At 38.9% G+C, this 285,479-nt stretch overlaps 44 protein-coding genes across 44 annotated transcripts; 19 read left to right on the plus strand and 25 right to left on the minus strand.

Annotated features, from left to right (window-relative positions):
• Positions 1-3,458: 3,458 nt before the first annotated feature.
• On the minus strand, positions 3,459-4,367 carry LOC115814171 (olfactory receptor 6N1-like). Its single transcript, XM_030776897.1, has one exon. The coding sequence runs from the start codon at positions 4,365-4,367 to the stop codon at positions 3,459-3,461; it is 909 nt and encodes a 302-aa protein (XP_030632757.1).
• A 13,399-nt stretch (positions 4,368-17,766) lies between these two features.
• LOC115814172 (olfactory receptor 6N2-like) lies at positions 17,767-18,681 on the minus strand. Its single transcript, XM_030776898.1, has one exon. It carries the CDS (start codon positions 18,673-18,675, stop codon positions 17,767-17,769), a length of 909 nt encoding a protein of 302 aa, XP_030632758.1. The 5' UTR covers positions 18,676-18,681.
• Positions 18,682-22,656: 3,975 nt separating this feature from the next.
• Positions 22,657-23,571, minus strand: LOC115814174 (olfactory receptor 6N2-like). The gene has a single exon (XM_030776903.1). The coding sequence runs from the start codon at positions 23,563-23,565 to the stop codon at positions 22,657-22,659; it is 909 nt and encodes a 302-aa protein (XP_030632763.1). The 5' UTR covers positions 23,566-23,571.
• A 9,837-nt stretch (positions 23,572-33,408) lies between these two features.
• On the minus strand, positions 33,409-34,353 carry LOC115814175 (olfactory receptor 10J4-like). Its single transcript, XM_030776904.1, has one exon. It carries the CDS (start codon positions 34,351-34,353, stop codon positions 33,409-33,411), a length of 945 nt encoding a protein of 314 aa, XP_030632764.1.
• A 4,198-nt stretch (positions 34,354-38,551) lies between these two features.
• LOC115814176 (olfactory receptor 52E8-like) lies at positions 38,552-39,496 on the minus strand. The gene has a single exon (XM_030776905.1). The coding sequence runs from the start codon at positions 39,488-39,490 to the stop codon at positions 38,552-38,554; it is 939 nt and encodes a 312-aa protein (XP_030632765.1). The 5' UTR covers positions 39,491-39,496.
• Positions 39,497-43,338: 3,842 nt separating this feature from the next.
• LOC115814177 (olfactory receptor 6N2-like) lies at positions 43,339-44,301 on the minus strand. The gene has a single exon (XM_030776906.1). It carries the CDS (start codon positions 44,299-44,301, stop codon positions 43,339-43,341), a length of 963 nt encoding a protein of 320 aa, XP_030632766.1.
• Positions 44,302-48,255: 3,954 nt separating this feature from the next.
• Positions 48,256-49,173, minus strand: LOC115814921 (olfactory receptor 10J4-like). The gene has a single exon (XM_030777893.1). It carries the CDS (start codon positions 49,171-49,173, stop codon positions 48,256-48,258), a length of 918 nt encoding a protein of 305 aa, XP_030633753.1.
• A 3,726-nt stretch (positions 49,174-52,899) lies between these two features.
• Positions 52,900-53,844, minus strand: LOC115814922 (olfactory receptor 11A1-like). The gene has a single exon (XM_030777894.1). The coding sequence runs from the start codon at positions 53,833-53,835 to the stop codon at positions 52,900-52,902; it is 936 nt and encodes a 311-aa protein (XP_030633754.1). The 5' UTR covers positions 53,836-53,844.
• A 14,713-nt stretch (positions 53,845-68,557) lies between these two features.
• LOC115814923 (putative gustatory receptor clone PTE03) lies at positions 68,558-70,462 on the minus strand. The gene is made up of 2 exons (XM_030777895.1): positions 69,565-70,462; positions 68,558-68,601 (listed from the first exon to the last, which is right to left on the minus strand). The coding sequence occupies exons 1-2, from the start codon at positions 70,460-70,462 to the stop codon at positions 68,558-68,560; spliced, it is 942 nt and encodes a 313-aa protein (XP_030633755.1).
• A 2,659-nt stretch (positions 70,463-73,121) lies between these two features.
• LOC115814895 (putative gustatory receptor clone PTE03) lies at positions 73,122-74,045 on the minus strand. Its single transcript, XM_030777866.1, has one exon. It carries the CDS (start codon positions 74,043-74,045, stop codon positions 73,122-73,124), a length of 924 nt encoding a protein of 307 aa, XP_030633726.1.
• Positions 74,046-77,372: 3,327 nt separating this feature from the next.
• Positions 77,373-78,296, minus strand: LOC115815665 (putative gustatory receptor clone PTE03). Its single transcript, XM_030778634.1, has one exon. The coding sequence runs from the start codon at positions 78,294-78,296 to the stop codon at positions 77,373-77,375; it is 924 nt and encodes a 307-aa protein (XP_030634494.1).
• A 3,338-nt stretch (positions 78,297-81,634) lies between these two features.
• On the minus strand, positions 81,635-82,558 carry LOC115815668 (putative gustatory receptor clone PTE03). Its single transcript, XM_030778638.1, has one exon. The coding sequence runs from the start codon at positions 82,556-82,558 to the stop codon at positions 81,635-81,637; it is 924 nt and encodes a 307-aa protein (XP_030634498.1).
• Positions 82,559-85,895: 3,337 nt separating this feature from the next.
• Positions 85,896-86,819, minus strand: LOC115815669 (putative gustatory receptor clone PTE03). The gene has a single exon (XM_030778639.1). The coding sequence runs from the start codon at positions 86,817-86,819 to the stop codon at positions 85,896-85,898; it is 924 nt and encodes a 307-aa protein (XP_030634499.1).
• A 3,336-nt stretch (positions 86,820-90,155) lies between these two features.
• Positions 90,156-91,079, minus strand: LOC115815667 (putative gustatory receptor clone PTE03). Its single transcript, XM_030778636.1, has one exon. It carries the CDS (start codon positions 91,077-91,079, stop codon positions 90,156-90,158), a length of 924 nt encoding a protein of 307 aa, XP_030634496.1.
• Positions 91,080-96,289: 5,210 nt separating this feature from the next.
• LOC115814924 (putative gustatory receptor clone PTE03) lies at positions 96,290-97,213 on the minus strand. Its single transcript, XM_030777896.1, has one exon. The coding sequence runs from the start codon at positions 97,211-97,213 to the stop codon at positions 96,290-96,292; it is 924 nt and encodes a 307-aa protein (XP_030633756.1).
• Positions 97,214-102,427: 5,214 nt separating this feature from the next.
• LOC115814925 (putative gustatory receptor clone PTE03) lies at positions 102,428-103,351 on the minus strand. Its single transcript, XM_030777897.1, has one exon. The coding sequence runs from the start codon at positions 103,349-103,351 to the stop codon at positions 102,428-102,430; it is 924 nt and encodes a 307-aa protein (XP_030633757.1).
• An 8,892-nt stretch (positions 103,352-112,243) lies between these two features.
• On the minus strand, positions 112,244-113,182 carry LOC115814926 (olfactory receptor 7G3-like). Its single transcript, XM_030777898.1, has one exon. The coding sequence runs from the start codon at positions 113,180-113,182 to the stop codon at positions 112,244-112,246; it is 939 nt and encodes a 312-aa protein (XP_030633758.1).
• A 2,700-nt stretch (positions 113,183-115,882) lies between these two features.
• LOC115814927 (olfactory receptor 10J5-like) lies at positions 115,883-116,806 on the minus strand. The gene has a single exon (XM_030777900.1). The coding sequence runs from the start codon at positions 116,804-116,806 to the stop codon at positions 115,883-115,885; it is 924 nt and encodes a 307-aa protein (XP_030633760.1).
• Positions 116,807-123,733: 6,927 nt separating this feature from the next.
• LOC115814928 (olfactory receptor 52E8-like) lies at positions 123,734-124,675 on the minus strand. The gene has a single exon (XM_030777901.1). It carries the CDS (start codon positions 124,673-124,675, stop codon positions 123,734-123,736), a length of 942 nt encoding a protein of 313 aa, XP_030633761.1.
• A 1,549-nt stretch (positions 124,676-126,224) lies between these two features.
• On the minus strand, positions 126,225-127,166 carry LOC115814929 (olfactory receptor 51E1-like). The gene has a single exon (XM_030777902.1). The coding sequence runs from the start codon at positions 127,164-127,166 to the stop codon at positions 126,225-126,227; it is 942 nt and encodes a 313-aa protein (XP_030633762.1).
• Positions 127,167-137,572: 10,406 nt separating this feature from the next.
• Positions 137,573-138,493, plus strand: LOC115814930 (olfactory receptor 51E1-like). Its single transcript, XM_030777903.1, has one exon. It carries the CDS (start codon positions 137,573-137,575, stop codon positions 138,491-138,493), a length of 921 nt encoding a protein of 306 aa, XP_030633763.1.
• A 5,221-nt stretch (positions 138,494-143,714) lies between these two features.
• On the minus strand, positions 143,715-144,632 carry LOC115814931 (olfactory receptor 52L1-like). The gene has a single exon (XM_030777904.1). The coding sequence runs from the start codon at positions 144,630-144,632 to the stop codon at positions 143,715-143,717; it is 918 nt and encodes a 305-aa protein (XP_030633764.1).
• A 2,424-nt stretch (positions 144,633-147,056) lies between these two features.
• LOC115814932 (olfactory receptor 142-like) lies at positions 147,057-147,989 on the plus strand. The gene has a single exon (XM_030777905.1). The coding sequence runs from the start codon at positions 147,057-147,059 to the stop codon at positions 147,987-147,989; it is 933 nt and encodes a 310-aa protein (XP_030633765.1).
• Positions 147,990-156,474: 8,485 nt separating this feature from the next.
• On the plus strand, positions 156,475-157,434 carry LOC115814933 (putative gustatory receptor clone PTE03). Its single transcript, XM_030777907.1, has one exon. The coding sequence runs from the start codon at positions 156,475-156,477 to the stop codon at positions 157,432-157,434; it is 960 nt and encodes a 319-aa protein (XP_030633767.1).
• Positions 157,435-168,558: 11,124 nt separating this feature from the next.
• Positions 168,559-169,494, plus strand: LOC115814934 (olfactory receptor 52D1-like). The gene has a single exon (XM_030777908.1). It carries the CDS (start codon positions 168,559-168,561, stop codon positions 169,492-169,494), a length of 936 nt encoding a protein of 311 aa, XP_030633768.1.
• Positions 169,495-172,593: 3,099 nt separating this feature from the next.
• On the plus strand, positions 172,594-180,612 carry LOC115814935 (olfactory receptor 11A1-like). Its single transcript, XM_030777909.1, has 4 exons — positions 172,594-173,341; positions 176,729-176,874; positions 179,071-179,340; positions 180,379-180,612. The coding sequence occupies exons 1-4, from the start codon at positions 172,594-172,596 to the stop codon at positions 180,610-180,612; spliced, it is 1,398 nt and encodes a 465-aa protein (XP_030633769.1).
• A 2,502-nt stretch (positions 180,613-183,114) lies between these two features.
• Positions 183,115-184,050, plus strand: LOC115814936 (olfactory receptor 52E4-like). Its single transcript, XM_030777910.1, has one exon. It carries the CDS (start codon positions 183,115-183,117, stop codon positions 184,048-184,050), a length of 936 nt encoding a protein of 311 aa, XP_030633770.1.
• A 6,310-nt stretch (positions 184,051-190,360) lies between these two features.
• Positions 190,361-191,302, minus strand: LOC115814937 (olfactory receptor 52E4-like). Its single transcript, XM_030777911.1, has one exon. The coding sequence runs from the start codon at positions 191,300-191,302 to the stop codon at positions 190,361-190,363; it is 942 nt and encodes a 313-aa protein (XP_030633771.1).
• A 4,031-nt stretch (positions 191,303-195,333) lies between these two features.
• On the minus strand, positions 195,334-196,281 carry LOC115814938 (olfactory receptor 52E4-like). Its single transcript, XM_030777912.1, has one exon. The coding sequence runs from the start codon at positions 196,279-196,281 to the stop codon at positions 195,334-195,336; it is 948 nt and encodes a 315-aa protein (XP_030633772.1).
• A 3,962-nt stretch (positions 196,282-200,243) lies between these two features.
• LOC115814939 (olfactory receptor 52E4-like) lies at positions 200,244-201,233 on the plus strand. The gene has a single exon (XM_030777913.1). It carries the CDS (start codon positions 200,244-200,246, stop codon positions 201,231-201,233), a length of 990 nt encoding a protein of 329 aa, XP_030633773.1.
• A 7,413-nt stretch (positions 201,234-208,646) lies between these two features.
• Positions 208,647-209,609, plus strand: LOC115814941 (olfactory receptor 11A1-like). Its single transcript, XM_030777914.1, has one exon. The coding sequence runs from the start codon at positions 208,647-208,649 to the stop codon at positions 209,607-209,609; it is 963 nt and encodes a 320-aa protein (XP_030633774.1).
• A 3,127-nt stretch (positions 209,610-212,736) lies between these two features.
• Positions 212,737-214,162, plus strand: LOC115814942 (olfactory receptor 11A1-like). Its single transcript, XM_030777915.1, has 2 exons — positions 212,737-213,668; positions 214,030-214,162. The coding sequence occupies exons 1-2, from the start codon at positions 212,737-212,739 to the stop codon at positions 214,160-214,162; spliced, it is 1,065 nt and encodes a 354-aa protein (XP_030633775.1).
• A 6,365-nt stretch (positions 214,163-220,527) lies between these two features.
• Positions 220,528-221,487, plus strand: LOC115814943 (olfactory receptor 6N1-like). Its single transcript, XM_030777916.1, has one exon. It carries the CDS (start codon positions 220,528-220,530, stop codon positions 221,485-221,487), a length of 960 nt encoding a protein of 319 aa, XP_030633776.1.
• Positions 221,488-239,075: 17,588 nt separating this feature from the next.
• LOC115814944 (olfactory receptor 52B2-like) lies at positions 239,076-240,008 on the minus strand. Its single transcript, XM_030777918.1, has one exon. It carries the CDS (start codon positions 240,006-240,008, stop codon positions 239,076-239,078), a length of 933 nt encoding a protein of 310 aa, XP_030633778.1.
• A 3,376-nt stretch (positions 240,009-243,384) lies between these two features.
• On the plus strand, positions 243,385-244,320 carry LOC115814945 (olfactory receptor 8A1-like). Its single transcript, XM_030777919.1, has one exon. The coding sequence runs from the start codon at positions 243,385-243,387 to the stop codon at positions 244,318-244,320; it is 936 nt and encodes a 311-aa protein (XP_030633779.1).
• A 2,098-nt stretch (positions 244,321-246,418) lies between these two features.
• Positions 246,419-247,369, plus strand: LOC115814946 (olfactory receptor 12-like). Its single transcript, XM_030777920.1, has one exon. The coding sequence runs from the start codon at positions 246,419-246,421 to the stop codon at positions 247,367-247,369; it is 951 nt and encodes a 316-aa protein (XP_030633780.1).
• Positions 247,370-249,367: 1,998 nt separating this feature from the next.
• LOC115814947 (olfactory receptor 1-like) lies at positions 249,368-250,333 on the plus strand. The gene has a single exon (XM_030777921.1). It carries the CDS (start codon positions 249,368-249,370, stop codon positions 250,331-250,333), a length of 966 nt encoding a protein of 321 aa, XP_030633781.1.
• A 5,199-nt stretch (positions 250,334-255,532) lies between these two features.
• Positions 255,533-256,483, plus strand: LOC115814948 (olfactory receptor 2K2-like). Its single transcript, XM_030777922.1, has one exon. The coding sequence runs from the start codon at positions 255,533-255,535 to the stop codon at positions 256,481-256,483; it is 951 nt and encodes a 316-aa protein (XP_030633782.1).
• A 3,349-nt stretch (positions 256,484-259,832) lies between these two features.
• Positions 259,833-260,747, plus strand: LOC115815803 (olfactory receptor 52E4-like). Its single transcript, XM_030778815.1, has one exon. The coding sequence runs from the start codon at positions 259,833-259,835 to the stop codon at positions 260,745-260,747; it is 915 nt and encodes a 304-aa protein (XP_030634675.1).
• A 2,712-nt stretch (positions 260,748-263,459) lies between these two features.
• LOC115813606 (olfactory receptor 52E4-like) lies at positions 263,460-264,371 on the plus strand. Its single transcript, XM_030776115.1, has one exon. The coding sequence runs from the start codon at positions 263,460-263,462 to the stop codon at positions 264,369-264,371; it is 912 nt and encodes a 303-aa protein (XP_030631975.1).
• A 4,877-nt stretch (positions 264,372-269,248) lies between these two features.
• LOC115815731 (olfactory receptor 7G1-like) lies at positions 269,249-270,211 on the plus strand. Its single transcript, XM_030778726.1, has one exon. The coding sequence runs from the start codon at positions 269,249-269,251 to the stop codon at positions 270,209-270,211; it is 963 nt and encodes a 320-aa protein (XP_030634586.1).
• Positions 270,212-273,485: 3,274 nt separating this feature from the next.
• LOC115814949 (olfactory receptor 10A6-like) lies at positions 273,486-274,430 on the plus strand. Its single transcript, XM_030777923.1, has one exon. The coding sequence runs from the start codon at positions 273,486-273,488 to the stop codon at positions 274,428-274,430; it is 945 nt and encodes a 314-aa protein (XP_030633783.1).
• Positions 274,431-279,408: 4,978 nt separating this feature from the next.
• On the plus strand, positions 279,409-280,365 carry LOC115814950 (olfactory receptor 142-like). Its single transcript, XM_030777924.1, has one exon. The coding sequence runs from the start codon at positions 279,409-279,411 to the stop codon at positions 280,363-280,365; it is 957 nt and encodes a 318-aa protein (XP_030633784.1).
• A 1,919-nt stretch (positions 280,366-282,284) lies between these two features.
• LOC115814952 (olfactory receptor 56A5-like) lies at positions 282,285-283,256 on the minus strand. The gene has a single exon (XM_030777925.1). It carries the CDS (start codon positions 283,254-283,256, stop codon positions 282,285-282,287), a length of 972 nt encoding a protein of 323 aa, XP_030633785.1.
• Between the last annotated feature and the right edge of the window lie 2,223 nt (positions 283,257-285,479).

The following is a 285,479-nucleotide window of genomic DNA, read 5'->3' on the forward strand; positions in this document are numbered from 1 at the left end:
TACGACCTTAGCCCGTGTATTGATCAACTTGACAAGGTCTTTTAACTTGGGTCTTCGAGTTTGTTTCTTTTGAATACTGAAGGCAATACTCCTCCACTTTTCCCTCAATTTGTATGGAAGCTTATTGATAATGGCACGCATGCTGGATACATTATCCAACTCCTCCATATACTCCACATCCATCACTGCATTGCTACAGCTGGTGAGGAAGAGGGCGAGTGCGTTGAGAGCTTCACCTTCGTCTGCCTTGATTGTAGACCAAATTAAAGCCTTGTTTATATATGCCACAGAGATCCTGTATTCGTTTCCAAAATGCTGCTTCAAGAGTTTTTTTGGCCTCGGGGTAACCCTGGTCTGGATCCATATGTAGACAACTCCATACTAACTGTTGGGGCTGTCCACTGATGTACTGCTCCATAAAGTAGAGTCAATCCTTGCTTCTCTCTGTATTACTCTCCACGCTCGAATGCTCTGATAAAGAGTCTGTATTCCAAAGGATCTCCTTTGAAGACAGGAATGTTTTGAGGTGGTAGAGTAGCAAGTCTTTGTTGCTTTACCAGGAATTCTGTAATATCATTTTGACATTGCATAACAGTGAACAAAGTCTCTGACCTTGCTGAGCCTTCTGATTGGGCAGAACTAATAACTGAAGAACCACGGTTATCAACATCACCTATAGCTGAGTGAAATGTCTGAGCAGGATTACTGGAGAGTGGCGCTGGAATATGTTCAGCACTTGCGTTCCCATGATGCTCTGTGGCCACTCTATGGCTTGCCACAAATGAGACAGGCCCTCCATGACTATGACCTTCCTTTACCATAGTTGGCAGCTTCTCATGTGACTCAGAGCATTTGTCATCATTTGTGAAGCATTTGATCCCCCAAACTTCTGTAAAACTTCCAGTTTAGCGTCTACAGCAGCTAAAGCAGTCCGAATCTCAAGCTCTTGCCTCTCAGCCTTAAGCTTAGCTTCTTGCTCCTCCAAAGCTTGTCTTTGCCTCAGTGCTGATGCCTGTGAAATAAGTGCAGCCTTTTCCAATTCTGCTTTCAAGTGTGCAGAAGAAGCAGAAGATGCTGAAGAATGACCAGAGCTTGCTTTAGACCCTTTGGACTTCCTAGATGCTGCTACCGATATGCTATCTGAGGGGAGAACATTTTCATTGACTTTCCTTGCTTCCTCCATACGTCTATAGACATCTCTTATCCATGTATCAACTTGTTCCATGAAGTCCCTGAGTAAATTTGCCTTTGGTTCAAACCAGCACTGCTGATCATTGTTCATTTCTTCTTCTGACGTAACCTGCTGAAATAGCCTTTTAACTGCAATATTCAGCTCACAAAACTCTCCAAAGAGCTGACTGAACTAACAGCCAACTTGGTCTTGACCACCTCCAAATTGCCATCATCATCCATCAAATGAGTTCTCATTTCTTTTCATTGTAAGCTGACCCAATTTAGCCCTCCTTACACTTATTTTCCTTTGTAATGTATGTTTTATAGCCTTGCCCGTAGGTTTCACCAGCCGTTTTTACACTGTGGCTGAATCTTCATCATCCTTCACAACTCCTTACAATTCACGATTAGCCCTTATCCACTTGCTTGTTGTGGTTAGCTAAATACGGCAAAATGCTAAAAATGTCCTTCAAAGTCACACACAAAGGACACCAGAGTCATTAGCTTGTCATTCAATGCTAATTAGCATAACTATTCACTGCAGGTTTTCATACTAATGTTACTGCAAAATGGGATCTAGCTGGAGGTTATGTCCAGCCAAAGTAGTTTTGAATCATCCACTCGACGTTCATTGTAAGGTTGAAAAACACAAACAACTTTTATTCCATACATGTCACAAGCAGTATAATTCCATTGAAATTTCCTTGTTGGATAATATAAAACTAAACATGACAGGACACGGTATGAAAACTGTTTGGCTCCACAGCTAATCTAGCCTCCACTCCGTCGCGAGTTCCACAACTTAACTGAAGTAAATGCATGAAGGTGCGCTGTCTTAAAGTAACAGTACACAATTACCAAAAAATGGATGAAATGGTCTATTCTAGACATAGTTTAACTTTGTTAACTAAGTTAAATATTCTAACGTTATAATTTATAATATAACATTATAATTTGTTAACCTTTAATATTCTAGAATCCAAAAGGTTACAATTCAAACTGTACATCTTCAAGGAAATATATAAGAAAACTATGAGAAAATAACAGGCTGATCCTTGTCTCATACACTGATAATGGCGTGGCCTGTAAACTAGTGTGAAAGGCCTTGTGTTGCAATCAAACTTGGAATCATGTCAGCTATTTGGAATTTCTTTAAAACTGAAAACAAAGAACCCAAACAAAGAGAAAATGGAGTTTGTTCTAGGGGACTGGTAGAGTAAAGTCAGTTTAGAATATCATCTCCTTTGGACATTTTTGTTCACACATACAGCCCCTCTGGTTAGAATCCTGATTACCTGTGTGAAATGACTTGTGATTTTAGAGTTTCTATTTTGAGGACAGAGAAGTTTCTCTTCTTGGACTCATTATGTATCTCCAGGTTGTAAACTCTAGGGGCAAGGCCTCTAAACTGAGAATATTTAGGGGCATGATATTTAAATTACGATTGTATTTAGCTGCCACATTTATCAACGCTTGATCATAATTATGCTTAGATTGGCGAGATACGGACGTTTCATGAATCACACGTGAACCCTGTCGTGAGATGATTTCTGTGCTCGGATCTGTGCTGGTTTCTACGTTAGATTGATAAATGAGGCCCAGTGAGTTTTCCTTTATGGTGGTGATGGGATAACTGGTGTGATGTCTGCGTGATGTGGGTCAAACAAATTCAAAATTAACAAGATACAAGGAAAACCAAAACTAATTACCGAAAGCCATACTCTCAGAACAGAGGCCATGGTCACAAGCTCAGGTGAACAACAAACAGACCATGGCAAACTGACAACCAGAAAACTTTTAAAACTGAAACTTATTCATACATGGGATAACGCAACAGTGTCCAAAGCATTCAAGTACTGCAGTTAACTCAGCACTGAATGCATAGCAAAGCAACCCTTAACCAGTAAATCTCAGAAAACAAAGCAAAGAAGCAGCTGACAGCCTCTTTGTTGTGACACCCCTTAAGACACAGCTCCAATAATAATAAAAATAATAATAATAATAATAATAATAATAATAATAACAACAACAACATACTGTAATCATGAAACATAGTCGTAAATTCAAATATTTGAATGTTGAAGTGAAATTATTTATTTGGTAATCTGTATTCACAATTTACAATCCTCTTTTTAAATTAAACATTTGAATTAAACAAATGAAACACAAAATAAACCACTACAGTAAAGAATTTATACCTGTTAACATGTATGTAGTTTAAACTATTTTTGAACTACTTCTGTTCTTCTGTTTACTTTTTATTGTAAATGAGCTCTGAAAACTCTCTAATGAAATCTTAGAACTTGTTCACGAATTTTGGTAAGTTTTAGTCCATAAATGATGGGGTTTACAATCGGAGGTATAACAAGGAATTCCAAAGCCAAGAAATTACGCAAACTTTGGGGGAAATCTCTTGATCCATACCTGCTGTACATCACATCAAATAATGTAGCAACAGTAAAATTGAGCAAGACAAGCATATGTGGAATACATGTCTGCATGAATCTTTTCCTGCTTTCAGCTGACTTCTGACAAGCACTGACTAGTCTGATATATGAACAAAAAATAAATAATGCATGACAGAAATATACAAGAATTAATATGTATCCATGTACATTATTTACTGTTGTAGAAGAACATGACAGCTTCACAACTGCCCAGTTTTCACAGTAAAGTTTTTCAATACTGGATCCACACAAAGTAAGTCTGGTTGTTAACGCTATGCCAGTGGACATCCAAAAGAATGGAGCAAGCCAGGAAAAAAGAATACATTTCATAACTGTGTAGTTTGTCATTTTTGTGTGATATTCTAACGGCCAACATATTGCCACATACCTGTCATATGCCATTATTGTTAAAGTTGAAAAGTCACATAAAACAGATGTATAGATAACAAATGTTTGTAAGAGACATCCTGCATATGAAATCACCTGGAACTCAGACAGTAGATCATACATGAATTTGGGATAGAAGCCAGCAGTTCCATAAAGGGCATTAATACACAGATTACAAAGGAAAATGTACATTGGCTCATGTAGCCTTCTATTTAATATTATAGTGACAATAATAGTCATATTGAACCACAAAATCACAATGTAACATAATAGGGTTATGCTGAAGAGCATGTATTGAGTTTCCATTATTTCACTAAACCCAGAGAGAGTGAACACTAAAACACTGCTTAAATTCTTCATGGTGGCTTGACTCTGTAAGAGTAAACATTTTCATGATTTAATCCTTTCAGACTAATGAGTGGAAAGGTAATCTGATTTTATTATCTTTCATGATATGTCCACTCGTCTGTGTTTATCTAAACACTGAAACTAATGAAGCATAGAAAGCATCAATAAAAAAATATTAATTGAACAGATGTACTTAAATCTATATATCAATATGAATGTGAAAATTAATACAAATTTTAAAATAACATAACTTCTAAAAAGTATTCCTTTTTTGTATAAAATATTTCATAATAGATTTTAAATACAATGACTAAAAAAGAAAAATCAAGAAAAAATCAAATTCTCTCTCTACTTCATGAAAATTATTTCTCCAAGAATTACTTCAGTCTGTATTTTGTTCTTCTCTGAAGCCAGTTAGAATAATGATGTTAAAGAAGGGATATAAAGAGGCAGTGTATATGTGCTCAACTACCCTAACATTACCTCTGTGTCTAAGCAGGCTTTTTATATAATGTGCTTCAGTAACTCGTGATTTACAGCCCACTGACACTGAAGGGACAAATGCTCCTGCGATTTTACAAAATTAAATAATAAAAAAGGATCATGATGTAATGGATGAAAGGCATATGGGATTTTTCCCCAAACCTAGAAATAAGAAACCCCTCCAAAACCCCGGTTTACGTGTGGTCTAAATGCAGTTTCAATGTATATTCTAATGTATATTTAACTGGAGCACCATGTGGCCAAGTTGGTAAATCTTTACAAAGAGGGTTATATACATACATATGTGTGTGTGTGTGTGTGTGTGTACACACTGTAAATTCTCGAATAGTGGCCGGGGCCTTTATTTTCTCAACTGAAGTAAGAACCAGGCCTTTATTGAGACAGGCTATTATTAGAGACAGGCCATTATTATTTGTCCATTTTTGGTAGTGTATTTTAATAATGTACCGATACACTCGTTGGTAACTCGTGTCGGGCTGAGACAGCGTAGTAAACACTCGTACTTGGTAGCTGCATCATAATTTAATGCTCCCAATTACGAGTACACTGATGTATAATGGCGTAGCCTGTAAACTAGTGTGAAAGGCCTTGTATTGCAATCAAACTTGGAATCATGTCAGCTATTTTGAATTTCTTTAAAACTGAAAACAAAGAATGTAAAACTGCTAACTGTAATATTTGTAACTCAACTATTTCAAGGGGAGACACAAATTACAACACAAGGACTACAACACAAGCAGTCTGCTAAAATATTTAAAGAATCGTCATCCTCGAGTACTGGAGAAGCAACACAGTCCGATTCCCTCCTTCGGCTTCCGCAGCTCGGAAATTTCTATCAGCGTCATGCGCTAGTGTTGACAACGAACGACTCTTCAGCACAGCCTCTCAAGGTGTTAATGAGAGAAGAATCCGACTTAAGTGTGAGAGAGCTGAAGTGCTTCTCTTTATTAAGAAAAACCTTCCCTTTGTGTTCACGTTTACTCAGCCAAGCTAGATACGGTACGCTGTCATTTAGCCAAACTGTTAGTAGCTGGCTGCTGGCTTTGTGGAGAAGGCACTTAAACATTTCTTTGTTTTGAATAATAAACACTTTCTTTGAGTATCTACAACACTTCTTTCATGAATTTATCACCTGAGTCTTTCTGTAATTCATTTATTTTCTTTCTGTTTTTTTTACCTTAACAATCCATCCATCCATTTTTTGCCGCTTATCCGTGACTGGGTCGCGGTGGCAGCAGGCTGAGGAGGATACCCCAGACATCCCTTTCCCTTGCTACATCTACGAGCTCCTCCTGGGTGTTCCCAAGCCAGCTGAGATATATAATTCTCCCAACGTGTCCTGGGTCTTAAGTTAAGTTTAAGTTTCTGTGATTGCACACACACACTGTGAACAGTGAGCAGTGAAATTGTCCTCTGCATTTAACCCATCCAACCAGTAGTGAACACACACACCAGACGCAGGAGCCGTCCTTGGTGAGCGCCCGGGGAGCATCGGGGTTAAGTGCCTTGCTCAAGGGCACACAGCCGTGGATGTTGGGCCTGGGAATCAAACCGGCAACCCTCCAGTCACAAGCCCGGTTCTCTACCCTTTAGACCCTGCGGTCTCCTCCCAGTTGGTCGTACCCAGAACAACTCCACAGGGAGGCACCCAGGAGACATCCTGACTAGGTGCCCGAACCACCTCAACTAGCTCCTTTCAATGCGGAGGAGCAGCGACTCTACTCCAAGCTCCTCCCGGGTGTCTGAGCTCCTCACCCTATCCCTAAGGATGCACCCAGCCGCCCTGTGGAGGAAGTTCATTTCCGCCGCTTGTATCTGCGATCTCATTCTTTCTGTCACTACCCAGAACTTTTGACCATAGGTGAGGGTTGGAACAAAAATCGACTGGTAAATTGAGAGCCTTGCCTTCTGACTCAACTCCTTCTTCACCATGACAGTCTGGCACAAGGACCACAAGACTGCCGCCGCCGCCCCAATCTGCCTGTCGATCTCCCGCTCCATTTTACCCTCACTCATGAACAAGACCCCAAGATACTTGAACTCCTCCACTTGAGGCAGTCCAAACTCAGAGGGGGCAAGCCACCTTTTCCTTAACAAATATAACGATATTTTGTTGTTGTTATGTCATTTGAATTTGAAATGTTAGAACTTATTCACTAATATCCATAAGTACATATAGCTCTATTCTGAAATGTAGATCTGTCCATCCAAAAGTTTCAAGTTCAAGTTCAAGTTTAAGTTTATTTAGAGCCCAATATCACTGTTTACAGTCTCAAAGGGCTTTACATGCCCACAGGATTACAACAAAACAGAGCAGGGTGGCACCCCCTGACTTGATCCTCATAGCGGGCAAGAAAAACTCCTCAAAAAACCCAGACGCTAGGGAAAAATAGGAGAAATCTTGAGAAGGACCACAAAGAGAGGAGACCCCTTCTGGGCCAGCCAGGCATGCAGTAGGTGCCAGCCCAGAGGGCAAATTACAAAACAACATAGTGATAATACAAATGAAAACACAACTAGTAGGCAGTATGAAGAATGACAAGACGGCATGGGGCTCAGTTGGGGTGGACGGCACAGCCGCAGCAGCGCAGGAAAACACGAAGCCACAGCAGCCATCAGGATGATGGTGAAGAGAGATGACATGGAGGGTGGGGGGGCACACCTAAGAGGAAAGTAGCCACATTTAAGCCAGACACTCATGCTCAAACTGATGAGCCACAGCCATGCAGGAGAAGAGGGAGGGAAGGAGGGCATTATTGGAGTGGCGGCACTTAACAGATGAAATAAGGAAAATAATTTTATAGATAATTTTATATTGAAAGTTGCAAGAGTAGTGGCTGAGGAGGGCGCAGGAGGAGCAGGGCCACATGGGGGGAGCAGGGCCAGGGACAGCAGGGCACAAAGTCGTTCAGCCGGCCAGGGGAAGGTGCCACACCCAGGAAGGAGGCGCAGACATCGACCACTCACACAAAGAGAAGAGAGCAGGTTAATGACAGAAACTGACCAGGTTAACACTAGAAGCGCCGAGCGCCAGTCATTTGACCGCTGTGACGTCTTACTAGAAGCGCCGTGCTGGTTTGACCCACTTATACCTAGAAGCGCCGAGCGCCGGTCATTTGACCGCAGTGACCCAAAAAAAAATTAAATCTTTGCACTCGGTCAAATTTCAGGACCGTCCTTCCATGACTTTTCCTAGATTTGTGCATTTTATCATCCAGTATCCTTAAATTTTCAAAATCACCCCGGTACAAGCTAATTTAAAGCTATTTTGCTTCTAATTCTGTGAACCTGCTGTCAGCCTCGCGTTCGGCCATGTTGTTTCCTGCCTTTCAAGGCTGCGATTCTCTTTTCTCGCAGCAGATGGCGCAAGGGTTCGCTCGTACTAATTTTCTGTCTTATATATATATATATATATATATATATATCGAGAGTTATAAGAGTCATAAATTAATATTACATAATGTGCAAAAATGACGACAATTTAATATCTATGAAGTGCATTTTTATTTCATTTGGCGTATCAATTGTCACTGATTTTTGCACTAGCCTACTTGAACCATGCGTAATTAGCCATTATATGACTGATAGTTCGTGTGTAAACTGTGGTAAGCTTTATTCTCATGTCATGACATTACATTATTTTAGAGCTGCAAAAATAATTTACAGTATTAAAATGCAAGTGTTTTGTAAAGCGGATAAACGTATAATAAACGCATTTTTGTTTCACGTAGAGGGGCGTAACTAATTATTATATGACCTAGATAGTGAGCAGGAATTTTGCGAATGCTAATTCACTCAATATAATAACACCCTACGCAAGAGACGGCACAGTATGGGTTGAACAAACTGCTGGCGCGAGAGTGCAATATCATGAGAGAAACCCCAGGGCCCACGTGTTATGCCAAGGACAATATTACAAGTCCATTGGGCAGTTTAGTGTGTTTGACTGACACAGAAATGTGGTGAAAGATTCAGAAATACTCTGAAGCAGAAACTGATCGAAATGATGATCGAAAATAAGTTCAAACTGCAGGTCTCCTTTATTTGGGAGGTATTACGGGTGGTAAAATCATAAACCCGGACGACTACTGGTCTGCTAACGTGGGAAATCCCATTTTCAGAGACGGAAATCCCATTATCGAGATTCCACGATATCATGCGCTATCTGCGCTTTGATGACAAGAATGCAAGGGCTGCCCATCTTGTGACAGATAAATTAGATTTTCGATAAAGTATTGCTTCTTACACACCTAGTGAGAACATAGCTGTAGATGAACAACTGTTCTCTATCAAGTTGTTACTGTGTCGTTTCACACAGAACATGGCCATTAAACTAATTTGCTATTAAATTCTGGGTGGCCGATGACGTTGAAACAAAATACATGTTGAACGCAATTCTCTGTCTAGGGAAAGACGACAGTAGGCCGGCAGTAGGCCGAAAATTTCTTCACCTCGTTGGAACTAGCAAACAATCTTTTGGTCTACGTTGAAGGGAACTTCTGAGTTGGTTGACCAAGTGATTCATGACGCGGTCGTTGGGAGGGGGTTGGGATCACACCTAGGCTATTGTTCTAGGATGTCGGTCGAATATCTCTCCACTTGAATTGAGAACACAAAACATCGAGGTACAAAATTCCCTACTTGGACAGGCTGTGTAATAGTGGTTACAGCATCCCGACACACAGGATACTAAATAGCTCGAAAAGTACTTTATCTGTTTATTTACTTAGTGCATTTCACTGTATACACTATCTCGTGTATCTATCGTGCGTAATGTATATTTAATTCTTTCTTAAGTATTTACTGTAAATAAACTACACAGCTGTCGATTTACCAAAAAGAAGGGCTTTTTTCGTGCTGTAATTTAGTTTCAATGAATGGTAAAAATTCAGCCATCTTATGCTACGTTATTTACTCTAAAAGCCTACACACCTGACACAGCTTTGTTTACGAAAATCCATTGCGAAATACATATTTTGTAAAAACAACATCCATGCATATTTATTCATTTTCAAGCGGTGCCTACATTTTCTATTACATGTGTGGAATTAGATTTAGCTGAGACTCATGATAGACGGTGGTAGGCTACTCGTGGTATGAACTACTTTTGGCCAAATCATTCTAGTGAGGGAGACTAACAATAGACTATGGCAATTTATTGGGAGGGGGCTGGGAGGTGTTACTCGTAGGTTACTTGGCAGGCTAGGTGTTAGGCTTCTCATAGCCCACTGAGTGCCTTGAAAAGTCGTAGTGTTTGCTTCTATCATGGCATAGAATGATCTGTTAGTTGTGGTAGATAATTAATTTATTAAAATGCAAGTGTAAAGCTTGATATGATGGGCTTATTATGTGGTATAAGCGATAATTTCACGGAGACAAACGAGTTCGGAACTGAAACGCTTTAGTCTACTCCTCCAGCGCCACCCAAAGCAGTCTCACACTCTAAACTTCCACGCATTGTAATTCTCAACCAATTATTGCCTGTCTTGTCATTCCGATAGGTTGCTCTATTGAGTAAGCATAGTCCAGTTTATAGCTTACTCCGTCACCCGACATGCCCAACAATTAGAATGTTCAAATCTGTAATCGCTCCCTACAGTAGTTAATTTACAATCACAATTGTCTCTGATTTTTGCACTACCTGGACCGTGCCCTTACAATAAATTAATCACTAGGGGCAACGACGTGATCATTGTCAGTCGACAACTGAATGTTGATACAGTCGGGCTACGCATTTCCAGACCAACCACAGTCTAACTCGCAACGTGTGTGACATCCCGTATAATAAACTAATTGGCCAAGGTAGAAGATTAAATGTTAAAAAAAACAAATACTATGAAAAACATGCCTGAACTAGTCTTGTTCAGATTGGTTTTCTCAGTCAAATTTGATCAAGACTTCCTCCGGAATTTATGCCTTTGAAAACATGGTTACCACAAATAAATAATCAAAACATTATGTTGCATGATGGAAGGACTGGACAACAAACGTTCTAATGAAATAATAATCGACGGCTAACACTGAAATGAATGATACATTGGCCGAACGCGAGTTGATCTTGTAAGCAAACTATTTGCTTCGTGTAAGAAGCGCCATCTAGCGATCATTATGTGTCAGTAACAGTGTCCTTGTCTAATGACTCGGCGGTCATTTGACCGCCTAGCCGCGCTTTAAGTAGGTAAAACCAGCACGGCGCTCCTAGTAGGTCGTCACAGCGGTCAAATGACCGGCACTCTGCGCTTCTAGGTATAAGTAGGTCAAACCAGCGCGGCGCTTCTAGTGTTAAGATGAGAGCAGAGGAGAGGGAGGAGAGAGAGAAGATGAGAGGTATCTAAGCCGGCAGCTACTAAGCTAAACTATGCCAGGAGAGACTACAGCAGAGACAGAGCCTTACTGGATGGTCAGTTTGAGATTATGCTATCATACGACACGGAGAATAAATGAGTCTTAAGTTTGGTTTTAAAGGTAGCAAGAGAGTTTGCCTCTTTGATATCTATAGGTAGGCTGTTCCAGAGAAAGGGTGCGCGGTACATAGGGTGTAATTAATTCGGATAGATAGGCCGGTGCAAGCCCATGGAGAATTTTAAATTTTAATAGGAGGACTTTAAAATCAGCCCTCATGTGAATTGGGAGCCAGTGAAGGGAATCCAGGATGGAAGTGATATGATCGAACTTCCTCGTTCGGGTCAGGATTCTGGCAGCAGCATTCTGGACGAGCTGAAGACTTCTGGTACTAGAGGCGGGCATACCAGAGTACATAACGTTACAGTAGTCAAGGCGAGACGTAACAAATGCATGGACAATGGTTTTTGCATCAGCTAAACATAGTAGGGGCCTAATTTTGGCGATATTGCGGAGATGATAAAAGGCCGTTTTGGTAGTATTCTTGATATAAGTGACAAGCGAGAGACTAGAGTAAAAACCAGACCAAGGTTTTTAGCTGTGGAATTTTGCGAGAGAATGCAGTTGTCAAACTTTAATTTAAGATTATTAAAAAGATGCTTATGCGCAGGGGGTCCAGTGACTAGCATTTCTGTCTTACCTGCGTTAAGCATCAGGAAGTTTGAAGACATCCAATTTTTAATGGCACAGAGACACGCCTCAAGGTTGGCCAATTCAGAGTGGTCACTGTGCTTGATTGGTAAGTAGATCTGAGTGTCATCAGCATAACAGTGGATGTTAATGTGATAGCTGCGAATAATGTCTCCAAGAGGGAGCATGTGAATAGAGAAAAGGAGAGGGCCAAGGACCGCCCCCTGAGGGACACCACAGTTAAGCTCTCGGTACTCAGATGTCACATTATTGTAGTGGACACACTGCTTTCTCTCTGAGAGATAAGATTTTAACCAGGAGAGCGCCAGGCCACGGATGCCTATTTGATTTTCCAGGCGTTTTAACAGTATGGTGTGATCGACTGTGTTGAATGCTGCACTCAGATCGAGAAGGATAAGTATTGAGGTATCACCAGCATCCATGGCTAGTAATACATCATTAGTCACTTTAGTTAATGCGGTTTCAGTGGAATGAAAACACCTAAAGCCCGACTGAAACACTTCAAAGAGGCTGTTGGAGGACATATACACGATGAGTTGCGCAGCGACAATTTTTTCAAGTATTTTAGAAATAAACAGGAGATTAAAGATTGGCCTATAATTATTCAAGCTTTCTGGGTCGAGGTTAGGTCTTTTAAGTAGGGGGCTAATCATGGCTGTTTTAAAAGCAGAGGGTAGAACGCCCGACTTAATTGACAAATTTAAAAGGTTGAGGATTGTAGGGCCGAGGATCGAGAAAAGATCTACGTAAAGTTTAGGAGATAGGGGATCGAGCAGGGAAGAGGCTGGTTTAGCGGAGTGCACCAGTTTGGAGAGCGCGTCTAGGGAGATCAAATCGGGTTAAAGAGTGCACATCCTGATTAGGCTCTGGGGCAGCGATAGGGAGTATACTGGCGCATTGATTTGTTGACTGTTTTGAATATCACAACGGTGAGAAAAAATTGACAAAGTCGCATGCGGTAACAGAACTGGATTTCATCACACAGATATTCTTAGGCATACTGCATTCCTTAGATTTTCGTCTGGAGGTTTGTGGTATTTTTTCCCACCGATTTTGCACCCGCATTCTTTGCAGTGCGTTTTTCAGTTGCATTATAGATAAAATTTGTCCTTTTAGGTTTGCTTCCATACGCGGCTGGATATACTCCAGTCCCTGTCTTGCAGTCTCCAGTGCAGCCAGAGACTTCAGGTCTTTCATGGCCTCCAGAGACCTCTTTGGTTCCACCCAAATCTCCAGGGTCCCTGGAATCAAGGTACTCCAGATTTGCATGGTCCTCCTGATTCTTCGGGTCCCTCTGGTCATCTCAATTCATCTAGTTCACCTAAGGCAGTGCCTCCTGAGTTCTGATCCTCCGAAGTGAACCCGAATTCTGGATTCCCCTGTTTTTAACCAGTCTATGATCTAATCATGTACACCTGTTTCCTGTTCATTGTCTCATTGATTTCAGTCAGTTCCCAGAAAAAAGTATGTTTTGGTGTTTATTGAAGCAAGTATCATACATTGCAGAAAATAAGGAAAATCCAAGAAACTATGAAAAATTGAAAGTGAAACCAAACAAAATGAAAAACAAAGTAATGATTCAACCACTGAAAAATAAAGTCTGCTCTGGCCTCTGTTGGTACAGAGGTCTAAAAACAGCAGAAACAATTTTAGCCCTCTTAGCAAAAACAAATGTCCAGTGCTATGGTACACTGGCACTTAGACAACAGACAGGGACACAGACACATGGACAAAGCAATGGAACAAAAAAAAACAGGGACAAAAGACAGGGAGGTCCCACACACATATAGTTTGGTGGCCAGCACCAAACAACAGACAGAGGGGGTGAAAAACAATGGAATGTAACTAATATATAAATATATAAGGTTATAGTCAACAAATATAACAGCTGAGATTTACATGCTATTACTTAACAATTAATCTTAGTAAAGAAATAAAGCAAAACACTTTTAACGAACAATTAAGAGACACATGGTGATCTTTGGTCCCCTCAGGCAATTAAGGATGGTAGTTTCCTCTGCCTTCCCGCTAGGAAGCCAAGAAATAGCCCTTGTTTCCACACATACCCCTTTTCTTGGCTGACCAACCTAGAAAGATGACTCAGGCAGGTAACAGTGGAAAAAGTAAATTACAGTGCTTTAATAACTAAGTTTCAGCACTTCACAACTGAAAATAAATAAAAGGTTGTGGAAGACAAATGGTTGTCACGGGTTGGAGTATTTCTGACCTCTAGAGGTCGCCATAGACTCTTTATCCTGGCTATGTTTACCCTGACATTTTTATTTTTTTGAATAAACCAGTTGAACCAATTCTTGTGTTGTTCTGCACTTGAGTCTCCATCAGACTCTGGCAGCTTGTGTTATTATATACTTCATATGTATGTGTAACGTGATAAATGAGCTGGACACTAAACTGGTGTGTAGCCATCACACACACACACACCCCACCTCTGGTTTCAAGCTGGTAAGCGGGAAAGGAAATCTGCAGTAGTGTTGCTTTTACCAGGTACGTGTCAGATGGAAAACTTGTAGAGCCGAATTGACAGAGGACATTGAGTGATAATGGCATTTGAATCCTTCATATGATTCACCCAGTTTCGAGAGGGAGTTTTTGTCCACAGAATTAGTATTTCGGGGTGTTCTTTCGGGTCAAATCTGTAAGGGTAGCCATCCTCTATACCCCTTTTCCACCAAAGCAAACCAGGTGCTAGTGCTGGGCTGGTGCTATTGCTGGTTTGCAGTTGGTTCAACTTGCGAACCCTCTAAGAAACGCTTTCCTTTTCCACATGCTAGAGAGCCAACATAGAGCCATGTCATTACGTTACTGTATACGTGGGCTACCTCAATGCTTCCCAGCAGCAGCAGAGTTAATCAAACATATTTAATGAAATTACTAACATGGCATCATGAGGCAAACGTTAAGTATGTGTGTCTACATTACGAACAAAAAATGTTTCTTTGCATAACAAGATACCATAAATCCCTTCACGTTTTTGTTGTTCAGTCATTTTAAACAGCAGTTTTCAATTACACATGTGTATGTAATGCGTTATTTTGACACTGATAGTCAGGTCAAGATTAGCTGAAATAAAGCTTAGTTTTTAAATGATGAGTAAGATAACAAGATACCATAATTCCATTACCACTTTCATTGTTAAGGCATTTCAATTAGCAATTTTCAATCAATGACATGTTCGCATATAATGTGTTGTTTATAAAGTGCGCATTAATTAAATAAGAGTCTCAGTAGATAGAAGTTCAGAATCGTAGCCAAAGAAACTTTCATTTCTAAAGGTGGTCAACTATTCTGCCAAGTATATAACAGGATATCCTGACACTGATAGTCACAACATAATTAATTCGAGATCTTGAGAAAACAACTGTTTTGTTACTTTGTGATAATGACAAATAAACCAAGATCTCAAGAAAACAAAGAAAAATAACACGTTATAACGGTGAAATGTAATCTAAATTAAATGCAAATTCATGGCATCTTTCAACTTCCATAGGTAGGTTAACGGACCTGCAATGTGACTGGTTCAGTTGAGCTGTTTTCACATATGCACTTTGGACTATAACCACAGAATAAGGTTTGCATTATGTCCGAAGTTGCCCTTTCACACATGCAGCGCACAGCAGCAGTCCAAGTGAAACTAGTTCACACATATTCGAAAAGGTCCGTTTGGTTTAGGCAGAGAGTAGCGCTTGGGTAGAGTGTGCAGGCGGCAGGACATGACACAAAATTACTGCGCGAAAATCGCAGTGTTTTGTTTACAACTTATCGAAAAAGGTGGATGAAGCTCCAAGCGTCAGCCCTTACCAACAGAAGTTCCCGAATCTCGTCGTCTGTCCAGTTAGACATTTTCGTTGGCGTCTTCATGTAAATGACCCCTCTTCTTCACCCTGGGATGTTTGTTTTCTTCCGGTTTCATGCCAGTCACATGTTAGAAACAGCATCAACACTCCCACTTGCTTGCTGTCCAGATGCCAGAGTATAATCCACTACATTCACACAGGGACCCAAACAAAGAGAAAACGGAGTTTGTACTAGGGGACTGGTAGAATAAAGTCAGTTTAGAATCCATGTCATCTCCTTTGGACATATTTGTTCACACATACAGACCCTCTAGTTAGAATCCTGATTATTTTAGGGTTGCAGTGCATGTGTGAAATGACTTGCGTTAGAATTTCTATTTCGAGGACAGAGAAGTTTCTCTTCTTGGACTCATTATCTCCAGGTTGTAAACTCTAGGGGCAAGGCCTCTAAACTGAGAATATTTAGGGGCATGATATTTAAATTACGATTGTATTTAGCTGCCACATTTATCAACGCCTGATCATAATTATGCTTAGATTGGCGAGATACGGACGTTTCATGAATCACACGGAACCCTGTCATGAGATGATTTGTGTGCTTGGATCTGTGCTGGTTTCTACATTAGATTGATAAATGAGGCCCAGTGAGTTTTCCTTTATGATGGTGATGGGATAACTGGTGTGATGTCTGCGTGATGTGGGTCAAACAAATTCAAAATTGACAAGATACAAGGAAAACAAAACTAATTACCGAAAGCCATACTCTCAGAACAGAAGCCATGGTCACAAGCTCAGGTGAACAACAAACAGACCATGGCAAACCAGAAAACTTTTCAGACTGAAACTTATTCATACATGGGATAAGGCAACAGCGTCCAAAGCATTCAAGTACTGCAGTTAACTCAGCACTGGATGCATAGCAAAGCAACCCTGAACCAGTAAATCTCAGAAAACAAAGCAAAGAAGCAGCAACCTCTTTGTTGTGAGCTAATTCTGGACACCCCTTAGGACACAGCTCCAAACGTGTGTGCTGGCCAGAACTGTCCTCTCAGAGCTAGCCCGACTCTCTAATGGGTGTGTTAGATTTACAGTAGGTGTGCAAATGATCAAGCATTGACAATAGTCAATAGTATTGGCGGTGCCCAGGCAGTGGACCCCCAGTCCAATTCTGCTTAGGGCCCAGTAAAGTCTTGTGCTGGCCCTGTTTCCTTTGAACCAGGGACTGGGATCTTCCCGGAGTTTACAACTAAATAGAAACATAAAATATATGTTATAACCATGCAGCTAAAAGAACACTGACAGCAAACACAAGGGAGACATACCTGCATGGAGAGGCTGATCAGCTACAACAGAGATAATCAGTGCAACAGTGCTTGTACACAGAATTACCTGAAGAGTGCAATGTGCTCTTGTTGTTTTTGTTTTTCTAAATGAATGTGACTGATTAACACTGACATCATCCTTGTATAGCTTGATATACTCACATTTAACAAGAAAGGGAGAAAAGTAGAGGCCCTGTTCCAAATACTGATCTCACATTCTTTGTGATCATCTGCTGGTCCTCAGGCTTACAGAATTTGACTTACTGCAGGTGTGTTTTTTAGACTGAAAATAGGTACAAGTAGGCTTTACCACACATTTCTGAAGAGAGCTTTGTGCAAATATAATAGAAAACAGTGTTATGTAATGAATGCATTTGAAAGAATTTCAGTAGTCGCAGCTGCACAAATGCAATAAAATAATAATAATAATAATAATAATAATAATAATAATAATAATAATAATAATAATAATAACATACTGTAATCATGAAACAGTCATGAATTCAAATATTTGAATGTTGAAGTCAAATTATTTATTTGGTGATCTATATTCACAATGTACAATCCTCTTTTTAAATTAAACATTTAAAATGAAACACAAAATAGACCCCTACAGTAAGGAATTCATACCTGTTAACATGTATGTAGTTTAAAATATTTTTGAACTATTTCCATATTTTTGTTTACTTTTTATTGTAAACCAGTTTTGAAAACTCTCTAATGAAATCTTGGAACTTGTTCACGAATTTTGGTAAGTTTTAGTCCGTAAATGATGGGGTTTACAATCGGAGGTATAATAAGGAATTCCAAGGCCAAGAAATTACGCAAACCTTGAGGGAAATTTGTTGATCCATACCTGCTGTACATCACATCAAATAATACAGCAACAGTAAAATTGAGCAAGACAAGCATATGTGGAATACATGTCTGCATGAATCTTTTCCTGCTTTCAGCTGACTTCTGACAAGCACTGACTAGTCTGAAATATGAACAAAAAATAAATAATGCATGACAGAAATATACAAGAATTACTATGTATCCATGTACATTATTTACTGTTGTAGAAGAACATGACAGCTTCACAACTGCCCAGTTTTCACAGTAAAGTTTTTCAATACTGGATCCACACAAAGTAAGTCTGGTTGTTAACGCTATGCCAGTGGACATCCAAAAGAATGGAGCAAGCCAGGAAAAAAGAATACATTTCATAACTGTGTAGTTTGTCATTTTTGAGTGATATTCTAATGGCCAACATATTGCCACATACCTGTCATATGCCATTATTGTTAAAGTTGAAAAGTCACATAAAACTGATGTATAGATAACAAATGTTTGTAAGAGACATCCTGCATATGAAATCACCTGGAACTCAGACAGTAGGTCATACATGAATTTGGGATAGAAGCCAGCAGTTCCATAAAGGGCATTAATACACAGATTACAAAGGAAAATGTACATTGGTTCATGCAGTCTTCTATTTAAGATGACAGTAAAAACAATAGTCATATTGCACCACAAAATCACAATGTAACATAATAGAGTTATGCTGAAGAGCATGTATTGAGTCTCCATTATTTCACTAAACCCAGAGAGAGTGAACACTAAAACACTGCTTAAATTCTTCATGGTTGCTTTACTCTGCAAGAGTAAACATTTTCATGATTTAATCCTTTCAGACTAATGTGTGGAAAGGTAATCTGATTTTATTATCTTTCATGATATTTCCACTAGTCTGTCTTTATCAAAGCAGAAAGTTACGAAGCATAGAAAGCATCAATAAAAATTATATATTGAATGTGGAAGATGAACAGATATGCTTAAATCTATATATCAATATCAATTTGAAAATTAATACAAATTTTAAAATGATGTAATAAACGTAAACCTTATGGAATAAATTATTTCATATTAGATTTGGAATACAATGAATTACTCTGTGTTTAAAAATGAAAATTCAATAAAAAAACCTAATTCTCTCACTACCTCATGAAAATTATTTCTCCAAGAATTACTTCAGTCTTTTTGTTCTTCTCTGAAGCCTGTAAAAGATATGATGTTAAAAAAGAGCTACCAAGACGCTGTGTAGATGTGCTCGACTATAACATTTCGTCTGTCTCTGAGAGGGTTTTTTATATAGTGTGCTCCAGTTTAAGTCCCACTGACACTGAAGGGACAAATGCCCCTGCTATTTTCCAGAATTAAATAATAAAAAAGACCATGATGAAATAGATGACAGGCATATGGGATTTTTCCCCGAAGCCTTGAAAAATGAAACCTTTCCAAAACCCCGGTCCAGCTTCAAGTGTGGTCTCAATGCCATTTCAGTGTATATTTTATTCATGTATTTCAGGGATGGGCAACTTTGGCGGTGGTGGGGGCCAACACGTTTTTTTCCTTACTACCAGGATGCCAAATTACAAATACATGCTTTCACATAGTTCACCCCCTTGCTGCAGTTTCCCTGTTACTGTGGGTAATTCATGTAAAAGTAATGTAATATGTTTTTGAAGCTTTTATTAACTACCAAACATTCAATATTTGCTATTAAACTGGAAAATGTAGTTGTCAATTAACAAGCAGCGCTACTTCACATTAGATATTATCAAGGAAATTTGAATGTCTCAGTGCAGAAAATGCATTACATTTCCAACACACAAACTTAGAGATGCAGATCTTTTTCAGTTTCATTACCTTTCAAATCTTAATTTTTGCCATTCAAATTAACTGATGGAAGCCTTCGTCAAGCCAGGTGACAACAACGAATGACCCCTCCACTGATGGCAGTAATAAACCCCAAATCAGATATCGTCCGGCTGCCTGATGCTAGTTTTCTCCCCCTCTGATAGGGAAAAATGAATTAGCTTCCCGCAGGCCGTATTGCATGATGCCAGGGCAAAATTTTGACTGAGGTCCAGAAGCATAATTAAAGCAGCTTTATTTTACAGCTATATGTCTATTTTTTTCTCTTCTTCTTCTTTTTTTTTTTTTTACTTTTTTTCCCAGGAAAATTCGAGTTTCAGACATGCAGTTTCCTGCATTCTGGTGAATTTTAAAAGCATGTGAATCATAATGTAACCTATGAACAGCAAATCGACTTTTAGAACAAGCAGTTGAAAATACTTGAGGGGGAAAAAAGCTTCTTAACTATCTTCTAAAATAAATAAGTAAATAAAATATGTAACTGCAACATAATCTAACTGCCTATGACTATTCATCTACATCATTATCATTATTTTCAGCACACATGGGCCTATTAAAATTTTGTGAGTGTCAAATTTCTATTAAAATGCTAGCTCGATAACGTTTAGCTGACACAAAATGTCATTTGGAAGCGCTGCTGTGCCACAGGTAGTGAATGGATTGGTTCAACAGATGTGAACATGGTAAATATGTAACGTTAATATTTACCTAGGGTGAACATATTTTGTTTTGTTTTTTTTTCAAAAAAGAGGTTACTTGTTAGCAGACACTAAAATGTCACTCACTGCTGGTAGACTCTCATTGTTCTTATCCCTCCGACTAACAGATATGACAGAAACATAGTCACTTATCACGAGGAATGAATTCTAATTGGCTGAAATAAGTCTGATTTGGCGGATCGATATGACCATACGACCTACAGAGACTTTGCTCAGATTTGTTGACTGTTTTGCCAAGGCTATGCTCTGACGTTAGCCTAATAGTTGCGTCAGCAGGGCGATTTATAATGATGTCAAAACACTTTTGTTCACAAAATAAAATCATGTTCATTCACACACACGTATAATGCAAAATGTCAGCCTGAGAGCCGGGAAAAAATTACTGATGTCCAGACATCGGCGACCTCATAGCTGACTACGGGGGTGCGGGCCATGTATGGCCCCAGGCTGCAAGTTGCCCATCACTGATGTAATGAGATCACTGTGCGACTAAGCTGGTAAGTCTTTAGATAGAGAGTTAAAATGATCATGTGAATAGGACAATCCTTCTGGTGTTTTCCAAAAATGGTATCTGAAGTTTGATGAAAATTACTGAACTCATAATTGTGTCCACACTTTACAATCCTTACTGAACAGTGAATAGAAACATCTTCAGTAGCCAATTGCTTAAAGCAAAGTGAAAAGCTGGTGAACAGCTGGCCCATATGATGTTAAATAATTTCACTGGTCCCACACACACACACCACACACACACACACACACACACACACATATATATATATATAGGCATGTAGTGTCATCAAATAGAGGAAGTGGCTGACATCGAGAAATCCTACCAGTGGCTGGACAAGGCTGGATTGGAGGACAGCACAGAGTCACTGATCATGGCAGCACAGGAACAGGCCCTGAGTACAAGATCAATAGAAGCTGAGGTCTACTACACCAGGCAAGACCCCAGGTGCAGGCTTTGCAAACACGGTCCTGAGACAATCCAGCACATAACAGCAGGGTGTAAGACACTAACGGGCAGGGTGTACAAGGAATACAATACAAGGCATAGTATACAGAAACATCTGTGCTGAGTATGAACTGGAAGTCCCAAGGTCAAAATGGGAAACACCCCCGAAGGTGGTGGAGAGCGACAGGGCTAAGATCCTGTGGGACTTCCAGATACAGACTGACAAGCTGGTTATGGCTAATCAACTGGACATAGTAGCGGTGGACAAGCAGAAGAAGAAAGCCGTAGTGATAGAGATAGCAGTCCCACGTGACAACAACATCAGGAATAAGGAACATGAGAAGCTCGAGAAATACCAAGGGCTGAAAGAAGAGCTAGAAAAGATGTGGAAGGTGAAAGTAACAGTGGTCCCCGTGGTAATAGGAACACCTGGACCCGTGACCTCCAAACTGGGAGAGTGGCTCCAGCAGATCCCAGGGAGAACATCTGAGATCTCTGTCCAGAAGAGCGCAGACCTAGGAACAGCTAAGATACTGCGAAGGACCCTCAAGCTCCCAGGCCTCTCGTAGAGGACCCAATATTTTTATATTTTAATATATATATATATATATATATATATATATATATATATATATATGTCTGTGTGTGTGTGTGTGTGTGTATGTATGTGTGTGTGTGTGTGTGTGTGTGTGTATATATGAGGGGCAAAACAGGAAATTTATAAATATAATTCCTGAATATATTAAGGTAACTCTGAATATATAAAAGTTAGTTTAGTTTAGTTAAAATAATTTTAAGGCACTATTGTATTTTGTATGATTTTATTCTATTTACACATTTTCCATGCAGTCCAGCAAATTGAGCCTTGGAGCTGTCTTATCAATTTCGGTGTATGCATAGTTTTTCATATTACAGCGATCAGCTATGAGTGAAAGTCCTGATAGATCATGATGTAACTCGATATAAGGTGATTTTAGGTCTCCATGAACATTCTGGAGGAAAATGCATATACGAATACTTAAGAATATTGAAAAGAAATTATTTATTCGATAATCACCAATTGCCATGTACAATCCTCTAGTTACATTAAGCATTTAACATGAAAAGAATTCGTACAGTTATGAATTCATACCTGCAAACATGAGTTGAACTTACATAACTTGATTCATCTAACCTCCATACTCGTGCGTGTACTTTTCATTTTAAACCTGTTCTGAAAATACCTTTTCTCTAGCAAAATCTTAAAACTTGTTTACGTATTTTGGTAAGTTTGAGTCCGTAAATGATGGGATTTACAACTGGTGGAATGATAAGGAATTCTAATGCGAGGAAATTACGCAAACCTTGAGGAAAATTTGTTGATCCATACCTGCTGTACATCACATCAAACAGCAAAGCAACAGTGAAATTGAGCAAGACAACCAAATGTGGAATACAGGTCTGCATGAATCTACTCCTGCTCTCAGCTGAATTCTGACAAGCACCAATTAGTCTAATATATGAACAGAAAATAAATAATGTATGACAGAAATATATTATTATTACCATATAACCAAATACATTATTTACTACTGTAGAAGAACATGACAGCTTCACAACTGCCCAGTTTTCACAGTAAAGTTTTTCAATAATGGATCCACACAAAATAAGTCTTCTCGTTAAAGCCAGGCCAGTAAAACTGCAAAAGAATGGGGCAAACCAGGAAAATAGAATACATTTCATAACTGTGTAGTTTGTCATTCTAGAGTGATATTCTAATGGCCAACATATTGCCACATACCTGTCATATGCCATTATTGTTAAAGTTGAAAAGTCACACAAAACTGACGAATAAATGACAAAAGCTTGTGTGAGACATCCTGCATATGAAATCACCTGGAACTCAGACAGTAGGTCATACATGAATTTGGGATAGAAGCCAGCAGTTCCATAAAGGGCATTAATACACAGATTACAAAGGAAAATGTACATTGGTTCATGCAGTCTTCTATTTAAGATGATTGTGACAATAATAGTCGTATTGAACCACAAAATTACAATGTAACATAATAGGGTTATGCTGAGGAGCATATGCCAAGTTTCTGTTATTTCACTAAACCCAGAAAGAGTGAACACTAAAACACTGCTTAAATTCTTCATGGTGGCTTTACTCTGCAAGAATGAACAATTTCATGGTTAAATTCTTTTATTTTCTAAGCAGAGAAAGCTTTGTTGGAATACTAAATTTTCCTATCACATTAATGCATTAGCAATGTTACATATCTTGTAGAAAGATATTCCACTTTTTATTCACGTTTCCATTGTTCTAGGTTCCATTGTTCATCTAAGTATTACAACTTATCAAGCAAAGAATGCATCAGTTAAATGTGGAGGATGAACAGATGTATTCATGTGAAATTACAATTTTATCCTATACATCTATGACACCAAATAGGTTGCGTTGTTGCCTAGTGTTTATAATCTTAAGGTAACTTAACTTCTGACTGATGCAATCTCTTTTGAATAAAATATTTCATTACAGATCTGAAGTCCAGGGAAATATTAGTGTGTCTAAATAAGAAAACTTTCTGAAAATTGCAGTTCGTCCTCTACCTCATGGAAATTATATCTCCATGAAGTATTCCGTTTGTGTTTTGTTCATCTCTAAAGTCAGTAAAGTAAGTGATATTTAAGAGGAAATAGCAAGAGGCTGTCTGGATATGCTACACTATCCTAACATTATCTCCCTGTCTGAGTGGGCTTTTTATACATTGTGCTGCTGTAATTAGTGGTTTAATGACGTTGAAACCGCCACTGATGCTGAGGGGTCAAATGCTCCTGCTAAATTAATTAAAAAAAAAAGATAATGATGTAATGAATGAAAAGTATACTGGATTTCCCCCTAGCCTTGAAATGAGAAACCTTTCTACAGCCCTTCAAGCATGTTATACATGCAGTTTCAGCTGTATCATCATGCGGTTATGAGTTAAAATGATCAAATGCATAAGAAAATCCTTCCACTTTCTTTCAGAAATGGTATCTGGAGTTTGATGAAAATTACCGAATTTATAGTTGTGTCTACACTTTACAGCCCTATTTGAAAAGCGATCAGACACGTTCTTAAATGGTTTGCTGCTTAAAGCGAGGCCAGTTTGTTGCTGAACAGTTTCATTAGTCCCACATCATTTTTTTTTTTTTTTTTTTACCTGAGCAGCAGTAGTAACAATATTTTTGTCATTATAATGATTTCAGACTTGTGCCTGCCAACTTTACAGTATGTAGCCTGGGTGCTGTTTCAGTTCTGATTGCATAGCATTCATTTACTTCATTGTAAATGCTCACCCATAACAAGGCCATTTAGTATCAGATTTAGACCCCTTTGCAAAACGGGACAAGTAGGCCGACTGAGTCTCGCTCTGTCTGCATGTATATTCTAGTGGAACTCCTACAGTCATCATGATAACTGGGCCATATTACTATACATCTTATTGATTCAAAATATCAACTAATCCTTTAACATATCTCATTACTTAACAACAGCACGCTCCACTTTCACAATATCCAACCATCTGATATGAAAATAGGATGCTTGTTTCCTCTGGGGATATCACCACTCTGGATTTATTCCTCTGAGCATTGGCTTCTTTGCCAAATACTATAGGAATCATAAAAGGCAGAATGATAAATGACATTATGTGAATATTATGCACATTTGACTCATATTCATCTGCTCACCTGTTAATACATACTTCTGGTTTTCTCTATATTCCTGTTGAAGTCCCTTATTCTATAGAGTGTATAGAACCTTGTTCATCCAATTTAATATTGTTCCTGATATTCCTCCTGCTCCCTTTAGCCTACCTGTTCTTGTGTATTGACCGTAGCTATTTACCAGTATTGCCTCTTTGTGCTGTCCTCAGAAGCCTCATTATCGTATACCAAACAGAAGCGTGTTTTGTCATTTGGATTACATTTAGGAATAAAACTTGCCCAACACTCACATCCTACTGCTCTGAATATTTGTGACAGAAGACTTCATCAAATTAATGGATAAAGGAATTGACAGTCATTTCATAAAACGACATTGCTCTTACCAATCAGAAGCATTGCACTGGAGAGAACCAGATAGCTGGGTGTGGTTATGGATGAAAAACTTCGTCTTCAAGTCCACCTTGAGTACCTCTACTATCCCTCCTGGTCCTTGTCTCTTAATTTTTTCTCAGTCACCCCATCCTGACCAATTAGGTGAGACACCATCAAAGTGCTGGGACATCTTCCACTAGTGTTCTCAGTATTTCACATATTGGTCAGAAGCTTCCATTTCAGGTGTTACCAAGATAACCAGCATCATTTCTCCTCTTATGGGACATGCTGTGGTACAGGATGCTGACATTTGCACAGAGGAGGAGAGGAGACCCAGTCTTGTGAACATTTTATTTCTGTGTTTTGCTCTTTTTGATCACATGAACACAATGAGATACACCAGTGGGTCCAGCAGTTTAGGCTTATATCCATAGTGCAGAAAGCTGAGACTTCTAACCCTGACGACCTCCGAGCCAGCTAATCCCCCACAATATAACCCACGCAGTTTACAGTGAGGAAGGTGTTGCTGTAGGAAGGAGAGTGATGGTTAAGTACAGATTACTTGAGGCCAGTGGAGATCATCAAGTGTAGTAAAGACCATTCAGCCTGTGAAAGACTAAGCATCCCTGTGAAAAAGAAAATGCCCATACACTACCATCTCTCTCCATGTTAATCAGCCCCACAAAGTCACCTTACTAGTTGGCCGACAGTATCTCGTTGAATGCTACCTGCAGGGCCACAGAATACAAGCTCTGTGGGACACCAGTTTGCAGGTCTGTGTAACTGATGAATGAGGGAGAGAGGAACTCCTACCAAATGCAAGATTGAAAGGTGTGTCTGAAATCCTTGAGTCACCTTATAGTTTGACATTAACGGCAGCGAATGGAACCTGGGATGCCATACCTTGGATGGGCTGAAACTACTTTCAGACTGTCCTCTGAAACAGACCAGACAAAAGAGCTCATCATCCCAGTGCTAGTGATAGAGAGGCTTCAGTGTAACTGAGCACATCCTAAACAAACCTGTAGGGCAAGCAGCACAGCATGGTGTGAACAGCTTTTCCAAGTAAAGAAGAATAAAGTAAGAGCATTTGTACAGGCTGTTTGTACAGAGTAGACATATGAGTATACCATGAAAGTAAAGAAAGAAGGGATGGTGGTCCCAAAACATTGTGCCATCCAAATTGACTGTTGTGTAGCTGTGCAGCCATTCAGAGAAAACATGACAATGATATTTGAACCAGATTTGAACCCCCAGTGGCCGGAAAGTCTTGAGTTTTGCGACAGAGTTTTGCAGTATGGAGATGGGAACAGGCAGAGGAAATGAAGGTAGCAGGCAAGGAAGCGGATGACGAGCGAGGTTGCAGAGTGGAGCTGAGAGCAAGGCGGAGTAGTAGGACTAAGGAGACGGAGCTGAAGGGTGACAGGCAGGCGAAAGGCACACTGGAGATGCGGAGTGGCACGGAGGTAATCCCTTCCAGAAAGAACAGGCAGATAACACTGATATGCAAACCACAAACACCAACTGAATACAAAGAGAGACCAAGAAGCGAGTTCTATCACACAGGCTGAAGCAACGATCTGGCGACGAGTGGATGAAACACCGGGGTTTAAATACTATGATGTGAAGAGGTGACTGATCGCAGGTGTGTAGGCCATCTGGAAGTGTAGAGAGACCACGCCCACAACACACACACACGCACAACAGAGAAGACAAACCAACAGGGGGAGCACAGGGAAAGGGAAACACTAGAAACATAAGGAATAAACTGACAAAATAGCCTTCACCATGACAGTAGTAGCTTGAGTCTGATGGCGGTAGGGTTGATGATACTTTCTATTTAAGGGACCAATGTAACAGGGTGAGAGTTTCTTGGAATCTGCTCTTAATGGAATATCTTTAGATGACAGCCAAACTTGCTGACCAGGTTGATAAGCAGGTGCAGGGGTCCGGTGGCGATCCGCGATGTCCTTATTGCGTTCTATAGAGTGGGACAGAGCTGAACGGGCATTCCTCCAGATCTTACGGCAACGGCGGAGATGAGCCTGAACCGATGGAACTGCGATCTCGTCCTCCTGAGAGGGAAACAGGGGAGGTTGATAGCCTAAGCAACATTCAAAGGGAGACATACCAATAGCAGAGCTGATCATAGAGTTGTGAGCATACTCAATCCACGCCAGGTGAGAGCTCCAGGAGTATGGATTTTGGATTAAGACACAGCGGAGGGCCGCTTCTAGGTCCTGATTGGCTCGTTCAGTCTGTCCGTTCGTTTGTAGGTGGAAACCAGATGACAAACTCACAGAAGCTCAAAGGGCCTTGCAGAAGGCTCTCCAAACCTGGGAGATGAATTGTGCATGAATTGCGGACATCTGCATCCATGGTGGGCCACCAGAAACTACGTTTATTGATCGACAGAGTGCGGCCAAACCCTGGATGGCAGGCGAACCGGGAAGCATGGCCCCACTGAAGCACCTGGGAACGAACAGAGTTAGGTACAAAGAGACAATCAGGGGGACCGGTACCTGGGTCTGGTTGATTTCGTTGGGCCTCCCTTACAACAGACTCAACCTGCCACAAAACAGCAGCCACAACACATGAAGGTGGAAGGATGGTGTCAGGATTGGAAGGGACCTCTTCTAGGCAGAACTGGCGTGAGAGAGCGTCCGGTTTGGTGTTCTTGGAACCAGGGCGATAAGTGAGGATTGTTGAATTGAAGTTGAATCGACCAAAAAACAATGCCCAACGGGCTAGACGTGAATTGAGGTTGACTGTCTGGATGTAAGCTAAGTTCTTATGGTCTGTCCAAACAATAAAAGGCTGTTCTGTTCCCTCGAGCCAGTGTCTCCACTCTTCCAAAGCGAGTTTTACAGCCAGTAACTCCCTATTACCCACATCATAATTACGTTCGGCAGGGGACAAGCAACGAGAGAAAAAAGCACAAGGGTGGAGCTTCTGATCTGGGGCAGCACGTTGGGAAAGAACGGCACCCACTCCAGTGTCTGAAGCATCAACCTCAACAATGAATTGGCGAGAAGGATCCGGTTGAATCAACACAGGTGCAGAGGTGAAGTGTTGCTTGAGTTCGGAGAATGCTTGGTCTGCCTCAGGAGTCCAGGCAAATGGAACAGAGGAAGGAGCTGGGTGAGTGGTGCTGCAACCCGACTATAATCTCGGATTACAGAGATAGAAATTAGCAAAACCCAAAAATCTTTGCAGCTGCTTAAGAGAAGTTGGTTTCGGCCATTCTGCTACTGCTTGGACCTTTACAGGATCCGTCTTCACTTGCCCACTCGCAACAATGTAACCTAAAAAACTCACAGAATCAACGTGAAACTCACATTTCTCTGCCTTAACAAACAATTTACTCTCCAATAATCTTCGCAGAACTTGACGGACATGCAGAGTATGTTCCTTGAGACTGCGGGAAAAAATGAGAATATCATCAAGATAAACAAACACAAAACGATTGAGAAAATCACGGAGAACATCATTTACAAGAGCCTGAAAAACTGCGGGGGCGTTCGTTAGACCGAACGGCATAACTAAATACTCAAAATGACCGAGAGGGGTGTTAAAAGCCGTTTTCCATTCGTCTCCCTCCTGAATCTGCTACAGATGATAGGCATTTCTCAGATCCAATTTAGAAAAAACCGTAGCTCCATGTAATAGCTCGAAAGCCGAGTTAATCAAAGGTAGAGGGTACTTGTTCTTTATGGTAATGTTGTTTAACCCATGGTAATCGATGCACGGACAAAGTGAGTGATCTTTCTTAGATACGAAAAATGAGTCGGCCATCCCAGCGCCAACAGGGGAGGAAGATGGACGAATAATGCCAGCGGAGAGCGACTCATTAATATACTTCTCCATTGCCTCACATTCGGGACGAGACAGCTTGTATAATCGACTGGTGGGCAACGGAGCTCCAGGCAGCAGGTCAATCGCGCAGTCATATGGTCGATGGGGAGGCAGAGAAAGGGCTCGCTCCTTACTAAAAACCTCACCCAAATCGTGGTAAACAGGGGGAACTGAAGACAAATCAGGAGGTTCCGTCATGACAGAGGGAGCTGGGGCGCTGGGAGAGAGAGCGGACTGCAGGCATGTAGAATGGCAAAAAGGACTCCAACTAATTACTTTACCTGTGGACCAGTCGATATGGGGATTATGACGAGCCAACCAAGACTGACCAAGCACCAAAGGAGCATGTGGAGAGGAGATGAGATGCAACTGAATTTGCTCGCGATGGTCGCCAGACCACGCGGGCAAGGAGTCGGCCATCCAGAGCATTGGCATTTAAGGGCTGATCCAAGGGTTCCATGGCAATACCTGCTTGCAAGGCCAGAGTAGCATCTAAAAAACTCTTGTCCGCCCCGGAATCCACCAGTGCGAGGAGCGAAATAGACTGTTGTTTCCAACACAGACTGACTTTAAATTGCAACCTCGAACGAGGAGAGATAGGGGTTGTTTTTCGGCTCACCAGCACCCCCACTGCGACTGATGAGCCCTTTATTTTGGCCGAATTGGGCAGGCAGCAACAAGATGACCGGTTTGACCACAATAAAGGCACTCACCAGACTTTATTCTTCGCAGGCGTTCAGTGTGGGAGAGACGAGCTCGTCCTAACTGCATGGGCTCTTTGTCCGTGGAAGCTGGGGGATCAGGGAGAGAAGCTGCTTGGGATGAAGAGGAAATCGCAGGGCGGTATCCAAGAGCGAAAGAGGGAGGAGTTGAAAGACAACTGGCTTTCTCTCTGCGACGTTCACGAAGGCGATTATCCAATCGCGTAGCTAGAGCGATCAAGGAATCCAGGCTGTTAGTCTCGTCCCTAGTGGCCAACTCATCCTTAACTTTATCGCTTAGCCCATTCAGAAACACCCCCTGGAGTGACGAGTCATTCCAACCAGAATCCGCTGCTAGGATTCGGAATTCCACCGAGTACTCTGCGACGCTCCAAAAACCCTGACGGAGATTTAGCAGGCGTTTGGCAGCGTCATTACCTTGGACTAGATGATCAAGTACCCTCTTCATTTCCGCGACAAAATTAGGATAAGAGGAACTAATGGTGGGTTGGTTCTCAAAAACGGCCGTAGCCCAATCTAGGGCGCTACCCCTGAGCAAGCCCATTACATAAGTGACTCTAGACCGGTCAGAGGAGAAGGTGGATGGTTGCTGTTCGAATACCAAAGTACACTGTAGAAGGAACGCTCTGCATTTACCCAGGTCTCCAGCATAAGGTGCCGGCTCCGGTAGCTGAGGCTCTCTAGACAGCGGAGACGGAGGAACCACGGGAGTGGGTTGACTTGGCTGGGGTTCTGGAGCCGGCGGAGGAAGTCTCGAGGAAACTACTTCGAGCTGATGGCTGATCTGTGAAACTTGGGCTGACAACCTCTGGAGGTTCTCTATAACTTCACGGAGTTTTTGATCATGTTGTCCAACTAGGACTCCTTGGCTGGCGATGGCTTGTTGAAGTGAGTCTGCGTCTGCAGGGTTCGTCCTGGCCAGATCGTTCAGTGACGATCAACTAAGGAAACCCAAATGCAGAACACAACTCAGACTTAGAATGAAGGAGGGTTTATTGACAAGTTGCAGTATGGAGATGGGAACAGGCAGAGGAAATGAAGGTAGCAGGCAAGGAAGCGGATGATGAGCGAGGTTGCAGAGTGGAGCTGAGGGCGAGGCGGAGTAGTAGGACTAAGGAGACGGAGCTGAAGGGTGACAGGCAGGCGAAAGGCACACTGGAGATGCGGAGTGGCACGGAGGTAATCCCTTCCAGAAAGAACAGGCAGATAACACTGATATGCAAACCACAAACACCAACTGAATACAAAGAGAGACCAAGAAGCGAGTTCTACCACACAGGCTGAAGCAACGATCTGGCGACGAGTGGATGATACACCGGGGTTTAAATACTATGACGTGAAGAGGTGACTGATCGCAGGTGTGTAGGCAATCTGGAAGTGTAGAGAGACCACGCCCACAACACACACACACGCACAACAGAGAAGACAAACCAACAGGGGGAGCACAGGGAAAGGGAAACACTAGAAACATAAGGAATAAACTGACACAACTGTCATGGTGAAGGCTATTTTATCACTAGCTAACATATTCCGGGAGTGGGAGTAAAGACAGCATGTTTAGTTGCACTTCTCCGCTTCTCTGAAAGCAATGATATTCTTTAAACTATTAAATACAGCAGTAAACTGACTCATTATTTTTACTTTACTTGTCATTGGTTTTACGAGTATGTCCAATAGGTATACAATAAATAAGTAAAACATTACTGTGACAGGGATGTGTGAAGTGGGGGTGCGATCACACTTTTTTTCCACTCGTTGCTATTTAGCCAGTTGGAAAACCACATTTAAGTAAATAGCAAATAATCCGTGGGCAAACAGAAAAAACTTTGTAGCAACAGACATGCAGCTGGCATATCAATCTCAAATTGAACTCAGGTAGCCTAAACGATGTAACATTAGCAATATTAATTGAGCATACAGACACAAAAACATTTTGTTGTCAACACGTTTTGTTTTTATTTTTGAAAGATAATAAAACAAAATGCACGCGTTGGAGTGCCTCTGTTTCAGTTGGGCAATTAGAATGTTTAATGTTAATGAACCTCCTCCCCCTCTACCTCACCACAGGCCCTTGCAAAATACTACCTATGTCCCTGCGCTATGAATAACTGGCATGCTGTGAAAAACACGTACTGTTAACTTCAGTCGCTAGGGGCGGATGTTCTGATTTCGGAACACAGAGGCCGATGTCAGTGGTCAGAACATTCTGTCACCTGTCATTGAATTAGGGTTGTGACCAGGCTGCCTGAGTTTCTTTTACTCTGTCCCATGCCTCCAGCTCACGGTTCAGGTGAGGCTGCTGCCGTCCGATGTAACCCCTGTTCTGAATAAGATAATGGAATGTTATTCCATTTGTCATGGGGAGACTGGTTGATAAGTTAGGAGAGGTAGACTACAGATAAAATATCATGACAACCAATCTCGTTAAAATGGTCATTTTCCTTCCTGTGTTGAAAGTCCTCTCATGGCAGTAGAAATAACTAAATGTGTTATTTGGGCCATTGCACTGTAAGCTAGAGCATCTAGAGGAGAGATGTGTGATAGGATAATAGGATGGGAAATAATTGAGAATGTTGTGTAGCTTTCGTGTTAGAACTGTTAATAAATGCCTCGTTTGTTTAGATTTTGACTGCCGTGATGTTAGGGTGTGTCAATTTGTGATGTCAATAGACTGTTATCTTGTCAGCTAAGCTTTTAAAAGGAACTCTCTCAGAACTTTGAAGAAACCATTAAGGACTGTAATTTCAGTGAGGTCTGAGGCCTACTTTTTTATTCAAACTTTTTACTGTTTTCTTAATTGCACACTCATTGTGGCACTTTAAGCTGTTTTACAGCATGAATATATCAGTGTACCTTCTTGACATCTGCACACAGTTTTTCTCTGACTGTTTCTACCAAGCTAAAATTTGTGTCACTTGCCACTTTGGGATCTCCTACACATTTCCTGCTGCCTTTCCCCACCGCATTAAGGAAAATGGCTTGAGTATAAATGAAAGACATTTTTGCTTGTTTTATTTTTGCTCTGGGAACGAAGAAACACATCCACAATATTAAAAAATGTACAATAAGGTAACCTAATGTTAAAGTGAGAAATACCAAACAAACAAAAAAGGGTTCTCAAAACCTTCAAGACTCAAGACTTTGAAATTCTCAGACTCATCTCTTTGGTCTTGTTGTGATGGTTTTTGCATATTTGCAGAATTGTAAATTTGCCTTTATGATAATAGTGTAATATATATACACACACACACACACATATATATATATATATATATATATATATATATATATATATATATATAATAGTGGAAAATAGCAGTTTTAGTGAGAATCCACAATGTTCTTATTTCCCAAATTTTCTCAGTATCAGGCACTTTGTTAGAAGACAACTAATCTTTTTGCGAATCTCAAGAAAACTGAATCCGTAGAGAAGGGGATTTAAAACCGGAGGTATAAGGAGAAATTCCAATGACAAAATAACAGTCACAAACAAAGGCAGTTCACCAGGCTCATACCGGCTTAAGACCATTTCACAGAAAATGGTTATTGAGAAAATAACAAAGGTAACTATGTGAGGCAGACAAGTATGAAAAGCTTTGACTTTAAATTCAGGTGAACCTCTTTGACAAATAATTAAAATTCTGATATAGGAGTAAAAAATTAATGCCATGGGTAAAACAAGAGTGGTTACTGATATAATAAAACTTACAATTAAAATAGGTGTTTTGTCTCCACAAGAAAGTTCAACAATTGACCAGCCATTACAGTACAACTTGGTGATCTTGTCATCACACAACGGTAATTGTGTAGTCAGATATACAGGAAGACCAATACAAGAAATGGGGTATACCCAGGCAGCAATTATCATTTTGAAAAGCACTTCAAGAGTTATGATGCTGTGATAATGTAAAGGTTTGCATATTGCTACATATCTGTCATATGCCATCAAAGTTAGCATTGTAAATTCACAGGATGCATAAGTATAAATGACAAAGGTCTGAATATGACAGGCTAAGACAGAGATTGTATGCAATTCAGAGATAAGATCAGTGAGGAATCTTGGAAAGAAGCCAGCAGTGCCATAGAGAGAGTTCAAAGATAAACAAGAAATGAGCAAGTACATGGGCTGATGCAATGCTTTTTCCACACATATTACAAGAAGAATGATCACATTAAAAATTAAAATAGCACAGTATAAAATAAGTCCCAGGCTGAAAAACACATATCTGATATACCCTTGATTTTCAAATATGGCAAGGTACAAATATTTAGTAGAGCCATTAGCCATCTTCTTTTAAATGTTTCATAACTTCACCGCCCTAGAAATGAAACACAGTGCATTACATATTTACAAACAATTGGTGCACACACAATTTCATCAGTGGATTGTAGTCTTCTCTCTGTGAACATTTCCTCAGGTCAAGGTATTTCATGGAGTTTATTCAGTTAAAAACTGTTTGAATATAAATTAATGTTAATATTTGGACACCTTTGTTCTATACAAATGCAACAATTCAATTTAAGAGAAAATTATTTTTACATGCATGGGTGCATGCTGTGTTTTATTGATATGACTGGAGCTACTGTAGGCTTAGAAAGCCATCTTCAACAATATTTATGAATCAAGAAATTAAGAGATTACAACAGCACGCTGAAAAGTTAATGCAAATATATACATAATGTAGAGTCAATACACAAAATATAGGACCGCACTTACTGTTATGTTTAAAGGGCAGACATCCTAGCATTTATTGAATCGTGCAGCACTGTGTCTATATTTATATATTTTGCTGATGCCATGTGACCTTTCAATATCCAATGAGTTTTAATATGTGGTTATATCTGCATACTTGTGTTAGCCTGTGTTCCATAACCCTTTTTGCTATGGTTCCATTCATCATTGTAGAACAAGATGTGAAGAGCGTGGTCTGCTTTGGTTGTGAAGGAAGACAAAAACTAGAGCATGAGGACAAACTAGTCAAAACACACATTTGGTATTTGCTACTAATTAAATTAAATTAAATGAATCAGCAAGTACATCAGAAGGATGTACTCAATGAGATAACATTACAGCACACAGATCTGTCTCTCTCTGATACCTGTATTGACAACCACTAAGTGATACACATTAAATTAACCAAAAAAACAAAAAAAACCCAAAAAGGCCACTCTGTTCATGCACTTAGAATGAACAATGGGAAAAACTGGTTTAAAACAATGCTCAGATCAGAAGGATGTGCTCTTTGAGATAACTTTACAGCTCGAAATGCAAATTCTTACCTGTTCACTCTCTCTTTCCCTGCCTGGCTTGGGTTTTCTCTCTTTCTTTTCCTGTCTCTCTCTGATGTCTATATTAACAACAAAGCTAAATGAAAATGAATGAAACTCCTAATTTGACATACAAGTTATGAAAATGAAGGCAATTTTTGATTTGCAATACACCACTAGATAATAAGTTAACACACCAAGCATGTGCTTACTGGCAAATGTTATTTGGTGATCAATGTAACAAGTGAGCTAACTCAACCTTTTACTACATACATAGCTGCTCACATTTACCAAGAAATAAAACCTTATGTCTCCCTTTTTGTTCCTGGAGTCCATGATGCTAATCCAGACTGCTGAATTAAGAGGAAGTATTGCAGGAAATTCAATCAGTCAATCAGTCAGAAAATAATTAATTGTAATATTAACTGCAGTAACCCTAGACTGTAGCCACGCAGATGGGATCTGAAACTAGAGGAGATAGGATTGCCAACTAGCAATCCTGGAAGAATTACTAATGCTCCTCTTCTTTGGCCAGCAGGTATAATGCCAACATGGGAAAAACAAGACCAGTTAATGTTACCCAAGTCAAAAGCAATAGCACCAAATCACCCCACAGCACACCCTGTTAAAACAACATTTAGTTTGCTAGCTAACTATGTTATTTGTTAATGTTAGCTAAGTACTAGCTACTCTTATAATGTTAATATGTCTATTTTTGTTTGTACAGTGCTAACGTTAGCAAAACTATTAGAATTCCTGGTCTGTATGCCAGGACAGCTGACTGTGTCTTTCATATCACTGAACAGCCAGTGTTATGTGTGTAATTTGATACCATAACGTTATGATCCCAGAAGGCAAGGCACCTGCTACAGACAGCATGGAATGTGCTCTAGCAAGCTCTCTTCTTTGACTCACCTTGCACTGCACTGTTTTCACCCAAAATGCACTCCAGCAATCACATGGCTGCATGTAAAGGAGGCGGGAACAAAGTGAGCAAACGCCAATAGAAACTCTATTTTTCATGCAGTGGGAACATGAGGGAGTTAACCCTTTGTAGAGCCGATACAAGTTATACTTGATTTACGCATATGCAGTTAATATCAAAGAAGTGGCAAATTTTAGGTAATCAGAAACGTGGTAGGCACATGTCCCCACTGTCCGCACCATGAATTACGCCCGTGTGCAAGGCACCAGTGCAAGTTCTAGGAAAATTAGCATAATGAAATTCGCATGTCATACTAGGAGTAATGCTATTTTTACTGTGCTGCCATTTTGCTCTAAGACCAAGAGTTCCACAAAAGTTGAAAAATTATGGAAAATGTTTCTCATAATAAATACATGTAAGTTTTTGGTCCCAGACATAGTGTGGTAGGGCTGGATTTCTTTGAAAGACCAGTGCTGTTCTCCACTGCTGAATGAAATAATTTTGCCTGAAGAAAATATCGGATTCCAAAACTAATTTGATGATGTAGGATACCCCCTAAACTTATAACCTTTTTTTACTTTTTTTTTCTTCTTCTTTTTTTCCACTTTGCAAAGTCCAAAAAAAAAAAAAAAATCACATGAAACTTCTTGCCACTTTTTTCTATTCTCTTGATAATATTGTAACAGAGTTCTGTTACCGTTATTTCCTGGGATGGTACAGGGTGTGCTGAGTGTGGATTTCTGTTGTGGTTTCAGTTGGTAAAGAAGTTTTCTTGTTGAGATTGTGCATTGTTCTGTAATGTTCTGTACTGTTTATGGTGTGTACTTGTTGTCTGTCTTTATGAAATGGGGAATGTCTGAGACATGTTTATGTCACTGTTTTGTAGTTCAGTAGAGCACATGGATATATAGCAGGGATGTAGTCAAGACTAGGCAAGTTTGTAATATTAGATGTTGATGCATTGGCATTTGACTGAGTGAAAACTCTCATTAATAAAAAGAAGATCTGTTCAGTCATATTCACCTGAGTCTGCATTCCTGACCATTTGTCACAATATCATTGTCTTACTTTAATTCAATTTAAATGTTTGTCTCTACTTACTTTGTTTAATTTACAGACATTATTTCAGAGAAATAAGGCTATGTAAAATTAGGGCTAAGATCTCAGATTATTTGCATTTATTCTATGTTGGTATCAGCTAATGATCACATATGACTTATACAATGGTGGCCTTCTGGCTGTGATTCATACAGAACACAGACTGACCTGATGCTAGCCCAGACTCCAAGGCCAAGATGTCATGAAAAATTAACCACACTCACTGATTCACACCAGTGCTGCATAGAGAGGACTAAAAATGTCAGTCCCATGAGTTCATCAAATACATGAGAACTAGAGCTTGCTACTCTGAATTTGCAATTACTGGCTAAAAGGCATCACGTGTGGGAGAAAGAGAACTGTAGTCTGCCCCAGAAATTCTGTTGTCATGGTCTGTTATTGCTATAATAAATGAATTTCCCAGGTAAACTTTTACATAAACTAATGTATAATATGTAAGATAGCATCGTATACCTGTTATCTGGTTCCTTAGATGGAACACTATAATATGAGAGAACTCACTGGCTATTTCAGTGGCTTTTTTGTGATGGATTTGCATGCAAAATGTCAGCTTCCGCAATTTAAATGCAGATAAAACTATGTACTGCTATATATTAATAAACTATACACTGTTTTTAATGGTAATTTCATGTAACTCTTGTGTTTCTTTTCATTGTCTAGCAGGTGATATCAGGACACAATAATCATAACAATCTACATATCAAGAACCATTGCTTGCTTCTTATTTCATTTCTGAAATGTAATAAATATTGATTATTGACAGTGATTTTGGTGGCTGCAAACTGATATCAAAATTGATGGGCAATCAGTATTGTTAAGCTTGAATCATAACTACAGTAATTTTAAGAAGTACCCCCCCCCCCCACACACACACACACACAAAGACCTGTGCAACTATAAAATCATCAGGAGACATAACATAAAATGTCCAAATAATGAAACAAAAAAAATCTCATACCTAGAACATGTACTTGCCACCCCACATAACATTAGGACAATTCAAAGATAAGCATGCAGGTAAGCATACATAATTTTCTTATTCACCTGTGTTGAGTAGATGAAAAGACTCTTTTTCACAAATTCAGTTGTATAACTAGTTGGTGCATTTAGTAAGGATTGGTCCATTAATGATGGGGATCAAAACTGGAGGGACGAAAGGAATTTGCTCTCCTAATTAAGAGCCAGCTCTTGAAACATTGTTTCTCAAGTATAACCTCAGGATATGTTTGCGTACTTTGCTAAGTTTAAGTCCATAAATGATGGGGTTTACAATTGGCGGAATGATAAGAAATTCCAAAGCCAGGAAATTACGCAAACCTTGAGGAAAATTTGTTGATCCATACCTGCTGTACATCACATCAAATAGCAAAGCAACAGTGAAATTGAGCAAGACAGCCATATGTGGAATACAGGTCTGCATGAACCTACTTCTACTTTCGGCTGACTTCTGACATGCATCAATTAGTCTAATGTATGAACAAAAAATAAATAATGCATGACAGAAATAAATAATTATCACAAAATATCCAGCTGCATTATTTACTGTTACAGAAAAGCAAGAAAGCTTCACAACCGCCCAGTTTTCACAGTATAGTTTTTCAATAACTGATCCACACAAGGTTAGTCTTGCTGATAAAGTAATTAGTGTACCCATACAAAAAAATGGGGCAAGCCAGGAAAAGATAATACATTTTATAACTGTGTGATTTGTTATTTTTGAATGATATTCTAACGGCTTACATATTGCTACATACCTGTCATAAGCCATAATTGTTAAAGTTGAAAAGTCACATAAAACCGAGGTATAAATAACAAATGTTTGTGAGAGACATCCTGCATATGAAATCACCTGAAACTTAGACAGTAGGTCAAACATGAATTTGGGATAGAAGCCTGCAGTTCCATAAAGGGCATTAATGCACAGGCTACATAGGAAAATGTACATTGGCTCATGCAGCCTTCTGTTTAATATTACAGTGAAAATAATAGTTATATTACACCATAATATGATCACGTAACATAATATGGTTATGCTTAAGTACATGTATCGGATTTCTGTTATTTCATTGAACCCAGACAGAGTGAACACTAAAATGCTGCTTAGATTTTCCATTGTAACTTGACTCTGGAAGAATAAGAGCAGTTCATAGTTAGATCTTTAAATTTGTAAACAAATTAAAACTAATTTCAATATACAATTTACTACATCACACAGTAATTCATTAACAGAGTATTACATAACTAACGGAAGTGAACTATATAACCATTTCACATGGCCATGTTGTGTACATCTGCAAACACCTTTAAAAATGAACAAATTATCAATTAATAAAATAGAAAAGTCTTACCCAGCACAGTCAGCATCTATGACAAATTTATTTAAAGGTGGGTATTCTGGGAAAATGCCAAATCTTAAAGCATCCTTTGGGTGCCACTGTGTTTTTAATCTGTAATAGAATTTAATTTCTTTTATTGTCCCATGTCATGAATTTCAATGCTATTTAACTGTTTTCTGTAAAATGCTCCACTATCACTATTAGGCAAACCTGAAACACCAACAGAAAAATTGTAAAAACTGTCACTGTCTCTCTCCCTCAAGACAACTACATTCATATGAAGTACTAAAATGTATGTTGCTACCTCTTTTGGAGGTTGGCATGAGTAAGTAGCATCAAAGAACAATATCCTCTGTCTGTGAGGTTATGCTACACTATCTTGTTATTACCTATCAGATTGAGAGGGCTTTTTATATACTGTGGTTGTGCATTAATGAAAATGAACAGTAGTTGGTGCTCTTCTTCTTTTTTTTTCCTCACAAGTTAGTTCATTAACAGCCCTGGAGTAGGTTTTTTTTGTTTTGTTTTGTTTTGTTTCTTTTTGTTAAGTTTGATGTTTCATGATCATCTTCAAAGATTTTAGTACACAATTCTCAATACATATTATTTTTTTACTTTTCTTGATATGGATAATGAACACTTTATAGATAAGTTCTCTTATGGGTAATGTCCTTTTTCCTGAGAATCTTGATGATCACTTTCAGATTTCATAAACTGATATATTTGATATCTTTGGACATAGCACATGGGCACCGCTATGACTGCAACCACCATATATATTTTTTTACCCAGTTGTGGTATTTTTGCTGTTTTGTATTTTGAGAATTAATTTCCCATCTTTGACCAAATACAAAGTCAATTGACACTGTCTATGATTAGTTTTCAATTCAAATATGTTTCATGAATCTTCATACTAAAGGGGCACCTCTTATTTTATCAGGCTAAATTTGCCTTTTGAATAATAAGTGTGTTGTGTCCCAGGTGGAACAAGGTGTCTAGTGATATGATTTAGGGAGGTAGCATAAGGGAACCCCACCACCAGTGCTGGTTTGGGACGGTGCCTTGACAGAAAAAAAGAGGGAAAAACACAGACACGGGAGCAATGTACTAACAAAGTGTATTGTATTATTAATATTTACAAAACAATAATATTTACAAATATATATATAAACATATTTACAATAACACACACACGCAGGGGAAGAGAGGATGGGGAGAGAGGGGAGAGAGGGGAGAGAGGATGACAGATGGTGCCAAAGGAATGAACCAAACAAAACCGGAACCACCTTAAAATAAGTACACCTAAAACGCACTGAATATACAAAACAAAAAGGTGGCAGAGCCAAAGGAAACCGACAGCTGAATGCAACAGAGCCGAGCCACAATCCAAAACGAACTCAGTAAACCATACACAGTCAAACACAGTATAAGGCAAGTTTGCGCATAACAAAGGGTGAAACACTGAGATCAAAATCTACACAGAACACATCCAGCTACTTTAAATTTAGCCGCCTCATCTCCCGTTGGCTTAGGCGAAAGTGGTACTCCATCCCTGGTTGGTCGATCAGGAACGAGGAGGCGGAGAGCAACACCAAGCCAGATAGAGATTTGCATTTGGTTCACGCTGCAGCTGGATACTTGTGCCGAGAGAGAAAGAGAGAGAGAGAGAGAGAATGAGATGCAGGCAAAACACGGGGAGGAAAACAAGACACAGACAAACACACAGTGCACTGCACTTAACACCCCCACCCATAAGAACAAACTTGCCCCGTAAAACAAATAGAAAACACCAAATCAGAATAAAAATTTTCAGGTAGGAGACAACGCGTCCGCCATCAAAATTCTCTTGTAGCGGATCTCAAGATTGTAATTCTGCGCGATTTGCGACCAGCGCATAAGGCACTGGTTTTGATTCTGCATAGGGGACAGAAATACAACTGGATTATGATCAGTGTACACTACCACCGGGAGTGAGCTAGACCCGACATACACTTCAAAATGCTGCAGAGCTAACAGGAGGGCTAGACATTCCTTTTCAATTGTGGCATAGTTACACTGATGTATATGGAATTTCTTGGAGAAGTAACTAATGGGATGATCAATGCAACGGACGCAACCGACCTTGGCCAACAATTTTACCCAGGTAAGTTACCGTGGCCTTGCCAAATTCACACTCAGCCAGGTTAAGAGTTAGAGAGGCAGAGTGCAGATGACTAAAAACCAAACACAGTACTTCCATGTGTCTGCCACTTGGCAGAATATACTACTAGGTAGGCTTCACAGCTAAGTACCCCCTCTAAAACAATTGACATGAGTTGTTGCAATGTAGCCAGAGCATTTCACATCCCAAGTGCCATAACTGAGTACTGGAGGAAATGATCAGGAGTGACAAAGGCAGAGATCTAAGCAGCACAGGAAGTTAACGGGACCTTCCAAGGTCAAGTTTACCAATGAACTTTGTCAATCCAACTCTGTTTAATGATGTACCAACTCAAACAAATGTGTTAAAACATGACACCTGTGGATAGCGCCCAAACCAATAATATTATGAAAAGATTTAAGTCATGATTCTGTGAACATATATATGGCTGAAAAACTGAATAGATCAACTGGTATCCAAGACTGAAACTATCCTTTTAACAATGACACTCTCTGGTATACAATATTGATATGGTGATGAAGCATTAAGTCACATAAGTTACAGAACCATTCAGTCACTTTGGGATGTCACATATGGAAAAATCTTGAGGAACCTGATTTGCTATGCATTTGTTTAACTGGTATATTTATGGGTTATTTTAGACTGTCATTCTGACTGTATGATGTGGCAATACATGATATTTCTCATCTCTTTTCTGCAAAGTCAGCTGAGCATAACTGAAGGACAAGGAATGACTGGAGCAGAACTAGCCAGAAACTCGCCCCCGGAAAATAGAACTGTTTTACCAGGATTAGTGCCTTGTGGCAGTTTCTTCGCAAAAGCATTGTTTCTGTTCAACAAGCCGTCCAAGACCTGGAGACAATATCGATCCTCCAATCCCCGCAACTACCCACATGTCCCTGCCCCCACTCTCTATGTAGATAGTATGCAATATGTATGTGGTCTGTGTTGTACATGTTCTATATTATATATATTATATATTGTATATGCTGTGTATGGTTTAAGCTTTTGCTCATATGTTTTATGCTCTTGCAGTGGCTGCCAGGTTGGATCACTGTGTATGGCGTACATTTGGTCAGTAAAGTGAATTTCGTTCTGAGGGGAATGTGCTTCTTTAATAAAAGAAATCCACTACACCTGAATGAAATATTTCAGGTTTAGAGCTTAAGAAACACAATCACAGTGTCCATATGTTCATGTACAGACAAAGCAAGGCCTCACATTTCACAAAGAAAATTTCACAAGGAAAGGTCATCAAAAGACTGTAATTTATATATGACTTAAGAATTAATTGTCTCTCACTTAACAGAGCCTGAAGAAAACCAAAATGACTTGTAAAGCTTGTAAAACTATTTGCTGAGGATTTCTTTTTTTTTTTTCTTTTTTTTTTTTTTTCTTTTTTCTTTTTTTTTAGATACAGAATTGCATGTCTGCCGTGGGTACAAAAGTGAGCACTCTCATTTATTAAAATAATCTAAATAATGTCAAAATAATCTTCAATATCAGATTCTTTCTTAGATAGTTATTAATCTTTTTGCGAATCTCAAGAAAACTTAACCCATAAACCAGAGGATTTAACACTGGAGGTACAATGAGAAATTCTAAGGACAAAATAACAATTACAAACTCAGGGAGTTCCCAAGGTTCATATCGGGTTATGATCATCTCACAAAAAACAGCAATAGAGTAATTAACAAATGTAACTATGTGAGGCAGACAAGTATGAAATGCTTTGGCCTTAAATTCAGATGAACGTCTTTGACAAATAATTAAAATTCTGATATAGGAATATAAAATGTATACCATGGGAATAAAAACTGTTGTAACTGCTACAATAAAACTTAAAATATAACTCGGTGCAAATTCTTCACAAGAAAGCCGAAGGACTGACAAACCACTGCAGTACAACTTGGTTATTTCATTACCACACAACTGTAGTCTTGAAGACACAACTATAAGAGAACCAAAACAAAACATTGGATAGAACAGTGCAGTAGTTGTCATGCCAATAAGAACCGAAGGAGTCATGATGCTGTGATATTGTAAGGGCTTGCATATGGCTACATATCTGTCGTATGCCATCAAGGTCAAAATGGTAAATTCACATGATGCATAAGTGTAAATAACAAAGGTCTGAATATGACAGGAAGATGGAGATATAGTATGCACATCAGAGAGAAGATCAGTTAATAGTCTTGGAAAGAGGCCAGCAGTGCCATACAGAGAGTTGAAAGATAAACAAGAAATGAGCAAGTACATGGGCCGATGTAACATTTTTTCCACATATATTACAAGAAGTATGATCACATTAAAAATTAAAATAGTTAAGTATAGAGTAAGCCCCAAGATGAAAAATATATACCTGGTGTACCCTTGATTTTCAAATATGACAAAGTAAAAATAAGTTGGATTAGAACCATTTCCCATCTTCTTTTAAGTATTTCATAACTTCATTCTCCTAAAAATGAACACTGAAACATTATTTAGCTCATCAATCATTTCCTCATCATACATGAAAGATTTTAGGCAAAAATTTCTTCAGGATACCTATGAGGTTATACAGTTAAACTTTAGCATTTGTATTTAAACTTACCGTATAAAATCAGCACTCTCATACTCTTTTAGTTTGAAATGTTAAATAAAATAAAATAAAAAATATATACATACACACAGTTACAATCTCAAGATGCAGCATATTTGGAGCACTTTTGAATTTTCCAGTGGATTGTTCATGTGGAATAGAAATATATTGTCAACACATAAAGTAAAAGGTAGAAAAGATATCACTTCTCTGAGAGGGAAAAAGTGCCCTTTACTGTGCTGTGCAACACTATATATACATTGTATCACATGTATATATGTCACGTGACCTCTACTTTGGGTTTTAATGAGGTCATAAAGTAGGTGTGTACTAGTTGCTTGAGTTGGCCTGTAAGTCCTAACCTTGATTTGCATAAGTAAATGGTGTTAATGTGTAGTTTTTCATTCTTCTGAGTTAGAGGGAAGGATGGGGAGGGATGACAATTAAATTTTACAATTCAGAAACAAATGTGAAAACAGTAAATAATAAGTCACAACTGAGTTTGTTATGGGTTTAGAAAAACTTCAGAGAGTAGTGTATTAATACATACAAATTTGCAAATAATAATTGGAAATGAAAAAAAAATGCTTCATTGACCTGAAATATCTGATGTGCCCATATCTAACAAAATCAGTGTAAATGAATGAATATCAACAGTGGATAAGGTGTGTGTTTGAAGACAGTTCAGAAGCTGAAGCCTACATGTACAAATTTTCGATTCTCAGGCCACACTTAGAGAAACATTATAACTGCCCTAGTCAATTTGGTTAATATCACACAATTTTAGATGTTGTGAGAGTGATGTTACAGGACCTGGAGTGTTTTAAGAGTTGAGTTGTATTGTAACGCAACTTGGACTGTTGCAGCAGTTGACTAGAAGGTGATCCCATAAGATTTGCAGTGTGACATAAGCTGAGAAATTGTGATAATTTATTAGAATTGGTATGAAAATTGATTTAAGGTGTTAATGCTAGAAGCTGAAAAGATGTAACATCAGACTGGCTGTCTGACATCAGAGATGTCCTTAAATATATAATGTGAGTAGGCAACTCTTACAGCTCATCTTGTTAACAATGCACAAACTCTTCCAATAGCCACTTTGTACAAGCAAAGCTTATTTAAAGCCTGATTTAAATTGTCTGACCTGTTCATGTCCTCAGATTGAATTATGTCAAGCACATCTTAAACCGCAAGTATTTTTTGTCCATTAGTGTCCTTTTGATGCAGTAAACTAATGTGAGCGCTAATAAACCTAATGTAGAAGTTCACCACTACAGCACATTGAATGCCAGTGATTTCTCTTGTGCTCCGAACCTGATAATGAATAAAGATGAAATACCAGGATTATCACGGTCACTATTTTTTTTTTTTTTTACTCTTAGACAAGCAGAGCAGCATGAAGACTTAGTGGCAGGAACAAGTGTTGCACATAAACTGCACATACCTGCAATTTACTCCCATTTCTTACCTTCTCTTACATATTTTCTACTGTATTTTTAATTTCTCTCCTATATTACATTCTCTATATTCTGTTTACATTCTATTTATGTTCTGTTTATTCTGTTTACCTATAGTGTATTTTTTATCCTTATCTCTATCTTGCTCTTTTTATCATTCAGACAGTCAGAATAAGCATTTCACTGCACGTCGTGCTATGTATGGCTGTGTGAGTGTGACAAATAAAATTTGAATTTGAATTTGTAGAGGTCAGGTCTGCAGTTGGACAAGGCAATGTCCAACATGAGGCAGATATTGATAATGTATGTGCCCGAACTGGTCCTGCAGCTGTTTTTATCTATTCATTTATTTATTTATTAATTTAAACTGGTCATCATACAACTTAATTATCAGCCTTTAATAGTAGTGTACATGACCCAATGTTACCTTAGGCTTCATACTGTACATTTGTGGTATTCAGACATTTGAAAATTAGGAGTTGTGTATGTTTGGTTAGAGTTCTGCACTTGTTTGATATCAAGAATTGAATAAATTTTATTGATCTTGACTGTGTCTATAAATCTGAGGAGGAGGCTGAATCCATACAAAAGATCTGAATCTGAAACTGGAGTTATAATAATAAATTCCAAAAATAAAATAACTGCTACAACCCTGTGGAGTTGAAAGTTAGGTATTACAGATTTTTCCATTCTTTATTTATTTTAATTTTCTATTTATATCTAATTATTTATGTCCTTGTCTTCATATTATGATCTAATGTCGACTAGTTAAAAAGGTTGAAAAAAAAAAATCAGCAAATCAAGAAAGGAGAGGTCACTTCCTTTTTGGGGAGAGGATTTTATGTGTAAAAACAGTTATGGGGACTATCTTAATGAGTTTCTGCAAAACAGATCCTTTGTTTAAAAACTAAAATGCATTAATCATCAATGTGTTTTGCCTACTACATGATACATTTGCTATTAGAGACTACATTGTCAATGCTATTTTAACATTATAATAAAAAGGATTCCATCTCAAGTGTGACGCCCAAAATGTGTGGTCACATTTGTGATGTTTTTTTTTTTTGTTTTTTTTTTCATTATTATTATTATTATCATTATTATTATTTATTTATTTATTTGGTTTTTGGCAGAATTGATTGAACGTAATGAGTCACATTTTCTTTTAAGAAGAGGTTGCTATGCATTCATTATGCATGTGTCACTAATCTGCTGTTAAAATGCACCTACTGTGTTTACTCCTCACCAGCAGTAGGTTGCCTGTCAGTGTATATATGTGCAAGTAGCGATCTCATCTCATTATTCCAGAGGATTTCGTGAGGTGAAACCATGTCTCCCTGTCTAATTATTTATTCCCTGTATTGTCAGGTTGGTAGTGGGAAAAAACATTACATAAGTTGTTCTGTTTAATTAGTTTACTTTAACTGAGCTTGTGTATTGGAGTAGGAAGGTTATTTTAATGGAATAAGAAGTTCTCTTATTAGCATGATCAAAGTAGTCAAATGTAGCCTAATGCTAGCGAACGTCACAAATTCCCTTTGTACATTTTATTTTTGCTTTCACCAGCTCCTACAAAAAACACCTGTTGATATAATAATTACTAAAAATTATAATGTGTGAAACCAAAAATGTACATGACAATAACAAAAACATTTTCAGGACCTTCGCCGACTTGTAACATTAAAACACAATACAAAAACAGTATAAAGAAAGAAATGGTAGCTTTCTGCGTTGCCTAGTGACAGTTTGTCAAACAGCAGTTTGTCAAATGAATGAATATGTCAATCACTTCACATATCAATACGTTGCTGAATGAAAATTGAAAACTCAATAAAAACCATTACTGGCTGGCTATGAGCTCCCTCGTTTACAAGCCAGAACTAAAGAAAGAAATATATCTACCTGCATGTCAGGAATCACCAACGGGCAGGACGCAAGTGCGGAGTGGCAGATTTTATTAACCAACTTATAGAAAAACAAACACAAACCAGAACGGGAGAAAGTATCAATCAAACAAGGTACTGAAATAAGTAAAGGAGTAACAGAGCTTGGTAAAGCTAATTGACGAGAGAACTTGGAGGAAACAAACAAATCATGCATATTAATTTAGCAGGGACTCACTGATGGGAAGGGTTGTCACAACAGATTGTGATCTATTAACTAATTTAAGATTTAATCAGTTATTAATTTATAAAACTTGTAAAACTGCCTCGGGGCGCTTTCCTTGGCTTTGCTGTGATGCTTCAGTGCCCATGTTTTGAATGTACTACATAAATGTATGTATTGTGATTCCAACGAAAAAGGTGAACATTGCGGTCGTATTAAGTGGATATGAAAGTGTTTTTATTTTTCAACGCGATGCATGCATTTACATATCAGGTATTTTGTAAGGTAGTAACTAATCTTTTGGCGAATCTCAAGAAAACTTAACCCATAAATCAGAGGATTTAAAACTGGAGGTATAAGGAGAAATTCTAAGGACAAAATAACAGTCACAAACAAAGGCAGTTCACCAGGCTCATATCGGTTTAAGACCACCTCACAGGTAATGGTAACTGAGTAAATAGCAAAGGTAACTATGTGAGGCAGACAAGTTTGAAAAGCTTTAGTCTTAAATTCAGATGAATGTCTTTGACAAATAATCAAAATTCTAATATATGAATAGAAAATGAATGTCATTGGTAAAAAAATTGTGGCTGCTGATATAATGAAACTTATAATAAGAATAGGTGTTTTGTCTCCACAAGAAATTTTAACAGTTGACCAGCCACTACAGTACAACTTGGTGATCTTGTCATCACACAAAGTTAATTCTGCACTCAAAAATGCAGCAAGACCAATAGATAAAATGGGATATAACCAGGCAGCAATTATCATTTTGAAAAGAACTTTAGGTCTCATGATGCTGTGATATAGTAAGGGTTTTTGTATCGCCACATATCTGTCATATGACATTAAGGTTAACATTGTAAATTCACATGATACATAACTGTAAATGACAAAGGTCTGAATCTGACAAGCTAATACAGAGATTGTATGCAATTCAGAGATAAGATCAGTGAGAAACCTTGGGAAGAAGCCAGCAGTGCCATAGAGAGAGTTCAACGATAAACAAGAAATGAGCATATACATGGGCTGATGCAATGCTTTTTCCACACATATTATCAGAATAATCATCACATTGAAAGATAAAATAGCACAGTATAAAGTAAGTCCCAAGCTGAAAAATATGTATCGGAAGTGTCCTTGATTTTCATACATGACAAAGCGTAAAATTATTGGAGCAGAATAATTTTCCATCTTCCTTTATGCTTTCCATTAAATTTCATTCCCCTAAAGATGAAACAAAATCCAGAATCTGTTTTTCATTATTTCATGTATCTGCCATTTCCTCAAGGAAGACAGACCATTCTCCTTAAAAATCTAAATGCACAAATGAAGTTATTCAGTTAAGCTTTCATAGACCATTCATATTTAAACCCATTAATAAGCATACCACTGTAACTTTTCCACACAGATCATATAATGCACTTACTATACCATTGGTACAGTTTCTGGCTGTAGCATAGTTGGAGAGCACTTACTTTTCCTAGAAAGAAAAAAGTAGCCTTTGCTGTGCTGCGCTGCACTATATATGTATTGTTTCAATGTCATGTGACCTCTACTTTGGGTTTTAATTAGGCCATACAGCAGTGGCAGTTCTAGTTTGTATGGCATCTGGGCGGGACCTCCCTCCAGTGCACCACTCGCCAAACACCCCCCCCCCCCCCCCCCCCCCCCCCCGCCAACACACACACACACTGAAAGAAAAAAAAGGACCATTCTTCACTAAGTCTAAATTTTTTATTTTTATGCAGACTTTTGGATCAACACATATAAATAATCTTAACATTTAAAACTGTATAACTATAGCAATGTATACAACAATAATACCAAAAGGAATAACAAAGACAAATACCCACTTGTGTTGATTTGGCACTTTTGGAACATCAATACATTGCCCAAGCCCCAGCAGACCTAGAGTCAAGACTAAACCAATTCACCTTGGTGGTGTGCAGACTAGGAGCGTCGAAACAAGTTTCAAAGTGAAGAGGGAGTAAGAACACAGGGGTCAGACTTGTAGGGGGGTCCGGGGGCATCCTCCCATGGGGAAAATTTTCTTAATTCTGGCAGCTAAATACATCATTTTCCCACAGTGTGAGACAGAAACAGAAAGCCTAAAGACAGTGGCATTTCCAGGAGGTCATAGCATATGCTACATCGCAATTTCTAATTTGAAGCAATCACAACTGTCAAAACACAGACAACGGAGCTGGAGAGCTGGGGCCTTCAAAGCAGTGGGACAGGTATATTCAGTGTCAAGGGTAGCGCACTTTAGAGGGAATTACAAAGAAATTGTGCTTTACAGTCAAGTAATCTCTGTTGGTCATTCCAATTTCCCAAATCAACAAAATACATTGTGCACAGCTAGTGTGCGTATCTTTCTTATTAAACATTATCACGTTACATACATTGCAATCTAGACATAAGATTGGCTGGTGGTACAGAGTGACATCATAACTGGGAGTCAAACATTAATTCTAAAATAATGTGGATTGGGCTGGCTATGAGCACCTTCGCTTACAAGCGAGAATGTGTTTCTGCTTGTTCTCTTCCAGAGTTTATATGGATCAGCTAAAGAAAGGTGGGCGTCCACTCTGACAAGGTTAACTGACCCACACGTTGACATGATATCATTGACGTCACATACAAATGGACAGCAGAAAACTGATTGCACAAATGTCACCATTACGATTTTTTTTTTCTTTTTTTTGTGCGGGTGCCCTTGTGCTGCCCCCGGCAATATGCTGCCCTGGGCAGCTGCCCATGTCGTCCATGCCTAAATCCATCCCTGCCATACAGTATGCATGTAACGAAGCTTGTTTGGTCCAGTTTGTAAATCCTAACCCTGATTTACAAAGACGGGACAAGTCAGTAGTGTTAGTCTGTAGATTTTTATTCCTCTTTGTGAGTGGGAGGGATGCTGAGGGAGAACAATTTATTGTTAAATAGGGAAGGGGGGGTTGTGGGGCACTTTTGGATAGCAACCAAAGTTATAATATAATGAAAAGATTTAATCATGATTCTCACTCACTATCTAAGCTGCTTATCCTTATTAGGCTCGCAGGGGTGCTGGAGCCTATCCCAGCGCTCATAGGGCGAAAGGCAGGGCAGACACACAGACAAACATACTCACATTCATTAGTGTCTCCAATTCACCTAACCTGCATGTCTTTGGACTGTGGGAGGACACCAGAGCTCCCGCAGACACAGGGAGAATATGCAAACTCCGCACAGAAAGGCCGGGAATTGAACCCGAGACCTTCTTGCTGTGAAGCGCTACCCACTGTGCCACCGCCCCAATCATGATTCTGTGAGCCAGTATCCTGGACTGAAACTATCCTGTCTATAATGACACTCTGTGGCAAACAGTATTGATATGGTGATGAACTATTAAGTCACATAAGTTACAGAACCAATCAGTCACTTTGGGATGTCACATATGGAAAAATCTTGAGGAACCTGATTTGCTATGCATTTGTTTAACTGGTATATTTATGGGTTATTTTAGACTGTCATTCTGACTGTACGATGTGTCAATACTTGATTTTTCTCATCTCTTTTCTGCACATCAATAAGCAGAGTCAGTTGAGCATAACTGAAGGACAAGAAAGACTGGAGCAGGGACTTTGCTAGCCAGAAACTCGCCTGTGGAAAATAGTACTGTTTTACTAGGATTAGTACCATGTGGCTATTGCGTAGTTTCTTCCCAAAAGCACTGTCTCTGTCCAATAAGTCGTGCAAGACCTGGAGACAATATCGATCCTCCAATCCCCCCAACCACCCACACGTCCCTGCCCCCACTCTCTATGTAGATAGTATGCAATATGTATGTGGTCCATGTTGTATATGTTCTGTATTGTATGTAATATATGCTGTATCTATTGTAAATTGTAGGCCTACAAGTTGTATGTTGTATGTTGTATATGCTGTATATGGTTTAAGTTGTTGCACGTATGTTTTAAGCTCTTGCACTGGTTGCCAGGTCAAATTGCTGCATACTTTGTCCACTGCACCTGAATGAAATTTTCAGGTTTAGAACTTTGAAACCTTTGGAACTTATGAGAATTTATGATTTAAGAATAAATTGTTTCTTGCTTAGAGGACCAAAATGAATTTTTGGCTTCGTTGTGAGGATTACAGCTTATTTGTTTTTTAACTGAGGGCCCCAGTGGTACCGTGGGTGGCACTGCTGATCCACAGCAAGAAGGTCCCGGGTTTGATTCCCGGCTGGGTGGCTAGGGTCCTTTCTGTGTGGAGTTTTCATGTTCTCCCCGTGTATGCGTGTGTTTCCTCCCATAGCCCAAAGACATTGGATTGTGGGAGACACTAAATTGCCCCTAGGTGTGTGAGTGTGTCTGTCTGTGTGTCTGCCCTGTGGTGGGTGTTTCCCCACCTTTTGCCCAGTGGGCACTGGGATAGGCTCAAGCACCCGAATTAGAACAAGCAGCTTAGATAATGAGTGAGTGAGCGCGTGAGAGTGGACATAATGGCAATCGGTTCAATCTTGTGTTTGTTGTGAACATAGCTAAATCTCTCTGGCTCCAAAAATCAGGAAATCAAGAAAGGAGAAGTCACTTGCTTTTTGGAGAGAGGATTTTATTTGTAAAAGCACAGTTATGGGGACTATCTTAAAGAGTTTCCACAAAACAGATCTTATGTTTAAAAACCAAAATACATTAATTATGAATGTGCTTTGCCGATTACATGATACATTTGCTACTAGAGATTACATCATGTCAATGCTATTTAACAGTATAATAAAAAAGAATCCGTCCCTAGTTTGTTACCAGTTAACTAGGGATGCCCACAGTCAAGAATTTGTAACTGCATACCTACATTCAATGCACACAACGTTGTACAGCAGAGATTCCATTTCACAACTAGTCAGCCAGTTTGGGAAACATTGTTTCTCAAGTACAACTTCATAATTTGTTTGCGTATTTTGGTAAGTTTAAGTCCATAAATAATAGGGTTTACAATTGGAGGAACAAAAAGGAGTTCCAAAGCCAGGAAATTACGCAAACCTTGAGGGAAAGTTCTTGATCCATACCTGCTGTACATTAGATCAAATAGCAAAGCAACAGCAAAATTGAACAGGACAGCCAGATGTGGAATACAAGTCTGCATGAATCTACTCCTATTTTCAGTCGACCTCTGACATGCACCAATTAGTCTGATGTATGAACAAAAAATAAATAATGCATGGCAGAAATATGTGATTATTACAAAATATCCAGTTACATTATTTACCATTGTAGAAGAACATGACAGCTTCACAATTGCCCAGTTTTCACAGTAAAGTTTATCAATAACTGAGCCACACAAAGTAAGTCTGGTTGTTAAAGCAACTAATGTGCCAATGCAAAAGAGTGGAGTAAGCCAGGAAAAAATGATACATTTTATAATCGTGTGATTTGTTATTCTAGAGTGATATTCTAATGGCCAACATATTGCCACATACCTGTCATATGCCATTATTGTTAAAATGGAAACATCACATAAAGCAGATGAATATATAACAAATGTTTGTAAGAGACATCCTGCATATGAAATCACCTGAAACTCAGACAGTAGGTCAAACATGAATTTGGGATAGAAGCCAGCAGTTCCATACAGGGCATTAATACACAGATTACAGAGGAAAATGTACATTGGCTTATGTAGTTTTCTGTCTGAGATAATGGTGAAAATAATGGTGATGTTAGACAACAGAATTACAATGTAACACAAAATGGTTATGCTGAAGAGCATGTATCGTACCTCCATTGTTTCATTAAAACCAGAGAGAGTGAACACTAAAACATTGCTTAAATTTTCCATTGTGGCTTGAAGAATAAGAGAAAATCATGGTTTTATCCTACTAGTTTCTTAACAGATAAAAACTTATTTAGATATTTAGCATTTCATTCTGTCACACATTAATGCTTTAAATCAATGTTACATAACTCAAGGGAGTGAAATACATTATCCATCTCAGATTGTCATGTCTTATATTTCTGAAAGCATCTTATGCAATGATAAATTATAAAAGAATACCATAGAGGAAACTTACCAAGCACAGTCAGCATGTACAAAAGAAATCATTTTAAGGTGGTAAGCTTTGATAAAATAACATATGTTTAAATGTCCTTTGAGTGCCACTATGTTTTCAGTCTATCGCAAAAGTTAATTTATTTTGTTGTTCTATGTTCTGTTTTAATGTTCGTTAGTTAATGTTTTCAATAAAATGCTTTGCTATTCTTCTGGGATATAATGATCTACAGTATCTGTTACAGACACAGTTAAAATTGAAAACTAAATTCATAAGTATTAAAATGTATGTTGTACTGCCTTTAGAAGTCAGCATGAGTAAGTAACATTACAGGACAATATGTTCGAGCTATGATGGTGTGCTACAGTACCCTTCTCTTACCTCTACAACTGAGGAGGCTTTTTATGTATTGTGATTGTGCACTAGTCAAAATGAACAGTTGTTGGCGCTGTTCTTCATTTCTTTTTAATCATTTATTTTTATTCATTTCATTTTTTTCCTTCTTGCAAGTTTGTTCTCTGCAAGCTTTTTTGTGATGACCGGTCTCATGAAGGTTTTGACATTCACCTTCAAATATTTCAGCATACACCTCTAGATGAATTAAAGATTAAAAATTAAATCTCCATGATTGCACACACACATTGTGAACAGTGAGCAGTGAATTTGACCCCTGCATTTAACGTATCCATACACACCAGTGGTGAGCATATACATACACACCAGGGCAGCACATCTACCTCCAGGGGGCAGTTGGGAGTTAAGTGCCTTGCCCAAGGGTGCTTCAGCCGTGGATGTTTTTCCTGCCCGTCCTCCGTAAATTCCTGCCATAAATTGCGGGTCATTTTCACCATCTTCACTCTCAGTTGTAGCCGAGGGGAAATAAACTGTGAAGGTTTTCTTCATATTTGAGGCACTATCACAGATAATGTAATCTAATTTGTGTTTTACATAAAAGTTCTCGCATATCTCCTGAAACTTCTCACTTATTCTGTCTCCAGTGTGTGACCCTGTGAATCGTTCACAACTCAGAAGAACTGTCTGCAGTCATGGGCTGTTTTTCTCCATTTCCATGAAGTGGGCTGTTATCGCTAAAAAGCCATGCATGCTCCTGTCAGGCCAAATATCCACGGTCACAGACACAGTGTCTGTGTTTAATAGTTTGGATTTTATCTCGGACTCTTTATCTACTGCTAGCTCACTCAGACGTCTGGTTATGGTACCTCGACTTACTGGGCAGTATCTCTCATCTACCACTGACCTGAAATTCTTGAAACTAGGCTTGTCAATATAAGACACAGGCAGGTTGCATGAAATGATGAGGTCCTGTATTATGGATTCAGTAATGGCCTTCTATCTGGGATGGCCCTGGTTGTATGCTTGCACACCCCTTATCTGAGTCAAAAAAGAATCAATGCTGCACTGTCCTTATGCACTGGCCACTTTTTTGCTTTGTTGAATTCAGTAAACCTGTAGATGAACAACATAATAAATTAATTAGGTAATTATAGTACTAATATTTTGATGACATAGTTAACATTTTTAAGCGCAGCAAAACCCATCTGGAACCACAAGGTTCTGAGAGAAGAACTGGTTCTAAGCGGGTCCTACTAATTGCCCCATAATACTACACTATATCACACTGTACCACACTGTACCACACTACACCACACTATATCACACTGTAGCACACTGTACCACACTACACCACACTATATCACACTGTACCACACGATACCACACTACACCACACTGTACCACACTGTACCACACTACACCACACTACACCACACTACACCACACTGTACCACACAGTACCACACTGTGCCACACGACACCACACTTTACCGCACTGTACCACACTACACCACACTACACCACACTACACCACACTGCACCACACTACACCACACTGTAGCTTATCACAAATGGCACAGCAAGTGCAGGTGTGCTCACTATGATTGGTCACAGTGTTGTCGCTGCAGCCAGAGCTTACAGTCATTTGTGGCCGCATAATAAGGGAGGGGAGTTATGCATGATAATAAGGGACGGAATGATAACCAGCTATTCAGACATTTCCTTGATGTTACTGTGCCAAAAAAATTAAAGTCCAAAATCTTGAGTCCGAGTTGAGTCTCAAGTCTTTTGAGGATGAGTCTCAAGTCAAGTTGCAGATCACTGAGTGTCCAAGTCACAAACTCAAGTCCCCACCACCTGAACTGTCCACTACCACACTCTTCTCAATCAGCATGGAAAACAGCTAGCTTGCTGGCTATCCTCCCAACCTCCCTTTCCTGAGGTAGTTGAATTTTAAAGCCCTCATGGGTTCCACTCAAGGGCGTAGAATTTGGTAGGGACAGTAGGAACATTGGTACAGAAATGGTTAACCCATTAAGGCTGCATGCAACATTTGGGTGATTCGTTTAAGACCAGCTGCAACATTTGTGTGCTTTTCCCTTTTAAAGCCAGATGCGATGTAAGCGAATTTTAGATGATGACATCATTTTCATGACCTGTGAGGGATGAAATGCAACATGATTCACTGAAATGTTCGTTGGTAAGGCGAAATGCTTCGTTTGTTTTTTTTTTTGCACGAAGTGCTTCGTTTTCATAGCTTCCGTGTGGACCGTAACAATGTTGCTCCCCTCGCTCAGGTTTTCAGCCTTTATCACAGCCTGAAGTGCAACTTTAGAAACGTTTTTGCAGTCCACACGGAGGCTAAGAAAATGAACAAAGCATTCTGCATTGAAAAAAAACAAACAAACAAAGCATTTTGCTTCCCCACATGTATCTTAGCGAATCACAATGCACTTCATTCTTCACGGGTCTTGAAAGCAATGACGTCGGCTAAAACACGCTCTCGTCTCATCCAGCTCTAAAGGGAGAAGTACACAGACGTCGCACCCGATCTTAAAGGGATCTTGTAAATGTTGCATCCAGCCTTAATTTAACCGTTGTTTACCAATGTCCCTACCGTCCCTGCCAAAGTCTACGTCCTTGGTTCCACTCAAGTCAAAATCAAACTTTGACTAGGAGTCAAACACAGTTAGTACTCCCACAATATTTTTTTTTACTGTTTTCTACCTTCTGTATTGTCAGCACTCTCTAGCTTTGTTGCTGTCGTCAGTCATTCACAAACAGCCTATTTCCCTGTTCAATCCCTTACATTTATTTCCTTAGCAGTTGAACTTCAGAATTAGTTCTATCTGTCTTGGCAGAAGGACAAAACTACATTGGCCCTAACAGCATTTCAGCCGCATTTCTGAAAGAACACACACACACACACACACACACACACACACACACACACACACATGCACACAAAATACACGTACAACTACATTACAACCATTTTAACCAAAATCAGCAAGGCCCTACTACATATTTTTGATACTTAGCATTAGCCCCATTGTTCTTCTAACCCCTATCTTTATTTTTTTTTTTTGGTTGTTTGTTTGTTTGTTTGATGTGTTTCATTTGTGGTAATGTTGCCATGTTTCATTTTGAAATTTCATTGTTAATCCAAAGTAACTACACAAAAAGTGATTTGACACTGTCGGTGATTTGTAATCAATAATGAATGCATGCCAATTAGCACTCATATTACATTCTTTTCTTTTCTTCTGAGTAAACTAAGCTCTTTTTTAATCAGTATTGATTTTTTTTTTTGGTCTAATAAATGAATTTGTATCATGGCCACATCTGTAAGTTTGAGCTTTCTATATTTCTAAAATGGCAGGCTATACTGGCCACTCTTAGATTAAAAAGAGAGCCTGACACAAAAAGGATCAGAAAAAAAAGAATTGATCCTTCTTTCAACAAATCATTAGAAAACAGATATGATGTCTTTCAGCTGGGCATAGTTAAATCCTTATGCAACTGACACAGGTGAAAATCTGTGGCTGTTGAAATTGAGAAAGCTGTGCAACCATAGGATAGATGACCGATTGGTTCTTTCAAATCATAACCAGTATGCTTCGGCACATAACATATTCTACTGTAAACATGTGACAAATGAATGATTCATTAGGCAAAATTTTGATCTCATTTGTCTGGTGGTGGAATTGCAGGGATGGGGGTTGTGTTCAAGGTAATGTTGTAAGCTATGCTTGAAGTTAAGCTGGAAATATTTTTTGGAAGCTTGTCGTTATGTCACCCTACTATGTCTTTTAATCTAATTGTTAAGTTTATTAAGGTGTTGGTTATATTAATATTATATTGTTGATTATACCTGGAGGTATAATGGGAAATTCATGGAACAGAAATGAGCAGGGCGTGACAGTAACAAATTATTTTACTCAAGTAAAAGTACTGTTACTATGGTGAAATTGTACATTTGTAAAATTGCTTTTGTAATAATCTACCCAAATTAAAGTAAAAAGTAACTTCTTTCTTAAAATCTACTCTGAGTGCAAGTTACTTAGTTACTTCTTTTTTTTTTTTTTTTAACTGGGGTTGGCGAGGTAGTAGAAACTTTTTTTTTACTCTGCAATGGATGCAATTCAAATTGTAGCAAAGTAAAATACCTCAAAATAAACATACTTAAGCAAAAGTAAAATTACAGTTTTAAAAAATATCCAAAATGTATAAGTACATGAAAAATCAACTTCGTTACAGTAACAAGAGTAAATGTAATTCGTTACTTCCGTCCCTGGAAGACACAGTGTTGATAACTTCAGATTGTGATTTGTTCACTGATTGAAGACTTTATCAATTATTAATTTACATAGAACATAAAACTGTGTTGGAATACCTTTTGGGCTTTGCTGTGATGCTTCAGCTTCCATACTTTGTATGTGCTAGAATAAAAATATGTTTTGGGATTCAAAAAAAGTAAACACTGCAGTAGTATTCAGTGGACATGAAAATGAAAATGAAAAAGTGTCTTTATTTTTTAGCATGATATATGCATTTAAATATCAGGTACTTCGTAAGGTAGAAACTAATCTTTCTGCGAATCTGAAGAAAACTGAGTCCATAGATAAGAGGATTTAAAACCGGAGGTATAAGGAGAAATTCTAAGGACAAAATAACAGTCACAAACAAAGGCAGTTCACCAGGCTCATATCGGTTTAAGACCACCTCACAGGTAATGGTAACTGAGTAAATAACAAAGGTAACCATGTGAGGCAGACAAGTATGAAATGCTTTCGCCTTAAACTCAGATGAACTTCTTTGACAAATAATCAATTCTAATATAGGAATATAAAATGAATGCCATTAGTAAAAAAATTGTGGTTGCTGATATCATGAGAGATACAATTAAGATAGGTGTTTTGTCTCCATGTCACGCTGGTGGTGTGGTGCAGGACCCAAGTGCAAAGACACGATGATGATAGTGAAAAAAAAAAAGGAGGACTTTACTGGAACTGAAGATCAAAATACACATGCAGAACAGGAACGAAAAACCACTAACAAAAAGGTGCAGCATAACAGTGTGCTAAATACACAAACAACGATAGACAAAAGACAAGGCAAACACTAGGACTTAAATAGAAGGAGAAACTAAACAGGGCAAAACAGGATTGGGTAAAATTAACAAGGTCAATAATTGGGACAAACAGGAACAGGTGAGGGGCGGAGACAGACAGAGCAGGAGCACAAAGACAGAACAAAACAAAATGGGAGGTGCAGGCTGTGACAGAGCCCCCCCCCCTTAAGGGGCGGCTCCCAGACGACCCAAAAAAAGAAAAAAAAAAAGTCCAGAACAGACCGGCTGGGTGGGGGGGCGCACAGAGGGAAGACCGAAGGTGCTGCTGATGGGTCCCCTCTGCAGCGGAGCAGGTGAGAGGTTGGCTGGATCGGACACTGGAGCGGGCTTTCCAAACCGGGCAGAAGAACAGGAACGGAGCAGACTCTTCAAAACAGCCTCGACGTCGGCTACAGGGGTGAGCTGGGTCGGGGAAAGGGCCTCGGGAACAGGACAGGGCGTCAGCATGGGAGCTGACCAGGACAGGGCGTCAGCATGGGAGCTGACCAGGACAGGGCGTCAGCATGGGAGCTGACCTGGGCCGGGAAAGCGGCCTCGGGAACAAGGCAGGACAGCGCATCCTCCATGGTGCGCCGGGCAGCGCATTCCTCGCGCTGGGCAGCGCATCCTCCATGGTGCGCCAGGCAGCGCATTCCTCGCGCATCCTCCATGGTGCGCCAGGCAGCGCATTCCTCGCTCTGGGCAGTGCATCCTCCATGGTGCGCCAGGCAGCGCATTCCTCGCACTGGGCAGCGCATCCTCCATGGTGCGCCGGGCAGCGCATTCCTCGCGCTGGGCAGCGCATCCTCCATGGTGCGCCGGGCAGCGCATTCCTCGCGCTGGGCAGCGCATCCTCCATGGTGCGCCGGGCAGCGCATTCCTCGCGCTGGGCAGCGCACGCTCCATGGGGCCTTCGGTGACACTGCTTGAAGATGCTTCAGGGGATTCAGGGTGGCAGAGACAGGGGACCCAGGAGCAGACACAGCCCTAGAGATGGTTGGGCCCAGCACCACAGTCCATGTGGTGCCTGGGTCTAGGGCTGGGAGCCCCCCCCAAAAAAATCCCCCCCCCCGGGTTAGGGGCTGGAGAACCTACCGAGAGAGGGAGCCCCGTCGCACCCAGGTCAGGAGCTGGAACCGTCTCTGCCCGGGAGACAGGAGTGTCTTGCTGGGTCCTTGTTTGGTCTATCGTTCTGTCACGCTGGTGGTGTGGTGCAGGACCCAAGTGCAAAGACACGATGATGATGGTGAAAAAAAGGAGGACTTTACTAGTAAACTGAAGATGAAAATACAGGTGTAGAACAGGAACAAAAACTGGTAACAAAAAGGTGCAGCGTAACAGTGTGCTCTAAAACACAAACAACGATAGACAATAGACAAGGAAAACACTAGGACTTAAAGAGGGAGAACTAAACAGGGCAACACAGGATTGGTAGAAATTAACAAGGTTAATAATTGGGACAAAACGGGAACAGGTGAGGGGCGGAGATAGACAGAACAGGTGCACAGAGACATGTCAAACTAAAAGTCCAAAATGGAGGTGCAGGTTGTGACAGAGCCCCCCCCCTTAAGGGGCGGCTCCCAGACGGCCTAAAACAAAAAGTCCAGAACAGACCGGGTGGGTGGGGGGGCGCACAGAGGGAGGACCGAAGGTGCTGCTGATGGGTCCCCTCTGCGGCCGAGCAGGTGGGGCGTTGGCTGGAACAGACCTTCCAAAAACGGGCACGGGAACAGGAATGGAGCAGACTCTTCAAACAGCCTCGACGTGGGCTGAGCTGGATCAGGGAAGCGGCCTCGGGAACAGGACAGGGCGTCAGCATGGGAGCTGACCAGGACAGGGCGTCAGCATGGGAGCTGACCAGGACAGGGCGTCAGCATGGAAGCTGACCAGGACAGGGCGTCAGCATGGGAGCTGACCTGGGCCGGGAAAGCGGCCTCGGGAACAGGGCAGGGCAGCGCACCCTCCATGGTGCGCCGGGCAGCGCATTCCTCGTGCCGGGCAGCGCACCCTCCATGGTGCGCCGGGCAGCGCACCCTCCATGGTGCGCCGGGCAGTGCACCCTCCATGGAGCCTCGGAGACACTGCTTGAAGGTGCTTCAGGGGATTCAGGGTGGCAGAGACAGGAGACCCAGGAGCGGACACAGCCCTAGAGATGGTTGGGCGCAGCACCGCAGTCCATGTGGTACCTGGGTCTAGGGCTAAAGATGAAACAAAATCCAGAATCTGTTTTTCATTATTTCATGTATCTGTCATTTCCTCAAGGAAGATAGACCATTCTCCTTAAAAATCTAAAGGCACAAATGAAGTTATTCAATTACGCTTTCATAAACCATTCATATTCAAGCACACTAAGTATAACACTCTAACTGCTCCTCACAGATGATATAAAACCCTTACTATACCAGTGTTACAATGTCTACATGCAGCATACCCGGAGACGATTAGAGGAACAAAAGTAGCCCTTGCTGTGCTGTGCAGCGCTATATATGTATTGTTTCAATGTCACATGACCTCTGCTTTGGGTTTTAATGAGACCATACAGTATGTGTGTAATAAAGCCTGATTTACAAAGGTGAGACAAGTTGGTGGTCTTAGTGGGTAGATTTTTATTCCTCTGAGTGAGGGGAAGGGATAATGAGAGAGAACTATTTATTGTTAAACACAAACACTTTCTCTAAGTGATGTTATTAGTAGACAAAGCTATAATTTTCAACTTGTTCTGAATTTTCTTACACCCCAAAATCCATACATGAAAAAGATTAAACACCAGTTCAATTCAATTCTATTCTATTGTCATTAACACAATATGCAGGGACAAGTGTAGACGGAAAGAGGGCCGCAGCTTCACTAAAACAGTGCAGTGGGGGGTCTGGGGGGGATAGGGACATACATGGCATAAATATAGCTAAAAAAAATAAGGCTGTGCAAGTGTCATTGTAAACATAAAGTGGCATTGTAAACATTTATGGCAGTAATGCAAAAAGGAAGTCACTAAAGTGCAGTATAGAGTTATGCAATTGGCATTGTAAACATATGGCAGTAGTGCATATGGCAAAAGTGCAAAATGGGGGAAGGAGGGGGCAGAGGGGGCAGAGGGGTCATCAGGATGTGAAGTGAGTGGGTAGTGTTCAGTGGTAGCCAGGTTAAGATGGGTAACAGCTTGAGGGGAAAAGCTGTTTCTGAGCTTGGTGACGTGGGCTCTGAAACACCTGTAGCAACTCCCAGAGGGCAGGGGGGAGAACAGGCCATGGTTGGGATGTGTGGGATCTCTGCTGATGTTGAGACCTCTGCACAGTCAGTGTTTATGGTAAATATCTCTCATGGCTGGGAGCTGGGTACCGGTGATAAGCTGGGCTGTCTGGACGACCTGCTGCAGGGCTTTCTGATCTACTGATGTGCCGTTACCGTACTGCACTGAGATTCTGCTGGTAAGGATGCTGTCAATGGTGCAGTGGTAGAAATTGGTGAGTATCTTGGGAGATAGGTGGGCGCTCCTCAGCCTCCGCAGGAAATGCAAGCGTTGTTGGGCTTTCTTCATGAGGGAGTGGGTGTTTGATGACCAGGAGAGGTCCTCATTATGCACTCCAAGAAATTTAAAACTAGGGACATGTTCCACTGATCTATATGGGGGAGTGGCTGCAGCTTTTGGACTTCCTGATCAACTCCTTTGTCTTCCGCACATTGAGGACGAGATTGTTGGAGGTGCACCATGTGTAAGGTGCAGGATCTGTAGGCCATCCCTTTAGGCCATCTCGTCGTTGTTATTGATTCAGCCTACAATTGTGGTGTCATCCGTGAAGTTTATTATTGAGTTGGAGTGGTGAATTGGCAGGCAGTTGTGAGTGAAGAGAGAGTAGAGGAGGGGGCTCAGGACACAACCTTGGGGGCCCCTGTGCTGAGGGTCAGGGTGGAGGAGATGTTGTTGCCTAACCTAACAGACTGAGGTCTGCTGGTCAGGAAGTCCAGGGTCCAGTTGCAAAGGGGTGGGTTAAGGGCAGGGAAGGAGAGTTTAGTGGTTAGCTTGGAGGGGATAAGTGGGGGGAAGTGGCAATGGCTTTCTCTGTAGAGCTTTTGGGAAGGTAGGCAAATTGATGTGGGTCGCGTGTGGTGGGGATAGTGTCTTTGATGTGGGCCAGGACCAGTCTCTCAAAGCACTTTATGGCAATGGGGGTGAGTGCTATGGATTGGTAGTCATTCAGACAAGTGGGTGGTGATTTCTTGTGGACGGGGATAATAGAGGTGGTTTTGAGGCATGTGGGGAATATGGAGTGGGACAGTGAGAGGTTAAATATTGTAGTGAAGACTTAGCCAGCAGCATTCCCAGAGGACTTGTCCCGGTATGCCGTCTGGGCCAGCAGCCTTTTGTGTACTCACACTGCGTAGTGATCCTCTGACCTCTGCAGTGGTCAGAGTGAGCACCTGGTCTCCTGGATGGGTGGGGGTTTTGGTGGCTGGGTCAGTATTGTCTTGTTGAAGCGGGGGGTAGAAGAGATTTAGTTTGTCTGGGAGCAAGGCACTGTGGAGCAGGTGTTGTAGCTTTTGTAGTCCGTAATGGACTGAATGCCTTGCCACCTGTGCTGGGGATTAGAGTTGTTGTGAAAGTGGTCCTCAATTTGTTGTAGGGTTGCCCCCTGAAAGTTGACGAGTCAAATCATCTGTCGGAGACCCGTCAGTCGACTGAGATTCCACAAGTCGAGCAGTTGTTTTTTTTTTTTTTTTTTTTTTTTTTGTCAGTCAGTCTGCATTACAATAACAGGAAAAACAAATAGAAGCTTACAAAAATGCACAGGGATAACATTTCAGTGAGGAATTATAAATGAGGGGATTCATAAATATATTTTTATATTCTAACAGGGCTAGCTGGTGTGCTTGCTAAAAAAAAAAAAAAATCCATGTAACAATGTGCTGGTCATTAACTGATGAGAGAAGCTGAAATCTTAGGTGGAGTGGTTGGTAAACAAGGTGAGTGTAACGGCCTCGTCTCCTCCCACACCAACTCCAGCCATTCAGTGATCGGCGTCGCCGGTTTACTAATCATCGGCCTGTCCCTTCATCACCCACACCTGTGTTCACTTTTGTTCTCCCTGATTCCCTTCTCTTTATTAAGGTCACTGTTTTCCTCTTTTGTTGCGAAGTCCACACGTGTATTCACACGTGTATTCTGAGCGCCTTGAAACTGTTTTGGATACGTTCTGTACTATTCCGTGTTGCTACCTGTTTGTTGTCCGTCCTGTTTTGGAATTTGTGTACTCGCCTGGTTTCGTTAAAATTCAACCAACTCTGCACTTGCGTCCAGCTTCCTGGTGATATCGTTACAGTGAGCTATAACCATGTCTCAAAAGAAATCTAAAGTATGGCGGCATTTTTAACATTTGAAGGACAATCCTAAAGAAGTTAAATGCATACTCTGTATATAAGAATTTGCTTATCCTTCAACAACATTGAATATGGTAAACCACCTGAAAGAGGTAAGTTGCATAGCTAGGCGGCCATCGTCAAAGAGACTGAAAAGAAACATTTGATTTTTATCTTCAAGATTTCAGATCTTAAATTGCAAGTGTTTAATTTGTTTGTTTATTTATTAGTTTACACTTAAGATTTATTTATCATGTTTAAAGAGAAATTCAGCAGCCTAATAAGCCTATCCTGTTGAAGATGAGAAGTCACTATTTCATAGTCAGCAATGCCGCGAATTTATTTTAAACTGTTTCATTTGTTTATTCATTTACACATTGTTTTTAATGTTTAAAGGGAAATGAATAAAAAAGGCTATAAGAGCCTGATTTAAACAGAAATACATGTGCTGCCTGTCTCATTCTTCCGACGAATCCATATGATAGCACGATATTATATGTTGGCAATTCAAATACGCTGTGATTCAAATCTTGCATCATATGCAACCATCTTTTATTGATTTTTAAATGTCAAAAATATGCTCCCATGATTCTGTTACATTTGTCTATCTTAATGTAATCGAAATCATCACTGAAACGCATGCCACTGGATTTTCTGATTGCCAGATAGAAAGGAATGAATAGTCAAATCTTCATAGTGAACAGCCAAATCCGATTCGACTGACAAAATTCAGAGTTGGGCACAGCCCTAATTCGTAGGGAGTATTTGTGTTTGGCTGTACTGATGCCCTTTTTAGGTTAGCTCTGGCTGTACTGTAGGGCTCCCAGTTTTCTCTCTTGAATGGTGCATCACGGGCTTTCAGCAACTGCCGGACCTCATTAGTCATCCAGGAGCTCTGGTTGGGATAGGTACAGAGTTTTTTTTTTTTTTTTTGTTGCGACAGTCTCGGTGCAGAAATTAATGTAGGATAGCACAGCAGATATATTCATTAATGTCTGTATGAAAGCCATGGGTGGCTGAGTGTGCAAAAATACTCCAGACTGTGTTGTCAAAGCAGAGACAACTCCCTCTGGCCAGACAGTGACTGTCTTTACTGCTTGTTTGATGCATTTTATGGGGGCTCTATAGGCTGGGGGTAGGAACAAACAGAGGTGGTCAGACTGCCCAAGATGGGGCCAGGGAGCAGCCTTATACAAGTCCTTAATGTTAGCATAAATGTGGTCCGGGGTGTTTTGTTTCCTAGTGGGGCAGGATAAATGCTAGCGATCGAACATTGGCCAAGAAGATGCTGGGGAGGGAAACTTTATGTAGCCTGGCCCTCTTCTCCCTCTTCTGTTTACGCCTCCAATGCAGGTTGCACCTTCACTGCAAGACCGGTGAGCGGACAATGTCGATGGGGAAATTGTCCGTGATGGAAGTGGGGAGTGTGTAATCCATTATGATATTTAAAAGTTCCAGATGGCTGTAGGAGAGAGTTGGCATTGTATAAGCCTATAAATAAACTTGAGACTAACATAAAATAATAGAATGAATAAAACATAGCAATGTTTTGAGAGCCGCCAAACCAGACACATATTTTGTACTATTTATTAACTATTAAACAGTTAGAGCAGCCTGAGTCGTGGGGACAAGTGTTATGTATAGTGGTTAGGTCTGCAGTTAGACAATACAAGGAACTTAGACAAGGCATAACTGTCTGTTGCAGCCCCACTGCACTAGCCACAGAGTTCACAACAGGCACAGCCAGTGCCACTCTCAGCATGGCTATTAGCACCCAAACACCCTCCGACTGGTCTCTAAACAGCCTGATACTGGAATTATGCTCATTGGCAATTTAACAATTATAGACGTGAGAAAGAACAGGATTCTTTTTTTTTTTTTTTTTGCTTTCTCTGTGTCACTGTTTGTGACTTAATTATTCTGAAAATCTCTGAAATTCTGGAAAAAAATCTACAGATAAAATCATCTTGCATGTTGGTTCAAATAATATCTCCAAATTACAATCAAAAATTTTAAAGCAAGACTTTATTTAAACAGGACTCTTGGATTCTCTCAGCTTCCCTCTAATTCAAGTTGTCTTGCCCTATCCCAATTTATGGTAGGAGAATTGATCATTTTTCCAGATTGCTGGGGGTGCATACTTGACTCGCGTCTACATGCATTACCCACAGTTTGAACCCCATGGATAATTTCAATCTTTGTTTGGGGATGAATGCTGAACCTTAACTGATGGATTTTGAGTTGCTACATCTACAGCATTTACTTTGAAATGAAGCCAGGTGCTCTTTGATGTAATAGATTCAATGTATTCCCATGAAGATATTTTTTCCCATTCTGAATCTCTGGATTAGACCACCAATCCCATCTTCTTTATTAACCAGTTCACAGATATCAAGAGCTTTATTGTATTTATGTTTGGACTAATAATCCATAATCCTCCTGATGGATTATTTTAGACATTTTAAAACTTTAGGAGGAAACATGGGCCAATGGTGCTTAGTTTTCTGAAAATCTCGTAACAGCCTTTTTGGAAAAGAAGTTATGATTAGCCGTTGCTAGTTTCTGTGAATTTCTTTCTCTTGCTTTTAATTATGTTAATATAATATGTTAAACAAACAAACAGACAAACAAACTGACAAACAAACAGATAAACAAACCAGGGGTGTAGCCAGAAATTTATTTTCGGACGCGCCATGGCAAAAGTGAGTGTGCACGACTTTCACTAGCAGTCCTAAAAGTGTCAGTGCATGCGTTTAATGCCACTGGCCTGAAACTGCTGGTGTGATGTGTACTGCTCTTTGGTGTAACACTGTGGCTCTGCAGACAGATACTATTGCATTACTAGCCTACACATTCTTTATGGCTGAACTGAATGACAGGTCAGACACCCCGTTTTAGTGTACTCAATAACCAAGCCAGTCCAATCTTCCATTCTTTGTTTGCAGTGAAACGGAATATGTAGTAAACCACAAAATGGCCTACTGGCGTATTTAATTCATCACTTTAACCAGAGGTAGCGTAAAACACATGCCCTGTCACAACAAACACACAGTATAATGCTGTCACAACACTAGCTGGGTTTAAATCCGACTATTTCATGAAATATTAACACGTAAACTTTGCATCAAATCTTTTAAGTCGCATAAGAAATGTATTCGCTGGAAAGAGGTGATTATCATAGGGTAAAATGATACTGGTTGATGGAAACAGGTTTAGTCTTGGGATGTGTCAGTCGTGAAAAGAGTCGGCCCTATGAACCGGCTCCTTTATGTCAACGATGGGAGCCGCCTCCCGTCTGAGAGACGATTTCTTTTTTCATTTCTTCTCTTTTTTTTCCCCGCTAATTAATAGAAGACAGAATAATAGTGTAATCTGTTCACCACACAGCTCGGACACCAGCACTCCATGCACTGACTGAATGTTGTGTTGTTGTGCATGCCGTGCGACGTGTGATGACAGACAAGGATCATACCATCAGGTTAAAAGAGTTAAAAGGGGGAGGGGGAGGGGGAGTGGGCTGATGGTCTACAGAGCACAGAGATGAGGGTGAGCGAACTGCGGAAAACAAGATGTAGCAAAACACTAATTTACAACGTTCAATATAAATAAAACGTTCAATACACAGCTGTAATAGTTTGGTGTTTTTACATTAGCGTTTTTATGCCAAACATAATGTAAAAATAATGGCGTTATGAATTCAAAACCGAATTTGTTAATTGGCTAATACAGACGTCAGTCAAACCCATCAAGCACTATACAAATAAAAAAATAGCACACACTTTCCTTATATCAGGAGCGTTTGTGATGATATTTTAGTTATATTATCAACCAGTTTGACAAACAATAACGTATTATTTTTGAGTATTAAATTAAATAATTCCATCCTAACTTGGGGGGCCTATGCATCTTTTGAGTAGGGCTAGGCCTGTCAGGCCCATCCGTTGGCTACGCGCCTGAAACAAACAGACAGGCAGACAGGCAGGCAGACAAATGAATTTGACCATTACTACACAGGGAACACTGCTTTTCTATGAAAATCACATTTTAAAATTTACAAACAAATATGTCAACAGTATAGGTTATATATATTAAATTTACTGATGCAAAGAGGTTTTTTGACTTTACAAATGTAAACATACGGAAATAAATGCAGACATCAATACTCCAAAACTTGCATGAATACAATTTTAATGTTTAATGAAAAGATCTACTTTTCTCTATTCAATATACCCATCATTTGTCTGATTTCCTCTTGTGCTACATTTATTCAGATTGAATAGATACCAGACAAGTAAAAGGACAGAGAAAACTATCCTCTTGAGTTGTTTATTTCTGATCATTACATTAATACTAATACACAGTGACTTATCTGAGCTCTTTAACCATTGTAGTGAATATTAAAGAAAGGCAAAATGTGAAACCTTCTCATGTGATGTTTTGAAATATTTTCATTGATCTACTGCTCAAAAGTACAATTAGCCACGGGAGGATGGAAAAGATTTTAGCCTGGAGAGATGTGAGCAGGATATGTGTGGGACGGTATGTTCTGTAGTCAGAAAAGATATTGGTCTTACCAGGTGAAGCTTTTGGTAAATATATGTATTAGCACGTTTTATATTAGTGTGTATACCTCAGTGTAATAGTCGAATGTCAATCAAATGCTAGTGGACTTTGATAATATTTAGTTGATATTGAATTTTTCTATGAATTTCTGGAAAGTTAAGTCCATACACAAGAGGATTTAACACTGGGGGTATAACAATAAATTCTAAAGACAAAATAACAGCTGCAAACTCAGGGAATTCTCCAGGATTAAAACGGCTAAAGGTGATCTCACAGAAAATGGCTATTGAGTAGTTTACAAAGGTAACTATGTGGGGAAGACAAGTATGAAAAGCTTTGCTCTTGAACTCTGATGACTTTTTATAACAAATCATTAGAATTTTTACATAGGAAAATAAAATTGAACCCATAGGAATGAAAACTGTTGTTATCATTACAAAAAAGCCAACAATGTTATTAAAAGTAGTGTCTGTGCAGGACAGCTTAACAACTGACCAGTTGCTGCAATACAGTTTTGTCAATTCATTTCCACACAATGGAAGTCTTGCAGATAAAACAACACCAAAACCAATAGAAAACAGGGGATATATCCATACAATACCAATCATAACAGCGGTTGACTTTGGTGTCATGATTCTGTGATATTGTAAGGGTTTGCATATGGCTACATATCTGTCATACGCCATCAGAGTTAGAATTGTAAACTCATATGATGCATAAGTATAAATAATAAAAATCTGAAGGTAGCATGCAAATCGAGATATCGCGTGCACTTCAGAAAGAAGATCAATTAGTAGCCTTGGAAAAACGGCAGCAGTTCCATAGAGAGAGTTGATTGACAGACAAGAAATAAACAAGTACATGGGCTCATGCAGTGTTTTTTCCAGAAAGATCACAAGAAGAACATTGACATTGAAAAATACAATAATACAGTATAAAACAAGTCCCAAGCAGAAAAAGGCATATCTTTTCTGTCCAAGATCTTCAAACATGGTGAAGTAAAAGTAGAGAGATGAGGTGCCATTTTCCATTGTTCATCAAGCACAGTATGAGTTACTTCATGGTCCTTAAAGCAGCTGTCAGAAATTGAAAATGCTATGTTAGAAACATGTCCTGAATGAGAAAGATGCAGTGGCTAAAATACATTTGAAAATATTTTATTTATGTAGTAATAGTGTTACAATATGCACAACATGCATGAAATGTATGAACTTATCATTAGAATGATACATAATGTTCCTGGTTAGTTCTGTTTTCTCTGGTAGTTCACTAAATGCTGCACTGAATAACTGTAATACAATTTACTTTGAACATAGGTATGAAGCAATGTTCAGACCACATCAGCACTTATGGCGATAAACTATTCACTGCTGTTCTCTGAAAAAGAATGCAAATGTCTGCTGCACAGCTTCTCCTCTGACAGCAACATTTGACTTTTCCTTAGTGCATTTATTTGCTTAGCCTCTCCTCCCAAATACACAGAGGAAGCCTTTCACGTGCTGTCACAGTCACTGTAATTGTGGTATTAAGAGATATGGAAAAAACAAACAAACAAGCAAACAACAAACAAAGACACACAAAAAAATCTTTTTTTAGTTTGTTTTGCTTTTTTTTTCTGGTATGATCTCTGGTTACAGATGCAGATGCAGATCTCCACAACGATGTTAAATGGCTCAAGCAATTACACTTCTAATAATGATGATCGAGTTTTGTGAATCAGATTAAACACTCAAATACAGCTAGCTATTATATAGAGGAAGACAGAGGCATCTTTCAAATCTTTGAGTTAACCCACTGATGACATGCATCAAAGCACAGGTCCCAAAGTTGGCACAAAAGTAAGTTTTAGGCACCTCTAATGCAAATATGCTTCATACTGGCATGTTATAAAAAAGTCACAACTCACCTCCAGCAAGGCTTAGAGGGCCTATGCCATTCATAAAGATTAAGGTTGTGGCGGTAGTGTGACTATTTTAACTCTTAACTGTTCGGGCGCCAGGTGAAAACCACCACCACTCAGACAGAGTAGTTAAAAATAAATTTATTATAATAATACATATCAGTGATGCTGGTTTAGCTGTGGTAAACTGAATACAACAAACACAGCTATTTATTTATTTATTTATTTATCTAAAGACAAAAAAAAAAAATCGAGTCGGCATTCTTCCAAGATGCGTTGTGTTCCATGAGTCGGTGCACGGTAACAAAGTCTTCGGGTAAGGAAGTTGGGGACGAGAGGACAAAACAACGAAAACCAACCAAAAAAAAAAGAAGGAGAAAAAAACCTTTTCCTCAAGGTCCGTCTGAGCCCCTGCTTGCAAAAGAAACAATTTCAAAACAATTTTAGGATCAAAATTACACACGCAATATTCCGACTTTTAAAATGATCGTAACAGAATAACATTAAGCGCAATTTTAACACAACAGCAATAATAGGGCAACCCGGGCGCCATAGGAAAATTAAAATAAAATAAAACAAAATTTAAATAAACGGAAAAACAGAACAGCCATCCCCAGGATAAAAAAATACCCTTCTGGAAGAACTCAAAAACCCCAAGCCGTAACCCAAGGTTACGCTTCCTATGGAGCGGTCAGTATAGAACCGTCCTCAAAAGATTTGCCCCACCGCCGCCGTGTCACCTACTAAATACGATTAAAAATTTCCAGCAAAATCGTACGCAGTAAATGATCACGGCTTACCGGTGGGATTTGCAGAGATCAAAAGGCCGCAGAATGGGCTCTCTCTACGACACATAAACAGCCGTGCGCGTCCGGACAGCGCAGCCACCTCAAGGTGTACCATAACCGCACAGGTGCGACACACCAGGCAGAGGAAGTGAGGGCGATACTGCAATGTTACCTGGGCCGGTATTTATAGATACGGATCATGACCCGTATGCAGACGCCATGTTTTTTAAAAAAAAATATTTTATTATAAGGGGACATGGCTCTTATTGCCACACTGTCAAAGTCAGGGTGAAGATTTGTAAATGTCCTAGACACTTGAAATTTGATATGAACTATGCTCATGCAGCACAATGACAGAGGGCAGTGCCTAATTAGCCCAAACTCTCAAACACCCCATAGTGCTCCTTAGAAATCTTTCAGTCTATGAGAATCGAATTTCCCCACATGGGCATATGGGCCTCTGCCTTTCACATAAATTAAGATGTGGATTATGACTTATACCGTCTAGGGCCCACAAAACTGTGAGGTTTTTTGTTTTTTTTTTTTTGTTTTTTTTTTTACCCAGTCAATAGGAAGCGGATCTGTGTGGTCAGAGTCATTCTTTTCTGTGGCAACCACAACTCATACTGAATATGCTATGTAATGGTACATTTTTCAAATGCAGCAAGAGGAGAGTAGTGAGGAAAAAGAGAGGTTTTTTTGTCTTTAAAGGGGATGCTGATGTGGTCAGGAAGGAATGAGTTGAGTGGGTTAGTTTAGCTTCTGTAAGACTTCACGTAACTATGATGGAAATATTGTGTCTGAGCCACTTCTCATCTGCTACTGAATAAAATTAATGTCCAAAATAAAAGCAAAATACAGTGTAGTTTATATATGTGGAATGTCCTGTAATACTGTTCAACAGAGGGTTGAAGGTTTTTTGTTTTTTTTTTTTGATCTGGGATAAATGCAGGTAAGTTATAACATGCCAATATTATGTCAAAAGTTATCACACAGCCAAACCTATTTTGAAAAGTGAAATAAACACAGAATTTTTTTGCGTATGTCTGGCAAACTCAGACCATACATGAGAGGGTTCAATATGGGAGGGATCACAAGAAATTCTACTGAAAACACTAAAGCAACAACTTGATACTTCCCAAGATCATATCTACTTAAAGCAACATCACAAAATGATGCAACTGAGTAGTTCACAAAGGTCACAATGTGAGGGACACATGTTTGCAGTGCTTTGCCCTTATGCTCCGATGACATTTTTTGACAAATAATCAAAATTCTTACATACGTAAATATAATAAAACTTGCAGGTGCAAAAACAGTAGTTATTGTGACGCAATATCCCAGTATGTTGTTGATCATGGTGTTAACACAAGAGAGCCTGACTACAGACCAGTTAGAACAGTACAGTCTTTCTATTTCATTACCACATAAAGGAATACTAACTAGAAAGTAAATGCCAAGACTCATATAAAATATTGTATAAATGACTGCACAGGCTATACAGACAACAGTGAGCTTTGGAGTCATGATACTGTGATATCTTAAAGGATGACATATTGCAACATGTCTGTCAAATGCCATCAAAGTTAGTATCGTGTATTCAGATACTGCATAGGTGTAAATAACAGAAATCTGGGTAAAACATGCTTGGCGGCTTATTTTATGTGTGTCAGAGAGAAAATCAATCAGTAATCTTGGGAAGAAACCAGCTGTGCCATATAGAGCATTTATGCATAGACAGCAGATGAGGAAATACATTGGTTTATGAAGAGACTTCTCCTTAAACACAGCCAATAAGACAGTGGCATTAAAAAATATGATGGAAAGGTATACTAAAAGCGAAATCATGAAGGAAAAATATCGAAATTGATTTTGCTCTTTAAAAACTGTGAGATAAAAAGTGAATGAGATGTTTCCATTTCCCATTTGATGACCTACAATGAAAGAGAAATAATAAAATGTGAAATATATTTAGATTTCATCTTGAGGTATACATTTTTGAATTGCAAATGTGCCATTACACAGGTTTTTTTTTTCATCCATAAATACTTCATTTCAAAAACTTCAAAGTAATGTCTTTGCTTCCATTTCATTTAGAGTAAAGAGTGTGTCATAAAATGCTGTAAGCTATGTATAACCTTTTTTCATGTCTTCATTAACTGTAACAATTACTTTCATGATGCACACAACAATAAACAATGACACATTACAGTATACTTATGTTATGCATGTACATTACAAACGCTGTATGTTACCTTCGGCATGTGTCAGACATTAGCTGATGAGTGACTGTTTCAGCTGCCTCAGTGAATGATCAGTTTATATGTATTGCAGCACCAGATCCAGATTAGGGTGTCTATTTGCCCTAGGGAAGAAGTCTAATCATTTCTTCCAGAGACTTTTCATAGGCATCTTGTGTTTCTTTTAGACAGACTGCCATATTCTGCAGAGAATTTTGCATTTTCCAAAGGGGCTGATTTTTATAGATTATCTAAATGGAATGTGGATATTTTATGGTCTTTTTATAACAGTATTTAAACAGATTATTATGTTCAATCTTATTTCCCCTGTTTTTATGTTCTTTCTATGTCCATTTTCATGTGAAGCACTCGGTGCATGTAATTTCTTTATTGTAAAGCACTTTGAGCTGCATTTCCTTTAATGAAAGATGCTATACAAATAAAAGTCATTATTGTTATTATTATTATTATTATTATTATTATTGTTGTTGTTGTTGACTGCTACAGTACAGAAGAGTACTCTCAGCTATGTGTTTGTGAGCAATAATCAATAGGACAACTACAGTAAAATGATTACATGTGAAAAAAAAAAGATAATGTTCTCTCTCCATTGAATTATATTTGTATGTGTGAGTCAACTCAGCTACACCAGGAGAAGTGAACAGATTATTTTAGTCCCCGGCCATAGTTCGCAATGTGCTTTTTTTGATTTACTATGTGTTGTATCATGTTGTGTGATTCTGTTGATTCCTTCTCGACTGCTGAATATAAATTTTTTTTTACTAGCTGTGTTTTCTTTCTTCTGTTAATGATGTGTGCCAGTTAATATCAGTTGGTGTTAATGATGAGCTGCCCTGTTATCCTTCATACTGGCACCAAATTACGAGGTCCAGATGAGTTGCTTTACCTATTGTGAAGCTGTTCCCCCTTGGCAGGGAACCAGCCCATGTCTAAATCACTGTAAAAGTGCTCTTCGGCCTCATCAGGATTGATCATTGGGATGCTGTTTTCGGCCTTTGTAAGTGCCGGTACCTCTCAACCAATTCCGGAGTCCCCCGTGCTAGCCAAGCCCAGAAGGCCTCCCTCCTCAGCCCGACAGCTTCCCTCACCGGTGGTGTCCACCACCGAGTCCTTGAGTTGCCGCCACGACAGGCACCGACGACCGTCTAACCACAGCTCAAAGATGCCGCTTCAACAATGGAGGCTCTGAACAGGGTCCACTCGGAATTCATGTCCCCAGCCTCCCTTGGGATCATAGAGATGCTCCTCCGGAGGTGTGAGTCGAAGATCTTCCGGACAGGGTCCTCAGCTAGCCGTTCCCAGTTCACCCTCACTACGCGCATCCAGCACATATGGCCGCAGGTCTGATGAGACTGACCATTGGCCTAAGGAGCTCTGGTACCAGGTACACTTATGAGCCGCCTTATGCTCGAACATGGTGTTCGTTATGGACAATCCATGACTTGCACAGAAGTCCAACAACAAAGCACCACTCAGGCTCAGATCGGGTAGGCCGTTCCTCCCATCACTTCCCTCCAAGTTTCTCCATCATTGCCAATGTGAGCATTGAAGTCTCCCAGTAGAACTACAGAATCCCCAGATGGTGTCTTCACTAGAACACTTTCCAGTGTATCTAGGAAGGCTGAGTACTCTGAGCTGCCGTTCGGTTTCCCCCCTGCAACCCGAAGGCGCAGTGAGGTGACCCTTTCGCTCACCGGGACAAACTTCAACACAGTGGCGCTCAGTCGGGGGCTAACAAGTAACCCAACACCTGCCTGTCGCCTCTCACCCCAGGCAATTCCAGAGGAGGATAGAGTCCAGCCCGCATCCAGGAGTTTGGCTCCAGAGCCAAGGCTGTGCGTAGAAGTGAGCCCAACTATATCTAGTTGGTATCTCTCCACCTCCGACACAAGTTACAGCTCTTTCCCCCCAGAGAGGTGACATTCCACGGACCAAAGCCAGTTTCTGTACCGTAAGTCCAGTCCACCGGGGCCCTCACCCCAACCTGCCACCCGTGTGGCATGGCACCCGGCCCCTATTTCTCCCCCCACAGGTGGTGGGCCCACGAGAAGGCAGCTCCACTTAGCTCATTCGGGCTGAGCGCTCGCCTACGAGCACCCCTCCCAGGCCTGGCTCCAGGAGGGGGCCCCGGTCTCCCTATTCCGGGCGAGGTGCCTGTTTCTATGTGGGTGCTGATCATAAGGGCTTTCAGAATCGCTTTTTGACTGGCCCCTCACCTGGGACCTCTGCCTTGGCTGACCCTACCAGAAGCTACATGCTCCAGACAGCACAGCTCCCAGGATCAAAGGGGCTCACAAACCCCTCCACCATGATAAGGTTGCGATTTCAGGAGGGGAGTGGATAAAATACATTTAAAAATATTTAATTTATGTAGTACTAGTGTTACAGTATGCACAACATGCATGACATTTATGAACTTATCATTAGAATGATACATAATGTTCCTGGTTAGTTCTGTTTTCTCTGTTAGTTTACTAAGTGCTGCACTGAATAACTGTAATAAGTAAGTAAGGGAAGTCTCTGTGATTGCACAAACACACTGTGAACAGTGAATTTGTCTCTGCATTTAACCCATCGTTTCTGTGGCAACCAGAACTCATGCTGAATATGCTATGTAATGGTACATTTTTCAAATGCAGCAAGAGGAGAGTAGTGAGAAAAGAAAGTTGTTTTTTTTTGTCTTTAAAGGGGATGCTAATGTGGTCAGGAAGGAATGAGTTGAGTGGGTTAGTTTGGCTTCTGTAAGACTTAGCGTAGCTATGATGGAAAAATTCAAATATTGTGCCTGAGCCACTTCTAGTCTGCTGCTGAGTGAAAATTAATGTCCAAAATAAAAGCAAAATACAGTGTAGTTTATATATGTAGAATGTCCTGTAATAGTGTTCAACAGTGGGGTGGAGGTTTTTTCTTTTTTTTTTTTTTTTTGATCTGGGATAAATGCAGGTAAGTATAACATGCCAATATTATGTCAAAAGTTATCACACACCCAAACCTATTTTGAAAAGTGAAATAAACACAGAATTTTTTTGCGTATGTCTGGCAAACTCAGGCCATACATGAGAGGGTTCAGTATGGGAGGGATCACAAGAAATTCTACTGAAAACACTAAAGCAACAACTTGATACTTCCCAAGATCATATCTACTTAAAGCAACATCGCAAAATGATGCAACTGAGTAGTTCACAAAGGTTACAATGTGAGGGACACATGTTTGCAGTGCTTTGCCCCTATATTCTGATGACATTTTTTGACAAATAATCAAAATTCTTACATATGTAAATATAATAAAACCTGCAGGTGCAAAAACAGTAGTTGCTGTGACTAAATACCCCAGTATATTCTTGTTTGTGGTGTTAACACAAGATAGCCTGACTACAGACCAGTTAGAACAGTACAGTCTTTCTATTTCATTACCACATAAAGGAATACTAACTAGAAAGGAAATGGCAAGACCCATATAAGATATCACGTAAAGGAAAGCACAGGCTATACAGACAGATGTGACTTTTGGAGTCATGATATTGTGGTATCTTAAAGGATGACATATTGCAGCATGTCTGTCAAATGCCATCAAAGTTAGTATCGTGTATTCAGATACTGCATAGGTGTAAATAACAAAAATCTGGGTAAAACATACTTGGCGGCTTATTTTGTGTGTGTCAGAGAGAAAATCAATCAGTAATCTTGGGAAGAAACCAGCTGTGCCATATAGAGCATTTATGCATAGACAGCAGATGAGGAAATACATTGGTTTATGAAGAGACTTCTCCTTAAACACAGCCAATAAGACAGTGGCATTAAAAAATATGATGGAAAGGTATACTAAAAGCGAAATCATGAAGGAAAAATATCGAAATTGATTTTGCTCTTTAAAAACTGTGAGATAAAAAGTGAATGAGATGTTTCCATTTCCCATTTGATGACCTACAATGAAAGAGAAATAATAAAATGTGAAATATATTTAGATTTCATCTTGAGGTATACATTTTTGAATTGCAAATGTGCCATTACACAGGTTTTTTTTTTTCATCCATAAATACTTCATTTCAAAAACTTCAAAGTAATGTCTTTGCTTCCATTTCATTTAGATTAAAGAGTGTGTCATAAAATGCTGTAAGCTATGTATAACCTTTTTTCATGTCTTCATTAACTGTAACAATTACTTTCATGATGCACACAACAATAAACAATGACACATTACAGTATACTTATGTTATGCATGTACATTACAAACGCTGTATGTTACCTTCGGCATGTGTCAGACATTAGCTGATGAGTGACTGTTTCAGCTGCCTCAGTGAATGATCAGTTTATATGTATTGCAGCACCAGATCCAGATTAGGGTGTCTATTTGCCCTAGGGAAGAAGTCTAATCATTTCTTCCAGAGACTTTTCATAGGCATCTTGTGTTTCTTTTAGACAGACTGCCATATTCTGCAGAGAATTTTGCATTTTCCAAAGGGGCTGATTTTTATAGATTATCTAAATGGAATGTGGATATTTTATGGTCTTTTTATAACAGTATTTAAACAGATTATTATGTTCAATCTTATTTCCCCTGTTTTTATGTTCTTTCTATGTCCATTTTCATGTGAAGCACTCGGTGCATGTAATTTCTTTATTGTAAAGCACTTTGAGCTGCATTTCCTTTAATGAAAGATGCTATACAAATAAAAGTCATTATTGTTATTATTATTATTATTATTATTATTATTATTATTATTGTTGTTGTTGTTGACTGCTACAGTACAGAAGAGTACTCTCAGCTATGTGTTTGTGAGCAATAATCAATAGGACAACTACAGTAAAATGATTACATGTGAAAAAAAAAAGATAATGTTCTCTCTCCATTGAATTATATTTGTATGTGTGAGTCAACTCAGCTACACCAGGAGAAGTGAACAGATTATTTTAGTCCCCGGCCATAGTTCGCAATGTGCTTTTTTTGATTTACTATGTGTTGTATCATGTTGTGTGATTCTGTTGATTCCTTCTCGACTGCTGAATATAAATTTTTTTTTACTAGCTGTGTTTTCTTTCTTCTGTTAATGATGTGTGCCAGTTAATATCAGTTGGTGTTAATGATGAGCTGCCCTGTTATCCTTCATACTGGCACCAAATTACGAGGTCCAGATGAGTTGCTTTACCTATTGTGAAGCTGTTCCCCCTTGGCAGGGAACCAGCCCATGTCTAAATCACTGTAAAAGTGCTCTTCGGCCTCATCAGGATTGATCATTGGGATGCTGTTTTCGGCCTTTGTAAGTGCCGGTACCTCTCAACCAATTCCGGAGTCCCCCGTGCTAGCCAAGCCCAGAAGGCCTCCCTCCTCAGCCCGACAGCTTCCCTCACCGGTGGTGTCCACCACCGAGTCCTTGAGTTGCCGCCACGACAGGCACCGACGACCGTCTAACCACAGCTCAAAGATGCCGCTTCAACAATGGAGGCTCTGAACAGGGTCCACTCGGAATTCATGTCCCCAGCCTCCCTTGGGATCATAGAGATGCTCCTCCGGAGGTGTGAGTCGAAGATCTTCCGGACAGGGTCCTCAGCTAGCCGTTCCCAGTTCACCCTCACTACGCGCATCCAGCACATATGGCCGCAGGTCTGATGAGACTGACCATTGGCCTAAGGAGCTCTGGTACCAGGTACACTTATGAGCCGCCTTATGCTCGAACATGGTGTTCGTTATGGACAATCCATGACTTGCACAGAAGTCCAACAACAAAGCACCACTCAGGCTCAGATCGGGTAGGCCGTTCCTCCCATCACTTCCCTCCAAGTTTCTCCATCATTGCCAATGTGAGCATTGAAGTCTCCCAGTAGAACTACAGAATCCCCAGATGGTGTCTTCACTAGAACACTTTCCAGTGTATCTAGGAAGGCTGAGTACTCTGAGCTGCCGTTCGGTTTCCCCCCTGCAACCCGAAGGCGCAGTGAGGTGACCCTTTCGCTCACCGGGACAAACTTCAACACAGTGGCGCTCAGTCGGGGGCTAACAAGTAACCCAACACCTGCCTGTCGCCTCTCACCCCAGGCAATTCCAGAGGAGGATAGAGTCCAGCCCGCATCCAGGAGTTTGGCTCCAGAGCCAAGGCTGTGCGTAGAAGTGAGCCCAACTATATCTAGTTGGTATCTCTCCACCTCCGACACAAGTTACAGCTCTTTCCCCCCAGAGAGGTGACATTCCACGGACCAAAGCCAGTTTCTGTACCGTAAGTCCAGTCCACCGGGGCCCTCACCCCAACCTGCCACCCGTGTGGCATGGCACCCGGCCCCTATTTCTCCCCCCACAGGTGGTGGGCCCACGAGAAGGCAGCTCCACTTAGCTCATTCGGGCTGAGCGCTCGCCTACGAGCACCCCTCCCAGGCCTGGCTCCAGGAGGGGGCCCCGGTCTCCCTATTCCGGGCGAGGTGCCTGTTTCTATGTGGGTGCTGATCATAAGGGCTTTCAGAATCGCTTTTTGACTGGCCCCTCACCTGGGACCTCTGCCTTGGCTGACCCTACCAGAAGCTACATGCTCCAGACAGCACAGCTCCCAGGATCAAAGGGGCTCACAAACCCCTCCACCATGATAAGGTTGCGATTTCAGGAGGGGAGTGGATAAAATACATTTAAAAATATTTAATTTATGTAGTACTAGTGTTACAGTATGCACAACATGCATGACATTTATGAACTTATCATTAGAATGATACATAATGTTCCTGGTTAGTTCTGTTTTCTCTGTTAGTTTACTAAGTGCTGCACTGAATAACTGTAATAAGTAAGTAAGGGAAGTCTCTGTGATTGCACAAACACACTGTGAACAGTGAATTTGTCTCTGCATTTAACCCATCGTTTCTGTGGCAACCAGAACTCATGCTGAATATGCTATGTAATGGTACATTTTTCAAATGCAGCAAGAGGAGAGTAGTGAGAAAAGAAAGTTGTTTTTTTTTGTCTTTAAAGGGGATGCTAATGTGGTCAGGAAGGAATGAGTTGAGTGGGTTAGTTTGGCTTCTGTAAGACTTAGCGTAGCTATGATGGAAAAATTCAAATATTGTGCCTGAGCCACTTCTAGTCTGCTGCTGAGTGAAAATTAATGTCCAAAATAAAAGCAAAATACAGTGTAGTTTATATATGTAGAATGTCCTGTAATAGTGTTCAACAGTGGGGTGGAGGTTTTTTCTTTTTTTTTTTTTTTTTTGATCTGGGATAAATGCAGGTAAGTATAACATGCCAATATTATGTCAAAAGTTATCACACACCCAAACCTATTTTGAAAAGTGAAATAAACACAGAATTTTTTTGCGTATGTCTGGCAAACTCAGGCCATACATGAGAGGGTTCAGTATGGGAGGGATCACAAGAAATTCTACTGAAAACACTAAAGCAACAACTTGATACTTCCCAAGATCATATCTACTTAAAGCAACATCGCAAAATGATGCAACTGAGTAGTTCACAAAGGTTACAATGTGAGGGACACATGTTTGCAGTGCTTTGCCCCTATATTCTGATGACATTTTTTGACAAATAATCAAAATTCTTACATATGTAAATATAATAAAACCTGCAGGTGCAAAAACAGTAGTTGCTGTGACTAAATACCCCAGTATATTCTTGTTTGTGGTGTTAACACAAGATAGCCTGACTACAGACCAGTTAGAACAGTACAGTCTTTCTATTTCATTACCACATAAAGGAATACTAACTAGAAAGGAAATGGCAAGACCCATATAAGATATCACGTAAAGGAAAGCACAGGCTATACAGACAGATGTGACTTTTGGAGTCATGATATTGTGGTATCTTAAAGGATGACATATTGCAGCATGTCTGTCAAATGCCATCAAAGTTAGTATCGTGTATTCAGATACTGCATAGGTGTAAATAACAAAAATCTGGGTAAAACATACTTGGCGGCTTATTTTGTGTGTGTCAGAGAGAAAATCAATCAGTAATCTTGGGAAGAAACCAGCTGTGCCATATAGAGCATTTATGCATAGACAGCAGATGAGGAAATACATTGGTTTATGAAGAGACTTCTCCTTAAACACAGCCAATAAGACAGTGGCATTAAAAAATATGATGGAAAGGTATACTAAAAGCGAAATCACGAAGGAAAAATATCGAAATTGATTTTGCTCTTTAAAAACTGTGAGATAAAAAGTGAATGAGATGTTTCCATTTCCCATTTGATGACCTACAATGAAAGAGAAATAATAAAATGTGAAATATATTTAGATTTCATCTTGAGGTATACATTTTTGAATTGCAAATGTGCCATTACACAGGTTTTTTTTTTTCATCCATAAATACTTCATTTCAAAAACTTCAAAGTAATGTCTTTGCTTCCATTTCATTTAGAGTAAAGAGTGTGTCATAAAATGCTGTAAGCTATGTATAACCTTTTTTCATGTCTTCATTAACTGTAACAATTACTTTCATGATGCACACAACAATAAACAATGACACATTACAGTATACTTATGTTATGCATGTACATTACAAACGCTGTATGTTACCTTCGGCATGTGTCAGACATTAGCTGATGAGTGACTGTTTCAGCTGCCTCAGTGAATGATCAGTTTATATGTATTGCAGCACCAGATCCAGATTAGGGTGTCTATTTGCCCTAGGGAAGAAGTCTAATCATTTCTTCCAGAGACTTTTCATAGGCATCTTGTGTTTCTTTTAGACAGACTGCCATATTTTGCAGAGAATTTTGCATTTTCCAAAGGGGCTGATTTTTATAGATTATCTAAATGGAATGTGGATATTTTATGGTCTTTTTATAACAGTATTTAAACAGATTATTATGTTCAATCTTATTTCCCCTGTTTTTATGTTCTTTCTATGTCCATTTTCATGTGAAGCACTCGGTGCATGTAATTTCTTTATTGTAAAGCACTTTGAGCTGCATTTCCTTTAATGAAAGATGCTATACAAATAAAAGTCATTATTGTTATTATTATTATTATTATTATTATTATTATTATTATTGTTGTTGTTGTTGACTGCTACAGTACAGAAGAGTACTCTCAGCTATGTGTTTGTGAGCAATAATCAATAGGACAACTACAGTAAAATGATTACATGTGAAAAAAAAAAGATAATGTTCTCTCTCCATTGAATTATATTTGTATGTGTGAGTCAACTCAGCTACACCAGGAGAAGTGAACAGATTATTTTAGTCCCCGGCCATAGTTCGCAATGTGCTTTTTTTGATTTACTATGTGTTGTATCATGTTGTGTGATTCTGTTGATTCCTTCTCGACTGCTGAATATAAATTTTTTTTTACTAGCTGTGTTTTCTTTCTTCTGTTAATGATGTGTGCCAGTTAATATCAGTTGGTGTTAATGATGAGCTGCCCTGTTATCCTTCATACTGGCACCAAATTACGAGGTCCAGATGAGTTGCTTTACCTATTGTGAAGCTGTTCCCCCTTGGCAGGGAACCAGCCCATGTCTAAATCACTGTAAAAGTGCTCTTCGGCCTCATCAGGATTGATCATTGGGATGCTGTTTTCGGCCTTTGTAAGTGCCGGTACCTCTCAACCAATTCCGGAGTCCCCCGTGCTAGCCAAGCCCAGAAGGCCTCCCTCCTCAGCCCGACAGCTTCCCTCACCGGTGGTGTCCACCACCGAGTCCTTGAGTTGCCGCCACGACAGGCACCGACGACCGTCTAACCACAGCTCAAAGATGCCGCTTCAACAATGGAGGCTCTGAACAGGGTCCACTCGGAATTCATGTCCCCAGCCTCCCTTGGGATCATAGAGATGCTCCTCCGGAGGTGTGAGTCGAAGATCTTCCGGACAGGGTCCTCAGCTAGCCGTTCCCAGTTCACCCTCACTACGCGCATCCAGCACATATGGCCGCAGGTCTGATGAGACTGACCATTGGCCTAAGGAGCTCTGGTACCAGGTACACTTATGAGCCGCCTTATGCTCGAACATGGTGTTCGTTATGGACAATCCATGACTTGCACAGAAGTCCAACAACAAAGCACCACTCAGGCTCAGATCGGGTAGGCCGTTCCTCCCATCACTTCCCTCCAAGTTTCTCCATCATTGCCAATGTGAGCATTGAAGTCTCCCAGTAGAACTACAGAATCCCCAGATGGTGTCTTCACTAGAACACTTTCCAGTGTATCTAGGAAGGCTGAGTACTCTGAGCTGCCGTTCGGTTTCCCCCCTGCAACCCGAAGGCGCAGTGAGGTGACCCTTTCGCTCACCGGGACAAACTTCAACACAGTGGCGCTCAGTCGGGGGCTAACAAGTAACCCAACACCTGCCTGTCGCCTCTCACCCCAGGCAATTCCAGAGGAGGATAGAGTCCAGCCCGCATCCAGGAGTTTGGCTCCAGAGCCAAGGCTGTGCGTAGAAGTGAGCCCAACTATATCTAGTTGGTATCTCTCCACCTCCGACACAAGTTACAGCTCTTTCCCCCCAGAGAGGTGACATTCCACGGACCAAAGCCAGTTTCTGTACCGTAAGTCCAGTCCACCGGGGCCCTCACCCCAACCTGCCACCCGTGTGGCATGGCACCCGGCCCCTATTTCTCCCCCCACAGGTGGTGGGCCCACGAGAAGGCAGCTCCACTTAGCTCATTCGGGCTGAGCGCTCGCCTACGAGCACCCCTCCCAGGCCTGGCTCCAGGAGGGGGCCCCGGTCTCCCTATTCCGGGCGAGGTGCCTGTTTCTATGTGGGTGCTGATCATAAGGGCTTTCAGAATCGCTTTTTGACTGGCCCCTCACCTGGGACCTCTGCCTTGGCTGACCCTACCAGAAGCTACATGCTCCAGACAGCACAGCTCCCAGGATCAAAGGGGCTCACAAACCCCTCCACCATGATAAGGTTGCGATTTCAGGAGGGGAGTGGATAAAATACATTTAAAAATATTTAATTTATGTAGTACTAGTGTTACAGTATGCACAACATGCATGACATTTATGAACTTATCATTAGAATGATACATAATGTTCCTGGTTAGTTCTGTTTTCTCTGTTAGTTTACTAAGTGCTGCACTGAATAACTGTAATAAGTAAGTAAGGGAAGTCTCTGTGATTGCACAAACACACTGTGAACAGTGAATTTGTCTCTGCATTTAACCCATCGTTTCTGTGGCAACCAGAACTCATGCTGAATATGCTATGTAATGGTACATTTTTCAAATGCAGCAAGAGGAGAGTAGTGAGAAAAGAAAGTTGTTTTTTTTTGTCTTTAAAGGGGATGCTAATGTGGTCAGGAAGGAATGAGTTGAGTGGGTTAGTTTGGCTTCTGTAAGACTTAGCGTAGCTATGATGGAAAAATTCAAATATTGTGCCTGAGCCACTTCTAGTCTGCTGCTGAGTGAAAATTAATGTCCAAAATAAAAGCAAAATACAGTGTAGTTTATATATGTAGAATGTCCTGTAATAGTGTTCAACAGTGGGGTGGAGGTTTTTTCTTTTTTTTTTTTTTTTTGATCTGGGATAAATGCAGGTAAGTATAACATGCCAATATTATGTCAAAAGTTATCACACACCCAAACCTATTTTGAAAAGTGAAATAAACACAGAATTTTTTTGCGTATGTCTGGCAAACTCAGGCCATACATGAGAGGGTTCAGTATGGGAGGGATCACAAGAAATTCTACTGAAAACACTAAAGCAACAACTTGATACTTCCCAAGATCATATCTACTTAAAGCAACATCGCAAAATGATGCAACTGAGTAGTTCACAAAGGTTACAATGTGAGGGACACATGTTTGCAGTGCTTTGCCCCTATATTCTGATGACATTTTTTGACAAATAATCAAAATTCTTACATATGTAAATATAATAAAACCTGCAGGTGCAAAAACAGTAGTTGCTGTGACTAAATACCCCAGTATATTCTTGTTTGTGGTGTTAACACAAGATAGCCTGACTACAGACCAGTTAGAACAGTACAGTCTTTCTATTTCATTACCACATAAAGGAATACTAACTAGAAAGGAAATGGCAAGACCCATATAAGATATCACGTAAAGGAAAGCACAGGCTATACAGACAGATGTGACTTTTGGAGTCATGATATTGTGGTATCTTAAAGGATGACATATTGCAGCATGTCTGTCAAATGCCATCAAAGTTAGTATCGTGTATTCAGATACTGCATAGGTGTAAATAACAAAAATCTGGGTAAAACATACTTGGCGGCTTATTTTGTGTGTGTCAGAGAGAAAATCAATCAGTAATCTTGGGAAGAAACCAGCTGTGCCATATAGAGCATTTATGCATAGACAGCAGATGAGGAAATACATTGGTTTATGAAGAGACTTCTCCTTAAACACAGCCAATAAGACAGTGGCATTAAAAAATATGATGGAAAGGTATACTAAAAGCGAAATCACGAAGGAAAAATATCGAAATTGATTTTGCTCTTTAAAAACTGTGAGATAAAAAGTGAATGAGATGTTTCCATTTCCCATTTGATGACCTACAATGAAAGAGAAATAATAAAATGTGAAATATATTTAGATTTCATCTTGAGGTATACATTTTTGAATTGCAAATGTGCCATTACACAGGTTTTTTTTTTCATCCATAAATACTTCATTTCAAAAACTTCAAAGTAATGTCTTTGCTTCCATTTCATTTAGAGTAAAGAGTGTGTCATAAAATGCTGTAAGCTATGTATAACCTTTTTTCATGTCTTCATTAACTGTAACAATTACTTTCATGATGCACACAACAATAAACAATGACACATTACAGTATACTTATGTTATGCATGTACATTACAAACGCTGTATGTTACCTTCGGCATGTGTCAGACATTAGCTGATGAGTGACTGTTTCAGCTGCCTCAGTGAATGATCAGTTTATATGTATTGCAGCACCAGATCCAGATTAGGGTGTCTATTTGCCCTAGGGAAGAAGTCTAATCATTTCTTCCAGAGACTTTTCATAGGCATCTTGTGTTTCTTTTAGACAGACTGCCATATTTTGCAGAGAATTTTGCATTTTCCAAAGGGGCTGATTTTTATAGATTATCTAAATGGAATGTGGATATTTTATGGTCTTTTTATAACAGTATTTAAACAGATTATTATGTTCAATCTTATTTCCCCTGTTTTTATGTTCTTTCTATGTCCATTTTCATGTGAAGCACTCGGTGCATGTAATTTCTTTATTGTAAAGCACTTTGAGCTGCATTTCCTTTAATGAAAGATGCTATACAAATAAAAGTCATTATTGTTATTATTATTATTATTATTATTATTATTATTATTATTGTTGTTGTTGTTGACTGCTACAGTACAGAAGAGTACTCTCAGCTATGTGTTTGTGAGCAATAATCAATAGGACAACTACAGTAAAATGATTACATGTGAAAAAAAAAAGATAATGTTCTCTCTCCATTGAATTATATTTGTATGTGTGAGTCAACTCAGCTACACCAGGAGAAGTGAACAGATTATTTTAGTCCCCGGCCATAGTTCGCAATGTGCTTTTTTTGATTTACTATGTGTTGTATCATGTTGTGTGATTCTGTTGATTCCTTCTCGACTGCTGAATATAAATTTTTTTTTACTAGCTGTGTTTTCTTTCTTCTGTTAATGATGTGTGCCAGTTAATATCAGTTGGTGTTAATGATGAGCTGCCCTGTTATCCTTCATACTGGCACCAAATTACGAGGTCCAGATGAGTTGCTTTACCTATTGTGAAGCTGTTCCCCCTTGGCAGGGAACCAGCCCATGTCTAAATCACTGTAAAAGTGCTCTTCGGCCTCATCAGGATTGATCATTGGGATGCTGTTTTCGGCCTTTGTAAGTGCCGGTACCTCTCAACCAATTCCGGAGTCCCCCGTGCTAGCCAAGCCCAGAAGGCCTCCCTCCTCAGCCCGACAGCTTCCCTCACCGGTGGTGTCCACCACCGAGTCCTTGAGTTGCCGCCACGACAGGCACCGACGACCGTCTAACCACAGCTCAAAGATGCCGCTTCAACAATGGAGGCTCTGAACAGGGTCCACTCGGAATTCATGTCCCCAGCCTCCCTTGGGATCATAGAGATGCTCCTCCGGAGGTGTGAGTCGAAGATCTTCCGGACAGGGTCCTCAGCTAGCCGTTCCCAGTTCACCCTCACTACGCGCATCCAGCACATATGGCCGCAGGTCTGATGAGACTGACCATTGGCCTAAGGAGCTCTGGTACCAGGTACACTTATGAGCCGCCTTATGCTCGAACATGGTGTTCGTTATGGACAATCCATGACTTGCACAGAAGTCCAACAACAAAGCACCACTCAGGCTCAGATCGGGTAGGCCGTTCCTCCCATCACTTCCCTCCAAGTTTCTCCATCATTGCCAATGTGAGCATTGAAGTCTCCCAGTAGAACTACAGAATCCCCAGATGGTGTCTTCACTAGAACACTTTCCAGTGTATCTAGGAAGGCTGAGTACTCTGAGCTGCCGTTCGGTTTCCCCCCTGCAACCCGAAGGCGCAGTGAGGTGACCCTTTCGCTCACCGGGACAAACTTCAACACAGTGGCGCTCAGTCGGGGGCTAACAAGTAACCCAACACCTGCCTGTCGCCTCTCACCCCAGGCAATTCCAGAGGAGGATAGAGTCCAGCCCGCATCCAGGAGTTTGGCTCCAGAGCCAAGGCTGTGCGTAGAAGTGAGCCCAACTATATCTAGTTGGTATCTCTCCACCTCCGACACAAGTTACAGCTCTTTCCCCCCAGAGAGGTGACATTCCACGGACCAAAGCCAGTTTCTGTACCGTAAGTCCAGTCCACCGGGGCCCTCACCCCAACCTGCCACCCGTGTGGCATGGCACCCGGCCCCTATTTCTCCCCCCACAGGTGGTGGGCCCACGAGAAGGCAGCTCCACTTAGCTCATTCGGGCTGAGCGCTCGCCTACGAGCACCCCTCCCAGGCCTGGCTCCAGGAGGGGGCCCCGGTCTCCCTATTCCGGGCGAGGTGCCTGTTTCTATGTGGGTGCTGATCATAAGGGCTTTCAGAATCGCTTTTTGGCTGGCCCCTCACCTGGGACCTCTGCCTTGGCTGACCCTACCAGAAGCTACATGCTCCAGACAGCACAGCTCCCAGGATCAAAGGGGCTCACAAACCCCTCCACCATGATAAGGTTGCGATTTCAGGAGGGGAGTGGATAAAATACATTTAAAAATATTTAATTTATGTAGTACTAGTGTTACAGTATGCACAACATGCATGACATTTATGAACTTATCATTAGAATGATACATAATGTTCCTGGTTAGTTCTGTTTTCTCTGTTAGTTTACTAAGTGCTGCACTGAATAACTGTAATAAGTAAGTAAGGGAAGTCTCTGTGATTGCACAAACACACTGTGAACAGTGAATTTGTCTCTGCATTTAACCCATCGTTTCTGTGGCAACCAGAACTCATGCTGAATATGCTATGTAATGGTACATTTTTCAAATGCAGCAAGAGGAGAGTAGTGAGAAAAGAAAGTTGTTTTTTTTTGTCTTTAAAGGGGATGCTAATGTGGTCAGGAAGGAATGAGTTGAGTGGGTTAGTTTGGCTTCTGTAAGACTTAGCGTAGCTATGATGGAAAAATTCAAATATTGTGCCTGAGCCACTTCTAGTCTGCTGCTGAGTGAAAATTAATGTCCAAAATAAAAGCAAAATACAGTGTAGTTTATATATGTAGAATGTCCTGTAATAGTGTTCAACAGTGGGGTGGAGGTTTTTTCTTTTTTTTTTTTTTTTTGATCTGGGATAAATGCAGGTAAGTATAACATGCCAATATTATGTCAAAAGTTATCACACACCCAAACCTATTTTGAAAAGTGAAATAAACACAGAATTTTTTTGCGTATGTCTGGCAAACTCAGGCCATACATGAGAGGGTTCAGTATGGGAGGGATCACAAGAAATTCTACTGAAAACACTAAAGCAACAACTTGATACTTCCCAAGATCATATCTACTTAAAGCAACATCGCAAAATGATGCAACTGAGTAGTTCACAAAGGTTACAATGTGAGGGACACATGTTTGCAGTGCTTTGCCCCTATATTCTGATGACATTTTTTGACAAATAATCAAAATTCTTACATATGTAAATATAATAAAACCTGCAGGTGCAAAAACAGTAGTTGCTGTGACTAAATACCCCAGTATATTCTTGTTTGTGGTGTTAACACAAGATAGCCTGACTACAGACCAGTTAGAACAGTACAGTCTTTCTATTTCATTACCACATAAAGGAATACTAACTAGAAAGGAAATGGCAAGACCCATATAAGATATCACGTAAAGGAAAGCACAGGCTATACAGACAGATGTGACTTTTGGAGTCATGATATTGTGGTATCTTAAAGGATGACATATTGCAGCATGTCTGTCAAATGCCATCAAAGTTAGTATCGTGTATTCAGATACTGCATAGGTGTAAATAACAAAAATCTGGGTAAAACATACTTGGCGGCTTATTTTGTGTGTGTCAGAGAGAAAATCAATCAGTAATCTTGGGAAGAAACCAGCTGTGCCATATAGAGCATTTATGCATAGACAGCAGATGAGGAAATACATTGGTTTATGAAGAGACTTCTCCTTAAACACAGCCAATAAGACAGTGGCATTAAAAAATATGATGGAAAGGTATACTAAAAGCGAAATCACGAAGGAAAAATATCGAAATTGATTTTGCTCTTTAAAAACTGTGAGATAAAAAGTGAATGAGATGTTTCCATTTCCCATTTGATGACCTACAATGAAAGAGAAATAATAAAATGTGAAATATATTTAGATTTCATCTTGAGGTATACATTTTTGAATTGCAAATGTGCCATTACACAGGTTTTTTTTTTCATCCATAAATACTTCATTTCAAAAACTTCAAAGTAATGTCTTTGCTTCCATTTCATTTAGAGTAAAGAGTGTGTCATAAAATGCTGTAAGCTATGTATAACCTTTTTTCATGTCTTCATTAACTGTAACAATTACTTTCATGATGCACACAACAATAAACAATGACACATTACAGTATACTTATGTTATGCATGTACATTACAAACGCTGTATGTTACCTTCGGCATGTGTCAGACATTAGCTGATGAGTGACTGTTTCAGCTGCCTCAGTGAATGATCAGTTTATATGTATTGCAGCACCAGATCCAGATTAGGGTGTCTATTTGCCCTAGGGAAGAAGTCTAATCATTTCTTCCAGAGACTTTTCATAGGCATCTTGTGTTTCTTTTAGACAGACTGCCATATTCTGCAGAGAATTTTGCATTTTCCAAAGGGGCTGATTTTTATAGATTATCTAAATGGAATGTGGATATTTTATGGTCTTTTTATAACAGTATTTAAACAGATTATTATGTTCAATCTTATTTCCCCTGTTTTTATGTTCTTTCTATGTCCATTTTCATGTGAAGCACTCGGTGCATGTAATTTCTTTATTGTAAAGCACTTTGAGCTGCATTTCCTTTAATGAAAGATGCTATACAAATAAAAGTCATTATTGTTATTATTATTATTATTATTATTATTATTATTATTGTTGTTGTTGTTGACTGCTACAGTACAGAAGAGTACTCTCAGCTATGTGTTTGTGAGCAATAATCAATAGGACAACTACAGTAAAATGATTACATGTGAAAAAAAAAAGATAATGTTCTCTCTCCATTGAATTATATTTGTATGTGTGAGTCAACTCAGCTACACCGGGAGAAGTGAACAGATTATTTTAGTCCCCGGCCATAGTTCGCAATGTGCTTTTTTTGATTTACTATGTGTTGTATCATGTTGTGTGATTCTGTTGATTCCTTCTCGACTGCTGAATATAAATTTTTTTTTACTAGCTGTGTTTTCTTTCTTCTGTTAATGATGTGTGCCAGTTAATATCAGTTGGTGTTAATGATGAGCTGCCCTGTTATCCTTCATACTGGCACCAAATTACGAGGTCCAGATGAGTTGCTTTACCTATTGTGAAGCTGTTCCCCCTTGGCAGGGAACCAGCCCATGTCTAAATCACTGTAAAAGTGCTCTTCGGCCTCATCAGGATTGATCATTGGGATGCTGTTTTCGGCCTTTGTAAGTGCCGGTACCTCTCAACCAATTCCGGAGTCCCCCGTGCTAGCCAAGCCCAGAAGGCCTCCCTCCTCAGCCCGACAGCTTCCCTCACCGGTGGTGTCCACCACCGAGTCCTTGAGTTGCCGCCACGACAGGCACCGACGACCGTCTAACCACAGCTCAAAGATGCCGCTTCAACAATGGAGGCTCTGAACAGGGTCCACTCGGAATTCATGTCCCCAGCCTCCCTTGGGATCATAGAGATGCTCCTCCGGAGGTGTGAGTCGAAGATCTTCCGGACAGGGTCCTCAGCTAGCCGTTCCCAGTTCACCCTCACTACGCGCATCCAGCACATATGGCCGCAGGTCTGATGAGACTGACCATTGGCCTAAGGAGCTCTGGTACCAGGTACACTTATGAGCCGCCTTATGCTCGAACATGGTGTTCGTTATGGACAATCCATGACTTGCACAGAAGTCCAACAACAAAGCACCACTCAGGCTCAGATCGGGTAGGCCGTTCCTCCCATCACTTCCCTCCAAGTTTCTCCATCATTGCCAATGTGAGCATTGAAGTCTCCCAGTAGAACTACAGAATCCCCAGATGGTGTCTTCACTAGAACACTTTCCAGTGTATCTAGGAAGGCTGAGTACTCTGAGCTGCCGTTCGGTTTCCCCCCTGCAACCCGAAGGCGCAGTGAGGTGACCCTTTCGCTCACCGGGACAAACTTCAACACAGTGGCGCTCAGTCGGGGGCTAACAAGTAACCCAACACCTGCCTGTCGCCTCTCACCCCAGGCAATTCCAGAGGAGGATAGAGTCCAGCCCGCATCCAGGAGTTTGGCTCCAGAGCCAAGGCTGTGCGTAGAAGTGAGCCCAACTATATCTAGTTGGTATCTCTCCACCTCCGACACAAGTTACAGCTCTTTCCCCCCAGAGAGGTGACATTCCACGGACCAAAGCCAGTTTCTGTACCGTAAGTCCAGTCCACCGGGGCCCTCACCCCAACCTGCCACCCGTGTGGCATGGCACCCGGCCCCTATTTCTCCCCCCACAGGTGGTGGGCCCACGAGAAGGCAGCTCCACTTAGCTCATTCGGGCTGAGCGCTCGCCTACGAGCACCCCTCCCAGGCCTGGCTCCAGGAGGGGGCCCCGGTCTCCCTATTCCGGGCGAGGTGCCTGTTTCTATGTGGGTGCTGATCATAAGGGCTTTCAGAATCGCTTTTTGGCTGGCCCCTCACCTGGGACCTCTGCCTTGGCTGACCCTACCAGAAGCTACATGCTCCAGACAGCACAGCTCCCAGGATCAAAGGGGCTCACAAACCCCTCCACCATGATAAGGTTGCGATTTCAGGAGGGGAGTGGATAAAATACATTTAAAAATATTTAATTTATGTAGTACTAGTGTTACAGTATGCACAACATGCATGACATTTATGAACTTATCATTAGAATGATACATAATGTTCCTGGTTAGTTCTGTTTTCTCTGTTAGTTTACTAAGTGCTGCACTGAATAACTGTAATACAATTTACTTTGAATATAGGTATAAAGCCATGTTCAGACCACATCAGCACTTATGGTGATAAACTATTTACTGCTGGTCTCTGAAAAAGAATGCAAATGTCTGCTGAACAGCTTCTCCTCTGGTCTGACAGCAACATTTGACTTTTTCTTAGTGCATTTATTTGCTTAGCCCCTCCTCCCGAATACACAGAGGAAGCCTTTCACGTGCTGTCACAGTCACTGTAATTGTGGTAGTAAGAGATATGGAAAAAACAAACAAACAAACACACACAAAAAAATCTTTTTTTAGTTTGTTTTACTTTTTTTCTGGTATGATCTCTGGTTACAGATGCAGATGCAGATCTCCACAACGATGTTAAATGGCTCAAGCAATTACACTTCTAATAATGATGATCGAGTTTTGTGAATCAGATTAAACACTCAAATACAGCTAGCTATTATATAGAGGAAGACAGAGGCATCTTTCAAATCTTTGAGTTAACCCACTGATGACATGCATCAAAGCACAGGTCCCAAAGTTGGCACAAAAGTAAGTTTTAGGCACCTCTAATGCAAATATGCTTCATACTGGCATGTTATAAAAAAGTCACAAGTCACCTCCAGCAAGGCCTATAGGGCCTATGCCATTCATAGAGATTAAGGTTGTGGCGGTAGTGTGACTATTTTAACTCTTAACTGTTCGGGCGCCAGGTGAAAACCACCACCACTCAGACAGAGTAGTTAAAAATAAATTTATTATAATAATAAATATCAATGATGCTGGTTTAGCTGTGGTAAACTGAATACAACAAACACAGTTATTTAATTATTTATTTATTTATCTAAAGACAAAAAAAAATCGAGTCAGCATTCTTCCAAGATGCGTTGTGTTCCATGAGTCGGTGCACGGTAACAAAGTCTTCGGGTAAGGAAGTTGGGGACGAGAGGACAAAACAACGAAAACCAACCAAAAAAAAAAAAGGAGAAAAAAACCTTTTCCTCAAGGTCCGTCTGAGCCCCTGCTTGCAAAAGAAACAATTTCAAAACAATTTTAGGATCAAAATTACACACGCAATATTCCGACTTTTAAAATGATCGTAACAGATTAACATTAAGCCCAATTTTAACACATCAGCGATAATAGGGCAACCCGGGCGCCATAGGAAAATAAAAATAAAATAAAACAAAATTTAAATAAACGGAAAAACAGAACAGCTATCCCCAGGATAAAAAAAATACCCCTCTGGAAGAACTCAAAAACCCCAAGCCGTAACCCAAGGTTACGCTTCCTATGGAGCGGTCAGTATAGAACCGTTCTCAAAAGATTTGCCCCACCGCCGCCGTGTCACCTGCTAAATATGATTAAAAATTTCCAGCAAAATCGTACGCAGTAAATGATCACGGCTTACCGGTGGGATTTGCAGAGATCAAAAGGCTCTCTACGACACTTAAACAGCCGTGCGCGTCCGGACAGCGCAGCCACCTCAAGGTGTACCATAACCGCACAGGTGCGACACACCAGGCAGAGGAAGTGAGGGCGATACTGCAATGTTACCTGAGCCGGTATTTATAGATACGGATCATGACCCGTATGCAGACGCCATGGTTTTTTTAAAAAATATTTTATTATAAGGGGACATGGCTCTTATTGCCACACTGTCAAAGTCAGGGTGAAGATTTGTAAATGTCCTAGACACTTGAAATTTGATATGAACTATGCTCATGCAGCACAATGACAGAGGGCAGTGCCTAATTAGCCCAAACTCTCAAACACCCCATAGTGCTCCTTAGAAATCTTTCAGTCTATGAGAATCGAATTTCCCCACATGGGCATATGGGCCTCTGCCTTTCACATAAATTAAGATGTGGATTATGACTTATACCGTCTAGGGCCCACAAAACTGTGAGGTTTTTTTTGTTTTGTTTTGTTTTGTTTTTTTTACCCAGTCAATAGGAAGCGGATCTGTGTGGTCAGAGTCATTCTTTTCTGTGGCAACCACAGCTCATACTGAATATGCTATGTAATGGTACATTTTTCAAATGCGGCAAGAGGAGAGTAGTGAGGAAAAACAGAGGTTTTTTTGTCTTTAAAGGGGATGCTGATGTGGTCAGGAAGGAATGAGCTGAGTGGATTAGTTTAGCTTCTGTAAGACTTCACGTAACTATGATGGAAATATTGTGCCTGAGCCACTTCTCATCTGCTACTGAATAAAATTAATGTCCAAAATAAAAGCAAAATACAGTGTAGTTTATATATGTGGAATGTCCTGTAATACTGTTCAACAGAGGGTTGAAGGTTTTTTTTTGTTTTTTTTTTTTTGATCTGGGATAAATGCAGGTAAGTTATAACATGCCAATATTATGTCAAAAGTTATCACACAGCCAAACCTATTTTGAAAAGTGAAAGAAACACAGAATTTTTTTGCGTATGTCTGGCAAACTCAGACCATACATGAGAGGGTTCAATATGGGAGGGATCACAAGAAATTCTACTGAAAACACTAAAGCAACAACTTGATATTTCCCAAGATCATATCTACTTAAAGCAACATCACAAAATGATGCAACTGAGTAGTTCACAAAGGTCACAATGTGAGGGGCACATGTTTGCAGTGCTTTGCCCCTATACTCTGATGACATTTTTTGACAAATAATCAAAATTCTTACATACGTAAATATAATAAAACTTGCAGGTGCAAAAACAGTAGTTATTGTGACGCAATATCCCAGTATGTTGTTGATCATGGTGTTAACACAAGAGAGCCTGACTACAGACCAGTTAGAACAGTACAGTCTTTCTATTTCATTACCACATAAAGGAATACTAACTAGAAAGTAAATGGCAAGACTCAAATAAAATATCACGTAAAGGAAAGCACAGGCTATACAGACAGATGTGACTTTTGGAGTCATGATACTGTGGTATCTTAAAGGATGACATATTGCAACATGTCTGTCAAATGCCATCAAAGTTAGTATCGTGTATTCAGATACTGCATAGGTGTAAATAACAGAAATCTGGGTAAAACATGCTTGGCAGCTTATTTTATGTGTGTCAGAGAGAAAATCAATCAGTAATCTTGGGAAGAAACCAGCTGTGCCATATAGAGCATTTATGCATAGACAGCAGATGAGGAAATACATTGGTTTATGAAGAGACTTCTCCTTAAACACAGCCAATAAGACAGTGGCATTAAAAAATATGATGGAAAGGTATACTAAAAGCGAAATCATGAAGGAAAAATATCGAAATTGATTTTGCTCTTTAAAAACTGTGAGATAAAAAGTGAATGAGATGTTTCCATTTCCCATTTGATGACCTACAATGAAAGAGAAATAATAAAATGTGAAATATATTTAGATTTCATCTTGAGGTATACATTTTTGAATTGCAAATGTGCCATTACACAGGTTTTTTTTTTCATCCATAAATACTTCATTTCAAAAACTTCAAAGTAATGTCTTTGCTTCCATTTCATTTAGAGTAAAGAGTGTGTCATAAAATGCTGTAAGCTATGTATAACCTTTTTTCATGTCTTCATTAACTGTAACAATTACTTTCATGATGCACACAACAATAAACAATGACACATTACAGTATACTTATGTTATGCATGTACATTACAAACGCTGTATGTTACCTTCGGCATGTGTCAGACATTAGCTGATGAGTGACTGTTTCAGCTGCCTCAGTGAATGATCAGTTTATATGTATTGCAGCACCAGATCCAGATTAGGGTGTCTATTTGCCCTAGGGAAGAAGTCTAATCATTTCTTCCAGAGACTTTTCATAGGCATCTTGTGTTTCTTTTAGACAGACTGCCATATTCTGCAGAGAATTTTGCATTTTCCAAAGGGGCTGATTTTTATAGATTATCTAAATGGAATGTGGATATTTTATGGTCTTTTTATAACAGTATTTAAACAGATTATTATGTTCAATCTTATTTCCCCTGTTTTTATGTTCTTTCTATGTCCATTTTCATGTGAAGCACTCGGTGCATGTAATTTCTTTATTGTAAAGCACTTTGAGCTGCATTTCCTTTAATGAAAGATGCTATACAAATAAAAGTCATTATTATTATTATTGTTATTATTATTATTATTATTATTGTTGTTGTTGTTGTTGACTGCTACAGTACAGAAGAGTACTCTCAGCTATGTGTTTGTGAGCAATAATCAATAGGACAACTACAGTAAAATGATTACATGTGAAAAAAAAAAGATAATGTTCTCTCTCCATTGAATTATATTTGTATGTGTGAGTCAACTCAGCTACACCAGGAGAAGTGAACAGATTATTTTAGTCCCCGGCCATAGTTCGCAATGTGCTTTTTTTGATTTACTATGTGTTGTATCATATTGTGTGATTCTGTTGATTCCTTCTCGACTGCTGAATATAAATTTTTTTTTACTAGCTGTGTTTTCTTTCTTCTGTTAATGATGTGTGCCAGTTAATATCAGTTGGTGTTAATGATGAGCTGTCCTGTTATCCTTCATACTGGCACCAAATTACGAGGTCCAGATGAGTTGCTTTACCTATTGTGAAGCTGTTCCCCCTTGGCAGGGAACCAGCCCATGTCTAAATCACTGTAAAAGTGCTCTTCGGCCTCATCAGGATTGATCATTGGGATGCTGTTTTCGGCCTTTGTAAGTGCCGGTACCTCTCAACCAATTCCGGAGTCCCCCGTGCTAGCCAAGCCCAGAAGGCCTCCCTCCTCAGCCCGACAGCTTCCCTCACCGGTGGTGTCCACCACCGAGTCCTTGAGTTGCCGCCACGACAGGCACCGACGACCGTCTAACCACAGCTCAAAGATGCCGCTTCAACAATGGAGGCTCTGAACAGGGTCCACTCGGAATTCATGTCCCCAGCCTCCCTTGGGATCATAGAGATGCTCCTCCGGAGGTGTGAGTCGAAGATCTTCCGGACAGGGTCCTCAGCTAGCCGTTCCCAGTTCACCCTCACTACGCGCATCCAGCACATATGGCCGCAGGTCTGATGAGACTGACCATTGGCCTAAGGAGCTCTGGTACCAGGTACACTTATGAGCCGCCTTATGCTCGAACATGGTGTTCGTTATGGACAATCCATGACTTGCACAGAAGTCCAACAACAAAGCACCACTCAGGCTCAGATCGGGTAGGCCGTTCCTCCCATCACTTCCCTCCAAGTTTCTCCATCATTGCCAATGTGAGCATTGAAGTCTCCCAGTAGAACTACAGAATCCCCAGATGGTGTCTTCACTAGAACACTTTCCAGTGTATCTAGGAAGGCTGAGTACTCTGAGCTGCCGTTCGGTTTCCCCCCTGCAACCCGAAGGCGCAGTGAGGTGACCCTTTCGCTCACCGGGACAAACTTCAACACAGTGGCGCTCAGTCGGGGGCTAACAAGTAACCCAACACCTGCCTGTCGCCTCTCACCCCAGGCAATTCCAGAGGAGGATAGAGTCCAGCCCGCATCCAGGAGTTTGGCTCCAGAGCCAAGGCTGTGCGTAGAAGTGAGCCCAACTATATCTAGTTGGTATCTCTCCACCTCCGACACAAGTTACAGCTCTTTCCCCCCAGAGAGGTGACATTCCACGGACCAAAGCCAGTTTCTGTACCGTAAGTCCAGTCCACCGGGGCCCTCACCCCAACCTGCCACCCGTGTGGCATGGCACCCGGCCCCTATTTCTCCCCCCACAGGTGGTGGGCCCACGAGAAGGCAGCTCCACTTAGCTCATTCGGGCTGAGCGCTCGCCTACGAGCACCCCTCCCAGGCCTGGCTCCAGGAGGGGGCCCCGGTCTCCCTATTCCGGGCGAGGTGCCTGTTTCTATGTGGGTGCTGATCATAAGGGCTTTCAGAATCGCTTTTTGGCTGGCCCCTCACCTGGGACCTCTGCCTTGGCTGACCCTACCAGAAGCTACATGCTCCAGACAGCACAGCTCCCAGGATCAAAGGGGCTCACAAACCCCTCCACCATGATAAGGTTGCGATTTCAGGAGGGGAGTGGATAAAATACATTTAAAAATATTTAATTTATGTAGTACTAGTGTTACAGTATGCACAACATGCATGACATTTATGAACTTATCATTAGAATGATACATAATGTTCCTGGTTAGTTCTGTTTTCTCTGTTAGTTTACTAAGTGCTGCACTGAATAACTGTAATACAATTTACTTTGAATATAGGTATAAAGCCATGTTCAGACCACATCAGCACTTATGGTGATAAACTATTTACTGCTGGTCTCTGAAAAAGAATGCAAATGTCTGCTGAACAGCTTCTCCTCTGGTCTGACAGCAACATTTGACTTTTTCTTAGTGCATTTATTTGCTTAGCCCCTCCTCCCGAATACACAGAGGAAGCCTTTCACGTGCTGTCACAGTCACTGTAATTGTGGTAGTAAGAGATATGGAAAAAACAAACAAACAAACACACACAAAAAAAATCTTTTTTTAGTTTGTTTTACTTTTTTTCTGGTATGATCTCTGGTTACAGATGCAGATGCAGATCTCCACAACGATGTTAAATGGCTCAAGCAATTACACTTCTAATAATGATGATCGAGTTTTGTGAATCAGATTAAACACTCAAATACAGCTAGCTATTATATAGAGGAAGACAGAGGCATCTTTCAAATCTTTGAGTTAACCCACTGATGACATGCATCAAAGCACAGGTCCCAAAGTTGGCACAAAAGTAAGTTTTAGGCACCTCTAATGCAAATATGCTTCATACTGGCATGTTATAAAAAAGTCACAAGTCACCTCCAGCAAGGCCTATAGGGCCTATGCCATTCATAGAGATTAAGGTTGTGGCGGTAGTGTGACTATTTTAACTCTTAACTGTTCGGGGCGCCAGGTGAAAACCACCACCACTCAGACAGAGTAGTTAAAAATAAATTTATTATAATAATAAATATCAATGATGCTGGTTTAGCTGTGGTAAACTGAATACAACAAACACAGTTATTTAATTATTTATTTATTTATCTAAAGACAAAAAAAAATCGAGTCAGCATTCTTCCAAGATGCGTTGTGTTCCATGAGTCGGTGCACGGTAACAAAGTCTTCGGGTAAGGAAGTTGGGGACGAGAGGACAAAACAACGAAAACCAACCAAAAAAAAAAAAGGAGAAAAAAAACCTTTTCCTCAAGGTCCGTCTGAGCCCCTGCTTGCAAAAGAAACAATTTCAAAACAATTTTAGGATCAAAATTACACACGCAATATTCCGACTTTTAAAATGATCGTAACAGATTAACATTAAGCCCAATTTTAACACATCAGCGATAATAGGGCAACCCGGGCGCCATAGGAAAATAAAAATAAAATAAAACAAAATTTAAATAAACGGAAAAACAGAACAGCTATCCCCAGGATAAAAAAAATACCCCTCTGGAAGAACTCAAAAACCCCAAGCCGTAACCCAAGGTTACGCTTCCTATGGAGCGGTCAGTATAGAACCGTTCTCAAAAGATTTGCCCCACCGCCGCCGTGTCACCTGCTAAATATGATTAAAAATTTCCAGCAAAATCGTACGCAGTAAATGATCACGGCTTACCGGTGGGATTTGCAGAGATCAAAAGGCTCTCTACGACACTTAAACAGCCGTGCGCGTCCGGACAGCGCAGCCACCTCAAGGTGTACCATAACCGCACAGGTGCGACACACCAGGCAGAGGAAGTGAGGGCGATACTGCAATGTTACCTGAGCCGGTATTTATAGATACGGATCATGACCCGTATGCAGACGCCATGGTTTTTTTAAAAAATATTTTATTATAAGGGGACATGGCTCTTATTGCCACACTGTCAAAGTCAGGGTGAAGATTTGTAAATGTCCTAGACACTTGAAATTTGATATGAACTATGCTCATGCAGCACAATGACAGAGGGCAGTGCCTAATTAGCCCAAACTCTCAAACACCCCATAGTGCTCCTTAGAAATCTTTCAGTCTATGAGAATCGAATTTCCCCACATGGGCATATGGGCCTCTGCCTTTCACATAAATTAAGATGTGGATTATGACTTATACCGTCTAGGGCCCACAAAACTGTGAGGTTTTTTTTGTTTTGTTTTGTTTTGTTTTTTTTACCCAGTCAATAGGAAGCGGATCTGTGTGGTCAGAGTCATTCTTTTCTGTGGCAACCACAGCTCATACTGAATATGCTATGTAATGGTACATTTTTCAAATGCGGCAAGAGGAGAGTAGTGAGGAAAAACAGAGGTTTTTTTGTCTTTAAAGGGGATGCTGATGTGGTCAGGAAGGAATGAGCTGAGTGGATTAGTTTAGCTTCTGTAAGACTTCACGTAACTATGATGGAAATATTGTGCCTGAGCCACTTCTCATCTGCTACTGAATAAAATTAATGTCCAAAATAAAAGCAAAATACAGTGTAGTTTATATATGTGGAATGTCCTGTAATACTGTTCAACAGAGGGTTGAAGGTTTTTTTTTGTTTTTTTTTTTTTTGATCTGGGATAAATGCAGGTAAGTTATAACATGCCAATATTATGTCAAAAGTTATCACACAGCCAAACCTATTTTGAAAAGTGAAAGAAACACAGAATTTTTTTGCGTATGTCTGGCAAACTCAGACCATACATGAGAGGGTTCAATATGGGAGGGATCACAAGAAATTCTACTGAAAACACTAAAGCAACAACTTGATATTTCCCAAGATCATATCTACTTAAAGCAACATCACAAAATGATGCAACTGAGTAGTTCACAAAGGTCACAATGTGAGGGGCACATGTTTGCAGTGCTTTGCCCCTATACTCTGATGACATTTTTTGACAAATAATCAAAATTCTTACATACGTAAATATAATAAAACTTGCAGGTGCAAAAACAGTAGTTATTGTGACGCAATATCCCAGTATGTTGTTGATCATGGTGTTAACACAAGAGAGCCTGACTACAGACCAGTTAGAACAGTACAGTCTTTCTATTTCATTACCACATAAAGGAATACTAACTAGAAAGTAAATGGCAAGACTCAAATAAAATATCACGTAAAGGAAAGCACAGGCTATACAGACAGATGTGACTTTTGGAGTCATGATACTGTGGTATCTTAAAGGATGACATATTGCAACATGTCTGTCAAATGCCATCAAAGTTAGTATCGTGTATTCAGATACTGCATAGGTGTAAATAACAGAAATCTGGGTAAAACATGCTTGGCGGCTTATTTTATGTGTGTCAGAGAGAAAATCAATCAGTAATCTTGGGAAGAAACCAGCTGTGCCATATAGAGCATTTATGCATAGACAGCAGATGAGGAAATACATTGGTTTATGAAGAGACTTCTCCTTAAACACAGCCAATAAGACAGTGGCATTAAAAAATATGATGGAAAGGTATACTAAAAGCGAAATCATGAAGGAAAAATATCGAAATTGATTTTGCTCTTTAAAAACTGTGAGATAAAAAGTGAATGAGATGTTTCCATTTCCCATTTGATGACCTACAATGAAAGAGAAATAATAAAATGTGAAATATATTTAGATTTCATCTTGAGGTATACATTTTTGAATTGCAAATGTGCCATTACACAGGTTTTTTTTTTTCATCCATAAATACTTCATTTCAAAAACTTCAAAGTAATGTCTTTGCTTCCATTTCATTTAGAGTAAAGAGTGTGTCATAAAATGCTGTAAGCTATGTATAACCTTTTTTCATGTCTTCATTAACTGTAACAATTACTTTCATGATGCACACAACAATAAACAATGACACATTACAGTATACTTATGTTATGCATGTACATTACAAACGCTGTATGTTACCTTCGGCATGTGTCAGACATTAGCTGATGAGTGACTGTTTCAGCTGCCTCAGTGAATGATCAGTTTATATGTATTGCAGCACCAGATCCAGATTAGGGTGTCTATTTGCCCTAGGGAAGAAATCTAATCATTTCTTCCATAGACTTTTCATAGGCATCTTGTGTTTCTTTTAGACAGACTGCCATATTCTGCAGAGAATTTTGCATTTTCCAAAGGGGCTGATTTTTATAGATTATCTAAATGGAATGTGGATATTTTATGGTCTTTTTATAACAGTATTTAAACAGATTATTATGTTCAATCTTATTTCCCCTGTTTTTATGTTCTTTCTATGTCCATTTTCATGTGAAGCACTCGGTGCATGTAATTTCTTTATTGTAAAGCACTTTGAGCTGCATTTCCTTTAATGAAAGATGCTATACAAATAAAAGTCATTATTATTATTATTGTTATTATTATTATTATTATTATTGTTGTTGTTGTTGTTGACTGCTACAGTACAGAAGAGTACTCTCAGCTATGTGTTTGTGAGCAATAATCAATAGGACAACTACAGTAAAATGATTACATGTGAAAAAAAAAAGATAATGTTCTCTCTCCATTGAATTATATTTGTATGTGTGAGTCAACTCAGCTACACCAGGAGAAGTGAACAGATTATTTTAGTCCCCGGCCATAGTTCGCAATGTGCTTTTTTTGATTTACTATGTGTTGTATCATATTGTGTGATTCTGTTGATTCCTTCTCGACTGCTGAATATAAATTTTTTTTTACTAGCTGTGTTTTCTTTCTTCTGTTAATGATGTGTGCCAGTTAATATCAGTTGGTGTTAATGATGAGCTGTCCTGTTATCCTTCATACTGGCACCAAATTACGAGGTCCAGATGAGTTGCTTTACCTATTGTGAAGCTGTTCCCCCTTGGCAGGGAACCAGCCCATGTCTAAATCACTGTAAAAGTGCTCTTCGGCCTCATCAGGATTGATCATTGGGATGCTGTTTTCGGCCTTTGTAAGTGCCGGTACCTCTCAACCAATTCCGGAGTCCCCCGTGCTAGCCAAGCCCAGAAGGCCTCCCTCCTCAGCCCGACAGCTTCCCTCACCGGTGGTGTCCACCACCGAGTCCTTGAGTTGCCGCCACGACAGGCACCGACGACCGTCTAACCACAGCTCAAAGATGCCGCTTCAACAATGGAGGCTCTGAACAGGGTCCACTCGGAATTCATGTCCCCAGCCTCCCTTGGGATCATAGAGATGCTCCTCCGGAGGTGTGAGTCGAAGATCTTCCGGACAGGGTCCTCAGCTAGCCGTTCCCAGTTCACCCTCACTACGCGCATCCAGCACATATGGCCGCAGGTCTGATGAGACTGACCATTGGCCTAAGGAGCTCTGGTACCAGGTACACTTATGAGCCGCCTTATGCTCGAACATGGTGTTCGTTATGGACAATCCATGACTTGCACAGAAGTCCAACAACAAAGCACCACTCAGGCTCAGATCGGGTAGGCCGTTCCTCCCATCACTTCCCTCCAAGTTTCTCCATCATTGCCAATGTGAGCATTGAAGTCTCCCAGTAGAACTACAGAATCCCCAGATGGTGTCTTCACTAGAACACTTTCCAGTGTATCTAGGAAGGCTGAGTACTCTGAGCTGCCGTTCGGTTTCCCCCCTGCAACCCGAAGGCGCAGTGAGGTGACCCTTTCGCTCACCGGGACAAACTTCAACACAGTGGCGCTCAGTCGGGGGCTAACAAGTAACCCAACACCTGCCTGTCGCCTCTCACCCCAGGCAATTCCAGAGGAGGATAGAGTCCAGCCCGCATCCAGGAGTTTGGCTCCAGAGCCAAGGCTGTGCGTAGAAGTGAGCCCAACTATATCTAGTTGGTATCTCTCCACCTCCGACACAAGTTACAGCTCTTTCCCCCCAGAGAGGTGACATTCCACGGATCAAAAGCCAGTTTCTGTACTGTAAGTCCAGTCCGCCGGGGCCCTCACCCCAACCTGCCACCCATGTGGCATCGCACCCGGCCCCTATTTCTCCCCCCACAGGCGGTGGGCCCACGAGAAGGCGGCTCCACTTAGCTCATTCGGGCTGAGCGCTCGCCTACGAGCACCCCTCCCAGGCCTGGCTCCAGGAGGGGGCCCCGGTCTCCCTATTCCGGGCGAGGTGCCTGTTTCTATGTGGGTGCTGATCATAAGGGCTTTCAGAATCGCTTTTTGGCTGGCCCCTCACCTGGGTCCTCTGCCTTGGCTGACCCTGCCAGAAGCTACATGCTCCAGACAGCACAGCTCCCAGGATCACATGGGCTCACAAACCCTTCCACCACGATAAGGTTGTGATTTCAGGAGGGGAGTGGCTAAAATACATTTAAAAATATTTAATTTATGTAGTAATAGTGTTACAGTATGCACAATATGCATGACATTTATGAACTTATCATTAGAATGATACATAATGTTCCTGGTTAGTTCTGTTTTCTCTGTTAGTTTACTAAGTGCTGCACTGAATAACTGTAATAAGTAAGTAAGGGAAGTCTCTGTGATTGCACAAACACACTGTGAACAGTGATTTTGTCTCTGCATTTAACCCATCCAACACACCAGTAGTGAACACACAACAGACGCAGGAGCAGTGGGCAGCATTCCTCTGTACCCAGGGAGCATTATGGTTAAGTGCCTTGCTCAGGGGTTCACAGCCTGTGGATGTTGGGCCTGGGAAGCAAACCGGCAACCCTCTGGTCACAAGCCTGGTTCTCTAACCTTTAGAACACGGCTGCCCAGTAATAAAATTTACTTTGAATATAGGTATGAAGCAATGTTCAGACCACATCAGCACTTGTGGTGATAAACTATTCACTGCTGGTCTCTGAAAATGAACGCAAATGTCTGCTGAACAGCTTCTCCCCTGGTCTGTCAGCAACATTTGACTTTTCCTTAGTGCATTTATTTGCTTAGCCCTCCTCCCAAATACACAGAGGAAGGCTTTCACATGCTGTTACATTCACTGTAAACAAACAAACAAACACCCAAAAAACCAATTTTTTTAGTTTGTTTTACTTTTTTTCCAGTATGCTCTCTGGTTACAGATGCAGATGCGGATCTCCACAACGATGTTAAATGGTTCAAGCAATTACACTTCTAATAATGATGATCGAGTTTTGTGAATCAGATTAAACACTCAAATACAGCTAGCTATTATATAGAGGAAGACCGAGGCATCTTTCAAATCTTTGAGTTAACCCAGTGATGACATGCACCAAAGCACAGGTCCCAAAGTTGGCACAAAAGTAAGTTTTAGGCACCTCTAATGCAAATATGCTTCATGCTGGCACATTATAAAAAAGTCACAAGTCACCTCCAGCAAGGCTTATAGGGCCTATGCCATTCATAGAGATTAAGGTCAAAGTCAGGGTGAAGATTTGTAAATGTCCTAGACACCTGAAATTTGATATGAACTATGCTCATGCAGCACAATGACAGAAGGCAGTGCCTAATTAGCCCAAACTCTCAAACACCCCATAGTGCTCCTTAGAAATGTTTTAGTCTATTAGAATTGAATTTCCCCACATGGGTGTATGTGTGATGAATGCGACAGAAGACCCAAGTGCAGAGCTCTGGTACTTTAATATAACCGTTCAACAAATCCAAATCAGAATCCTTGGGAATAGTCAAGAAACACAAGCCAGGGTCAAAAATCCAATGGAGAGCCAACAGGAATCAGTACAAACGAATCCAAAATCAAATGACAAAGAGCAGAGTCAAAAAGGCAGGCAAAAAGGTCAAACACAGGAACAGAATATCAGACACAATCAGCAAAGGTTCAAAACGTTCAGTAGCGCAAGCTCAATACCTCACAAAGAGGTGCCTGCAACTGCAGCCCTTAAATCCCCCAGTGGTGTTTAGGCGGATTTGCTGCAGGTGTGTCAAAACTCAGGAGACTCAGAGCATGGGCGTGGCTGAACAGAGGATTGGCTGGGAGCAGGTTTGACAGTATGGCCCTCTGCCTTTCACATAAATTAAGATGAGGGTTATGACTCATACCATCAAGGGTATTTTTTTTGTTTTATTTTTTCCCTATAAATGTTGTATTTAGTATGTTTTAGCGAGAAAATTATCAAGTAGAAAGTAAAAACATGTTTTTTTACAGACAAATGTACAACCCTAAGTCAGTAGGAAGTGGATCTGTGTGGTCAGAGTCGTTCTTTTCTGTGGCAACCAGAACTCATGCTGAATATGCTATGTAATGGTACATTTTTCAAATGCAGCAAGAGGAGAGTAGTGAGAAAAAAGAAAGTTTTTTTTTTTTTGTCTCTAAAGGGGATGCTGATGTGGTCAGGAAGGAATGAGTTGAGTGGGTTAGTTTGGCTTCTGTAAGACTTAGCGTAGCTATGATGGAAATATTCAAATATTGTGCCTGAGCCACTTCTCGTCTGCTACTGAGTGAAAATTAATGTCCAAAATAAAAGCAAAATACAATGTGGTTTATATATGTAGAATATAGGTCTTTTGCAGTTTCATCCTTAGTTCTGCAACTAGTTCTTAATGGCGGACGCTGGCGCATGTTGGCTGCCGCTCCGTCTCTGAGATTTAATGTTTTATAACTTCATCGATGAAATCGACGCTTGTATTTTTTCGGAGTTTACTCTCTTACCTGGACTAACACTTTTAATCAGTTTATGTGGACTACTATCTCCAGTTTAACTCATCATTTTACCTGCCATTGAAGTTCCCTCTACTGCAAACTCCAGGACTTCGGGACTGACTCACAGCTTGCAATTCGTCGCCCTGCTACCGGAGCGGTCCTGGTCTGCCACATCGCTAGCTACTACGAGCCCAACCGGTTATCCTGCCAGGATCTTCCCGTTCTGGTGTGGTCCGTTTGCCGGGCTCGAGTCGTTTTTCTCCGCTAGCCACCATCGCACCGGCTGACCTCCATTTCCCGAGTAGGAGTGCAAAGCTAACTGGTAGCCCCTCCACGCTACTTCTCCTACCCACCGGACTACTGCTGTCCTGCGACTAACAAGCTGTGGATTTCCCGTGTTTACTGCGGAGCTTCCCCTCTCCTGGATGTCCTTCTCCTGGATTGAAGCTAATCGCCAGTTTATGCTAGCGCTCTCCAGCTGGACCATGCCGTTACTCTATTCCACCTCTGATCTTCACAACCTCAACAACCACCTGCGTCCGGATTGTATGGACGTTCTCAGGGAGACTGGAATACTTCGCCGCGGCCATTCTCTACACAGAGGATCTGGCCGCATGTTTACATATCACGCTTCATCTCCATATTCCATTCCATCCCTATGGTCCTGCCGTGCACCAACTTCCGCATTACGTCATCACAACAAACAACATGTGAATCTGGCCAATCTTCGTCCCCTTCCCCGGTCCTCACAATCAACTACAAAGCAACGCCACCTGAAAATGGCTTTGCTGAACATTCGTTCGCTCAACAAAAAAAGCCTTATCCTGCATGAATTTATAATTGACAACAATCTGGATTTCCTCTGTCTCACTGAAACCTGGCACAAACCCCTGGACTATTTATCACTAAACCAAACAACACCAACAGGATTCACTTACATTGACCAACCCCGCACTGATGGGCGGGGAGGTGGTGTCGCTGCTGTATTCCGGGAGGACATCAGAACAACCACCATTTCCACTCCTGTTGCTCGCTCTTTTGAGCATATTGCCTGCAAACTCTCAGGCCCCACTCCTCTGGTCACTGCCGTTATTTACCGTCCCCCCAAGCCAAATGCCTCCTTTCTGTCTGACTTCTCTGAGTTTCTGACCCAGTTATGTGCCATCTCACCTTCTATTCTCCTCCTGGGTGACTTTAATGTCCACATAGATGACACTGACTGTAAATTCGCTACAGAATTCCTGGAGCTATTACATTGCTTCAACTTCACACAACATATCAACTTCCCCACTCACAGCCATGGTCACATTTTGGATTTGGTCTGCTCCACTGGACTCTCAATTCATCACCTCTCTAGCCTCAACCTTGATGTCTCAGACCACCTGGCAGTCATTTTGGACATCGACATCCCTATCCCCATTCCAAAAAACAAACGAAATATATCCTTCAGAAACCTCAAATCTGTCTCTCCCTCGGCTCTATCTGCTCTTCTTTCTAGTAAACTGTCCATCTCCTCTCCCCCTCTGTCTGATAATCCCTCTGATCTCGTTAATTATTACAACGACATACTCTCCTCCTGTCTTGATCAGATGGCTCCTGTTAAAACCAAAACCGTTTCATTCACACACTCAGCTCCCTGGTACACTCCTGAACTCCACCAAATGAAAACCCACAAGCACCAACTCGAGAGACTCTACAAGAAAACCGGCCTCACAGTGCATCTTCAGGTTTATTCAGACTACCTCCAAAAATACAAAGAAGCTCTCACCACGGCTCGGTCCACCTATTACTCAGACCTCATACACTCTGGCTCCAACAACCCCAAGGCTCTCTTCTCCACGATAAACAATCTTCTCAAGCCCACTGACAACATTCTCAAAACCTTTAACGTCAATAATTGTAACTCCTTCCTTTCATTTTTCCAAACTAAAATCAATACCATTTACAATAATCTGACCACCTCCCCTGCCCTCCTCAGTTCCCAAAGTGCGTCTCTCCGATTCACCACTCAGCCCCTGTCTCAGTTCTCCTCCATTTCCCCAATGGAACTGGCTAACATCATGGCGGGAATGAAAAACTCCAACTGCATTCTGGATCCCGTCCCACCCAAATTCATCAAGGACTGTCTCCCGGTTCTCTCCTCACTCATCACATCGATCATAAACGCCTCCCTCAGTTCTGGTTCAGTCCCCCAAATGCTCAAACTGGCTGCTGTCACCCCCATTCTCAAAAAACCTGGACTCAACCCTGACATCATGTGCAATTTTCGTCCCATCTCCAATCTCCCCTTTCTCTCAAAAATACTGGAACGTGTTGTCGCCTCCCAAATCAAAGCCCACCTCAGCTCAAACGACTTATTCGAACCATTTCAGTCTGGTTTCCGTTCACAGTACAGCACAGAATCGGCTCTGCTCAAAGTCACCAATGACCTACTCCTCTCCTCAGACTCTGGCCACCTCAGCATTCTCATCCTCCTCGACCTCACCGCCGCTTTTGACACCATCAACCATAGCATCCCTCTTTCCCACCTGGAATCCCACATCAACATCACTGGCACTGCCCTCTCCTGGTTAAAGTCATATCTCACAAATAGACAACAGTTCATCAATATTAACAACTGCACCTCCTCCGTAGCCCCTCTGTCCCAAGGCATCCCCCAGGGTTCAGTGCTTGGTCCTCTCCTTTTCATCCTCTACATGCTCCCCCTTGGCAACATCATCCGTCAGCACAGTCTCCACTTCCACTGCTATGCTGATGATGTCCAGCTCTACATTTCCACCAAATCCATCACCACTGCAACTTACTCTACCCTGACCAACTGTATCACTGAGATTAAATCCTGGATGCAAGCCAATTTCCTCAAACTAAACTGGGAAAAATCTGATATGATCATCATCGGCCCCAAATCCCTCACAAAAAATGCCCACAATGTCTGCCTCACCATCAATAACTCCACATTGTCTCCCTCCCCACACATCCGCAACCTCAGAGTCATTTTTGACAGCAACCTCTCTTTTGAACACCATGTTAACCACATCACCAGAACTGCTTTCTTCCACCTAAAGAACATAGCACGTCTTCGTTCATCACTCTCCTTTTCTGCTGCAGAAACTTTGATCCATGCTTTCATTACATCCAGGATTGACTACTGTAACAGCATTCTTCATGGCTCATCAACCAAAGTCCTAAATAAACTTCAATACATCCAGAACTCTGCTGCTCGCCTGCTCACCCACTCCCGTTCCCGTGATCACATCACCCCGGTCCTTCAGAAACTCCACTGGCTTCCTGTCCCTCAACGGATCCAATTCAAAGTTCTCCTTTTCGCCTTCAAAGCCCTCCACAACCAGGCCCCCTCCTATCTCTCCGACCTGCTCCATCTCCATGCTCCTTCACGAAGTCTCCGTTCTTCTGATGCGAACCTCCTGGCAGTACCATGCAGGACCGAGCACCGGACCTGGGGCGATAGAGCCTTCTCCACTGCTGCCCCCTCCCTCTGGAACTCCCTCCCCCAACACATCCGAGACTGCACTGAACTATCAGCATTCAAATCCCTCCTTAAAACCCACCTCTTTCGAACTGCTTTTAATCTATGATTATACTGCATTTTATACCCTTTTATTGCACTGATTTGACAACTTTTAAGTCAAATGCCTCTGACACTTAATTCTTATTTTATTGTTTTCTTATTTTTCTCTTATTTTTCTTATGATTATGTTTCTTTTACTGCTTATTTTATGCCTGTCAAGCGACTTTGAGTATCATGAAAAGCGCTCTACAAATAAAATGTATTATTATTATTATTATTATTATTATTAATGTCCTGTAATACTGTTCAACAGAGGGTTGGAGGTTTTTTTTTTTTTTTTTTGATCTGGGATAAATGCAGGTAAGTATAACATGCCAATATTATGTCAAAAGTTATCACACACCCAAACCTATTTTGAAAAGTGAAAAAAAACACAGAATTTTTTTGCGTATGTCTGGCAAACTCAGGCCATACATGAGAGGATTCAATATGGGAGGGATCACAAGAAATTCTACTGAAAACACTAAAGCAACAACTTGATATTTCCCAAGATCATATCTACTTAAAGCAACATCACAAAATGATGCAACTGAGTAGTTCACAAAGGTCACAATGTGAGGGATACATGTTTGCAGTGCTTTACTCCTATGCTCTGATGACATTTTTTGACAAATAATCAAAATTCTTACATACGTAAATATAATAAAACTTGCAGGTGCAAAAACAGTAGTTACTGTGACTAAATATCCCAGTATATTCTTGTTTGTGGTGTTAACACAAGATAGCCTGACTACAGACCAGTTAGAACAGTACAGTCTTTCTATTTCATTACCACATAAAGGAATACTAACTAGAAAGTAAATGGCAAGACTCAAATAAAATATCACGTAAAGGAAAGCACAGGCTATACAGACAGATGTGACTTTTGGAGTCATGATACTGTGGTATCTTAAAGGATGACATATTGCAACATGTCTGTCAAATGCCATCAAAGTTAGTATCGTGTATTCAGATACTGCATAGGTGTAAATAACAGAAATCTGGGTAAAACATGCTTGGCGGCTTATTTTATGTGTGTCAGAGAGAAAATCAATTAGTAATCTTGGGAAGAAACCAGCTGTGCCATATAGAGCATTTATGCATAGACAGCAGATGAGGAAATACATTGGTTTATGAAGAGACTTCTCCTTAAACACAGCCAATAAGACAATGGCATTAAAAAATATGATGGAAAGGTATACTAAAAGCAAAATCATGAAGGAAAAATATTGAAATTGATTTTGCTCTTTAAAAACTGTGAGATAAAAAGCAAATGAGATGTTTCCATTTCCCATTTGATGACCTGCAATGAAAGAGAAATAATAAAATGTGAAATATATTTAGATTTCATCTTGAAGTATAGACTTTTCACAGGCATCTTGTGCTTCTTTTAGACAGACTGCCATATTCTGCAGAGAATTTTGCATTTTCCAAAGGGGCCGATTTTTATAGATTATCTAAATGGAATGTGGATATTTATGGTCTTTTTATAACAGCATTAAAACAGATTATTATGTTCAATCTTATTTCCCCTGTTTTTATGTTCTTTCTATGTCCATTTTCATGTGAAGCACTCAGTGCATGTAATTTCTTTATTGTAAAGCACTTTGAGCTGCATTTCTTGTAATGAAAGATGCTATAGAAATAAAATTCATTGTTATTACTACTATTATTATTATTATTATTATTATTATTATTATTATTATTTTCAGAGGTGGACAAAGTAAACAACTCCATTACTTGAGTCAAAGTATAGATACTCCTGGTCAAATATCACTCCACTACAAGTAAAAGTTGTTCAGTTCAATTTTTACTTGAGTTAAAGTACTGGAGCACTTGCCTTTGAAAATACTTAAGTATTCAAAAGTACATTTTCTTTTTAATGTCATCGCATTGTTGTATTGTTGCAACAATGCATTTAATGACTCTGAAACAACTTACTGAATGCACTGACTTGCTTGTAGAACCTGTAGAATAAAAAGCTTGTGGAATATGTTACAAAGGCTATAGAAACACAGTTGAACCAAATGCTTCCTCTATAAAAGACAGTGTATAGCTTCAGTTAAACAGGCACTCGGTTAACTCAGATTGGCCTTAAAAGGATAAACACGTCATAATGTTGTAGGCTAGGTTAATTTTACTTCTACTACATAGCATTGTCAGAAATGTGAGACAGCTGGATGACCATTGTCACCGCTTGATTCCTGCCCCCCTCGTCTTATTGGGACCGGGTCCCATGTGAATCCGCTGACCTTACAAATATTACTGTGTTTACCTGACAAGATTAAAACATATATTTCTGAAAGGATTTTTGTCAGTAACGTTAACTCGGCATTTTCGCTAGCTAACTATTAGTATGCGTCAGCAGTGGATTAACACAGTACCCAGTGTTATGCCCCAAATGGTTTTCAAGCCAACTGGTTTCCGTATGCATACGGGAAGCAATTAGCTTGGAAACCAGTTGACTGTGATTGGTTTTTCCCCTGTGATGAACACAACATGGCCTATCGCATTTTAGAAAAGAAAATTAGTCCGCTGACTTCAAAGCTATGCATTAAAGTAACGAGTAACGAGAACCTTCATAGAAATGTAGTGTAGTGAAAAGTACAATATTTGAATTTCAAATGCAGTGGAGTAAAAGTCATAAGTTTCCCTAAAAGAAAATAACACTCAAGTAAAGTACAGATACTCGAAAAATGTACTTAAGTACAGTACTCAAGTAAATGTACTTCGTTACTGTCCACCCCTGATTATTTTATAATTATTATGTAACGAGATCACCAGGAAGCCGGACGCAAGTGCAGAGTTGGTTGAATTTTAATGAAAACCAGGCGAGCACATTAACTCCAAAACAGGATGGAAAACAAACAGGAAGCAACACAGAATAATACAGAAAGTATCCAAAACAGATTCAAGACGCTCAGAATACACATAGGGTACGTGTAGACTTCGCAACGAAGGGGAGAAACAGAGGCGTTAATAAAGAGGGGAAAATCAGGGAAAACAAAAGTGAACACAGGTGTGGATGATGAAGGGACAGGCCGATGATTAGTAAACCGGCGATGCCGATCGCTGAATGGCTGGAGTCGGTGCGGGAGGAGACGAGGCCGTTACATATTATTATTGTTGTTGTTGACTGCTACCGTACAAAAGAGCACTCTCAGCTATGTGTTCGTGAGCCATAATCAATAGAACAACTACAGTAAAATTATTACATATGAAAAAAAAAGATAATGTTTTTTCTCTATTGAATTATATTTGTATGTGTGAGTCAACTCAGCTACACCAGTAGAGGTGAACAGATTATTTTAGTCCCTGGCCATAGTTCGCAATGTGCTTTTTTTGATTTACTATGTGTTGTATCATATTGTGCGATTCTGTTGATTCCTTCTCGACCGCTGAATATTAATTTCTTTTGCTAGCTGTGTTTTCTTTCTTCTGTTAATGATGTGTGCCAGTTAACATCAGTTGGTGTTAATGATGAGCTGTCCTGTTATCCCTCATACTGGCACCAAATTATGAGTTCCAAATGAGTTGCATTACCTATTGTGAAGCTGTTCCCCCTTGGCAGGGAACCAGCCCATGTCTAAATCACTGTAAAAGTGCTCTTCGGCCTCATCAGGATTGGTCATTGGGATGCTGTTTTTGGCCTTTGTAAGTGCCGGTACGTCTCAACCAATTCCGGAGTCCCCCGTGCTAGCCAAGCCCAGAAGGCCTCCCTCCTGTGGGCAGGAAGGAATGAGCTGAGTGGGTTAGTTTAGCTTCTGTAAGACTTCGCATAGCTATGATGGAACAATTGTGCCTGAGCCACTTCTCATCTGCTACTGAATGAAAATTAATATCCAAAATAAAAGCAAAATACAATGTGGTTTATATATGTGGAATGTCCTGTAATACTGTTTTTTTCTTTTCTTCTTTTTTTTTTTTTGATCAGGGATAAATGCAGGTGAGTATAACATGCCAATATTATGTCAAAAGTTATCACACACCCAAACCTATTTTGAAAAGTGAAAGAAACACAAAATTTTTTTGCGTATGTCTGGCAAACTCAGACCATACATGAGAGGATTCAATATGGGAGGGATCACAAGAAATTCTACTGAAAACACTAAAGCAACAACTTGATATTTCCCAAGATCATATCTACTTAAAGCAACATCACAAAATAATGCAACTGAGTAGTTCACAAAGGTCACAATGTGAGGGATACATGTTTGCAGTGCTTTACTCCTATGCTCTGATGACATTTTTTGACAAATAATCAAAATTCTTACATACGTAAATATAATAAAACTTGCAGGTGCAAAAACAGTAGTTATTGTGATGAAATATCCCACTATGTTGTTGTTTGTGGTGTTAACACAAGATAGCTTGACTACAGACCAGTTAGAACAGTACAGTCTTTCTATTTCATTACCACATAAAGGAATATTAACTAGAAAGGAAATGGCAAGACCCATATAAAATATCCCGTAAAGGAAAGCAAAGGCTATCACGACAGCAGTGACCTTTGGAGTCATTATATTGTGATATCTTAAAGGATGACATATTGCAGCATGTCTGTCAAATGCCATCAAAGTAAGTATCGTGTATTCAGATACTGCATAGGTGTAAATAACAAAAATCTGGGTAAAACATGCTTGGCGGCTTATTTTATGTGTGTCAGAGAGAAAATCAATCAGTAATCTTGGGAAGAAACCAGCTGTGCCATATAGAGCATTTATGCATAGACAGCAGATGAGGAAATACATTGGTTTACGAAGAGACTTCTCCTTAAACACAACCAATAAGACAATGGCATTAAAAAATATGATGGAAAGGTATACTAAAAGCGAAATCATGAAGGAAAAATATCGAAATTGATTTTGCTTTTTAAAAACTGTGAGATAAAAAGCGAATGAAATATTTCCATTTCCCATTTGATGACCTACAGTGAAAGAGAAATAATAAAATGTGAAATATATTTAGATTTCATCTTGAAGTATACACTTCTGAATTGCAAATTTGCCATTACACAGGTTTTTTTTTTTCATCTGTAAATACTTCATTCAAAAAACTTCAATGTAATGTCAGTGTTTCCATTTCATTTAGAGTAAAGAGTGTGTCATAAAATGCTGTAAGCTATGTATAACCTTTTTTCATGTCCTCATTAACTGTGACAGTTACTTTCATGATGCACACAACAATAAACAATGACACATTACAGTATACTTATGTTATGCATGTACATTACAAATGCTGTATGTTACCTTCGGCATGTGTCAGACATTAGCTGATGAGTGACTGTTTCGGCTGCCTCAGTGAATGATCAGTTTATATGTATTGCAGCACCAGATCCAGATTAGGGTGTCTATTTGCCCTAGGGAAGAAATCTAATCATTTCTTCCAGAGACTTTTCATAGTCATCTTGTGTTTCTTTTAGACAGACTGCCATATTCTGCAGAGAATTTTGCATTTTCCAAAGGGGCCGATTTTTTTGTGGATCATCTAAATGGAATTTTATTTCTTTCAAGTTCAAGTTTCAAGTTTAAGTTTATTTAAAGCCCAATATCACTGTTTACAGTCTCAAAGGGCTTTACATGCCCACAGGATTACAACAACCAGAGCAGGGTTGCACCCCCTGACTTGATCCTCATAGCGGGCAAGAAAAAACTCCTGGAAAAAAACCCAGATGCTAGGGAAAAATAGGAGAAATCTTGAGAAGGACCACAGAGAGAGGAGACCCCTTCTAGGCCACTCAGGTGTGCAATAGGTGCCAACTCAGTGGGCAAATTAAAACAACACAGCGATAATGAAAATGAAAACACAACTAGTAGACAATATAAAGAATGACAAGATGGCATGGGGCTCAGTTGGGGTGGATGACACCACCACAGCAGCGCAGGAAGCCACGAAGCTGCAGCAGCCATCAGGATGACGATAAAGAGAGAGATGACAGGGAGGGAGGGAGGAGGGGGGGGCACACCTAAGAGGAAAGATGATCAAACAGATGAGCCACAGCCATGCAGGAGATGAGGGAGGGAAGGAGAGCATTATTGGATTATCAGCACTTAACAAATGAAATAAGGAAAATAATTTTATAGAAGCATGAATGTTGCAAGACTAGTGGCTGTGGATGGCGCAGGAGGAGCAGGGCCACACAGGGGGAACAGGGCCAGGGACAGCAGGGCACAAAGTCAGACAGCTGGCCAAGGGAAGGCGCCACATCCAGGCAGTAGGCGCAGACATCGACCACTCACACAAAGAGAAGAGAGCAGGTTAGTATCAGAGACTGACAAAGTTAAGATAAAAGCAGAGGAGAGGGAGGAGCGAGAGAAGACGAGAGGTATCTAAGCCAGCAGCTACTAGGGTAACCTATGACAGGAGAGACTACGGCAGAGACTGAGCCTCACTGGGTGGTCAAGTCGAAATTATGCTAACCATACGATACAGAGAATAAATGTTACGTTTGGTCTTAAAGGTAGCAAGAGAGTTTGCCTCTTTGATTTCTATAGGTAGGCTGTTCCAGAGAAAGGGTGCGCAGTAGGCAAAGGACATCTTTTTAGCTCTTGGAACAACTAATAATTTAGTAACCTGAGAGCGCAGGGTGTGGGCGGGGGGGGGGGGGGGGGGGGGGGGGGGGGGGGGGGGGGGGGGGGGGGGGGGGGTTTGTCATACGGTGTAATTAATTCGGATAGATAGGCCGGTGCAAGCCCATGGAGAATTTTAAATTTTAATAGGAGGACTTTAAAATCAGCCCTCATGTGAATTGGGAGCCAATGAAGGGAGGCCAGGACAGGAGTGATATGATTGAACTTCCTAGTTTGGGTCAGAATTCTGGCAGCAGCATTCTGGACGAGCTGAAGACTTCTGGTACTAGAGGCAGGCAGACCAGAGTACAGAGCATTGGAGTAGTCAAGGCGAGGCGTGACAAATGCATGAACAATGGTTTCTGCATCAGCCAAACAAAGTAAGGGGCCTAATTTTGGCGATATTGTGGAGATGATCAAAGGCCATTTTGGTAGTGTTCTTGATATGAGTGACAAGCGAGAGACTAGAGTCAAAAATCACACCAAGGTTTTTAGCTGTGGAATTTTGCGGGAGAATGCAGTTGTCAAAATTTTATGTAAGATTATTAAAAAGATGCTTATGCGCAGGGGGACCGATGACTAGCATTTCCGTCTTATCTACGTTAAGCATCAGGAAGTTTGAAGACATCCAATTTTTAATGGCACAGAGACACGCCTGAAGGTTGGCCAATTCAGAGCGGTCACTGTGCTTGACTGGTAAGTAGATCCGAGTATTATCAGCATAACAGTGGAAGCCAATGTCACAGCTGCGAATAATGTCTCCAAGAGGGAGCATGTGAATAGAGAATAGGAGAGGGCCAAGGACTGACCCCTGAGGGACACCATAGTTAAGCTGTCGGTACTCAGATGTCACATTATTGTAGTGGACACACTGCTTTCTCTCTGAGAGATAAGACTTGAACCAGGAGAGCACCAGGCCACGGATGCCAATTTGATTTTCCAGGCGCTTTAACAGTATGGTGTGATCGACTGTGTTCAATGCTGCACTCAGATCGAGAAGGATAAGCATTGAGGTTTCACCAGCATCCATGGCTAGTAATAGATCCTTAGTCACTCTAGTTAGTGCAGTTTTAATGGAATGAAAACACCTAAAGCCTGACTGAAACACTTCAAACAGGCTGTTGGAGGACATATGGGCGATGAGTTGCGCAGCGACAATTTTTTGAGTATTTTAGAAAGAAACAGGAGATTAGAGATTGGCCTATAATTATTCAGGCTTTCTGGGTCGAGGTTAGGTCTTTTAAGTAGGGGGCTAATCGTGGCTGTTTTAAAAGCAGAGGGTAGAACGCCTGACTTAAGTGACAGGTTTAAGAGGTTGAGGATTGTAGGGCCGGGGATCTAGAAAAGTTCTATGGAAAGTTTAGGAGGTAGGGGATCGAGCAGGGAGGAGGCTGGCTTAGTGGAGTGCACCAGTTTAGAGAGCGCGTCTAGGGAGATCACTCCCCTCAATCCAGCTCTATTACCGCATGCGACTGTGTCAAATCTTTCTCGCAAAAAATAGACTTAATCCGTTGTGATTCTCAAAGTAGTCTACAAAATCTGTGAGGGCGTGAGAGTACGCTAATAGCAAAAGCCAAATCGCTGCTGACAGTGGGATGACCATAGTGCAGGTTAGGTTGAGAAACTGAGGCAGAATGAGGACCATGCTTAAAGAGGAAGTCTCTGCTGAAGCCTCTTCACTAAATGAATAGCTAGTCATATTAATCTTAGCCTTATGTTAGAGGAGAGGAGTCATTGACTCATGGGACTCAGCAGCCTCTGAGGGGTTTTCCTTAACAGATTCTCTAATCACCTGCAACCTGGCCTGCTCTAGTGAAAGATGTCATAGCTGACTCAAACATCTACCTATGTTGCCTGGTAAAACAGCGGCGCCATGCCCATTAGGGTGCAGGCCGTCCGCTTTTAGCGAGCCAGGTCTACCCAAGAAAGAGGGCCAGTTATCTACAAAATCGTATCCAACTGCACCAGCCAACGATTCAGTTGCACTTATCTACTGTATCTTTCATCGTTACCCCTAGCTGGTAGAGGGCCAGAGACAATTAACTGATGCCGACACATCTTTCTGGCGAAGTCACAAGTCCTAGCTATGTTGACCTTTGTGACTTCTGATTGCCTTATTCTAATATCATTGGTGCCGACATGAATAACGATGTTGTCATAGCTGGTGTCTATGGGGTGTGCCTTATCGATACGGCTATTCCTGTTTGCCAGCACCCTAAGGTTAGCTTCTATGTCGGGAGCTCTGGCACCGGAGAGACAGGTAACAGTCGCTGGCGTTGCTAACCTGATCCCTCGGGTCACTGAGTCCCCTATAACAAGGGTACGGGGCTTGGGGCGGTTGAAGGAGGCAGAGGACCCAGGCCGGCAAACAGGAGAAACAAGAGTAGCATAGCGATTCACCACCGGGAGCGGTTGTGAGTCAGGCTGTACAGATGGCGGCTGGTGTCGGCATCGGCGAGACCTCCTGCCACTCACGACCGTAACAAACTCTTTTTCTGCCGGCGAAACTGCACTAAAGGGAGAGACTGAGCCGCTAATCAGCTCAGAGGCTAAACTAATTATATCTGGGGCGCCCGTCGTATCTATTGTAATAAAACTGGAACTAGCGCTACCTTTCTCTGATGGACACGTCTCTCTGGGAGAGACAACTTCTCTACGATAGTGAGGCAGAGAGAACAAGACATAGTGGCAGATAATGAGAAGTAATGTAAATGTTAATTATCAACACACTATTGCTGTGTAAGTAAGGTTAGCAAGAAGGCTAAGCTGATGTTAGCAAGCTAGCAGCCAAACAGTAGAAAGAATGTGTTGATGGGTAACGCTAACAAAGCAGAAACAGAGCGAGATAAAACAAGCACATAAGCACACAAGATTACAAGTGCAGCACAACGTAATTGTTAACAACAGACCGTAGACAAGTGACGATAATCAGCACAGCAGCGGCAGCAGACTTACACAGGTACAAACCGGAAACCGGAAGTCACGTCAAACCAGCATTTAAACAGATTATTATGTTCCATTTTATTTCCCCTGTTTTTATGTTCTTTCTATGTCTCTTTTCATGTGAAGCACTCTCTGCATGTAATTTCTTTATTGTAAAGCACTTTGAGCTGCATTTCTTGTAATGAAAGATGCTATACAAATAAAATTCATTATTATTATTATTATTATTATTATTATTGTTGTTGTTGTTGACTGCTACAGTACAGAAGAGCTCTCTCAGCTATGTGTTTGTGAGCCATAATCAATACAACTACAGTAAAATTATTACATATGAAAGAAAAAGATAATGTTCTCTCTCCATTGAATTATATTCGTATGTGTGAGTCAACTCAGCTACACCATTAGAGGTGAACAAATTATTTTAGTCCCCGGCCATAGTTCGCAATTTTTTTGTTATTTACTATGTGTTGTATCATATTGTGTGATTCTGTTGATTCTTCTCAATTGCTGAATATTAATTTCTTTTGCTAGCTGTGTTTTCTTTCTTCTGTTAATGATGTGTGCCAGTTAACATCAGCTGGTGTTACTGATGAGCTGTCCTGTTATCCCTCATACTGGCACCAGATTATGAGGTCCAGATGAGTTGCATTACCTATTGTCAAGCTGTTCCCCCTTGGCAGGGAACCAGCCATGTCTAGATCACTGTAAAAGTGCTCTTCGGCCTCATCAGGATTGGTCACCAGGATGCTGTTTTTGGCCTTTGTAAGTGCAGATATTTTTTCAAGGTGTCTTAGTTAAACAGCTAAGTGGTCAATAAATGATACACATAAGAAATGTACATTTAGCTGATTCATGTTGGGAATAGTTTCACCTGCTATCATTGGTAGTACGGTTTTTGCAGACTTGTGATAGCAAAGAGAGGAAGGTTTGTGGTTACCCAATACTAAATTATTCTAATATGCCAAAATAGGCAACTGTCAAGAAGTTGGCAAGACAGTGTATACACGTGCATTTAAAGAGGAGTTTATTGAACACTGTGTAGACTAGTGGGCTGCAACATTGCACCTGGGGTGAAGAAAAGACAGTGGCATTAATTCCAACAGAAAACCAGGCTGGATATATTAAGACAGGTGAGCAGGGTGATAGAATAGAATTGGTCTGGCCAGACCCGTGATCAGTAGAACGTCAACATTGAACACTGAATGGTTGAAGCAGAGGAGGGGGTGGAGACGACAACATAATTTGGTATTGGGCCATTTTAACCTGCCAGTGTTTTTTCTGAAGTTCAAGTGTTCAGAAGCTCAGTTCAAATGTGTGTAATTGTGTGTGTGTGTGTGTGTGTGTGTGTGTGTGGATAATTTACATATTACTAAATTAAAGTTATTCCACATACTGGTCATCATATTGTAACAGGCAGATAGCAGGACCTTGGTCACAAATAGACATCTCTAAAATGTTGTGGTTCATATTCATTGCTGAATTACCAAATGCATAAATCCCTTGCAATAGTCCTCTCATTCTGCTGACTCAAATGTAGTGGTTTGGATTGAAAGAGGAGTTTGTATAATCTGAAGATTTATAGTGGGACAGTGAAAAAGCCTCCTAAATATTTTCTAAAAATGCTGTATATCATTATTCCACATGACAGATGAATGGAACTAGGGAAGATATCGTTGACGATTTATATAATTTATTTTGGAGTAAATGTAATGAATATGAACACATATTGTGAGAATAACAAATATGTCAAATATGTTAAATGTGTCATTTAATAAATTTCAATATCATGCCAACAAATAAGGCAGCACACAAAAAAGATGATGTATAAGTGACAATACAATCTCAGTTTTTCAGTAATGCAGAATTGCTCTCAGATGTACTGCACAAGGTAATATCTGGGTAAACATTTCCTAAATTAATAAATTAACTTGATTTCACCAATATTAATATGAAATCACAGCAAACTCTGGCAGCATGTTAGAAACACCAAATGATACAAACAAGATCTTATGACATTTGTAATCATCAAACCTGTCTTAATTAATCCATAATATTTCATGTGACCATGCTGGTAAGATTTCATATGTACAGCAAATTGTGAGCTCATGAGAACAAATCATGATACTCTCACTTTGAGTTCATTGAGGTCCATTTTTTAAAAAAGAAAAGATTACAATAATTTTCTACAATAATAATTCCAAAAGGAAATTAAAACATCATTAAGCTTCAGCATAAAGAGCTTTTCCTTCTACATAATGTACATATGCATTGCCATATAGAAACATTACATGTCAAAATGTGTATACAGTTTAAATAACATTTACAACATAGTCATTACAGAATTGGAATCACTGTAGGCAGCTTATACAAGCCAAGGATTTTACGTCGCATTTCTGGCAGTTTAAGACCATAAATAAGAGGATTGAGAATGGATGGAGTAACAAGAAATTCCACTGAAAAAAACAACTCTATAACTTGAAGATTCTCTGTTTCGTAACGATTCAATATAATATCACTAAGACTTGCCACTGAGTAGTTTATAAAGGATACAATGTGAGGTAAACATGTTTGTAATGCTTTGCTCCTAGACTCTGCTGAGCCTTTTTGACAAACAATAAAAATTCTGATGTAGGTATATAAAATGTAAATTGAAGGCAGGAAAACAGTAGTGGTTGCAATAAATATCCCTGAAGTATATACTTTTTTCATGGAAATCCCACAACCTAGCCTGACCACAGACCAACTGGAACAGTACAGTCTTGATATTTCAGTGCCACAAAAATGAAGTCTGACTTGTAAAGACATGACAACACTCACAAATATTGTTCCATATATTGCAACAATGCCGACAGACAATGAAGCTATCTTTGGAGTCATAATATTGTGATATTGTAGTGGATTACATATGGCAAGATATCTGTCATAAGCAATTAAACATAGTATTGTGTACTCAGATACTGAATAGGAATAAATTGTAAATATTTGTGTGAAGCACGCTGGACGAGAAATCAGGTGTGTGTCAGAGAGGAGATCAATTAACAGTCTTGGAAAGAAACCTGCAGTACCATTCAGAGCATTTGCAGATAGACAGGCAATGAAAAGATACATTGGTTCATGAAGTGATCTCTCCTTAAACACTACCCATAAAATGTTAACATTAAAAAATATAATGGAAATGTAAACTGTAAATGTCAGTATGAAGAAGAAATATTTCAGTTGACCTTGATCTTTAAATACAGTAAAGCTAAAACCTGATGGCACAGTTGTGTTTTCCATTCAGCACACTTAAAGTACCTAAGGGAAAGAAAATTTTAATAATTTGAAATGTGCAAAACATGTATTCTGGTTCAGAAAAACATTCATTACACAATTTACAACATATTTCTCATGACTACAAGTTGTGACATTAAATGTTAGACATTTCACAATTAAGGAACTCTAGATAGACAAAAGCATGTCTGGTCAGTAAACAGTAAAACTCATTGCATGTAGAGATTAGATTTTACCTTTAATGTGAACTGGATTTGAAATGCGTCTTATTGCTTCTGTCACCAGTTCATGTATTCTCACCCCAGATCAATTCTATTTATAACCCAATGAAATACTGTCTGTACTTTTTTTTTTTTTTAGAGGTGACCTAGCCATGAGAACTTTTATGAAATGTACATGTTATGTTCTGGTGTATTGTACATAGCAAACACTATGTTGCATCACCTCTAAAATTCTGGTACCATTAGTGAACATTTAGCCTAATACATGTTAAGGCACAGAGGAAGGGAATTTTGAACCAAAGGGTCAGGTTAACTTAATATTGGCTGTGATGTTTATGTATGAGCATATGTGGCATTAATGAGGCCTAAGGTCAGTATTATTTGAAGCCACTGGTAGAGAAGTAATAGCACAGACTTAAAGTCACTACAATTCTACAACATTCAGAAAATGAATTAGAATTAGTTTCAGATTATTTAATCATGAAAGATAAGTAACATCAGACAGTGTCCAATGAAATCAGCCACTGCTTTCTATGTAAGAAGGACAGAATAGCAATATTTAAGCCATGAGGCCAAGCCATGTGTAGCCAACACAACATTAATCTCAAAAGGTCAAATGAAAACATTGTTGCAAGACATTTGCTATTTATCATTTTGGTCGCTCTAATATATGATTTGATTTTGGTCTGAATGAGATGTTTTGTATTTTAACTGGCTACTGTAGGTCATCATGCATTTAGGGGGAAGGGCCTCTTTTAGTGTAAACTTTTCACAAACATGAGACATGTAGAACCACACACACATTTCTCAAAATTTCACAACAAATTATCTTCATAGATTAAAATTCACAAATAGTGTACACCTACTTCGAGGCAATTATTTTATTACTCATTTGGTATATCTTAAGGGGGAAAATAGATAAATAAATTAAATTAGCATATGTAAGCAAAAATTAGATCATGATATTTTAGGATAGCCCCATTTAAATCTCATATCTTGTACCAGCAGCCAAAGGCCAGTGCCTTTGGCTGCCGCAAAGTTTTGGAATACAGACAAATCTCTACCTAAGACTGTCAGTTTTTCAATGATAATGACAAATAACCCCGCACTGAGGCTGGAACATGCAAGTATACATTAGAGGAAATTGTGTGACAGTCAACCACTGTTTCCAGCACTATAAGCATGGTCACTTTAAGACAGGTGGAAACATAAACTTGGGACTCCAGAGGTGGAATGTCTTGTAACACTGTTCAGCAGAAGGTGGTAGTTTTTTGTCTTTTGATCTGGGATAAACGCTGCTCAGTATAATGTGCCAATATTATGTCAAAACTAAATCACACAGAAGCCAGACCTATTTTTGAAAGATGAAAGAAACACAAAATCTTTCTGCGTATGTCTGGCAAATTCAGGCCATAAATGAGAGGGTTCAATATGGGAGGAATCACAAGAAATTCTACTGAAAACACTAGAGCCACAACTTGATATTTTCCAAGATCATGTCTACTTAAAGCAATATCACAAAATGATGCGACTGAATAGTTCACAAAGGCCACAATGTGAGGGACACATGTTTGCAGTGCTTTGCCCCTATACTCTGATGACATTTTTTGACAAATAATCAAAATTCTTACATACGTAAATACGATAAAACTTGCAGGTGCAAAAACAGTAGTTATTGTGATGAAATATCCCAGTATGTTGTTGCTTGTGGTGGGAACACAAGATAGCCTGACTACAGACCAGTTAGAACAGTACAGTCTTTCTATTTCATTACCACATAAAGGAAGTCTAACTGAAAAGAAAATGACAAGACCCATATAAAATATCCCGTAAAGGAAAGCAAAGGCTATACAGACAGATGTGACCTTTGGAGTCATTATATTGTGGTATTTTAAGGGATGACATATTGCAGCATGTCTGTCAAATGACATCAAAGTTAGTATCGTGTATTCAGATATTGCATAGGTGTAAATAACAAAAATCTGGGTAAAACATGCTTGGCGGCTTATTTTATGTGTGTCAGAGAGAAAATCAATCAGTAATCTTGGGAAGAAACCAGCTGTGCCATATAGAGCATTTATGCATAGACAGCAGATGAGGAAATACATTGGTTCGTGAAGAGACTTCTCTTTAAACACAACCGACAAGATGATGGCATTAAAAAATATGATGGAAAGGTATACTAAAAGTGAAATCATGAAGAAAAAATATCGAAATTGATTTTGCTCTTTAAAAACTGTGAAATAAAAGTCAGATGAGATGTTTCCATTTTCCATTTGATGATCTACAATGAGAGAGAAATAATAAAATATGAAAGACATTTTATACATATATACACACACACACACACACACACACACACACATATATATATATATATATATATATATATATATATATATATATATATATATATATATATATATTTCCATTGTATTTCCATTTCCATTGTATTTAGAGTGAAGAGTGTGTCATAATCATAACAATGCTGTAAGACATATATGCTGTTCTTTGGTCTCCTTAAGTCCACTTTGACAGATACTGTAATGATACAGCATATAGCAATAAACAATGTCAGGTTACAGTATACTTATGTTATGTTTGTACATTATCAATGCTACAGCAGAGGAAAATATTCCAAATCAGTAAACAAAGTTTTATACCGACATAAATCAGAACTTACCGTCAGTGTGTTTCAGACACTAGCTGATGAACAACTGCATCAACTGCTTCAGTGAATGACCAACTTATATGTCCTGCAGCACCAGATCCAGATTCAGGTGTTTATTTGCCCTAGGGAAGAAATCTGATCATTTGCACCAGAGAATTCTCAGGTGTCTCCGGTGTGTTGTATTTACTCTTTGCAGACTTAAAAGCATAAACTGCCTAAATCCCCCATCGCATTTATGTTTCTTCAGATGCCATTTTTGTTGCAGATCATCTCAAAGAAATCTGGATGTTTTATAGGTTTTATTTATTTGTTTATTTATTATCACCTCTATGTAGTTTGCAGATCTCCTTTTCATGACTGTACTAAACCATCCTTTAGCTCCAAAGCCTCACTGACTCAGATGGTTTTGGCATTAGCAGATTAGTAACTGAGATGGTAAACCCTTTTCAATAATAAATCAGCCATGTGCTCTTCAGCATCAGTCAGTAAAAGAGTGACAGCAAAATAAATGACATTTGAAGGGGAGAAAAAATGGTATCACCATGCCCCAGCCATCAAAACACATATGCGTGTGTGGCACAAAAAAATTGATAAAGTACATGAACATCAGTAATTGAAGCAGTTATTGGAATTTGTGAATAACTGCATGTCCAAATGCCACAAGCAAGGTCTTCTGAAGATATTTACCACTGTGTACAGTTATGGGTTGGCTTACTATTAGGGATGATAGCTTCATAACTTCCTTCATCACAGTTTGATATGATGCACAAGCAAGGCTGGAAATGAACTTTTTTGTCCACTTGCCACTGTGGCTGGTAGATCCCAAAATCTACCAGCCATTCAATTTTTTGACCAGCCACTTTCTTCTTTTAAAAGGCAGTGTGTAACTGCATGTGAGAAATAGTACAACATCTACAATATTCAAGCATGATTACTTAGGTAAATAGGCTACTGTATTTCACTAGGTAAATATTTGAATTCTTAAGGAAAATACTGACATTCCTGCTCTCTCTCTCATGCAAACACATTGTGTGTGTGTTTGTGTGTGTGTGTGTGTGTGTGTGTGTGTACACTCTCACACAAACTGTGCACTAATGGAGGTCAAATTTGATGAGTTGGGCAGATTAAACAAAAAACAAAGACATCCCTCCTCCCATTCTCATCCCCAATCCCACTTGTTAGTTCTATTAGTTCTCTTATTGGCATCCAAAGTGTGCTGATGACATAACGAACAGAACACTGTCTGGCTTGTCTCCTCATAAACAAACCAATCACGGGACTCTCCAATTGACGGCTTTTCTCTGCTTATCATTAAAAAACATTTTTGACCTTCGCCTCTTTGGACTGTATCTCCTCCTGGAAGGTTTTCTCTGCAGGCCTCCTAACCCCTGCGATGTAACACCACACTGTTTTTTTTTTTTTTCTTTCTGGTTTTGTGTTTGTTACAACGGTAGCCTCCTGGTCTACAATGGAGTATTAGGGCCACAGTGAGCAAAAAAATTCTGAGATTTCAAGAATAGGGTCATAATGTTACGAGAATAAAGCCATAATATTGCGGGAATAAATTTGTAATTTTATGAGAAAAAGTCATAATATTACAAGAATAAAGTCGTAATTTTAGGCTACATGTTATTTTAGAAGGGAAATATGAGAAGAGCGGCCTGCCGCCTGAGTTAAAATGAGAAACATGGAGCATCTTGTGAAGTCATACTTTAGTATAGGTTTCACAAATAATGAAATACTTTAATCCTTTGGCACATCAGCACCACATCATCATAAGTAGCAGGACTTTGAAAAGATTGTGCATGAAGCCTGAGAGAAACAATGGTTGCCAGAAGCAGGCTCAGGCTGCCATTGACTGACCTCTGGCCTGTTTTGTTGGTTGCTGGTAATATATATTTTCATGAAAAATATGTTTGTTTGTTTTTCTTGTAATTTTACTTTTCTCGAAATCTTTCTCGAGATTTTATACTAGTAATATTATGATTTTTTTTCTCATAAAATCACAACTTTATTCTTGTTGTATTAGAACTTTTTGCTGAAATATTATGACTTTATTCTGATTAAATTACGACTTTGTTCTCGTAATGTTACGAATTATTCTCAATTACGTCTTTATTCGCGTAATATTGCGACCTTATTCTCAAAATCTCGAATTGTTTTCCCTCAATGTGGCCCTAATACTCCGTCGTACTAGGCTGCTTGACCCGAGGTGATTCTTTTAAACCGTTGGTTACATTTTTTGTTTGTGTTACGTCCCAGGTGTGAAAATGGTGTCCAGGGATATGGTTTAGGGAAATAGGAACCCACCACCAGTGCTGGTTTGGGACAGTGTGATGGTGAGAAGACACTGACATGGGAGCACTGTACAAAAAAAGTGCAGTATATTAATGGTATTTACAAAACAATGATATTTACAAATATATACAATATTTACAATAACAAATATACATAGGAATGGGGAGACAGACGGTGCCAAAGCAATGAACGAAATAAAAAGAAAAACACCTTAAAATACTACACTATCTAATAACAAAATATACACAAGTGGCACCCACCTCTTACCTTATTACACAATATTATTATGGCAATGAAATGAAAAGACTACTCTATACTTATACGTATGCTTTTTTAAGAGTGCCGTTTGGTATTTAAAATGTTTTTGCATCACCTAGATGGGATTCTCAAAATGTAGACACACCTTGCTGATCATTTTTCTTTTATCTTCTGTACTTAAATAACATATGGAATATGTTGCTAATGTTACATACACAACTTTAGAAGGACATGCAGGATTGCAGAGGTATAAATATGTTTATTTTGCCATTGCACTCACTGCCCATTTACTCACACACTCTTTCACACTCACTCACTCACTCACTCACTCACTCACTCATTTTCAAAGCCAATTAAGGTCGCCTGGAGTGCTGGAGCCTATCCCAGCATTCTTTGGGCAAAAGGCGTGGAAACACCCTGGACAGGTCGCCATTCCATCACAGGGCACCTATTTACTCATTCTTATTTATTTATTTATTTATTATTTGTCTCATATTTAAAAACAAGACTCTATTAATAGCTGCTTTATTTTTAAATTCCATTTTTGGCACAGCTGCTTTTTATCCTGAATTATTAATAGATTTTCTGTCTGATAAACAAATAATCTCTTATCCAGCTAGTGCTCTGCGCGCTTTTCTAATATACACATATGGTGTATCAGAGTTCACACTATTGTCAGCAATGGCCTATGACAGGTATGTGTCTATCAGCAAACCATTACAATATGCAACACTTGTAAAAATGTCCACTGTTAAAAAGATGTTGTTTATTTCTTGGTTTTCCCTGCATTTGAAATTGGCATAATGGTTATATTAACAAGCAGGCTAAAACTGTGCAAATATATTTTGCATTTATTAAGGTACAAAATGCAAAATATATACTCTTGCAATATTTTTTCCCTGAATAATTGTTACAAATAGCTGTGTTCAGCTTTACTCAACCCCAAATCTGACCTCCATGGTGATGAAAGGACCAAGTTTACTCAGCTATTCTGCCTGTCAGAATAGCAGCAGTATGGGTGTTATACAGCTGCATGATGTTGTCATATAACCTTACTGCAAAGTGAGTTATAGGTTGTACAGTCTAAAACAAACTCCTTACCAGGCCTAGTGTCAGAAAGGGGGATTTGTGTTTTATTCAGTATTTTTATTGATTTAGAAGGGTAATATGAATATTTTTTGTGTATCAGTGGATAAACAGTGTTTCTAAAGAACAGGGTCTCCATTTATCGACTAGCTAGCTTCACTGGTTGAATGGCCTTCGATTACAAAATAATGGGACCGTGCACTGATCATTTGAAGTAGCTGAAAGCTGAAAGTTCCCTTAATGAATTAACTGTAATATTTCCCATAATTAATACATTATTTCACATCTTTACAGAAAGATTTGACAAAATGTAAATACACATGCTGAGAATGCTCCAAAGAACAGCCAGAAAGTTCTGCAGGGTTGATTAGTTCATAAAATGGGGGAGAACTGTGCTACTAAAGTCCATGGCCAGAAACTCTAGGACAACAGAGAAGGGAACATTCCCATTTCTAGCACTGGAAATTGTGACATTCAGATATTACTTGTTTGCAACTATTGTCATATGCATCCATATTTACATATTCAGTAAGTTTATGTATCAGTGTTGTAGTGCTCGAATCCAGGACTCGGAGTAGACTCAGACTCGAATCACGTTTTTGGTGACTTTGACTTGAGTCATCATGATTGTCACTCGGAACTGAACTCGGACTTGACAGTTTAGGACTTGGACTTGGACTCAGACTCGACAGTTTGTGACTAAGGACTTTGATGCAAATATGACCCACCTGTTGTGCTTTCGTTCTGCCTGTGTTCTTGATGGAGGAGAGAAATGATGACAGGCAGATCGCCCAGTAAATAAGTTCCACCATCTCTGTGTCATCACCAATCAGTGCATTTTCCCCCTTATATAATCATTGTAATCTCCGTTGAAGAAGCCAATTACTGCAGTTACGTTATGTTATTTCACTAAAGTTTTATCAACAGATTGAGGTACTTTGTTATTCACCATGAAAGTCTATTAAGGAGTGTCATTTGGACTCCATCCTGCTGTCCTTCCCAGATTATCACCACATTCCAACATTTTATGTGAAGCTCCAACAAAACAGTACAGGCACAGTCATTCCAGAAACCCCCCGTTACAACATATTCAAGTTGTGTTATTGTTTTATTGACATACAGTTGTATTTGCATACACTGGAAGTGAAGTCCATCAGTAAAAACCTGAAGTTGTTAAAAATCTTTATGGTGTAAAAGGTTGAAAAAAAATTCTCTGTCCTCTTTATCCCAGATTGATTTAATTTGATAACGTTTATTTCCGACACGTTGATACAGACTTGGACTTAGACTCAAGTAACTGGGATTCGGACTCGGACTCAGACGCGAACACTGCTGACCGGGACTCGGACTTGGACTTGGACATGAGCAGTGGAGACTTGAGACTCGACTTGGACTCAAGGTATGTGACTCGACTACAACACTGTTGTATATTCAATTAATTTTGCATCATAGGTCTTTGATAGGATTATTTCATTTGAATATTTCATTTGAATTATTTGAAAGATATTTGTTTTATGTTTTGTGTTCATGAGATTTTTTTTTTTTTTTCACATACACTTAAAATATGGGTTGATTTAAAACTGCAGAACATTCAGAAGGCCTGAAAATATAGGGCCTGGACTTTGTACTCTACATTGATCAACATTTAGATTGACATAGGCATACCCCACAGTGGTCAAATGTGTCCCTTAATGATGTAACTCAGCAGACATAAACAACTTTGTTACTGATCATTAGTATGTTTCCAGCTAAAGACCTTTAATCCCAGACGCTAGTCCAGTAAATCTCTCAGTGGACAATGGGGAGCAAACTTCAATAAGAGATTATGCTTTAATGAGGTCCCATGATAGCACAATAAGTCCATCATGGTCCAATTTGCATTATTGTGGTCTTGAAGAAGAGTACATTATGCAATTTTGTACTACGCTATTTTGGATCACCACGGTTAGGGGATCTTAGACCCCCCCCCCCCCCCCCCCCCCCCCCCCCCCCCCCCCCATTAGAACAAAAATGTCAGTTCGCTGCTTGTTCAGTTTTTTTGTATGATTCATAATAAATCAAATCAATGACTTTGTACTGTTGCACAATGTCTAATGATGGCCTTGTTACTGATCTTTTAGGTTCTTGATCAAAATAAATCCCCTTGCTTTAACCATATTAACTGATTAAAAGTTAATAAAAATATTTCAATCTCAGAGTAAGCCTTTGAAGTCTGTCTTATGAGTTTATTTTCTCTCTCTCCTGGGGAAGTTCAAACTGAAAAGTCAAATTCCTCCTGGAACTGCGAGCTTATCATAGTGGAGGGGTTTGTGTGACCCTGTGACCCTGGGAGCTGTGCTGTATGGAGCATGTAGCTCCTGGTAGGGTCACTCAAGGCAGAGAGACCTCAGGTGAGGGGCCAGCCAAAAAGCAATTCATGAAGCCCCTATGAATAGTCTCCACAAAAGTACAGGCACCTTGCCCAGAATAGGGATAGCAGGGCCCCCTCCTGGAGCCAGGCGTGGGAGAAGAGCTCATAGTTGAGCGCCTGGTGGCCTGAATGAGCCACGTGGGGCTGCCTTACCCTGGGCTCACCACCTGTGAGTGGAAAAGTAGGGGCGAGGTACGATGCCACACGGGTGGCGGGTTGCAACGGAGGCCTTGGTGGACTGGACTTAAGGTGCAGAAACTACCTTTTGGTATGTGGAATGTCACCTCTCTGGGGGGAAAGGAGCCGGAACTTCTGTGGGAGGTCGAGCAATAACAACTAGATATAGTTGGGCTCACTTTTACGCACAGCCTCATCTCTGGAGCCAAACTCCTGGATGGGCTCTGAACTCTATCCTTCACTGGAGTGGCCCAGAGTGAGAGGTGGCGGGCAGGTGTGGGGTTACTTGTTAAACCCCGACTGAGCACCCCTGTGTTGGAGTTTGTCCCGGTGAACGAGAGGTTCGTCTCACTGCGACCTCAGTTTACGGGGGGAATTCTCTGATTGTTGTGACGGCATATGTGCTGAACAGCAGCTCGGAGTGCCCAGCCTTGCTAGAAGTACTGGGGAGTGTCCTAGTGAAGACAGCATCTGGGGACTGTAATTCTACTGGAAGACTTCAAAACTCATGTTGGCAATGATGGACAAACTCGGAGGAGGGTGACTGGGAGGAATGGCCCACCTGATCTGAACCCATGTGGTGCTTTGTTGTTGGACTTCTGTGTGAGTCATGGATTGTTCATAACAAACACCATGTTTGAGCATAAGGCAGCTCTCAAGTGTACCTGGTACCAGAGCTCCTTAGGCCAGTGGTCAATGATCGACTTTGTGGTCATCTCATCAGTCCTGCGGCCTTATGTTCTGGACACTCAGGTGAAGAGAGGGGCAGAGCTGTCAACTGATCATCACCTGGTGGTGAGTTGGATCAGATCGAGAGGGAGGCTGCTAGGCAGAACTGGTACACCCAAGCACATAGTGAGGGTGAACTGGGAACATCTGGCTAAGGACCTTGTCCAGAAGGTCTTCAACTCACACCTCCAGAGGAGCTTCTCCCTGATCCCAAGGGAGGTTGGGGACATGTAGTTCGAATGGACCCCGTTCAAAGCCTCCATTGTTGAAGCAGCAGCTTTGAGCTGTGGCCAGATGGTCATTGGTGCCTGTCGTGGTGGCAACCCAAGGACCCGGTGGTGGACGGCATCAGTGAGGGAGGCCGTCAGGCTGAAGAAGGAGGCCTTCTGGGCTCGGCTAGCTTGGGGGACTCTGGAATTGGCTGAGAGGTATTGGGAGGCCAAAAGGGCTACAGCGATGTCGGTCGTTGAAGCAAAAACTTGGTTATGGGAGGAGTTCGAGGAGGCCATGGAGAAGGACTTTCAGCTGTCCTCAAAGAGGGTCTGCCAAACGGTGAGGCGATTCAGGAGGGGCAGGCAGGGCCTCATCCAGGCTGTTCTCAGCAGGGAAGGGGAGGTTCTGACCTTGACTGAGAATTTGGTTGGGCGGTGGAAGGAACACTTTGAGGAGCTCCTAAACCTGACTGACATGCCCTCCGCAGAGATGGCAGGGTTGGAGGATTCTGGGGGGTCATCACCCATCTCCCTGGCAGAGGTCACTGAGGCAGTTAGGAAACTCTGCAATGGCAAGGCACCAGGAGTAGATGATATCTGCCCTGAAATGCTGAAGGCTCTGGATGTTGTTGGGCTGTCATGGCTGACACATCTTTTCAATGTTGCGTGGAGGTTGGGGACAGGGCCTGTGGAGTGGTAGACAGGGGTGGTGGTTCACATTTTTAAAAAGGGGGACCGGAGAGTGTACTCCAATTGTTGGGGTATGTCACTGATCAGCCTCCCTGGGAAAGCTTGCTCCAGGGTGCTGGAAAGGAGACAGATTCTCTCCCTGGCCATGGAACAGTGGACCAGCTCTTCACCCTTGCACTCATCCTGGAGGGATCATGGCACTTTGCCAACCCAGTCTACATGTGTTTTGTGGATCTGGACAAGGCTTACGAGCGTGTTCCTTGAAGTGTCCTGTGGGGGGTGTTGCGGGAGTATGGGGTGCCAGGCTCACTGCTGTGAGCCATACAGTCCCTGTATAACCGCAGTGTGAGCTGTGTCCGCATTGCTGGCACTAAGTCAAGCTCGTTCCCAGTGGTTGTTGGACTCCGCCAGGACCGTACCTTGTCTTCAATTCTATTTGTGATTTTCATGGACAGGATTTCAAGGCGCAGTTGGCGGGCACAGGGTGTCCAGTTTGGTGACGTCAGGATTGCGTCTCTGCTCTTCGCAAATGATGAAGCACTTGGCCTAATCAAGCAGTGAACTCCAGCACACATTGGGGCGGTGCAGCCGAGTGTGAAGTGGACGGGAAGAGGATCAGCACCTCCAAGTCCAAGGCCATGGTCCTATGCCAGAAAAGGTGGCCTGCCCCCTCTGAGTTGGGAGTGAGCTACTGCCTCAAGTGGAGGAGCTCAAGTATCTCGGGGTCTTCTTCACTAATGAGGGTAAAATGGAGCAGGAGATTGACAGGCAGATCAGGGCAGCGACGTCAGTCATGCATTCGTTGTACCAGACCGTCTTGGTGAAGAGGGAGTTGAGCCAGAAGGCAAAGCTCTCAATTTACCAGTCAATCTTTGTTTTCAACCCTCATCTATGGTCATGAGCTCTGGGTAGTGACCGAAAGAATGAGATCACAGATACAAGTGGTGCTTGTATTCCGCAGGATTTTCTCGGCGCACCCTTAGGGACAGGATGAGGAGGTCAGACATCTGGGAAGAGCTCGGAGAGGAGCCACTGCTCCTGCGCACTGAAAGGAGCAACTTCAGCTGGTTCGGGCATGTTGTCAAGGTGCCTCCTGTGCACCTCCCTGTGGTGGTGTTCCAAGCACAACCACTGGGAGGAGACCTCAGGGCAGACACAGAACACGCTGGGAGGATTATATATCTTGGCTGGCCTGGGAACATTTTGGGATCCCCTGGGAGGAGCTGGTGGATGTGGCTGGGGAAAGGAACATCTGGGCTGCCCTCCTCAGCCTGCTACCACCTTGACCTTGTCATGGATAAGCGGTGGAAAATGAGATGAAATGAGTTTGAACTTCATGAGCTCGCGATAAAAAAATATTTTTTCAGAGGTCTTACGTTGAGTAGGATGCTAACATACCTATTTCTCTGATATTACCAATAAAATATAATGTCCAATAAAATAACAAACCTGTCAAGTACAATAATCATCCAGGGATTCATCTAATTTATTTGGGACAACTGATAAAACACCGCCCATTCTGTCAAAGTAAATCTTGCTTCCTCTTATGATTGGCTGTCTCAGAGAAAACAGGCATTGACAAGCAGTGCTTCACTGCATCTTTCACTAAAAGTTGAACTATTTTTGACTCCAATGCAGGTGATTCTTTTGCACTGTCATTCTTGACTGGCTGTTGCTGAATAGCACAAGAAATGCTAACAATGGGGTGCGGTTATCATGTTGTGTATTACGGTCATGGCCCTGCTGTAAACTGTTTGCAAAACAAGCTATAAGAACTTTAAAATTACTGCTTTAGTTCGTGGTTCAGGGGTAGAATGTATTAATTCTTGAACATTTTGATACTAATCCCTTTATTTATTTATTTATTTATTTTGAAATGCAAATTTTAGATACAGCTGTTGCCAGAGAATTCCCATCGGAGAGCTACTGTGGCATTCTAGAATATATAAAGGCAGGAACACTCTATCTCACTCAGTATGCTATTTGCATGTAGTTAAAGGATAGGCTAAATTTTAGTGTTCATTTCTGTTGTCAAAGCTAGTGGACATTCCATGGAATGGTTGATTTACAGATTATGAATACCCAAAATATGAATTTATATTTCTGATTGACTTACATTATTGTTTGAAATTTGTCTGGCCCTCACAACCTATGGATTATATAACCAACATTACATACCTCACTCTTGAAGGACATATTGAATTACAGAAGTACAAATATATTTATTTTAGTATTACACTCACAGTGTACATACTTATATTTTGTTGTAATACTGTTATCATTTGGCTCATATATACAAATCAGAGTCTTCATGAGCCAATGTACATATTCATTGCTGCTTTGTTTTTCAATGCTATTTTTGGAACTACTGCACTTTACCCAAAACTACTGAGTGATTTTCTTTCGGACAGTCAGGTAATCTCTTATCCAGCTTGTCTAGTCCAGGCATTTTTAATTTATACATATGGTGCTTCAGAATTCTTACTGTTATCAGCAATGGCCTATGACAGGTACGTTTCTATCACTAAACCACTACAATATGCGACGCTTGTCAAAATGTCCACTGTGAAAAAGATGATATTTTTTTCATGGCTTCTCCCTGCAAGTGAAATGTCTGTAATGGCAATATTAACATTCAGGCTAAAACTGTGTAAATTTAGACTAAACAGAATTTATTGCGATAATTATTCAGTTGTCAAGTTAAGCTGTGGAGACACATCCGCAAACAACTACTATGGTGTGGCAATTTTAATCATAGCCGTGTTCCCAGCAGTGATATTCATCATTTTCTCCTACATTAAGATACTTGCAATTTGTTTAAAGAGCTCAAAAGATTTTCAGAAGAAAGCTTTACAGACATGTTTGCCACACCTTTTAATATTCGTTAACTTCTCAGTCAACTGTATATTTGAAATTATTAACAACAGACTACAATCAGATATACCCCACGTTGTCCAGATCATTACATCCATAGAATTTTTAGTGATTCCCCCCCTGTTCAATCCAGTTATCTATGGAATAAAACTGCAAGAGATTTTATGTAGGATTAAGAAACTCTTTTGCTCAAAATGAGCACAAATGTTTATGTAGGGGCATAACAGCCAGGATTTTTGAGACATATGCTAGCATACAATAGAAGCATTCACTCTTCTTATTCCATCCATCATACTTTCTTTGGGCTGAATTCAAGTTAATCTTCTCATAACATACAGTACTGGGGTTTTTCAGTTGATTGAAAGAAAAAGAATTATCTTATCTTATATATAAGAAAACATTTATCTGTATTTGCATGTCACTGTGAGAGCCAAGTTTGTGTGATAAAGCTAAAAAAGAAGCAGTCAATTTTACATATGTGCACAGATTGTCATAACTGTTTTCTAGCAATGTTATCATTTTGCTAATTATGTTGTTTAAATGAATTGATGCAATTTGTGACACTGAGCGTAAATTTTGTACATGAAATACATATTTAGTGGTTGAGAATACGGTATGACCCAATCTGCTTCACACTGTACATTTCAGGACAATGTAACATGGCCTATATCACATTCTGGTAAAATCAATTTTAGTCTTTGAATGTGCTTATTGCTCAAGGTGAACTGAGATATTTTAATGAAATCCAGCAGGCCCAGATGTTAATTTAGATGTATCCTGGATCATCATTATCATGTCATGCTCACTTTTCACATCCTCAAAAACAATGATCAGAAAGACTAAAATGGACCAAAGTGCTAAGTCATACTGAATTTTCAAGAATGCTGAATGTATTGTATTTCAGTTGCGACTCAACAGAAGTTTTTTCTTTTTTAAACATCTGCACTCAAATAAACAGGCACGTGCACAGATAGATCCCAGGTGGTGCTCAAGCACCCGCCCTTTTGGCCTAAGACTAGATAAGTGCCCTTTTTGCAAGACATTTTTTTTCTATTTCTTTTTCTAAATTTATATTTAAATTTGGCGCAATTCATGGCATCAATTCTTAATTAAAAGTGTATTGTAACGGCAGACAATTACATTTGAGTTCTAATTCTGCGAGACCATACGAGCCCCTGCCCCTCCCTCTTCGACTCACTTATCACAGCCACCACAGTTAACGCACGAAAATCGAGTGCCTTGCACAGCAACATCCACGTCTCGCTGACCACAGCCAGGTACCGATAGTGTTTGCCCTAAGTCTCGTCACTGTTTGTCACTGTTGTGAAATTAAACCACTATTAAAATATCCCAATACAGCCAGGCTAACTCAGGCATTAGCCCACCATTAAGTTTAAGAACAACCAATAGTTTGGCGTAAAATAGCTTCATCAGTGAAAACGAGTGAACCCCTAAAACATATAAATATGCATTATGTGGTTAATAGTCTATGCAGTCATATTTGGATATCAGAAACGTTAGCCGACCTGTCACCCGTCACAAGAAAATGTGCAAATAGGCAATATGATTCATCCACTGTTTACATGCTCATACTGATTAACGAAAGCTTTAAGATACAGCTTAGTAAATTATCAATTCTTACACAAAATTTACTGGTAGTTGTAGGCAAGCCAACTTATTGTCTTTTCAATTCAATAGTCCAGGGCCTTTACAAGTTCAGATTTGAAAATTTAACTTTTCTTCTAATTTTATTGATATCTTATTATAGGTCCACAGTTTAATTTAACTACACAAGGTGGTTCATGAAGCTACTTTAGCTGAATATTTGTATTTTGTCAGCATTATAGTTGAGCTAACCTTATATAAAGTTGGTCTACATTACAACAGCTGCAGTAATCTATATCATGTATTTGCCTTAAATATTATTAAAACATTGGCAAATGACAATTAGCCCATTAAAATTTGTCTGCAGAAAAAGCTATGTAGGGTACTTGAAACTGGGCCTCTGACAGTTACAGTCTGATGAGGTTTACTGTCTTACCCACTAAAGCATGCCCAATGTGCCATTGTTTTCTTTGCTGTTGCCTGCCCTTGTGATAAATGTAGAAATAGTAAATGCTAAAGACCATTGTCTCTGTGTGAATTGATAATTTTGTAGAAATCTGTTGAGTATTAAACACCTGCATGAGTATGGGTATTGAAATAAATATGTAAGTATGTAAGTAAGTAAAAGATGTGCTACTGTATTTTTTTATTTTTTTTATATAACTATGAGAGGGCTGCCCTTTTTACACTTGAGCACCTGCCCCCCAAAATATCTGTGTCTGTGCCCTGCAAATAAACTAATGCGGTTTCCATCAGCTGCATAAGAATGGCTGGTTAACAGCAGAATGCAAGTTCAAATAGTGTGCTGTGTAGGGAGCACCAGTTTAAACCTTACAGAGCAATGACACAGGAAATTAAACTGCTCAAGAGCACTCTTAATTGCTCCTCTAAACATTACATCATCAGAGTGTAGTATAGGAAATGGAGTCATCTGTTTTGGAGTTAGTTTAGGACAGGGAATGTAAGCCAGAGTGCTAGATGAGGAACAAGACAAATCTAGCCAAATATCTAAGTATATAATTGGAGAGATGACATCAAGTTCTCATCAGCAGGCCTCAAAGTTCACCCAAATATTTCCTCAGCAAAGCACATAAGATGATGTGAACATTTAGACAAGATTTAGAGGGCACTGAAATCACATTAAATGTGTTCTGGTATCTAATTTAAGTGAATATTTTTAGAGAAATATGTCCTATATGTCAGTGTATGCTTATGTCACTTGTTCTGTTGTAACAGTTTATCTAGTAGAGTACTGTACTTTGCAGATCCATTTCTACTGTCCTCTTCCACGAGTGGTCAAACTTCAGATTAGATGTTCAACAATTGATCATAAGATATTAAATATGCACACATCAAAAGATCAAAACACCTAACTGATCTTTGGCTGTTTTGTTCAACACAATAACACTCCATCTCCTCAGTCAAGGAATTTAAGCACATACATTAAAAAGAATATCATTAAAAATGAACTACATAGAACACGTTTGGATTGACAGGAAACTAGTATTAAAGAAAGGTCAGTGTGACTGTACTGAAAATGCACGTATCACTGCCAGTTGATGTTTCCTGTTCAATGCACAGTCAGGAGGTAATTAATGATCAATGCAGAAAATCTCTTCTATTCATTTTTTTGTTACAACTAGTGTTCTGTTGTTTTGGACCATGAAGCATGCTTTTAAATATCAAGAATAGAGGGTTATCAATGCTGGCAATTAAATATCCCCATCTGTACGAAAAATACATGTTTTTTTTTTCTCAGTAACTAAGGGATGATGAGAACCTTAAGTTGCAGTGCAGTCATTTTTGATACTCGATACATTTATATTGCTCTTATTAATTGAGCTGACATTCTTATCCAAGGCAACTTAAAATGATTCTCCATGTCAAAGGTCACAGTGATGCAGGTTTTTTTTTTTAAAAAAAAACATATAAAGTCACTGAAGAGACTAGAAGAAATCTTCTACGGTAGAAATGTGAAGACCTAAAACACAAGGCTTTGACATTGTAGTGCACATTCACTCTGCAGGGAATATTGAAGTGTTTGTAATGATGTAACTGAGCTGTGATAAACATGTTTAAGATGGGTCATTAGTCCGTAGGCCTTGTATCCCACAGGACACTGTGTCCACCACATGTCTCAGAGGGATGACATTAGATATTCTACAGGTCTGGAACATTTTAATTAAGTCCCACTGGTGTGGCAGCCGAGTAAATACACTTTTTTTTAATTAAGTTGTTTGTAACAAGTCATAATACATTATTGTAATCATTTTTGTTATATCATCCTTTTTTGTTCTCTGAGATTGTGTCCCCTCTCTCTGTCTCTCTCCCTCCCTCTCTCTCTCACCCGCTCGCTCGCTCTAATAATTTACTTTAAATCAAGGGGAAATTAAATAGCTTCATGTTCATGTTAGCTGAAGTATCTGAAAAACAATATGATCCTGTTCATGCCTAAGTGTGTCTTCAAATGTTTTGCCTTTTATTTTGAAAGACTGTATAACAGCATGCCATAATAATGTGTGATGATTACACAGAGTATGATGCAACATGACAATGTTTATTGGCTGTTGAAGGGATTCTAGGGCAGGTAAGGTCAACATATGTGCAACCTTGATATCTAAAAACAAATCATTAAGTTTTTGATCAGGGTAAAAATGAACAACACACCCAGTGTTTCCTCTACAACATCATGATAAGAAGGTCAAAACCTCAGAACTTTGAGGGAATTACCTCTGTAAATTCTAACCAAATGGACATGGTAAGAAAGCATTATTCTTACTTTTCCCAGTCGTTGGTCACTCAGCAACAGATAATTACTCCACCAAAAACATATTATTCCCATATGAGCCATTTACATTTGCCCTCAGAAGGACTTTCACACACTAGACCTTCAATCCTCCATGGATGAAGGCAGAAGGACAGTTAGCACCCTCAACCTGCTAATTGCCATTGCCATTATTATTAGTTCATCTTGATTTACTCTGTGGTCATGAAGCCACTGTTGCAGATCCCATGGTACAGGGATGATGGCCTAACCAGGCGTGCCTTCATACAAAATGATTGACAGATGTAGTATCACAATATGCTTTTTCAGTTATTTTCAGTTTCACACATTTTCAGGCTTGCACTTAAAGACGGAGTAATGCTAAATCTCCAAAATACCATCAGTCAAATGAAAGCAATGAGAAATGCTTAAAGCAATAAATCGTCCTGAACCAAAAGCGTCACAAATACAGTTGCATAAGTTGCATATATATATATATATATATATATATATATATAAAACCTTGTTAAAAAAACATGATAAACACAAATGACATAAAAAATCATAGTATTAAAAATGAATGAATGAACAGGTCAAAATTATCACAAGCACAAATGTAACTCTTTGGTCATGTACTAGGAAGGAAAAAAAAATACACAATAAAAATGTGACCATGTGATGCACTTCTTCTTGTCAAATGATTCAGCTGTGTCGAGCTGGCAATATCTCATTGATCATCAAATATGGTGCTTACAGATGTGTTCACTCTTTATTCTAGAATTTACTTTTACTTTTCAGTTACAATATGCTAAGCTACTCCTTCACAATACAAAATTTGCAATATGTAAAAGGAACTTGAAAAGTTGCTAGAGATCTGTTATAGAGCACACTGCATTAGTGTGAAACTAAAGCCCCCCAATATCCCCAGTGTTTTAAACATCTCAGTTTGACACTGTCAAACACAGAGGGGGAAAAATCAAATATTCATTTCATCTTCCAGTGTGAAACATATCAGTTATTTTATTATAGTATTGTTATAATTGAACACATTTAATGTATAATATGACTAATTCTTTTCCTCATGGCTTCATTAATTTTTTTAGTTCTGATGCCGTATACAAGTGGATTCACAAGAGGTGACAGGATCAGGAAATAAAGAGAAAGAAAAACACGAACTGAGTATGGCAGATGACTCATGTCAAATCTGCTTTGGTAAAGTTCAAAACAACAACCAATTGTAAAATTGGACATTGCAACAAGGTGTGGAGTGCACGTATTCATGACTTTAGCTTGTCTGCTTTTAGACAGTTTTAGACTGATTACTATTATTCTTATATAAGAGTAAAAAATAATGAAAAATGGAAGCACTACAGCCAGGACAGTCACAGTAGCACTGTATATGTTATTCACTAATGAATAGGAGCATGCCAACTTGACAACTGAGTAGTTATCACAATAAACCTTTTCAATGATGGTTCCACACATTTCCAGATTTGCTGTTATGTTGAGAGTGATGGTGCATCTAACAATTGGCACCAACCATGTCAGTGCAATACAAATCGTCACTTTTGAAGAGGTCATAGTTTTTTCATAGGTAAGTGGAAAACAAATAGAAATATACCGATCATATGCCATAACCATTAAATTTGTTATTTCACATCCACCATAAGTGTGCAGAGAGAAAATCTGAATTAAACAAGCTGTCCACGTTATCACATGTTTCTCATTAACAATGTTAGTCAAGATAAATGGCGTTAAACCTGAACCACCATATAAGTTAATGCATGCCAAGTTACATATGAAGATATACATTGGCTTGTGAAGACTCCTCTCAACACATATAATGTAAATGATTAACATGTTAGCAACAATCATAATAGGATAAAATAAACCCATCACGACAATGAAAATATATCTTTGGTCATATATTCCTCTATATCCATCCAGTATGAAGGAAATATTACACATTGTCCAATTTTTCTGAAAAGAAAAAGAAAGAAAAGAAAATGACAGAGACACATATTACACCATGTAGCTGTGTTTTAAGTAAAAGTAGCTAGCAGTCATCATTCCTGGGGTCCCTGAAATACAGTGCTGGTGTTTGCAACTGAATAACCTTTGGAAAATGAAATGCATTTAATATGAAGAACTAACGTAGGTTCTTTAACAAACCATGGAATTATATTGCACCAGTATACCTTAGTTAATCTTGATGGTAGGAGGTGGTTTTTCAGTCCTGTGACATGTGACCATGTGACAGTTCAGCAGTTGTATACCTTGCAGTACAATCTGTAATTTCTAAACTGCTAAGCAAGTACAGTTCTCTCCATCAGAGGCTGTGTGAATTAGAATATGTCCAGATGCTGCTTTATTTATAGGGTTTGCTGACATTGGGATTATACTAATGGGAGGGCCCCTCATTTTTCAGACTAACTTGGTCTTAACGAGATGAGTACCTTTTTCCAGTTCTATCTATCTATCTATCTGTCTATCTATCTATCTATCTATCTATCTATCTATCTATCTATCTATCTATCTGTCTATCTATCTATCTATCTATCTATCTATCTATCCATCAGAGATGCTCATGAGTCATTTTTTGCACATCCAAGTCAAGTCTCAAGTCTTTGGTCACAAGTCCAAGTGAAGTCTCAAGTCTCTTATGGTTGTAATGAGTGTTCCATCATCTGCTGCATGCCATCCGGTCTGCTTGCAGCACTGGCTATATCTAAGAAATTCAAAGCATGTACTGCATTATCATCATTCCTTTATCTATTAGCATACATTGTCAGCATTGATTAGTTGTTGGGTACACGATCACTTTAAGAAGGCTACTGCACTGCAACATGAAAAAAGAAAAAAGTTAGTAACTGCATATTACAACATTCACTCATCTTTTCAAAATATTCAGCGAACGCCAGTCTCAAATCAAGTTAACCTCCCTTAGCTGCAAAGCTAGTAACAAGTTAATGATAGATGCTGAGCTAACATGTTTGCTAGCCGTCCATAGGTGCTAATGTTAATGTTAATGCTAACGTCTTTCACATTACCAAGTGACTGACTGATCTGGGTGCATTTGGAAGTGCCGGATAAAATTTGATGTCGCATCCTTTATTTCGATACCGCACACCTTGCATTTAGCCTTTCTTTTGTTTGGCCCTTGTGTGAAGGCATTATAGCCATAGGTTATCACAAATGGCACAGCAGCTGCAGGTGTGCTCGCCATGGTCATAATGTTGTTACTGCAGCATACAGTCAACTGTGGCCATGCCCATGCTGCAGGTGTGCTCGCCATGGTTACGGTGTTGTTGCTGCAGCTTACAGTAATCTGTGGCCGCGCACATGCGTAAAGTCACGCATGGTAATAAGGGAGGGAATGTTAATGTGCCAAAATAAATAAGTAAATAAACAAATAAATAAATAAGCAGATTCCCAAATTTTGAATCTGAGTCGAGTCTCAAGTCTTTTGAGGGCGAGTCTCAAGTCAAGTCGCAAGCCACTGTGTGTGTGACTTAAGTGCGACTCGAGTCCAAATCGCGAACAAAATTCATCAGTCTACCAGTACATTTAAAGAAAAAATTATATATATATATATATATATATATATATATATATATAGTGTTATTAAAAAAAGTGTTACTAATGTTGATGGTTCCTAGCTGCCCATAAAAAAGTATCCCAGTTAGCAAAACCCCATGTGTGGGTATATATCCTAAACCCTTATTATTATTATATGTAAAAACATCATTGTTGATTTCTTGTTGTACAGGCCTGTTATTCTCAAGAAATTTGATGAGTGTATACCGTTGTAAGAATATCTGCCCGTCATATGTTCATCATAAGCTATTATTCTTTTTATTTATTTATTTATTCTGCAGTACCAAACTTTACCTTAACTTAAGCAGTAGTCTCATCATGTTGGTGTAACCAGCCCCAGGAGTCATGAGGGTCCTCTCCATAGTTACAGCCTTAAGTATAAAGATGTCTCCTCTGTGCCCAAAAGCAAGACTTTTGTGTTTGTATACATGGCATAAATGACAAGTTCTGGCTTTTGATGGTATGAGAGGACTTATATTAGAGGACATAAGCAACAACTCTCTGTCTCTTAATCTGTGCTTAATTTTGCTTATTTTGAGATACTTCACAATGCAGTGGCAGAAAATTCTCTGTGATAACTCTCACTGACAGTAACTCAGAACTTTGTGGAAATCTATTATTATGTAAAGATGATTTACAGAAAGGCATAGACAGGTTGATACTGGTGGTTATAACAAGACTATTTTCAGTGTGACATAAGTTTTACTTGTCAGGCTCAGAACACAATCTGTGAGAACAATCAGATTAGCATTGGTTTATACAAGTGCAGGACTCAGTCATTTACAAAAAAAAAAAATGGTGAATGCAACCAGACATGTCTCAATAATATTGTCTGGGTACATGGATTTAGGGCATATTAGATATTTTTATTTTTCTGTGATAACCCTGCTATATCTAGTAATAATATTTGCAAATACACTGCTTATTGGTGTGATCTTTATGGACAGGACACTGCATGAGCCAATGTATCTGTTCTTGTGCAGTTTGTTTGTTAATGAATTGTATGGTAGTACAGCTTTGTTTCCAGCTCTGCTAGTTAATGTCATTTCGAACATCCATGAAGTTTCTCTTACTTTTTGTTTCACCCAGATTTTTTGTCTGTATACGTATGTCCTAATAGAGTATTTAAATTTAGCAGTTATGTCCTATGACAGACATATGTCAATTTGTCATCCCTTGCATTACAGTCATATTATGACTTCAAAAAAAGTTTGTATGTTAATTGCGCTGGTATGGCTTTACTGTTTTATTCAATTTTCAATCCTCGTGTCTTTGAATTTACGATTACAGTTGTGTGGCAATGTTATTGAGAAAGTCTGGTGTGACAACTATATGCTGGTAAAACTGGCATGCTCATTTACTCCTGTTAATAATATTTATGGACTGTATGTTACTTTCACAACAGCTGCTCTTCCATTGTTTCTAATCTTATATTCATATGGCAAAATTTTAAAGATTTGTTGGAATTCTAACAAAGAAACCAAGCAGAAGGCTTTGAATACATGTGCACCACACATAGTGTCATTGCTTAACTTCTCTGTGGGATGTTTCTTTGAGGTGTTCCAAAGCAGATTTGACAACATAAAAATGCCCGCTTTTCTCCGTACATTTATTTCTCTTTATTTTTTAATGTGTCAACCACTTTTAAATCCTATTATGTATGGCATGAGAATGACGAATATTAGAAAGGCATGTAAAAAAGTTGTTTTTGCTGTCAAATTATTTTAAAAATCTGTATCTTTTTAACCAAATAATGTTAACTAACTATACAACCATTGCACTGCCTTTCTCTATAATAGTTTCTTCCATATTACTCTTCATGCATGCAACATTACATGTGACAATTCAGCAACTATATGAGAATATGTTCACGTAAATCCAGAGAGAACTGCATAAGCTGCACTTGAACTCTGAGAGCAAAAAAAGGTTCAGAGAGAAGCAATATGACTATAAGTCGTCTAAGACACAAGAGTTTTTATGTTGCTGTGCATTTCTCAGAATAGAGACCATATCACCACTATAAATGAATGGATGGATTTAAAGAGAACTAGTTGTGAACATAACTATATGGTAATATGTATGCATGGTGTTGTTTTCCAGAAAAGCATTTTATCTAGGATGAGTCTTTGGGGTTATTTTTTTTGTTTGTTTGTTTTGTTTTTTGTTTTTAACCATAATATGTACATAATAAATCTACATAGCTAATGCTACAAATACAAAGCATAGACATATTCATGTATTTCTGATTACCTTGAAGTGAATTACATTAGTTACTAGTTAGATAACATGCTGCTAAATCTATGCAGCAACAGCAGCATGCTCACAATGATAAAAGTGCGAACGGTGAGAATGCCCTCAATATGTTTAATATTCTACAAAAACATATTGACTTCAACTGTATTTTCAATTAAAGCTGATTTTGTTCTTCCTCTATAGCTGACTGGCTAGCACATGATACTTGTTAAATTGGAAAATTACAAATTTGTTGATTAGCTAACAATACTTTGATTGTTTCATAGTAGTCTTCATGACCGATTTACTTTTAAAGAGAAAGGCTTTGCTTTTTTACAGTTTTTTTTTTTAAGTTTGCAAAGCTAAGTTTATTTTTGCCTCCTGCAACCTGAGTACAAACTTGGAAATGCACATGATCTCAAATATACCACATTTTGTTAATTACACAGGTTTTTCTTAATAACAAATTCTTGAATAATATTAGAGTGAGAAATAACGTGAGCAGTATCAAACACTCACCACAACACTGAGTGGTAAGTTTTCAGACACAGATTGTGGAGCATGCTAGTACATGGGAAGTGGCTGTCTAGGGGGTTTGTTTTAGCCAAAAAAGCTCTCTTTGAATTTTATATGTTTGAAAACATTTCAGACTTTTGGTGAATGCAACTCAGTTAGCCTGGATCATGGTCTATAATATTGTCACAGTGTATATATATAGATCTCGGACCCATGAGATATTTTTTTATTTTTCTGTGTTCTGCTACATTTAATAATCTTGTTTTCAAATGCATTGCTTATTGGCGTGATCAGCAAAGAGAAGACACTACATGAGCCCATGTACGTTTTCTTGTGTAGTTTGTCTCTTAATGAATTGTATGGAGCATAGCGTTGTTCAAATCTCTTCTTGTTCATGTAATTTAGAATATCAAAGAAATGTCTCGTACTTTATGTTTTATACAGATTTTTGGTTTGTACACATATGCTATTGCAATATTGGAATAGGAGGTGGAGCTACGAGAGAGTTGTCTTAGACTCGTCGGTATTTGCACTCGGACTTGTCTCTGCAAATATTCTAGTTGGTCTTGACTGAGTCCAGCTGCCTTTAAAAAAAAAAAAAAAAAATATATATATATATATATATATATATATATATATATATATATATATATATAAATTTTATTTCCTCAAGTAACTCCTTCAAAACAAAATCACTGATTAAACGAGCTTGTTCAGAAAACAGGCATTGGTTTGATTAATTCAAAATCCATTTAGAGCAAGCACTGACATAACCAATCGTATGCCTGCTAAAACTCATCTCTGCATGCTCTGCGCACGATGCATCCATGCTCATCATTTTCATAGAAGATATACTGCGTCTCCTCTAGTCTCTAGCTGCGTCTCTAGCTAAAAAAACATAAACAGGTAAGTAAGTTGTGTCGCAGAGGATTCTTTATTTTCTATCTTGGTTTGATTCTGTCCAGTGGCGTAGCCAGAAACTTATTTTCAGATGTGCCTCGGCAAAAGTGAGTGGGCACAACTTTCACTCATGGTCCTAGCCTACACATTCTTTATAACCTACTGCTGAACTGAATGACAGGTTAGGCACCCCGTATCGCAACTGTAACATGCTATCTAACCAAGCTAATCCAATCTTCCGTTCTTTGTTTGCACTGAAACAGAATATGTCATAAAAAACATAATACTGCCGCATTTTTATTCATCAAGCACATGCTGTCACAACACTAGCTGGGTTTCCATACAACTATTTAATGCAAATTAACGCTTCAACTTCGCATCAAGTCTCCTAAGTCACATAAAAATGTATTCGCTGGAAAGAGGTGATTAGCATAGGGCAGGGGTGGGCAAATCCAGTCCTGGAGGGCCGGTTTTTGTTTTCACCTCTTAGCTACCTGTTGGTTTTCACTTTGAAAACAGGTGTGCATGCTCTTCAGCCAATCAGAGACTGTATGTAGTTGGTTGACAAGAAAAACAGCAGGACCATGGCCCTCCAGGACCGGATTTGCTCACCCCTGGCATAGGGGCAAAATGATACTGGTTGATGGAAACAGCTTTAGTTGCATCAACAAGGGGTTTGTTGCGATTTTACCACATACTTCTGTAAAGTTGACCTAGACAAGTTTTAAACCCAGAGCAGTTCAGAACTCCTCCCACAATAAGGAGAGTGTACATTTTTAATCTGCATTACACGGCTGATGGAAATGTGCACAGACATTTCCTTAGCTGAATTTTCATGAATGCACTTAAAAATGCGAATGTGTTGAAAAACCAGCTGCTATCTCCTGTTGAAGGTTTACATTGCTGGCACTATGAAGTCAAAACCAAACTTGTTAACTGGCTAATACAGATGTCAATCAAACCCATCAAGCATTATACAAATAAAAAAATAGAACACATTTTCTTTATTTCAGGAGTGTTTGTGATGACAATTTAGTTGTATTATCAATTTAACAAACAATAACATAGACTTTAGGTGTGATGGAACTTAATTTAAAAAATATTTTAAGAACTTCAATGTGTAAATTCATTTCCAAAATGAGTGGGTGGTTCTGTGGTACGTACAATACACACACACACACACACACACACACACACACACACACACACACACACACACAAAAAAAACCCCTTGAAACTGTCTTGCACTTGCACATTGCACATTGCACTTGCACCTTGTCACCACTAGAGGAAGACATTTACTTGGCAAAACTGTTGTGCTTGTCCATCAATGAATTGCCATTAGTCAATATTCTGGAAGTAGCATTGTGTATTAATGCTGGCAAATACATCTAAATTTCACAGTGATTAAATCTTGTTGGAAAACCTCTTAAGACTGGTGTTCAAAGAGAAAGGGAGCATGATGTCCTATTGCACATCAACACTCACTGCATAGCTGTATTGCTCTCTAGTGGATAAAGAATTATGTAAGTTATCACATGCCTTTGCAACAGAATATTTCTCTAGTTTACTGTTTGACTAACTGAGGTATGTTTAGTTTGATGGTGAGTCTGCAGCTATATGGTCTATATTAAAGTCACTAGACTAATAAGATTTGATACATTATAATTTGTTTCTGAAAGCAGCTGACAAAAGATAAATTCTTCAAAAATAAATCTAGATAAAGTTTGGAAGCGATGTTGAATGACAAATAAAAGCTTTGACAATTCTACATCTGCTGGTTGAACAAATGAATGTTAAGAATGGAATGACTGTTTAAAAAATGACTAAAAAACAGGATTGGTTTTTACTAGTTTTTATTCTGTTCAGACATTATTTCTGTCTTGTCTTGGCAAAGATAACAAACTTTCTCTGACATTCACAGCCCTGCACCTGCAATACTCTCTCTAACAGATTTTTAATGTTTGGTTTAAAAGTTTCCAGTGGAAAGCAAAGATGTAGGTGTATTTATGTAAAAGTTTGAACAGAACAGAAAGCAGAGAAATACAGATACTAAGAAAAATTAATAAGAAACAGTCCAATAGTCCAATAAGTCCAATAAGTGTTTGACCACCTCTGCAACATCATTAGCCTTTACAATAAAATGAACAGCAGAATTTGTGGATTTCAACAGACCGGTTAAAGTGGATTATCATTTAAGTATTTTGGTATGAATATAAGACATGGAGACTGACATCTATAACTCCTGTTCACTGGATTTATACACAAACAACTTTACATGACCAGTCCAGTTCAGTGGATTTATTTACACACAACTTTACTTGACCACTACAGTGGTATTCAGGGTGTCCTAATCACAGTGCACAACCTGCTCTCTCTGAGTGACTGAGGGAACTGAGCCCTCTTGGCCCACCTAGAGAGAGGACTTCTACCAGCCACCAATCACATTCACTATTGCCTTATTAAAGACACTTCAGGAAATCATCAAATAGCTCTCTCTTGCCCAAGAAAGGTCAGGTTCATGCCCCTGTCAGAGTCATGTAGGGTCATGCCCCTACTCAGTGTAATTAATCTTACAGCTCCATCTAGTGGTGAGAAAAAAAAAACAGCGCTGAAAGAAATGAGATGTCTGGAGGGTTAATGTTGACAGTAGCTGACAGAGCGCCTGTGTGTGTATTTATATGTTTATATACCTTATACATTTTTAAAAATATCCCACCATAATTAAAACATATTCCTCTGTGTTCCTCTCTGAAAGGGTTAATGCATGTAGACACCGTGGAGCATGCATGGCAGCCTGAGAGTTCAAGTGTGAACTGTAGTAGTTGATATGTTGGCTGTTTTGTTGTGTGTTAGCAGATTCATGTCTGCTGAAACAAAACAGTCCTTTAATCCCTACTGAAAACATTTAACGTTTCTAAATGTGATTGTGTGAAAACTGGAACAAAATTTGACACAATGAGTCTTTTGGAATCTGAGGAGCATTTTCAGTGTCATGGTATAAAGAGAATACAAAGTGGACCAAGACAAAGCTCCACTTCCCCACTCGAGCCAGATTCTGCTGCTGTGAGTGAATGTGGAGCTGACCAAGACTCTCACTGTCTGTTTTCAGCTGTCTATGGTTCTGAATACTGTTGCCAATCGGACACTGGGAGTAGGGGTTGGGGTTATTTTGCAAAAGTTGGATTACTCATTAAATACCTGTCTTAAAATATGGAGGAAGGCCACCTGATGCTAGATGGACCAAAAAATGTCATTTTATTCACTGCTAACACCCATGTACATAACCTCTTAAATTTGTGTTGCTGGAAATTTAGCAAAAATTCATTATCAGCTCACCTTCATCAATGGAAAGTGTCTGTTAAGCTACACAATATGCATGATTTCTCTTTGGATGAATTAAATGAAAGCGGGAAACAATTATTCTCAGCTTTGTTCAAAGACTAAGCTTTCCAGGGTCTACAAAATCAAAATGTATGCTTTTTTCCCACTAAAATCTTTAGGTCAAATTCTATTAACCTGTGAATGCAGCCAAAGTATTATTGTTGTTTGCAGAGTTAAAGAACATGGCTCATTTTACAAGAGCTCATGCTAAGAAGACTTTTGGTTCTGTTGACTATATAGAGAAACCAGAAGTGCCACAGGGAAAGCTACCAACAAGCAAAAAATGTGATGGAAAGCATGTCATATTTGCTGTGTCCAAACAAAAGCTACGGATGCCACTTTGGGAAAAAAAAAATACATGTAGATAAACCTATTAACACTCTAAAACACATGCATTGACCAAAACCACAGTTGCAAATTGATGATAAATCTGCTGATTAGGCCAGGCTATAATTATAGATTATGGCCTGGCCTAATGCATCATAAATTATAGTCTGGGTGCAGAGAGATGAGTGATAGATGTGGGTTACTTTATAGTTCAGTAATGCAGATTATTGACAGCTGGGGATAAGAGGACCTGCACCCTCCGCTGCGTGCCTGTGTGTTTGAGAGAAAGAGAGAGAGATTGACAGAGAGAGGGGAAGAGAAGGTGGAAGGCGGCCTAGTAATCACAGCCTAGCCTATTCCACGCAATTCGGAGAGCCTATAACGCAAAGCCTATATAGGATATATTGCAATGTTTCTGTGAGTTGTTTATAACTTAGTCTAAGCGCTGCTTTGTCACTTTTTGACCCGATTCGCCCAAACCCGTGATATTTTCTAGCAAGCTTTACCCAAACCCACCCAACCCGCGGGTCATTGGTCGACTCGCGCATCACTACTGTTTTGACTTCTCTCTCTCTCTCTTTCTCTCTCTCTCTCTCTCTCTCTCTCTCTCTCTCCCTCTTTCCAATGGTACTGTAGACATCGAAAAAACAACTTCCCTCAGGCCACAAGCTTTCTCCTATCTCTCTGGTGGGTCTGTAAGGTGCCAGCTTTCTAGTTGTGGTCACTTACGTTCAGACACTAGGTCACGACCCTATTCCCCGTCAGTGTTTACCTCTTTATTCAGTGAGCTATAGAGAGCAGTCTGCCCATAGCACTGTGTTATGTCTAATGGAGAAACTCCTACAGTGAATATACAGTGGCTTACTGGACCTCTAACAAGCTTCAGCGCTGCATCTGGTTGCTCACTCAGGTGTCTTTATATACCATAAAATACTACTTTGTTTATTACCGTAAAGTGAATGGTATTTTTGCATGTCAAATCCTTAATGTGGATTTTCTCAGTAAGCATGATCCTTTTCTATTTTGTGTTCGTAAACTGACTGAGTATGGCTGTAGCTTCTGAGAAGTGGAGCTCCCGTCCAGCTGGTGACATTTGCTGTTTGATCAGTCATGGAGATGTTCAGAGTGCGAGCCGTACAGTATGGAGCTTAGCTGAGTCTGTTTGGTCTTATCTATGACCGCTCCATTGACCACACACAGGTAATGCTGTGGCCATCATCTCTCTCTCTCTCTCTCTCTCTCTCTCTCTCTCTCTCTCTCTCACACACACACACACACACACACACACGAGTCCTCCTTTCACTAACACATCCACATCAAACATCTGGACCAAGTTAGAGAAAGAGATGGAGAAACAGAGAGAGAGTGAGGCTATTTCACTGTATCAGGCTGGGCTTCTAAGGCAATGAGTGTGAGAGGCAGGAGGAGGGCAAGATGTAGAGAATGACAGCTAGAGACAGAGTGTGTGTGTGTGTATGCCATCCTGAGGTTTTTGGAAGAGATCATAATTCACAAGTGATAAATCAGAAAGCTGTTCAACAACATACCAGTACAACACACATGACCATACATGAGACATTAACCTCAATATCTCACTGCAGAAACTATTCAACTGACTCAAGGGTCATTTGAAGTTTAGAGAGAAAACTGTTCCCAGAATGTTTTGGTATAACAATTGTACACAGAGAAACTTTGAAAAAAAGCTAACTGATTTTGCATTTGGCTTGATTGAATAAAGGTTAAATTATACATTAAAAGAAGAGTCATTACTCTTAGGAGTTCTTGTATTGCATTTCTATTTTGTAGGGATTTGTCTCCCTCTTGTGGCCATACTGAGCAAATTCCTGTTAGTTCTACACTGAAAGACAAGAGGTGCTTGTGTTTACATTGACAACACCATCAGTTTTGTCTCTCTCAGAAGAGTTTGTGATGCCATGTGCAGTAAGGGTAAGGTACACACACACATTTGAAAACTCGCCTAAAATTGATAAAGTACATGAACATCAGTAATTGAAGCAGTTACTGGAATTTAGGAATAACTGCATGTCCCAATGCTACAAGCAAGGTCTTATAAAGATGTTTACTACTGCGTAGTAGTTTTGCTTTAACTTACTATTGGGGATGATGGCTTCGTAACTTCCTTCAGAACAATTTGACATGATGTACAAGCCTTCACTAATATGTCACCATATCAAAACGTAAAGCCTCATGAGATTAAGCTAAGCCATTTTTGTCAGTGCCTTAATCCAATCCCATCAGCCTTAATAATGTTCCTGACAGGCCAAGCCATCCCCATAACATGTCTTTGAATCTTCATAGTGTAATGGTAAATAAAACACTCCAAATGCAAGTTCACAGTATGGCTATGTATTTTGATTAGAAGTCAGTAGGTCCTCACAAGTCTGGACATAGATGAAATGCACTGTAACAAATTCAAAATGTATGAATTGTTATTTCTGTTCAGTTTGTAGAGTTGCGGCACCTGATATGACATCACACAGACACAGTATCATGTCAGCTGGCTTACTAGGATAGAAAGAGATTTTTTTAATGACATTGTAAATTTAATATTTGAACATGATGGGGGAGGGAATCCTATTCCAAGGGAATTTTGTGTGAGCACCAAGCACCTCCCCTTTTCTCAGAAATATACAAAAGCTCTGATAGTCTCTACTACACAACACATATTATTATGGCAATGAAATGAAAAGACTGCTCTATACTTACACGTATGCTTTTTTAAGAGCGCCATTTGGTATTTTAAAGTGATTTTGCATCACCAAGATGGGATCCTGAAAATGTAGACACACCTTGCTGATTATCTCTCTTTTTTTCTTCTCTACTTAAATAACACATGGAATGTGTTGCTAATATTACATATATAACTTTTGAAGGACATGCAGGATTGCAGAAGTATAAATATGTTTATTTTACCATTGCACTCACTGCCTATTTACTCATTCTCTTTTTTAATTCTTTTATTATTTGTCTCATATTTAAAAACAAGACTCTCCATGAGCCAATGTATATTTTAATAGCAGCTTTGTTTTTAAATGCCATTTTTGGCACAACTGCTTTTTATCCTAAATTGTTAATAGATTTCCTGTCTGATAAACAAATAATCTCTTATCCAGCTTGTGCTCTACAAGCTTTTCTAATATACACATATGGTGTATCAGAGTTCACACTATTGTCAGCAATGGCCTATGACAGGTATGTGTCTATCAGCAAACCATTACAATATGCAACACTTGTCAAAATGTCCACTGTTAAAAAGATGTTGTTAATTTCTTGGTTTTTCCCTGCGTTTGAAATTGGCATAATGGTTATATTAACAAGCAGGCTAAAACTGTGCAAATTCACATTAAAAAAGGTGTACTGCGACAATTATTCAATTGTGAAGTTAAGTTGTGGGGATACTGCCTTGAACAACTATTATGGTTTATTCGTTTTAATTATTTCAGTGTTCCCAGCTTTGATATTTATAGTCTTTTCCTACATCAAAATACTTCTAATTTGTTTAAGGAACTCAAAAGATTTTCGAAGGAAAGCTCTCCAGACATGTTTGCCTCACCTTTTGATTTTTGTGAACTTCTCTGTCAATTGTGTTTTTGAAGTAGTTCAGCACAGACTGGAGATAAACATACCAGAGACTCTTCGCATTATTATGATAGTTGAATCTTTCTGTACTCCACCACTGCTGAATCCAATTATATATGGCTTGAAACTGCAAGAGATCTCAAAGAAGATAAAAAGACTGCTTTGGCCAAATAAAGCACTGGCAGCTATCAAGGCCACAACATTTGCATATTAGTAAAAACTGCTCTGTAGTCGTTGCTGTTGTTGTTGTTGTTGTTGTTGTTGTTGTTGTTTTTATTAGTTCTTACTCAAAAGCTATTTTTCTCACTGTTTTGTTGGATGCTGTCATCATTCAATCTATTATCCGTGAAATCACATGTATGAAGTAATCTCAAAATTATTTGTTAAAACTCATGTTAAAGCTCTTGACTCAGTTTTGTTCTGGCTATGCTGAATCCTAATCCTGTCTAGTAATTATTTGGATGCAGTGATTAACTATGCTGCGTAGCTCATCACTGATATTTTATGGGCTTTGCATTTTTCAGTTTGATGATGCCATTGTTTGCACAGCACCCAATGATGTCACAAAGCAAGAACTGTTTACGTGTGATTTAACATTGAGATATATTTTGCATTTATTAAAGTACAGAACGCAAAATATATATTCTTGTAATATTTTTTCACTGGATAATTGTGACAAATAACTGCGAAGTTCAGCTTTACTCAACCTCAAATCTGACTTCCATAGTGATGAAAGGACCAAGTTTACTCAGTTACACTTTGCTTGTCAGAATTGCATCAGTATGAGTGTTATACAACTGCATGATGTTGTCATATAACCTTACTGCAAAGTGAGTTATAGGCTGTACAGTCTAAAACAAACTCCTTACCAGGCCTAGTGTCAATAAGGGGGATTTGTGCTTTATTCAGTATTTTTATTGATTTAGAAGGGTAATATGAATTATTTTTGTGTATTAGTGGATAAACAGTGATTCTAAAAAATAGGCTCACCATTTATCAACTAGATAGCTTCAATAATTGAACTCGGACCATAGATTACAAAATAATTGGACCGCGCACTGATCGAATGAAGTAGCTGAAAGCATGAGGTTCCCTGAATGTGTTAACTGTAATATTTCCTATAATTAATAAAGTATTGCACTTCTTTATGGAAAAATATGACAAAATCTCAACACACAGTACATGCTGAGAATACTTCAAAGAACAGACAGAAAATTCTGCAGGTCTGCAAAAGCAAATCGACTGTACCCAAAGAGCTTCAGAAAAAGGGTCAGAATTGATTAGTTCATAAAAGAGGGAAGAACTGTAGTCTCTGGGCCAAAACTCTACAGACAACAGAGAAGGGAACATTCCCATTTCCAGCCCTGGAATTTTGCATCATAGGTCATTTTGCAGTGGGTAGTGCTGTGGCCTCACAGCAAGGAAGTCCTGGGTTCAGTTCCTGGCTGGGCTGCCAGGGTCCTTTCCGTGCGGAGCTTGCATGTTCTCCCCATGTCTGCATGGGTTTCCTCCCACAGTCCAAAGACATGCAGGTCATGCAAATTGGAGACACTAAATTGCCCCTAGGTATGAATGTGAGTGTATTCCTCTGTGTGTCTGCCCTGCGATGGTCTGGTGACCTGTCCGGAGTGTTTCCCCACCTTTTGCCCAATGAGTGCTGGGATAGGCTCCAGCACCCCGCAGCCCTAATTAGGATAAGCGGCTTTGAAAATGAACCAATGAATGAAGGTTTTTGATAGGACTGTTTCATTTAAGATGTTTGAAAGCGTTTTATGTTTTGTGTTCATGAGGATTTTTTTCAAATACAGTTAAAATATGGATTGATTTTAAATTACGGAACATTCAGAAGGCCTGAAAATGTAGGGCCTGGATTTTGTACTCTACATTGATCAGCATTTAGACTTAGATAGTCATGCCCCATAATGGTCAATGTGTGTCCCTTAATGATGTAACTCAGTAGACATAAACAACTTTGTTGCTGATCATTAGTATGTTTCCAGCTAAAGACCTTTAAACCCAAGAGATCACATAGTCCAGTAAATCTCTCAGTGAACAGTGGGGAGCAAACTTCAATAATATTATGCTTTAATGAGGTCCCATGATAGCACAATAAGTCCATCATGGTCCAATTTACATTACTGTGGTCTTGAAGAAGAGTACATTATGTAATTTTGTACTATGTTATTTTGGATCGGTGTAGTCAGGAGATCTGAGAGCCCTCTGCCCCTCCTCCCCTGTCAGTTTGCTGCTTGTTAAGTTTTTTATATGATTCATATAATTCAGACAAAATGTCTTATGATGGCCTTGTTCCTGATCTTTAAGCTTACCACTCAAAATAAACCCTCCTGCTCTATCTATATTAAGTGATTAAACAAGAATAAAATAATTCAATCCCTGAGTACGCCTTTGAAGTCTGTTTCAAGTTTTTGCGAGTTTGTTTTTTCTCTCTCTCTCCCTCTTTGTCTCTGTCTCTCTGTCTCTCTCTCTCTCTCTCTCTCTCTCTTTAATTAGTAACCAGCTGACCTTTGTTCAGAGTAAAACAGGTATTAAACAGACAAACATATAACAATGGGGGCAAATGGAGTATAGATGCACTAATCAATTCACATAGACTTTGAACAATATACTCTGAATATAGTTTGAATGTACACACTGAATCATGAGCCATGAGAGCATTGATCATGGATTAAAAACATGGAGAAAGTCAATCTCCGGCTTAGGGATGAGTTTCAGCAGGGGGAAAGACGTTACATTTTCTGCACATACATTCCTGTCAAAATACTAAGCTTCCATGTGGGGTGTTATGTTAATCTAGGCCCACAGAAGTAACAGCATTTTTTTTCTTTTACCACTACCTTGGTATGCATCAATGGATTTAAGAGAGGCTTTTCATGTTTCAAAGGCCGTGTTGTTGGTGGTAATGGTGGAAGTTGGGCCTCTGGCCGCTGCAAAGCACATATATATGGACTAGAGACAGTCCCCGTAAGTCAATGCTGCTTTGTTTTTCAGTGCTTTTTACCCAACTGCAAGTACTGCATTTTACCCAAAACTACTGAGTAATTTTCTATTGGATAGTGAGGTAATCTCTTATCCAGCTTGTCTAGTACAGGCATTTTTACTTTATGCATATTGTGCTTCAGAATTCTCACTGTTATCAGCAATGGCCCATGACTAACGGTGTAAAGGCTCTGAAACTAAGACCGAAACCGTGGTACAAACGCTCACGGTCTCGTGTCGCAGTTCTGGAGGACGGAACCACGTAGCCTGTTCAGCTCTCATTACATTACTAATGTAACAAAACTCAGTATTCATTCCACAATTAACCCTATAACACATGTATATCACAAAATTATTATTCTTTTTAAAGTTAGGGCAAGCTGTATATTTTGTGTTAGGGGTGTAACGGTACACGTATCTGTGCCGTACCTTTCGGTACAGGACATTTGGTTTTGTGCGTGTTGTGATCCGAGTGAATAGAGTCTAGCTTTAACCAGGCACATTACGTGCATAACTTTTTTTATGTTCTGATGGTCAGTCGACCGAAACATTCACAAATAAAGTGATATTTGAGAAGATACAGTGTGCCCTCTCCTCTACATTTCTGTGTGTGGAACTAAAATTAAAAACGCAGTTTCTTCTCTGATAGAGCCGTGACTGAATTAGCACATGCTCAGTGATGCACAAACCTAGAGCTTGAGGACCCTCCTGTATCCTTCAGGTCTCCTGTTTGGGAACATTTCGGTTTTCCAGTGAACTACAGTAGTAATGAGCAAAGGCAAGCGGGTAAGACCAAGGCAGAGCATTGCTCATATGAAATTGAGTATGTTTCTGGCAGTACGTTGAACATGATTACTCATCTGAGATGTCTCATGCGGCATCGTGCAAATGTAAATATCACCAGTACAAGGAAAAAAAACAGAGTGGAGTGCAAAGCGGAAATTATGGCTATTTATAAACTTGAACAAGTTTATAAGTTTACAAGTAAATCCTTAACATACCGTTACACCACTATCTATGACAGGTATGTGTCTATCACTAAACCACTGCAATATGCAACACTTGTCAAAATGACAGCTGTTAATAAGATGATATTTTTTTCATGGTTTTTCATGGTGTAGGGAGCACCAGTATAAACCTTATTGAGTAATGACACAGAAAATTGAACTGCTCAAGAGCACTCTTAATTGCTCCTCTAAACATCACATCAGTGTGTAGTAAAGGAAATGGAGTCATCTGTATTGGAGTTAGTTTAGGACAGGGCGTGTAAGCCAGCTGAGTGCTAGATGAGGAACAAGACAAATCTAGCCAAATATCTAGGTATATGGCTGAAGAGATGACATCAAGTTCTCATCAGCAGGCCTCAAAGTTCCTCCAAATATTTCCTCACGAAAGCACATAACATGATGTGAACATTAAGACAAGATGTGGAAAGGGCACTGAAATCACATTAAATTTGTTCATTTATCTAATTCAAGTGAATATTTTTAGAGAAATGAGTATGTCAGTGTATGGTTATGTCACTTATTCTGTTCTAACAATTTATCTAGTAGAGTAATGTATTTTGCTAAGCTGTCCATGCCAGGCCCACTACTATAGTCAAAAAGATCCATTTTCACTGTCCTTTTCCACGAGGGGTCAAACTTCAGATTAGATGTTCAATAATTTATCATAAGATATTAAATATGCACACATCATATATGCACACATCAAAAGATCAAAACACCTAAACTGACTGATTTACTGAAACTCCTCACTTTGGCTGTTTTATGGAGCCAGGTTCAACACAATAACTCTCCATCTCCTCAATCAAGGAATTTAAGCACATGCTTTAAAAGAATAGCATTAAAAATGAACTACATAGAACACGTTTGCACTGATAGGAGAATAGAATTAAAGAATGTGGAAAATCTCCTCTTTTTTATTACAACTAGTGTTCTGTTGTTTTAGACAGTGAAGTATGCTATTAAATATCAAGAATAGACCATTATCAGTACTGGCAATTAAATATCCCCATCCCTATGAATAACAGTGCATGTTTTTTTTCTCAATAACTAAGGGATAATGAGAACCTTAAACTACAGTGCAGTCATTTTTGATACGCAATACATTTATATTGCTATTATTCATTGAGCTGACATTCTTATCCAAAGCAACTTAAAATAATTCTCCATGTCAAAGGTCACAGTGATGCAGGTTTTTTGGCTAGAGAAATCAACTACAGTAGAAATGTGAAGACCTAAAACACAAGGCTTTGACATTGTAGTGTACATTCACTCTGCAGGGAATATTGAAGTGTTTGTAATGATGTAACTGAGCTGTGATAAACATGTTAAATTAGTTGTATTTGCCTTGTATCCCACAGGGCACTCTGTCCACCACTTTCCTCAGAGGGATGAGATTAGATATTCCACAGGTCTGGAACATTTTAATTAAGTCCCATTGGTGTAGTAGCCAAGGAAATTAAGTTTTTATTTATTATTATTATTATTATTTTTTAATAAAGTTGTTTGTAACAAGTCATAATAAATCATTGTAATCATGTTCTATTATATCGTCTTTTTTGCTCTCTGAGGTTGTGTCCTCTCTCTCTCTCTCTCTCTCTCTCTCTCTCTAATAATCTGCTTTAGGTAAAGGGGAAATTAAATAGCTTTATATCCATGTTAGCTGAAGTATCTGAAAAACAAATGTTTCCTTTACGACATCATGGTAGGAAGATCAAAACCTCACACTGTCATTTCTAATAAAAAGAATATAGTAAGAAAACATTTTTTCTTATTTTTCTGTCACTGGTCACTCAGCAACAGATAATTACTCCACCACAAACATATTATTCCCATACGAGCCATTTACATCTGTCCTCAGAAGGACTTTCACAGACTAGACCTTCAATCCTCCATGGATGAAGGCAGAAGGACAGTTAACACCCTCAGCCTGCTAATTGCCATTGCCATTATTATTAGTTCATCTTGATTTACTCTGTGGTCATGGAGCCACTGTTGCAGATCCCATGGTGCAGGGTGAGCCTGCATACGAAATGACTGACAGATGTATTGATATTATCAGTACAACAAAAAATGAGGAAAGCTGAGGTGAAAAAGGCCATGGAACTGAGGGCACAGAGGAAAATAAAGAGATGTCAGACTAAATGATGCAATCGGTCCTGTTTAATGGCCTCTTTTATCTTCAAGTTTTAACCCCATGAACAAATTTGTTATTTTAAGACAAATAAGAATTGTCTGATAACAGATATTTTTTTTAAATGATGAAGAATAGCAGCGATGCAATATGCTTATTCAATTATTTTCAATTTCACACATTTTCAGGCACTTGCACTTAAAGTTCGAGTAATGCTAAATCTTCAAAATATCATCAGTCAAATGAAACCAATGAGAAATGCTTAAGACAATAAATGGCCCTGAACCAAAAGCAACAGTTGCTTATTAGACAAAGTACTTATTAAATATACATAACCTTGTTAAAAAAAAAAAAAAAAACAAAAAAAAACCTTCTAAACACAAATGACATAGATAATTACAGTATTAAAAATGAGCATGAATGAACAGGTAAAATTTATCACAAGTACAAAAAAAACTCTTTTGTCATGTACTGGGAAGGGAAAAAAATATTTGCAGTGTTTAAACAATTTGCAGGATATAAATAATTTGCAGTGTAAAGGTGCAGTGAGCTGCAAAAAGATGTAGGGTGTAAAATAGGTGCAGGATGTGTGTTGTTTATGTTTTTAAGTGCTTATGGTCCGTGTGGCCTGAGGGAAGAAGCTCCTTCTCAGCCTCTCAGTCTTGGCCATGGTGGAGCAGAGACGCTTGCCAGAGGGCAGTCACTGAAACGGTGGTGATGTGTGTGGACCATGTCAGGTCCTAAGAGATGTGAGGTGCCTGTAGCTGCTCACTTTTACCACCAGGGTGCCGTAGATCCTGAGTGGTGTGTGCCGGGTCCTCTGCTTCTCCCTGCACCATGATGACAGCGCCTGCACCTCGTCCAGATTGGCTGTCTCGTTGTTGCTGGAGATCAGGCCTACCACCACTGTGTCATCTGCAAATTTCACAATAATGTTGGAGCTGTGTGTGGATATGCACTCATAGGCATAAGGGGAGCAGAGCAGAAGACTCAGGGCGCAGGCTTCGTGATTATGCAGAGATCTCCCAACCACTGTATGACATCACACACAGTGGTAAACATTTAGCTTTAACTGACTCATTGACTTGGACTCCTGATGCTGAAAAGGCTCAGGTCTCAACACTGCCTTACCTAGCTCTTCCTGTTTCGGCCTACCTGATTACAACAAATCATTCAATTTGTTTGTCTCTGAACGTGAAGGTTTCATTCCAACCCAGACCCATGGTGATAAGTAATGACCAATGGGCTATCACTCAAAATGCTAATCTACCACTGAAAGAGCTATGGTACCATGTTTGTATCCTGTCGTAGCTGCAATTGAGTGTTAGGAACTGCTGACCTTGTTGCAATGAACCCTCTTACTGTATATGTACACCAGGCTGTTCACTCTCTTATTGTACAGGCAAATACTGCATACCTCACTCCTGCAAAGATGTTGCATTGGCAGAATGTATTGTTAACCATGTCTCATGTCACTCTGAAACACTGTACTGTCCTTAACCCTCCCACTCTTTGACCCACAGCTGAGGACTGAGAGCCACACTCCTGCGAGGCCATCATGAACACTAACATAAAACCCAAAGAAGATTTGTCTGACACCCCTCTGTCTAACCCAGATTCTGTTTTCTTTGTAAATGGCTCTACACTGAGAAATGTGGTTTACCATGTACTGCATATGCTGTGTGCAGCCCACATGCTGTGACTTAGAGTGCCAGAATTCCTGGCCATCTCTCTGTGCAAGTGGCTGAACTATCTGCCCTGACCCGTGCATTTATTCTAGGAAAAGGTCAAAACATCACTGTGTACACTGATTCTAAACATTTGTCACAACGTCCATGCTCTGTGGAAAAATCGTGGGTATCTTAATTCCACAGGAAAACCTATTAACCACAAGTCACTCATTGAAAACTTGTTCACTGCTCTCTTATTTCCACTCACTGTTGCTGTGCCCACACGGGTTCTACTGACCCTGTTTCTCAAGGTAATGCTATGGCTGACGCAGCAACCAAGTCTGCTGCCCTCTTTCCTGTCTCTCCTACTTACAAATGTACCGCTCTGCTCAGCAAAATGTGTTCTCATCTAATGATGTCTCATTGTTGCAATCAGGAGCTGATGAGAAAGAGCTGATGTTGTTTCCAAGAAAAGCATCTTATATAGGTTGAAGGGTTTTTTGTTGTTGTTGTTGTTGGTGGTGGTGGTGGTGTTTTTTGTTTGTTTGTTTGTTTTGCTTTGTTTTTTTACCGTAATATGTATATAATAAATCTTTGCTGCAAACAAACAACAACAACAAAATAACACATCCACATAGCTAATGCTATAAAGACGAAGCATAGGCATAAACATGTATTGATTACCTTGAAGTGAATTAAATGAGTTTCCAGTTATAGGTCATGCTGCTAAATCTATGCGGCAACAGTAGCATGCTTGCAATGATAAAAGTGCAAACAGAAAAAAATGCATTTAATGTGTCTAATATTTTACAAACACATATTGACTTCAACTGTATTTTCAATTAAAACTGACTTCATTCTCTACATCTGGCTGGCTAACACAGGTTACTTGTTAAATTGAAAAAATCGAATTTGTTGATTAGATAACAATACTTCGATTGATTCATAGTAGTCTTTGTAACTGTCTACTGCAGTTTCAATGCACTGCTGCACACTGATTACTTCATGTCTGATTCTCAATGTTTACATGATACTGCACTGACACTGCACTGGTACATAAAGCTGTACATCCCCCATGTGCAATACCGTTGCTCACACTCGCCACTTTAAATTTTAATTTTAAGCCTCCTTCGCATGTATATAGTGTATATTTCATATTCTATTTTATTCTCCTACTCTTACTTATTTTTTTAATTCCCTGTTTTGCTCTATTCTACTCCTTAGTGTGTACTCTTATTTATTTAAATCCCTACTGTACTTTTATTCTACAACTAGTGTGCTCTATTGCTGAGTTGACCTGTTTCTCTCGTCTCACACATTTCATTGTACCGTTGACCAAAGGTGGACAAAGTAAACAACCCCATTACTTGAGTAAAAGTATAGATACTCCTGGTCAAATATTACTCCAATACAAGTAAAAGTTGTTCAGCTCAATTTTTACTTGAGTTAAAGTACTGGAGTACTTGCTTTTAAAAATACCTGAAGTATTCAAAGGTACATTTTCTTTTTAATGTCATCACATCGTTGTATTGTTGCAACAATGCATTTACAGAGTCTAATGACTCTGAAACAACCTATTGAATGCACTGACTTGCTTGTACAACCTGTAGAATAAAAAGCTTGTGGAATATGCTACAAAGCCTATAGAAACACAGTTGAACCAAATGCTTCCTCTTTAAAAGACAGTGTATAGCTTCAGTTAAACAGGCACTAGGTTAACTCAGATTGGCCTTAAAAGGATAAACACGTCATAATGTTGTAGGCTAGGTTAATTTTACTTCTACTACATAGCATTGTCTGAAATGTGAAACAGCTGGATGACCATCGTCACTGCTTGATTCCCACCCCCCTCATCTTATTGGGACCGGGTCCTACGTGAATCCGCTGACCTTACAAATATTACTGTGTTTACCTGACAAGATTAAAATATATATTTCTGAAAGGATTTTTGTCAGTAACGTTAACTCGCCATTTACGCTAGGTAACTATTAGTATGCGTCAACAGTGGATTCACACAGGACCCGGTGTTATGCCCCAAATGGTTTTCAAGCCAACTGGTTTCCGTACGTGTTCACACACTGTGTTAACAGTAGAAGTTGTGGTCTGCCTCTGTCACCAGATTCGACACACATTCACAAACATATAAATCGCAATTTTCAAGTCACATCTCATATCTACTGTGGCATATGATTGTAAGTTTTAGGCGAACACAGCGCGCGAACGCATACGGGAAGCAATTAGCTTGGAAACCAGTTGATTTCAAAAATCTCAGACATGGACTTAAGATATGGCCATGGCTGCTGTGGTAAGGAACCTTTATCTTTATCATCTTTATCTTCCATTGTAGTAGCCATCAGTAAAACCGCCAAGTTCAGTTGTTAAAAAAAATGCAGCACGCACTTGACTGACAGCATTGGAGCAGTTGACTGTGATTGTTTTTTCCCCTGTGATGAACACACTATGCCCTATTGCATTTTAGAAAAGAAAATTCGTCCGCTGACAAGCTATGCATTAAAGTAACGAGTAACGAGAACCTTCATAGAAATGTAGTGGAGTGAATAGTACAATATTTGTATTTCAAATGTAGTGGAGTAAAAGTCATAAGTTTCCAAAAAAAATAACACTCAAGTAAAGTACAGATACTTGAAAAATGTACTTAAGAACAGTACTCAAGTAAATGTACTTTGTTACTGTCCACCCCTGCCGTTGACCCTGTGTTAACCTACATATGACAAATAAACTCTTAAACTAAACTAAACCAAACTAAACTAAACTAAACTAAACTAAACTAAACTAACTGCCTTTCTTTTAAGACAAAGGGTTAGCTTTTTGCACATTTATTTTAAGTTTGCAAAGCTAATTTTATTTTTGCCTCCTGTAATGACAGTATAAACTTCTGGAAATGCACATGATCCCAAATATAGCATATTTTGTTGATCACACTGATTCTTTTTTTTAAACTTCTTTAAAAATGTTAGAGTGTTAAGTGCAACACTGCTTAAAGACAGTAAAATTAGACAATGCAGACCTTCAGTAGTTAGACATCATTTCTGTCACTGAACTAGATACTCTACCACCCTAATTCAGTCAGTAGTATGGTGTTCTGAACTACTGACCCACAAAAACAGAAGTACAATTTAAAAAAAAAAAAAACATTCAGTCTTAAATTTTTAGCACAGTGGTTGCAATCTCAGTGTTGTGAACACCAGCAATCAGAGGGTGTGACCGAAACTGAGGGAGTTTCCTTGCCATGGTTACAGTTTATTCCATCAAAGTTTTGGACTGCATACTTTTTCACCCAGTTAAGGATATAAAGCAGGTTCCACCACTCTCTTTAAACTGATTTGCTGATAGCATAGGCCTGATGCATGTAATGAACAGTTTGAGTAGTATCAAACACTCACCACAGCAGTGAATGATTCAGACACAAATTGTGGAGCATGCGAGTACCTGGGAAGTGGCTGTCTAAGTGGTATATTTTAACTAAAAAATCTCTTTTTGGATTTTATATGTTTGAGCAATTTTCAAAAATCATGATGAATACAACTCAGTTAACTCAATTCATGTCTATAATATTATCACAATATATAGATGTCGGACCCATGAGATATTTTTATTTTTCTGGGTTAACTCTGCTGTATTTGATAATCTTGTTTTCAAATGCATTGCTTATTGGTGTGATCTGCAAAGAGAAGACGCTACATGAGCCCATGTACATTTTCCTGTGCAGTTTGTTTCTTAATGAATTGTATGGAAGCACAGCTTTGTTCCCATCTCTTCTTGTTCATATAATCTCTAATATCAAGGAGATTTCTCGTACTTTTTGTTTTATACAGATTTTTTGTTTGTACACGTATGCTGTTTTGGAATATTGCAATTTAGCTGTTATGTCCTATGACAGATATGTTTCTATCTGTTATCCTTTCCATTACAGTAGAATAATAACTCATCATAAAGTATTCGTGTTCATTTTGCTTTCTTGGCTATTCACTTTTTTACAATTTAGCTTTACTGTCTTCTTGAGTGCACGACTACAGCTGTGTGACAATGTCATTGAGAAAGTGTATTGTGACAACTACTTATTAGTTAGACTCGCTTGTTCAAATACAGATGTGAATAACATTTATGGTCTGTTTTTCACGGTTTTGGCTTTAGGTATTCCATTGTCACTAATTTTCTATTCATATATGAAAATTTTGAAGATCTGTTGGAATTCTAACAGAGAAACTAAGCAGAGGGCCATGAGCACTTGCACTCCACACATAGCATCACTTCTTAATTTCTCCTTTGGCTGTCTCTTTGAAGTTCTCCAAAGTAGATTTAAAAATGTGAACATGCCTGCTACTTTACGCATATGTATCTCAGTTTATTTTTTGATGTGCCAACCACTCTTTAATCCTGTGATGTATGGAGTAAGACTGACAAAAATTAGAAATGCATGCAGAAAAATAATTTATTCCCTCATATAACATTTTGGAAACCGCAGAGCTTATGTAAACTTGTACTCTGATTTTTTTTTAACGCTGTACTTGCTTTCTCAGCAATAGTTTCATAGGTGTTATAGGCTGTTTTCTGTTCTGTTCTAATAAAGTATCTTAATGCTTTTTCAACTACTGTTTATGTGCATCTTCATAAATATAGTAAAGCAAAACAGGACAATATATTTTCTCTATATTTGGTTGACTCTTCAAATCAGGGCTGTTCTGACTACATGACATTTAAGAAAACCTTTTTAAACATCTTTCATCCACGTAAACATTGATGATATGTTGTCAGGTACTGGCTCCTTTGCAAAGGATGGTTACAGCCATACTGAGTTATAATAAAATATAATTATTGAATTAATTAGTCAATTCACATAATTATTTAATATAACTCAGAAATGTTCATTAATCTTTCATTTATTTAAAAACTTTTATCTCTCTCCAAGGCATTACTCTTTAGAATGGATGTGTTACCTCAACATGTCAGATGAAAAATGACATCACAAGCAAAGTTTAAAACAATCAATACTGATACGCATAAAATATTTTTACAATTATTAATAAGTTCATTCATTTCAATTTGAACTTCATGAAAAACATATCTAGAGAGAACTTTTAAAAAAAATCTGTTTCAACACATGAACAATATATTGTAGAGTATTAAGATGGAAAATTGCTCATCAGTTCTATTCATACCAGCTACTAATGGCACAGCTATTCCTAGTACTACTACAACTATTACCACTACAACTAACAGTTATCAAAAATGGCAATCTTTAGTCATATCCAAATGTCAAACACATTCTATTAAGGCAAAGATTATTATTTTATTTTATAATTTCAATAGCTACACATTCGAAAACAATAAATATATTGGTATACAACTCTAAATTTTTCTTAGAGTATAAAGCTATGACAGTCATGGCTTAGGCATGTTGGTGTAAACAGTTTCAGGAGTTCTATGAACCCTGGTATACAACTATGGAGCGTTCAGACATATAAAGACATTTCACCAATGCCCAACATCAAGACATTTGGCTTCAAATGGAAAGTGTAAAGGACAGGTACTGTCTCAATGGCTGTACAGTTCTGGAATGTTTTCATTCTCGGTGTTCACTTACTTTTACAGTATATATTTTTGTGATACTTGGAAACACTGACTGAAAGGAGACTTGAACTCATTTTAACTCAATGGATTGTTTTTGCCTAGTTATTATTACTTTTTTAAGGGTTAAAGAGGGCACTAATCCTCTCACATGCCTTACAGAGAATATTCCGAAGTGGTTGCTATCTCTGCCCTGATAACTAATTGAACTTTTGCAGGCCAGGTCAATCACACCACTCTCAAAACAAACACTGACCAGTGAATCCTAAAAAATAATTGATCATCACACTATTCTAATATGCCATCTCATTTTGGCCTTTCAACATCTTTTGTCCTCCTTTTCTACATAATACTCAAGCATATTAACAAAACTGCTTGTATTACTTAGGCCACTACTCCCAGGTTAAATGAAGATGCTGATATAGGGACTCCATGATGATATTAGTGAATATTTTAGGCTGCTGCTGTAAGTGCTTATGCATCTGTTTTTTTTCCTCCCGTCCAATGTAGGTAGAAGATTTTTGAGAGCACAGATGACTACCATTCTCCTTTGTCCTTTGTTTCTGGGATTAGTAGAATTCTGAAGGGTTCTAAATGCTTTGCTTTCTGCTTTAAAGTAACAATAAAGTTTTCAGAGTGTGTGGGACAGAGAAAGCCTGTATGCATGGTTTGCCTGTAATCACTAAGTGTGTGAAAGAATACCTTTAATTGTATATGTTGTGTTGTTTTTTGCTTTGTCGTGATGTACAAATTTTTTGATTAATAGAGCTACACTGTTGGTTGTCTTGGAACATACAGAACCACAACTTGCCACCCAAGCAAACAACTGTTCTGGACATTCAGTGCAGGAACAAGGCAGAGTCTGTTTTATTTGTCATTCATTAGGTTACAATCTTGAAGGGCTCCAGAATGTATTACAAAGTTTTATCATGTGATTGCCTATGCTTTACATTAAAACAAAAGTTTGGGAGCCTTAGCTGTAGCTAAGCTAAAACAGCAATTTACTGGCATGGAATTAGGTATGTGTCAAAAGAAAGGATCACCTTCATTAAAAGTTCAATGAATGGAAGAAAAAAAAAACCCATCTTGATATCTTTGTATGCCCTTAATATTATTTTGAGGAATTAACAGGAACAATATCAGAGATTTCTGAATTTAGTTTAAAATGAAGGGGGAAAGGGAAGACCACTTAAGGAACTTCCTGAAAATTGCATATGATCTACTGAGAGTTTCAAAAGCTTTACAACTTGAACCTGTCCTTGTAAAAAAAAAAAAAATCTAATTTAGCTACATTTGCAGAATTTATAATACATGAGCTGAGACAAAAATCACAGTCTAAATGGTGGAAAACATGAGATCATAAGAGCTCAGCTCCTTTCAGTTTAAACTTAAATGTTTTTTTTTTGTTGTTGTTGTTGTTGTTTTAATGTATTTTAAAAATTATGGCTAAAAAAATAATCAAATTATAGCTGAATTGGTAATGCAAAAGACATGCTGTACATCTGTGGAAATATTTCTGTATACTGTTACAGAAACTGAGATGACAACAAGAATTATTACACAATTGTTATATGAGGATTGCACAACAGTTACAAATTTAGTATTCTGTGTTTAGTATTCTTATACATAAGAAATGACTATCAGTCGGTGTAACTGACACCCTTGCCATAGTTACAATGAATTCCATCAAGGTTGTGCACTGGGACTTTCTTTCACCAAGCTAAGGATATAAAGCAGGTTAGACCACTGTCTTTGAATTGATTTACTAATGGGTTTCAGTGTAGTTTGTTGTTCAGAACATTTCGAATAATATCAAATACTCAGCACCACAGTGGACGCTAACTTTTTACAATATGGAAGGTAACTCAAACACAAATTGTGGAGCATGCTAGTACAAGGGGAATGACTGCCTAAGCAGCACGTTTTAATCAACAGTACTCTTTTTGGATTTTATTACATCTGAATAATTTTCAAAAATCATGGGAAATGCAACTCAATTCATGTCTATAATATTATTAGGATATACAGATGTCGGACCCATGAGATATTTTTATTTTTCTGGGTTAACTCTACTGTATTTAATAATCTTGTTTTCAAATGCATTGCTTATTGGTGTAATCTCTATAGAAAAAACCTTACATGAGCCCATGTACATTTTCCTGTGCAGTTTGTCTCTCAATGAATTGTATGGAAGCACAGCTTTGTTCCCATCTCTTCTTGTTCATGTAATTTCTAATATCAGTGAAGTTTCCCTTACTTTTTGTTTTATACAGATTTTTTGTTTGTACACTTATGCGCTTTTGGAATATTGCAATTTAGCTGTTATGTCCTATGACAGATATGTTTCTATCTGTTATCCTTTCCATTACAGTAAAATAATAACTCATCATAAAGTATTTGTGTTCATTTTGCTTTCTTGGCTATTCTGTTTTATACAATATGGTTTTACCATCTTCTTGAGTGCACGACTACAGCTGTGTGACAATGTCATTGAGAAAGTGTATTGTGACAACTACTTATTAGTTAGACTCGCTTGTTCAAATACAGATGTGAATAACATTTATGGTCTGTTTTTCACAGTTTTTTCATTAGGTATTCCATTGTTACTGATCTTGTATTCATACATGAAAATTTTGAAGATCTGTTGGAATTCTAACAGGGAAACTAAGCGGAAGGCCATGAGCACTTGTACTCCACACATAGCATCACTTCTTAATTTCTCCTTGGGTTGTTTCTTTGAAGTTCTCCAAAGTAGATTTGGAAATATAGAAATGCCTGCTACATTACGCATATTTATGTCACTTTATTTTTTGATGTGCCAACCACTCTTTAATCCTGTGATATATGGGATAAGACTGACAAAAATTAGAAATGCATGCAGAAAAATAATTTATCCTCTCACATAGCATTTTGGAAACCGCAGAGCTCATGTAAACTTCTGATTTATCTGATGCTTTACTTGCTTTCTAATCAATGGCTTCACCTGTGTTGTGGTCTGTTTTCTGTTCTATTTTAACATAATATCTAAGCGCTCTTTTAAGTGTTGTTTACGTGCATCTTCATAAATATAATACAGTAAAACAGGACAATATATAGTTCCATACTTGGTTGACTCTTCATTTCAGGGCTGTTCTAACCATTTGAAATTTAGGGAAATAAAACCTCTTTAAATGTCTTTCATCCACTTAAACACTCTTGGCATTTTCTTAGGTATTGGTGCCTTAGCACAGCTGTGACTACACTTTTCAGGAACATTCTTTTGAGTAAGATATTACTGAGCTACTCAAGGAAAAGTGTCATTAGCACATCATCAGATAATCAATATTCATGTTTTTCACACCCCTGGTTCTCACTCTCCCCTCTTGTGGCCATTTTGAGTTAGGTTTTCATGGTTTACACACTTCCTTGTTTACCTTGGTCCAGTGAAACAATCAATAATTCTTTTTGTTATGAAGTCTTCGCCTCATGTGACCTGACCTAACTATGGGTGATCTCATCGTTATTCTGATTTTTGCATTCCTGAAGCCTTGTTTTCCTGCCTGTATTTATCCTGCCTGGTATCCTGTCTTGTTCTTTTCTGTGTTCCTGTGCTTTTATTTCTTGGCCTACCCCCTGCTAAATAAACGTTGATCAACAGCACATCCATGCAGTCTGTCATCCAATTTGTGACAAAGTTAAATATTTAAAATCCACTTATTTCAGCTCAGTTAATTATTTTATTATTTTATTCAAAACATATCTAGAGGGAGTTTTCTCTATCATTTTAGTGTCACAGAAAAAGTAACCCTTATTATTGCTTAGTACAATTACTATTTCTGATAAGAAGAAGAAGAAGAAGAAGAAGAGTGGTGGTAACTTCACAGTCAAATGTGTCATACATTCCTGATTTGTTTTTTTGTTTTTGTTTTTTTATCCTACATTTAAAACTATTTTAATGAACTTATATTTTGATTTAAGAAATATATAAAATGCCATGTCATATAAAATCCTATAAATAGTATAATAACACGACTTATCTAAGAATATTACTTAATTTAATGCAACTGTATCATAATATAAAATAATTATACAGTTCTGAGTCTTTGTTAAAGTGTTATGCTGTCCTCACTAAAACCTGTTTCAGGCAACGTATTTTCAGCTATACAGCTAGCTAAATATAATATTCTCCAATGTTGCATCCTCTATGGAACAGACAGGTTGTTGTATTTGGCAGGATTTATTGTAGGAAAATATAATTTCTAAAACTAAGAAAAAGAAAACAAAAATACATACAGGTGAACACCTTCGTAAGTACTAATCAGCATCTCTCATACATAAGTAGAGGAAAGATTATTGACATAAACCAATGTAAACAGATGTTTGAGGGTAAGTATGTCAATAAGGATAAAGATACAACAGTACATATCCCTTACACAAGCATCAAAGCTTTGAACACCAAACACTAATACATCTACATGCAGTTAACAGTAAACGTCCCATCATCAGAAATACTGTACCCAAGAAATAGTCACATAAACATGTTAATATAACTATAAATAGCAAATGACTGGCAGATGAAGCCGATTTATGAACCTTAAGGCAAAGGATTAAAAGGATTGCAATGTTGTGATGCTCACTCCATGAAACCACGAAAAAAAGGGAAGCTCCTGGACACTACTTCCTGTTATCTTGAATATTGTCTGTTATATCACTTCCTCTTCAGTAAAGCTATTTGCAATCACCACTAGGTGCTACTAAAGAGCAGTCAAAAGAACCCAACATTACTGATTCCAGTACAAGTGTAAAGCTTGAACAGTCCTACTCGGCAGATATGAGAGGGAGGTAATGTCAGTTTTCAGTTAGTCAAAATCAATCATCTCACCAACAGGGTGACAAAAGCTATAATATCATTTTTGGATTTAGACAGGGAAGGGAAGGTAATAGGGGGAGATCCCCCTGTCTGTTAAGGTATTAAAAATCTCCAGTGATTATATGAAGATGAGCCCGGCCAAAACATGTTTGCTAGGGATTGCTGATATCCACCATGTGCCGGAGATACACTATCATAACCTTATACAATCTAGCCTTTGTGTAGTGGGCACACTATACAACTTCACGCCAGATAAGGGCGAGTCTTGCACAGATAGAAGATATATGTACACAATTTAAAATCTCCAACCGGAATTCGTCTGAAATTACTTCCCCCTGCAATCCTTCTCCGACAGGGCCTTTATGGAGTCTATGGCTCAGAATGTAAATTGTAGAGCCTCGTGCAAATATAGGAAATTAAGCCTTTCAAAGTTTCCTAGTCTCAGGAAACTGTCAAGAGGATTATAGCGTAAAGTACATGAGAGAATGGGAGAATGTTCTGGAGCCTTCAGTGACACATGTTTGGTGAATTTTGCTTCCATAGCCAGCCACATAGAAGTGATATCAAAAGACTGATACTGAATCCAGTATTTTAAAATTCTAATATAATTTCTCAGTAATAAACTCTGAGAGCTGGTTAAGCTAACCCTCAAAGAGACCTAATCCTCTACAAGTAATTTTACGCTGTCTTGGAACATTCTCATTAGAGACAAACTGTAGAATCAGGCCATCCACTTAAAGGAGGAAAGTCTACAGGAGGAAATTTGGTACACATTGAACAGATGAGAGAACTGTGGCAGAACATCTAGTTGACAGAATTGACTCAAGCAGCTAAAGACAGATTGAGCACAATCTTCTCTGAGTTTAAGATAACAGCGGAGCAAAGCTTCTATGTCTAATCTATATTCTGACATACATAAAGTTATGATGGGTTGTTTTATAGAGTAGGATGTGTAATGAGATCTATCTCACTTTTATTCAAGTTCAGTTTGTAACCCAATATTTGACCAAATGATTGAGGAGTGGCAATGGAAGCAGGAACATAAACATATATGAATAATAGTGCAATATTTAATATGCTTAATGGGTTTAATGCAAAAGATAGTTTATAGAAGTAATTGAATTGTTATGCATTATTAAGTATGAAATCTTTTTTTTATACCATACTGTCTCCAACAAGCGATAACATTCATTCAGTAATGAAGTGTTACTGCATTTGCCTTGTGAAGTTGCAGTAAATTGCAGTTGCAGTGAATTTCTCTTTAGGATGTTCCTTTGAAATCTTCCAAAGTAGATTTGTTAAAGTACCTATGCCTAATGTTTTACGCGTTGTAATCTCTGTTTACTTTGTGATTTGCCCTCCTCTGCTCAGTCCTGTGATGTATGGAATAAGGATGAGTAAAATTAGAAAAGTGTTAAGCAAATCAGTCCGACACATAAGGAACTCTAGCTCAAAAATCTGTCAGAATCTGCATTTTCAAAACTTTGACTTTGTAAAACATCTGTAGGCCATAATCTGAATTTCTTTGAATTTCAGTCAGTTAACGGTGTTTTTTGAGACTTATTATAACAATGTCTTGATATATGGTTGTACAAGCTGTTGTTTTCAACAGTTCAAAGTGAGATCATACAGTTTTACACTGGATGGGAATTTTAAACTCATTCAGTTTCTGATAGGTCATAAATTGGGGATATTTTGGTGTAGCTTGTTGGGTTTAATTTTTGAATAAAATATTATTTCATACTCCTAATCCACAACTGTAGGTTTCTTTTTTCAGAAATAATGTAATTAAACTGTCATTTGCTGTTCCTATGAATGTGAATATTGATAAGACACAGCACAACACAACACAGGTGTTGCCAGATCCTAAATGAAGAGGAGCTTTTATTTTGACACGGAAAAAAGTTGAGTCTTCGCGTCTCTCATGCATCAGTCACGCAGGGGAAAAGGAGCTTGCAGAAAGTTAGAGACTACAATGTTTGGATGGTGAACCAGAACCGAACGCTTTCACTGTTGGTGGGAAAGGTGTGCACTTGCGCGAACTGCCGGTGCATGCTGTGTGAAAGCCAGGATTTTCAGAGATCGGAGAGAGCTTCATCTTATTGGCCGTCTACAAGGATGCAACTGGTGGGCTAGGTGATCCTTTGTTGCGGTTAAACTTAATTGGTAGTTAGCATTCTATTAGTAGGCTAATGTTAAAACGTATAGCTAGTTAATCACTCAGAGGCCGTTTCTCAGTACGGAGTACGTCAAGTACGGACTCCCGTTCTTGGGACTTCGGGCACACACACACACACACACACACACACACACACACACATACATATATATATATGTGTGTGTGTGTGTGTGTGTGTGTGATGCGGAGGAGAGAGAGGAGACTTGGTACATTTTTCTGAACACAGGGTTGATTTGTTCATTATTTTAATAGAATGATCGAAACAATAGGAAAAAAATGGGTAAAGAGTGGTTTGTCACTATATTGAATTAAATATTGCTTGATCAATCAATGGACTTGTAACAGTTCTGTAACATACACATCCTGTGTGCAGTGTAGTGTTACTTAAATCTAGTGTCACACTATCTACCTTCACTATCTCCCTATTGCTGCTTACTTCTTGTTTCCTTTCTGAGTCAACCTAAGAATGGAAGGAAGTGATGAGAGGTTTCATACTAATATAATTAATCATTTAACTGGTAGTTTGACCGAAGAGCCCTTAGTTAGTTTAATACAGTAAACCTGTAGTAGTAATAGACTACACTAACTTTTTAATCAAGCTACTGAACAACATTTAAAACAACATAAGAGGAAAAATTAATTCTGGTCAACTTAAAATTCATGGTTAAAGTGCAGTAAAATAAATACAAAAGAAAAACATGTAAATTAACAATTCTTATAAAAAATAAGCAATAAATAGATTAAATACAAAATTACAAACATCACTAACATGTGTTCATATGTATAAAAATCCTAAAAAGTTCATTTTTTTAACAGGAGCAAAGTCCTGCAGGAAGATTTGCGCAGAGCAACGACAATGTGCCAATCCTGGCCATGATTCCCTCTGAAGTTGATCTGAAACCAGCCTAAGAGGTCTGAGACCTCCAATTAAAGAGAGGAAATTTCCTGTGTAAACACAGCAAAAACGAACATCCCTTTTTTCTGTCCTGTCATCATACTCTCCTCCCCGTCTCCTCCTGAGAGTGGCTCTGTGTAACCCACCTGGAGGCCATGAAAGATGATGGAATGCAGCCCGTGTGACAGAGGAAAAGGATGAGTGCATTTAGGTCCATTACGGGCCTGACTAAGTGGAGCCCGGCTATCTGGCTGGACTTAACCCAAGTCATTAAAACTGCCTGTCAGGATAGTGAAATACAGGCCAATAACGATGATGGGCAATTTGACCCAGCCACTTCAGGCCATGGCAAAAAGAGAGGGAAAAAAACTGGAGGGTTTTTTATGCCTCAGATATAACCTATTAGACATCATCTTGGGAGATATTCAAGAGAAAAAAAAATCTTTTTCCGTTTATGGCAGAGGCTGCGGAGGTTTAGTGAATATACAATTTATCAATGCGCTCAGTGTTTTTTTTTTTTTTTTTTCTGACAGGAAAGGAGACAGAAAACCAGCATCACCATGTTGCTCCAGATGCTGTCCCAAGAAAAGCCACATGGATGGAGCGATGAAATTGAGGTGCTGTTCACCATTTACTGGCTTGCCTGTGGAGCCTCCTACAGGGCAACTTCAGATATCCTTAGAGTTCCAGTTGCCACAGTCTGCAGGATCGTCCACAATGTTGTGGAGGAAAAGATGAACATCCTCCACAGAGTCATTCATTTTTCAAAGGCAGAAGAGCTGGAGGTGGCGGGGGCAGGCTTTGTATACCTTGCTGGCCATGAGGCATTCCGCTGTGCTGCCGGATGCCATATCGGGATTCTTCCTCCTGCAGAGCCACAGAAAAAAAATCATAAATCAATAGAAAATTTTTCCCCTCTGTACTATTGCAGAGTATCTGTGACGCCAAGGGGGCATTTCTAGGCGTGTACATTGGCAATGTGGGGTCTGTGAATGATTCACTTGTCCTTCGTAGATCACCAATGTTCAAGCAGACCCTTTATGCACCAATGGGTTTCTCTCTCTGAGGAGATGGGGGATACCAATTCCTGCAGCACTCCGTCTCTATAATGACCCTATACCAGCAGCCTGTAGCAAATAAGATTATCCCCTTCTCATTGCACATACAGTCACACACAGGAAACTGTTACGCCGGTTACTGTGAAACAAATATTTTCAACCTACTGTTTATGTACAGGTCAAGTCGAAGAAAGGTACAACAGGCATCATGCAAAGGCCAGGAGCATCATCAAACGGACCCTTGGTGTCTTTAAAACACTGTGGCGCTTCATCTTCCTGTGGGCACTAGAGATCCAGCCTCTGTTTGCCCCTTAAGTTACTGGAGCCTGCTGCATCCTCCACAACATCTGTTTGGCAGTAGATGACATCCTGAGAAACAGCCAGATTGTCTTGGTATGTGGCTCAGCTCATGTGCAAGTCACAGTAAGCAGGAGACTAGCTATGTTAAGTGCAATTAAATACACATGCAAGGTTATGTAATGATTTAATTTGGTAAAAAAATATAAAATATAAGCGGGAATCTTTTAATTTGATACTCTTAAAAGAATGATTAAGTGACAAAATTAAACTGCTGTGTTCTGGCAATCACTGAGACATTCCTGGAGCCAAACATGCTCAACGGTGCCATCACTCTGGTGAGTTTTTTTGTTTACCAGCTTGACCGAGCGAAAGACTCAGGCAGGTTGAGTGGAGGCGTTTGGCCTTGTAATTAACTCTTCGTGGGCCACGGATTTCTGTGTTTAACACACTGCTCTCCGGTACTAGAGCTGCTGACCATCAAAGTTAGACCCTTCTACCACTGCCTACATCTCAGGGGACCCTGGCCTCTACAAAGCAGCCAGATATGACCTCCGGAGGTCCATCAGGGATGCCAAGAAGAACTACAGGAACAAAGTGGAGTCCAACTACTACAGCTCTGACCCAAGGAGCATGTGGAGTGGATTTTGCTGCATCGCGGACTATAAGGGGAAAAACAGCATTGCTCCCAGAAGAGCACACCTTTTACACTTGGTTTGATGCGGACAACACAGCACCCGCCATGTGTCCACATGTGGATGGGAAGGCTGCCAGGTTGACCCTAGAAATGGCCGATGGGAGACTGTCCTTCAAAAGAGTCAACCCCAAGGTTGAGAGCCAAGGTTGAATGCTGAGGTTGAGAGCCCTGTACTGTACTCCCTGTTCAACTACGACTGTGCTGCCAAGCACAGCTCAAAAGTCATCGTTAGGTTTGCTGATGACACAACCATGCTGGGCCTCATCACAGACAACGATGAGACGGCTTACAGAGAGGAGGTGAAGGCACTAACCAGCTGGTGCCAGGACAACAGCCTCTCTGTCAAAGTCAGCGAAACTAAAGAGATGATCGTAGACTAAAGGAGACAGCAAGGGGGGGCGGACACCTGCCCATCCACATTGGTGATGCTGAGATTGAGAGAGTCAGCAGCTTCAAGATCCTCGGTGTACACATCAGCGAGGATCTCTCCTAGTCACTACATAGTGACACCGTGCTCTACTTCCTGGGAAGACTGAGGAAGTTTGGCATGAACGGCAGCATCCTAACGAGCCTCTATAGGTGCACCATCGAGAGCATGCTGATGGGCTGCATCACGTTCTGGTATGGGGACTGCTCTGCCCACAGCCGCAAATCACTACAGAGAGTGGCGCAGGCAGCATAGCACATCACTGGCAACAGACTCCCTGCCATTCAGGATATCTTCCACCAGCGGTACCTGCGGAAGGCACACAGCATCATTATTAAGGACCACAGCCACCCAGAATGCAGACTGGTCGTCTCATTACTGTCTGGCAGACAATACAGGAGGATGGCTGCATGTACCACCTGACTTAAGGACAGCTTTTACCACCAGGCCATCAGGCTTCTGAACTTGCACATCTAAACATCCCACATTGGTCTACCTGCCTCTTGCACTGTCTACTGTTTAAGTGCACTGGTTACTGCCTACTACACTGTTCACTGTTTACTGCAGCGTTTACTACACTGCTAAACTGACTACTGCACTGATACTACAATGTTTCATCCTTACTGCACTGATATTACACTGTTTACATAAAGCTGCTACAGACCCCCATTTGCAATACTGTTGTTTACATGTTTGAAGTGAATATGAAAACTGACATTACATGGATAGAAAAGGTTGTTTAATTGTAATTTAATAATTAGGCCCCAACCTGTGGAGTAAAGTGTGCAATTTTGTGTAATTGTAGGTAGTAAAAGGTCATGGAAATTTCATTCAAGGTCATTGAAAAGTCATGGAAAAGTTTTCAAATCTTGTCAGTGAATCCCAAAGAGGACAGTGAGTGGTAGCCTGTGCCTGCTTTTGTCAACTGCTGTTTGTCTCAGGCGTCGTGCCATGCCACACACATCAGTCACCTTATGATATGTGTGGTGCTGATGTGCCAAAAAATTAAGCATTTTGTTATTTGTGAAACCTGTACTGAAGTATAACTTTTCAAGATGATCCATGTTCCTCATTTCAACACAGGCAGCTGATATTTCCCCTCTACAATAACGCATAGTGTAAAATTACAATTTTATTTTCATAATATTAGGACTTTTTTCCTCATAATATTACGACCTCATTCTCAAAATCTTACAATTTTTTTTCCTTCGGTGTGGCCCTAATACTCCGTCGTGCACAACAGTCAACTACAATTACAATCAAATAACTTGGATAAACAGTACCTCCCTCAGTAAAGTTTCCTTCTTATATAAAAAAAATAAGTGCAACATTACTTTTTTGCTTCTTTTTCCAGGACAGTAACCTAGCGTTAGTCTGACTGTCCTCGCATCAAAATGCAGCAATGCAACTAACGTACTTTACAGTGCGCATGTGCAAGAGCGTGACACCGGCTTTGACAGAGGCAATGGTATTAGCCCATTAACATAATATTTCATTTTCGTGTGATTACCATTGACATAGTATAATATATCACAGGGGAAATCAAGCTCTCTTGTCAGACATATTAAGTGCTCTTGGGAGCCCCCTAGTGGCCAAGGGGGCCCTAAGCAGCTGCTTAGTTCGGTTAAGCCTCAGGCCGGCTCTGCCATGGGCTCTACAGACACTCCCTCCCTCTCTCTCTCTCTCTCTCTCTCTCTCTCTCTTCCACATATATAAAGGCGGCATAGATGTGGCTCATTATGTCGGATGACGGATTGACTTGGGAAGTGTAGTCAGGTAGGGCATTAGGCTGCAGAATTTCCCCCCACAATAATAGAAGAGGTGTATTGTCTGAGTCATAGATCCAAAAGAAGAGCTAGGATTTTACTCACATCTACAGTTTGGATTATTTCACATTAATTTTAATGGTACTTTTTTGCAGGACCAGCCTATTTTGTGTGTGCTTTTTGAAAGCTTTACATTACTATTTTATGTGTCAGTAAACGCAGTTCATCTTTTGCCACAAGTGTGGATATTTTACAGCAAAGGAATACATAATTTTTGCAGAATTCTGTATTCTCTTTCCTTACATTGAACAAGATTTTATTGAGATTGAGCCATGTCTAATTCTACACAGTTCACAACTATTATACTGGCTGGGTACATCGATATTGGAAATATTAAATATTTTTATTTTACTCTCCTGACTGTGTTATATGTAGCGATTATTTTTGCAAATGTGACACTAATCGGACTTATTTGTGTGGAGAGGACGCTTCATGAGCCCATGTATGTGTTACTTTGCAGTTTGTGTGTTAATGAGTTATATGGGAGCACAGCATTTTTCCCAGCTTTTTTAATTAACCTTTTATCCAGCACCCATGAAATCGCAATTGCTTTCTGTTATGTACAGATATTTTCTTTGTACACGTACGCAGCTGTTGAATATTGTAATTTAGCTGTTATGTCTTATGATAGATATGTCTCTATTTGTTATCCATTGCAATATGGCAACATCATGACAGGTAAAAACGTGTTTATTTTAATTGTACTGATATGGATGGTATCGTTTGTCAAATTCACCATTACTCTCTCTTTGAATTTACGTTTACAGTTGTGTGGTAATATTCTAGAGAAAGTATGGTGTGACAATTATCTCATGGTCAAACTGGCTTGCTCTGATTCAACAGTCAATAACATTTATGGGATCGTTGCTCTCATCCCATCTGTAATTGTTCCAGTGGTCCTCATTTTGTACTCGTATATTAAGATTTTGAAAGTCTGTTTAAGGTCTTCCAAAGAGACCACACAAAAGGCCATGAATACCTGTACACCTCACCTTGTGTCACTAATGAATTTCTCTTTAGGATGTTCCTTTGAAATCTTCCAAAGTAGATTTGATAAAGTACATATGCCTAATGTTTTACGCGTTGTAATCTCTGTTTACTTTGTGATTTGCCCTCCTCTGCTCAATCCTGTGATGTATGGAATAAGGATGAGTAAAATTAGAAAAGTGTTAAGCAAATCAGTCTACCGCATAAGGAACTCTCGCTAAAAAATCTGCCAGAATCTGCGTTTTCAAAACTTCGACTTTGTCAAACATGTGTAGGCAATATTCTTTATCCTTTCAGTCAGTTAACGGTGTTTTTTGAGACTTATTATAACAATGTCTTGATATATGGTTGTACAAGCTGTTGTTTTCAACAGTTCAAAGTGAGATCATACAGTTTTATATTTTTATGCCGGATGGGAATTTTAAACTCATTCAGTTTCTAAGAGGTCATAAATTGGGGATGTTTTGGTGTAGCTTGTTGGGTTTAATTTTTGAATAAAATATTATTTCATACCCCAAATCCACAACTGTAGTTTTTTTTTTTGTTTGTTTTTGTTTTTTTCAGAAATAGAAATTTAATAATGTAATTAAACTGTCATTTGCTGTTCTTATGAATGTGAATATTGATAAAAACAAAGCACAACACAACACATGTGCTGCCAGATCCTACATGAACAGGAGCTTTTATTTTGACACAGAAAAGTTGAGTCTTCGCAGTTCTCATGCATCGATCGCTTTCAAGAAGTTAGAGACTACAATGTTTGGATGGCGAACCAGAACGGAACGGTTTCCCTGTTGGTGGGAAAGGCATGCACCTGCGCGTACTGCAGGTGCATGCTGTGTGAGAGCCAGGATTTTCGGAGATCGGAGAGAGCTTCATCTTATTGGCTGTCTACAAGGGTTAAAAGGGCCTATAGAAGGGGCAACGGTAGGAAACTTCTTGTTTTCTTTCTGAGTCAAAAATGGAAGGAAGTGATGAGAGGTTTCATACTAATATAATTAATCATTTAACTGATTGTTTGACCGAAGAGCCCTTAGTTTTTTTAATTGGTTAACCTAAATTCCACATACCCACCTGCCTCTTGTCTTCCTCATGGCCATAAATAGTTGTCTTCTAACATTAAGAGATCTATATGATCTATATCATATCTGACAAGCCTTGTACAGTGAAGCACAACAATCACCACACAGTACTGAAGCACAAACCTCATCTCTCTCTTAAGATTATCAGTCAAGCCCCCAGACAAACTTGAACACAAACAAGACACTTCATGTCCACAGTACAGTAAACCTGTAGTAGTAATAGACTACACTAACTTTTTAATCAAGCTATTGAACAACATTTAAAACAACATAAGAGGAAAAATTAATTCTGTTCAACTTAAAATTCATGGTTAAAGTGCAGTAAAACAAATACAAAAAAAAACATGTAAATTAACAGTTCTTATAAAAAATAAGCAATAAATAGACTAAATACAAAATTACTAACATGATTAACAAGTGTTCATATGTTTAAAAATCCTAAAAAGTTTTAGGATTTTTTTAACAGGAGCAAAGTCCTGCAGGAAGATTTGAGCAGATCAACGACAATGTGCCAATCCTGGCCATGCTTCCCCCTGAAGCTGATCTGAAACCATCCTTCAGACTATCAAGAACCAGCATCAACATGTTGCTCCAGATGCTGTCCCAAGAAAAGCCACATGGATGGAGCGATGAAGTTGAGGTGCTGCTAATCATTTACTGGCTTGCCTGTGGAGTCACCTACAGGGCAACTGCAGGCATCTTTATCCACCAATGGGTTTCTCTCTCTGAGGAGATGGGGGATACCCATGCCTGCAGCACTCCATCTCTATAATGACCCCATACCATCAGCCTGTAGCAAGTAAGATTATCCCCTTCTCATTGCACGTACAGTCACACACAGGAAACTGTTATGCCGGTTACTATGAGACAAATGTTTTCAACTTACTGTTTATGTACAGGTCAAGTCGAAGAAAGGTACAACAGGCATCATGCAAAGGCCAGGAGCATCATCGAACGGACCTTCAGTGTCCTTAAAACACGGTGGCGCTGCTTCTTCCTGCCGGCACAAGAGATCCAGCCTCTGTTTGCTCCTAAAGTTATTGGAGCCTGTTACATCCTTCACGACACCTGTGTGGCAGCAGATGACATCCTGTATGAAGAGGAGGAGGAGGAGGAGGAGGCAGGACCTGGTGAAAACAACCATAAACATGACTTGGACGGAGATCAAAGGATCTGTCAGGAAACTGCCTCCGGGCCAGGCATACTGCCCAAGTCTGCTCCTGCAGAGCTGCCTGCATGTCTTAAGTGAACATGACTACATCTAAAAAAGGCTTTCCTGCCTATATGTAGTCATGTTCACTTACACATGCAGACAGTCATGCTCACTAGACATATCTTAACCTCTTCTGTAGGGTCAGAAAGATTTTTAAATATTGTAAATAACTAATATATTGCACTTTGTTAACTTTTTGTTTTGTTTAACTTTTGAAAATGTACACAATAAACAGTTACCAAAAGTTTTAATGCATGATTTGCCTGTTTTTATGACTTTGGAAACAATTACTGAGGCACCTACAGTACATACAGAAACAAACCTAGGTAGACGTTTCAGTTTTTCAAATGTTTAATCTTTTATAACTTTTCAACAGTTTTTCAAACAGAGACGAATATCGCTCTGCCCTCTCTGTCGCTGCCCTTTCTCTCTCCTCCTCTGTAGCTAATGCCTCTCTCCCTCTCTTTCTCTCTGTCTGCCTGCTCCTTTAGGAACTCTAAGAGACCTTGGCTGTCCCTGGGCCTCTTCCTCCTTTGCTGGCTAGCTTGCCCTACCATAGAGGCCGATGTAGTGACCACAGCACCTGTAGTGGCAGTGGGGTTTGCTGCAACAACCATACTTATGCCGTGCTGCTCCTGGAGTGCAGCATCCACCACGCTGTACCACTGCCAGGTGGCAGCAGTCATACTACCGGCCTCCACTCCGTTGCCCATGGGTGGGTCCCTAAGCTCCTTAAATTGAGCTTCAGTTACTATAATGTGGGTCGCTGAACATATTCACAGTCCTGCTGCTTAAGCTGATGTCCTTTCGAATGATTCTCAGGAATGGTCTCTCATTATGTTATACAAAAGCAGAGACACATGCGGATTACCTTATATTTGTCCTTTAAATGATTCCATTATTTCATGGCATGGTAATGCCCAGGCCAGATGTGGCCAGGAAGACTCTGGGCAAAATAAAAATGACAGATATTAGATTTTTTACATTTTTTTTCTGGTTTTTGTTGTTGTTGTTTTTCATTTTAAAGCACATTCTAAGAGTTTGTAACACTTTACAAGGTCAATAAGGTATTAATCATAATGGCAGATGCACAAATCTGACCTTCACCCCCCCCCCCCCCCCCCCCCCCCCCCCCCCCCCCCCCCCCCCCCCCCCACACACACACACAAACACAGTTTTAGGCACTGACACAATCGCTCAAAATCATACTCACCCTCATCCATTTTTTTACCTGCCAGTGAGTAGTCTTTCACTGGCAGCATGCCACTCCATGAGACCGGGTTTCCTCATTTGTCCCTTGATAAAAATTTTATTTATGTATTCATTGTAAATATTAATTTTAAATGTCAAACATCACACTGCTTATATGCATAAGTTGTTTCTGGTGCACACTCCTGTACACTTAGGATGAAGACAATTAGCCTACACAATTCAAAAGAACTTACAGCTACGTTATCATAATAATATATACCTTAATAAATCTAAACCCCAATCTGATTTGCCAGGAAACATTAAAATTTCAAAAAAGATCAACAATCGCCTCTAAAACGATATCTTCTTTAAAATTACTGACATCATAGTCCGCGGGAAATAAATTTGGGCCTTATTGAGACTCTCCCGGGATAACTGCGGACACTCGCCATAACTGATGAGGGCTGCTGGCTAGAGCTAGCTAGCTTGGCCCACTAGCAGATATCACATCTCTGAACATTTAGGACTTTGAAGGAGATGCGACCGACCCATATTCGAATTCTGAAATATTAATTTCTCTCCTGAAAAATCTTAAAAACTACATTTGGTGACAGAACAACAGTCATAATACGAAACTTACAATGATGTGGTAGCTCATCTGCCACCATTGCTGCCACTTTTGTGAAATTTGGGTGAAATGCATTCTGGGAAACGTGACTCCTCAAGTCCACACAAGTCACCTCCCGATGCATCCTTGATAAAACCCACGAATCGAGAACACGTCCAGTTATTTGATCTGTTCTTGGCTAGATGTGAACTTTGAATCGGAACAGTACTTCGGTCGTGACTGAGGACGTTTCACAAGTCCACGAGAATGCAAGTACAGACAAGAACGCATATTGAGAGATGGCCAGATTGTCTTGCTGTGTGGCTTAGCTCTTGTGTAAGTCGCAGTTACCAGGAGACTAGCTATGTTAAGTGCAATTAAGTACATGTGCGAGGTTGTGTAGCGATTGAATTTGGTAAAAAAAAAAAAAAAAAAAAAAAAAAAAAGGAAATATAAGTGATAATTTTGGACACTTAAAATTTCATACTCTTGTGAACTTTTAGTTATAAAAGAAGACTAAAGAAGGTGCTGTTTGAGTTGTGCCATACAGTCCCTGTGGTTGGATAAGCCTTTTTCAAGTGTGGGCAGAAGCTGAAGCACATGCCCTTGGATAACATGTTAACACAACACAACACAAATGATCCTGTTATTAAATTTCAGATACACCATCTCTCTCACCGATTTCTTTGCCTTGCCTGCTTTCTCCTCACTATTATTGATAAATGTTGATATTTTTTGCCTGTCCTGGGTCAAAGCAGATGTATTATAGAAGGCAATTGAGTATAAAGGCCAGATTTCATATGCAGCACATTTGTGATCATTGACTCTTCAGTAGAAAAACTCCTGCAGTTGTTAGAGACCACTTCAGGGTTGCTTTGCTTTCCATTCACAATGATATAGTTGTCCTGAAGAATATGCTTTTCAGAGCAATATAGTAACTAAGTGTATTTTGTTTAAACTCATTAAATATTTATATAATGAATGTATAACAGTATATTACAGATTTAACAACCATATAGTCAAATTTCCTGTGTGTTGTGATTTAGTTTTTATAGAGTGATTCCCTTTCAATCAGAATTATGCATATCTTTGGGGCACAGTTATCATGAAGACTAAAGCTGAACTGATTATTTAAATCATACCAAAAGCAGTGGACATATGCATAAATACAAACCCCCACCACTGATTTTATTAGAAACATTTCTCTTAGACCTATACTACCTGGCAACTTTATAGGCATACCTAATTTAAAGGTGTACCATATAAGTGTACGATTAGAGTGTAGTCCATCTGTTGTCATACAGAATTGGTCAGCTGCCCTCCAGCCCATTCATCAGTTGGACATTTCTGAGCACTGGACAACTTTTGGCTGGATATTAGTTGGCTAACAGATTATTCTGAACACAGCAGTGACAATGAAATGGTAATGGCTTGGTAGTGAGTGTCACGCTAGTATAAGTGTATGAAAGACGTCAGTTGCTGGGTTATAACACATGCCTGCCTCACTGCTGGGTTGAGAGTAGCCCACCACCCAAAAATGTTTAGAGAGCGGCGGTCCCGTGACCTGAACTTGACTAATAATGAAGGGCCAGAGGATAACTAACCCAAATCATGCATGGCAACAACTGAACCATAGTCTCAAACTGTACACCAACAAGGTGTACATACAAGGAAGATGTTTCTAATAAAGTGACCACAGAGTATGCTGGAAGTGGCAATGTCTTATGATTTTGAATCAGTGAACAATTTACTTTTTTTTGTTTTAATTTTGCGTTATTGTACATTTGTTACCCTGTTCTGCTTCACTACAACTATGCATGTGTCATTTAGACTCAAATTCCTCTGTATGAGACTCATTAAAATCATCTGCACAATGTGAACAACAAGATTCTGTCTCTAAGTTGTACAACATAACTTCTTCTAAACATTTAAATTTTTTTGGAAACATCAAATTTTGGCAGAGATGTCAGTCTGGGCATTTGGAATCCATATTTAAGCATCTAACACCTGAACAGACTTTTATGTCAAATTTATATTTGGTTCAGGTTGAGATGCACTTTATTAGCAAAATTAAAGAAAAAGATTTTACACAAAGTATATACTGTATACATAAGTACAGGTAATACCTTTTTATTTATGCTCCATGTATCTATATTTTTATATCTGCTGCCTACTGCTTGTATGTCTGTTTAGCTTTAAACTGACGTGCATTTTAACTGATATTTCATCATAAAAGGATATTAAAACATGGAAAACTGCATCTTATAACCCTGATTGTTTAGAATGTACACTGACAGTATCTCACCATAAAGTACATTAAAACAATGAAAAGCTCCACCCCAGATCCCTGATAATTCAGGGTGTACACAAATAACTTCACTTGAACTCTTTTTTAAATAAACAAATGGGCATTCTACAGTTTAGGACTGGCTCAGGATTCAAATGAAATTCCAATGCAAAACCTTCTTCTGCAGTATTTTTGTGATACTTCTCTTGATCTCCTGAGTTCTCATGCCATATATGAGAGGATGCAGAAGCGGTGGGACCAGAATAAAATGCACAGACATAAAAATATTTATCTGATTTGAGAGATATTCATTGAACCGATTATATATTACAGAGAAAAGGATGGCAGAGGAGAAGTTGATGAAGGTGATCAAATGTGGGCCACAAGTTTTTAGTGCTTTCATTTGTGCACTTTCTGATGCTTTAGTGCTTACAATTAATATTCTGATATATGACAGCACTACTAAGAAGAGAGGAAGAATAATAAAAACAATAATCAACCATAAGCCATACAGGTTGTCAAGAGCGGTTTTCAAACAAGCTAGATTGACCACTGCCAGATTGTCACAGAAAAGCTTATTCATTGTATACTTACACATGGGTAACCTTGACGTGAGACAAACTTGTACAGCAAAAGAACATAAAGGGAAAATATACACCACACCAAGAAGAAGTCTGACATTAGCTGGAGTCATGATACTATGGTATTGCAATGGCTTACAAATGCAAACATATCTGTCATATGCCATCACAGTTAATATTGCATATGCACATGTCGCATACACATTTATAAAAAACACTTCCAGTAAGCAGCTACTGAGGGACATGGTCTTCAAGTCTTCAAGAAGATATTGCATAATTTTAGGACAGACAGCAGTGCTCCCAATCAGACCATTGATTGCCAGGTTGAACAGAAATATGTACATTGGTTTATGGAGACTTGGATCAAATAAGATGACCAGCATTAGAGTTAAGTTTGAAAATACTGTGGCAAGGTAAAGCACAAATATAACGAAGAAAACTCCATAATTCAGTGGTCCTGGAGGTCCATATGCAGTGAGAATCAAAATGATATTTGAATTAGACATATTCATTTTGCCTGCAAGATCACAAACAAATTGATTAGTTATTAATAACTTGAGACTTTAAAGATTGCACTAAAATAGTATTAATCTGGGTGTTGGAAGACACATAGACCATAAATTGGAGAGGACCTTACCTTAGACAGCTTCCTTAACTGTTTTAGTTGGTGTTTGGTTTCAACTCTTATAATAGTTCTTTGACTGACGTATGTTACAGGGAATTCTTTCTCCCTCTCTCTCTCTCTTTTTTTATTTTAATCACCATCCACATTTGTTTTCATTGGCTGATTATCAGGGTTAGAGGTGGTATTATTGCAACTAACATCAAATCACAAGGAAGCCTTTTGAATATATATTATGCATGAAGGCTACAAAGACAAAGAGGAAAGGTTGGTGTTGATTCTATTTATTTTTTTCCTCTTTGTCTTTGTATATATTTGTTGGTGTGCCCTCCCCACCCCCACCCCCAAAGCTTGGTTAAAAAATCACATTCAAGTATACTACTATTACTTGGTTGAGTGATTATGGCAATATATGGGGTGTAAAAAGCTCTAAGAGTAAGACCGTATGTCTTCACTCGAGAAGATACTGTCTTGTAGATACAATCCTTTGTCTCCAACATCTATCTATCTATCTATCTATCTATCTATCTATCTATCTATCTATCTATCTGTTTGTCCATACATACATACATACCTATATACCAGGCACTGTGGCAGGTTTCAAAACAGGGAATAATTTAAATGTATGAAAAAGTGTTTAGCTCATGAACACGTGTAGTTTTTTGTGACATAATATAGGCCAATGCTGCGAAAGGAATCACCATTTATGAATTGTTTATAAAATCATCGCCATCCTGGCAAAATGTATGACTCTTATAATCATAGTGGAATATACTCATACTCATTGGTTGGGATGGGATGAGTACAACATGATTACACATAGTGAGTGATTAGTGCATGAACACATTGTGTCAGGGGCGTCAGTTTGTTTTGAAAAGTGCTGGGGCCAACGGTGGGTTTGACGTGTTCACCCCTTTTTTCGGTGGGCCAGATACTACCGATAGATGTAAACAGCATCCCTTTAAGGATTGCCTTTAAAAGCTGCTTGTGATTTTCATGCGTGTTACAATGATATATAGTGTTTTGAAAGTCACTGTCATGTAAAACAATAAAAAGTTTATCAAAGCCACATCACCGACATGTCTAAGTTAGCCTATGTCTGTTAAGCACACCACCTATACATGTTGTCCCAAATAATACGACCATCTGTGTGAGACCTATGGATCGCTATTCCAAGCCATATTGCAGCACAATATAACCTAAGTGTGACAATATACCCTAATTGTGCATTGCGAGTATCTTGTTACAAAACATCAGTTGAAGAAAACATCATCTGAAGAAAGTGACATACAAAATCACATTTATAGACTGAGAAAAATCAAATACGCTTTATGTTAACCAAACGAATCAACCTTTTTATGTTTTCTTTTAATTGCTAATTCGTAATTAATCAAAACTACATCTGAATAAGTGTGTTTTTAGAACGCACATGTGTCATACATAAAGGAGTGCACAGCAGCAATGCAAGTGTTTTGATTTAGATTTATCGACCAGTAAACATGTTGGGTCTCTCTCTTAATGACATGATAGGCCTATATATCAACATAATTTTATTCAGTATTAAGTTCAACTCACTAAAGGCTTTCTAAAAGCGGTGGGGACGAAATGGGCCACGACAAAAAGTGGTGGGGACGTGTCCCCAGTGTAAATGATGCCTATGCATTGTATTAGTATCTGTGATTGGTTAATGTATATGCAATTCTCTTTTGTCCCATTATGCAAATATATGTGCTACTGTCACATGGGTTAGAGAGAAAAGGAGTCACCATACAGTGATCAGTAGATCACATTGATTTGTCCCTCACAATAATTCATTCTAAGGCAAATATCTGATAAGTACGTATCTGTAAACAATTTGAATAAAATGTATTTTCTTTACTGCACTGTGGTATGCGTACAAATTGTGCTATGTAGAGATGGTGTCCGCCTGTCTGGTTGGGTGGTGCCATTTGACTCACAGTTAAAAAAAAAAAAAAAAGAAGAAAAACTTCTGACTCACCAAAAACAGGACCATGTAACAAAAACTGGTTTAACTCAGTGTCTCCTGGGTCATTCCATGTCCTTTCAACCAAACTGGGAAAATCTTTCCACCACAACACAGAATTGACTGATAATTTTTTGCAGGACTGCAAGAAACAGTTTGAGGCATTTATAGGAAAACAAGCATGACTTAGTGTCACTTTCAAATGTTCTGGTACTCTATATCAATGTTGTAATCAATCATATACGTAATGTGATTTTCAAATTGTCTGAGTTACGGTCCATAAGGTATATCCAAAACAAATCTTTTGTTTCTGTCACTGAAAATGAATCTGTCTATGTAAACATGGTAAACAATGTCTTCTTGGCATTACAGGCTTGAATAAAATTACATTTCATTCTAGAGTACATATCATTCTAGAAGGATCACATACTTGAAATTTTGTACACAATGTCTTGGATATAAATAAAATTTTCCCTGAAAATTTAAAGTAAATTGGACATCTGCTACCAGGTGAAATGGCCCGTCACAAAGTGCATGAAAAGCATTTTTCTAAATTTAGGTAAGACAGTGTACTGACATTAATGCTTTAATCATTCCAGATACTATTTACTCATGAAGTGCCCATACATGTGTGCAAAACTGTAAAAAAAATCTGCTCTGTACACTTTCATTTTCCTGACTTTTTATACCTCTAAATATGGCTCAGACCAATTTTGTGACCATGTTTGGGCCTCTATATCTAATAAGTCATTCCATCCAGCATAAAACAAGTTACAGATTTGGAATCTACAGGAAATATTGGTTGATAATATCAGCATTCCAAATTTCAGAACTCTGGTCACATTTACGGCCAAGTCACTGAGCTCCAAAGATCAGAAATATGCCTGCGACTGGAAAAAAATACTTTAACAGTAGTTTTCATGAGTACTAAAAACATTCTACACAGAAAAGTTTTGGGAGCTGGAAGCTAAAATTTTGGGATGTTTTATGCCAGAGTGTATTCTTCAAGACAAAAAATTATCAGCCAATTCTGAGATGGTGTGGTGGATGCCTATAGTTCAAATTACATGGAATGACGCTCCAAACTTCTCATGTGAAAATTATAACTCACCGTGTTAGTTCAGTTTTATCAAGTTGATAATAGTCATCACGCACCCCTCTACAAATGATCTCATCAATGTAGAAAGGCAGCACTTTTCAATGAACATAGAAATCATGCGTTTGACCCTAAGCTTGTAACTATGATACACATTCTCCCCACTTCACATGCAGCGGCCACAGATGAAGCCGAGGGAAAACAATGTCTTTTTTTACAATGTCTTTATAATGTACATCTTTATAATGTATAGTTGTAAAGATGGTATGTATTGTATTATTTAACTGATGTGTTTTAATAGTGGGCACTAATAGGTAAAGACTATTGTGATGTTCTGCATTGAGGATACTTTTATTTGTGATATTCTTGAAAAAAAAAAAAAAAAAAAAAAGTGATCAAATCATCATGCACAGATTTTGCATATGTCAGTGTCAACCCAGAAATACTAACTGCACAAAATGTCAACACATAATTCAACAAATTTCAATTTTGTTTTTTTATTCCAGTGAAACAGTGAACAGTTCGTTAAATCTGTTCATCTAGGGATACATATTTTCCATTCATAAATTAATTCTTTTATTGTCAGAGAAATTAATATTTGTTATGAAGAAATTACTTTGGAGATGCATTGAAGTTTCAGATCTGTTATCAGCTCTGGCAGTATGTTTCTGCTGAAGGCTGTTTTGCTGGCATGACTTTCAATATGTTTGAGCATTGACAGCATTCTTTCTTTTTACTGATATTCATATTTTGATTGACACTTATTCAAAAGAAAGAACTCATACTAGTAAACTTGTTTCTTAAGTAAAGACCTTAAAACAAGATAATTTGGGAGTTGTTATCAGGCTGGTTGGAAATCTAAGGCAAAAACATTTCTCCTCAGAATCTTCGTAATACTTTTTCTGATCTCCTGTGTTCTTATGCCATAGATGAGTGGATGTAGAAGGGGTGGACTCATAAAAACATGCAATGAAATGAACACATTTATCTCATTTGGCACATAGTCATTGAAACGATTAAACACAATAGAAAAAAAGATGGCAGAGGAGAAATTAATGAAAGTTATTAAATGAGGTGCGCATATTTTCAGTGCTTTCGTTTTAGCATTTTCTGATGCTTTAGTACTTACAATTAATATTCTGATATATGATAGTACAACTAACAAGAGAGGAAGAACAGCAAACATAACAAACAGCAATAAACCATACACATTGTCAAGAGCAGGTTTTATGCAGGCTAGATTGACCACTGCCAAATTATCACAGAAAAGCTTATTCATTGTATACTTACACATAGGTAACCTTGAAGTGAGACAGACCTGTACAGCAAAAGAACATAAAGGGAAAATATACACCACACCAAGAAGAAGTCTGACTTTAGTTGGAGTCATGATACTATGATACTGCAATGGCTTACAAATGCAAACATATCTGTCATATGCCATCACAGTTAACATTGCATACACCCAAGATCCATACACATTTATAAAAAACACTTGGAGTAAGCAACTTGTGAGGGACATTGTCTTCAAGTCCTCAAGAAGATATTGCATAATTACAGGACAGACAACAGAGCTCCCAATCAACCCATCAATTGCCAGGTTGAACAGAAATATGTACATTGGCTTATGGAGACTTGGATCAAATAAGATGACCAACATTAAAGTCAAATTTGAAAATACTGTGGCAAGGTAAAGTACAAGTGTAACAAGGAAAACTCCATAATTCAGTGGTCCTGGAGGTCCATATGCAGTGAGAATCAAGCTGAAATTTGAATTGGTCATATTCATTTTATCTGAAAGAAAAAAAAATATAGCTTTTTTAGTGAATGAACATTGAGAAGTACATCTGTAGCAGCAAAGCTAGAGCAAACTAAGGGACACAAAACATAAAGTGACATTGAATTGCTGTCAATGAGTCTTACCATGGGCAGGTTCCATAACTGTCTGAGGTGCCCAATGACAGGAAAATTTTATACCATTTCCTTGACTCATTGCTATTCTACAAGGACCTCTGCGAATACTCAGAGGCTTTTCCTATGTAGTAACTGCCTTAAGATTTGATTTTCTTTAGACCTTAGGCGACCTGGGACATAGAGATATTGAAGTCATTTGGGAAAGAAGTGTCTGTGTGTGTGCTTTGGGTGAAGGGTTGGTTGGAAAATGGGACCAACACTGGAAATAACAATACTACATTGCTAACCTAATTTTAATGGAAAATATTGACTGGTTCATTTTTTTTTTCTTTAAACTTTATTTTGAAGAGAGCATTATTAGTAGTAGTAGTAGTAGTAGTAGAGGTGTAGTTGTTGTTGTCGTTATTTTGTTCATTGGTTGGTTGTTGTTCTTCTGGGTCTCAGTGTTCCTCTCTCTGAGAAACCCAGGATCTTACAAAGCATGTATCCACTTTCAAGCAGCATTGCTTTGACAGGGGCTGCTGCATTGCGTGCCCTGGACATGCATCCTACATATTTGTTCAATTCCAGCAATGGCTGCCCAGAGGACTGATCACTGCCAAGATGCCTCTCAGCCTTCACATTCCTTGGTTGAGACATTCTTTTCATCCGGGATTGCAATGTCAATGATCATTGTGATGTCCAGCCACCTTGCTGGGATTTTCCTGATCTTCTGTGCAGTGTGATGTCATCCATGTCCATTAGGTGTTGTGTCTTCTTTCCTTGCTTGTTCACTGACCATGATTTGGATTATGGTTTGGATTTCAATAAAGAACTGCCTGCAATTGCATCCAGTCACCTCTCAATGTGTGACATAAGACTTCACCACCACATGGATGAAGTGGGTAAATTTCAGTTTCACTACCAGTGCTCTTTAAATACATGTAGATCCAGCCATATAGGAGCACATCCGTCAGAGGCTGAAGATTCTCCACGAAGATTTTGAAAAAGCCAGACATAGGGTACTCCAAGTTACCTCATCCTGCTCATCATATCACATTTTCTCTGCAATCAAGCTTGTTCCTGCCACTCCTAAGGTCCCAGTTCCTGCTGCTTTCCAGGCCCCCATGTCTGCTTCTGCTGCCTCCCAGGGAGTGGTGTCCAGCTCCTGCTACCACAAGGCTTTGGCTGCTTCTGGGCCTCCTGTTCTGGCTCCTGGTGCTACAGAGGCTGTGTTTTCCCTTGGTCTTCTAGTCCTGGTCCTGTTGCTGCAGAGGAACTGACAGGTTATGGGTCTCCTGCTCCTGTCACTGTAGAGACTGTGCCTGCCTCCGGATCGGGGACAGGAGGCCCAGAGGTCTGAACAGACTCCGTGGCAACAGGACCAAGGACAGCAGACCCAGTTTGCCTCTAGGCTTGCTGAGCAGGTCTTCACCTGCCCAGCCTGAGGCTCCACCTCCAACCACCAGTCTTGTCAGTTGCTTCACCTTTTGTCCGTCCAGTCCTGTCAGTCCCTCCACCTCCAGAGTCTACAGTCCTGTTGCTCATGTTCTCACCAGCTCCAGACAGTGGACTATCCAAGCTGCCACCAGCACCCCAGTCTCAATGGCTATAGTTCCTCCGTTACCTCTAGCATCAACTATGGTTCCTCCAAGAGCCCCCGTGGCTTCAGAATCTCCTGGTCCTCCAGATTTGTTTCCTGTTTCTCCCAGTCCTCCAGAGGCACTGAGTAAATCCTCCACGTCGCAGCCACGTCAACTTTGCAGGAGACCACAAAAACCACAGGGAATCCGTATTTTGTCAAAAATGAGATAGTGGTGGATTCAAATTCCTGAAGTGCTTATCTATCATTCGCCTTCTTTTTTAAACTGAAAGTCACTTGTAAATATAAAAAGAAAAATGTATGTATATGTGTGTGTGTGTGTGTGTGTGTGTGTGTGTGTCTGTAAGTGTGTGTGCTGAAGCAAGTTGGTCCTCCAAAAACTGACAGGGGAGAAAACGTCATCAATTTCCTATTATGTTGCATTATTAAGCCAAGCGTTCGCATATCGCATGCTTCTGTCTTTTGATACAGTCATGCAGTTCAAGTTCACTCTCTCACATTTGCTGTGATGTCAACTTGCAATACAAAGCAATTTTGATAAAAACATAATTTAAGTAATACTGGATATATGACTGAAACTGGAAGGAATGTCCTTCTTCTCTGGTGGGAGTTTTGATCACTTTTCTTTTTCTGTGGTGGGAGTTTTGGTTGCTTTTCTTCTTTTGAGGTCTAGTAACACAATGCTGAGCCTAGCCAATCACTGTGGCTGAAATAACTGCTCGATTCCATGTAGTCCTCCCAGGCAGTCCTCCAATTACTGAAATTCAAAGAAACACCCACACCACTCACAAGAACAATGCGAAGGATTTTCCAGCTATCGGCAGCCGTTAGTCCTCCAGCCTTTCAGAGGCAATTGTGTACTGGGATAGCTTGTCAGTCACAGCTCAGTAGGTGAGAATTACAGCAGTACCACTCTGAACACATTATTGACACTATCTTTGATACAAAACAATAGAAAGAACATCTGTTAATGTGTTGAAGTAACAGAATGATACAGGGACATACGAAGATATGCGGAAAATAAGAAGAGAAATGAAAAGTATCACAGTTTACTGCTAAATTAACGCTTTATCTTAATTTTTTCCTTCATATTTTCTATAAATTTATGAATTAATCTTTACTTCAACACTGCAAATTCAAAATTAACTTCTCACTGATCCTTCTTCCAATGTCAGCCAGTGTTGTTAACATTTCCTCGTGTTCTGGTGGACCTTCCAAGGTCTTCTTGAGGTCTTGGAACCAGGCATCTTTTGTATTGTGAGTCCCCTTTTTGGCCAGAGGTCCTTCCGGAACTGGGTGGTTTCTATGGCGTATGGCGTTGGCTTGTCCTCCTCTTTTGTGCCTGCAAACTCGAACCATTGTTATGGTGACCAGGTTGGTGACTGAAGCACATGTCCCCTAATATCCTTCAGGGCTGGTGGTCCAGTGAAAACCAAGCATTCAGGAAAGAATGACTTTAGGGGTATAATGTTACCACCTAAAATTTAATAAATCATCTCACATAATCAAATGGAGATTTCCTAAAAGTTTTCTTATGTTCTACCTTATGATTTTAGATTACTTTAAGTATTTGTATCTATCTATCTATCTATCTATCTATCTATCTATCTATCTATCTATCTATCTATCTATCTGTTTGTCTGCCTGCCTACCTGTCTTTCTATCTATCTACCTACCAATCTATCTATAGAACTATGTTGTCATCTGCTCACAATATTAGAAATGAATGAGTGTGTGCTAATGGACTTTGGTGTTTCTACTCACATGCCCTGGATTAGTCATAACATTGCATCTGACAGTCAGTAAATAACATAAGACTTTGCATCATTAAATAGCTGAAAAGAGAATGTAATGAGAATAAATATGAAATGCATCTTGAGTAAATTAGAGTTTCTGTTGATCTATTGTTTACAACCTCTGCAGCCCACTACCCACTCTCTCTGATTGGTGCCTCAACACCAACCAGAGCTCTTTAGTGTCATCTGAATTCCCTGTAAAATACATGTCAGTCAAAGAAACTGTATAAATGTTGGCTGCTAGACAGAATGAAGATACTAAAAGAACCTATTGATGGTAAGCTCCTTACTAATTTTGGGTTTGAGTATATATTCCAATATTCTCACTGCAGGACAAAGCCTTTACCCTGGTGTATTTCAGGCTTTCTGTCTACATGGCTCACGTTAGCCTGAATATCAAATATTTCACTGTGAATTCATAACTTATTAATAACGAAACAAATTTCTCTCTCAGGTAAAATGAATCTGACTGATTCAAATATCACTTTCATTCTCTCTGCATATGGACCTCCAGGACCACTAAATTATGGAGTTTTCTTGTTGATGCTTGCACTATACCTTGCCACAGTATTTTCAAACTTGACTTTAATGCTGGTCATCTCCTCTGATTCAAGTCTCCATAAGCCAATGTATATTTTTCTGTTCAACCTGGCAATTAATGGACTGATGGGGAGTTCAGCTGTCTGTCCTGCCATTATGCAATATCTTCTTGTGGGACTTAAGACAATATCCTTTAAAAATTGTTTAATGCAAATGTTTTTCATAAATGTGTATGGATCTTGTGCCTATGCAATATTAACTGTGATGGCATATGACAGATATGTTTGCATTTGTAAGCCATTACAGTATCACACTATCATGACTCCAACTAAAGTCAGACTTCTTCTTAGTGTGGTGTACATTTTCCCTGTATGTTTATTTACTGTACAGGTCTGTCTCACTTCAAGGTTACCTATGTGTAAGTATACAATGTATAAACTTTTCTGTGACAATTTGACACTTGTCAGTTTAGCCTGTGTGAAAACTGCTCTTGACAACCTCTTTGGCCTATGGCTTTTTTTCCTATTTGCTGTTCTCCCTCTGCTGTCTGTCGTGCTATCATATATTAAAATATTAACTGTAAGTTTCAAAGCATCAGGCAATGCTCAAGCGAAAGCGCTGAAAACATGTGCACCCCATTTGATTACTTTCATTAATTTCTCCTCTGCAATCCTTTTCTCTGTTGTGTACCATCGTTTCAATGACTATGTAACAAATGAGATCAATGCCTTGATGTCAGTACATTATATCTTGATTCCACCACTACTACACCCACTCATCTATGGCATGAAAACTCATGAGATCAAAAAAAGTTTCACGAAGATCTTGAGGAAAAATATTTTTGCGATTAATCTTTCTTTTGGCAGGCCAAATAATATGGTTTTCAGTTTCTTGCTAGTAAAAACTTAGAGCCAATGCACTGACACATAGCAGGCATTGTCAGACACTGTCAGGCACTTTTTACCATTTCATGGGATTTTATATATCACGATAAGGTCAGAATCTGCTTTTATGATGCAGCTAGATTGTAGGTCTTTGAATCTTGTCTTAACTGTTCATGTTGGGTAATAACTGTATCTTTTACAAAAGATATGTAAAATTCCCAGATTATTTTATTTAATCATAAATGACCACCTCTCTGAGAATATTCCCAAAATATTCATGTATTTTGCTTATCTGGGGGTAAAAAAGTAGCATTTTGTTGAATAATATTGCCTACAAATTCATAACACTCTGCATGTTTGCACAGATTTTCATTGTTTTATGCTTCATTTAACATAATATTCCTATTATGTTTCATTCGACATTATACTCCTATTAATATTTCTTTGTTTTGTTTTGTCTTGTGTGTGTGTGTGTGATAAATATACAGTCCCTGCCCCATGCGATAATTAAAAACAAATATGTTAAAAATATCATATTTATTTCATATTTATTCGCATACTGAGTTTTAATAGAATTGGACAATTGGACAGTTAACTCATGTTCTAGTGTAGAAGAGAATCTGTTTGATTTTACTTAATTTCTTTCGGTGTCAGTGAAGTGAAGTCAATTGATGTCATCACAGAAATCAGCTTGGTAGGATTATTAAGTTTTGATCAACCAAGAGTGTTGCTCTATTAACTAGATATCTACAATACTTGGTAAATGCTATGATGTTTGGTAAATGCTAATACTTGGTAAATGCTAAAACCATGGGCTGCATACGTCCTGCCCCCACATTCTGGTTGGCCCCCGAAGCAATGTATGTGATATACTGTATCTGGCCCTCTGGCTTATTTAGTTTGACTTTCCTCTCTAAGGTGCATTTTGCTTGAAATTCCACATTTTTTTCCTCTGCTGGCTACCGTATTTAGACAACCATTTAGTCACCACAGCAACTGTTAGTGCTGCACAGGCTCCTGTCACGGTCTTGTGCCTCAAGAATATTGCCACAGCAGTAGCGGCACGTGGGGATTTAAATAGAGGAAGCCCAACAATACTTGCCATGGTAATGACATGCACCGATTAGTAGTGTGGTGTAAATTTTAGGCTACAGTGATACATTTCACAGTGAGTGTCGTGCCAGCAATTAACCACATAGTCTTAGCATAATGTTATTTTTTTTTTTTTTTTGCACCATGACAAGCCTACTTTCTCTTTAGTATGAAGTTGTTGCTCCGCTCAAACGGCAACTTAACAAATTGTTTTGCCACAAAAAATTCAGGTCAACATCCATGTCTTACTATTACGATGATCTTTGACTAACTACTCACTCTCTGGTTAAAATTCAGCTTATTAGCTGCTCATGTCAGACCGTCATGATTTTTTTCTGATTTGATTGGTGTTAAGACAGCGGCAGGTTGCATTTCCTCGCCCACCCGCTGACAATTTACTGTATGTTGTCATGGAAGCCAAACATTCGTGGGCCTCCTTTACATACCCACTGGACTTTTCTTTTCTCTTTCACAGTCTAGTCAGAGCGGTACAACACTCAATGGTGATTGGCTAAAAAATGTGAGAGGAGGCCAAGTGGGCATGAACCAAGCCTGGCTTCCCCTTGTTGGCATGAAATGTACATTCAAGCCTACTGTAAAGCGAGAAACGTACAGTGATATGACACTGAAAAGCCTACCTGTCATCACAGTCACCCTAAAAATAGGAACATAATCGCATGAAAATTTTCATTAAAAATGCCACTGATATACGTAATGTTTCTGAATCTCTCCGTTTTCCCTTTCCACATTGCAACATGAACCTGGTGTTTTCAGATTTATGCACCTCAGAGAGCTTTTTCGATCGCTTTTGGTTTTGCTGTAGATGGAAGGGCTAAACGGGGAAATAATTATGCGTTTTCAGATTTATCCGGCTTAGTGTGGACATAGCCTAAGTATTACGCTGCTTACACTAAAATGGTTGAATAAAATGATGATAATGGGTGGAATGCTTAAGAATTATTTTGATTTTTTTTTTAATTACCCCCCCTATTGTGTTTTATATACAACTTTGACAATGTGCCATGGCAACATAAAAATAAACTCACCTGACAATGGTATATAAACAGACTGAATTATATCATTGGATGTAATGGGTTAATATTCAACTAAGGTAGACCTGTTGTTGTCCACAGTACTATTTAATGTTACTGACATACTCCGGCCCTCCCAAAGAGCCTGGCAGAGTGATCTGGCCCTCCGAACAAAAAGTATGGGGAACCCTAATTTAGAGGAAGTATGAGGTGAGACCCATAAGACCCTCTACTTTGCCTTTCTTCCAAGGCAAATCAAACTTACTTACTTACTTAACACTCTTCATTCCCTGTGGAACATAAGGCTGCGACTATCTGTCTCCATCTAGTCCTATCCTGTGCAGCACAAGTTAAGTTAGCCGTTTTCAGGTCTAAAGTCACAGTTTTTTGCCAGGTTGTTTTTGGCCTCCCTGGCTTCCTCTTTCCAGGTGGGGTCCATCTCAGGGCTACTTTAGGAATGCAGTCCTGGTCCATTCTAAGGACATGTCCAAGCCATTGGAGCTGTCGGTGTTTAATTTCCAACACCACATGGTCTGCATTGGATATCTTTTGTGGCCAGAAGCTGCGACATATCTTCCGAGGGCATTGATTGTGGAATGCATTGATCTTTTTCATGTCACTCTCAACCACTTGCCAGCATTCTGACCCATACAGCAAAACTGATTTGACATTACTGTTGTACAGTCGGATCTTGGTTTTTAGGTTGTACTGCTTTGACTTCCAGATGGTTTGGAGCCTTGCAAATGCACTGCAAGCTTTCCTCAGCATTGTACTGATGTCTTTGCTGCATGCATTGTCTTTACTGAGGAGACTTCCGAAATATGTAAACTCCTCAACATATTTGACAGGGTTACCATCCACAGTGATTGGTGCATATGGTGTTGAGTTTATGCACATCGCTTGAGGTTTGAAGATATTAATATTCAAACCCATCTGTTTAGCAGATCTGTTAGTCCTGTCTGTTTTCTCTTGCAGGTGAGTGTGATTTGTGGAGAGAATAGCCAGGTCATCAGCATAATGAAGGTCTTTTAGCTAGGTAAAGAGAGTCCACTGGATGCCTCTGGGCTTGTCTGAAGTGGTTTTTCGCAGGGTCCAGTCAATAGCAATAAGGAAGAGTATCGGGGAGATGATACATCGCTGGCGTACACCAGATTCCACGGGGAACCAATCAGTAAGGTTGCCATTTGACTCAAATTGATTGTACAACATCTTCATCAATGTGGTCATCTTTGGGGGAACTCCATATGATTGCATGATCTTCCACAGGGTGTAAGCTGTCAAAAGCTTTCTGGAAGTCGATGAAGTTGATGAGTAATGGATTGTTCCACTCCAGGCATCGCTCCATGATGTTCCTTAGAGCAAAGATCTGGTCTCCTGGAGCCTGCCTGTTCCTGCCTCAGTTTGGTGTAAATGTTAATTCTGCCCAAGAAAACTGCAAAAGACCTTGGATGGTATGGACAGCAATGTGATATCTCGCCAATTTTGTAGATTGCCTTTCTTTGGAATTTTGGCAATCAGACCTTTGACCCAGTCCTCAGGAATGACATTTCTGTCCCAGAAGTTTCTGAACAGGTCTGTGAAAACCTTGACCGAGGTGTTGAGGTCAGCCTTCAGCATCTCACCATGAATGGAGTCAATGCCTGCAGCTTTTCCATTCTTTGTTGCTATAATGGCACTCTTGACTTCTGTTTCAGTTGGGGGGCTGGTCTTGATGTTGAGTATGTTATCTGCAGGTGTGGGGTTAGCATGATGTTCTGGTTCAGGGCAGTTGATGATTTCACAAAAGAACTGCGCCCATTTCGCTGCCTGTTCAGCCTCTGTTAAGAGAGTCTTACCATCCTTATCTTTTACAGGAGCAGACTGGTTGATGTTCTTGTTACAGAGTTGTTTGGTGAGTTTGTGTACAACACTCATTTTCCATCTAGCAGTGGCCTGTTCTGCTTTGCAGGCAAACATCTCAACAAATGCCCTTTTGTCATTCCTAGTACTCTTTTTGACCTCCTTATCCTTGGTCTTACAGGCTTCTGGGCTTGTTTCTGGAGCCTCAGTGACTTGGTGTTTGGCATCTTGGCCTTGAGTTGTTTTATTTGTTCTATTTTCTGCCAAGTGCCAGGTGTCAGCCACTCCTTGTTCTTTTTTTCTCTGTAGCCCAGGACCTTGGTGAGATGGTTTCCCATCTGGTGTGAATATCAGGGTCCTCATCAGCTGAATCAGCCAGAGCACCATCAGCCAGAGCACCACGAGACAGTTCGTTATAACTCCTCATACCAGTCATTCTTGTCCTCTTTCTCAGCCTTATTTGTTGGAGCATAGCATTGTATGATCGTCAGTTTACAATGTTTGGAACTGAAGCAAGCTCTTATTATTCTGTCACTTACAGGTTCCCATTCTACTAAGGTTTTTGCCTTTTCTTTGGAGACTATAAGAGCCGTGCAGTGTATGTGCTTGTTTTCATGCCCTGAGTGGAGGATAATGGATCCGTTGCTGGTTGTTTGGTGTCCAGAACCAGTCCATCGACATTCGCTAATTCCTAAAATATCCAGCCTATACCATTTCATCTCACTGATGACCTGGGCTAGTTTAGATGTCTTATACATGGTGCGGACATTCCATGTGCCTAGGCGGATCTTTGTTTTGGGCCCTAGTAGACTGTCCATCACAATCCTGACTTCCTGTTGAAGGCTTTCATCAGGAGTGGTCATATTGCCAATGCCAAGTGGTTGGCTCGAGTCTACTATGGGGCCCGCTGTTTTAGGAAATATTGCAGTTTCTGTAATATGATGCTATTTTACAGGGTGTTGTTAGCCCCACGGCAAACCTCCAACCTGGAGGGCCAGGTGCTGCTTTTCGTCTAGCCCCTACTGTCAAACCTGCCCAGCTTGGTTGGACCTGCTGGGGATATGACCCCCACCGGTATAGCCTTCAGAGTCATCGAGGCACCCAAGCCTCCCCACCACGGCAAGCTAACAACACAAGGGGAAGAAGGCAAATCAAAAAGTAATGTATATACTGAGAACACTGGTAGCTTGGCTTTCAAAGCTAACACAATTTGGATATTTTACATAGTTAGGTTACTTCATAGCAGCACGCCTACGTGTGTCTGACAGTTTGCCAATCAGTTAGCCACATACCATTTTCTTCCATAGCATCTAATAGTGGACTCACATGCAGACTTAAAAAAAATCGTATTACTTAGCTATGTCTGTGAGTTAGTTACTGCCAACTTTTAGCTTTGGAATTCATACCCATTATGACTGAAACTAACATGCAGTTTTTGGAATAGCAGATCTAGTGGCCTTCTCTTACAACCAGGTGGTCACAACAATACGCCCTGAACAACTGTGCATTAAATTGTTTTTTTTTAATCGGTTCTTCTGAGCGGAATCGGTATTTCCACATTTCCTGTTTTGCATTCCACCTTAAAATAATCGTTCCTGAATCGGTTTGAACCAAATGACATACCAGTTAATGATGCTCCATGCAGGGCTGTATGACATGACAATGTATCTTTCACACGGTATAAAAATATCTATTGATAGATATTTTACTCTATAGTCTCTATTTCTAATGTTCTGATGCCTAGGACAGAGCAGTATCTTCACATAACGCTGCCAGTTTTCAGCATAAGAAGTCTCCCACTTAGTTCATCCATTAGCTTTTGTCTTTCGCTCTGGGCAACATTTGACACCTTCTTGCATATGTTATGTATGTTGTCTGAAGTGATTGTAAAACCATTTCCAATGGCTTGTTCTAATGGGTCAATTGTCCATCTGAAGCCAGAGTCCTCCATTAAAATTGTCTGCCATTAACTGTCACAAGCTCCAAACAAGCATCTATTAACATGTTAAGTGTGATGGGCACTTGGATGACTTTGGGCTTTTTAACAGCAACCGTGTCCAAAGTCGCTTGGGCTGTATCAGTTGGTCTCTTTTGGGTGACATGGGTTGCTGTGTCATTGAAGATGTTTGACTGCAGTCATTGAATCTGCCTCTGTAGATTGCCTCCGTGGTTTCCAGCAATTTTAGCTCCGCATCCCTCAGTTTTGCATATGGACTTATTGGTTGGAGAGTCCAAAGAAAGATTTTTTCACACTGGGTTTTCTCGGTGCCGTCCCCTCTAAACACAAAGGTTTAAATGTCAAAAATGAGAAACTATGTCATCACTTGTTAGCGCTGCAGTTAACAAGCTTGCTCAAAGGTAATGCGGGGCACATTATGTTTAGCCTAACTGGAACTAGCTAGCTATTCCAACATTAGTTCTCTTTACATGGTAGCCTATATATCAAACACTGATGAAGCTGATGTCTAAGGCCAACATTTTATAAGATGCACAGCATAATATTTATTTCCCCTGGTTGCAAATAGGGAGACCAGACCACATTTCACTTTCACGCTATATCACTGACTGCCGCTGGTAAATTTATGCCCACTATTCAAAGATGTGAGTGACGTTCAGAGGAAGACAGGAAGTAAACTCTGCACCAAAGTTATTGCAAGCTGTAAATATTTTGTTTTAATAAATAAAAGAACGAGAAACTAACGTAATTGACCGGTTATCATTATTTCGAATAAATGTTTCTGTTTCAGAACATCAAAAAATATCAAGTTTCTGGTTTCCTTTTTGTTCCTAGCGAAATATCAAATTGTTTCTGGTTTTCGTTTTCATTCCTTGAACCAGTTCAAAGCCTTGATGGAAATTATGACTCTTTGTATTTTGTCATGCAGTTCCTTGTGACTGTAACCAAGCATCACCCAAACTTTGTGGTCTATCTCAGTCTTCTCCCAGGATACCTGTACTCAGCTACATGCCACCTTTTCTACTATTGGTGGAGATAACCAGCCTGTTCTTCCTTTCAGAAAGTATATAAGTTCTAAAGTCTGAGCACAGACTGACATCATGAAGCAGCTTAATTATTTTCAATAGAAGTCACTAGTGTTAATTTTATCAGAGTTAGATGTCTTGTGATGGATATTTGTGCCACTTTAATATTACAGGATGCGATATATATGAGATTAATGTAATGCAGTGAATTAAGTGAATTAAGCTTTTAAATTAGGCTCTCAAAACACTGAGTGTGTTGCTGACTCCGCTAATTGAGTGTTGTGTTACCACTGAAATGTTACTCAAAAATGTGTTGATACATACTTAGGTTGTAAGCTCATTACAGATGCAACTCAACTCCCTTTAAACTTGTTATAATCTTAGTTTGTCACAATTCACTTGTATTTATTGCAGGTGCTCATTGTTTGTTTTAATGAGATGTGTTGAATTTGTCATTTATTTTTTTGTGGCAATATCAAGATAAATCTAATACAATGAGCAGAGAGGAAAATTCAACTAAGGTTTCATCATTTGTACTTGTGATATATGATGATGTAGGTGAAATGAGATATGTTTATTTCACCATTTTCATTTTGATATATATTGCAATAATATTTTCAAATGCATCTCTTATTGGAATCATATGTTTAAGGAGAACTCTGCATGAGCCTATGTATCTGTTTCTGTGCAATTTATCAGTTAATGATTTGTATGGTAGTACTGCTTTGTTCCCATCTATGTTAATTCATCTACTGTCAGACTACCATACAATTCCTTATGCTTCTTGTTTTATTCAGATTTTTTGTCTGTACACATATTGTGCAACTGAGCTTTCTACTTTAGCTGTTATTTCTTATGACAGGTATATGTCTATATGCTATCCTTTACAATACCTAAGATTAATAACACCTTGTAAAGTGTATATTTTAATTTTCCTGACATGGTTGTTTTCTTTCGCCATAGTCCTCACTACTATCTCCTTAAGTTTTAGTTTACAACTTTGTGGAAATATGATAGACAGAGTTTATTGTGACAACTTCCTAGTGGTCAGACAAGCCTGCTCAGATACAACGGTAAATAATATATACGGACTGTTCATCACAGTTGTGGTTATAGGTGTAACATTCAGCCCCATTTTGTACTCCTATATCAGAATTCTCAATATTTGCCTGAGGTCCAGCAAGGAACAAAAACAGAAAGCTCTGAACACTTGTATCCCACACATTGCTTCACTGCTCAACTTTTCAGTGGGTGTTCTGTTTGTGGTCATCCAGGGCAGATATGATTTGCGTCACTTACCTGTTGTTATTCGCATAGTCATCTCAGTGTATTTCCCAGCATGTACACCTCTTTTTAATCCTGTTATGTATGGTGTGAGGATGACCAAAATCAGAGAGGAATTTAAAAATGTCTTCAACTCTAAGAGGTATCCCATTTCATTATTTTGGTGCAAGTAATTATTTCCTCATATACTTTCATACACAGTACATTTCCCTGAGTAAAATTTACTGAAATTGAAGAAAGTTTTGTTCTAATGCCAGATAACATTTGGTCCCTCTCTGAAAAGAGTTAAAGTTACTCCTTTGATGGAGCTGTTTTTCCAGTGTCAATCATCCTAAATTGAGTGTTAATATTTTACTCTTTTCTGTGATATTTGACTCTATTTATTATTTCTTGAAATCAACTGTCATACTATTTTACTCAGAGCTAAAAGAATCTGACTCTGCTACTTTTTAACTCTGTTCAGAAGAACTGCAAATTTACTCTGTCACAATTTACTTCCCCTCCAGAGTTGTTTATCATCAATTAAGAGTGAACTAGAAAGAAGGACTAACTGTTCCCAGAGCTATTCATATTTTAGCCACTAAAACCCCTAAAATTATAATTGACAAAACTGGCATTTCAGTCTGAAAATAAAATGATCTGACACACTGTATACCCATGACTCACAATTCTATTTCTCAGGCATTTGTTTAAACATGACACTTCATTCATTCGTGATGGAAAAAAAAAAAAAAAAAATGAAAACAATAATGCTGAAATAATAATAAAATGATAATGCACACTTCATTCAGTTGTGATGATGAAAATAAATAAATAAATAGATAAATAAATAAATACAATGGAAAAAAAATACTATAATGCCAAATATAAGAATGATGGAGTAGAGGACAAAGACGATCTAGGAGAGGAAGAAGAAGATGATGAGGAGGAAGAAGATGAGGATGGAGAAGATGAATTACATGAAAGAGTATGGCACAATAAACAAATCTGAATAACAAGTATAGGACACCAGAATGTCAAACAACTTGTAGTGCAAAATATCCTTAATCTCAAAAACAGAAGGTGCCTACTTACGCTTCACTCTGACAGTGCTATTGGTTTGCATCCTGAAGGAACCAAAAAGACAAAGTTAAACATATTAAGGCGAATACTCACAGCCAGATGAAGAAAAGAACATTCATTAAGCCATGATGAATGAAAGTTTTATGGGGCCTTCAGATACAACGCATAGGTATTAGCTTGCAAGGTGACTTTAATTCTTGAGGGCAGCTTATAATGTGATCCCTAAATTCTAGGTTAAAATTATGTGCTTGCCTCCACAGGGAAGCTAGGATAACGTTAAATTAGCTAAGATAGGGCAAGTGTGTCAGTCCACCACGGCATCTAACAAGTGATTAACATTATAAATGTTTAAACATTATAAACATTAGAAGTGCTTAAAAAAGAAAGCTCGAATTTTGAAAAAGCTAGTTTTGAAAATGCCAAGATTAGCATTTTCAAAATTCAGACCAGGACAAACTAGTTATGCATCACTGGTTAACATTAGCTAAGTACACGTGCGACTCTGGCAAGTGACTCTATTCAGAAACAACTAACTTTGCACACAGGACTTTTCCATGATAGTAACAGGGCAGTGAATGTCAGTTACTAGCTAGCTAAAGTTAGCTATTTAACATGTGCTAGTCTGGTTTACGTATGTTATGTATGTTGGCTGAAGCGATTGTAAAACTATTTCCAATGGCTTGTTGAAATGGGTCAGTTATCCTTCTGAAGCCAGAGTCCTCCATTAAAATGGTCTGCCATTAACTGTCACAAGCTCCAAACAAGCATCTATTAACATGCCAAGTGTGATGGGCACTTGGATGACTTTGGGCTTTTTAACAACAACCGTGTCCAAAGTCGTTTGGGCTGTATCAGTTGGTCTCTTCTGGATGACATGGGTTGCTGTGTCATTGAAGATGTTTGACTGCAGTCATTGAATCTGCCTCTGTAGATTGCCTCCGTGGTTTCCAGCAATTTTAGCTCCGCATCCCTCAGTTTTGCATATGGACTTATCGGCTGGAGGATCCAAAGAAAGATGCTTCCACACTGGGTTTTCCTCGGTGCCGTCCCATCTAAACACAAAGGTTTAAATGTCAGAAATGAGAAACTGTGTCATCACTTTTTAACGCTGCAGTTAACAAGCTTGCTCAAAGGTAATGCGGGGCAAATTATGTTTAGCCTAACTGGAACTAGCTAGCTATTCCAACATTAATTCTCTTTACGTGGTGGCCTATTTATCAAACACTGATGAAGCTGATGTCTAAGGCCAACATTTTATAAGGTGCACAGCATAATATTTATTTCCCCTGGTTGCAAATAGGGAGACCAGACCACATTTCACTTTCACGCTATATCACCGACTGCCGCTGGTAAATTTATGCCCACTATTCAAAGATGTGAGTGACGTTCAGAGGAAGACAGGAAGTAAACTCTGCACCAAAGTTATTGCAAGCTGTAAATATTTTGTTTTAATAAATAAAAAAACGAGAAAATAACGTTATTGACCGGTTATCATTATTTCGAATAAATGTTTCTGTTCCAGAACATCAAAAAATATCAAGTTTCTGGTTTCCTTTTTGTTCCTAGCGAAATATCAAATTGTTTCTGGTGTTCGTTTTCATTCCTTGAACCAGTTCAAAGCCTTGATGGAAATTATGACTCTTTGTATTTTGTCATGCAGTTCCTTGTGACGGTAACCAAGCACCACTCAAACTTTGTGGTCTATCTCAGTCTTCTCCCAGGATACCTGTACTCAGCTACATGCCACCTTTTCCACTATTGGTAGAGATAACCAGCCTGTTCTTCCTTTCAGAAAGTATATAAGTTCTAAAGTCTGAGCACAGACTGAAATCATGAAGCAGCTTAATTATTTTCCATAGAAGTCACTCGTGTTAATATTTTCAGAGTTAGATGTCTTGTGATGGATATTTGTGCCACTTTAATATTACAGGATGCGATATATGTGATTAATGTAATGCAGTGAATTAAGTGAATTAAGCTTTTAAATTAGGCTCTCAAAACACTGAGTGTGTTGCTGACTCAGCTAATCGAGTGTTGTGTTACCACTGAAATGTAACTCAAAAATGTGTTGATACATACTTAGGTTGTAAGCTCATTACAGATCCCTTTAAACTTGTTATAATCTTAGTTTGTCACAGTTCACTTGTATTTATTGCAGGTGCTCATTGTTTGTTTTAATGAGATGTGTTGAATTTGTCATTTATCTTTTTGTGGCAATCTCAAGATAAATCCAACACAATGCACAGAGAGGAAAATTCAACTAAGTTTCCATCATTTGTACTAGTGATATATGATGATGTAGGTGAAATGAGATATGTTTATTTCACCATTTTCATTTTGATATATATTGCAATAATATTTTCAAATGCATCTCTTATTGGAATCATATGTTTAAGGAGAACTCTGCATGAGCCTATGTATCTTTTTCTGTGCAGTTTATCAGTTAATGATTTATATGGTAGTACTGCTTTGTTCCCATCTATGTTAAATCATCTACTGTCAGACTACCATACAATTTCTTATGCTTCTTGTTTTATTCAGATTTTTTGTCTGTATACATGTTGTGCAACTGAGCTTTGTAATTTAGCAGTTATTTCTTATGACAGGTATATGTCTATATGCTATCCTTTACAGTACTTAAGATTAATAACACCTTGTAAAGTGTATATTTTAATTTTACTGACATGGTTGTATTCTTTTACCATAGTCCTCACTACTATCTCCTTAAGTTTTAGTTTACAACTTTGTGGAAATGTGATAGACAGAGTTTATTGTGACAACTTCCTAGTGGTCAGACAAGCCTGCTCAGATACAACAGTAAATAATATATATGGACTGTTTATCACAGTTGTGGTTATAGGTGTAACATTCAGCCCCATTTTGTACTCCTATATCAGAATTCTCAATATTTGCCTGAGGTCCAGCAAGGAACAAAAACAGAAAGCTCTGAACACTTGTATCCCACACATTGCTTCACTGCTCAACTTTTCAGTGGGTATTCTGTTTGTGGTCATCCAGGGTAGATATGATTTGCGTCACTTACCTGTTGTTATTCGCATAGTCATCTCAGTGTATTTCCCAGCATGTACACCTCTTTTTAATCCTGTTATGTATGGTGTGAGGATGACCAAAATCAGAGAGGAATTTAAAAAAGTCTTCAACTCTAAGAGGTATCCCATTTTATTATTTTGGTGCAAGTAATTATTTCCTCGTATACTTTCATACACAGTACATTTCCCTGAGTAAAATTTACTGAAATTGAAGAAAGTTTTATTCTAATGCCAGATAACATTTGGTCCCTCTCTGAAAAGAGTAAAAGTTACTCCTCTGATGGAGCTGTTTTTCCAGTGTCAATCATCCTCAATTTAGTCTTAATGTTTTATTCTTTTCTGTGATATTTGACTCTATTTAGTGTTTCTTGAAATCAACTCTCATACTATTTTACTCAGTTCAGAGCTAAAAGAAATTGGCCGTCATTTACAAAACGAACATATGACAGAAAACTGGGTGTACGGTCATTTCCATGCAAAGCTCAGCATTTATCAATATGGACGTGAGCGGTGGCCACGATCAAATCTCACGGCAGGCCTCAGCTCACGTATGCAAGTTTCTGAGTCGTGGATTTGCGGTGCAGCATAGTGGCGAGTTGGAGAATTGTTATTAGACCATAAATTCTGACTGGCATGTAAGCATATGCAGTCACATATTCATCACTGAAAAATATGTAGCCCATGGCAAAATGTTTTATTCTATAAAGGCCTGTATCGACCAGTATGTTTCATATATCCTATCATAAATAGCTATTTTCAAATTGTTTGCAGTTAACAGGGTTAACAGTATTTTGAACTTACATTTCATTTAGATTCCATTTTCTCGGGATGATGTGTTATTTTTCTTTGTTGTCTCGAGATCTTGTATTAATTATGTTGTTATCTCGAGACAACAAAGCTTCATTATTTCATGATGACATAAATAAGTGGAGATCTGGAGAAAACAAAGAAAAATAACACGTTATCATGAGAAAACGGAATCTTAAATTAAATGTAAGTTCGTGGCATCTTTGGGCTTCCATTGGTAGGCTAACCGATTTGCAATGTGATTGGTTCAACCGGACTTGCGATGTCAGAGTTTCTATTTCGAGGTTGGAGAACTTTATCTTCCTGGACGTATTACGTCCCTCCATGTCGTAAACTCTAGGGGCGAGGCCTCTCAACCGAGAATATTTAGGGGCGTGATATTTAAATGACAATCGTTTTCGGCCGGCACATTTATCAACGGCCGATTACTCTAGCACTGTAATTTACGAGATATGAACATTTCATGAATCACACGTGAACTCTGTCATAAGGTTATTTCTGTGCTCGGATCTGCACTGTTTTCTACGTTAGATTGATGAATGAGGGCCATTGACTCTGCTCCTTTTTAACTCTTTTCAGAGGAACTGCAAATTTACTCTGCCACAATTCACTTCCCCTCCAGAGTTGGGTATCATCAATTAAGAGTGAACTAGAAAGAATAACTAACTCTATTTAATTTCTCAGGCACCTGTTTAAACATGACACTTCATTCGTTTGTGATGAAAAAGTAAAAATAACGGACAAAAAACAAAACAAAAACACACTAAGAATAATGTAAGGAGTAGAAGGAGGCAAAAACGATCTCCGAGATGAAGAGGGATTACGTGATGGAGCTGTTTTCAGTCAATTAGTCTCAAATTAGTGTGAATATTTTACTCTTGTGATATGACTATTGTTTCTCAAAATCAGCGCTCATACTGTTTTACCCAGAGCTAAAAGAAAGTGACTCTGCTAGTTTTTAACTCTGTTCAGAAGAACTGCAATTTTACTCTGCCACAATTCACTTCCCACTCAGAGTTATCAATTAAGAGTAATCTAGAAAGAATAACTCTCCAGAGTTATTCCTCACAATTATACCATGTATATTTTACCCTCTAAAACTAAATGACAAACTTACATCTCAGTCTGAAAATAAAATGATTTGACACACCGTATACTCACGATTCAATTTTCTCAGGCATTTGTTTAAATATTACACTTCATTAATTTGAGACGCAAAATATCCTTAATCTCAAAAACAGAAGATGCCTCCTTATACTTCACTCTGACAACATTGTTGGTTTGCATCCACAGTGAAGCTAGGATAATGTTAAATCAGCTAAATGTAGGCTAATGTAGGTACAATTGCAATCCTAACACAGGGACACCAAAAGATGTAGGTGTGATTGATTTATAAATCAGTCTCAATTTATTAACCATTAATTTGGGTGTTCAATATTCTGTTAAACAACTAAGATTAATGGGATACGCTAGCTGTAACACTGTGCTACAGTCTTAGAAAGCATTGCAGCACTAATGTACTACAATTACACTACTAAATCCATAACACTCATGAACAACCAGGTTGATGAAGGTAATTGGGAGTGCTTTGATGGCAGTGGTTGGCATTCAGTGAATACTGTGGCAGAAACAGACAGGACAACAGTTTGTCAATGATACCATTTATTAACATAATCCATACTACTTGGCAAACTAATACTGATATGGTACAATCAATAATCAGCAGCAAATAGAATGATCAAAAGGGTAAACGGTAACAAAATGGTGATGAGTCAATGTACAGGTATTCAGTGTAGGACTGAATGAGTGTTAGACCAGAGATGAGTGAGTGTGTGTGTGTGAGTGTGTGAGAGAGAGAGAGCGCGCGTGCGTGTGTGTGGGCGTGTGCCCAGCTGCGCACTGAAGAGAGAGGGAGGCGCACAGGCAAGAGGTATGTGTGGTATGAGGATTTAGTGCTAGGCACCAACTAGAATGGGGAAGGGCAATGAGAAACACGTGTGTGCGACTGACCAAAGAATGTCTAACTTGAGAGCTAGTCTCAAGTAAGTAGGCCCTGAACTTAACAACTCTACCCAACCCTTGAGTCACGCTGCAATCCCAATGTTGGAGGTGTGCAATCAGAAAAAGGGAGTTGGAGAGAGAGAGAACGCATGCCAGATCTATCCTTCATAAGTTGTAACCAAAAGAAAATAAACAAACGGCTATAAACCGCATTGTACATGAAATACAGTGTGTACATTAAAATCATAAAGGAATTCAAACAACAACACTTCCTTCACGTTAACTGCATGTAATCTCAATACTAAAGTGTGCCCAGATGCCAGCCTTACTTGGAATAGCTCATCGCGTGGCGACCGAAGGTGCGTCTTTGGTGGCCTGATGAGCAGTGCGATTCGCAGGTCCAGGGAGAAGTTCCTTTCCTGGTCACTTGAAGATCTTCAGGGCTCCGTTACTTGTCCGATGATCTTTAAGGGTTCTTGATTAAGTTCGTCGACGTTTAAAGAAATAAAAAGGGATCCGGTCGCCTTTCCTTCCGTCGAATACTGTGTGCATTACAGTGTAACTAGCCGGTAGAATTTAAAGTTGCAACTGCGCGAGAGAAAGTAAATTAAACTTTGGTTGTACAAATATCTCGCTTCGTTGTTACTTTGTCCTTTTCTTCGGTAGAGAAAGAGAGACACCCGCTGCTAGCGAGCTGCTGCTAGAGCGAGCCGCTGCTAGAGAGTTGCAGAATTGAAGAGCTGGAAAGAGGAGAGAGTTTGGAATTTTCCGCGGTTTTATGGCGAAAATTGCGTCATCACTGTATATGGTATCTGGCTCCATTGCTGTATCCAATACCGTTACAGTGAAATCTGAGAAAATGGGTACAGATTACCCATGCGGTCAAGCAGGGAATTATGGGTAATATGTTCTACGGGCCTGACGACCCCTACACTAACATAGGCTTTCCAGCTGCCACAGCGCTGCACTGTATACCGGGATCTGACTGATTCTGACCCAAATACTCAAACAAACAATGAGGGACAAATGCAAATCAATCAATGTTCAAAACAACCTACAAAACTCAAGAAAATGGTCACAACCAAACAAAGTCAACGACAAACTCAATGAACAGTAACAAAATAATTGGAGAGAGAGCCACAAGGCACTCTTGACAGTGACAAACACAAACCGAACAGCAAAGACAAGCCAATGCAATACCGAAACAAAGAAAAGAAAAGAAAACAGAATAAGACAATAAAACCAACCAAATGTAGAGATGTTGAGACATGGAGATGTGGAGACAAAAACAGCAGCAGCACCACCAAAGAGGGAAGGCCGGGAACTTGACAAAGGCTACCCACCGTCGTGTGCAGCCGAGCCTATAAATGCCGGGGTACGGAGACGCAGCCTTGCAAACAGTGAGAAAACGAGAGCCACAGATACCGGCCCAACCACTATTAACAACAAACCAGAGACCAAGAAAGAGGACTATATTATCTAAAAGCAAAATGGCAGCCGAATAAAGTTTGACAATACGAAAGAAGCCAGCCTACCTTAAAACAAAAGCAAAACTGCCTTAAGCAAGGCTCAAAACAGACCAATTCTACTCCATATCTGCAACAAAGGGACGAGCCACTATGCTCGGAATTGTTGGGAAGACAGGTTGTGGGGAAACACAGCAACTCGACCATGCTGGCCAAACTGTGCACCATGCCACCACAACAGACACCAGGAAGAAGTGGGGGATGATAGAAAATGTACATCCAGATAGCTGTCCCCTGCCTAGATTTAACGTTGAAAGGGGGCTGCCGAGTAATTAAGGTGCCCATTAATTAACAAATCCAGCTGGAGACAATTAAGTGAGCAGGCAGAGAGGGGGGAAACCTAATCTGCTACATTAGTAACATATTGGAAATAGATACAAAGTGGCTGGGGTTCAGTAATGTGATTCCCCCATTAACATTCAATAGTATTCAGGTGTTGGAGCCATCTGAATGGACCTTGGCCAAGGCAAGATACTGTAGTTTCTTTTTGTTAGTACTCTAGTTTCTCACCGTTCCTAAATAAGGCGAGGTCAGTCTGTGGTTTAGTGAGTGGGCAGAGATGGCAAATGTATGTCTGTATGGTGTTTTGATGCAGCAACTATAAGTTTTTCATTGTGTCACATATAAATGTGATTCTGGAATCTAACTTTTCACTTTATTTTGATGAGTCAGACATCTTCTGGAAGTGTCTCTTTAGAATATGAAAAGTCATGAAAATTCAATAAAAAAAGAACTGGGAAAAGAAAGGAAGAAGAATCAGGATCGGGAATTGAACAGCCACTGAGTTTTTCTCATGTTCAACACGATGAGAAGATAGACTGCTGCAGTGGCATTTGAAAGTGGCTGATGATGTAATTGGACAGAATACATATAATTATGCATAATATGCGTTTTATGGACACATATAGAGCATACATAGAATTAACAAAGGTGAAACAGGACAAATTGTTGCGTGATTATAAAGATAGAATTGCAATGTATTATCATTATCTCAATCCTTGAATCCTTGAATATGAAAAGAATTTTCATTTGTTATTCAGGTGCAAAGCACCTTAATTTGGCATTAAGCTTACTCTGAATTAAGGTATATTTGCTGATAAAAAAAGAAAGAAAAAAGCATACATCTAAAGCATCAGACCCGCCATGTTGGATGCCCAGTCATGTTTTTGGGTTTAGCCAATAGCATCAAAAGCTGGGGAATACATGATGCCTACTCTTGCTCTTGATGTCAGACAAGTGCGAGGGAGATGTTTATCCAGACTTTGCACAATGAAATATCAACTGCACAGCCAGGATAGCTGGCTAATAAATAAAACATTAAGCTGCAAGGAGAACACAATAATGCAAAACATAACAACACATTCACCTCCTTTTCCAAGTGTTCAGCTTTGAAGTGGGAGTGGACACCATGTATTTCCCTTCTTTGTGTTTTGATAGTCGAAACTGTTCTCTCTATCCTCTGCTTCAATTTTTAACAGTCTGTAAATGCATCTGGGTGGCACGGTGGTGCAGCCTCACAACAAGAAGGCCTCGGGTTTGATTCCCGGCCGGGCAGCCAGGGTCCTTTCTGTGTGGAGTTTGCATGTTCTCCCCATGTCTGTGTGGGTTTCCTCCTGGAGCTCCAGCTTCCTCACACAGTCCAAAGACATGCAGGTTAGGCGAATTGGAGACACAAAATTGCCCCTAGGTATGACTGTGTGTTTGTATGTGGGTCTGCCCTGTAATGGACTGGCGACCTGTCCAGGGTGTTTCCCTGCCTTTCGCCCTATGAGCGCTGGGATAGGCTCCCCCCCACGACCCTAATCAGGATAAGCGGCTTCGATAATGAGTGAGTGAGTGTAAACGCATCCAGTAATCTCTACACTGCCCCCTAGCAGCTGGAACACAGGTATCATGTTTCCAGTACAAATGTAGCATTTTTGATATTTTTGTTCATGTTATTGTGTTGTCACTCTCTTAATACATCACATTTTGTATTTTGTTTTCCCTTTTGGTTTCTGTTTTCTCAGTTCAAGACTCAAGATTCAAAATATTATTGCCATACAACTTAGGCAATAGGGATTTGCCTCAGTGTGCTCACGACAGGACAGCAATCACAGCATTTTCATCTAACTCCAGTTGTCTTTTTTAGTTTTTGTTTTCATATTTCTGCTTTGTCATTTTGTCTAACTTTAATGACCAGAGTTAAAATTATAATTACGTTTGTAGAACTACTTGAAAGCAGTGTACAGTTGAGCTGTGTCCATGTTAGTAGCACCCAGAAGTGAGATTTAATGTTTAAATTAAGTTGAGAAAGACTTCGCAGTCCTTTGTTTACATCAATGCAAACATAACCTTCAGTAATTAGCGCCAGGGGGAGCCCTTAAACAGTCACTGAAATCCCTGTAAATGTCAATCAAAGAAAGTGTATAAAAGTTTGATACCGCACAGCAACTGAAGACAATTAGGGTCAGGTCAGCCATCGCGACTTCACTGACTTATGATGTGATTATGTGTAGTAACAATCTCAGTTTCATATTGATTCAGTGTGATTTTCATTTGTTTGTTCATTTCATTTGGCCATTTACTTCATCAGCATCAATGTCACTGGTTTACTTAACATCTAAGAATTACTTATATGTGTGCTAGTTTCAGGCACAAGGAATATGTCCAGTTCAAATATTACAATATTTCTCACTGCATATGGACCACCAGGACCACTGAATTATGGAGTTTTCTTTGTTATTCTTGTGCTTTACCTTGCCACAGTATTTTCAAACTTAACTTTAATGCTGGTCATCTTGTTTGATCCAAGTCTCCATAAGCCGATGTACATATTTCTGTTCAACCTGGCAATTGATGGACTGATTGGGAGTTCTGCCGTTTGTCCTAAAATTATGCAACATCTTCTTGAGGATATGAAAACCATCTCCCTTACAAACTGCATACTACAGCTTTTTTTTGTACATGTATATGGAACTTGTGCATATGCCATACTAACAGTTATGGCATATGACAGATATGTTTGCATTTGTAAGCCATTACAGTATCATATTATCATGACTCCAACTAAAGTCCGGCTTCTCCTTGGCTTAATGTACATTTTCATTTTGTGTTCTTTAGCTGTGCAGGGTTATCTCAACTCAAGGCTGTCAATATGCAAATTTACAATTAATAAGCTTTTCTGTGTGAGTTTGGCTGTTGCCAATCTAGCTTGTGTGAAAACTGCTCTTGACAACCTGTATGACTTATGGCTGCTTTTGGTTTTTTCTGTTCTCCCTCCATTCTTAGTGGTACTGTCATACATCAAAATTTTAATTGTAAGCATCAAAGCATCAGAGAGTGCTCAGAAGAAAGCACTAAACACATGTGTTCCTCATTTGATAACTTTTATCAATTTCTCCTCTGCAATCCTTTCTTCTGTTGTATACAGTAGTTTCAATTACTCATTCTCTAATGAGGTAAGCATATTTATGTCGATACATTTCATTCTGATTCCCCCTCTTCTAAATCCACTCATATATGGCATAAGAACTCAGGAGATTAAAAGAAGTATTGCCAAAATCCTGAAAAGAAAGGTTTTTGCACTGGATTTTATGAGAGGCACCCAAATAATTCACAAATGATTCCATCTCCAGTTTTTCACAAAGAAGGGTGTAGAGCAAGTTAAAAGGTGGCCTGAACTGTCCTGACTCTGTATCAGATGTATGCTGTTATATAGGTTAAACGTATAACACAACATAACATAATATAACCTAACATAGCAGCTTCCTAACAGCTTCATAAATTGCACACGACATTTTTGAGTACAGTAATAAAATATTTAACACTTCCACTACTTGTGACATTACTTTGGAATTGTATGTAATATATGTATGCATAAAGACCCCAATATAAAAGTCACATTTTCGGAGTCTCTTCTAATCTTTATTCTGATATCAGACATTTGATGATTTGTTATGATAAAGAAAGAAACAAGTCCATTAGGAATGACACTGGTGTTACAATTTGTAATTTCAGCATTTTAGAGGGTTTTAAGACCACTGAAGTATAATGTCCAAAAACGTGATGGACATAAATTTCCAGAATTGTGGTGAAATTTTTAGAAAAGCAATTATGCTAATTATTGCAGAGAAATAACATCTGCAGGGTATTCAAGTAGGGTTTTACAACACACCAAAGTAATGACCATGAGAAAAACTGCAGGCTGACAATGCTTCAGTACACATTTATCATATTGGGCTTGTAGTCCTTACTGGAAGGCCTACATCACCTTAATCCCCCCCCCTCCCACACCCCCCAAAAGTTTTAGTTAGCTAAAAACACTGCCTACAGTTTAGCTAACTGGAGCTGCTGCTGGGGTTGCTTTTTTAAGGTAGGGTAGGGTGTCATTAACTTTTACATGCCATGTTTCTGTGAACACTAGGATAAAATAACTAAGCTAAAAAGCTGCTGCTGCTACTGTACTGTGTACACGTGTGCAGATATCATATTTGTAGAGAGACACTGTGATTTGCAGAGCAGAAGTAGGTGTGAGTTCATGTTGCAGACCATCTTTTTAACTGTGACTGGTTTATGATATCACTGCTATAAGTATTATACATACCGAGAAGCATTACTCACAGAGTCTGAACATATAGGCCAACATGTGATGTAAAGTGTCTTTTCTGTGTGATGCTAATCAGAAATACAAATGCCGTGGATTTTGTTTTCAGGTTGCGTATTCATATGCAAAAGCGATTTGTCTAATTATGTGATGTATATCCTAATTGATAGCATTTTACAGCTGATTTATTATTTTCCATAGTATCAGAGTGCACTGCAAAAAATCCAAATCTCACTAATATAAGACACAGTCACCCATCAACCAAAATTTCCTTGAGCTATAAGGACTTGTTTTTAGACGGTGCATCTTGAATATCTTGTTTAGTGAAAGAGTCTTGTAAACATCTTACTTTGAGTGTTATGTCAAATTAAACAAGCTTTTTTGTCAAGTGAGAAGGTTTTTAAGTGTCACAGCCTGCACCTCATTTTGGACTTTTAGTTTGATATGTCTTTGTGCTCCTGTTCTGTGTTTGTCTCCGCCCCTCACCTGTTCCTGTTTGTCTCATTTATTAACCTCGTTAATTTCTACCAATCATGCTTTGCCCTGTTGAGTTCTCCCTTGTATTTAAGCCCTTGTGTTTCCCTTGTCCCTTGTCTATCGTTGTTTGTGTTTAAATACACACTGTTAAGCTGCACCTTTTTGTTATCGGTTTTGTTCCTGGTGGCACTTGTATTTTTATCTTCATTTTCCAAGTAAAGTTCTCCTTTTTGTCACCACACCTTCGTGTCTTGTGCATGAGTCCTGCACCACACCACCAGCGTGACATTAAGCTTCTATGTTATTTGTAAAGGATTAACCTTCATGTCTCAAGAAGGACGCTTGCTTAATTTAGGAATAAATCAGATGTAATGGAAAATCTCATCTTGAATGGTCAGCAGTTGTAAGATGTCCCGAATGCATTCCATCAAATAACAAAAATCTCTACCCAACTCATCATACATACATACTCTAACTACCCAGTCCTTTATGTTTTGGCACCATGACAATAAAACATAAGATTATATTACATATAAAAATATAACATTCTATTCAGACTCAAACATTTGTATTAAGTGAGTGATATGCAATGATATATGTGAGATCGTGCTTCAGTGGAATGTACTTTCTATTGCTGAAAGTCAAATAGTAGTATGGTGTATAATCAACAAGATTTTCAGCGTCCACAAATATTGCGGCTCGGGCTAGGGAGGGAACTTCTACCTCGTAAGCTAAATAATCATCCTTCCACTCAATTGTAGAAAGAGGCTGGCATTCAAAACAATACACAGATAGCATTTACAATATAAACGTTTTTCACAAGTCCAAACCCTGGAGTATTACTGATGACATCAGAAATACAGTAAGCCCTCAACATTCGCGGAGGTCAGGACCCCCTGCGAAAGTGGCAAAACCGTGAATATCTCTAGGCTCCCCGCAAACCTTAACTCGTAATACTGCAGCCTATATTTATGGTAGTAAATGATAACATAGATTAACAATACATATATTCTATGTATTTTTTAGTTTCTGAAGAAAACTTTTAGTAAGAAAACTTTTTTTTAGTTTTCTTAATGTTGCACACTTGAATAAAACTCATCTCATCTCTTTCCTTTATGCTGGTGATGTGTGGTATGCTGAAATAAGAGCTCCGCTCATTGTCATATTAAAAATATCGTAATCATCTTATAATCATCGTCTAACTGTATAAACAATGTCATGAACATGTATGCATTACGCTAAGTGGAGATCAAGTTATGTAAAGTATTTGTCTTGCTTCATTTATCGAAAATATTAATGCTAGCTACTTGAAACAGCATGAGGATTAGCCATAGAATGTTAGCCCTCATAGCTAATGAAGTATGAAATGGCTGTTGCGAGAAAGTTAGACAATACAGTGATGGTGTTCTATTTTTATGCACAGGAGCCAGAGATGTTGTCACGCCCTGGTCCCTCTGTTCTCCCTCTAGTGTTGGGTCTGGGTTCTGTTTTCACTGTTTTCTCTTGTTCCCCCCCCCCCGTTCTGTCAATTTTTGGTTCGGTCCTGTTTAGTCTTTTGTTCCATCATTGCTCTCACCTGTGTTAGGTAATTAGATCTCGTTTTGTTTGCTATAAGTACTCCTTGGTTTCCCCTGTTTCTTTGTGTTGGCATGTTTGGATATTCCCTCCAGGTCATGTTCTTGGTCTGCTAAGGTTCTGTTCGCGAGTCTGTAAGTTTTGGAAATTCTTGTTACTTTAAATAAAGAGGGAAATTGATCTGCATGTGCGTCCAGCCTCTTTTGAGAAACGTGACAGATGTGTTAAATTATTGTACTGTATATTGACAACCTACTGACGCCGGGTATGTTAAACTGGATTATGTGTGTTTGAAATGTTTTTTTAGCTAGTTCTGTTATCCCAAGCTAGTTAAGTGGCTATTGTATGCCAGGTAATTAGGGGCCAAGCACCAATGGTACAAGGCATCTACTGTAATTGTTAGCATTCTTCACTATTACTAATAGGGGCCAAGCAGCGATGCTGCAGGCAACATTGTAATTGTTGGTGCTTATTATTATTATTATTATTATTAGGGGCCAAGCAGTGAAGCTGCTAGAACGCTTTTGTAATTTTTAGAATTTTTCATTATCATTAGTATACTTTGTTACATGGGAGTCTACGGCAGCCCCTAGAACTATAAGGTATAAAGTTGTGAAATTTGGGGTCAATCCACGCATCCTTATAGCGCCACCAACAGGCCAAATTTGAAGGTACCTTTTTTTTTTTTTTTGCCTATAACTTTTGAATCCTTTGTCCGAGTTGATCCTTTTTTTTTTTTTTTTTTTTCCCCCTCCGAATCCTTGGGTGTTGCCGAGTCAAATACACCCATTGTGTGTCAAATTTTTTTGAAAAACGTACTTTTGTGAATTAGTCCTAGACTGTTGACGCTATCACCAACAAATTTGGTACATATCATATAGAGATGATAAAGCAGTATCAGATCAATATGTCACGAATTCCCCAGAAAAGCAAGATGCAAGTGCAGGTAAAATTGATAGTTATTAAACTTATCGATGGTGATAATACAAAACAAACAGGGATAAAACAAAAGAGGCATTGAAGACTGACGAGAAAACAATGAAGAGCAGACACACTGGGAATACAAAGGAGAACACTCAGTAAATCACATGGAGGGTGAAGATCTCACAATGACTGACTGAAACCAAGGGGTATAAGTACAGGGAGAAATCAAGGAGAACCAAGTGACAGCAGGTGAGGGAGATGATGAGCAGATAGGCCGGTGATCAGTAGACCGACAACGCAGATCTCCAAATTGTGGAATTGGAAGGGGTTCAAAGTCATCATTCTATGGTCATTTTTGTTTTGATGATGTCACTTACGTCCCTTTGGTTGTAAGCTTTCGTTATTTACTTTTTTTTTTTTCTAACAGATTTGATTCTGTAGAGATACTGGTAAGATTCAACTTACATATTTTTTCAGCATTAAACATGCTAGATAGCTATTAACTTGTGTTTAAGGGCCACGTCTGTCTTTAGAAAAAGACATTGGCCCTAATTTATCAATTTAACATAGAGACCAGTACAGATCCAAGTGCAGAAATCATCTTACGACAGGGTTCATGTGTGACTCATTGTTATGTGCGACGCACTGTACGTTTTATTTGTGTCCCTTGTTTCGTTTGCCTCTCTCTCTCCACAGGTACCCAGCTGTGGTGGGCTGGCAATACCATCTGGCCTGATGTTGTGCCCCGCCCTGCCCTCTCTGGTTCAACCAACCAGGGAGGGAGTGCCCCTCGCGGTTCAGCCAACCAGACACGGAGCGCCAACATTTAAACGACACTGGATGCTCTGCGTGGTAGATTTCGATCTCGTCGTTGCCTTTTGCCATTTGTGTGTTCTCTGCTATTGTTACTAAACTTGCCATTCCGTGTTCGACCCTGTATTCTCGATTATTGACTTTGTGGTTTTCGCTCTGGCTTTGGTGTTTTGGTTATCGCGGGGAGAAGGACAGGTAAGGAAGGGGATCCCCGCGGTAGGGTTCACGCTGTATAGGGATGGGTTAGAGGCGGGTGCCACTTTTGTATTTCGGTTGCTGGTTAGTTAGTGTAGTCAGGTTTCCTTTGGCTCTGCCACCTATTTGTTTTTTAGTTCAGTGTGTGTTTTTCCGGTGTGGTCATTTAGGGTGATTTTTGTTTTACTAGTTTCATTTCTTTGGCACAGTCTATCGTCCTCTCCCACCTTCGTGTGTTTTTGTGTGTGTCTGTAAATATTTTGTGAATTTCACTTTGTAAATATTCTAAATATATTGTGCACTCTTTTTTACATCAATTCCCCGTGTCGGTGTTTTCCTCCCCCATCACCCCATCCCAAAACCAGCACAGGTGGTGGGTCCTTTATGCTACGTTCCCCTACATACCCCTAGACACCACACTCCACCGGGGACGTAACACTCATGAAATGTTTGCATCTCGCCAATTACAGCGTAAGGATGATCAGGCATTGATAAATGTGGTGGCTGAAATCGTCATTTAAATATCATGCCCCTAAATATTCTCAGTTTAGAGGCCTCACCCCTAGAGTTTACAACGTGGAGATGCATAATACGTCCAAGAAGAGAAACTTCTCTGACCTTGAAATAGAAACTCTAACGTCACAAGTCCAGTTGAACCAATCACATTACAAATCAGTTAGCCTGCTCATTGCTTTTAATAGCTTAATTTTGCTTGTAATTATGTCAGCAGTAGCCTAGCCTAACAAGTAGGCTCTCTCAAAATAAGACAAATTAATCTTACACCAAAAAACTGTTAACCCCATTAAATGCAAACAATTTGAAAAAACCTATTAATGTTAGGGATATGACACATAGTTGATGTAGGCCTTTACACAATAAAATATTTTGCCATAGGCTACATATTTTTAAGTGATGGATATGTGGCTGCATATGCTTAGATGCCAGTCAGAATATATGGTCTAATAATGATTCTCTGACTCAGCCAGATTTACTATGTTGCACCGCAAGTCCACCCTGGCTCAAAAACTTGTTTACATGAGCTCAGACTTGACGTGAGATTTGATTGTAGCCTCCGCTCACATCCACATTGATAAATGATGAGATTTGCATGGAAATGACCATAAACCAGCTTTCTGTCATATGTTCGTTTCATGAATGAAGGCCATTATTACAAACGATGGGCCTCATTCACCAATATCATTTTTTCTTAAATTTGTTCTTGAGAAAGGTCTTTGGAAAAAGTCTATGTCGGATTCATAACGTGTTCTCGTTCGTACCTTTGTTCTTAGAATGATGAAACCCACTGTCTTCGTAAATTGAAAGCGTGTGCCAGTTGTTCCTAACTAGCACAGGTAAACACCCCACCAGTCTCCATAAAAAGGCATGAGACTGCAGGGCCATGCGCACACACAGAAATCTACGGAAGCCCGTTTCCACTTCATTGGGGAAAAAAAAAAAGTTTCCTTAACTTTGACTTTATTTCTCGGAATTCCAACTTTATTTCTCAAAATTCTGGCTGTATTTCTCATAATTCCAACTTGATTTCTTGCAATTCTGACTCTTTTCTCACCATTCTGACTGCATTTCTTGTAATTCTGTTCTTTTCTAACAACCAACAAGTAACTTGAGCCATCACTTTTGCTCCTGCTTTACTGGTTAAAAGCAATGTGCGTACAGTAGCACACAGGAGCAAAGGCTACAATGGCTGCTTCTGTCTATATATTTAAATATTTATCCATATGTATAAAAGTAAAACTGACTGATTCTCACACACCTGCTTTACAACCTGTCTGGTTTCAGATGGGATAACCCATAAGTAGTGTATGTGAAGGTACTGCTCACTTATCACAATCTCCATCAACTTATGTTCCCATGTCACTCTTTTAGTTCATTGTACAAAAGTATGAACAAATATGCACTACATACTGGAGTGTTACATGAAGTGTGAGTGTAGTTTTTATTTATTTTAAAAGACCATAATGCTTTGTAAATTAATGAAAATAATTACTAAAAAATATTATAAATGATAAATATTATTTTAATTTAAATCCTATAACATTATACAACTGTAGAATTGAAGAAAAACAACTCCCAAATAAGAAAACATTGGTGAATGTCAGAATTTTTGTGAAAACTGCATAAGTGGATTTTAAGAAGAAATGTCCTCTTAAGAACACTTTGTGAATGAAGCCCAGTGCTTCCATTATTTATGAATCCTTTATGAAACTGCATTTATTCATTTACACATTTAACTAACTGTTATGTCATACAGTTAAATCAGTTGGACTATATGTCAATTCCATGTGGTATTTGATCAGCCAAGAGTTAAAAATTGTGGTAGGCTTTTTAACAGTAGACAATGTGTCTAACTGTGATGTCAAACCATACAGTTTACATAATCCCAAAGAGTCAGTCTAAATTACGCTCAATATGGCATCTGACTCAGGACTTGCAGTAGTCTGGTCTATATATTCTTACAGATTAAGCAAATTCGAACTTTCTAATTCAGTTTTAAAGCTTTACTAGTTCTCACTATCACTGCAGTTCAGATACACGCTACATGTTATCATTCATGCCTGCATGTTGCCAAGTGCCATAACAGTGCTAGCATATAGATGTTCACAGATCTATTTAAAATATATGTGTGTGTGTGTGTGTGTGTGTGTGTGTGTGTATATATATATATATATATAGAAAATTTTTTTTTTTTTTTTTTCCTTGCACTGAAACATGCACATAAAACACCTCAGCAGCTTTGCCCTGAATTTTGATGGCCAGTGTATACCTCAGCAGACCAGTGTATATGCAGGCAAGCTAATCAGCTGTGCGACCTTTGAGAGTAAATGAAGAGCAGTTACACATAGCATACACTCTAGAGAGAGTAAAGCTCATCAACATAATAATCCTCTGCGTGTAGAAGACCGTGACTTCAGTCATTATAAAAACAATCAATGCACTCTCTTTGGACAGTCTTCAAGGCAATGTGAGCCAGTTGTACACTGCTGGAGGCTGAAATTATCAAGGATACGTGGAGACAGGTATTACTCTAGTGTAATGTGCTTAACATAATTATTGTTTGTAATACTTCAGGATTACAGCTGGGGTTAAAAGTCATATTTGGGGTAATATATGGGTAGTTTTATATTGTAGTTGTCCCTCATGTTCAAAAAGCTTTTAGGGTAAGAGTACATACTTATTTACTACTTTCATCAAATTGTTTTTTAAGCATTACATTTTGGTTGATACCAGCTGATGGCATTTTCAAGTTAGAGACAATAATCTTACCACTACAATGAACCATGATCAATCCTTGACAGAATATGTTCCTTAGAAATCGATTTACATATTGGTAAACAATTTAATCTGGTTTAATTACAATATCAAACATGTTTGTAATGGTGAAATCCATTTTTTAAACAACATATCTGTACACCTGAATCAACTTATCAAACTTTGATGAACAGATGTTTAGTGCAATTAGACTGGCTGAATCCCAGTCCAGTTCCAAACCCAGATATAACCTATTATTTAAATTGGGTTGCAGATTATTTAGGCTTTGATCTATAAAAATTATTTGAAATGTCAGAAAAAGATTCTTTTTCTCTACAAACCAATTTTATGGTTATTGGTTTATGTGTCTGGTTGGTGTATGATATCCAATGTCATAAACATTTGGAAATATGTTTTCTCCACAGTTTCTCTGCAATGGAAAATACCTCAGTGACATTCATCATGTCAGCCTACACTTTTATAGAGGAGTATAAATATTTACACTTCGCTGTATTTCTGCTGCTCTACCTTCTGATCACTTTTTGCAGTCTGCTCATCACTACTGCCATATTGCGAGAAAGATCCATGTATCAACCCATGTATTTCCTTATATGTAATTTAAGTCTGAATGGAGTGTATGGAAGCACAGGGCTGGTGCCAGCCTTACTCCATCTTCTGCTGTCTGACAGCTATGAGATGTCACTGCAATGCTGCCTTACTCAAATTTATTTCTTACATACCTATGTCACAATTGAATTCACTATTTTGGCGGTCATGGGATATGACCGGTATGTAGCAATCTGTTATCCTCTACATTATCATCACATTATGTCTTTCTCAAGAATTTGCAAACTTATGGCATTTTCTTGGATGTATCCTTCCATTCTTTTTATAATCTATTTTTCTTTAACTTTACGGTTGAAATTTTGCGGTAAATTTATTCCTAAACTGTTCTGTGTGAATTTTGAACTGGTTAAACTGTCTTGCATTGATTCATCGATTAATAGCATTGTTGGACTTTTGTCACTTTGTGTTTTCGTGTTCCCACAGCTACTCATGATACTCTTTTCTTATGCACAGATTCTGAGAGTATGCTTACAGTCCTCTAAAGATTCACAAATCAAAGCTATTAAAACATGCATTCCTCACTTAATGTCTATGGTGAATTATATCCTTGGATCCTTCTTTGAGATGGTACAGAGCAGGATAAACATGGATCATGTTCCCCATGAGGCTCGTATCTTCCTATCACTCTATTATATCCTGATAGCACCTTTATTTAATGTCGCCATTTATGGTATTAGTTCTAGGTCTATACGCCAACAGATCTTGAAAATGTTATGTGTAAAAAGCAAGCTAACCCCTGGCTAAGTTTAAGGCAGAAAAATATTTTCAACTGAACATTCTTGAGCATTGCACCCAGGAGTTGCCTATTAACTGAATTGAGTGAGTTATTAGCATCACTAGTAAAAACACATACTCTATGTATTTGTGATATAATTCATAAATAAATAACACATATGTTTCACTTTCCATATGCATGTGTTTATATGTTCATGAGCTTGTACAAATTTGAACAATCTAGTTGATAGTTAAATTGAATTTTTTTGCTAAAATCAGGATACATCAGTGACAAGAAAAAAAAAAAAAAAGATTGAACTGTGCACAATGGTTCTTCAGCCTGCTAGAGCTGGGGTCCAGAATTTGAGATTATTTAATCTCTCAATTACTGATGTCATTCTTTACAAAAGCAAATGTTACATTTACTGTATATGTGTATGTCAAAGTGAGTCAGTAAACCTTTAAACATGCTTCAATTTAATCAAGATTATATTCCACAAAGGTATTTCAGTTAAGCACTATATTCATATGATTGGTGAAATTCAGATCAAGTCTAGAAATGGGCCACAAATTGTAAAAAAAACCCCAACAACAACAACAAAAAAACCAAAACAACAACAAAAAGACAACAGAAGTGTATTTCTTAGACTAAATTTCCACATACAGTTAATAAAAAGGAGATCACAATGTTGCTATAATATGCAAAGAATATAGAACTATTTTACTTAGAAGCAAATGTTATTAACCTTGAAATTAAATATCTGGCTTGTTTATAGTCAGATTATGTCAAATATGACATCCTCTTCTCATCTCCAGTTAAACAGTAAGTATACCATACCTGAGTACTTAATGGCACATACCACATACCACTCTTAAAAAAGACTGGCACACATGAAACCTGAGTACTCAAAAAAGAATGGCACAGTTTCAAACTACTGATTTTGAAAATTGCATTGCAGTATTTTCAAACAAATCATGATTCATGAACAGGTGGGTTATCAGTGAACCTAAAGTTTAATTTGGGATCAGCGGGCCTTATTTACCAGCAGTTCTTAAGAAGACGTTTCCTCTTAAAATCCACGAGCGCAGTGTTCACAAAGATTCTGAAATTCACCAACATTCACCGATGTTTTTTCATTTTATTTTTATATTAATTTTATCCATTCCTTAAATTGCTTTTTTCACTCTTTTTTTTAAATTTCTTTTTATTTAATTTGATCTGTTCCTTTAATTATTTTACTCTAAACTGTTTTATTCTTTAACTTTGATCTTTCCTGTTTTATGCCCCTTGAGTTATGTGGTTTATCTTTGCTTTTTTTGTGTGGTCTATTTATTATTTGCTACTATTTTATTACTTATTATTATCACTATTATTATTTTTATTTTTTGTTTCTACTCAAATGTAAAAGCACTTTGAGCTACATATGAGCTACATACTTTGAATGAAAAGTGCTATACACATAAAGTATTCTTCTTCTTATTATTATTATTATTTGGGATATGTTCTTGGATAAGAACAGAATCTGTGCAACTGTATATTGCGTTTTCCTCAATTCTACAGTTCTATAATATTATAAGATTTAAATTAAAATAATATCTATCATTTGTAATATTTTTTAGTAATTATTTTCGTTCTTTTACAAAGCATTATAGTCTTTTAAAATAAACACTACACTAACACTTCATGTAACACTCCAGAATGTAGTGCATATTTATTCATACTTTTGTACAATGAACAAAAAGACATGGGAACATAATAGTTGCTGGAGATCGTGATAAATGAGCAGTACCTTTACATACACTACTTATGGGTTATCCCATCTGAAACCAGACAGGTGGTAAAGCCAGTGTGTTAGAATAAGTAAGTTTTAGTTTTATACATATGGATAAATATTTAAATATATGGACAGAGCAAACGCATCCATTGTAGCCTTTGCTCCTGTCTGCTACTGTACACGCGTTGCGTTGAACTATTAAAGCAGGAGCAGAAGTGATGGCTCAAGTTACTTGTTGGTTGTTAGAAAAGAACCCAGAATTATGGGTAATGAAGTCAGAATTGTGAGGAAATACAGTCAGAATTGTGAGAAATAAAGTTGGAATTGTGAGAAATAAAGTTGGAATTCCGAAAAATAAAGTCAAAGTTAAGGAAACTTTTTTTTTTCCCCCAATGTGGTGGAAACGGGCTTCCGTAGATGTCTGAGTGTCCACATGGCCCTGCAGTCTCATGCCTTTTTGTGGGGACTGGTGGAGCATTTACCTGTGCTAATTAGGAACAACTGGCACATGCTTTCAGTTTACAAGGACAATGGGATTCATCATTCTAAGGTGTGAACAATTCTGAGGTTTAAAAACACATCATGAATCTGACACAGACGTTTTCTTAGGACCTTTTTCAAGAACAAACTTAAGAAAAAATTTAGTAAGATATTAGTGGAACAACTCTGACAGCTTAGTGGAGATATTTATGCCTAGATATTTAATATTACCTGAGGAGGTAAGGAGTGTGTTTTTTAGCTGTAGCATAAGAATGAGTGACACAGATGGGTAAGATTGTTGATTTTGTCCAGTTTACAGTGTAATCTGATATTTCAGAAAATGAACTGATGAGCTCCATAACTTCTTGCAGGGTGTTTGATGGGTCTTGTAGGGTAAAGCAGTATGCCATCTGCATAAAGGCTGAATTTGTGGTGTGTGTTGGAGGTTTGAATTCCTTTGTTATTGTTATTTTTATTGTTATTTTGGCGTTCCGCAGCAGCTAGAGGTTCATGTGTACCATGAAAGTCTGTGATGTTAGTCCATTAGTAGAAACTGCCATTGGTGAATTATACAATGTTTTTATCCATTGAATAAACTATTCCCCGAATCCAAATTTCTGAAGTGTTTCAAATAGAAATGTCCAATTTACTTTATCAAATGTCTTTTCCATATCTAACGAAACAAATATCGTTTTTGTTTTACTTTTTTGGGATGTATTGATTAAATTGAATTATCTGTGCATGTTATTTGATGCGTCTCTTCCTTTGATAAATCCGGTTTGGCCAGAGTGGATTAGTGATAGGGTTACTCTTTCAGTGCTGATAGCTAGCTCTTTACTGATAATTTTGAGATCGGTATTGATGAGTGATAGGGGGTGGTAGCTAGAACATAGGGTTTGGTCTTTGTCAGGCTTCAGTAGTACTGAGAGGAGTGCTGCATTCATATGTGGAGTCATTCTAAAAAAAAGTGGGGAGATTGTGTGTCAGAAGTGCTTGAAGAACTCAGCAGGTCCTGGTGCTTTATTATTTGGTACCTGGTTGAGGGTGTTATAGAATTCTTTGTTTATGGTGCGTCTAGCTCATTTGCTGTTTCCTTGTTAAGCTGAGGAAGGTCAGTACTACTGAGGAAGGAGTGGATTCCTGTTAAGTTTTGTTAATGATCTGAGGTGTATAATTTAATGTAAAATGTATTATTTATTTCTGTAGCTATTTGCATGGTTTCCCCTGCTGAGTTCTTTAGGACCAGGATAATGGATTTGTCTTTGCCTCGTTTTAGTTAGTTTGCCAGATATTTGCCAGATTTGTTGTTGTGTTCAAAATTGTCATGTCTTAGTCTTTTCAGTATGAATTGTTTTTTCTTGTTTATAATAGTGTTCAATTGAAAATTAGTTGTTGTTAATTCATGCAGAGCTTGTTCCGTGGGATTATTAGCATATTTGTCATTTAATTCTGTGAGTTCTTGAATTCTGTGAGTTATGAATTAATGGTATTCTTTTGTTTATTAAAATTGTTACGCCTCTTTTCTTTGAGATATAAGATTTTTAGTTGCTTTGCCTATGAGGAAAACCCACGGATATTCCAGGTTTGAGTGGCATATTTTATAGGGATTGAAGTCAGTTTTAAAGCTGAGTGTTATGTAGTATTGTGTGTGTTAGAGATATATAATAGGAAGAGTAGATATGATTGTGAAATTTGTAGTGGGCCGGTGTTAGTTTGCAATACCACATTTGGCAAAAATAAGATATCTGCGGTAATAATAAAGATCCATTAACAGTACAATGAATAACGTCATAGAGAAGCGAGTTCACCATAATCATCCTACTTACATCACAATGCAGTGTCATCCCAGTTAAGAGGTTAATTGCATACCCCCATCTTCTCCCAGGTTCCCCTCTCCCCGAATTTTTCAAACAAAGATGGACAGACAGGTGCAGAGAAATACTGAGAGAAAGACAAAGACAAACAAATAACAATGAGACAGAGTAGAACACAAAGAGGGAGAGAAATATAAATAGATGTGTGTAGGTAGTGTGATAGGTATCGTGTGTGCGAGAGAGTGAGTGGACAAGTAAGTGAGATAGAGGGTGTGAGTGTTTGGTGTTGAAGTTGTGCAGTCAAGACAATGAAGTTAGTTACACAGCAGTAGAAGGGTTAGTTGCTAGCAGCTGGACTTATTGGTCTTAATGGGGTCTCAGAAAAGCCAGGGTGTGGTGTTACAGTCTTGAAATAGATGTCCATGAATGTAAAGTTAGTCTACAACAAGGGAAGTCCGCTTGCCTTGTTCCCTGTGCTTTTTAAGAATTGGCCATAGTATTTCGCGGTGCTCATTTATTTTCCAAGGGAACTGGTTGATGAGGCAGAATTTGGTGCCTCTCAGCTCCCTCCCTTTGTGTTTCACCAGTTCTTTTTGCTGAAAGTGTTCGAATTTTGCGATGATAGCACAGGGACCTCAACATGGTGAAAAGTTATATTGCTCACAGTCTCCGGTGGAAATTCTAGATCACCCGGCATAAAATCTAATGAGGGCTTCGGGGTTATCTGGTATGCTTTCTGGAATTCCAGAGAATATCAGATTGTCTCACATGCTTCCAGTTTGTAAATGCAGGATGGTTTTCACCATAGTTTGGAACTCTGAATTATGCTTTTGGAGCGTCCTAATCTGGTGGTGGGTGAACTTGAGGCCATTTTATTTCATGGTCCAACAAGCAAAAGACATCAAGGATTTTGTATTAATGGGGGCGAGTACAGTGACCTCAATTCCGGTGGTGGTGAGATCGTCCGTGCTGGTGGAGGAGTCCGTCTTTTTCTTCTTCGCCAGGTTAGTGTTTGCTGTTGGCAGGCAAGCGTCTTCCATGATGCACCGTGAGAAGCAATCATCGATAAATCTCTCGAGGTGCTCCATGATGAGATTTGCGTATTTGTAATCTGTTTGGAGAATAATTAATTAGATGGAGAATTAGGTGGATAGACTACATTTTTAAGGAACGAACTCTGGCAGGTGCGCACCGCCAAGTTTGAATCTCCCTCCTTAGCTGTCGAATTCTCAGATCTCACGCATACTCTGAGAATGGGGCAATGAAAGTCCTATCACAGTACAGTTTCCTCTAAGCTGCAGAGAGATGGTCCTCCTTTTGAAAGTGTTCATCCGTCACAGCCAATCAAAATCGGCCGCAAAGCCACCAAAATGGAAGTGGGCTCATATTTCAGCAATGCTTTGATGTCTCGACACCAAACTTTGTGGACTGACTCAAAACTCCGCCCAGAGGGAGTCCAGAAAAAATTGTCCCATTGCACCATTATTGAAAAAGAATTGCTTAGCCTGAAACTAAAAATGAGTTTTCCCAGCTAACTTTAAGAACTCTTTTATCTTAAAAATGCTCAAATATAGGTGAAACACTCTTGAAATGAAGAGGGTGACAAGAACAGTAAAATTTTTTTTTTAAAAAAGCAGCATTTTAGCAATACAGGCTCAGTATGACCAAAACACTTCCTAATACCAGTTAAAAATGGCTCAAAATTCGTTTTTCCAGCTACCTTTTGGGATGTCTAATCTTAAAAATGCTTAACTATAGCACTTTATTTCATTTTTTCTTTTTTTTTCAGTGTAGGACAGTGTAGGAGCATTAACAGGACCCACTATTTACCATTGGATATTTCGCATACTTTGTAGCATACACATAACTTGTGAGTAGACTGTGAGGCTAGAGATGTGTGTAACTGAGGGTCTGAATGGAATGCAGAGAAACGATTAACCTAATAATGTGAGATACTCCTGTGTCAGTTCACCAGAAATGTAATGATTCACTAAGTATTGCAATGTTACATGTGTCAACACATAATAACTGAAAAATGCAGTTGTTTGTTTTGGGAACGGGATTTCACCTGTGTGGTTAACAGCAGGTTTTTTTTGTTTCTGGTGGGCTTTCTTTAGTGAAGAGTGCTGTAAAAGGACATTATTTTGTCGGTTTTGTCTATGTATAATTGTCACTATTTTAAGTATTATTGTAGTAAATTGCTTAAAATAAGTAAGTCTGGTCTGTTTGCTGTTTCAGATGGCGGAAGTGTGAAACAATCTGAACCAGTAGTCAAAAACAGTCAAACAGGACTAATGAAGTTCCTGTGCCTGTCCAATTTCTTTGGTTATAACACATTCATGTCATGGAAATGTTCACTGGGAATGAATCCAGTGGCAGACAAACAAATGTTGTGTATGTGTCATGAATGCTTCGAGAGCTTGGATGCATGTGGAGCAGACAGTTTTAAGAGTAGACAAAGGTTTACAAACATGAAGGGCAGGTAAAAGAGAAGAACATGGTGGATCACAAGTTGACTAACAAAGACTCTCAAATGATGAATGACTAAGCAGGGAAAAATTCCCAGTGATGTAAACACAAGATAAACTAACAGGATTAAGCTTAGACAAGGCTCAGCCTGGTTGATTGTTTTTGACTAATTAGCCAGTCATCATTGTCATTCTGCATTTGTGAAACATTCTGAAAAATAATCTGACAAGACAAGATCTCAGGCTGTTCCCATATCTGTCCATCTTATCTCTTTGCCCGGCTGCTTAGTCATTAAGGTGCTGAATGTGTGGAATATGTCGACAATCTGTGAATAGTTTGTTTCTTGGCCTACTAAGTCGAATGATAAGACTCGTCATTTACCATAATAGGTTCCCATACAGTGTCCAAAGTGGAGGTAAAGCACACGCCTTTACTTAATTGCCAATTTAACCAATATCAGCGATATCATACAGTGCACATGCATGCGTCAAAGCTCCATCTTATAATGCGTTCAGGTACGTATGTGCTAGGAGAATACAGCAATTACACATTTATGGCAATTTCAGCCTCTGAGTAATTCTTTCATGTAATACTTTTGTTTCAAGTCATTTTGGGTTCAAAAGCTTCCAGTGATGATGCCATCATATAATAATTATTAGTATGCAATTCATGTATGTTAATTATGGCAACTACAAATTCATGTGCACATATGTCTCCTCAGGACAGCCTGGGATCCATTAACATACACCTGGGTAAATCTGGTGTCCATGTAGTGTTTGTGAATATCAGTGTAATATGAATATCAGGACATGTTCTTGGCCAAAACAATTAGAGAGTCATGAATGATGAATTTCTGGTTGCTTTGCTTTGTCAGTCATAAAACTCAGAGTAATAAAACTCTGCTAATGTGACAAAATCTGGTCTCAGACATGATGAGTCCACCTTCACCACTAAAGCACTCAAAGTAACAGCTTTACAGTCAAACATCAGGGTTGAACCTCAAAAATGCACGCTAATAATTCAGACAACTCTTATCTTTCAATACTGATATTACTCCAAAAAACAAACAAACAAAAAAAACCCTTAGTTTGGCATCTTTATGCCTTTTTCTATGAAAATACTTTTTCTATAAAAATGCAAGAGGATGCTAGTAAATATAGTGTGTTATTATTATGTTCTATAATCCTCTACCCTGCTCTGACAGTTGATTAATGCTGAAACTAAAGCTTTAGCTCTGCTAGCTCATTTTTACAAACATTTACAGAATTACTCCTTTTAATGACATTCACATTTTGACACACTCTCAATGAGATCTCATACAAGGAAGGGACATGAGGGTATCATATTCAAAGATAAATCATCAATTATCCATCCAGGAACCTTGTGCCTCATGTAAATACATTTGCTGTAAATCTTTATTTTGTTAAAGAGAAAATCAAATTATGTGATACTTGTTTGCCTGCTCTCTAACATATTTAATGCAAAAATTTTCTTTTTCTCAGGATCTTTGACATACTTATTCTGATATCCTGAGTTCTTATACCATATATGACTGGATGTAGAAGTGGTGGAACCAGAATAAAATGCACAGACATAAATACACTTACTTCATCTGACAGATAGTCATAGAAACTACTGTATATGACAGATGAAAAAGTGGCAAAAGAAAAATTGATAAAAGTTATCAAATGAGGTGCACATGTTTTTAGCGCTTTCCTTTGAGCAGTTTTTGATGCTTTGACACTTACACTTAATATTTTGATATATGACAGTATCACAAGGAATAAAGGGAGAAGACCAAAAACAATAAGCAAACCTAAAACATACATGCTGTAAATGGCAGATTTTACACATGCTAGATTGACAACTGCCAAACTCACACAGAAAAGCTTATTGATTATATATTTACATATAGGCATCTTTGAGGCAAGATATAGCTGTCCACCTACAGCACATAGAGAGAAAGTGTAGACTGCACCAAGCAGAAGCCTGACTTTAGTTGGAGTCATTATACTGTGATACTGTAATGGCCTACAAATGCAAACATATCTGTCATATGCCATCACCATTAATATTGCATACGCACAAGTTGCATATACATTTATAAAAAATGTTTGCATTACACAACCTGTAAAAGAAATGCTCTTCAGATCCTCAAGTAAATATTGCATAATTGTAGGACACACAGCAGAGCTCCCAATCAGTCCATTAACTGCCAGGTTGAACAGAAATATATACATTGGCTTATGGAGAGCTGAATCAAAAAAGATGATCAACATTAAGGTCACGTTGGAAAACACTGTGGCGAGATAAAGCACAAGTATAACAAAAAAAACTCCATAACTGAGTGGTCCTGGAGGTCCATATGCCGTGAGAAATATTGTAATATTTGAATTGAACAGAATCATATGACTTATAACAAGGATAAGCGGTATGATAAGTGATACAATACCATAAAGTTAACCTGTAACAATGATGCTAATATGTAAATGAACAGATAAACTGGAGATCACACTGAAACAGTTCTGAACTACAATTATCTGAAACACATAATCAGACCAGTAAAGTAATGAAGATCTGTCTGTGGATGCAGTCACTGTTGTGAGGTAGGAGACATTTATACCTGTTCTCTGACATAGATTTCACAGGGAATTTAATAGATGCATAAGATGCTCTCTCAGGCATTAACTACTGAAGGCTACATTTTCACAGTACCAAAAGCTACAGTGTCCTCATAGATATTCAGATAATAGCTTCCGTTTTTGCTTATTAATATCCAAATTCCCAGTACATATGAGTCAGGCATGGAGGTAGCATGTCAATATCATATATTCCAGTTTTTCTAAATGTGCCTCAGAAATGACTGCAGACTCGAAGAATTAACACACGTACTTTTGAAACTGAATAGGTTTTTTATTGTTGGTTAATGAACTTGGATATAGAATTTCAGCTTAGAAATAAACTTTTAAGAAGATGATTTCTCACTTCCTCTTCAGACAAAATACATGTGTATAAGATGCTGAAACTGAATGCTGCCGGTAATGAACTCTTTTCTTCATGAACTGTTCTCGTCTAAGAATGAAACACATAAGGACACACACAACTTTTCTTTTTTCCCCATTCAAACTGGGAAACAGTCCACTAAGACCACACTTTCTGATGGCTTGATGGAAGGAGGCACAATACACTTAAAAGCTCTGGTTGGAGTTTGAAGCAATTTTGGAGTAGGTGCTGCATACATCACCTTAGCAGCACAGAGAGGTTTAAGGGTGTGTCAAGGAACTTGTGAAAGTGAGAGGAATAATGCCATCTTAATGTGTGAGTGTGCATCTCAGATGTGCAAGGGTGAGCATCCAACATGAGACAATACCAGTGCAATGTTAAAACCGCATGTATAGTGTCAAGAAAAGCTGAACTAAAGTCAGCGGAAGTGAAAACAGTCCCAAAAATGTCAAGGAACACTTAATTCTCATTCAGATAGTGAATAAATTAACTTTCTAAAAATGGGGTCAGAATTGTTCAGAGATTGCACCATCATTGTGCATTGTGCCAGGTGCTAGAGAGAAATTTGCTGATCTCGGCTGCAAATACAGGAAGAGAGGAGAGGTGCGGTAACAATGAGCTCAGCCACCCCCCTGATTGTGCAAGCCCTCAGAAACTGGGTGGAGGATGGGCAATAGGCATGTGCCTGTCATTATCTGACTGTATGTCACAATGTAATGTTTGTAGACCACTTCATCACATGTCCTCGCCTTCCAAGTTCAGGTAACTTATTTCACGTATGTGTATAAAGATATTTAGACTTCTGGTCTCGTCATGAAACTGCAATGAAAAAAGCGCCAGGTGAGGCAGCTATCACATCTGCCGCACTGACGGGGGCATATCTTGAGCCCACATAATCAGTGACACTAAGTTAGTTAGCTCCAGACTTGTTAGCTCTAGAGAGGCTAGCTAGCTCTAGCATTTAGTAAAGAGTAAAGGTAAGACCATGCAATATATATTTTGTAATTTGTGTTGAATGAGTATGAATAGTGGAACTGCGCTGGTAAATAAAATGTGAGTCGAATACGTAACTTGGGCTTACCTGTATGCGTGTGTTGTAAAGAATGCTGACATGAAAGATGAAACATATGGTCACATAACCAACAGTCATTGTGCAATCTGTCAATTGAATGGTGAATTTAAGCTACCTCCATTGGCTTCATATGTGTGTAGATCTGGCTCTGATATATCCAGTTCCTCCCCAGCCATTGACCTCTCCAAATGTCATTGACATGAACAACACTGACACTCACACACTCTGCATTTAATCCATACTAACACCAGTGAGCAAACGAACACACACTATGAGCTAGGTCTTTTTGCCTTTTGCCTTTTGAGTACTAGTCGTAGCATGCAGGGACTAGGGACTAGTAGTGGTGGGAGGAAACTGGAGCCCCCGCAGGAAACCCACACAGACTCCACACAAGAAGGACTTGGGATGGCTGGTATTCAAACCCAGGGCCTTCTTGCTGTGAGGCAATAGTGCTAACCACTGAGCCACTGTGAAGCCATAGAGGTGACAACTTTGCAATGGTAGGGAGCACCACAGATGATCACATATGCCTCTGTTTTCATGCGTACATTACCAAAAGAAAATACTGAATATGGAAATATTGCAAGGAAAATACTCACTGACCTTTTTCTTATTTTTAGTGGTGTGCTCCTTCAAAAAATAATTTGTAACAAAGGAATCAGACCCAAAGCTTGAACCATCTTCAGTGAAATTTCATTTAATAGAGAGATGTTGAGTTCTGGAGGATTATGTATAAAACAACAAATTATTGCTTCCATTTGAGAAACCTCACTAATTTCCAAAGAAGTATTATAAACACAATATGCCCAAAAGAGCCATGGTGCATCACTGACCATGGAGCACTTGAAAGAAAGTTGACATGCCTAAATATTGTAAACTCGTGGTGGAAGGCCAGCAGGTTTATAAAATATGGATTGAATGGGGGAGGTGTGAGATATCATCTTCTTTTTGCTCGTCCTGAACTATCATTTAGAAACCCATTGAACACAAATCTCATCATCTAATCATGTAATCTTATTATGCCGCAACCAAAAGTAAAGAAAATATGTAAGTTCAAATGTATGTGTGTTCGTTCTTTAAATTCAGAATTCAGGGTTATTTTTTAAGAAATGGAAAAAAAAATGAAATGTGCTATACTTTATCTGGTGTTTGCTCAGTTCATCATGGAAACTGGGGCAATCTGTATATTTCAAGACTAGAGTACAATAACAGTGTAACATAATTTCTACCATAATTACAGTTTAGGAATGAGCTTTATAAAGTGCACCAACTTAAGCTATGCACCTCTGAATTTTAAAACACACCTCTTACTAGAGGCAAAATGACTTAGATTCGGAAGTGAAAAAGGAAAAAAAAAGTAAGGAAAAGAATTCAAGAGTTCCTGATCCTGCAAAGCTACTGAAAAAAGAGATGTCAGTGGGGATGCGTGCCACGTGGCTTAAATGACTTTTGATAGTCTTAAAATATAACCTTCAGTAATTAGTCCTCAGGAGGCATCTTTCACATTCCCTGTAAATGTATCTCATAAAACTGGTATAAAAGTCTGCTACCACATGTGAGCAGACACAGTAAAGGACCCGATCTACAGCCAGGTCCTCAGTAATTTATTACTTAATTTATTATTTATTCCTTTACGCTAGCGTCAATGTTTCAGGTTTACATTACCATTTTGAAATATAATTACAAAGTATATCTTCATTACAGGTCAAATGAATGTGTCCAATTCAAATGCCGTCTTAATTCTAACTGCATATGGACCTCCAGGACCACTCACTTATGGAGTTTTCTTTGTTATATTCCTGGTTTATCTTGCCACAGTGTTTTCCAACTTGGCTTTAATGTTGATCATCTTTTTTGATTCAACTCTCCATAAGCCAATGTATATATTTCTGTTCAACTTGGCAATTAACGGACTGATTGGGAGCTCTGCTGTGTGTCCTACAATTATGCAATATTTACTTGAGGATCTGAAGAGCATTTCCCTTACAAGCTGTTTACTGCAAACATTTTTTATAAATGTGTATGCAACTTGTGCATATGCAATTTTAACAGTGATGGCATATGACAGATATGTTTGCATTTGTAAACCACTACAGTATCACAGTATCATGACTCCAACTAAAGTCAGGCTTCTGCTTGCAGTGGTGTACACTTTTCCTCTATGTGCTTTAACTGGACAAGCCTATCTTGCCTCAAAGATGCCTATATGTAAACATATAATCAATAAGCTTTTCTGTGTGAGTTTGGCAGTTGTCAATCTAGCATGTGTGAAATCCACTCTTGATACAATGTTGGTTTTAGGGTTGCTTTTTGTTTTTTGTCTTTTCCCTTTGTTTTTTGTGATTCTGTCATATATCAAAATATTAATTGTAAGCATCAATGCAACAAAGACTGCTCAAATGAAAGCACTAAAAACATGTGCACCTCATTTAATCACTTTCATCAATTTTTCCTCTGCTACTTTTTCATCTGTTATATATAATAGTTTCTATGACTATCTGTCAAATGAAGTGAGTGTATTTATGTCTGTGCATTTTATTCTGGTTCCACCACTTCTGCATCCTCTAATATATGGCATGAGAACTCAGGAGATCAAAATAAGTATTTCAAAGATCCTAAGAAAAAACATTTTTTGCACAAAATAACCTGAGGGATACATCTATACATGTATACATGTATACTTACATGTATACAAGTCTCATGTTATTTTATTTTCATGTCTTCAGAATAAATATACAGAGAAAATGTATTTATTTGCAGCATTAATTGCTTGGTGTCCTGCATGGATAAAATATCAAAATTATCTTTGAAGATGATGCCCTTATGTCTCTTCATAATGGGAGTACTTTCAAGGTGTGACAATGTAAATATCATTAAAAGAAGAGTATACTATAGTTGCTTTCATATATTTAGAAATATGCCACAAAGACAAGCTTCAGCTTTATTTTTAATCTGTCAGACACTGGGAAGAACATTCCTGACGCACATCTTCACATATGTAGCACAACATTCACGGAAGCCTGAATAAGGTATTTATTCAACAGGAGTATTATTTTGATATTGTTGTAGAGCTGTTCGGTGTAATTTCTTTTCTACTGAATTGAGTGTATTTATGTTAGTATATCTGTTTTTTTTTTGGTTTTTGTTTTTTGTTTTTTTTGTGGGGGGGGTGTTTTTCTTTCTTTTGCTTGTTTTTTTGCCCTACAATAGATTGGCGACCTGTCCAGGGTATTTCCCCGCCTTTTGCCCAATGAATGCTGGGATAGGAGAGAGTGAATGAAAGTGTTTGATTTTTTTTTTTTTTTTTTCCCCCCCGAGTCCACCACTCTGCGTTCTTACATATATAGGATGAGACATCTGGAGATCAAATAACATATTTGAAAGAATCTGACAAAAAACAAAAGTTTTTCCTCAAATTTTTTGGGGAAAGCCAAATGTAATTTTTTTTTTTTCACTTCATGATAATAAAGATTTAGAGCAAATGTACTGACATGCAGCATGAATTATTAAAACTTTGTGAGTGATATCTGATGTTTTATATTTAATGATGAGATTATTCCCATAGTGACAAGGTTACTTTGAATGTCTCAGAATGATAATATCATTAGAAGGAGAACGGCATGAAGAGAGAGCTGTGCCATAAATGACATATCTCCAGAAATGTTTGTAATAACTTATAATAACACAATAGCACAATTCAGTATACACTGCCTGGCCAAAAAAACACACTTTCCAGTGCACTAATATTTTTTTTCCACCTTTAGTTTTGACTATGGTGCGCATTTGCCATGGTATTGTTTCGACGACCTTTTGCAATGTCACAACATTTATTTCCGTCCAGAGATGCATTGATTTTTGGCCAAGATCTTGTATTGACAACAGGAGAGTTGAACCACTCCGTAAAGTCTTTTCCAGCACATCCCAAAGACTTTCAGTAGGGTTAAGGTCAGGACTCTGTGGTGGCCAATTCATGGATGAAAATTATTACTCATGCTCCCTGAACCACTCTTTCACAATTTGAGCTTGATGAATCTTGGCATTGTCTTCTTGGAATATTCCCGTGCCGTCAGGGAAGAAAAAAATCCATTGATGGGATAACCAGGTCATTCAGTACATTCAGGTACTTGGCTGACTTCATTTTATTGCCACGTAACTTTGCTGAACCTACACTTGACCAATTGAAGCAACCCCAGATCATAACACTCCTTCCAGGAACCATTTTTATAGTTTTAGTCTTGTGTTAGACTTGTACATAACAATGTCATCACCTTGTACAAACATATACTCCACCCAAAAATTATCATCAGTTTTGAGTGAAGATCATAAAACAAGATCAGTAATGCACTAGTACAATTTATCTCAGTGCTATTTGCACAGAGCAAAGGGACATAAAGTTAGAAATAAACACACAAAAATTCAAGAATTTGAAATTTAGTCTTGTGATGGGACATCTCTGGGGACAATTTAAATCACCCCACCCTTCATACACAATTTTTGGTACTGCATATAGCCCTCTGTAATTAATGCCTGAGAGGGCCTCTGACCCTTCCTCCAAAATCCCTGTTAACTATACGTCAGTCACAGGGTTTGTATAAAGGTCTGCTACCATACAAAAGCAGATACAATTAAGGAACCTGCCTGCACCCAGGCCATCCGTAATTTACTAGTTTCATTGTTGTAAATTTACATTGTCATCTTGGGATAGTACTATTAGAGCAGGCCTATATCATCAAATTAAGAAAAATGAATCTGTCCAATTCCGATATCACCTTCATTCTCACGGCATATGGACCTCCAGGAGCACTCAGTTATGGAGTTTTCTTCATTACTTTTGTGCTTTACCTTGCCACAGTATTTTCAAACCTGACTTTATTGTTGGTTATCATCAGAGATTCGACTCTCCATAAGCCAATGTATATATTTCTCTTTAACTTGGCAATTAATGGACTGATTGGGAGCTCTGCTGTTTGTCCTACCATTATGCAATATCTTCTTCAGGATGTGAAGAGCATTTCCCTTACAAGTTGTTTGCTGCAGACATTTTTTATAAATGTGTATGCAACTTGTGCATATGCAATATTAACTGTAATGGCATATGACAGATACGTTTGCATTTGTAAGCCATTACAGTATCACAGTATCATGACTCCAGCTAAAGTTAAGCTTCTGCTTAGTGTAGCATACTTTGTACCTGTATGCTCTTTAGCTGTGCAGGTTTATCTCACATCAAGGTTGCCTATTTGTAAGTACACAATCAATAAGCTTTTCTGTGTCAGTATGGGTGTACTCAATTTAGCCTGCGTGAAGCCTGCTCTCGACAACATGTATGCTTTAGGATTACTTGTTGTTTTTGCTGTTTTCCCATTGTTTTTTGTGATACTGTCATATATCAAAATAATAATTGTAAGCATCAAAGCATCAAAGACTGCTCAATTGAAAACGTTAAAAACGTGTGCACCTCATTTGATCACTTTCATCAATTTCTCCTATGCCAGTTATTCATCTATTGTATATAACAATTTCAATGACTCCATGTCATATGAGTTGAGTATATTTATGTCAGTGCATATTGTTCTAATCCCACCACTTCTACATCCTCTCATATATGGCATGAGAACCCAGGAAATCAAAAGGAGTATTGCAAAACTCATGTGGAAAAATGCTTTAGCACTAGACATTTTGGGAGACACCTAAACATATCACAATTTGAATTTTCCATTTTCGGTGAACTGAACAAACATATTGAAATGTAACATGGACTGCCAGATGTCTGGAATGGATATTTGTTTAAAATTTCTTTCAAAATAATGCAGTATACTCTTTATGATGCAAGGGGTGTGTCAATTGAAATATCATAGGATACTGTATATTGCATAATTATTTTAAGTTATCTTCATATGCATGCCAGTAACACAAGGATCAGTTTTACTTATTTATTAGAAAGTAAAGATGACAGATCTGCAGATGAGACGTATTTTGCACATTTTCTTATTAACTGTAAAGGATCATTTCTCTTTCTCAGACAGAAAGAAGCAGAGGTTGTTGAGTATGGACCACAACGTGGTAAACACTATTTAAAAGTTTACATAAGACTGTACAATTCTAGATTAACACCTCATACTGGCCACGTGAATATTGCCAAACATTTTTGAGAGCCCTAAAATGTCTTTTCCAAAGTTGTTTGGAGCTCAATGTCATACTTGTCAGTAGAAGATGTCATAACAAATGTTCTATTTTGGAGCAATTTCACTGCCAAATGCTAATAGGTAAGTAGTATAATACATGTCACTTCCTGCAATAATAGAGGTTTGATTTGAATGCAGCAACACAGGGCCCCACAGTAGTGAGCGGAATCTCCTAGGCTTCTATTACACATAATTGCATGCCATATTAAGCTGTGCCCATTAGGTCTTATGACACATTCCTAATCACATGCTTCTTTGATTTGTGTAGCTATATATTATGGTTTTGGAGTCATTTCAAGTGGCAGTGTATTACTTGGATCTTTGAAGCTTTTATCAGTTTTGGGGCTATTCTAGTAAACAGAGAAAACAGGCCTTATTTTCTCAGCAAAATATTTAAAGTAGGACTTAGAGCACACTGAGTATTCAACCAATACAGTTTACTGCAAAACAATCAGAAAAATAAAATAAGTATCTTTAAGTTTACAATGATTGAATGTGGTGAATTTTGTTGCAAAACAAAGCATACTGCTATATATTTGTGTGATAGCTTATCTTAGCGCCAAGTGTATGTTTGTCTAACAGATACACATTTTCAAGTAAAAACTCATTTTCTGACATTTCTTTACATTCAGAAACACTCTATCAGGGAAGACACAACTATAGAGAAAAAGATGGCTCCACTAGTGCCTTCTACTGAAAAAAGATGTCTGTGCCTGCAATCCTCATGAATTTCTTGTTTATAAGTTACACAAAAACAAAATGAAATCTTGGTCACTGAAAGTTGACCTGTCTCTGAAATCAGGGGAAAGCTGGTGACGTAGGCCTGTGGCACTCCACATAATCACCGTTCTTTCAAAAGTAAAGGTGACACTTTTTTTTCTGACACTTCCTTTCAATGATTTATAATTTGATTGAATAATTAAAAAAAAAAAAAAAGAAAAGAAAAAGAAACTTTTTTATTGGCTGCATTTTAGATCACAAAACTATTCACTGCAATCATCATTAAGAATATTCCAATGGACTGTACTCTGCATCAATAGGCCATGAAGAAGGCCTGGAAAAAACTTGCAGAAAAGCTGAAAAATTGGAGTTAAACCCGTAAAAGCATGCGACTACACTGTTCCACACTAATGAGCTTTTAAACAACTTCTGTGGAGAAAATAGGACTCCATCTAATTTTAAATGGCTTATCATGCAATGACGAATAAAGCTTAATTAATTCATGCCCAGGGGCAAACCCAAGAATCTTTTGAATTCCCTGTAAAACTCATGTCAATCAAAATGTCTCTATAAAAGTTTGCTACCACATAGGAGGCGAGTATTAAAGAACGAATGCACTGTCAGGTCCTCAATCATTGCTAATGTCTTTATGTCTTTCAGGAATCTCAGCATAAAGTGATTACAGTATATTTTTCATCAATTTACTTTAACATTTGCATCAATGTTATATAAGTTTTCTTTACAATTTTGAGTTTTTAATCATAAAGTAGTCTTCATTATGGGTCAAATGAATCTGTCTGCTTCAAATACTACCTTATTTCTCATAGCATATGGACCTCCAGGACCACTCAATTATGGAGTTTTCTTTTTTGTGTTTGTGCTGTATCTTGCCACAATATTTTCCAACTTGACTTTAATGCTGGTCATCTATCTGGATTCAACTCTCCATAAGCCAATGTACATATTTCTGTTCCACTTGGCAATTAGTGGACTGATTGGGAGCTCCACTGTATGTCCAGTAATTTTGCAATATCTGCTTGAGGATGTGAAGAGCATTTCCCTTACAAATTGCTTGCTACAAACATTTTTTGTTAACATATTTGGAACTTGTGCATATGGAATACTAGCTGTAATGGCATATGACAGATATGTTTGCATTTGTAAGCCACTACAGTATCATAGTATCATGACTCCAACTAAAGTTAAACTTCTTCTTGGTGTAACATACTTTTTCCCTATATGTTCTTTAGCTGTGCAGGTTTATCTTACTGCAAGACTGTCTTTATGTACGTACACTATCAATAAGCTTTTCTGTATCACTTTGGCAGTTGTCAATCTAGCATGTATGAAACCACTTCTTAACAGTTTGTACTTTGTAGGGTTGTTTTTTGTTTTTGGTTTTCTTCCTCTAGTCTTAGTGATACTGTCATATATCAAAATATTAACTGTCAGCATCAAAGCATCAAAGACGGCTCAAATGAAGGCGCTGAAAACATGTGCACCTCATTTGATCACTTTCATTAATTTCTCATCTGCTGCTTTAACATCTGTTGTATATAATAGTTTCTATGACCATCTCTCAAATGTGGGAAGTATATTCATATCAGTGCAATTCATCCTGATTCCTTCTCTTCTACATCCAGTCATTTACGGAATAAAGACTCAGGAGATCAGAAAAAGTATTTCAAAGTTACTGAGGAAAAATGTTTTAGCACTGGATGGCGTCGGCAGCACCCAAAGAACCTCTGAATAATTTGGTGTTTTGTTTGATCAAAAGAAAGATTTGGAGCATTTTTTATGCAGTGTAAATCATGATGACAGAGCTTACATGGACAGTTGATGTTTTACGTTTCAAGATAATGGCCTTATCTTCTTAATGACCTAAAGTCCATTTGAAGATGTATCACTGAAGGTTTTATTGAATAGTAAACACCACAAAAAAAACAAACAAACAAAAAAAAAAAAAACACAGCACAACACATTGTAAAACTGTTTGAAAATCATGTCAGCACCTCAAGCCTCAGTTTTACATATTGAATAGAACTGAACAAAAGATGATAAATCTGCAGATGAGATGTATCTCGCATGTGTTCTCCTGAACTGTAAGGGATCAGCTCTATATCAAAGAAACAGATGGACAAATTGTTCACGATAGACCACATAATGGGTAAAATATTATTTTGAAGCGGTCAGTGTAAGACTTTGTGTGATTCTACATGGACACTTCATAACAGCTTTATGAATACTGCAAAACATTCATGAGAGCCCTAAAAAAGTATTTGTCAAATATTTGTCATTCCTAATGTTGTTTGGAACTGAATGCCATACTTGTCATTCACAAATGGCATAATAAATGTTCTATTTTGGAGCAAATTTCATCGCTAAATTTTAACAGGTTGTTTGTAAATTGCATGCCATTTCTTGCAGTAACAGAGGTCTGATGCAAAACCAACTCCACAGGGAGCTTCAAAAATGAGGGGGATCTGCCTGGCTTCTATAACACATAATAACATTTCATATTAGGCCAAGTAAACAGTCTCACAATCCAATGTTTGTAGAAAACAAAAATTGTAATTTTCTCTGCAAAATATTTCAAACAGAATGTAGAGCACACCATAGACTGAATCATGTGTTTTCTGTGTCTGAGGTTGCATATCTCTATGCAAACCACATATTAGTTCACATGTACTGTTTTAGGGTGTTTTCACACCTGAAAGTCTGGACCAAGGTCCAGGCATGTGCACAGATAGACCCCAGGTGGTGTTCAAGCACCTGCCCTTTTGGCCTAAGACTAGATAAGTGCCCTTTTTGCCAGACTTTTTTTTTCTATTTCTTTTTCTAAATTTATATTTTAATTTTTGAATTTGGCCCAATTCATGGCATCAATTCTTAATTAAAAGTGTGTTGTAATGGCAGACAATTACATTTGAGTTCTAATTCTGCGAGACCATACGAGCCCCTGCCCCTCCCTAATCGACTCACTTATCACAGCCACCACAGTTAACGCATGCAAATCGAGTGCCTTGCACAGCAACATCCACGTCTCGCTGACCTGCCTTCATTGGTGATAGTCAGGTACCGATAGTGTTTGCCCTGTTTGTGACAATTGTGAAATTAAACCACTATTAAAATATCCCAATACAGCCAGGCTAAGTCAAACATTAGCCCACCATTAAGTTTAACAACAAGCAATAGTTTGGTGTAAAATAGCATCATCAGTGAAAACAAGTGAACTAGGCTAGTTCCTTTGTCAGGTAACTGAAATAAATAAATATGCATTACATGGTTAATAGTCTCTGTAATCATATTTGGATATCAGAAACGTTAGCTGACCTGTCACCCGTCACAAGAAAATGTGCAGATAGGCTTTATGATTCGTCCACTGTTTACGTGCTCACGCTGATTCACAAAAGCTTTAAGACGCAGCTTAGTAAATTGTGACACTCCTGTGACACAAAATTTACTGGTATCTGTAGGCAAGCCAATTTGTTGTCTTTTCAGTTCAATAGTCCAGGGCCTTTACAAGTTCAGATTCGAAAATTCAACTGTTCTTCTAATTTTACTGAAATCTTATTATAGGCTCACAATTTATTTTAACTACACAAGGTAGTCTGCCAATTCTAAATCAGACATGAAGCTACTTTAGCTGAATATTAGTATTTTGTCAACGTTGAACTAACCTTGTATAAATTTGGCCTACATTACAACAGTTGCAGTAATCTATATCATGTATTTGCCTTAAATATTATTAAAACATTGCCAAATGCAAAATAGCCCATTAAAATTTGTCTGCGGAAAAGTAGTTATCTAGGGTACTTGAAATTGGGCCACTGACAGTTACAGTCTGGTGAGGTTTACTGTTGTAAAGCATTGGCTCTGTCACCAAGCAGTCTTACCCACTAAAGCATGCCCAGTGTGGCATTGTTTTCTTTGCTGTTGCCTTTCCTTGTGATAAATGTAGAAATAGTAAATGCTAAAGACCATCGTCTCTGTGTGAACTGATAATTTTGTAGAAATCTGTTGAGTATTAAGCATCTGCATAAGTTTGGATCTTGAAATAAATATGTATGATCTAAGTAAAAGATGTTCTACTGTGTGTAACTTTATTTTTTTATGAATAATTGTGAGAGGGCTGCCCTTTTTTCACTTGAACACCTGCCCCCCAAAATGCCTGGCCCTGCCAAGGTCCGAACCAAGGTTGATGTTTTGTTGCATCTTATACATTTGATCCCGTTAGTTTTGATTTCACATTGCAGTTTTGCGAGTGCACTAAAGAACTTTGTATGACATACCTATGTACTGTCATCATCACCTGCATGGGCTGCATCTCCCGAAGCTTGACATTGATTTGTTTGTAGACGGGCGTGCGTCTGACATCGGAATTTTGTCAAATTTGGCGGGTAGCTTTGTCCATTTGAATGGAGAAAATATGAATGAACAGATTCATTTCGTTGGCACTAAACTATTATTACTACGGCATTACGACCAGAAGCACCAACTTCAAGCACAGTACTTGAGACTAGTTTGAATTCGCCAAATGAATGATTATAACTTTCAGACTTTTTTATGCATTTTTTTCAAGTTGACTTTTGATTTCTATGTTGGACCAAATTACAATTAAATACGTCTCCATCTCTCACCATGTGCTACCATGGCTGATTTTTACCTCTCTTCCAGTTCTTTTCCTTCTTCTATTGTTGGGTGATGACAGCCTGCCTCAGCTTCCTGTAATTGGTCCGAAAGTCCAAACCATCCAAAAAAGTGTTTTCACACTGCAAATGAATTATTTGATGGTTCCATTTCATCTGGACTGAGACCACCTCTTTTGGTCAGACCAAATTTTGGTCCTTTGATCCAGAGCGAGGTCCAAGGCAGCTTTCACACCTGCTATTTTGATTTGGACCAAATTGAAAAGTCCGAACGTCAGGGCCAAATAAGATAGATATGAAAGCACCCTTAGACTACACTGTTTTCACCAAATCATTACAGCTAACCTTTGCAAACAGCTTTTCAACTGCAGGAGCTCCAGTTCAATGAAATGAAATAAGGTCTCAAGCATGGATTTCCCAGATTAACTTGGTTTATCGTGTTTTTTATTGTAAAATGTAGAAGCTTAGGCAAATAATAATACAACATCGTTGTAGATCTGAGTTATACACTCTTCGTGAATTTTCCTAACAAGTGCAACACTGAATTTTGTTACATTTTGTTTTATATCAATTTTTCGAGGTGAACTGCTGAGTATGGAGTTTCCAGTAATTGCTTTTTGTTAATTTTATTGCAAACAAAGTATCTACCATAGATTATCATGGTACATCTTGGTACAAGATGCAGGATTGTCTAACAGTATCACAGTCGGCACCATGTTCGTGTTTGGATTCACGCTGTTTGACTGCACCTTTTGGTTCCCTGGTCTTGGTTCCTGTTTGTACCTGTTTATTTGCCTTTATGTATGTAAAGTTCTCCTGTTTTGTTGAATCATCTCACCTGTGTCTTGCATTTGGGTCCAGCTGTACTGCAGTCATCACAGAATGATAGACCACAACATAGACCCAGCACCCAGCTGACACTCCTGTCTCCAGGGAAGAGATTGCAGAGGGATTCCGGCTCTGGACCAGCTTGTGACAGGGCTCCCTCTCACTCCCTCGAACTCCCTTTGGGAGGAGTCTTGAGTCAGTCCACCAAGTTTGGTGTTGACACATTGAAGTGTTTCTGAAATAAGAACTCACTACCATTTTGGCAACTTCGCCACCAATTTCAATTGGCTGTGACAAACGAATGCTTTTGAAAATCAAAAATCCATCTGATAACTTTTGTGAGGCTTGGTCTGAAGATCATCTGTGCCAATTTTGGGGAGGATTGGACAAAATTTGTGTCATGTGAATTTTTTTTAAACTTTTTTGATAAAATCCAGTATGGCGGCAAATCCAATATGGCAGAAATTGATGGCATGGGGTGCATTGAGCTTAGCTTGATCCAAGGAATCCAATGATAAATCAGTTTTGAAAATTGGGCTCACGGTTCAAAAGTTGCGTGTGTAAACGCACCTCCAAATTTGAGCCATTGGTGGCGCTAGAGGGCTCAAGGCACCAACATGAAACTTGGTGAAATGAATCAGGGGTCTGTCACTAATCAGTGTGCAAAATTTCAAAACTTTTTACCCCACGGTTCTACGGGCTGCCATAGACACCCTAGCCAGAAGAAGAGGATGGTAGAAACACAATGGGTGCCTATGCAGGTTCACTGCTTGAGCCTCAATGAAAACAAAATTTCAGCATTATTTTTTCTGACACTTCCTTTCAACAATTTATATTTTGTCTTAATAATAATAATAATAATAATAATAAAAACAAACAAACAAACAAACAAAAACCAAAAACAAGCTTTTTATTGCTTGTATTTTAGATCATAAAATCAATAGCTGCAAGTATGCAATTGTCATTATGAGTATTCAAACAGACTGTACTGTGCATCAATAGGCCATGAAAAACGTCAGGAAAAAACTTGCAGGAAAGCTGCAATCTCCAAAAAAAAATTGGAGATAAACCCATAAAAGCATATGACTTCACTGTTCCACAATATTTCAGAGCTTTCGAACAGCCTCTGAGACATTATAGGCCCCTCCATCAAATCTTGAATGGCTTATCATGCAATAATGAATACAATTTCATTAATTCATGCCCCAGGGAAAACATAAGCATCTTTCGAATTCCCTGTAAAACACGTGTCAATCTCTATAAAAGTTTGCTACCACATAGAGAGCGAGTATTAAGGAACCAATGCAATCTCCGGTCCTTAATCATTTCTTATGTGATTATGTCTTTCAGAAATCTCAACATAAAGAGATTGCAGTATATTTTCTCATCAATTTACTTCACATTAGCATCAATTTTATACATTTTCTTTACAATTTTGAGATTTTAATCGTAAAGTAGTCTTCATTACTGGTCAAATGAATCTATCTACATCAAATACTACCTTATTTCTCATAGCATATGGACCTCCAGGACCACTCAGTTATGGAGTTTTCTTTTTTGTGTTTGTGCTGTATCTTGCCACAATATTTTCCAACTTGACTTTAATGCTGGTCATCTATCTGGATTCAACTCTCCATAAGCCAATGTACATATTTCTGTTCCACTTGGCAATTAGTGGACTGATTGGGAGCTCCACTGTATGTCCAGTAATTTTGCACTATCTGCTTCAGGATGTGAAGAGCATTTCACTTACAGGTTGCTTATTGCAAACATTTTTTGTTAACATATATGGAACTTGTGCATATGGAATACTAGCTGTAATGGCATACGACAGATATGTTTGCATTTGTAAGCCACTACAGTATCATAGTATCATGACTCCAACTAAAGTTAAACTTCTTCTTGGTGTAACATACTTTTTCCCTGTATGCTCTTTAGCTGTGCAGGTTTATCTTACAGCAAAACTGCCTTTATGTAAGCACACTATCAATAAGCTTGTCTGTATCACTTTGGCAGTTGTCAATGTAGCGTGTGTGAAGCCTCTCCTTGACAGTTTGTACTTTGTAGGGGTGTTTGTTGTTTTTGGTTTTCTTCCTCTAGTCTTAGTGATACTGTCATATGTCAAAATATTAACTGTCAGCATCAAAGCATCAAAGACTGCTCAAATGAAGGCGTTAAAGACGTGTGCACCTCATTTGATCACTTTCATTAATTTCTCATCTGCTGCTTTAACATCTGTTATATATAATAGCTTCTCTGACCATCTCTCAAATGTGGGAAGTATATTCATATCAGTGCAATTCATCTTGATTCCTCCTCTTCTACATCCAGTCATTTATGGAATAAGGACTCAGGAGATCAGAAAAAGTATTTCAAAGTTACTGAGGAAAAATGTTTTAACACTGGATGGTGTCAGCAGCACCTAAACAACAAATAATTTGGTGTTTTGTTTTTATTGCAAAACATTCATGAAAGTGCTAAAAAATGTATGTATCAATTTTTTGCCATTTCAAATGTTGTTTGGATCCAAATGCCATGCTTGTCACTCACAAATGCCATAATAAATGTTCAATTTCATGGTCTGATGCAAAACCAACACCACAGGGGCCTTCAGAAGTAAGGAGGATCTGCCTGGCTTCTATAACACATAATCACACTTCATATTAAGCCAAGTAAACAGTCTCACAATTCAATGTTTGTAGAGAAGAAAAATTAAAATTTTCTCAACAAAATATTTTAAGAGAAGATTTAGAGCACACCATAGATTGACTCACATGTGTCCTGTGTCTGTGGTTGCATATCTGCATGCAAACCACATCTTAGTTCACACACTCTGTTTCAGACCACACTGTTTGCACCAAAATCATTAAAGTTGGCCCTTGCAACTGCAAGAGCTCCCGCTCAGTGACATGAAATAAGGTCTAAAGCACAGATTTCCCAGGTTAACTTGGTTTATTGTGTTTTTTATTGTAAAATGTAGAAGCTTAAGGAAATAATAATTTTATATCGGTGTAGATCTGAGTTATACACTCTACGTGAATTTTCCTAACAAGTGCAACAATGAATTTTGTTATACTCAGTCCACTGTTCTAGCTTCATTTCCTGCCACCTTCATGGTACATCAATTTTTCAAGGTGAACCGTTGAATATCAAATTTCCAGTAATTGCATTTAGTTAATTTTGTTGGAAAACAAAGCATTTACCATAGATTAACATGGTAGCCAACTTGGTACCAGATGCAGGATTGTCTAACAAGTATACTTTTTGAATTGAAACTCATTATTATTTTTGTTTATAACCTATATCATAACTGATTTAGTAATAGTATAGCTCATTTTCAGGAGGAGGTCAATTATTGATGGAAAATAATCAACCGCATTCAGTAACATTTCAGAAACAATCGCTATGAACATGAAGACAACACACAACGACTCATAAATGGTAGTTCCATTAGTGCCTTCCAGTCATGGAGATGCTGGCATCTGCAGTTCTCATATTTATAAAATGGCTGTCACTGAACTTTGATCTGTCTCTGAGACTAGGACTAGAGTAAGGTTGTGATGACCACTGCTCATGTGGCTCTGTGGCACTCCATGTAATCACTGTTCTTTCAAAAGTCTGTGAGTGTAGGGCATAGGATTGGTCTCAACATTCCTAGGGACAGAACAGCCAAACCCCCTCCCCCAGTGAAAAACCAATGAATAGGGAGAGTGTGTGACGAGTGCAAAAAAAAAAAAAAAAAAAGAAGAGGACTGTTTAATGCTGACAACTGAATGGTTTAACTGAACATCCAAACTGTCCAGAACCTTGAACAATTCTGTCCTATAGTATTCCTCTGGTTTTTTTGGCTTATGCTGAGTAGCTCTACCAGTGAATCTGGTGGGGGGGGCGGGGGGGTTTCTTTGGTGAGATATTTGAATTGGTTCAATATCCAGGGTGTCTGTCAATGACACTGGCTCAAGAACAGTCTTGCCCTTCTGGAAGCAATCTAGGAGACCACTGGCCCCATGGCAGACTTGGAACCAACTGATGCATGGATGAATAAGACACATACGAACATATGGTTAAACTTGGGGTCCGATTTATTTTTGAGGGCAGTTTTAAATATTGAGTAAATAGGATCTCATGAAACCAGCTTGTTCTGATGTAAGTTCTTTTTTTTTTTCACAAAATAAGCTCATGACCAAACATGTTGATTTTCAAAGGTTATATTTGCTGAACATCCTAAGACTAACTGTAATGTTGATGCCTTCCTATAATTCCAAACTATAATTCATAATTAGGACCTCACCTGAAACCCTTAGGATCCACTTGTTTCCTCATCAGCCTGCTCTACGTCTCTCGCCTGCTGCTGCGTTTCCTGCATACAAATTCATTTACGGTGACATTTTCATGGGATCTCTAGACTGAAATACATCTCATAATTTCATATATCCAACTATTTTATGTTTACCCCTGTTAGCAACCTGATTGCTAGCTTACAGATGATGGAAGGCAGGGTTAGCTTGCTAGTTGACGCTAGCTAACATGCTTAACTAACATCAGTTGACATTATTTTCCACAGTGGAAAGGCTGGTGACATTAGGTAGCTAGCAGGTTCTCATTTTAAATTAACGTGGCTACTGGCTAGCTAGTTTACTAACTATTACTTACGTCTTGGGTGGTAAAAAAGCTCCTAATGCCCCTTCTCTTTCTTGGTGGCATGATATCAACAAAGTACAAAACGTGTTGGCATGGACAAAATTACGTTATGTGTGCTGTGCAGTGCAGGCAACAGAGGAAGGGGAGTAAGTGATCTGAAAGACTACATTTTTGCCCACAATTGAGGTATGGACTGACGCCCCTGACAGCATACCATTGTCAGCATACTGATCAGCTCTCACCTCCTCCGTGTCTGGAATAAAGTACGATATTTGCATTTGACATGAGCCTTCAGATAGCCGCCTCCTTTTCAGCCAATCAAATGCTAGCATGCCAATATTGGCCGTCTTGGAGACATAGCCTCTAGGAGGTCACATCGTAATTGTCTAATATGACTTCACTCTAAAGACACTGCGAACGAGTTTGCTCAAATATTGGTAGGGACAGTTCTGTCCTCCCAAAATAGTAGTAGGGACATGTCCTTGCCATTCATATGGAAACTTATGCCCTCGCTGTGAGCCCTCAAGAACAAAAAACAAAATAAAACAAAAACAAATTTTTATCGCCTGCATTTTAGATCACAAAACTAATAACAGCAAGTATGCAACTGTCATCATTAATATTCAGATAGACTTCACCCTGCATCTATAGGCTGTGAAAAAGGCCGCGAAAGAACTTGCAGAAAAGCTGAAAAGTTGGAGATGAACCTGTAAAAGCACATGACTTCACTGCTTCACAGAGCTTTTAAACAACTTCTGTAGAGACAATATAAACCACGTGACCAAACCTTGAATGAATTATCAATGATCTATGATAAAAAAAAAACCTTCATTAATTCATGCCCAGGGGCAAATACTCGCATCTTTTGAATTCCCTGTACAACACGTGTCAATCAAAATATCTCTATAAAGGTTTGCTACCACATAGGAGGCGAGTATTACGGAACTAATGCACTGTCAGGTGCTCAAGTCCTCAATAATTTCTGATGTGATTATGTCTTTCAGGAATCTCAACATAAAGTGACTGCAGTATATTTTTTCATCAATTCACCTTACTTCTGTATTAATGTTATAGGTTTTCTTTAAAGTTTTGAGTTTTTTTTTATCGTAAAAAATAGTCTTCATAACTGATCAAATGAATCTGTCTGCATCAAATACTACCTTATTTCTCATTGCATATGGACCTCCAGGACCACTCACTTATGGAGTTTTCTTTCTCATACTTATCCTTTATCTTGCAACAGTATTTTCCAACTTGACGTTAATGCTGGTCATTTATCTTGATTCAACTCTCCATAAGCCAATGTACATATTTCTGTTCCACTTGGCAATTATTGGACTGATTGGGAGCTCCACTATATGTCCAGTAATTTTGCAATATCTACTTGAGGATGTGAAGAGCATTTCACTTACAAATTGCTTACTACAAACTTTTTTTATAAATGTATATGGAACTTGTGCATATGGAATACTAGCTGTAATGGCATTTGACAGATATGTTTGCATTTGTAAGCCACTACAGTATCACAGTATCATGACTCCAACTAAAGTTAAACTTCTTCTTGGTGTAACATATTTTTTCCCTATATGTTCTTTAGCTGTGCAGGTTTATCTTACGGCAAGACTGCCTTTATGCAAGCACACTATCAATAAGCTTTTCTGTATCAGTTTGGCAGTTGTCAATCTAGCATGTGTGAAGCCACTTCTTGACAGTTTGTACTTTGTAGGGTTGTTTGTTGTTTTTTGTTTTCTTCCTCTAGTCTTAGTGATACTGTCATATATCAAAATATTAACTGTCAGCATCAAAGCATCAAAGACGGCTCAAATGAAGGCGCTGAAAACATGTGCGCCTCATTTGATCACTTTCATTAATTTCTCATCTGCTGCTTTAACATCTGTTATATATAATAGTTTCTATGACCATCTCTCAAATGTGGGAAGTATATTCATATCAGTGCAATTCATCCTGATTCCTTCTCTTCTACATCCAGTCATTTACGGAATAAGGACTCAGGAGATCAGAAAAAGTATTTCAAAGTTACTGAGGTAAAATGTTTTAGCTCTGGATGGTGGGGAGAGCACCCAAACAACCCACTGATAATCTGATTTTTAGCTTGATCAAAAGCAAGATTTGGAGCATTTTCTTTTTTTTTTTTTGTTTTTTGTTTTTTTTTTAATGGCCTTATCCTCTTAATGAAGATCTTGAAGGTTTTACCGAATAGGAAACACCACAAAAACAGCACGACAAATGCCAAAACTGTTTAAAACTCATGTCAACTCAAGTTTCGGCATTACTTGTTTAATACAGTTGAACAAATTATGATAAATCTGCAGATAAGATGTATCTTGCACACGTTCTTCTGAACTTTAAGCCGGCAACTCTATTTCAAACGGACAAATGGGCAAATTTTTAACTGCAGGCCACAAAAAAGGATTAAACGCTATTTTAAAGTGGTCAGTATAAGGCTTTGTGTGATTCTACATTAACAATTCATAACAGCTTCATGGATAATGCAAAGCATTCGCGAGAGCCCTAAAAAGTATGTATCAAATATTTATGTCATTTCAAATGTTGTCTGGAGCTAAATTCCATACTTGTCAGTCATGGAAGCCATAATAAATGTGCAATCTTGGCAAGATTTCATGGCTAAATTTTAACAGGTCATTTGTAAATTGCATGTCATTTCTTGGAATAACAGAGGTCTGTTACAAAAACAACACCACAGGGGCCTTCAAAAGTGAGGAGGATCTGCCTGGCTTCCATCACAAACAATCACAATTAAGCCAAGTAAACAGTCTCACAATCCAATGTTTGTAGAAAACAAAATGAAACTTTTCCTCAACAAAATATTTCAAACAAGATTTAGAGCACACCATAGATTGACTCACATGTGTCCTGTGTCTGTGGTTGCATATCTGCATGCAAACCACATCTTAGTTCACACGCTCTGTTTCAGACCACACTGTTTGCACCAAAATCATTAAAGTTGGCACTTGCAGAGAACTTTGCAACTGCAAGAGCTCCCACTCAGTGACATGAAATAAGGTCTAAAGCACAGATTTCCCAGGTTAACTTGGTTTATTGTGTTTTTATTGTAAAATGTAGAAGCTTAAGGAAATAATAATTTTATATCGGTGTAGATCTGAGTTATACACTCTACGTGAATTTTCCTAACAAGTGCAACAATGAATTTTGTTATACTCAGTCCACTGTTCTAGCTTCATCACCTTCATGGTACATCAATTTTTCAAGGTGAACCGTTGAATATCAAATTTCCAGTAATTGCATTTAGTTAATTTTGTTGGAAAAGCAAGCATATGCCATAGATTAACATGGTAGCCTATCTTGGTACCAGATGCAGGATTGTCTAACAAGTATACTTTTTGAATTAAAACTCACTCACTCACTATCTAAGCTGCTTATCCTGATTAGGGAGCCTATCCCAGCGCTCATAGGGCGAAAGGCGGGGAAACACCCTGGACAGGTCGCCAGTCCATCGCAGGGCAGACACAATCACATTCATACCTGCATGTCTTTGGACTGTGGGAGGAAACCGGAGTTCCCGGAGGAAACCCACGCAGACACAGGGAGAACATGCAAACTCCACACAGAAAGGACCCTGGCCACCTGGCCGGGAACCGAACCCGAAACCTCGCTGTGAGGCGACAGCGCTACCCACTGCACCACCGTGCCGCCCCTGAATTAAAACTCATATTATTATTTTTGTTTACAACCTATATCATAACTGGTTTAGTAATAGTATAGCTCATTTTCTGGAGGAGGTCAATTATTGATGGAAAATAATCAACTGCATTCAGTAACATTTCAGAAACAATCGCTATGAACATGAAGACAACACACAACGACACATAAATGGTAGTTCCATTAGTGTCTTCCAGTCATGGAGATACTGGCATCTGCAGTTCTCATATTCATAAGTACTCAAAATCAATGTAAAGTTGCTGTCACTGAAACTTGATCTATCTCTGAGACCATGGGAAGGTTGTGATGACCACTGCTCATGTGGCTCTGTGGCACTCCACATAATCAGTGTTGTCTCAAAAGCCTGTTAGCCCTCAAGACTGGTAAATCCCAAGAGTATGAAAATCAAATTTAAGTCTTTTTTTTTTTTTTTCTTATGCTTTCTTTCAACGATTTATAATTAGTTTTGATAATTAAAGGAAAAATAGAAAAAAAATTGTTGCCTGCAGTGTACATCACAAAGGCAATACCTGTAAGTATGCATCGTCATCATGAATATTCACATAGACTGTACTCTGTATCCACAGGTCGTGAAAAAGGCCCTGAAAAAACTACCAGAAAAGCTGAAAAACTGGAGATAAACCTGTAAAAGCATGTGACTTCACTGCTCCACAGTAATTCAGAGCTTTCAAACAACTTCTGTAGAGACAATATTAGCCACTCCATCAAATTTTAAATTAATTATCATAGAATGAGAAATAAAACGTCATTAATTCATGCCGTGGGGCAAATCCAAGAATCTTTCGAATTCCCTGTAAAACACGTGTCAATCAAAATATCTCTATAAAAGTTTGCTACCACATAGGAGGCGAGTATTAAGGAACCAGCACACTCTCAGGCCCTCAGTCATTTCTGATGTGATTATGTCTTTCAGGAATCTCAGCATAAAGTGATTGCAGTATATTTTACATCAGTTTGCTGTATATTTGCATCAATGTTATAGGTTTTCTTTAAAGTTTTGAGTTTTTTTATTGTAAAGTAGTCTTCATTACGGGTCAAATGAATCTGTCTGCATCAAATACTACCTTATTTCTCATAGCATATGGACCTCCAGGACCACTCAGTTATGGAGTTTTCTTTCTCATACTTATGCTTTATCTTGCAACAGTATTTTCCAACTTGACTTTAATGCTGGTCATTTATCTTGATTCAACTCTCCATAAGCCAATGTACATATTTCTGTTCCACTTGGCAATTATTGGACTGATTGGGAGCTCCACTATATGTCCAGTAATTTTGCACTATCTGCTTGAGGATGTGAAGAGCATTTCACTTACAAATTGCTTGCTGCAAACATTTTTTATAAACATTTACACAACTTGTGCATATGGAATACTAGCTGTAATGGCATACGACAGATATGTTTGCATTTGTAAGCCACTACAGTATCATACTATCATGACTCCAACTAAAGTTAAACTTCTTCTGGGTGTAACATACTTTTTCCCTGTATGCTCTTTAGCTGTACAGGTTTATCTTGCTGCAAGACTGCCTTTATGCAAGCACACTATCAATAAGCTTTTCTGTATCAGTTTGGCAGTTGTCAATCTAGCATGTGTGAAGCCACTTCTTGACAGTTTGTACTTTGTAGGGTTGTTTGTTGTTTTTTGTTTTCTTCCTCTAGTCTTAGTGATACTGTCATATATCAAAATATTAAGTGTCAGCATCAAAGCATCAAAGACGGCTCAAATGAAGGCGCTGAAAACATGTGCGCCTCATTTGATCACTTTCATTAATTTCTCATCTGCTGCTTTAACATCTGTTGTATATAATAGTTTCTATGACCATTTGTCAAATGTGGGAAGTGTATTTATGTCAGTGCAAATCATCCTGATTCCTTCTCTTCTACATCCAGTCATTTACGGAATAAGGACTCAGGAGATCAGAAAAAGTATTTCAAAGTTGTTTTAGCTCTGGATGGTGGGGGCAGCACCCAAACAACCCACTGACAATCTGATTTTTAGCTTGATCAAAAGCAAGATTTGGAGCATTTTCTTTTTTTTGTTGTTTTTTTATAATGCCGTGTAAATTGCTTTGATGGGGCTTAGATAGAAAGTTGTTGTTTACATTTCAAGATAATGGCCTTATCCCCTTAATGATAAGGTTTATTTGTAGATGTATCACTGAAGGTTTTATTGAATAGTAAACACCACAAAAACAGCACAACACATTGCAAAGCTGTTTAAAACTGCCAACATCTCAAGCTTCAGCTTTACTGGTTTAATAGACCTGAGGGACACATGATGAGTCTGGAGATAAGATGTGTCTTCCACATGTTCTTCTGAACTTTAAGTGATCAATTCAATTTCAAACAGACAGATGGGCAAATTGTTCACTGCAGGCCACAAAAAAGGGTTAAACACTATTTTAAAGTGGTCAGTATAAGACTTTGTCTGATTCTACACTGACACTTCATAACAGCTTCATGAATAATGCAAAACACTCATGAGAGCCCTAAACAGTATGTATCAAACATTTATGTAATTTCTTATGCGGTCTTGAGCTGAATGCCATACTTGTCAGTCATGGAAGTCATAATAAATGTTCAATTTTGGCACAATTTCATGGCCAAATGTTAATAGGTCATTTGTAAATTGCATGTCATTTCCTGCAATAACAGAGGTCTAACACAAACCCAACTCCACAGGGGCCTGAGGGAGGGGGATCTGCCTGGCTTCTATCACACATAATCACATTTCATATTAAGAAACAGAGTCACGATTCAATGTTTAAAGAAAAATTAAAATTTTCTCAACAAAATATTTCAAACAGGATTCACAGCACACCGTAGATTGACTTGCATGTGTCCTGTGGGTTATTCCATGTTATTTGAACTATAGGCATCCACCACACCTTCTCAGAATTTGCTGATAATATCTTGTCTTGAAGAATATGCCCTGACATAACATATCCCAATATTTTAGCTTCCTATTTCCAAAACTTTCCTGTGTAGATTATTTAGTAAGTGTCAAAACTACCTTTAAAGTAAGCATTTCTTTTCAGTCACGGACATTTTTCTGATCTTTGGAGCTTAGTAACTTCGCCTTAAATATGACCAGAATTCTGAAATTTGGCATGCTGATTCAATATTTCCCATAGATTCCAAATCTGTAATTTGTGTTTTTATACTGCTGAAGTCAAAATTATTTACATCCCTTAACCCTCAAGACATTCTTCTGGAAAATTTAATGAATGAATATATATTAAGGCCCCTGTAAGCAATCACAGAGTCACATTTGCATAATTTTGACAACACTAAGTTTAGTTTATGAGTTTACACCAAAAAGGTCCATGTGTCAGGTTCGGAACGGAGAATCGGACCCAAAAGCAGTTTCAGTTCGATGTTTTAATAAAGAAAAGATCTCTCAACACAAAAGTCTCCAGACTCTCCAGGGAAAAAACAGGAACACAAAAACAGCACTCAAAATGGCTGTAGAACAAAACTCAGGCAGACTAACCTAAAGGCAGGCAAAATGACAATTTCAGAACAGGTTGGATTCTAACAGGCAAACAGGCAGGAAATCAAAAACAGGCTTACAGTCTAGACAGACTCAGTCAAGATACTGGGACAATCTGACAAACCAGAGACAAGCAGAGGAAGGTATAAATAGACAGAGTAATCCAAACAAAAATGAGAAACAGGTGAACTCAGAAGGCGGGAAACGGACAATGACAGGAAGTAGAAACACAAGTGAGGGGCGGGGTTGGAGTGACAGGGAAAACCAAAACAAACAAAAGCACATGGTAAAACAAACACAGAATGACCAGCAGGAGGCCACAGAGTGACAGTCCAAGTGCAGGTACTGACACCATGTACAAAACTATTCAACCCCTTCCCTTATAAATTACTTAGTAGTCATTAAGGCTATTAGAAAAAAAAAAGAATGATGGTGGGTGGTGGGTCTGTCCTATTTTGGGGATGTTTTGCTGCTGTGAGAACCAGCATTCTTGACCGTGTGACTGGCATCATGGATTCTTTTAAATACCAGGCCATTTACTGAATGTCATCAGGGGATGCAGGGGCTGCACAGAAAACTGTCCTCAGCTTTACAAATAATAGCCAGATGGATAGATGCAAGAGCAGATCTCAATTCAGGTGGTAAGATTGCCAAAACCCAATATACTGCAGTTATTTTGTGCTTCTTCTTGGAAGTTGCAAGGGGATTGCATACCTCAAACTCATCCACATAAACAATTAAAGAGACTTTAAGTTCATCCCACGAAAGGAAATGATTTTACCTAAAGTTACTGCCATCATAAAATGGCTCAAAACGGGACTGGGCACTTCATGTTTTTTTTGAACAAATTTTTTTGGCTGTTCAACACTAGCTGCAATGTTTTGAGAACAGGAACATGCTGATAACATCTGCTTTCAGATGCATCCAAGATATATTCCACAGGTTCAACAACATCCAAATGGTCCCTAAAATACTGCCTTCTCTTGAATGCAGAGTCAAGGGGACCACCTACCTCTAGTGCCAGTCCAATAGGGTTGGACTTGGACTTGGGGTTGGAGTTAATCAACAAATCCAGAAACACCCTTCACTAAGAGTACAATTATTCTTAAATTTGATTTGACAATGTTTCGAACACTGGAAATTAGCCAGAGCTCTCCTATCAGGTCATCGATGCATCTAGTAGATACATTATATAAGCACTCCAATTTCAACAGCAGCAAAGCAGTTTTGTTAACTGTCTGTGATGCATCTGGCAGCTCATCATTACCGCCTATACTTTCACAAATATTAGTACTGTGGCTCAGAGGCAAACAGACATGTTTCAGACTCCCTTCTTACAATAACATCTGCCTTAAAATCTTTGTAATATGGATTGTGATTTCTCCTTTTGTGCATCACAAATGTTCCATATCTATTAGTCTTAAACTCACCACCATGAAATACACATTCCACTGCTTCAAGACTTCTGAGATGATGAGTCAAATGCAGAAAATTTGCCTTTTCAGAGGAATTGCGTGTGTTACAAATTCTACACTGAAAAGTGCTACTCCTTGATTGATTCCGAGTTTGCTCAGAGAGATGGTACCTACTGAAATGCCTACGAAGGGCACTGAGCATTTTGAAAGAGCAATTAGAATGAAGACATGGTGTAGAATGCCCATGTACAAATGAGTCATGAAATAATCTATAGTGTTTCAAGAGAGCTCCCTTTGAAGGTGTCCTGCACTGGCAGGTCTTACAAAGCCATAGCATGACCCACTACACCTTGAAACTGTTGAAAAATAATAGTAATGTGCTTACAGGCCTACAGGTTGTTGATGAGGAGTCTAATGCAGATCTGCAACATAAAAAAGAAAGAAAAATAGTTTAAACAGATTTACTTGCCAATAGAATATGAATAGAATAAAACAAAATCAGGATATAACTTCCACTGTAACAAAGCAATTTTAACTGAGAAACATTGATTGAGCAAATGGCCAGTGGCAGCTGGTGAACTGGAAACAGGGGAAGCCCAAAACTCCCCTTTAAATCCATCGTTAATTTCCACCTGTTCCCGTTAACCCACCTTGATTAACAATAAAACTAACGATTCACAGAGTAATTTACACTGATCGTGTAAGTAGAGTAAATGATTGTTATTTTGTGATAGTGTTATTTCTCTTTACTGAACTGTGCAACATTTGTTATACCCACACATTCTTGTAATTTGTGGATAATTGAACTTTTTGCTCAAATGTGCTTGTCTGATTTGCAAGATTCTAGCATTTAAATGCTTGTGAAACACTGTGGATTGTCTGAAGACAAATTACCTAAATCTGTCACATTCACAGAACAAGTGGTGGAAAATTTTGTTTTTAGAACTTACCTTGACAAAACCTTCTTACAAAAGTCCATACCCCACCGAATAAGAAACATCACCAATCGTGATGTCTAGTTAACATGAACAAGTCAGTTCCCATTTAAAAGTGAAACATTGTGCAAAATGAATCAAATTTTTTCAGTAAATTTTCTCTCTGCATTTCCTTTTTGCAGATTTTTTTTTTTTTTTTTGTAAAACACAAAGTCATGTTTTTATTATTTAATTAAGAAAGCATAGTTATTATGAGTTGGTTAGGATTTTTAATGAAATCTGTTCACTTGCAGGATTCAGTTTTTACAGTGTGTGGAATTCCATGCACTCCATTTAATCAACATGCTCTTGATTAAATCAGGTGTGCTCAGCCAATCAAAAGTGTACACTGATGAGTTCAACCAGGTAGGTAGAGCAGGGAAAGATGGAAAACGTGCAGAGCAGGGATCCCCCAGGAGCAGCATTGAGAACCACTGTTTTAGATCATAAATCTTACAACTGCAAGTATGTAATGATCATTATGAATGGGCAAAGAGTCCACACTGTGTATCTTAAATAATGAGTGGTCAGGGAAAAAAAAGACAAACCACTGAAAGCACAATGCCTTACTGTACCATATTAAATCAGGCCTTTTAAACAGCATCTGTGTATTTGATTTCACAACTTAAACCACTTAGCTTATGAGGAAAAATGACCCCCCCATTAGTTTATGCCTGAGAGGATACTCAGGCATCCTCTGAATTCCCTGTAAGACCCATGAGTCAGCCAAAGAATCGCTATAAAAGTTTGTGACAACATAAGAAGTGAGTATTAAGGAGCCACAGTCAGGTCCACACAAAATGATAAAGCAGTCATGTATTTAGTAACTGCAACTAAAAGCTTTTTTTTTAGAGAGAGAGAGATTTATTTTACTTTTGCAATGTTGCGGGTTTACTTTACAGTTTTGAGCTGTTAAGTATTAAGTCTTCATTAGTGGTCAAATGAATCTGTCTACATCAAATATCACGATTTTGCTCACCGCATATGGACCTCCAGGACCTCTCAGTTATGGCATTTTCTTTATTGTGTTTGTGCTTTACCTCACCACAATATTTTCAAACTTGACTTTAATGTTGGTCATCATTTTTGATTCAGCTCTCCATAAGCCAATGTATATATTTCTTTTCAACTTGGCGATCAATGGATTGATCGGGAGCTCCACCGTATTTCCCACAATTCTGCAATATCTTCTTCAGGATGTGAAGAGCATTTCCCTTACAAGTTGCTTACTGCAAACATTTTTCATAAACGTGTATGGAACTTGTGCATATGCAATATTAACTGTAATGGCATACGACAGATATGTTTGCATTTGTAAGCCATTACAGTATCACAATATCATGACTCCAGTTAAGGTCAGGCTTCTTCTTGGTGTAGCATACTTTTTCCCTATATGTTCTTTAGCTGTGCAGGTTTATCTTACGGCAAGACTGCCTTTATGCAAGCACACTGTCAATAAGCTTTTCTGTATCAGTTTGGCAGTTGTCAATCTAGCGTGTGTGAAGCCTCTCCTTGACAGTTTGTACTTCTTATTTCTGCTTTTTGTTTTTGGTTTTCTTCCCCTTTTCTTAGTGATACTGTCATATATCAAAATATTAACCGTCAGCATCAAAGCATCAAAGACTGCTCAAACGAAAGCGCTAAAAACATGTGCACCTCATTTGATCACTTTCATTAATTTCTCATCTGCCTCTTTATCATCTGTAATATATAATAGTTTCTATGACCATCTCTCGGATGAGGTGAGCATATTTATGTCAGTGCATTTTATTTTGATCCCACCGCTTCTGCATCCACTCATATATGGAATAAGAACTCAGGAGATCAGAAAGTGTATTTCAAGGATCCTGAGGAAAAATGTACCACTAAATAGTGTGGGCAGCGCTGAAACAAAGCACAGATAATTAGATTTTCTCTTTCTCCTCAGTGAAGGTATAACGCACATCCGTTGTTCTGCAAAATAATTTGCAACAAAGCGGATAAGGAAAACAGTGTACAAATGTGTATCACAAAATACAGCAAAACTGTTTGAAAAGCATGTTAACTACACAAGCTTTAGTTATAGTAATGTAAAAAGTGGGCAACAGATCATTGAGTTCCAGATCTCCACATTGGTAAATGATCATTTAAGTATAACCTTATCTTCCTCCTTTATCTGAGATGTAAAACGGATCATGAAATGTTTTAATCAGCATTCACAGCAGGAAAAAAGAAGGAATTAGTCACATTAAGGTTTCATATCACGCTACATGAAGTCTTTTTACAGCCTCATGAATATTGTGCAATATTTTAGAGCTTTACTTTTCAGTTTTATTACTGTAGAACAGAATGGGATGCTTATCAGTCAAAAGATATGAAAATAAAATTCTCCATTTGGAGAGATTTCTGTTTCTCTATTCATTCTTCTACCAAAAGCTATTTTGAGTTTTCTTTTCCACAGTCAACTGCCCTGGCTTCTTTCTAGTTACTGAATATACAATGCCCTCAAGAATTATGGTGCTCTAGATGATTATGAGCAAAAGAAAAAAGTCACAAAAAGCAACTATTAATGGGGGGTGGGGGCGGTGGGGGGTGCATCAGAATTACTGGGATGCCTGCATTTATTACAAAGTGCAACCCTATTTTCTCCATGTGCACAATAAAAGAAGAGTTTAAAACTGGTACTTGATTGAGTTCATGATGCCATGTATCCAAACAAGGATCCCATGGCCTTTCAATTAAAACAGCACAAAAACACAAATCAACCACTATGCTTCACAGTGAAGATAAGGATCTTTTCTGCACCACAATCATTCTTTTACACCAAACCTGCCTCTGATCTTTGTGTCTGAACAAAGAATCTGATTCCACTCAAAGTTTCAGTGACATTTAGCATATTTGTATATTTGTGCTCTGTTGATAGCAGAGGCTTTCTTGTGGTAAGCTTTTTGGCACACAAACTTTATTGGTATGGAGCTGGTATCTGGTTGCAGTTTTGCGGATTAGGTAACACTTCATATCATTTCTGTTTGTGTGATACAATCAGCCCTCGGTATCCACATGTACTGAACATGTACTGAACATGTTCAGTACAGATGCACCCATCGTAGGCCTCATTACACAGTACACATCAGCAACAACATTTATTTTTTCTTTCAAATCTTATGGATTGCTTTCGTTTAACGACCTGAAAAAGAAATGCAAATGGATTTCTCTTGCGAAATAAACCCTTTCAGGGTGATTCAAGATCCCTCCGCTTTGTGTCAGGGATTTATTCCACAAGATTTATTCCACAATAATGACCGGCTTGCTGTACATTATTCCGCTTATTTCACGGCTACTCACGGCTACATCAGTATACACAAAATATTGGCTTGAAAATGACTTCTGCCAAAAAAATAAATAAATAAATAAAAAGCCCATTCGATTCAGAACTGTGTCCATTGCAATGGTCTGTTATTCATTGCAGCGGTCTGCTATATTGTCACAACCTGCACAGCCATTTTGGATTTTTAGTTGGATATGTCTTTGTGCTCCCGTTCTGTGTCTGTCTCCGCCCCTCACCTGTACCTGTTTGTCTCATTATTAACCTTGTTTAGTTTCAACCAATCCTGTGTTGCCCTGTTCAGTTCTCCTTCTATTTAAGTCCTAGTGTTTGCCTTGTACTTGGTCGATCGTTGTTTGTGTATTTCGCGCACTGTCATGCTGCACCTTTTTGTTATCGGCTTTTGTTATTAGTTTGCACGTGTATTTTAATCTTCATTTTGTCAGTAAAGTCTTCCGTTTGTCACCTTCAACCATCGTATCTTGCACTTGGGTCCTGCACCACACCACCAGCGTGACATATATTCAGAAATAACAGACTGTAGAATACCATAATTGACCAAACAGAATGGCATACTCAACAAAATCATGTAATACATAAATAATAATAAATAAATATATTTCTTTTTGGAACTTTCTATATTTTTTCCCCCCGAATATTTTCGATCCGCGGTTGGTTAAAGCCACAGATGTGGGACCCGCGAATACGGAGGGTCGACTGTATTCATTTTATTGTAATGCATGTACATAAGGTCTCCTCTAACCAGGAGGCCTTAGGAATTCCTTGCACAATGTGACTATTGGTATAGAGTGGTCTTCAGTATGCTCAGAAGTAATTTACTTTATCACTTTTAAACTCATTTTTAGTATCAAAAGAGACTTTATTTTTACTATATTTACTCCAAAATTGTCACTTCTATTTACAGTAGCTGTCAGTGTCTTTGATATTTACAGCATGGTGTTTCGTAAAGTAATTTTCCTTGCTTGAAATCACTGCTATCTTGTACATCTCTGCTATCTTGTACAGTTTACCTTTGTGGGCACATTTAGAAAAGAACAAAAAAAAAAACAAAAACAGGGACTATTGTGTTAAAAACACATTTTATGGGTTGTAATTTGTAAGGTGATGTTACTGGCTGCTTAAGTTACCAAAATCCATGGTTTAAATATGAAATGTAAGCATTTCTTGTTCAGCTGGCTCAAAATATAAAACTCTTCACAGTGCCTCTGCTTTTTGTCTTAGACATTTAAATTTTGCAGTAACAAAAATAGAAATCCCTGCTTTCTTTAGGATTTTCAGGACAAGGGCGTCATCATAGTGTATGTTATGGACAAGTAAACAGTCTACCCTATACAACAGTGGTGTTCTCTAGGAAGAGGGGAGACAAGCAGAGATGTATTTTGCTTAGTATATTAAAAAGCTTCAACTGCTCTCTTGCCAGCTGCAAGCATCAAGAAGTCATCAAAAATGTAGTTATCCTGTATTAATGTGAGTGCATGAACTTTATGAGGACACTGTAAATGACCCCTTCCAGTCTTAAATTATTTGTCATATAGTGTGAACTTAACCCTCTTTAATTAATACCTCTGGGGGAGCCCTACCCATCCTCTGAATTCCCTGTAAAATACAGGTCAGTCAAAAAAACAGCATAAAAGTTTGCTACTAGACAGAGAGTGTGAGATCAACTAGGAACCAGTCAAGATGCAGGCCCTCGTTCATTTATAATGCAATTACTTGTTGTAACCTTAGCTTAATGGCGTTTCATTGCATTCATCAGTGTTTCTATCCGGTTGCCTAAAACTGGCATCGAAGTTAAAGGTTTACTTCTTAGGGGTGGGTGATTGAGTATAGAGTTTGTCTTTGTCACGGGTCAAATGAATCTGTCCGATTCAAATATCACCTTAATTCTCAGTGCATATGGATCTCCAGGACCACTCAGCTATGGATTTTTCTTTGTTACACTTGTGCTTTATCTCACCACAGTATTTTCAAATTTAACTTTAATGCTAGTTATCTCTCTTGATTCAAGACTTCATAAGCCAATGTACATATTTTTGTTCAACCTGGCAATTAATGGACTGATGGGAAGTACTTCTGTCTGTCCCACCATTCTGCAATATCTCCTTGAGGACCTGAGCACAATCTCTTTTACAGGTTGCTTACTGCAATCGTTTTTTATAAATGTATATGGAACTTGTGTGTATGCAATATTAACTGCAATGGCATATGACAGATATGTCAGCATTTGTAATCCGTTGCAGTATCACAGTATCCTGACTCCAACTAAAGTCAGACTTCTTCTTGGTGCAGTGTACATTTTCCCTGTCTGTTCTTTAATTGTTCAGGTGTATCTCACCTCAAGGTTACCGATATGTAAGTACACAATTAATAAGCTTTTCTGTGTCAGTTTGGCAGTTGTCAATCTAGCCTGTGTAAAAACTGCTCTAGACAGCATGTATGCCTTAGCGTTACTTTTTATTTTTGGTTTTCTCCCTCTGTTTTTAGTGATACTGTCATACATCAAAATATTAACTGTGAGCATCAAAGCATCAGAGAGTGCTCAAATGAAAGCACTCAAAACATGTGCACCTCATTTGATCACTTTTATAAACTTCTCTTTAGCCACTCTTTCCTCTGTTATATACACTAGCTTCAATGACTATCTCTCAAATGAAATGAGTATATTACTTTCAATTTATTTTATTTTGGTACCACCACTTCTGCATCCACTTATATATGGAATGAGAACTGATGAGATCAAAAGAAGCATTGTAAACATTCTGAGAAGAAAAGTCTTTGCTCTAAGCTTTTTGGAGTAGATCATTTGGTTTCCATTTTGTCTTGAATGTAGACTAAGCGGGGAATCTGTTGGACATGCTTTATGAATTCTCAAGATTCTGGGACGTGCCTTTAATTTTTTGTTGTTGTTGTTGTTTAAAGGGGAATTATACTATAATTGCCGTAACATATTTACTCAAACAAATAGAAAAAGCTGTTCACAAAACCAAATAGGAAAATCTGTTCTTCTGGTTTCCAGAGTGAACTTGTAAAATGTGATGAGGATTGCTGAAAATATCAATTTGCTTCGAAAACAAAATAGCTTCCTTTGTGTCCTTGCAATTCTATTAGTCCATTTCATGTGAATCCTAAATAAAATCCCCATGAATGAGTTGCTCTTCCCCAAACAATAATATCCCTTTGTGCCTGAGAATACACTCAGTAAAAATGCCTAAGATGGCTCCATTGTCAACTTCAACGACACTAACATACCTTGCAATTACGGGTATACAGTGGCAAGGTCATTCACATGTCTACACAAAAAATAAACCATTTTGCAAAGCCACTCATTATTCCAAGAAAGAGGGTGCTTTTTGACAAGAATTAATCTGAGATTGAAGTACACAAATTGCCAAATTGCTAGACAACTAAGTGTCACTGACTGAAGGAGATTCTTGATGCATGTGCAGGTTCCTCAGTTTATTAGAAAGAAACAGGCTTAACAAACAACTACAAGAAGTTACAGGCTTCTTGGCATAGGCTTTAGGGTTCTTGACACATTGACAATACAATCCCACACACCACACAAGGGAAAGCTATTAGTATTTACACACAACAGAACAGGACTAGACTAACCGAAAACAGGTGCAACTGATGGTTCAATTACTAAGGTTAACCACACCGTAAAAACTGGGATTAATATTTACTAAATAACTAATAGTAACCTATACATAATAAAAAAAAGACTATGTGCAGTCTGAAATTGAATTGAGCTGAATTCAAGAAATTTGAATAATTTGTGAAGTGCATTTTACACAGTTTTGCTTGAATAAAATTAGCTTTGATACATTGAGTAGAATTTAATTATATTTTATCAAAGATACAGGAAATTGATAGATTTTACTCATTTTGAGGTATTTGGGTTAAATAACCTTACACTTCGGCCCAATGCATTTTGGCGCCCAAAATCGGTCGGTGACAGACACCAGTTACCGCACATTACAGGAGTTGCAGTTCTCCGTCTTCCCAATTGTAATTGGCATGTTTTTACTAAGTCCAACATATTTTAACTGTTGCTTTTATTAACATGTACTTTTCTTTTTGCTCTTTCTTTTTTCTTTCTTTTTTCTTTTTTATTTAGTTCACTCATTCAGTACGTTTTAATCAACGGTTAGGTAATGAAAATCTATTCAGTTATATCATGTGTCACTTTGTTCCCATAATCTTTTTTTTTTTTTTAAAGTAACCATTGGTCACATTGTTTACAGTGTAATGGATCAGGAAACGCATATGCAAATCTAACAAAAGGACCAGAAGAGGGAGAAAGAGAGAACCAGGGCGTGACATTAAGACTGAGAAAAAGAACGCTGCACCAGTGCTTCCGTGGCCCTGCAAAATAGTACATAGTGGTGGCCTATGGAAATGAAGCAAAAGAGTGAACAACTGGTAAAAGAGTGCACTAGCATACATGGCAACAATTTCATCTGATGCCACATCTAATTTAACTGTTTATGGAGACAAAATTCAGAATTACAAAATGAATAAATGAGTGCTGTAAGTGAAAAAATTTTCCCTGTTTATCACAGTGTAGTGGGTCAGTTTGGACGCTTGCCTCTAGATGAAAAGACGGTGTCCTCTCAACCATAATTTAAAGCATGGCACAGTAGAATGTGACATAACTGAGAGCAACAATGAGGTGAGAGTGACAGAGAATCCCCATAGAAGTAAGGCCTGCAGCAATACTTAAATGTTTTATTTATACTGTGTTCTTTAACTTACCAGTGTTGATCCATTCACTGTGCAAGGGAGGACCAATTGCGTAGCCGTATTTGGATTTCACTGTAATTTTATCATATCGATTTGTGGGGTTGTTTCTTGTTTAGTTCATTTGTAGTCTGCAACGAATCGAGTAACATTTTTATTTTTTCTGTGGATACACTCTGGACTGCCAATCATTGCAGAACGTTTATCCTCAAATAGTCCCTGGCTCCACATACACACACACATCCCAAATTGTTGGAGGCATTGTTGTTAGGTATGTGCATTTTTGTTTTATTTAGGTGGTGCAGTGCTTGTGTGATGGAAGACCACTTTAAGAGCACAACAAACTCAGGATGCAGTGGGATGCCAGGAAATGATGTTTGCAATTACAGGTGCACAGGAGATGGCAATGCATCAACACACAGCGGCTCAGTGCTCCGCCAACCAAAGCTACCTTTTGCTTCTTTTTCTTCTCTTCGCGAACCTTTTTTTATAAGTGACGGGCATGTAATTTTATCATACACTCAACAGGAACTTTTACATATTGGAGAATCGTGTAGTTGGTCTGCTACTCGAGACATAACTACATTATCTCCGGAGCTCACCAGCATACCACCAGAGCTGGCTGACACACAAAGAGCAGCGGGGCGTCCTTGGTTGATCACACTGTCTTTCAAGCAATGCCGGCAGTGCAGGGATAGAAAACAAAAACAAAATGAGCGGGCGAGTGTGCGGGCCAGACTCCATAGCGAGCCACTGAAACCCCAGTATCGAGTAATGCCCGGGCCCTCACTAACAAATTGGATTATCTCTGACAGAATATTGTTGTGAGTGTAAACATGTAGGATGCCTGCACCTTGATTTTTACCGAAACCTGGCTACACCCCATGATTCCCGATGCAGCTCTCGAGCTAGTGAACTGCACGCTACACCAGGGGGATCAGACCACGCACTTGGGTAAGAACAAAGGCAGAGGCCTCTGTATATACATGCGCAACAGCTGGTGCAAGGACTCTAAAATATTCAGAAGACTCTGTTCCCCTCATCTTGTATATCTCATGCTCAGATGCAGTGGCGGTTCTAGCTTGTAACACAGCAGCAGAACAAATATCGAGGCAGGGTTTTTATCATTGCTGGAGACTTTCATCAGTTTAACCTCAGGACTGTGCTTCCAAAATTTCATCAGTATGTTGATTTTCCCCCTAGAGGCGAAAATACACTGAACCATGTCTATCCAAATACCACAGCTGCATACAGAGCCTCCCCCTCCCCCCATTTGGGTCAATCAGACCATGTCGCTCTGATCCCCACTCCAGTTTATAGACCACTCATAAACAGAATCAGACCATCATGACAGTGCAGATATGGCCCAAGGGTGCACTCCCCCAGCTCCAGGACTGTTTCAAACACACAGAATGGAGTGTCTTCTTGAAGCAGGACACACATGGAGGAAAGGCTGGCATTGGGAAATTAACATCCTTGGTGCTTGCATACATTGACTTGTATTAACAAAGTGATTGTAAACAAACACATTCAGATCTTTCCCAACCAGAAGGCCTGGATGGACACTAAGGTCCAGAATCTACCTACCATAAGTAGGCCCCACCTGGGGAGCTATGGCAGCCCCATAGACTGTGCAGACAGCCAAGTTATGCAGCTGAGTCCTTTGAAGAGCTAGGGGCCTTACAAGATGTCTAGACACAAAATCCAGAGGTACTTGGAAACTGAGGAGGCACATGTCGAGTCTGGAGAGGACACCTGTGTCCACTATACCATGGGAGCATTTACTACCTTCAGAGGGATCCAGCAGACAAGTTCAGAGGCTTGGGTAACATCATGACTCAAATCTGCCTCAAGCCCCCCAACACCCACCCCAGCCTCCCAGAGGGAACCAAAAAAGTGTGTGCCGATGAGCTCAGAGCTGCATAGAGGTTGATCACATGCAAGTGATGTACGCAATTAAGTTACTACACTGACTACTGACTGGGGGTTGACTGATATGGTGGTGTGTTGACCTTTATGTTAACCTATTAACATTGCTCTGCTGATTCTTTTTTTTTTTTAATTTCTTATTCAAAAATAAGTCTTTGAACTTGAAACCTTTCAATTACATTATTTAACGGGTGTTACCCAGCTGGTATTTAACTTCTCTGTGTGTTAGTTTACACCCCACCTCAAGGAAGCAGTATAACAGGATAGGCACAGGATACACTGCTAACCATAACTGGACATCTAAGTTAAAAACTGTGGTTTGAGCAGAACAGCGAGAGTCCATCTTCCAGCTAATTCATATAACTTTCTGTAACGGCTATATGCTGTTTACATCATAAAATATATTGCACAATATATTGCAAAATATATCCACAAATATTATGGTAAAGCATCTTAAAAAGTCGCTGTAGATTACCTACGATACTGTTTCCTCAATCATCCATTCCATTTAAACTTTTGGCTTACTACCTGAATCTATTGCCACAGAAAGTTGCCACCCTCTTTTCGTCATTGGTCATAGCCTTTCTACAAGTTGTTTTTTGTTCATTCAACAAGTATAAAAGGTCAGCCAAGTGTGTCTTGATTTCAGTTTTGAAATTCTGCATTTAATAATCCAGTAAATTTGTCATAAGGAGAAGTCAGATGAGATTTTTTTTTTTTTTTCTGTTACAGTATGTTTCTACTGGACAGTAAGAACCAAAACTGCTGAAAGGTTTATGGATTTGATTCTTGTGTTTTACTTTGTGTTTCTGTTAATAAAGTGTGAAACTGGCTATTCTGAAGACACACCAAGAATCGCAAGACGTAATCCTTAGAGGTGAACTATATGGATTTATTTAATGATTTATTGCATAATATTTATGATAATATTTGTAGAGCAATACCAATCACCAGTAGTCTTAGAATAATGTATCTTTAAAACCTGTTTTACACTGTAACATAGTATAATTCTTTTCAGTGATTCTGACTGTAAAAGTTGCCTGCAGTACAACTTTTTTTGTTTTCCCATTGAACTTCTTTCATGATATGTCAGTAAAGGGCAATACAATGAATAACTCAGCTGAGGTCACTTCACTTATACTAACAGCCTATGGGAATATTGGAGACATGAGGTATTTTTATTTCATCCTATTGTTTGTCATGTACATCACAATGTTATTTTCAAATACGTTGCTCATTGCTGTTATCTGTTTAGAGCGAGGACTGCATGAGCCCATGTATCTCTTTCTCTGTAGTTTGTCAGTAAATGAACTGTATGGTGCTACAAGTTTGCTTCCTGCACTGTTACTTTATTTATTGTCTGATAATAATGAAATATCCTTTGCTTTTTGTTTTATTCAGATTTTCTGTTTGTACACATATGGCGTGACTGAGCTTGGTAACTTAGCAGTTATGTCCTATGACAGATATATCTCCATCTGCTACCCTTTGCACTACTATGAAATAATAACATCATGTAAAGTGTGTTTTTTTATCTCACTCGTTTGGCTGTACTCTTTTTGTAGTGTAGCAGTTACAATCTCATTAAGCCTTCGCTTAAAACTATGTGGAAATGTCATTGAAAAAATTTACTGTGATAACTATCTATTGGTTAAACTAGCCTGCACCAGTACCACTTTGAATAATGTGTATGGGCTTGTTGGCACTTTTTTTGGTGTAGGTATAACATTTATTCCTATATTATACTCTTATGCTAAGATTCTAAACATTTGTATGACGTCTTCAAAAGAGACCAGACTGAAAGCTTTGAACACTTGCTTTCCTCACCTGGCATCACTGATAAACTTTTCTGTTGGTGTTTTATTGGTGATTATTCAAAGCAGGTTTGATATGACCCATGTTCCCATTGTTCTTAGAACAGTCATCTCAGTATACTTCATAATGTGTCCACCTCTGTTTAATCCCTTTATGTATGGGCTGAGGATGAACAAAATCAGAGATGCTTTTAAAAACATTATCTATTATAAGTGGCAGCTGTATCCTTTAATGAGGTCTGCAAAATAACGATGAGTAATATGTGGATATGTGTGTGTGTGTGTGTAAATAACAAATTATGAATATGCTATATGTAACTAAAAGAAGTTAAAAAAATGAGAAATTGTAATAAATTATTCAATGAACTAAAATAAGAATTTTGTGTTATATATTGTCCTATCCACCTCTTGCACAGCACATAGTAAAAGAAGTTATCCATGAATTACAATAGCAACTGAGATACATTTTGGCTTTTTCACATTGGCACATGCCACTATTTCTCAGTGCAGACTTTCTTAAAGTCCGTCAAATCCTCTTACTTGTGTTGCCTGTCTACTCCCAAGACTTGAGATTCTCTCACGTTTTTATTGCATACATGATGACCTAAAAATACAATATTCTTTTTTTTAACCATTTTTTTTTCTCCCCAGCCCCACAATCACTTCCATATATTGCCAAAGGGAGTGAAAATGGCCTAACATTTGAAGTTATATGGTGTTCAGAAAACAATAAAGCAGTGAGATGGAACCCATAGAGGTTGTTTGCAGCTATATTTACAAGCTCCCTCTCCTGTCCCTGCCACAATCATAACAAAATTCAGTCAGAAATATAATGGAAAATTCTACATTTAAAATGGCAGTGGAAATATAAATTTGTGAAAAAAACTGTTGGTCGTCATTGGTTGTTACCATGCGCATTCATTCAAAACTTAATATTTAGATTGCCTATGATTTTAAAAAGGGGCAATGCACAATTTCTTACTCATCAGTCTGCTCTGTACATTAGCAAAGAGGGTGAAAGTGGTATTAAATGCTACTATTAATAGTTGCAACCAGTGAACCATGCAAGACTTTGATAGATGTAATTTTGCACAAGTTGGGGCAATGAAACAACAAAATTTTAGAAAATTTAAACAGTGCAAGGTATTTTTTTAACCCCTGTTACAACCTTACATATTTCAGTTGACTCAACGTTCTGCTTATGTTTAAATCTAAACTTTTTCATTGAGCATAGCTCATAACTCATCACAAACCTGCTATGTGTAAAGCCAAACTCACTGCCTGTGTGTGTGGCCACAAGGATAATAAATTTTATTTTTATTGTAACATAACATAAAGTTCAGTACATGTTTTGATCATTTTACACAACTTTCTGTGTCCACCTTAATGAATTATTCTGGAGGGTATCGTGTGTACTTTGACTTACCCAGCAGCTATGGAGGAATAAAAAATGCACATATTCCTACACTTGATTACAAGATATGCTGTTAGTTGTAGATTTGAGGGCAGTAAACCTTCCTGTTTAGCACAGAACATTTTGTCTATGTTAAATATGATAATTTTACAAGGTGATGAATGCCAAGTGACAACATGTATATATTTTGATATGACATCGAGAACACTTACGCTCAAAATGGAGCAAACTCTACCACAGGAAAAGATCATACATGTGGATGTTAGACCAACTTGCACTGTCATTTAAATACTATATTAAAAGTGATTTAATACATGTGTAGTAGTTTGTCTTTATTTATGATTGCAAGTGTACTGTGTACTTCTTTTTCTCCCTTCACAGGATTTGTAGCTGTTTTTAGATTGAATTTTACACAGCTTATTTTTATTTCACTTTTTATTAGTGAAAACTAATACAAAACTGGATGTCTTAGGTAACAGTTTATTAACAATGATATTCACATACTCAGTCCTTTCCACAAAACAAATACTGTTAAATGCAATCAAATAATCTTTATACTCTATGACCCAACATTTTATTATTGCTTCAACTGTAGATCTTTCTGTACATCTGTCTCATAATCTCTGAGAAGAAATTTTATAATTGCTGAAGAAAAAAGTCTTGTCAGGTGTCAAATAGAGGTTGTACTTTTGAACAGGAAAAAAGGGATCGCTTTTATTCCTAAAGTTATAGGATTTGTTCATTCAGTGCAATGACTAGAATGGATTGGAAATGCTCAATTTGGTGTTAGGAAGTGAAATTGTAAATACTCTTCTCCTGCTTAGTTTTGCAATACCTTTCCGGATCTCCTTAGTGCGCATGCCATATATTATTGGATGTAGCAATGGGGGAATAAAGCTAAAATGAATTGTCATAAATGTCTGAACTTCACCTGGCAGGTACATGTGAAAGCGATTATAAGTGACTGAGAAAAGAGAAACGAAAGAGAAGTTCAGAAATGTGATTAAGTGGGGAGTGCAAGTACTCAAAGCTTTCTTTTGAGCTTCTTTTGATGTTTTCAAACATACAATCAATATCTTAACATACGAGAGCACAACGAGGAACAAAGGAAAAACTACAAGGCCAGCAATGACGCTAATACCATACAGGTTGCTCAGCTTGCTTTGCACACATGAAAGGTTCATGATCGCGAGATTGTCACAAAAAAGCCTGTGAATAGTATACCTACACAATGGGATTTGTGAGGAGAGATACACTTGTACAGATATGGTAAAGACTGGAATGAAGTAAACAATAAATAAAAGCTGTCTCATTTTTGAGGATGTCATAATGGTATGATATTGCAAGGGCTTGCATATGGAAACATACCTGTCATAAGCCATCACTGTTAGAATAGCATATGCAGTGGTTACATAGATATTAATAAAAAACACCTGCAGGAAACAGTCCTGGTAAGAAATCCTCTGAATGTCCTCCAAGAGATTCTGCAAAATTTTGGGGCAGATAGCTGAACTCCCAATCAGTCCATTGATTGCCAAATTGACCAAAAAAATATACATTGGTTTATGAAGGCTTGGTTCCAGGTATATTACAGTCATGAGGGCAATGTTTGCTAAAACTGAAACAATATAAATGAAAAAAGTAAAACTAAAAAATACATAATTTATTGGGCCAGGAGGCCCATATGCAGTGAACATAAATGTAATATTCATTGTGGCAAGGATCATGATCAAGTAGATTTCCTGTTGGTGGAGAAAGTGAGGTTGAGAATTAAAACAATTGTTCAATGTCTAGCACAAAAAAAGTACTAAACTAACAACACACAGTATATCAGTTACCGGAGTGCAATTGCACTACCTTTCATATAGCATACTAGAGAGATAATTTATGCTTGATTAAACAGGTTCATGATACAGTAATGCAACACCACATCAATTCCAAGACTCTCACCATATGGCTTACGTACCTCCTTTTGGTCTGTCTGTCAGAGCAGGCACAGAGTTGAGCTTTAAATAAAGTTCCTGTTGTGTACAAGGGCTCTGGGATATTGTGGAAGCCTGTCCCTGAGGATGGATTAGCTGCAGTGTAATTACGAAAATAATAGATGGTCTAGAGTTTCTCACACAGATGCAAATGCGATTACAAAGAGAGTGGTTCCTGTGAAACAAGAGAGAAAATCAAAGGAGTTTCAGTGTAATTTTCCCCAATATCCTATATGTCCCTTGTCTACTTTTTCCCCCATATTTTTGCTGTATATCTAAATGTACTAACTTGACGATGTTGTCAGTCTGGTGAGAATCCATTGCTTAATCACAATATTAGACGATTTATTTTGCTTTATTTTATCTAATTTGCTTTATTTTATCTTCTGGAGCACAAAAAAGAAAAAAAAATAATTCTTTTGCAACTGAGATAATAGATACTCTTCCCATGAGTAATGGTAAATCGGCTATCAGAAGAAATCCCACTAGGCCAGTGCCCTTGACCTGGCCTATGCTGACGTTACATTTTATCTTGTTTTCCAATCAGTACCACCTGTTGGGCTAGCACTGATAAACTGAAATGGAAAATTTCTTTACTTTATCGGCCAGTATCACCTTACACTACTTTGAATCTAAAGGTGCACAGAACTTGATCAAGTACTTCGCTGAGCCAACCACAGAGCTTGGAAGGACACTGTTATGATTAGGACAGGCAGTGTTGTGGCATGTGCGGCATATATCATAATCTAGCTAGTTTAGTGCTACACTTTAAATATAAAAAAACAGACAGCAGAAAGTCAGCCTATATTTAATGATGTGCATATATGTCAGTGTCACGTCCTGTCCCTTTTTTGTTCCTCTCTGTTCCTTTTTCATATCATTAGTTCATTTTGTAACCCTCTAGTGATGAGTCTGGTTTCTGTTTCCCTGTTCCTCTTGTAACCCCCTCTTTTAGTTTGTCTTAGTAGAGCCCTATGTCGCCTCCTGATTTCCTTGTTTAGCCCTTTAGTTCAATCATTGTGTGCACCTGTTCTTAGTTCGTTTAAGCCTTGTTTAGTTTGCTGTAAATACTCCTTGGTTCTCGTGTTTCTTTGTCTTGTGTTGTTAGGTGTTCACTGTGTTACGTTGGAGTTCCCAGTTTGCCTGAAGTTCTGTATCGGTTTTTGAAAGTTTTCTTTATTTTTGGTTTAAATAAGGAAAGTAGTGACCTACACTTGTATCCAGCCTCCTTCACACAATGTGCCCTTGTGATGGACTGGCAACCTGTCCAGGGTGTTTCCCTGCCTTTTGCCCACAAAACGCTGGGATAGGCTCCAGCACCCACAGTGACCCTAATTAGGATAAGCGGCTTAGAAAATGAACAAACATATATCAATCAAAAGGGTAGGTTTGTTCTTAATTGACACCGATATATTCCACTAAAAACTACGTCCAATGTATCTATTGTGTGTACTTCATCTGGCCAGAATGATTGGAAAACATGCAATGAAGACTGCGTGACTCTGTGGATATTTTGCCAGGACAGGGAAATAAACAAGGCAGAGATGATCATTTCAGTTGCAATTTTAATCACCATCTGAGCAGTAACAAGGGCATGAAAGCACACAGTGTCTGACTATACACAAATAAATAAACACATACATATTATGAAGGCCTGGCCACTTGAAGATCAGCATCGGTATTTTAAAGAAGTGCATGGGGTTAAGCCAGTGGAAACATCAAGGAAGCATAGCTGGCTGCTTTTTTGATGAGCAGCACTTGCCGCTCATAGGAACCGATGAGCTGGAAGATAAAAGCAAGAGTCAAGGGAAGGAAAAAGAGGAGTTGGAAAACATCTCTGCCCTCTTCCCCAGACTCTGCTGAGCTGCTGCCAGACATGCTCAAAAAGCAGTGAGGTACTCATATACATGACTGACAAAATTGTTTTACAGGATGGATGAAGATGACAGTGGGAATATCAGAGCCATT

The sequence above is a fragment of the Chanos chanos genome, chromosome 6 (genome assembly GCF_902362185.1).
Source record: "Chanos chanos chromosome 6, fChaCha1.1, whole genome shotgun sequence".
Taxonomy (NCBI): domain Eukaryota; kingdom Metazoa; phylum Chordata; class Actinopteri; order Gonorynchiformes; family Chanidae; genus Chanos; species Chanos chanos.

Coding starts and splice junctions, on each gene's coding strand:
- LOC115814935 (XM_030777909.1), top strand. CDS start 172,594: ATGGGAAATGCAACTCAATTCATGTCTATAATATTATTAGGATATACA. Junction 176,875..179,070: donor GGATGAGTAAAATTAGAAAA/GTGTTAAGCAAA, acceptor TTTTTCTGACAG/GAAAGGAGACAGAAAACCAG. Junction 179,341..180,378: donor AGGTGGCGGGGGCAGGCTTT/GTATACCTTGCT, acceptor TGACCATCAAAG/TTAGACCCTTCTACCACTGC.
- LOC115815667 (XM_030778636.1), bottom strand. CDS start 91,079: ATGGGAAATGGAAACATCTCATTCACTTTTTATCTCACAGTTTTTAAA.
- LOC115814926 (XM_030777898.1), bottom strand. CDS start 113,182: ATGGGAAATGGAAACATCTCATTTGCTTTTTATCTCACAGTTTTTAAA.
- LOC115814944 (XM_030777918.1), bottom strand. CDS start 240,008: ATGATTCTGTTCAATTCAAATATTACAATATTTCTCACGGCATATGGA.
- LOC115814923 (XM_030777895.1), bottom strand. CDS start 70,462: ATGGAAAATGGCACCTCATCTCTCTACTTTTACTTCACCATGTTTGAA. Junction 68,602..69,564: donor TCCAGAAATTCATAGAAAAA/TTCAATATCAAC, acceptor TGGGTTTGACTG/ACGTCTGTATTAGCCAATTA.
- LOC115814927 (XM_030777900.1), bottom strand. CDS start 116,806: ATGGGAAATGGAAATATTTCATTCGCTTTTTATCTCACAGTTTTTAAA.
- LOC115813606 (XM_030776115.1), top strand. CDS start 263,460: ATGAATCTGTCTGCATCAAATACTACCTTATTTCTCATAGCATATGGA.
- LOC115814932 (XM_030777905.1), top strand. CDS start 147,057: ATGGTGAATGCAACCAGACATGTCTCAATAATATTGTCTGGGTACATG.
- LOC115814945 (XM_030777919.1), top strand. CDS start 243,385: ATGAATGTGTCCAATTCAAATGCCGTCTTAATTCTAACTGCATATGGA.
- LOC115814176 (XM_030776905.1), bottom strand. CDS start 39,490: ATGGAAAATCTAAGCAGCATTTTAGTGTTCACTCTGTCTGGGTTCAAT.
- LOC115815668 (XM_030778638.1), bottom strand. CDS start 82,558: ATGGGAAATGGAAACATCTCATTCACTTTTTATCTCACAGTTTTTAAA.
- LOC115814930 (XM_030777903.1), top strand. CDS start 137,573: ATGGATTATATAACCAACATTACATACCTCACTCTTGAAGGACATATT.
- LOC115814931 (XM_030777904.1), bottom strand. CDS start 144,632: ATGTGTAATATTTCCTTCATACTGGATGGATATAGAGGAATATATGAC.
- LOC115815731 (XM_030778726.1), top strand. CDS start 269,249: ATGAATCTGTCTACATCAAATATCACGATTTTGCTCACCGCATATGGA.
- LOC115814950 (XM_030777924.1), top strand. CDS start 279,409: ATGAATAACTCAGCTGAGGTCACTTCACTTATACTAACAGCCTATGGG.
- LOC115814175 (XM_030776904.1), bottom strand. CDS start 34,353: ATGGCTAATGGCTCTACTAAATATTTGTACCTTGCCATATTTGAAAAT.
- LOC115814952 (XM_030777925.1), bottom strand. CDS start 283,256: ATGATCCTTGCCACAATGAATATTACATTTATGTTCACTGCATATGGG.
- LOC115814921 (XM_030777893.1), bottom strand. CDS start 49,173: ATGTATGAAAATCAAGGACACTTCCGATACATATTTTTCAGCTTGGGA.
- LOC115814925 (XM_030777897.1), bottom strand. CDS start 103,351: ATGGGAAATGGAAACATCTCATTCACTTTTTATCTCACAGTTTTTAAA.
- LOC115814172 (XM_030776898.1), bottom strand. CDS start 18,675: ATGAAGAATTTAAGCAGTGTTTTAGTGTTCACTCTCTCTGGGTTTAGT.
- LOC115814928 (XM_030777901.1), bottom strand. CDS start 124,675: ATGGAAAACACAACTGTGCCATCAGGTTTTAGCTTTACTGTATTTAAA.
- LOC115814949 (XM_030777923.1), top strand. CDS start 273,486: ATGAATCTGTCCGATTCAAATATCACCTTAATTCTCAGTGCATATGGA.
- LOC115814942 (XM_030777915.1), top strand. CDS start 212,737: ATGCACAGAGAGGAAAATTCAACTAAGTTTCCATCATTTGTACTAGTG. Junction 213,669..214,029: donor AAAGTCTTCAACTCTAAGAG/GTATCCCATTTT, acceptor TTCCATGCAAAG/CTCAGCATTTATCAATATGG.
- LOC115814929 (XM_030777902.1), bottom strand. CDS start 127,166: ATGGAAAATGGAAACATCTCATCTGACTTTTATTTCACAGTTTTTAAA.
- LOC115814924 (XM_030777896.1), bottom strand. CDS start 97,213: ATGGGAAATGGAAACATCTCATTCACTTTTTATCTCACAGTTTTTAAA.
- LOC115814946 (XM_030777920.1), top strand. CDS start 246,419: ATGAATCTGTCCAATTCCGATATCACCTTCATTCTCACGGCATATGGA.
- LOC115815669 (XM_030778639.1), bottom strand. CDS start 86,819: ATGGGAAATGGAAACATCTCATTCACTTTTTATCTCACAGTTTTTAAA.
- LOC115814174 (XM_030776903.1), bottom strand. CDS start 23,565: ATGAAGAATTTAAGCAGTGTTTTAGTGTTCACTCTTTCTGGGTTTAGT.
- LOC115814895 (XM_030777866.1), bottom strand. CDS start 74,045: ATGGGAAATGGAAACATCTCATTCACTTTTTATCTCACAGTTTTTAAA.
- LOC115814171 (XM_030776897.1), bottom strand. CDS start 4,367: ATGAAGAATTTAAGCAGTGTTTTAGTGTTCACTCTCTCTGGGTTTAGT.
- LOC115814941 (XM_030777914.1), top strand. CDS start 208,647: ATGAGCAGAGAGGAAAATTCAACTAAGGTTTCATCATTTGTACTTGTG.
- LOC115814936 (XM_030777910.1), top strand. CDS start 183,115: ATGTCTAATTCTACACAGTTCACAACTATTATACTGGCTGGGTACATC.
- LOC115814933 (XM_030777907.1), top strand. CDS start 156,475: ATGGAATGTGTTGCTAATATTACATATATAACTTTTGAAGGACATGCA.
- LOC115814939 (XM_030777913.1), top strand. CDS start 200,244: ATGAATCTGACTGATTCAAATATCACTTTCATTCTCTCTGCATATGGA.
- LOC115814937 (XM_030777911.1), bottom strand. CDS start 191,302: ATGAATATGTCTAATTCAAATATCATTTTGATTCTCACTGCATATGGA.
- LOC115814947 (XM_030777921.1), top strand. CDS start 249,368: ATGAATCTGTCTGCTTCAAATACTACCTTATTTCTCATAGCATATGGA.
- LOC115814177 (XM_030776906.1), bottom strand. CDS start 44,301: ATGGGAAATGGTTCTAATCCAACTTATTTTTACTTTGTCATATTTGAA.
- LOC115814948 (XM_030777922.1), top strand. CDS start 255,533: ATGAATCTATCTACATCAAATACTACCTTATTTCTCATAGCATATGGA.
- LOC115814922 (XM_030777894.1), bottom strand. CDS start 53,835: ATGGAAAATTTAAGCAATGTTTTAGTGTTCACTCTCTCTGGTTTTAAT.
- LOC115814934 (XM_030777908.1), top strand. CDS start 168,559: ATGATGAATACAACTCAGTTAACTCAATTCATGTCTATAATATTATCA.
- LOC115815665 (XM_030778634.1), bottom strand. CDS start 78,296: ATGGGAAATGGAAACATCTCATTCACTTTTTATCTCACAGTTTTTAAA.
- LOC115814938 (XM_030777912.1), bottom strand. CDS start 196,281: ATGAATATGACCAATTCAAATTTCAGCTTGATTCTCACTGCATATGGA.
- LOC115815803 (XM_030778815.1), top strand. CDS start 259,833: ATGAATCTGTCTGCATCAAATACTACCTTATTTCTCATTGCATATGGA.
- LOC115814943 (XM_030777916.1), top strand. CDS start 220,528: ATGTCCAGTTCAAATATTACAATATTTCTCACTGCATATGGACCACCA.